Raw genomic sequence first — 288358 nt, forward strand, 5'->3', positions numbered from 1 at the left:
CATATTTAGGCTGAACTTACAGTGTGCGGTGATAGACTTTTTACTGCATTGTAAAACATCTGTCATAGCAAGGACACACAGGAAACAATTGGCTGTGACATATGTACACCCCTGCCTTATCTTTGCAGCTAAAGGGGAGCAGTAAAACCGCTGCTCAACAACTGCTAGTGTTATTGAGGCACAAAACTGCTGTCTTGGCCTCTCCCTACAGCTGATCAGGCCCCAATCACACTATGAGGCTGCACTTGTGGTGGCATTCAGTGTTAATGGCATCCTAAATGTGGCAAGTAGACAACTTGTTTTTCACGTTAAAAACATGCAAAGCTCTTAGGCTGCATTTACAGATAATCGTGGGCGGAATTGTCGCAATTTCCCCCGCAATTTTAAATGGCTGCAAAACGCCAGGACGCGATTGCGATGCCATTCGTTGTAATAGCATCCCAATTTCACCACGATTGTCATGCGGTAAATCATGCTGCAATCGCAACACCTGTCACTTTTCTCTCAAAAAGGGAAAACTAGCTTCTTTTGGGCGACATTGTCGCGCCTTGCAATTTACTGCGTGACAATCGTAGTGCGATTAGGGTGCCATTAGAAGGTATGGCATCACAACCGAGTCCCATGTTTTTTAGCCATTTGAAATTTCAAGGCAAAATTGTGGTGACTCTGCCCGTGATCATGTGTTCACACCACAAAACAACACTCCAGATACAATATCAAGAAAACTACAGCCGGCAACTCTGTAAATATTCCAAATCTTTATTGTCATTCCTCAGTGAGTAAAAAGACATGGTGGCTAACGTGTTTCTACATTGAGATACTCCAGCTATGTTCTGGGTACATTTTTTTTTTTTTAGTTTTGGATAGGGGCTTAGAACACCTGTTGGGTTTTTATTGCTGTCTGGGACCCTGTGAGGAAGACTTACCCTCTCAGTTTACTTGTGCCATTGATAAGAAAATCCCAAAATGTGGGTTGTCCCCAGAACAGGAATAGAGGAGAGAACTTCTAATGGGGACACTAGTTCTAGTGAAAACCAGGGATTCCCTCACTTTAGAGGGATTTCTTCTCATTTCCTGTTTTGACAATAAGACAGGAAGTGAAGAGAAATATCCGCAATGGGACACAAATGGCAAAAAAAGCCTGACAGAGGATATAACCCTCTGTTACTCTAGCCAAATGAAAAAAAAAAAAAACCTCAACACTATAATATGAAGGCAGCCACAATCGAATGCATACATATCCCATGTACATAAATAAGCATGCTGCTGGGTGGCTTCCCCCAATGTCCTGAAGGTTCATTGTATATAGCTAGCCCATGCATGCCTTGCAATCTTATAGAGAAACCTAGGTCAGCAGGCAGTCTTAGCCATGTCCATCTAGATTCTAGAGCCGTAACACTTTATCATCAGCAATGGTCTGACTCAGCAGAATCCCTCTGGAATTAGTGAGCGACTGAGCGGTCACATAACACACACTGTACATAACACCAGCTCCATCTCATGGGTTTCCACGTGAATCTTATGCAATGAGCAGAACTCCTTCTACAGCCAATAGGCAACCTCCGCTTCCTAAACGACGTGCGTCCTGTCCTATCAGCAGCAGAGAGGGGCGGGCATCCTGCGAAAGGGCTTACCAGGAGGCTGGGTAGAGCGAGTCCATCATCTTGCCAACCAATGAGCGCCCCAATAGGGCGGACCCTCGCAGGAATCGTCCAATAGCGGATCCTAGTGGGCGGAAAGCAGGTCTGCTATCACGTTGAGGTCTGTGTGAAGCTAAGAATCAGCAGTGATAGGAGGTAGTCGGGTTATGTGTATACATTGCTTTGCTTGGCTTACCGGCCGGAAGTAACGGGACTGCACCGGAAACAGCGGGGCTGCTGAGGGACCCTGTACTGGAGAACGGAGCGGTAAGTGTGGTGCGGCGATATTTCTGACCGGCAGCGTGGTGACTCGTAGCCTAGGGGAGCCTCCGCTCAATATTCCTTCGGGAATGACTGACGCTTTATTAGCGTGTGGTGACTGCGGACAGCACTGCAACCAGAACTTCCCTCTTACAACCCGATAGGCTGGGGTGCTTCCTCTTCTCCACTCACTTGTGCGACCCCCCCACACTATATGTGTTCTCACTCACACAGCATGCAGGAAAGTCATTATTTCATATATATATATATATACACACACACACACACATGCTCATACAGGAAAGTCATTACTATATATAAATAATAATAATGACTTTCCTGCATGCTGTGTGAGTGAGAACACAGGAAAGTCCATTACTATATATATACACACACACACACACACACACACACACACACACACACACACACACACACACACACACACACACACACACACACACACACACACACACACACACACACACACACACACACACACACACACACACACACACACACACACACACACACACACACACACACACACACACACACACACACACACACACACACACACACACACACACACACACACACACACACACACACACACACACACACACACACACACACACACACACACACACACACACACACACACACACACACACACACACACACACACACACACACACACACACACACACACACACACACACACACACACACACACACACACACACACACACACACACACCCTTGCTAGTACAGGTTGGACCCCTTTTGCTTTCAGATCTATCTGCCTTTAACCACTTACCCCCCCCCAGGCCTATTTTTGACACTTTTTGTTTACAAGTTAAATCAGTATTTTTTGCTAGAAAATTACTTAGAACCCACAAATATTATATTTTTTTTAGCAAAGACTCTGGAGAATAAAATGGCGGTCATTGCAATATTTTTTTTGTCACACGGTATTTGCGCAACGGTCCTTAAAACGCCATTTTTTTGGGGGAAAATTACGAAAAATCTAATTTCACTGCATTTAAAAAAAACTAAACAGTAAAGTTAGCCCTTTTTTTTGTATATTGTGAAAGATGATGTCACGCCGAGTAAATAGATACCCAACATGTTACGGTTTAAAATTGCGCACAATCGTGGGATGGCGACAAACTACGGTCAATAGGCGACGCTTTAAAATTTTTAACGGTTATCAGTTTAGAGTTAGAGTGTAACTCTTTTTTTTAAATTATTGCTCACGCTCTGGCGATCACGGCGATACCTCACACGTGTGGTTTGAACAGCGATTTCTTTTGCGGCACGACTTCCGCATACGTTTTGTTTTGTGTGCGAGCTAACGGCGACTAAAATTTTTTTTTCCTATTTTATTAACTTTAACACAGGTTTAAAAAAAAAAATAAATAGGGTCACTTTTATTGCTGTCACAAGCAATGTAAACATCCCTTGTGACAGCAATATGCAGTGACAGGTACTCTTTATGGAGGGATCGAGGGTCTAAAAGACCCTCGACCCCTCCACTACACTTCCATGTATTCAAAACGCCGAAAACTGCATTTTTGAATACACTCACTTTTTGAATCTGCCGCCTTTAGCAGCAGAGTAACCCGGAAGTGACTTCATGGACGCCGCCTCTGGGTTACGTCATCGGAGACCCGATCAAAGCCGCATCTGGCTTAGATCGGGACTCCATCCAGCCGGCGGACGGGAGACCCGGGCAGAGCCGAGGGAGGGGGGGGCGTCCCCTCCCGTTCGCCAGGGTAACGATCGAGCAGCCCCCGAGCTGCATTGGTCATTACCGCTGGAAAGCCGACCGCCAGCTCTAAACAACGGTACCAGGATGATGCCTCTAGCTAGAGGCATCATCCCGGTATAACCCCGCAAAGTCTGCTGACGTACGGATACCTCACTTTGCGGTAATTGGTAATTCTTCATGGCATAGACTCAACAAGGTGTTGGAAATATTTCTCAGAGATTTTGGTCCATATTGACATGATAGCATCACACAGTTGCTGCAGATTTGTCGGCTGCACATCCATGATGCAAATCTGCACCACATCCCAAAGGTGCTCTATTAGATTGGGATCTGGTGACTGTGGAGGCCATTGGAGTGACCTCATTGTCATGTTCAAGGAACCAGTTTGAGGTGATTTGTGCCATGGTGCATTATCCTGCTGGAAGGAGCCATCAGAAGATAGGTACACTGTAGTCCTAAATGGATGGCCATGGTCAGCAACAATACTCAGGTAGGCCGTGGCGTTTAAACAATGCTCAGTTGGTACCAAGGGGACCAAAGTGTGCCATAAAAATATCCCCCACACCATTACACCACCAGCCTGAACTGTTTATGCAAGTCAGGATGGGTCCATGATTTCATGTAGTTTACGCCAAATTCTGACCCTACCATCCCAATGTCGCAGCTGAAATCCAGACTCCTCAGACCAGGCAACGTTTTCCAATCTAATATTGACCAATTTTGGTGAGCCTATGTGAATTGTAGCCTTAGTTTCCTGTTCTTAGCTGGCAGGAGTGGCACACTGTGTGGTCTTCTGCTGCTGTAGCCCATCTTCTTCAAGGTTTGATGTGTTGTACATCCAGAGATGGTATTCTGCATATCTTGGTTATAACAAGTGATTATTTGAGTTACTGTTGCCTTTCTATCATCTCAAACCAGTCTGCCCATTCTCCTCTGATATCAACAAGGCATTTTCATCCACACAACTGCCACTCACTGGATATTTTATCTTTTTCAGACCATTCTCTGTAAACCCTAGAGATGGTTGTTTGGGAAAATCCCAGTAGATCAGCAGTTTTTTTTAAATACTCAGACCAGCCTTTCTGGCACCAACCACCATGCCACGCTCAAAGTCACCAAACCCCTTTTCTTCCCCACTTTGAATCTCAGTTTGTACTTCAGAAAGTTGTCTTCACTACATCTAGATGCCTAAGGCCCCTTTCACACGGGCGCACCGCCCAACGGAGTCCATTCTGCTCAGCGGGGGGGGGGATCGATCCGCTGAGCAGGCGGATGACAGCTCCGTCTCCACTCTGTGTGCAGATACGGAGCTGTCAGATCCCCCCTGTCCTCTATGGGGAGATCAGATGAGAATGGGCCGCCTGTCCGTTCTCATCCAATCGGATCCGCCAGGCGGATGGAAAATAGGGTTTCCATCTGTCCGGATTTCACGGACAGGATCGGAATCAGATAGCACCGGGTGTCAGCAGACATGTCACCTCTGACATCTGCTGCCCCATAGGGATGCATGGAGCATCCGATCAGGTCCGCCTGAAAAACTGACAGGCGGATCGATCGCCCGTGTGAAAGGGGCCTAAATGCATTGAGTTGCTGCCATGTGATTGGCTGATTAGCAATTTGTATTACCAAGTAATTGAACAGATGTACCTAATAAAGTGAGTTTATATCATATCTCCCCTTCTCTTGTTGGAGACGCTGTATACATAGGACACTACAGGCAGCTCCTATTTCTGAGAACAGACAGCAGCATACAGTTAGACTTCTTTTAGGCCTCATTCACATTAGGGATTTAGCTCATGTGCATCCAATCCCGGCATTTCTATGCACCCGGGAGGCACAGGTTCCCAGCAGTCTGGTAAAGTCTATGGTAGGCTGAAACCTATGTTGACCGGACACTGTACTGGTGTTTAGGGCCGTATTCTTTCAGGGACATATGTCTGGAACTCAGGTATTCTGCGTTTGGGGTATACAGCTGTAAGCCCTAATACTGCTCAGTATAGCGTCCAGCCAACTGTATTTCCACAACCTGTGCCCCCCCCCCCCCCCAGGGTGCGTGGAAATGCCGGGATTGGATGTACACAGGCTAAATGCCCTTTCATAGGCTGCTGGCAGCGAGGTGTGGAATCTGTTTCTGTGCCTCCCAGGTGCCTGGAAACGTAAAAGGTATGCAGAAAGTTTCTAAATATGTTTTGTAAAGTTATGCTATGGGAATGTGTAACAAATATAAAGTAGGCTTGATCCCAAAATAGAAATACACTTAAAGTGTGGCTGTGATATAATAAAAAAGAAAAAGTGTAACCCCCTTGTGATAGGGATGTGCAGTGCCTCTGACATGGCGGTTCTCAGGTTGGAATAGCCCTCAGGGCACATATTTTCTTCCTATCCACTTTGATCACACATCCCTACATTAGGACTACACATACACTTACTCTCCTCCATTTTTACGCACTGCCCAGTTTGTGAAAGGCCGATTAAACCCTCCTATCCTTTACAGCCCAGAAAGCTACTTCTGTTTGATCTACAACTGGGCATGGTGCTGCAGATGTGATCAGTTATGACATCAGCCATTTGATGGTTTGACAGTTTGGCTGAGAGCACAAGCAAATGTGACAGTTAGCAATCTCAACATTCCAGGAATATAACTTTTTTTTTTTTTTTTGTTTTTTTTTTAAACCATTCCACTTTTTAATTTACTGCTGTAAATAGCAGCCTCCAGCAAGAGGAGACAGGAACAATGCTGGAGGCAATTTATAGCAGACACCAATTTCAGTAGCATAATTATTATTGTGGAATGTGTGTTCCTTGCTAAGGAGCATTATGTGTACATCAAGTTGTTATGGGTAAAGTTCCGCTTTAAAGTTTAAGAAGTACAATCATTGCTTGATGCCTGATCAAAAAAAAATAGACTCCTGGTAGTACCGTAATTAAACAGACATGTATAGCCCTCTTACTAAATACATCCAAAAGATGTAGACAAAACGTGTTTGATATTTCCATAGTACAAATGTATAGCAGCCCTATTCATGCTGTCATGTCCAAGCAAGATGATGCACATTCTGCACTACTTTGTTGGGTTCTGTCAGCCAATTAAATGTTGAGTAAAGTTGAGGTTGTAGGGTTAGTTATCATGAGCTGGATACTGCTTTTTTTTTTCCATGCAGTGCTATTGCTGGTAATGGAGTCTACAAGACACAATAACACGCTGAAAAACTAACCTGCTTTTCTTTGGCCAACGTATGTCAACTCCGTGTTCTGATGTAAACTAGCAACATTAAAAACAATGTCAAAGCTTTGTGCATGTGTTGATGTGTGATAGAGGCACTTCAGTCCCCTTTCATTTGGTTCTGACACCATTATTTCATTATTAAAATGCATGCACTGATGTGCCAAAATGCTTTGCCCAGCCTACAGGTCCTGACAAAGCCCTTCAGTGTATGTGCAAAAAATGGCAGGTTTAGAACTTCCATAGCAACATTGCACATGTTCGGAAAAGCCATGTGCATGCAGATGTGCTGCAGGGCTTTGCTAGGACCCAAAGTCCCCCCCACATAATCTGGGGAGTGCATATGTCATTCTCGCCTAGGTGAGAAATTCTGAAGCGCTGCAAAGGTCCATTACATGTTGAACTTGCCAGTGGATTTTAGACAGATTCTGTTCACCTTGTTTTGTGATGCACACATCTTCCACAATGCTTAGCCAGGATAATGACTTTGTTTCTGAGTTCATCATATATTGATTACCTGCCTATAGGCGATGATGTGGATTCATTGCCCAGTGAGCAGGCTGGCAAAATGACAGCTTCTCTGGGTACAGATTTCCTTTAATGACCGTGGTTGTTGATTCTTGCTTTGTTGTTCAATATACGTTTAAATTGCTAAATGAGTAAGGCCAGTAATGTGTTCCTTTAATTTACTGTCATGAACTTATTTCATAGTGGGTCTACTCTGTATCTATTAATTTAGGCTCTGTGATTTGTGCAGCCTATAGGAGAAAAAATAAAATAGCATGCTTTGGTCACAGTCCAGATGCCATTAGTTTGTGCTAGTGTCTCAGGAGATGCATAAGTATCTGTAATAAATTAACCACTTGCCTACAGTGCACTTTCACCCCCTTCCTGCCCAGACCGATTTTCAGCGCTCTCACACTTTGACTGAGAATTACTCAGTCATGCAACACTGTACCCATACAAAAATTGTGTCCTTTTTTTCACACAAATAGAGCTTTCTTTTGATGGTATTTGATCAATACTGGGTTTTTTATTTTTTGTGCTATAAATAAAAAAAGACTGAAAATATCGTGAAAAAACGCATTTTTCTTTGTTTCTGTCATAAAATTTTGCAAATTAGTCATTTTTCTTCACAAATTTTGGCCAAAATTTATACTGCTACTTATCTTTGGTAAAAATAACCCAAGTAAGTGTATATTATTTGGTCTTTGTGAAAGTTATAGAGTCCACAAGCTATGGTGCGAATCATTGAAAATTGATCACACTTGATCACACCTGATGTACTGAAGGCCTATCTCATTTCTTAAGACACTAAAAAGTCAGGAAAGTACAAATACCCCCCAAATGACCCCTTTTTGGAAAGTTGACATTCCAAGGTATTTAATAAGGGGCATGGTGAGTTTTTTGAAGTTGTTATTTTTTCCCACAATGCTTTGCAAAATTAAGATTTTTTTTACAAATTGCCGTATTAACAGGTTATTTCTCTCACACAGCACATGTATACTTGCAACTACACCCCAAAACACATTCTACTACTCCTCCTGAGTATGGCGATACCACATGTGTGAGACTTTTTCACAGCCTGGCCACATACAGAGGCCTAACATCCAAGTAGCACCGTCCGGCATTCTAGGAGCATAAATTACACATATAATTTCCTGACAACCTATCGCACTTTTGAAGGCCCTGGAGCACCAGGACAATGGAAACCCCCATAAAATGACCCCATTTTGGAAAGCAAACAGCCCAAAGTATAATTTTTGAGGCATAATGAGTCTTTTGAATATGTCATTTTTTTTTTTCCACAAGTTTTTGGAAAATTTGGAAAGAAAATGAAAACACATTTTTTTTTTTTTTTACACAAAGCTGTCCATTTATGCAATATTTCTAACACATAGCATGTACATAGCAAAAATTGCACCCCAAAATACATTCTGCTATTCCTCCTGAGTATGGCGATACCACATGTGTAACACTTTTTCACAGCCTGGCCACATACATAGGACTAACATCCAAGTAGCGCTTTACACAAAGTTGACCATTTATCCACTTTAAGACTGGGCCTATTTTTGACACTTGGTGTTTACAAGCTAAAATCATTTTTTTTGCTAGAAAACTACTTGGAACCCCCAAACATTATATATTTTTTTTTAGCAGAGACCCTAGAGAATAAAATGGAGATCGTTGCAATATTTTTTATCACACCATATTTGCGCAGCAGTCTTCCAAATGCGATTTTTTTTTTTTTTTTTTTTTTTTTTTTTTTTTTTTTTTGAAAAAAATTCACTTTTTTGAACTAAAAAATAAGAAAACAGTAAATTTAGCACAATTTTTTTCCATAATGTGAAAGATAATGTTACGCCGAGTAATTAGATACCCAACATGTCATGCTTCAAAATTGCGCATGCTCACAGAATGGCGTCAAACATTGGTACTTAAAAATCCCCATAGGCAACATTTTAAAAATTTCTGCAGGTTACTAGCTTAGAGTTACAGAGGAGGTCTAGGGCTCAAATTATTGCTCTCGCACTAACGATCGCGGCGATACCTCACATGTATGGTTTGAACACCGTTTACATATGTGGGCGGGACTTGCTTATGCGTTTGCTTCTGCACGCGAGCTAACGGGGACAGGGCGCTTTAATTTTTTTTTTTTTTTCCCTTTTATTTTATTTATTATTTTTTTATTTTTACACAGTTTAAAAAAAAAAAAAATGTTTTGATCATTTTTATTCCTATTACAAGGAATGTAAACATCCCTTGTAATAGAAATAGGCATGACAGGTCCTCTTTATTGTGAGATCTGGGGTCAAAAAGACCTCACACCTCACAACTACACTAAAAAAGAAAAAAAATTGTTGAAAGAGGAAAAAAAAAAAATTAAAAAAAAAAAGCGGCCCTTTAAACCGGTTGCTAGGCAACGTCTTTTGACGTAGCTCCGGTCCTCCAAGACCATAGAGTTGAGTGAGGGCCATCTTGCCCTCACTCAACTTCCTGTCTCTGAGGATCCGGGACCGGATAGCTTTCCCCGCTGCCGGCGGGTCCGGTAAGCTGGGAAAACGTCTGGGACGCGGCAGGAGGGGGGGGGCACCTCTTCCCCTGCACCGTAAGGGTAATTCCGCGGCGAATCCGCCACTGGGACCACCCTTATCTGAAAGCCAACCGCCCGCCGTTTCAAAAAATACCGGGGTTATGGGGGCTATCTGCTGCCATAACCCCAGTATTTAGCTTTTAATGGCCGACGCATATAGTCGTTAGGCGGTCAGTAAGTGATTGCATGTATATGGCAAACAGGTGACGATGACTGATGGGGTGACAGGTGACGATGATTGATGAGGTGACAAGTGACGATGATTGATGAGGTGACAAGTGACGATGATTGATGGGGTGACAGATGACAATCACTGACGGGGTGACATGTGACGATGATTGATGGGGTGTCAAGTGACGATGACTGATGGGGTGTCAAGTGACGATGACTGATGGGGTGACAGGTGACGATGACTGATGGGGTGACAGGTGACGGTAATTGATGGGGTGACAGGTGACGGGCGATGGTCACTGATGGGTGACAGGTGACGGGCGATGGTGCACGGCGGTACTGATGGCAGTCTCTGGTGACCGGTGAACTTTAGGCTACGTTCACATGTGAGCGTAGCGATCGCGGGCAGAATCACTGCGATTCTGCCCGTGATTCAGAAATCATTGCAAATTGCGGGACGCCTGTGCGTTGCCCGTTTTTTGCAATAGCACCCCAAACGCTGTGCGATGTTGCCGCCATTTCCGCCTGCCGAATCGCGGTAACATCGCGCAAACATCGCATGATGCCCAAAAAAGGTACAAGAGTTTCTTTGGGGCGTCATGCGTTGTTTGCGTGATGTTACCTCGATAACGCATGACGCCCCAAAGAAACTCTTGTACCTTTTTTGGGCGTCATGCGATGTTTGCGCGATGTTACCGCGATTCGGCAGGCGGAAATGGCGGCAACATCGCACAGCGTTTGGGGTGCTATTGCAAAAAACGGGCAACGCACAGGCGTCCCGCAATTTGCAATGATTTCCGGATCGCGGGCAGAATCGCGGTGATTCTGCCCGCGATCGCTGCGCTCACATGTGAACGTTATGGGTGTCAATTTCTGGGCACTGATGAGGTGACTGTTGGGTGACAGGTGACATTGGGGGGGGGGGGGCTGAGGACTGTGTGGGGACCTTTTTATTGGTGTGATTTTTACTTTTTACAGGTGTACAGAGCAGTAACTCACTGTTTCTAGCTCTTCTCCCCTCACACTGGAAACTGTATGAGGAGAGAAGAGCAAGTAACACTCAGTTACTGCTCTTTGTTTACATTTTGTGATCTGCTGTGAATGGATTCACAGCCGATCACATAGTAAACAGTCACTGTCAGTGACTGTTTGCTACTGCCGGTAGCGGAACACAGTGCCACCGACATGACCGCGCTGCGCGCTCTCGATCGCGCATGCGCGGTCATCTCCCGGGCGCCTCCATTGTGATCGGCTGTGTCATTGGAACACAGCCGATCACGTGGGAAACAGCCATGCCTATTGGCTGTTTCCCCCCTGCCGGTGACCGGCTGTGTCCCGGGGACACGCCGACACCGGCAGTGCACGGCGGCGCGCCCGCGATCGCGCGTCTGCCCTGCATTTCCTGGGTCACGTCCTATGACGTCCGCCCAGGATAATAGCCGCACCGTCCCGCCGTCATATGACGGCGGGCGGTAAGTGGTTAATTTAAGTTGTAGCTCTGGGCTATTGTGCTTTTCTAGGAAGTGGAGTTAATAATGAGGTCCATTATTAGTTAGAAACCCGTGTTTTTGCAGTTATTAACCTTCCTATTGATAACCAGCTCTGTATATAAGCCAAGCAAGCATGTGTTGCCCTAGCTTCTACTGATTGCTGTATAGAAGTGCTGCCTACTTGTTCGTTCATTCATTCATTCCCTGGAATTGTGCCATTAGGTGGTGTACAGGAGTGTGTACTGGACTGGGGATTAGAGGTCTTGTACTTTGTTGATAACTGACCTATTTCAGACTGCAGGTATTGTGTGGCTGGTTTGTATAACACTGCGGCTGGGTTTCATTGAAGGCAGAACACCAGGAATTGGAACTAGGGCAAGGAGTGTTTAAAGTGACAAAGGCAAACTTGTTATACCCAGTGTTTCTAAAATAGGTTCCCCTTTTCAACAGATCTATACTCTTCATCCCTACCACAAACGTATGTTCTGTATGGCTCTTTCTATCCTTGCAGGAAAGGGTGTGCTGAGCTGCCACTTCATCATCAGGCTGTGTGGTGAGATTCCTGAAGTGATGAATGGGAATCGAGACTGTTCTTGCTAGATATGCTCCCAGGTTGGAGTCGATATAGTAGATGACCCAGTGGTTCTGAAATACGGATGGTTTCTGTGGTAGGAAAATTAGTTTACCTGCATGTACATTACTGCTGGAATCAGTACAGCATTGGCCAATGCTCTCTTTATTTTTGAAGTATGATGTCTGTAAAGCTGCTCTTGATAAAAATCAGCCCCCATTTCAGCTTGTTTTCTCTTTTGCAGCATGGATAGATGATCTCCCCTGCTGGTTATAGTATTTGGGAAGCAGCTGCACCCATGGCTTCCTAAACCTACCCAGCAGTGACTGCATCTGATAGGATGCAGACATTTGTTTGTCCAAAATTGGTGCTTCCATGACCACCGGTGGCTCAGATCTTGGCAGATGCTCCAAGAGTTGGCCTACATTTGAGCCTTCTATGACCAGCTTAAAAATGATTTGATAAATTAGTGCTGAAATACATTTCTTTAGAAACTAATGTGCTGGGTTATTTTCTAGTGCCAGCAGCCACTGTCTAAATGCTGGATCACTGTCAAGTGGTCTTTGCTGAATGTGAGGATCAGAGTTAGAGAGCTGTGCCTAATTTAATTTCTTAGTTTCCTAATATCTTAGAGCAGAAAGCATGTGACAAATGCTTCGCAACTTATAGGAGTTCCAGCCACCTGTCAAAAAAATAAGTTACAAAAAGTGTAGCTGCTGACTTTTAAACAGCCACTCCCGTGTCCCACGGTCCAGCGGTGCACTCAGCCCAGCCGTCTTCATCCTCTGTCCTCCGGCGGCTCCGGCATCTTTACTATAGGCACCCGGCTGTGACAGCTTGCGGCTTCACAGCTAGGTGCCCACTGCCCATGCAATCGTCCCGTTGCGCATTGTGAATGGTGGATGCAGTCTTCTGGGACCTGTCAGAGTCTCAGAAGACTGCAGGGGGAGGGAGGGAGGAAGGGGAACTTCTATTGCTCTGCACAATGATATCCCACAGAGTAGTCTTTTTACCTCCTTACAGGTGACTGTCTAGGGGTAGTGGAATCTGTTTTAGGCATATTAAGATAATGTTTTGACTAGTGAACCACTTTCACACAGGACATTTTTTTTTTTTTTTTTGTTTTAAAGAGGAAGTAAACAAAAAAAAGAGGAAAAAAAAACCTGTAAGACAAAGGCATAATGAGCTAGTATGCATCGCATACTAGCTCATTATGAAATACTTACCTACTAACGAAGCCCCGCAGTGCCTCCCGCACAGCGACAGGACGGCTGACATGTATGGCCGTCCTGCTTCCTTGTTTGCATCCTCCGGCCATCTGATTGGCCGGAGGTGTGATTACATCACTCCGCGCATGCGTGGGGGAGCCGCCGTTCACGGCACAGGGCTCTGAAGGAACAGCACGGGTGGCCGTTCCTTCAGAGCGCATGCGCCGATGACGTAATCGGCTGCATTAAAAGTAAATATCTCCTAAACGGTGCAAGTTTAGGAGATATTTACAGTACCTATAGGTAAGCCTTATTAAAGGCCTACCTATAGGTACAACTTCCAAGAGAGGGTTTACAACCTCTTTAACTCTCCTAGAAGCTAGCAGTGTTTTTGCAGAAAAAATGCTAACTCTTGGGCGTTAAATTATTAATTGTCAACATTAAAATTAATTTCTGCTCAAGCAATAGCGTTTAGGCATGTTTAGGAGCATTTATTAGTGTCAAGCGTTTTATCTGCCCAAACTTTGCTGCTCCTGGGCCCACTCGCAGTGGGGTTTTTTTTTCCTGCCATTAAACGCTGTTAAAAGCCTACGTGTGCATGGACACATAAGTGAAGATTTCGTTTAGAGGCAGGAAATAACACCAGATGCCCCTAGGAGCAAAACATCCTTTGTGTATTGCAGGGCAGGGAGGTATTTTTTTGAGGCAGCAGGATAATCTGAAGATGTGATTGCAAAATGGGTCCAACTTATGTAGGAAATGCATGTTTCAGTAAATTAAAAAAAAATACCTTTAGGAAACTCTGCATGTTAGCTTCATGGTTGTAATATCAGCAGCCCCAGCCCCCAGCACGCTCAAAGCCATTAGTAGTATTCCCCTTCTGTTCTTCCCTGCCTGTTAAATGCGATGTACAGCCAAAGCTCATTTGGCTGTAGATCTCCTATGGATCAAATGAGTGCAGTTTGTTCTGCACTTCTGTGACCCGTTTTCAGCAGAGGGGGCTGAAGTCTGTCTCTGCTGACATCACAAAAGTTGGTCCAGGCACCACGTCATCACAACCATGAAGTCGGGATCCACCCACCTGCCTGGACCGACACTCGGCTCAGCCTCTTGGCGAGCCGCAGAGAGCCTAAGCCAGCCGCACCCTGCCCCTCCACAGCCCAGCGCTCCAGTGAGCGAGGAGCGGGCAGAGCAGAGAGCTACTGACTGACAGCAGCTCTGCTCGGGGAGCTGGCAGAACCGAGCGATCGGCGGTGTTTGATCTCTCTTTTCTCAGTGCAGAGGCACCAGGGGACAGATGCAGCATTGGGCAGATGCTGCATCCAACTAGGTAAGTCTAAATTAGAAAGAAGTAACCCAAACTTCTCTTTTAAATAATATGTAAACCTAACATTTCATATTCTTGATATGTGCCTGCTGTACCATTTACTTGTATAAAAAAAAAGTATCCTGTTCTCTTTGTATTGCTTTGTTTATGTGAAATCTCTAGTGTTTCTGTCCGACCCTCTGCTCTCCTATTTAATATCTGACCACACTATGCAGGAGAACACACTGTGGTCAGTTATCTAGCTATGCTGGGAATTCTCCTCCAATTATCGGATTTGTAGTGACCTGCCAATTTTGACTGGGAATATTATATATACAGGCATACCCCGCTTTAAGTACACTCACTTTAAGTACACTCGCGAGTAAGGACACAGCTTGTTCAGCTTGGCATGACACTACTCCCGGTTTTTAACATTGGCGTCTATAGGAAATCTTGGTCAGCTTGACATGGCACTGCTCCCAAACCATAAGTGACAGGGATACCAAACTTAGGGAGCACCGAGAGGGGACCCAGGACTACAACATATCCTGTTTGTGGCTGGCCAGCTTGCATAGGTAATCTACTATGTCATAGTCCTGGATCCCCCTTAACATGCTCCCCAAGCTTGGTGTCCTTGTCACATGGTTTGGGAGCAATGCCATGTTAAGCTGACCAAGATTTCCTATGGAGCTAGTGTATTTACATGCATTGAGAAATGAAGAAAGGTATTGCTTCACTTTAAGTACATTTTCGTTTTACATACATGCTCTGGTCCCATTGTGTACTTAAAAATGGGGTATGCCTGTATGTATGTGTATATATATATATATATATATATATATATATATATATATATATATATATATATATATATATATATATATATATATATATATATATATTACAGGGCTCGACAATCCCCAGGCGCCAGGTCGCATTTGCGACTAGAATTAGCGACCTGGCGCCTGGGGGTGCCCTGCAGAAGGTGTCCTGTCATTTTTGCCCGGACTTCCGCGCACGGAGTGCACGGACTTCCGGGCCGTCCGAAAATTGAGGCCCCGGCTTTTCGGCCTACTTGAGATGACAGGCTTCCAATGGGGAACTGGCGCCCTCTTGTGGAGGCCGGGAGTAATGACTGTTGTAATGACTGTTTCCACTGCCTTTTTGTTCTCAATTCATTCATTACCATCTCCCTGTCCAGTTAGTTACCTTTGACAGGGAGTGTGGTTATTATTATTTAATTCATTTTTTAAATGTAAAAAAAATATATATATATATATATATATATATATATATCCTTTTTTTTTTTTCCTCATCGCCATGCCACAACCGAAGGCCCCTTTCACACGGGCTGTCTGATCAGGTCCGCCTGTCAGTTTTTCAGGCAGACCTGATCGGACCCTTGATTCTCCTCTATGGAGCAGTAATCTGCCGCCATCTGATCCTGTCCACCAAAAGCAGACGGATGGTGGTTCTATTTTCTATCCATCCCGATCAGATGGCATCGGATGGAAAGAGACAGACAGTCTGTTTTCATCCAATTGTGCTATAGAGGAGAGTGGGGTTCTAGTCGTAGTTATGTGTAAATTTAGTATCCGTTTTATTAAATAAAGCTTGGTTGTTGGTTTAAAAAAAAAAAACTGGCTCCTAACTTTTTTAGCTGGCTCCTAGATTTCAGGAAAATTTGTCAAGCCCTGTATATGTGTGTATATATATATATATATAATGTGTGTTTGTGTACAAATGTTTTGCCTTTCATTTCTATCAATCTGGATGGTTTAAGGCCCCTTTCAGATGGAGTGGATCTGCCTGCTCAGTGGGAGATCTCCCCATTGATCCTCGCTGAGCAGGCAGATGACCGGTCCGTGTCCACTCCTCTATGCATATCAGACACAGCCTGCTGTTCTCTATGGGGAGGTCGCAGCCCTGCTCTATGTAATGGAACAGACAGCAGCCGCGAACCTCCTATTCTTGGGTCCCCTGCTGACGGTCCTTCCCATGGGGGCACTTGTGCGTGCTCACTCTTGATCCCCGCCCCCCACTCCTTCATCACTTGCTTTGATTGATAGCACTGGAGACCAATTGCTCCTGATGCTCCAGCAAAGCCAGTGAGACCCAGAAGTGAGGGGAGGGAAGAGCTGCAGACATGTGCTGAAATCAAATGAGGGCTCCACTTAGTAAAAGGGGGGATGTTGATACCTAAACATTTTTTACCTTAATGCATTAAAGCGGAGTCCACCCAAAAATGAAAGTTCGTTCCATCTTCTTGGTCCGGGTCACCTGAAAAACAAATGGATATTCGCAATTTTTTTTTTTTTTTTACTTACCTTGTTTAGAAGATAATATACTTACCTTACTTCCTCTTCCTCCCCTCGGCGGCCACTTCCTGGCTTGCAATGATTCCTGGGAGCTGAACGTCATCGCTCCCAGGAATCAATGCACTGGCCCCGACGTCAGTTCCGGTGCAGGCACCGTCATACCTTGCAAAACAGCTTCTGGGCATGCCCAGAAGCTGTGCAGGGATGACGCTGCAGCCCCGGAAGGTGACGGCGGGGCCGGCGCAGTGCATCGTGGGACCGAAGAGGACGGAAGAGGACACAGAAGAGGATCGCGCTCGCTTCAAGCTGCCCACACCTGACATGGCAGCGCTGGAGAAGACATTTTCAAGGTAAGTATTTCTTCTTGCAGGTAAGTGCAACCCGGGACAGTTCAGAGACTATCCATTGTGGAATGCACTAGTCCTGACTGTCCCGGGGGTATTTTTTTGTTTTTTTTTAGGTGGAACTCCGCTTTAAGGTAAAAAATGTTGAGGCTTTAATAACCACTTTATTGACTCAGTGATCTGTTTTCTTCCGCCTCCTTGTCTGTCTTGAGCTCCCAAACCTTTCCTTTTCACCGACTCTCTCTTGTTTGGAACTAGCAGTGCACATTAGTTGTGGTCATGTGAACTGCTCTATGCACACTATAATTCCCATAGGCCAGAGTCTCAGGAGAGAGCAAAAGAGGACAGCTACTTTTCTAAATACAGTGGGACCATGGACATGAAGTCAGATCACATTAGCAAAAAAAAAGGTATTGGGAGGAGCTGAGAACAAAAGAAGGTACTTTTTTTGAGTTTAGTGTCACTTTAACTTTAACTGTTTTATCAGTAGTAGTAGTCACTGAAGAGGACCTAGTTGTGAAACAGTCGTAAATGCTGTTGTAAACTGGCTTTCTCTTAGGATAATGGAAACATTTTTGCTGATTTTTTTCTGTGTAGTTCTAGTATAAATCTACCAGTGGTGGCTGTATGAGCAGTTTTGCCCTTCAGTAATTGTTAGCAATGCTGCAGGTGTCTGGCATAGGAGACTGTGCTATGTTGTAAACATTGGTCCTGTGAAGTTCATTAGTGATTTACTTACTGAGTTACAAAGGAGGAGTACTGTCAGTCCTTACAGTGAGACTACAGCTTCTCTAATCTCTTAGCTGTCATCTGCTGAAGCTATTCTGTGTCAGTGTGTTCAGCTACCATCTGGTGAGGGGATCCCCAAACTAGGTGAAGTGGATGTCTGTTCAGTTGTTTTTTGATATAAGATGCACGTTGGAGTCATAGGACCTTTTTCTAAATGTATCCATTTTAATATCTGCTCCTCCTTATTTGTTTCAGTCCTGGTTCACACTTATGCGATGCGGGAAATGCAGCAAATCCTGCACGTTTCCCGCTCTGTTTTGCAATCGCATGACGTCCATGCAGTCTGCGGCCGGTGTCAATGTTATCTCAAAGACACCACGAAACACATCACAAAACGCAGTGCGATTGCGTGGAAGTGGACACCCATGCGATGCAATTCAGGTGCAGGGGAAAAAAGGGTTTTGCACCATTTTGGTGCAGATGCAATTTCAGCCATAGAAAATGTATGGCTGAAATCGCACCTCACAGGAATGCTGTGCGAATCACATGCTGTTTTTTCCATGCACCAGTGTGAGCCTGGGCTTGCATTAGCTGTAATATCAAACATGGCTCCTTTGTTTTGCCGGTCTCCGGCTCCCAGCACTTGCCCTAGGCAAGCAGCTGCAAGAAGAATGCAGACGTAGGGGGTGGCATTGCAACCTCTCCTCTCTCCTGCCCGTGCTTGCCCTGGGCAAGTGCTGGGACCCGGAGACAGGTGTCTACTTTCAAAGCAGCCATCTCCTTGTTAGATGTGGTTTTTGGGTGACTACACCAAGGGGGACACCCTAACTAATATCACTGCACGAGTGTTACAGGGCACCCAGGGGGTAGAACAACTACATGTACTTTGTCCCATTTAATAATGCAATGTAAATAAGTAGTGATAATTATTTAATCCTAGTTGGTTATCCTAAGGTAGGAAATATGTCTTATTTTAGGGCCCATTGACACTAGGAGCTACATGTGAATTGCACAGGAATGCTGTGCCGTTCCTGTGCTCTTTACATGCAGTTCTGTTCAGTGCGGTTTCAGCTCCATTCATTTTGGTGCGGTGCTGAAGCTGCACCACACCAGAAGTAATTCATGCACTACTTTTTGAAACGTGCCGCATCGCATGGTACTCTTGTACCATGCGCTCTATTGTGGGCAAACATTTGGGGTGGTGTTAACTTGAACTGACCCTCGCAGAAGATTGCTAGGTCATTGTTATTGGAATGCGGGAAGGCCGCTCTCCCACACTGCATTTTAGTGTGAACAGTCCTTAAGCCTTTGTTCACATCGGGCTGATTTAGGCCCCTTTCACACATGGGTCCGTTTGTCCGTTTTTCATCCATCTGTTGACGGATGAAAAACAGACATCAATGTATCTCTATGTAAAAACAGATGACAACATATGATCATCCGTTTTCATCCGCTTCCGTCAATGTCCAATTTTTTGAACGGATGAATGTCCTATTTTTCATCCGTCAAAAAAATGGATCGGACGACAAACGGATGAAAAACGGATACATTTTGCCGTGACTGAACTGATGAACTGAACGGACCCTATGGCCCCTTTCACACAATACGGTCTGTTCAGTGTTCATCCGTTCAGTCATGTCAAAATGTATCAGTTTTTCATCCTTTTCCATCCGTTTTTTTTTTTTTTTTCTACATCCACTACCAATGCAAAAACGGATGAAAAATGGACCATTTGTCCGTTGTCATCCGTTTTACGTCCGATCTGTTTTTTTGACGGATGAAAAATAGGGCATTTATCCGTTGCAAAAAACGGACATTGACGGAAGCTGATGAAAACTGATGTTAACGGATGATCATCCGTTGTCATCCGTTTTTACATAGAGATGCATTGATGTCCGTTTTTCATCCGTCAATGGATGGATGAAAAAGGGACAAACGGACTGTATGTGTAAAAGGGGCCTTGGAGCTTATTACCGGCAACGCCACTGTCTGAATCGGTGTGACGCTGACTTTGCGGCGCCGCACTGATTCCCACAAGTAGTTCCTGCGCTACATTTGGTTACTTTTTTTTTGGGGGGGAGGGGTTTAATAGCATTCTGTGCAGGAACCCGCACAGATGTGTCTAAAATCGCCCCAGAAGTCAGACTGAAATACCGGGTTTGAAATCGTGAGTTTAGCCAAACTTGCACGATTTTAAACCCGCATTTAGTGTGAACCTAGGCAAAGTCTTATCTTTGTACAATAACCTTTAAAAACCCACAAAGGACCAAAATCTTATCCTGCCAGACAATAGATGAGCCAAGTCAGTAGTAAATGTACAAGCCTCTCATAGATTTTAAAGGATAAGTTCACCTTTTAACAAAAAAAATAATAAATGCACATTTTTTTTTTTTTTTTTGCATGTAAAAAGAAAAAGGCCATTTACATTTAATACTTTTATTTCTGGAGCCTGTAAAGCATTGCACCAGCGATCAGCAGATCCCTAGTGCCATGCAGGTCTCCTGCAGACCTGTCAGTGTATCTGTGTGCCCATACAATGACAGAGACTCAATGAACAAGCACGTTATAGTCCATTGATAACTACAAGCTGACACCCGCAAAGGCTGTTGGGACTTTTTTTTTTATTATTAGTGTTTGTAAATAACAGGTGTTGATCATTTCTATTTGTTTGTTCTTCTGCTGATAGAATTGTCGTTTCAGTAGGGTTTCCATACTCAAACTGATCATCCCTGGAGGTAGTGAAATGACAATCGTGTAATTTATAGGCAGCCTTGGCTTTCTACTAGGGCCAGTTCAGGGTGTGTTCTTGCCTGTATCATGACACTGGCATTGGATTTAGTTGTTTTACGTTTAACATTTGCCATGAATAATGTGGTTAATGACTTGGCAAAAAAAAAAAAATACATTTTGATATCAGAAATTTGTTTCTTCCATCACAGAAATAACATGCTGTTTCTTTTCAAAGTTAAAAAAAACAAAATTCTGGTCTTGGCTGCCTGGGAAATAATCTAAACTCTTTTACTGAATCCTTGTAGTCCTATTGATAGACCTAAAATCGAATATGGTCTCATGAAATGCAGACTCCTAGCTTATCTGTAACTACACAATGCACAACACTGCTGCTTTTCAGTCCTTTTTGTATGATATGTACTTTTAAAGCCAGCATAGAAAATATTGTTAAAGCAGGTTAACAATCGGGCTTAGACCGAGTATTTATTTCTGTAGGTCATCAGATACAAGGACCATAGTGCCCGTCTTTTAGCGTTTATAAAATGTCAAACGTGTAAGTGTTTGCCATGCAATGTTTGCATTCCAAAGCACATGTAGGCCTTTCTAAGGTATATCTGCAGCAGAGTTTTTCTGCACTGTGATGGTTAACAGGAGTGTCAGGCTGCTGAGAATTTGGCTTGATGGGTTCCTGCAGAGAGAGAATTTGTGTGATTAGAAGGGATCTGGCGTTTGTGTGTTTCAGTCACATGGGTGCGTAGCCTAGATTGGAGCAAGGTTTATATAACGTGTTTATGTGGGAAGGAGGGTGGGGGTGAGGCTGCTTCAATGCTGTCTCTGTTGGAGATGAGGGACGGCAAGATCCAGATGTAGGTTGCCCATTACTGCTTACACAACAGCTGTTGTATTCGGGGTCATTTATAGCCACGAGATAGGAGAGATGGTGTGCTGTTAACATTTTCTGTGATTCGATGGAGCAGCGGAAGCTGATGTTTCTGACTGGCACTGAGGGTATTTGTGGTTGTTCGTTTGACCTGCTTTATACTGGGTTTGTAAAAATACACACTGATGTATGGTTGGTATTTCTGGTCTTGTGTAAAGAAAGGACTTTGAAAAATTCTGTGTAAAAGGTGAGGACATATACTGGGGCGTGACCTACATATATATTCTATTCTGTCCCAAGGAAATACGTGGGGAAGGATCAGATGCTCTATAGAGTGTTTTGTTTTTAATATTTTGTACAATTCATGTCATCTCATACAAGTGTTGGCATACACAGCGACACAACATGACATGTATGTTTAGTGTTAGGAGAGTGTGTGTGTCAGGGCAGATCTTTTTGAAGTGCCTCCTGGCGAATTGACTTGAAGTCTAGAAAGCTTTGAGCCTTTAGGCCCCTTTCACACATGCTGTCCGTTTTGTCTATTTTTCATCCATCCGTTGACTGATGAAAAACGGACATCAATGTATCTATATGTAAAAACGGATGACAACGGATGATCATCAGTTAACATGACAACTGATGAAAAACGGATATGAACTGAGATGAAAACAGACGTTGACTGAAGACAAAAAACGTGACTGAACTGATGAACTGAACGGACCTCTGCATGTGTGAAAAGGGCCTTAAACCTTGTTTAAGACCTCTTTCACACGGCCGTTCATTTTTTTTTTTTTTTTTTTTTTTGTTCCGCTCCGGTGCTTTTTTTTTTTTTTTTTTTTTTTCACGCATCCGTTCCGTTTTTTAAACGGAACAAAAATAGGCTTCTGTTCCATTCCAAAAAACGGAACAGAACTGAAAGGACGAAAAATCGGATGTCAGCGGATGGTCATCCGCTGACATCTGCAATGCTATTGACATACATTATGTCCTTATATCACCCGCAAAAAAATAGGATGATATACGGACATACGGAACGCCCGTGTGAAAAGGCCCTAAAACAGCAGGTGAATAGGTTTTTTCCTTTTTGTGCTATCTAATGGTCTTTGTAGCAGTTGCATGTGGTATCTGGGCATAGTGGTGATTCTTCCTAAACCCCCTAACAGTAATAAATGTGTTTTTTAACATGCTGGAATTGTTTGTTTACATTAAGCCTTGGTTTACACTGATGAGGTGTGGAATTTGATGCGATTCCTGTGTGTTTCTGCATAACACCGCATAACAATCGCACTCCGTTCATGCTAACCGCTGGAGGTCTAATGGGCTCAAATCGTACTGCAAGGAATTGCATGTGATTTGAACAGGGATGCAGTGCGAGTGCTGTCCGAATCACATGTGGTAACTCTGCACCGCATTATGTGAACCTAGGCTAAAAGAGCTACAGATATAATGCAATCTCTACAGAAAAGGTGAGTTAAAGTGGTTCTAAAGGCTTAAGATTTTTTTTTTTTTTAACCCTAAGGCTCCTTTCACACGAACGATCCAATCGGATCCTCCTGTCAGTTTTTTAGGCGGATCTGATCTGATCCTCCATGCATCCCTATGGGGCAGCGGATGTCAGCGAAGACATGTCCCCTGACACCCGCTGCCATCCACACCCGATCTTGTCCGTGAAATCTGGACGGATGGAAACCCTATTTTCGGATCGGATAGGATCGGAAGAGAGCCGACAGGCGGTCTGCTCTCATCCGATTTCCCATAGAGAGTAGCGGGGCTCTGACACCTCCCTCTCCGAACACAGAGTGAAGAGGGAGCTGTCACTTGCCTGCTCAGGGGGGATCAGTGTATCAATGCCCCGCTGAGCAGCATGGAGTCCGCCGACGGAGCGGACCGTGTGAAAGGAGCCCTATGCATTCTTTCTATTTAGGTGAAAAACCTTCTTTATCACAGGATCCCAACCCCCTTATACTCAGCTGAGCCTGATCTTGATCCATTAGCTCGCTCTCTCTCTTCTTCACAGGGCAGATTGATAGCAGCTGAAACCATGGGCTTCAGCTGTTGTCAATCAAATTCTGTGACGAGGGGGTGTTGCCAAGGTATGCTGTCTTGTCTATAGACCCAAGGAGCATGGCTCAGAATAGAGCCTTTCTATGGGGGCACCAGCTGAAGAGGTGGAGCCAATAGCGCCAGCTTGGCACCCCAGAAGAGAAGGATCCAAGGCTGCTTTGTGCAAAACCATTGCACACAGCAGCACTTTGGGAAAAGAAGGATCAAGCGACATCTCATGTGTGCTAAGTAACCCAGTCTGTCTCCAATATGACAACCAGGGGCTGCCATAGAGGAGCAGTGCAGTGGCTCTGATACACTTCATTCACATGCCTGTAGCAAGCTCATGTACTGAAATCTACATTCGAAGACCCAGCACTTTCATGTATGATGAAAAAGGAAAGCTGGTGACCATACAAATTAAAACCGCAGGACTACTGAGGCTCCATGCACAGTAGCTTAAAGGACAGCAATAGTGTTCTCCTATGTGTCCATGCACACTATTTTTTTGTCTAGAAGCATTTTTGAAGCTTCAGCTTCTAGGAGCAGAAAAACGTTTTTTTTTTTTTTTTTTTTGGAGTGACTTGCCAGCAGGAAAAAAAAAGAGCTGAATGCTTCTAACTGCTGCTAAAAGCTGGTACAAAAACGCTACTATGAGCGTTTTACATTCAGCATTTTTCTGGCATTTTTGTTTTAGCTTATAGTGTGCATGGAGCCTTTACATGAGTCACCAGAACAAAAAATGGGCAGAGGTGGATGCACAGAACAGACACTTGAAACTTTGGGGTTAAGAATCCAAACAGACACAGAGGGGGAGAACATGGTATACAGAAAAGAGCAGATGAGGGTGACTTTGACATTGAAGAGAAGGTGCAGAGTGTGATAAAGAAGAGAAGTAAGCAAAATGATAGAAGAGAGATGCTGAAAAATGGATTGGAGAAAAGTTAGAGAGAGAATAGGAGCAAGTAAGAACATTTATAAAAACAGTGATGTAAATGAATGAGAAATAGGCTGTCTTAAAACAGGACATTGGACACTTCGTATCCAGTTCAGCTCTTTGGGTGTACTGTGTATGTCCATGGAGAACCTTTTTGATCACAAGCTGATGGCTGAGTAGCAGCCATCACCCTGTGCTGGTTTTGTAGAGCCGGCGACTGGCTTCAAAGTGAAAGTGATGCTCCATAGCTGCCGACCACTTTCACAAAGCTGGCTGCGCTTCTGTTCTTGGTTGGATGGTGTGAAGGGCAGGGGAGACCTTGGAGGTCTAATAAACCCCTAATGTCTCCATAAAAAGTACCTGTCACCTGCCCAATGCTGTCACATAGGGGTTACCCTTCTGAAAGCAATCACGTAAAAAAAAAAAAAAAAATTCAAGAAAAAAGTAAACTATGCCATTGAAAACCATATGTACTATCCATGCATTTTTGATGCAGACAGAAAAAAAAAAATGCACTGGACTACCTGTAGTGTGGTTTGAACTGGCACTCCCTCTAATTACTCTGATGTAGCGTTATGACTTTGTATGATGCTTTCTTTCATAAATATGTGATATCAAAAAGTTAGCTGTTTGGAGTGCTGCCTATTTATTTATACAGTATTATTCCTGGGTCTAGAGCAGAGGTGTCCAACCTGTGGCCCTCCAGATGTTGCAGGACTAAATCTCTTATAATACACTGTCAGCAAAGAGGCTGGAAGGGGAGTATGGGAGATGTAGTCCTGCAAAATCTGGAGAGCCACAGGTTGGGCACCCCTGGCCTAGAGGAAGCCCTTTTTATGATTGTGGCACACTTTTGGGTGTGCATTAGCTTACCTTTTTGTTTTTAATAATTTTCTGTGTTGAGTGGCTGCCATTCTACATAGTGAATACAGGTGGTCACTGGCACAAGCATCATTCACAGAATACATAATGAATACAAGGCTTTTTCTGGTTGGACAAGGTGGAGATTGTGAAATCACTGCCCTCCACCTCTCCACTTCACCCGCCACTCCACTTCATCCACCCACCTCTCCACTTCATCCATTCAGGGAATGCCTTGTATTAATTGAAATACAATGCTTTCTGTGAATGGTAAAAAATAAAGTCAATGATTACATGGCGCTGTCTGATGGTGGGTGGCATATCATGAGGTAAAGAGGTAAAAATATAGAAAGTAAAAAATGGGTAGAAAAATATAAAAAAGGATGAGGTGGGAGGGGCCCGGGCCCACGAAAGCGGCTGCCAGCTGGAGCAAGGAGAGGCTCTGAGGAGAATAAACAAAAAGAAAGCAGCGCCAGCTTAGTGAAGCATAAGGTTTATTAATACAAAAAACACATAGTGACTTACTCTTAGGTAAGTAAAGGACGGTAGGGTAGGTGAATGGGATCATCCATCTTCTTGTCCTGGATACCGTTGCAGGGTGCGTGGAGGCTGTTGTCTGGCAACCTGTCTAATGGTGCTGTGGTGGTGGAGGACTCTCAGTGGGGCTCCACTTTCTACTTCTGTCAGCCCGACATCACTTCATGTGAGGCAGAGGGAAAGATGGGCGTTGCTAGCTTTCGGAGCATCCGTGCTCCTTTATTAGGCGGTGGGAGTGGCTTATCAGGGACAGGGAATATATACCCTGTTGATAAGTAGCTCATTGGAGCATAAGTCCGGAGAGGGTGGCTCCCAAAAGAGGCAGGCCGAGGTGCTAGTTTGGCTTCAAATATAAACTCTGCATTAGGTTTAACAGGGAAAATCCCTGGAGGCATGACAGGAGCCATGATAAGTCCATACATGGTGAGATTTAATACACTCTTTTACAATCTTGCAGTTTTGGAAAGGAGCGTCATCTTGCTGGAAATCAAATTCTCGTGAGTTATGCGGAGATCACTTAGCTGGAGAATGTAGGAGTTGTAGTTGTAGTCTTATCAGTGTGGCTATACTGCAAAATATATTAGTAGTGGTTTCCACTGCAGCTCCCATAATTGGACCCTAGTGCTGCCTTCCCAGTCTTGAGTTTCAATGCACTGAAAATTGAAAGAGGCTTATATCAAGATAAATTGTGGTTTGTCCCAACCCTGTCACTGTACTTTGGCTGAAAAGATTGGCCTGTGCATAGACCTTTCAGAATAATTTAAGGGAAGGTGAAATAAATGAAATTCAAATACTGATTGCCATTGCCAGTATTCACTAAATACAGTTATAGTATATTTTGTGCTATAATGATCTTTTAAACTCCAGCAGCAATTTTTCAGTCATATTGGCTGCTGCCTTTTATGAGCTATTTTAGACCTGATACATACCATGTGTTTTTTTTCCCTTTTCTGTGTATTAATCCTGTTCTTTCTCTTACACAGATTTTTTTTTTTCATATATATTGTTTGGGCCTGATGAGGACTTCTGATTAATGCAATGCCCAATCAGAGTAAAGATTTCCAAGAAGATCTTTTATTGCTGGGACATCATATTCCTACAAAGACCCAAGAGAATCTACCAACTGGTGTACAACTCCAGTCAACAGGATTCTTAGCTGGTCAGCATCATGTCTCCTCTGACATTGTTAGCACAACTCTTCATTTTACACAAGGTGATTCTGTGCCCCAGAAGTACAAGACAAGTCAGGTGTCCTCATCACAAAGTCTGATGCCTGGCTTGTTGGAATCTGGTAGCCTTGTGGAACCTCTCATGGTAGAGGCGGCTAATGTATCACTGTCCAAGCCAGAAGATCATGCAAGCAGTAGATGCTCTACAACTCATGGGACTTCTACCACAGGTAGAAACTGTATACTTCTCCAGACTGGAGAACTGCAACAGCAATTTGCTACATACGAGACTCTTACTGATCTGACTCAAAGACCTCTTCAAACTGAGGACCACCTGAGCCCTCACCAGCTCAAGAATTCTGACAACATTCTACCAGATGACATGGAGACCAGCAATGACTCAAGCAGCAATGAACTGGATGAAAATAGAAAGGAGTCTGAATTAAAAGAGTAAGAACGTGTATGGATAAAGAATAACTACATGAATACATATAAAAAAACACATTTTTTCCCTCCAAACTCTCTAATCTATTTTCAAGTAATCAATGCTTTCTCCCCACACCCAAGCCACTGTACTCTGCCTGGAAAGTCAGCAATCAAATTGTCATAGAACCATAAGCACTGAGACCTCTTAAATTTGGCACATGCACACTCTAGCCTCGTGGGCTGTAATTGATACTGATCATACTGTATATTGATTCAAACCCTTTAGGCTTCGTTCACACCAGTGTGTTGTGGGAACGTGCACAAAATCATGAGCCCTTCTACGCGCAAAAATGCTTGACTCTTTGTAGATGCCCGGCGGTGACATTAATTGTTAATGGCACCCCCACTCGCCTTGCAAACGTGTGCCAAAATTCATGGTACTGAATGTATGGCTCTAAACGTGGCATGCAATAAAGCACACATGCTTGGTAACATGTTGGCGTTGAACGCAAAGTTATAGTTTATGGGGTTACAGGGTGCATATGCTAGACTACAGAGTGTCTTATCCATTTTCATCTTCTATGGAGATCTGATAACTGTCTTTCTGGGCAATGCTTTGCAACATATGCAGTAGAAAGGTTTTTTTTTTTTTGATCAAACTACATACACATCCATTAAGCACATGTTGAATGTCCTGACGATAAGCTGGGAATCATGTAGACATGCATTTAAACTTATTAAACAGGCACCAGGATAAAAAATGACACCTACAGATGTCTTTCTGTATTCTTAGATAGCTTCTGAATCCACCAGGATCCCTGAAACCACTGCACTCCCCCTTCTATGCATATGTCTATTAAATGTATAAACCATATTCTGCACTTAGTGTGGAACTGTGTTCAGAGCTGCACCCGCTAACCATCCTAATACCAGATGTCAAAAGATCTATGTATGCATATAACAGTGCACATCCACACAAACAGGTTGACATCAGCAACCATACGTATAATGCAAATAAAATGTGTATTTAAAGTCCAATGATACTAATTCCTTTATCAAACATTTTTTTTAATAACCGACTACAAATGTCCAAAATAAATTAAAAATTCAACCATCCAGGGATGAAGTGAATAAATCTTGAAGAGACGAATAAACACCTTGTATCCTCCACCACAAGTATGAATGGTTTCTTTGATAAATTTACCACAGCACTGTCCCTTTTTTTTTTTTTTTTTTTTTTTTTTTTTTCTCAGCAAACTGGACTTTGTTCGGCTAGATTTGCAATGAGTAGTGTTGGCTTTGTTCACATGGGCAAAACTCTATACCGCCCCTCTGAAGCTATGGCTTTACAGAGGTAGATAGACCATTGTAAAGCCATATCTTTAGAGGGGTGGTAGAGCGTTTTGGCAATCAGGAAACTATCCTGCCACCTCCTAAATTCCCCCAACCCTTTTTTTTTTTTTTTTCAGCTAAGCAGGGGTCTTCTATTGAAGTACTTGCCACAGCCGCAAGCCAGGTAATTGGCTCAAAATTTCAGCGTGGCCCCATTCACGTGTGGTGTTTGTGTTTAATGGCAGTACTGCCTTCCAAAGGCAGCAAGCTGTGCATTTCCATGCTATGAAGCAACACATTGTGGCTGCAGCAGTATGTACTTGTGATGTTGGCTGCACAAAAGCTTTAAAAGTTTCCTCATTTAGAATGGTCTGGCTTAGGGTTTAGTTTAAAAAGTATTCCCCAAATCCAAAAAAAAAAAAAAAAATTGAACGATCAATTAGATATGGATTCCCATCTTGGGTTATTATGATTCATCTTTCTACAATAAACCCTTGACAGTTTAGTTGTTCAGATAATTTTGTGTCTGTGGTGTAGTGGTAATTTGCTGTTATGTTGTCCTTTTTATACTGTCTTGCTCGCAGTGACTCTGGTTTCCAGCCCCCTACCTGCAGTTCCAGTGCGTTCTCCCTAATGATGGCAGACTCTGAACATAACCCATCCACTAGTGGCTACAGGTAAGCCAATGTTTGTTCTAGATGCTCTCATAAAAACTTGTTTTCCCCTTAGATAGTCTTTGGCTATCTACTATATTGGTTGTATCCTGCTTGTCCTACAACATTATGTCAAGGGGGAAAAAAAAAAAACATCTCTCTGCAATACTTGCATCTTTCCCCATGTTTTAACTCTTTAATGCAGGGTGGTCTCTGGAATAAAAACAAAACTTGCATAACAGACATAAGATGCACTTTAAGGTATGGCATTTGTAAATTCTTTAGTCTTAAAGTTAAATTTTAGGGGAGTACTGTCTTCTGCACACAGCCATAGTATTTATGAATGTGGGGCCCTCCAGTTGCAGTTTAGCTGTACAGTTTTAAAACCAGCTCATGGCTGCTGTTGCAGTAGCATAAGTACTCATGGATACCCATGGACTTGGCTTCTAATTTCTTGTTGGTGGCCAACCACACAAAAGGTATTTTGTTGACTAAATAGTATCAGACCTGCTCATTTTCTTAACTACTGAAGTCCTGCCATCTCCATAACACAGGGACTGATAGTTCTGTAGTCCAAGATAAGAACTGGGAGGGCTAATTGTCAGTTCTTGAGATAACACAGGAAGTGTGAGAAGGACTGAATTTTCTTGACCATTTGCAGATATAACAAAACCTTTTCAATAGTATATTTAACAGCCCAAAAATGAACAAGTAAGTGTTTCTTTTTAGAATTTATATACACAAAAAGTATGGGCAAGGCTTTTTGGCCATAGTTCTCTTGTGTGTCACAGGAGTGCATGCACATTCTCTCCTGCAACCTAGAGTGAGCTTATTTTGCCTGTTATCAGCTGACTTTGCAGAGCTGCCCCATGCCTGAAAAGCAGCTGGCTTCAGCTCTTAGCACGTGGCTGAGAGCCAAAGCCAGATGCCCTCACCTGCCTGGCGCTCAATGCTTGCTGGAGGGACAGAGCAGAAAGGGGCAGCTGTCAGTCACTGCTCTCTGCTTCCAAGAACACTGAAAACTCAGCAATCAGCAGTCATGTGATTGCTCAGTTCTCGGTCTTAGAGCAAACATGAAACAGCTGCAACATCCCACCAATGCTACAGCATAGAGGCAAGTATGAAGGTTTAGGTTTCCCAACTTCTCCTTCTTAACCACTTAAGCCCCGGAAGATTTTACCCCCTTCCTGACCAGGGGGTATTTTGCGATTCGGCACTGCGTGACTTTAACGGACAATTGCGCGGTCGTGCGACGCCGTACCTAAACTAATTTGATGTCCTTTTCTTTCCCACAAACAGAGCTTTCTTTTGGTGGTATTTGATCACCTGTGCAATTTTTTTTTTTTTGATCATGCGCTATAAACATAAAAAAATGTCAAATATTGTTGTTTTTGCAAAATTGACGCTCTTTTTTTATGAAATTCCCCCCCAAAAAAATGTAAAAATCAAAATTTAACATTTTCGGCCAATTTGTTTTATGCTACATATGTTTGGTAAAAAAAATCACAAAAAGTGTATTTTGATTGGTTTGCGCAAAAGTTATCGCGTTTACTAACAAAGGGAAAGATTTTTTTTTTTTTTTTTTTCGTGGGACTGCGACATTTCGGAGGACAGATCGGACCCTTGACTGACATTTTTGACACTTTTGGGGTTACCAGTGACATTACTGCAGTAATCAATGCTATACATATGCACTGTTACTGTAAAAATACACTGGTAGTGAAGGGGTTAACTTTATTTGAGAGGGAGGGGCTGTGTGTGTTCCTAGGGGCGTGATTCTAACTGTGATTGGCTGTGGCTTGGGCTGTAGGAACAATGATCAACGGTCCTACATAGTAGAACCGTATGATCAGTGTTTCTACACAGGGGAGAATGACAGGCGGCTTGTTTACACTAGCTGCCTGACTTTCTCCCTCTGCAGCGACGATCGTTACACGTGCGGGGGGGTCCGTGCCTCCGGCGGCGCACGCTCACTCCCCAGAGCCTCACAGGCTAGTGACGTTTATATACGTCACTTTGCCTGTGAGGGGCTGACCGCCGCAGTATATCTACTTGCGGCGGTCGGCAAGTGGTTAAGGGCTCATTCCCTCTTGCTTTGGTCTCTGAAGAGCAATCTGCATTCAAATCGCTCTTAACACCACGTTCACACTGAATACGGCTTTGAAATTGCGCTACTTTAGTCAGTCCTATTCCAATTTCATGTGCTGCTTGCCAACTGTGCAAATCGCACATTAAATTGCCAAAAATAGTGCAATTTTTTTTTCAAATCGCTTCAAGTCGGAGTTGCAACAATTTGAATGGTTCCATAGGCACAAATAGGGTGCGAGTTGTTGTCCTGATTTTAAACTGTCAAAACGCATGACAAGTCGCACTAATGTGAACGGTGGCTTGGAGAACAGGTGGTGAGGAGGGGTTGTATCGCCTCCTCGCTGCCTGCGTTAACCCCCTGATCCCTGCACTTGTACATTGCACTCAGTTGCAAGGCACTTGCAGGGTGGCCTCTTTATGCAACAGAGGGTATAATTCCTGCCACGGCTGCGATGCTTTGCTATATACACCCTCGGCAGCTAAAAGGGGTGGTTTGCTGTTGGTAAGGGGGACAGTAAAAACTGCAGAATTTTACTCACCCCCCCCCCCCCCCAAACTGCTTATGTGAATGAGCCCTAAATGTGGACAACTCGGATTGCTGGTTTGCTGTCCTGGACTGAATATTTCTGATAACTGATAGAGAAAACTCTTAAAAAGGAATCCTATCGTTCATTGGCAGACACAGCTCCATATTCTTCTTGACCATTGGGTTATGCTGCCCCCAATAGGAGTAGGACACTCTGCAGGAAAAATCTTTACCACGCCTATGGGACACTCCCTGCAGGCATACACCCACACACTCTGCTATAGGCTTCAGTTTGTTTCTGCCTAGTTTAGGATTAGGACCAAGTTCCCGGCTGGGACTTTGGTCTTAGCTTATTTTTATTTTAAAGGGAACCTTTGTTAAAAATGAAATCTTTTAGCTAGTTATGTTCCTGAGAGAACTGCAACCAACAGCCGGACTGGGTTTCAGACTAGATATTCTAGATCCTTAAGGTCTCCGAGCACGGCCAGTGAGCGTGTGCAGGTTATAGCCCAGCGCTAGGCCTCGCCATGACAGAGCCCCAATGGACGGGGGCTGCCCTGCGAGTAAAACAACTCACCGGGACGCGCACGACCTGGTTTGGCCAGAGTCGCAGCATACCCCCTGGCCGACAGCACCCCCACCCCAAGTGGAAAGGCAGTTTGTCCGGAGTGGTACCCACCCGATATCATTGGTATGGTGAGTAAGTGTCCCCCCATAACTGGCGGTCTCGGGGTGGATGTGGGCCCCTCCCTGGGAAAGTCGGACCCTCCAGTACCCCTCTGGTGTCCCAGACCATAACGGAATTGGCAAAGTTACTAAAAAAGTGACTTAGAAATGGAACAGCTCTCTCCGGGCCTGACAGAGCGAACGGACCAAATGGTCCAAGCCCTACTATTTATATGTGATGTGGCCCCCCCTTGTAGCAGAGTATCCACAGTGGGGGTAGCTATTAGAGGCATTGGTGTGGCTAAAAAGCTGGTCTGCATATCAGGCCTCAAAAAAGACTCTCTCAGATCTCGCCCCCCCCAGCGCGAGATCAGGGGATTGCGGTACTGGGGTACCTGGATGATCTCCTATTAAGAGCAGACTCCCATTCAGCCCTGTTGGGCGATTTGACAATCACTGTATGGACTCTGCAAGAGTTTGGTTGGAACATCAATTTCTGCTGGTACCATCCGCAAAACTGGATTTTCTGGGCCTGACTCTGGACTCCGCTTTGGCGAGGGTTTTTGTTCCCCCGGACAAGCTGCAAAAGTTGCAGAGGGCGATTAATTTGCTGTTCTCCAGCAATCTGTCCTCTCTGCGGACTTGAATGCGAGCCTTAGGTCTGATGGTGTCAACCTTCGAGGCGTTTGTTTGCTCAGTTCCACATGAGACCCTTACAAAGGGAAATTCTTGTCAAATGGAACAAAGATCCAAAGTCCTTGGGCACTATGATAGTCACAACACAAAGACTGCTCTTCTATGGTGGCTTTACTTGTTAGCACTACGCCAGGGCAAGTCCTTCCTCCCATTGTATTGGACTGTGGTAATCAGATGCCAGCCTGTTCGGCTGGGTAGGCGTGCTGGTAGAAGAGTCCAGACTTCCGATCAATATTCTGGAACTCAGAGCAATAAAGCTTTGCCTGAGTCACTGGACAAATCGTTTACAGGGTTGTCCACTCTGGAATCAATTGGACTATGCCACAGCCGTGGCTTACATCAACCATCAAGGGGCACCAAGAGTGTCTTGGCGGCCCGGGAGGTGGCTGAGATCCTGAAATGGATGGAAAATTTTGTTCCAGCCCTTTCTTCAGTGCACATCCCAGGTGTGGAAAACTGGTGGGCGGATTACCGGAGTCGTCGATGTTGGATCAGGGGGAATGGTCTCTGCACCCAGGGGTGTTTCATCTCCTGTGTGTCCAGTGGGGGGACACCCAATGTCGACCTGTTAGCTTCTCGACTCAACAAGAAGGTTCAGAGGTTTGTAGCCAGGTCTCAGGATCCTCTGGCTGATGCCTCAGATGCACTGGTGGCTCCTTGGGGTCAGTATCGCCTGATCTATGCTTTTCCTCCGCTTAAACTCCTGCCGAGGCTTCTGCGCAGGATGGAGGTGGAAGGGATTTCGGTCATTTTGGTGGCCCCAGACTGGCCTCACCGGTCTTGGTACGCAGATCTGGTAAGGTTGGTCGCCGATGCTCCTTGGAGACTTCCTCTCAGGGAAGACCTGCTGTCTCAAGGGCCGGTCTTCCATCCTGCTTTACAGTCACTGGCTTTAACGGCACGGCTGTTGAAAGCCAGGTATTGAAGGATATAGGTCATTCTGATTCAGTGATTCCTACACTGTTGAAGGCCAGAAAGTCTACTTCTAGGAAGATCTCTTATCGTACGTGGAAATCGTACATCTCATGGTGTGAATCGCTGAAGGTGCATCCTTGCCTTTTTTCGGTGGCTAGGATTTTGGCCTTTCTTCAAAAAGGGGTTGAACAGCGGTTGTATCAAAGGCCAAGTGTCGGCTTTGGCTGTGTTTTTCCAACGACCTTTAGCTACACATGGCTCCCCCGAGGTGATCCCCGCTACTTCTGTGGGATCTTAATTTGGTATTGTCCTTTCTTCAAAAACCTCCTTTTGAGAACTTTAGGGAGATCAGGCAGATGGTGGTACAGGCTTATTCACTGAAGGATCAGGTTCCTCCTTTCCCTGTGAAGGCGCATTATACTAGGACGCTGAGTGCCTCTTGGGCTTTTTGCCATCAGGCGTCAGTATTGCAAGTTTGCAAGGCATCAATTTGGTCGTCTGTGCACGTTCACAAAATTCTACAAAGTGGATGTGTTGGCATCCTCGGATGCTTCTTTTGGCCGCAAGGTTTTTCAGGCTGCTGTTTAAAAGAGCAATTTGTCTCTTTGTGGGTGTATGTTTCCAGGTGAGTTTTCTGTGTTACCTGGTTGGCTAAGTTTAGCCTTTGGGGAATTACGTTCTTTTCTGCGTTTTTTTTTTTTTTTTTTTCTCCCCCTCCTCTTGTGCAAACACTGCTTTGGGACATCCCAAAGAAACAGAAACATATGGAGCTGCGTCTGTCAATGAACGATAGAGAAAACTGGATTTTTGACTTGCCGTAAAATCCTTTTCTCTGAAGTTCATTGACAGACCCAGCAGCCGCCCCTCTAACTATGAGTGGGATGTTTTTTTTTTTTTTTTTTTTTTTTTTCTAAACACTGCTTGTAACAAAACTGAAGCCTATAGTAGAGTGTGTGGGTGTGTGCCTGCAGGGACTGCCCCATAGGCATGGTAAAGATTTTTCCTGCCTAGTGTCTTACTCCTGTAGGGGACAGCATAACCCAGTGGTCAAGAAGGATATGGACCTGTATCTGTCAATGAATTTCAGAGAAAAGGATTTTACTGTAAGCCAAAAATCCAGTTTTTCTGCACTGTACCTTGTTTACAACCTATTGTACTTCAGATCTAATTGCCATTTATATGTTCTTTTTGCAGCAGTGAGCAGCCAGCTAAAGCCAAAACCCAAAAGGAATTAATAAAAATACTGAAGGAGCTTCACTCCTATCTCCCTCCTGAAAAGAAGTTTCGTGGAAAGCCCAGCACTGCTGCCTCTCTCCACTACGCTTTGCATTGCATTCAGCAGGTGAAAGGTAATGCACTCAATCTGTAAACCCATCATACTACCTCCGATCCCTAAATTCAAAGCTACTTTATGATGGTCATTTATAAAATTGTTGCTACAAAATGACTCAACGTAAACTATTGCTGTTTTTTTTTTTTTTTTTAATATTTACTTTAATAACTGAGCTTTTAACTCCATAATTGTGTGTTTATCATGTATTTGAAATATTCATTTAATACAGGGTTTCTACAGCAGTTTGTTTGCTTAGCTTGCTGGGCTTTCTAAAAGGTGCCTTTTTAGAAATCCAGATAACTTTTTAGCATGGGAATGATTTAGAAGCTCTTTATGCTTTATGAATAGACCTGACTTGCAGGAGACTAAACTACCAAAACGAAGTTTACAGCATAGTAGTAAGTCCGCTTGACTGAATTTTTACTCTACAAATCCTCTCGTCTGTAGTTGTCTGTATGTATCCCAAAATGGCCGTAAGAACACTGTAAATGCCTTTTGGTACAGCAAGGACTCTTAACAGATATTTAGACCAGCATCAGTCAAGCTTTGGATGCATGCCAATTGGTTGAATCATCAGCAAGCTTCCTAAATTTTATAGTGGCCCTAGTGTTGAGCTATCTACCTCTGTTTGTAGCTTCACCTACTGGAATAGGCCATTATTCTCATTTTGTTTAGGTTTTTTTTTTTTTTTTTCTACATTCTGGAGATTGCAGTAATGATATGACACCCCTTAGCGAAACAGGCCTAATGGTAATCATTAATCAAAGAGAATCAATGAGGAGAGTTGCCTCTTGAGAATTTTTGAGATATGTGAAGTTAGATGGCGATTCAACTTTCAAATGCACAGAAAATAGCTCACTTAAAGTGGTTCTGAAGGCTGAAGGGTTTTTTTTTTACCTGAAGGTCCTGTTCACACCTGAGCGTTTTTAAGCTCATAAAACGCTTATCTCTAAAGTCTCAAAATGCCAAACAAGCAAAATCCCATTAATTTCAATGGCCCCTGTTCACATATGAGCGTTTTGTTGCCTGAAGCTCATAAAAAGTACATGAGCTTCTTTGTTGGCAGATTACAAGCGTCTTTGTTACATGTCAATGCCTGCCTCCAAACTCCTGCAAAAAACACATGAAAATGATACGCTCAGGTGTGAATGGAGCCTAAAGTGGAGCTCCACCTAAAAGGGGAAATTCCGCTTTAAGGCCTCCTCCCTGACTCCTGTTTATGAAATGGAGCTTTTGGGGAGGAGGGGGGAGTGGGGGACAGGTCTCGGAAGACTTCAGGACCAGTCAGTGAAGCGCTGCTCATGCATGTGCAGTGGGCACCCTTCTCTGAAGCCGCAAGCTGTCACGGCCGAGTGCCCATAGTGAAGATGCCGGCAAGGGAGGACACAGGGAGAACATAACTGGGCTGAGCACACCTTTGGATCGTGGGATAAGGTGAGTGTCTGTTTATTAAAAGTCAGCAGCTACAGTTTTTGTAGCTGCAGACTTTTCATTTTCACTTCAGAGATTGGAGCTCCGCTTTAACTCCCCCCCCCCCCCTCCCCCCTATACTTACCTGAATATGATTTTGATCCTATCAGTGAGGAGAGAGGGGGGCAGGGCCAAGTCACACTCTGTCTGTTTATAGACCTACAGAGCTGCATTAGGAGTGAACCTGCATGGTAAGCAGGTTGCTATGGTGGGCAGACAGCAGGAGGGAGGCTTCGGGAGTGCTGGAGGAGCACCTGATTAGAGGAGAATCGGGGCTGCTTGTACAAAACCATTGCACAGAGGAGGTAAGTATAACATGTTTACAAACCCTTTTAAGTGGACTGACCCTTGAAAACTGTTCTTCATTTTTTTTAAGAATGATAAACTTAAAGATCTGGCTCTACACACATCTTTACTTTCATTGTTTTTCCATTCGTGTATGACTATATTGTACTCCTATTTTCCAGAGTTTACTTTGCAGCTTAATGATTTTCCTGATTGTGTTTTTATTTACTGTATTCCTTAGCCAATGAAGACTATTACCAGCTTTTAATGATTAATAATGATCAACTATGTGGGCAGGATCTCTCATGCTACACAGTGGAGGAGATCGAAAATATTACCTCTGAGTATACAAAGAACAATATGGTAAGAAATCGTGGTCATATGGCCTTCACCTTTTTAAAGAGCCCTTAATGTGTATAATTCCTGTTCTGTGAAGTGCTGAAATACTTCTCATTCTCATGGGTTAGATTAAAAAAGAATGACACAATGAGGCTAAATTATATAAGGAAATGTATACCATTTTAAATTTTAAAATATTTTCATTTTACAATGCCTTGACCAGAGGACATTTAGCCTGGGTTCACACATTTGCAACGTGGGAACCAGTGCGTTTGCAACCCCCCCACCGGCAGTTCACACTGCCCTCTGCGAACCAATGCTGGTGTCAATACAAATGAAATGACACCCCCAAATCGGTTTGCAGATCGCAGTGTGAACTGTGAATTTCGGACAGGAATTGGATCGCATGGATGTGAACATCCATGCAATCTGATTCCAGTGCGGGGGGTCGGTCGGTTCCTGCACCTTTTTTGTGCGAATCCCATACGAGTTCAGCCATACAACTGTATAGCTGAATTTGCATTGCACAGACCTCGCATGCGATCTGCACAGCAATGCGGTGCGAATCGCATGCAATGTCTGACATCGCAGCAGCTTGAACCCTGTTAAAAGCAAACAAAATTTTGAAGCACTTTAAAACCTTTTTCAAATGTACAGTACTAACGAACAAATTTTCGTTAGAAAATCCACTAGAGTATGACCAGCCTAATGCTATTATTTCCTTGTCACTTTTAGGTGGTTTTACATTTTTTTTTTTTTTTTTTATATAAGCACAAACCTCTGTCAGTTGGATTGGCACAGAGCATCCTGGATCCTCCTCTCCTCAAGTCACTCTTGCAGCTCCTGGCCCCTCCCTTCAGTCAAGTGCCCCCACAGCAAGCAGCTTACTATGGGTGCACCCGAGCCGAGCTGCAACTCCGTCTTTCCATTCAGACACAGCTGCCATTCGGCCCGCCCCCCTCTCTCTGCCAATTTGCTTGCTGACTGACTCTGACAGCCGCGAAAGCCAATGGCACCGCTGCTGTGTCTCAGCCAATCAGGAGGGAGAGTCCCGGACGGCCAAGGGACTCGTGGACAACGCTGGACAGAGATTGGGTTCAGGTACGTATTAGGGGGTGCTGGGGAGGCTGCTAAACACAGAAAGTTTTTATCTTATTGCATAGAATGCCTTAATATAAAAAAACCTTCTGATTTTTACAACTCCTTTAAAGCCTAACCTTGTTGGGTGTTTTTTTTTTTCCTCTCAATAAACACAGCTATTGTGTAAACACAACATACATCCATGATTGTGTGTTTTCTAAAATTATTTAAAAAAAATAATCTTCTGACTGTTCTTAGAAGCGATCCTCTCATTAGAGTAACCTCTCATTAGAGTAACCCCCGGCTATCAATTGATCAAATCTTCGGGACTGCGTGTCCCATCAGGCATTGCACAGTGCATGCATTCTTTGTTATTTCTACATAAACTTGGACAAGCAGCATCCCCGTTTTGCTGAAGAAAGAAAAGCTTTCTGCTGCTCCACTCTGGCACTCCCGTACTATGTCTCCCAGACACTGGAATCACTGGAGCCGCAGTCAATGGAGACATTAATTCGGGCTGGTGCTCTGCGTTTCGGAGCTCATGTCAGTCAGGATGCACTGGATGCGGAGCTGCATAATCTTCCAGTGGCTTAGTTCCCATGCATGCAGGTGCAGGCAGCATTTCAACACCATCTTGTAGTCCTATGGATGGAAGCGTCGACTGACGCAACCACAGGAAGCTGCACAAATAGAGCAAGGAAAGACATATAAAGAGGCATCTTGAAAACAAGATTTCAGGTTTTTTGATGAAGGCTATTGTTAAGGAAGATAAATCTAGAAATCTGTCACTTATAACAATGGGTTCTGAGAATTAGTGGCGCACACAGGTGCGTATTCCTAGTTCATTGCCTCAATAGTAACATTCTCAGAGCTCAGAACATTGTGTGGATTGTGGTCAAGAATATGTTTATCCATATTCTATATTATCTCCTGTACAACATGCTAAAGGTAGTTTTCGGCTTACATAAAGGATAAAAGTTTCCTACCACTATGTCATCCTTTTATAGGAGTGACGTTTTTGCTGCATTTGCTGAAAGCAAGCCAAACGTCCTGTGTGCTGCATCTTTAGTGCTTTTTCTGAAAACGTGGCAAAAACATATGATCGAATAGAAGTCAGTGGTACTGTGGCTAAGAAACGCATGTAAAACGCACATGTTTCTAACGTATAATAAGTTGGCAGTACAGGAGGACAAGACAAGATGCGCAGGGTAGACAGGCTAACTGGATTTGCAAATCAAAAAGTAAAATGTGGCTCATGACTGGGTTGTCACTAAATGGTGAGAATTGCACTGTCAGGTATTTATAGTGTCCCATTGCAAAGGGACCATAATATCTCATAAATCTTTGACATATGATACTTGCACAGTAGCTCTCCTAAAATGTATCTGGCAGGCTCAACTTAGTGGAATACCTTCTTTATAGGATGTCTTCAATGTAAAAGCCAACATCAATACACTATCTAATTGGGCAACTAGGTGGCAAAATTATGCGTGCATCATACATACTAGGTGGACCTACCTATGTAACTACATTTTAAATACACTTTTTTAGTACTCAGTAGTGTCTTGAGATATTAAAATTGCATCTTTCCAATTCTGTGTTTCTGGCCACTTCTGAGACTTTTCTACTTATTTGTACCGCTCACTAGAACAATCCTAAAAAAAATTAATGGACTACACTACACTTTTTTGTGTGTTTTGTTTGTGTGTTTTTTTTTTTTTTTTTTTTTTTTTAACATATGTCTTTCATAGGATTGCTGTGGGGAAAAAATAAATTGTGTAGGAGTGTATAGACTGATGTGAGAGAAATTATGTAATGGCCTTAATGCAGAAATAGGCTGATAATATTTCTGTCTATTGCGCACATATACAGGATGTATTTGCTGCGGCGGTGTCCCTAGTGACTGGACGGATCCTCTATATTTCGGAGCAGGCCTCAGTTGTGCTTCGCTGTGATACAGATCTGTTCTCCCATGTTCGCTTTGTGGAGCTCCTGGCCCCACAGGATGTCAGTGTGTTCTACAGCTCCACTAATCCATACAGGCTTCCATCATGGAGTATCTGCAATGGAGGCGGTAAGGGATACTGCTTACTAAGGGGATTCTTCCTGGTTGAGACTTCATTTACCATTACAGATTTCTCTTTCGTTCGATGACAGACACAGCTCCTTATTCTTCTTAACCATTGGGTTACACTGCCCCCTACAAGAGTAGGACACTAGGCAGGAAGAAGCTTGACTATGCCTATGGGCAGTCCCAGGTGGTATACACCCACTCTGAACTATAGGCACTCAGTGTTTTTCTGCCTATCAGGAGTAAGGACCTAGTTCCTTGCTGGGATCTCTGGTCCTGGCGATTTTTTTTTTTTTTTTTTTTTTTGTTATTTTGTTCCTGTGAACCCTGCTGGGTCTGCGTCCACGAGTTATCTTAGTGCTCAGATAACGAGGATGATTCCTCTGCTCCAATAGCGGCGCATGAAAAGGTGCTGGTGAATGCACTGTTTGTGTTGAAAAATGGAGGTTGCAGCTGATGCTGCGTCGAAGGGTGTTCCCCTTTCAGCTTACTTTAACAGCATTTTCACAAAACAGTGGGGTTGTTCAAAATGTAGTGGTTCCTAAGCGTTTTTGCCTTGCGGAATCCTTATGAGGATTAACTACATAAAAGGTTGAATAAAGCTACCTTCATTCCTGAGGAGTCCCCAGCCTTTACAGTTCCAGCTGATAGGAGGGCGGAGGCTTTGGCCCGCCATATGTTCGTTGTGGCTGGTTCGGCACTTAGGCCCGTATTTAATATTGCCTTGGTGTCGCTAACTGACTGAGTGGGCTAAACTTCTTTTACGCCAGGACCTGGAGAGGAAACAGTTTCCCCCTGTCTTGCGGAGCTGGCGGATCAGTGGATCCAGGGGCTATAGTTTATCTGTGATGCTTCTTTGGATCTGGCGCCTTTGATTTCTAGGAGTAGTGACAACCGTCCAGTATAGGCAGCAAAGGGTTTTCCCTGTCGAATCGCCGGAGAACGAAGCCACCTCTAGAGACCGTGGATCCTTCTCCCATTTCACCAGAATCTCTTTTGCAGAGCTCTTTTGTGTGGAACTGTGCAAACAGACCGCCTCGAAGGTGTCTGTATCAGCAGTGGTCCTTTGGCGTATTATCTCGCTTAAATGCTGGTCTTCGGACCAGACTTTTAAGAAGACCATATTTGATCTCCCTCTTGTAGGGAATCGCCTGTTTGGAGCTTCATGGGATGACATTGTTAAGGGTCTCACAGGGGGGAAGAGTACTCTTCTTCCGCCGGCTACCAAGGGCAAGGAGCCCCGTCTAAGATGTGGGCCATTCTCCTCGGCCCCTTAGAGTTTTTTTTTTTTTTTTTTCTTTCATCCCTCATGGTCTCAAGACAAGGGATCAAAAGTCAGGGCCTCCACCCGAGGTTCCAAGAGGACCTGGTATGGCAAACCAGGAGCGGGCTCTTCCAGACCTGCGGACAAGGCTGCATCTGCATGAAGGGGCCCCCTCACCAGTATCTGGGGTGGGGGGGGGCGTCTTTGCTGGTTTCTGGATCCATGGTCCTCCCTGGTGCAGGACGAGTGGGTCAACAAAGTTATTTGGTTAGACTATAAGATTGAGTTTGGTCTTATCCTCCGGAAAGGTTCTTCCCTTCCAACCTGCACTTGTCCCCAGATTGCTTACAGGTTCTCTTTGGGGCAGTGCAAGACTTGTTACTTTTAAGGGATGATTTTTCTGGTCCCGACTTGGGAACTTTTTCAGGGATTTTTACTCAAACCTCTTTACAGTTCTCAGGAAGAAAGGCAAGGTACATTCAATTCTGGACCTCATGGCGCTAAACTGCTTTGTGCGGGTACAAAAGTTCCGCATGAAGTCCATTCGCACGGTAGTGGCGTCCCTGCACCAGGGGGTTTTCTTCTCGCTTCTATCGACATCAAGGACGCCTACTCGCACATTCTAATATGTACCGGTCACCAGCTCTTCCTCCGTTTTGCCATGGGCGAGGAGCAGTATCAGTTTTTTCCATTTACCTTTGGTCTCGCCTCCGCTCCTCGGGTCTTCACAAAAGTGTTGGCCCTGGTGCTGGCATTGTTTTGAGTCAGCGGGGGACCGCAGTATTTGGGTACCTGGGCGACCTTCTGCGAGTGTAGTCTCCGAATGCTCTGATGGACATCTGGAGATTACTCTGCAAACTCTGAGGGAGTTTGGTTGGATCTGAACCTTCAGAAGTCTGCTTTGGTTCTGTCCTTAAACTGGATTATCTAGGTCTGACTCTGGTCTCTGCCTCAGCCAGAGTGTTTCTTCCTCTGGAAGAACTCCAGACATTGCAGGAGACAATTCAGCTTCTGTTGTTCAGCAGACGGTCATCCCTCCGAGCTTGCATGCGGGTGCTGGGCCTGATGGTGTCCACCTTCGAGGCGGTCTGTTTATACAGTTCCACACAAGATCTTTGCAAAAGAGATTCTGGTAAAATGGGACAAGGATCCACGGTCTCTAGAGGTGGCTTCATTCTCCGGGGGTTCGACAGGGAAAATCCTTCTCCTCCCCCCCCCCCCCGTACTGGACAGTTGTCACCACGGATCCCAACCTGTCTCACAGATGTGCTCAGGGGGTCTGTACTGGAACTCCGAGTGATCAGAATTGTCTGGCTCATTGGACAATTTGTCACCAGAGGTGTCCGGTACAAATTAATTCGGACAAGGCCGTGGTCTATGTCATTCACCAAGGGGGAACAAGAAGTGTCCTGGCAGCTCGGTAAGTAGCCGGCTTTCTAAGGTGGGCTGCCAATTAGTTCCAGTCCTCTCAAACTCCTGCCACGACTCCTGTACAGGTTTGAGGCAGAAAGGATTCCGGATATTCTAGTGGTTGCAGACTGGCCTCGCCAGTCTTGGTATGCCGATTTGGTACGGCTGGTTGCCGATGCTCCTTGGGGATTTCCTCTCAGGGAGAATCTGCTGACCAGTCTTCCATCCTGCTTAACAGTCGCTGGCTTTGAAAGCCAGGTGCTGAAGGATAGAGTTTTGTCTGAGTCGGTAATTCCTACGCTGTTGAAAGCTAGGAAATCTACTTCTAGTAGAAGACGTACATTGCATGGTGTGAATCTCTTGGGGTTCATCCTTGCTCCTTCTCGGTGGATCGGATCTTAACCACTTAAGCCCCGGAAGATTTTACCCCCTTCCTGACCAGGGGGTACTTTGCGATTCGGCACTGCGTGACTTTAACGGACAATTGCGTGGTCGTGCGACGCTGTACCTAAACGAATTTGACGTCCTTTTTTTCCCACAAACAGAGCTTTCTTTTGGTGGTATTTGATCACCTGTGCGATTTTTTTTTTTTTTTTTTTTTTTTTTTTTTTTTTTTTTGCAAAAATAACTTTTTTTCACATTTTTTTTTATATGAAATTCCCAAAAAAAATGTAAAAATCAAAATTTTTTAACATTTTCGGCCAATTTGTTTTGTGCTACATATGTTTGGTAAAAAAAATCGCAAAAAGCGTATTTTGATTGGTTTGCGCAAAAGTTATCGCGTTTACTAACAAAGGGAAAGATTTTTGTCATTTTTGTTGTGTTTTTTTTTTTTTTAACGTGTAATGGCGGCGATCTGCGTGTTTGTTTTTTTTTTTTTTTTGCGGTACTGCGACATTGGGGCGGACAGATCGGACCCTTGACTGACATTTTTGGGTTACCAGTGACATTTCTACAGTAATCAGTGCTATATATATGCACTATTACTGTAAAATGACACTGGTAGTGAAGGGGTTAACTTTATTTGAGAGGGAGGGGCTGTGTGTGATCCTAGGGGCGTGATTCTAACTGTGGTTGACTGTGGCTTGAGGTGTAGGAACAATGATCAACGGTCCTACATAGTAGAACTGTATGATCAGTCTTTCTACACAGGGGAGAATGACAGGCGGCTTGTTTACACTAGCCGCCTGCCTTTCTCCCTCTCCCCCCGACGATCGCAGAGTGACCGGCGGACTTCGGGTCACTTTGCCTGTGAGGAGCTGACCGCCGCAGTATATCTACTTGCGGCGGTCGGCAAGTGGTTAACCTTTTTTCAACGGGGGGTTGAACAGTAGATCAAGGGTCAGGTATCAGCCTGTGCGTTTTTTTTTTTTTCAACTTTTTTTTTCTCACACCTTTTCCTGGGTTGCATACCTTTTTCTTCAGGGTGTCCGACATTTGGTTCCTTTAGTGTGAGCTCCGTTGCCGCCCTGGGATCTTAATTTGGGCTTTCAGCCCTACAGAAGCCTCCCTTTGAAAATATTCGGAAGCTTTTCCTGCTTTGCTGTCCCCGACGGTGGCCCTTTTTTTGGTTGCTTTCACCTCTGCACGCAGGGTGTCGGAACTGGCAGCTTTATCCTGTTTTTTCGCCTTATGGTGATTCACAAGGGTAAGGTGGTGCTCCGCCCCTGTTCATCATTCCTTCCTAATGTGGTCTCTGACTGTCATTTGAATGAAGACGTGTTTCCTTCCCTGTGTCCCAGGCCTTAACCTTCAAAGGAAATTGCCTTAAATGCTTCAAATGTGATCTGGGCAATTAGGGTGTACCTGGCAGCTACGGAGTCTTTTAGGAAGTCAGACTTTCTATTGTGCTCACGGAAAGACGTAACAAATGGTTGTCTGCTTCCTCTGCGACAATTTCTGGATGGATCAGACAGACGGTGGTTCAGGCCTATTAAATCAAGGGTCAGGTTCCTCCTTTCCCTTTCAAGGCGTACTGTATTAGGGCACCTAGTGCTTCCTGGGCCTTCCGTCCTGCGTCAGTGATGCAGGTTTGCAAGGCGGCCACCTGGTCGTCGGTACACACTTTTACAAATTTTTTATAAAGTGGATGTGTTGGCATCTGCGAATGCTGCTTTTGGTCGCAAAGTTTTGCAGGCTGCTGTTTAGCATGCTTGGTCCTCTTTGAGGGTGTATTGTTTTTCAGGTGAGCTCCAGTTGTTTATGGTAGAGATCTATGTTACCTGATTGGCTTTGGTTAGCCTTGGGAATTTTTTTCTGAAAATTTTCCCACCCCTCATGTTTAACATTGCTTTGGGACGTCCCATTAGTTAAGAAGAATCAGGAGCTGTGTTAGTCAATGAACGAAAGAGAAAATGGGATTTTTGACTTACCGTAAAATCCATTTCTCTGATGTTCATTGACGGACACAGCACCCACCCCTCTGTGGAGTTGGCTTTCTTCTGACTTGTAACAAAACTTAGTGCCTATAGCTGAGAGTGGGTGTACACCCCCTGGGACTGCCCATAGGTGTGGGCAAGCTTTTTCCTACCTAGTGTCCTACTCCTGTAGGGGGCAGTATAACCCAATGGTTAAGAAGACTTGGGAGCTGTGTCTGTCAATGAACAATCAGAGAAATGGATTTAACGGTAAGTCAAAAATCCAATTTTTTTTCACCGTCCTCTGTGTAATTAAATCAGTTTGGTTGTGGGATTTCCAGTTTATCCCATTACTATACAGTGTAGAGCTGCCAGCACCTTTGGTTATATGCACCATATTACCAAAAGTATTGGGACGCCTACTTTTATACGCACATGAACTTAGGGTTCAATATTGAGTTGGCCCACTTTGCAGCTACAACAACTTCAAATTTTCTGAGAAGGCTGTCCACAAGGTTTAGGAGTGTCTGTGGGAATGTTTGAGCATTCTTCCAGAAGCACATTTGTGAGGACAGGCACAGATGTGGACGAGAAGGCCTGTCTCGCAGTCTCCACACTAATTCATCCCAAAGATTTTCTATCGGGTTGAGATCAGGACTCTGTGCAGGCCAGCCAAGTTTCTTCACCACAAACTCGCTCATGCATGTCTTTATGGACCTTGCTTTGTGCACTGGTGCACAGTCATGTTGGAACAGGAAGGGACTATCCCCAAACTGTTCCCACAAGTTGGGAGCATTAAATTGTCCAAAATGTCTTGGTATGCTGATGCCTTAAGAGTTCCCTTCACTGGAACCATGTGGCCAAGCCCAACCCCAACCCCTGAAAAATAACCCCATGCCATAATCCCCTCCTCCACCAAATGATTTGGACCAGTGCACAAAGCAAGGTCAATAAAGACATGGATGAGTGAGTTTGGGGTGAAGGAACTGGACTGGCCTGCACAGTCCTGACCTCAACCCGATAGAACACCTTTGGGATGATTTAGAACGAAGGCTGCGAGCAAGACCTTCTTGTCCTATATCAGTGCCTGACCTCACAAATGCGCTTCTGGAAGAATGTTCAAACCTTCCCATAGACACACTCCTAAACCTTGTGGACAGCCTTCCCAGAAGAGTTGAAGCTGTTTGTCCATTATCTCAGAAGCGTTTTGGGGGGTCAGGCACTGCAGTAGGTCAAAAAGGCCTGACTCGCAGCCTTTGCTCTAATTCATCCCAAAGGTGTTCTATCAGGTTGAGGTCAGGACTCTGTGCAGGCCAGTCAAGTTTTCACCCCAAACTTACTCATCCTCGCCTTTATTGACCTTGCTGGGATGCCATTAAAATTCATGTGCGTGTAAAGGCAGATGTCCCAATACTTTTGGTGATATATAGTGTAGCAAAATCCAAACTTTAAATCTGTATAGTGCAGTGCTTGTTTTTTGAGCTAAATATACCCTAGCGGACATAAGTAAAGTATCACCCAAAAATAAATTCCTTTAAGCCTAGTACACACATTATTTTTATTTTTTTTCGTTCAATCCAGCGGGCCGAAAAAAAAAAAAGAGCTCAGGAGGAGAACCTGTACGAGCAGTCCAATGTTACTACAGTAATCTCCCCCGCTGATCTGTTGTGTTCTGACAGGAGCACGCCCCCCACCAGAACACACCGATCAGTGCTCTCGGCTTTTGGCTGAACTCACTCAATTCGCAGACCTTTTTGGTCATGCCCCTTCGACAGAAGCAGGACGTACACATGGGCCGAATGTTGACCGGTTTCTACTTAATTGGCCGATACCACCTGATATTTGGCCGTGTGTTAATGTCATGCCATACACCAAAACCTACTTTATATAATTTAAGAATGCTTAAAAATATAGAAGTGTTAATAGTTTCTTTTTATCAATTAACAAAATAGAAAGTAAAGGAACATTAGACAAAACCGAATCAAATTAATATTTGGTGTGTCCACCATTTGCACTCAAAACTGCATCAATTCTTGGTACACTTGCACACAGTTTTTGAAGGCACTCGGTAGGTTGGTCAAACATCTTGGAGGACTAATCACAGATCTTCAGTGGATGTAGGCTGCCTCAGATCTGTCTGTCTCCATGTAGACATCAGGGCTCTGTGGGGGGGCCAAACCATCACTTCCAGGACTCCTTGTTCTTCTGTATCCTGAATATAGTTCCTATTGATCTTGTCGGTTTGCGGTTGCTGTCCTGCTGTAAAAATTTTTTGAAGCTGATCACATACCTCCCTGATGATATGGCATGATGGATAAGTGTCTGCCTCTATTTTTCAGCATTGAGGACACCATTGATCCTGACCAAATCTCCAACTCAGAAATGCAGCCCCAAACTTCTAAGGCACCTCCACCATGCTTCACTGTTGCCTGCAGACACTTATTAATGTACCGTTTTCCAGCCCTTCGGATAACGAGCTGCCTTCTGCTACAGCCAAATATTTCAAATTTTGACTCCTCTGTCCAGAGCACCTGCTGCCATTTCTCTTATGTTAATTGACAGCCACAGCTTCTTTATCCATAACAAGACAGGGTTTTATATCCCCCACCGACAGGAGAAGGACACTATGCAGAAAATAAAATTCGGCACCTCCTATGGGCAGTTCTCTCTGGACATAAAACCCCCTTTCTGCTATAGGCCTCCAGTCATTCTGCCTAGTGTTTTCAGGAGTATGGACGTGTTGTTTTCTACTCGGACTTGTGGTTTCACAGTTTTTTTTTTTTTCCCTTTTTTTTTTTTTTTTTTTTTAAATGGAATTTTGGCTTTTTTCCTGCGCCAAGCATCCCTGGCCCAGGAGTCCTTTAGGCTCGCATATAAATTCTCAGCAGCATTGAAGATTGGCCCCCATCCCTGCCAGAGTGTGTGGTCGCCTTTTGCTAATTTCCAGGCCAGTGGACTTCCCTCATTCCTGTTCGGTGTGTTCACAAAATCATTCTCTCAGGCTACAGAATAGGATTCATTTCTTTCAGACAGTTCTTTCCCCTCTAATCTACAGCTCCCACCGGACCATCTGCTGGCTCTGTACAGGGCTGTGCAGAATTGTTCCTTTGAGGAGTGGTGGTTCTGGTACCTGAGTCAGAGTGGTTACGGGGATTTAATTCCAATCTGTCACAGTCCCCGAAACTGACGGAGTCTGCCCAATCCCGAACATAAAGGCCTTGAGTGTCTAGAAGATGGAATCCATTCGCTCGGTGGTGGCCTCCCTTCACCATGGGGATTTGGACATCAGGGACACATAACTGCACTTCCCTATCTACGAGGAACATCAGTATCTCCTATGCTTTGCTGTCAGGGAAGCATAATATCATTTTGTGGCACTGCCCTTTGGTCTGGCTTCTGTTTACCGGGTGTTTCCCATGATCCTGGCCTCAGACCTGACCTTCCTGAGACAATGGGGGTTTGCTGTGATTGGTGACCTGGACAGCTTGCTTCTACAGGCAGGGACTTGTTCATCTCTGTTGGACAATGTGGCGATCACTATGCGTTCCCTCAAGGACCTATTGTGGTTCCTGAGCCTCAAGAAGTCTGTGACACCATCCAAGCACTTTGAGGCAGTTCTGTATGTGCAGTTCCATACGAGAACAGAATTGCAGAAGGCAATCCTTTCCAAATGGAACAGGTAAACAAGGGTTTTTCTCCTCTAGTAGTTGCGCTCTCTGGCCCTTAAGAAGGGAAAGTCCTTCCTTTCCCTTTCGCTGCTCTGTGATCACGACCGAGGCCAGCCTGCAATGCTGGGGAGAAGCCCTGGGATCAAGCTCTGCTCAGGGTCTCTGGACCTGCCCATGGGTGTCCTGGAGCTTTGGGCAAGCAGGTTGTCGCTGATGCATGGGGACAGATCTAAAGGGCCTGCCGACCAGGATTCAGTCAGACAACGCCACCATGGTGGTGTATGTCCATTATCGGGAAGGCTCAAGGAGCACAGCGGTGGCACTGGAAGCGTCTCACATCTTGCGATGGGCAGAAAGGTTTGTTCCAGCTCTGTCAGCTGTTCATACTCCAGGTGTCGAACTCTGGCAAGCAGATCACCTCATCTGTCAAATGCTGGATCAAGGCGAGTGGTCCCTATACAAGGTGGTATTCCATCAGCTCCAAACAAATGTTGTGAATAAACCACCTTTCTCCTGCGCTCAGAAAACTAGGCTCCATGACTGCTCTTCTCACAGGACTTTACATATGGCATCTCGGATGGCTACGGTCTTGCTGCCCTAAAGGACTGGGGCAGTCCAACAGTACTGCAAACAAAAACACAAAGAAAGGCGCATTGACCTAGCGAATTATCCTCAATATTGGCTTTATTGTTCTAACATAAAAATGGCTACTCACAAACGAAGGTGAAAATCAATCATATCTGACTCAAAAAACTTGAGTATCCGGAGTAGTCAATATGAATGTCCATTGTCCTGTTAGGATGACAGCTGACGCGTTTCGAGGCTATGCCTCTTCCTCAGAGCTCTGTCTTTTCTTGGGGACACTGCTGGACATGGATCTTTTAGCATACCACCTCCACCAGAAATTTCCCAGGTTTGTGGCAAGAACACTGGATCCTCTGGCGAGCGTGACAGATGCGCTAGTGGCGCTGTTGGATCATTTTCATCTTTGCCTCTTTCCCCCCCCCCCCCCCCCCCCATACCTCATCTGTTGTGCAGGATAGAGGCCAAAATGATTCCTGGTTATCCTGGTTGCTCCAGACTAGCCTTGTTGCTCAACCACGTTGCGGTTGATGGCAGACACCCCCTGGCGTATGCCTCTTTGAGAGGACCTGCTGTCTCAGGGGCTGTTGATGGGTTGGCTGTTAAAAGTCAGGTTCTAAAGGACAGGGGGTTGTCTGCTTCGACTATCCCATCTCTGTGCCAAGCCCTGGGGTTCAATCCTCGCTCCTTGGTGGCGCAGGTGTTGGCCTTACTGCAATGTGGCGTAGATCAGAAGCTTTCTTTGAGCCCTATCAAGGATAAAGTCTCTGCTCTGGCTGTTTTCTTAAGCATCCTTTGACCACACGCTCTTTGGTTCGCACTTTCATTCGGGGGGATTCATCATGTGATGTCCTCTGTGTTTTCTTTGTTGCCACCATGGGCCTTAAATTTGGAGTTTTTGGCTCTACAGAAGCCTACCTGTGAGAGCATCTGGGATATTCCACTGCTTTCGCAAAAAGTTGCTTTTCTAGTCACTATCACTTCAGAGGGTGTCTTGAGTTGGCGGCTTTGTTCTTTGGGCCACCTCCTCTGATTTTACATAAGGACAAAGGTGGTGCTTTGACTTTCCCTTTCCTTTCTGCCGAAGTGGTGTTGAATTTTCACTTGGAGGACATTGTTCGCTCTTCTTTGTCCTCACGTCCTGGGGAGGTGGCCTTACATTCCTTGGACGTGGTTTGCGAGATTCACATGTCCCTTTCAGTGACGGCTGCTTTTTAGAGGTTCTCTCTGTGCTCCTGGATGGCTCAATGATGGATTTGACGTTTGATTTGGCAACTGATTGTGCAGGCATATGCCATTAAGGAGCAGGCGCTTCCCCTCTCTGTTCTTGAGCTCTCCATCAGTGCGGTTAGTGCTTCCTTGACATTCCTTCAGCAGGTGTCTATTTGTCAACTCTGCAAAGTGACGACTTGGTTGTCCGTGCACACTTTACTAAAAAAAAGTTGCTGTGTTGACATCCTCGGATGCTAGTTTTGGCCACAAGGTATTGTAAACAGCTGTTTAGAATTCTCAGGCACCCCTTGGTTTGGAGTGTTGACATTTTTGCTCTAGGTTTTGTCTCACTCCAGAGACACTCCATTAGTTTGCCCATGCCTCGTTGTTATACTACTTGGGGACATCTGCCTTGTCATGGATAAAGAAGCAGCTCTGTCCTCCCATGAACATAAGAGAAATTGGGGTTTTTTGTTATTCACCGTAAAGCCCCTTTCTAAGAGTACATTGACGGACACCGCACCCTCCCCTCTATGGAAATTTTCCTTTTGACACTGCTTGTTACTGACTGTACTGACTGGAGGCCTAAAGCAGGGGGGGATTTTATGTCCAGAGAGGACTGCCCATAGTGCCAAATCCTTCTTTTTTTTTTTTTTTTTTTTTGTTCTGCCTAGTGTCCTACTCCTGTAGGTGAACTATAAAACCCTGTCTTGTCATGGAAAAAGAAGCAATTGTTTCAGTCGATGAACTCGAAAGGGATTTTACAGTGAGTAAAAAAAAAAAATAAAAAAATTCCCATTTTCTTTTTCGTTCATTGAAGGACACCGCTGCAGATCTTCATAACTGTTGGGTTATGCCCACTACAGGAGTAGGACAGTAGGCAGAAAAAAAGCTTGGCTACGCTCATGGACATTCCCAGGGGTATATTCTGTTTCTATTTTGGTCCTGGCAATTTTTTCTTTTTAGATATTTTTTTTTTGTCCTGGATTTTTCCTGGGAGATCTACTATCAACTGCCAGACTGGGCAATCTAGATCCAGTGGTCATCTCAGTCTGGCTAGCGAGTGCGTGCGGGCCTCTGGTTCGCACTAGGTTGGGCGTGACATAGCCCCACTGGACGGGGGCTGGCCTGCGAGTTAAACGCCTTGCGGGGTCGCATACGAGTCGCAGTATGCAGTGTTCCTCCTGACGACAGCCATTTCAAAGGAGAGTGTTCTGTCTGGAGCGGTGCCCTCCTGGTATGGTAAGTAGCTGCCCCCCTCCCCCTGGAGAGTTTTGGGGTTAATGTGAGCCCCCACTTGGGACGGACCGACCCCCAGGTTCCCATCAGGCACCCCCCTGCCAGGGCTCTGGCTCCTGCCAGTGCCCCCCATCCTGCCAGGATCTGTCCTTGAGGCCTGGGTTCCTGTAAACCTCGTGGGGCTGCCGTTTTGTTATAGCCTGTGAGTTTCTATACACGGCAGCCATGTTTGTGTAGTCTGGCGGCTATTTTGCGATGGTTTGCCATTGAAAATAGCGGTGGCCATGACAGTGGAGCCCTGTGGGTGGCGATTTTTCAGCGGTGGGAGCCCCTCCTCATCCCCTGGTGCTGACCCCCTCCTCATCCCCTGGTGCTGAGGCCGGTATTCACCATTGCCCTGGTGTCCCAAATTTTGACTGAGGCTAAGCTTTTACGCCAGGACCTGGAGGGAGAACCCCCCTCCCCCCTACCCTTGCTGAGCTGCTGGACCAGGGGCTACAGTTTGTCTGTGATGCCTCTTTGGATGCGGCTCCCCTAGTGGCTCAGCTCTCTGTTTTGGCAGTGGTCCTTCGGCGTGTCTTTTGGCTCAAATGCTGGTCTGCGGACCAGACTTCTTAAAAGGCCTTGACTGATCTTCCCTTTCAAGGAGTTCGCCTGTTTGAAGCTACTCTGGATGACATTAAATGTCCCACAGGGGGGGAAGAGTACCTTTCTGCTGCAGGCTACTGAGGGCAAGGAAACTCGTCCTAGACGTGGGCCTTACTTTTCGGCTCGTAATACCTTTTTTTGTTCCTCAGGGTCAACTGACAAGGGCTCGAAGCCTTTCAGGGCCTCCTCCTGGGGGATCCAAACGATCCTGGTCTGGCAAGCCAAGAGTGGGCTTCTCCAGACCCGATGACGAGGTTCCTTCAGCATGAGGTTCACCCTCACTCATATCAGGGGTGGGGGGACGTCTTCACTGGTTTCCGGACCCGTGGACTTCCCTGGTGCAAGACAGGTGGGTCCACAAAGTCATTCAGTCTGGCTACAAGATCGAGTTTCGCCAGAGTGTCCCCCAGCAAGGTTCTTTCCTTCCAACTTGCACATTTGCACCTGTCCCCAGACTGCTTACAGGGTCTGTTTGGGGCGGTACAAGACCGGTTACATCAAGGTGTGATTGTCCCGGTTCTGACTTCGGAACCTTTTTCAGGGTTTTTACTCAATCCGGTTTACAGTACCCAGGAAGGGGTAGGCAAAGTGCGTCCAATTCTGGACCTCAAGATGCTGAACTGCTTTGTGCGGGTGCAGAAGTTTAGAATGGAGTTCATTCACTATGGTGGCATCCCTGCGTCAGGGGGATTTCATCACTTCTATCGACATCAGATGCTTACCTTCAAATTCCAATATGTGCCAGTCACCAGCCCTTCCCTGGCTTTGATGTGGGAGAGGAGCATTATCAGTTTGTGGCATTAACCTTTAGTCTCGCCTCTGCTCCTCAGGTGTTCACAAATGTGTTGGCTCCAGTGCTAGCTTTGCTGCATCAACAGGGGATCGCGGTACTGGGCTATTTGGACGATCTCCTTCTGCGAGCGGAGTCTCCTCCTGCTCTGTTGGAAAACCTGGGGATCACAATATGAACTCTGCGGAAGTTCGGCTGGATTCAGAATTTTCAGAAGTCTGCCTTGGTTCCGTCCACAAAACTGGACTATATCTGGGCCTGACTCTGGACTCGGCCTTAGACAGGGTGCTCCTTCCTCTGGACAAACTCTTGAAATTGCAGGCTGCAATTCCTCTCCTGCTGTCCAACAGATGGGGTCTACCTTCGAGGCGGTTCCATTTGCACAGTTCCATGTGAGGTCCCTGCAAAGGGAGATTCTGACCAAATGGGACAAGACTCTGCAGTCTCTGGTCAATCACATCTGGCTGAGTCAGGAAACGAAAGAGTCCATGATATGGTGGCTTTGTTCTCCTGCCTTTGGCTGGGCAAATCCTTCCTCCCCTTCTATTGGTTACCACGGATGCCAGCTTGTCCGGCTGGAGAGGCGTCCTCGGCAAGCATTCTGCTCAGGGGATCTGGACACTGGAAGAGTCCAGACTACCGATCAATGTCTTGGAATCCGAGCTATCAGACTGTGTCTGGACCATTGAAAAGATCATCTTTAGGGTTGTCCGGTGCGCATTCAATCGGACAATACCACGACTGTGGCTTATGTCAATAACCAAGGGGGCACAAAAAGTGTCCTTGCGGCTCTGGAGATAGCTTGCATTCTAAGGTGGGCAGAATGGTTGGTTTCAGCCCTCTCAGCGGTACATATTCCCAGGGTGGAAAACTGGCAGGCGGATTACCTCAGTCGGCAAGCAATGGACCAAGGGGAGTGGTTCCTTCATCGAGTGGTGTTTCATCAGTTGTGTCTCTGGTGGGGCACCCCTGAGGTGGATCTGTTGGCGTCTCGGCTCCATAGAAAGGTGCAGAGATTTGTGGCTCGGTGAAGGGATCCACTGGCGGATGCCACAGACACGCTGGTGGCCCCGTGGGAGATCAGTATTGTCTGATTTAGGCCTCTCCTCTCAAGCTTCTGCCAAGACTTCTACGCAGGATCGAGGCAGAAGAGATTCCAGTCATCTTAGTGGCTCCGGACTGGCCTTGCCGGGCTTGGTAGACCGATCTGGTGCGGCAGGTCGCTGGCGTTCCTTGGAAGTTTCCTTTCCTTTTCTAAGGACCGACCTTCCATCCTGCTTTACAGTCGCTGGCTTTGACGGCTTGGCTGTTTGACAGGTTCTAAGAATAGAGGTTCATCTGCATTGGTGATTCCTACACTGTTAAAATCTACTTCTAGGAGGATCTACCATTGTACGTGGAAGATCTTGACCTTCCTTCAACGGGGGGTTGAACAGAAACTGGCCTTGAGTACAATCAAGGGCCAGGTGTCGGCTTTGGTGGTCTTCTTCCAACAACCTTTTGGCCACTCACTTTCCTGGTGCGTACCTTTCTTCAGGGTGTCCAACATTTTGGTTACTCCAGTGCAGGCTCTGTTGCTGCCTTGGGACCTCAATTTGGTGCTCTGTCCTCCAGAGGCCTCCCTTTGCGAATCTTGGGGAGATTCCCCTGCTTACGCTGTCCCCGAAGGTGGCCTTTTTGGTGGCTATCATCTCTGCGTGCAGGGTGTTTGAACTGGCGGCGTTATCCTGTCCACTTTACCTAGTGATTCACAGAGATAAGGTGGTTCTTCGCCCCTGTCCGTCGTTCCTCCCAAGGGTTGTCTCTGATTTTCATTTGAATGAAGACATTATGTTGCCTTCCCTGTGTCCCAGACCTAAACATCTGAATGAAATTGATTTGCATGCCTTGGATGTGGTCCGGGCAATTAGGGTGTACCTGGCAGCTACGGAGTCTTTTAGGAAGTCGGGACTCTTTGTGCTCACAGGTGGGTCTCGTAAAGGGTTGTCCGCTTCCTCTGTGACCATTTCCAGATGGATCAGACAAAGATTCAGGCCTATTCCATCAGGGGTCAGGTTCCTCTTTTCCCTGTTAAGGCGCACTCTACCCGGGCGCTTAATGCCTCCTGGGCTTTCCGTCATCAGGCGTCGGTGACAAAGGTTTGCAAGGCGGCCACTTGGTTGTCGGTGCACACTTTCACAAAGGTTTATAAAGTGGATGTGTTGGCATCTGTGGGGAAAATGGGATTTTTGACGTACAGTAAAATCTATTTCTCTGGTGTTCATTGACAGACACAGCACCTACCCCTCTGTGGAGTTGTAATTCTTCTGACACTGCTTGTAACTAAACCGAGTGCTCTATAGCAGAGAGAGGGAGTATATCCTCTGGGGCTGCCCTTGGGAGCAGACTTTTTTTTTTCCTGCCTAGTGTCCTACTTCGGTAGGGGGCAGTATAACCCAACGGTTATGATGATCTGAAGCTGTGTCCAATAAAAATCAGAGAAATGGATTTTAAGGTAAGTCAAAAATCCCTTTTTATTTTCTGCACCCCAGTTCCTATATTTTCATGCATATTTGAGTCGCTAAGCCTAAGATTGTTCCATTAATACCACTTCTGGCCAGACTTCTCCAGACAGTAGATGGGTGTGCCTGGGTTCCATGCTGATGGCACTGCTGGATATCTTCTGATGTGGAAGGGAAGTAAGCATGATGTGTCTTTCATCTGCTTCATTAAATTTTCTTGGCCGATCATGCATGTACATTGCTCAGTGTTGCCCCTTCTTTGTTTTTCTTCAAAAGAGCTTGAATAGCACATCTTGAACCCCAGTCTGCTTTGAAATCTTTGCCTGGGAGAGACCTTGCTGATGCAGTTTAACTACCTTGCGTCTTGTTGCTGTGTAAAAAAGTCTTCCACAACCTCACTATAGTAGCAGTGTTTGGCTGTTCCTTACCCAGTTTTTAAGCCTCCTACACAGCTGTTTCTGTTTCAGTTAACACAGCACATCACAGCAGGTATTTCTGTTTTTTTCTGAGCTGGTGTTATATCTTTCACTTGGATGTTTTAAGTTGCACGGAGTAAATACAGCTGGATAAAACAAAAACTGTGTGTCTTCATTTGGGACTGCAAAGCCTGAATATTTTAAAGTCGGGGGAATAATTCTTTTCTATACCCACTGTGTGTACACACACACAGTTAGGCAGTAAGTATGTTATAGTTCAGCACAACCTAGGATATAGTAATCGGTGATATATGAAACCTTGATATTATATAGTGCTAAGTGATATCTAGTATTATCAATAGTTATGTGCAAAAGTAAATTAAGTGTTAAACTGTCTGCCCCACAATAATAAAAAAACTAACCGGTGTACAATGCTCATAAATTATGTACCATTTGTGACAAAGTGCTCAGTAGTACCATATACAATGGTAATCAAATCTGCATATACATTAATACTGTTTAAACTAAATAATTTAAATCTACTTCACTCAGTATTTTTCTTCTATATAATCAAAATAAACAGATTGTGCAATTATTCAATGCAAAAAAACATTAAAATTATGACCAAAAACCAAATCCCAAAAAAGTGACTTTCCGTTTATGTGAATATTTGTGACACAGTCCCTTCTTATTGTCTGATGCAAAATCCTTCACCAGTAAAATAAGTGCCTGGGGTGCTTTTTCTAGTAATTGACTCCTCTGTGTGTGCTAACTGCTCACCTCCAATAATATGAAACAGCGCTTGTGTGTATTTGATAAACGGTGGTTTGTAATCCTCCTGTGTGTGTGGTCCTTTTCCTCTCTCAGGATGTTGGTAGTCTATGGAGGACCTTTCACTTCTATATCCTTTAGCGATCTTTTGTCTCCTGACATTGGGTGTTAAAAGACACGTTCATGGTGTAGTATATTAAAATATTTATTTAAAAAAACTATAAATAGTGACTTCCTCAGGAGGAGGAATTAACGTGACTCGTGACGTAACGCGTAGGGCGTACATGAGAAACCGGAAGTCACTTATTGGGATACGAGCGGAGTGCTTGTCCATAAACGCTGCTGGATTTGCTGTTCTTAACTGAGTGAATATATAGGTTTTTTAAATAAATATTTTAATATACTACACCATGAAAGTGTCTTTTATCACCCAATGTCGGGAGACACTAGATCGATAAAGGATATAGAGGTGAAAGGTTCCCCATAGACTACCAAAAAGCTCCACACACTGGAGGATTACAAAACACAGTTTATCAAATACCCACAAGCGCTGTTTTATATTATTGGAGGTGAGCAGTTAGCACACACACAGGTGTCATTACTAGAAGAGCACCCCAGGCACTTATTTTACTGGTGAAGTAATTTGCATCAGACAATACGGACTGTGTCCCAAATATTCACTTAAATTGAAAGTCACTTTTTTGGGATTTGGTTTTTGGTCATAATTGTAATGTTTTTTTGCACTGAATAATTGCACAATCTGTTTATTTTTGTTTATTTTGATTATGTAGAAGAAAAATACTGAGTGAAGTAGATTTAAATTATTCAGTTTAAATTGTAATAATGTATATGAACATTTGATTAACATTATATATGGTACTACTGAGCACTTTATTGTCACAAATGCTACATAATTTATGAGCATTGTACACCTGTTAAATTGTCTGCCCCACAATAATAAAAATTAACACTTAATTTACTTTTGCATATCACTATTGAAGATACTAGATATCACTTAGCACTATATACTTTTAAGGTTTCATATATCACCGATTAAGATATCCTAGGTTGCGCAGTACTATAACCTACACATTCATTTGACAAACACTGTTTTTGGGTAACCAGTCCAGTTCTAGCAGCAACTGGGAAGCACTATTTTATTACAGTTGATCTGACACTTTTAAATTTGATTGCGTGAGAGCCATCACTCTTTGGTTTTCAAGGTGTGAATAAGTGCTGCAGCAGGACCGGGGCCCCAAAAATAGTCAGTTTCATTAAGAACTTTAGCGTAAAGAAGAACAAGGAAGTGATGGTTTGGCCCCCACAGAGCTCTGATCTCAACATTATGGAGTCTGTCTGGGATTACATGAAGAGACAGAATGATTTGAGGCAGTCTACATCCACAGAAAATCTGTAGTTGGTTCTCCAAAATGTTTGGAACAACCTACCAGCTGATTTCCTTCAAAAACTGTTTGCTAGAAGAATTGATACGGTTTTGTTTCTCTCAGGCAAAAGGTGGTCACACTAAATATTGATTTGTATTTCTCTTTTGTTCATTTACTTTCCATTTTGATAATCGATAAAAATAAACAAACGCTTATATTTCTGATAGCATTCATAACTTGCAACATTTTTTTACACCTGAATAAGTAAAAGTAAAAGGGTGCGCTAACATAAACTTTTGACAGCAACTAGGATTCCAACCTGATGGAATAACTGAATGATGAAATAATGGATAAACTAGTGCGCTCAATGAATATACACAATCCAACAAAACCACATCTAAATAAATGTGTATAAATATAAAAGTGCAATTTATATAAAATGAAATAGTGACATCATGCACTAAATAAGTATGTAGTGAATAAGTCCAAACAATGATTGACACAAGGGATCTTCACTGGAAACTTCCAACTTTGCTGAATACATCTGCCTGAAACTTTTGCATTGTACTGTGTGCTTGCGGGTATATATGTGTGTGTTTTTATATAATATTGAATCAGAAAGCGATAAAACCACTTCCTGTGCAATTCTTCCTGCAGTAAGACCCGGTTCACACTACTCCGACTTGGGACGTGACTTGTGCGACCTCAAGTCGCCCCAAGTCGCTTGCATTACAAATTAAATGTAAATGAATGACAGCCGTCTTAATATGCACTACTGAAGTCGCCCCGACTTCAGAAAAGGTTCCTGTACTACTTCAAGGTGACCTCTATCCGACTTGTGCACATAGACTTCAATGGGAGTCGCCTCTAAGTCGGATCCTTATCTATATTCAAGCGACTGTGATCAGACTTTCCAGGAAGAAGAAAAAGATTACCCAGGCATTCCCCACAGACAAAGTCGCCTATCATTTAAGTCTCTTCAAAGTCTCTTCAAAGGTCTCTTCAAAGTCGCGCTAAAAAGTCGCTCCTTCATGGGGCGACTTTCTGTTCGCGGTAGTGTGAACCTGCTCTAAGAGTTTTTGCTTCCACCCTTAGTTGGAATCTTGCTTGCCTTTTAGGATGGACCTTATGTTTAACCTAAAGGTCAAAACACACATTCCCCAGCAGCCAAGACTAGTCTTTGCCTCTAATGTCTACCTCTTGCTTTCCTCAGTGGCTGTGAGAGCTACTTTCCTAACAAAACCCATTCAACAGCAGCTCACACAGCCTGTCTGGCTCAGAGGAGTACAAGGACACTTCTACAGCCTGTGTTCCTTTGTCCACGCTCTTTACCACATCATCCCGCTTTCACCTAGGTTTCACCCAACAAGGTGGGTAGGTCAGGTGTACGCAAACATTTGGCCACACGCACACATGGTGGGGAAGACCATTTTCCATGCATTGGCTTACATTTAGATGTAGGGATGAATGTGAAATGTGTTTTTTGCTAACTGTTAAACTTTCCTTATGTTTACAGATTCAGGGTATCTGGAAGGCTTAGAAGAAAAATCATTTTACTGTCGGATCAGGTAAGATGACCGTACTAGTTTTACTTTTTGTTCTTATGTGCCATAGCTAACTACACGGAAGCCTCTTAATACCATGTAACCTGGGGACAAATGCAGTTCTTTATATACTATAAAAACTGCTGAAAGTGATATTCCTACTCATTGTATTGCAAAGTTAATGCTAAATACAATGATATACTATTTAAATGAGAAGCGTGGGGATTGAAAATAACAAACCTACATACTCTCCTCCCCGCTGCAGCATCAGTCCAGCTGTCCCTTCAGCACTAAGCACGAGAACATGACTGCTCAGTTCCCGGTCTTTCCGGAGCAGAGAGCAGTCACTACTATATTACTATGCGCTAACAGATAGCAGTTTAGTGAGCGCAATAAATGTTATAAAGTGCCACATCCTAAATAACTAGAGCTTGGGTTAGAGATTGAGATAGTGCCGTTAAAGTCCATGTCTTTTCCAACAACAGCACAATCTCTAGAGAGCAGTGACTGTCATTGACTGCCAAAGCAGCGCAGACCTTTACATGTATTTTGAGAAATATCACAATTTGCCTGGGGGTCAAATTGTTAAGGAGATGGACAGTTTCATGTCCAGGTTGTGGTCTTTTGGCTTTAGTACTTGCCTGTTATACAGTTAGTAGCATTTTGACAGCTCTGCATTTTTCCTCAGTTGTGGACAACAGTCACGACGGGAAGTATCTTACCATCCCTTCCGCCTTACCCCATACCTGATCCGTATACAGACAGAGGCTGATGGCAGCACCGCAGAGCAGCTGTGCTGCATACTATTTGCAGAACGAGTACACTCAGGATATGAAGGTACGTAAAACGGTTACTTATTATTTTAATGGATAGTGCTTATATTACAGAAATGCTATGAAAGATGCTGCATTCTGATTTTTATCCTCCTCCTGGTAGCCTATTGGTTTCTATTTGCTGTGTAATCCTTTGCAATAATTGATCTGTACTGTCTCAGGAAAAGCTTAGGAGTGTAATTAGAGCAGGGATGGTCTCCATTTATCACATTATTAGACATGATCTTTTTTTTTTTTTTATATTTACATCTAGATATTGCTCAGTGAGGGGTAGATATTCCTCTTATCTCTGGTAAATCTGGAGCAGCAAGGCCTCTTTATCACACTGTTTTCTGCTTGATCTGAGAAAGATGTTGCAAACACTCCCTGAAAAACATGATCATGTTATCCATTGACTCTAAGAAGCTTGTGATCTTATTATGCGAATTAGTAAATTGTCCTGGGTGTAGAAGACTGTATACAGTGTGTTTAAAGAGGTGGTAGACCTGGGGGAATAAAAAACCTGTAAGACAAAAGCATAATGAGCTAGTATGAGTTTCATACTAGCTTGTTATGAAATACTTCCCTTGAAACGAAGCTGTCTCAGCGGTGCCTGCACACCGCTGAGACGGATTACATCTTCCCTGGTGTTTCCTCCGGGTTTGCGGGCTCCGGCGCTGTGAGTGGCCCAAGCTGCAATGTTGTCACTCCCGTGCATGTGCACGAATCCCCTGTTTGAGGCATGGGCTCTGAAGGTCCGACATAGTGAGCTTGGACCTTCAGAGTACATGCGCGGATAATGTCATTGGCTGCATGTACTCTGAATATCCTAACCTAAACTATGTTTAGGAGATATTCACAGTACCTACAGGTAAGCCTTATTATAGGCTGTAGGTACAAGAAAAAAAAGAGTTTACTTTCTCTTAAAATACAGACACTAAAGTTAATACTTTTTGGTATCTCCACTACTAATGGAGCTGACATCTAACTTTGCTTTTAGAATGCAGCAGAGATCTCTGTTAACAGGGCATGTTGTTGATGCGATTTGAGTTCCCTTGTTCTTTCTTTTAGCTCCTCGGATTCCTGCAGATAAATGCATTTTTACGACCACACACACTCCAAGCTGCCTTTTCCAGGATGTGGATAGGAGGTGAGAAGACTATAGTCCTCAGCCTAGAAATTGTTGAACTTATTTTCTGTTCTCATTTTTTATATCTTTAAAATACAGGGCTGTTCCATTGCTGGGTTACCTGCCCCAGGATTTGATTGGCAGTCCCATCTTTCTGCACCTTCATCCCAGTGACCTCCCACTCATGTTAGCTGTACACAAGAAGAGTACGTATATAATATTGCTACTTTCTGCATTTAGGAGGCTTATAGCTACAGTAACCTTTCTACAGTTACTGCATTAAGGAGATGCTGGTCTAGTTTTTGTTTTTTTTCCCCTCTGAAAGCTCAACATACACTACGTATCCACTTTTTTTTTATTTATTTTTTTAACCTGAATTCCATTACTGTATCTTGTTTGCAGAAAAAGTTTCCCTTAACGTCTAGAGTGGGCCTTACTGTCACCCTCCAGTCTCCTGTAGAAAGCCCTTCGATTACTTCCTGATATTCCTCCTGGTATTTGGTATCTGGGATAGGAAAACTGTTAAACTATGGCAGTAGTTCAGCAGCTGACCTTATTAATGCACACAGCATGCACCTTCCCTCCCCCTTAAGGAGATTACGGGTCCTTTCACACGATCCGCCTTGCGATGAGCTCCGTTCTCTACTCAGTGGGGATCGATCCCCTGATCCCCGCTGAGCAGGCGGATGACCGCTCCGTCTCCGCACTGTGTGTGTGGAGAGGGATGTGTCATAGCAACACTGCTCTCTATGGGGAATCAGATGAGAGCGGACCGCCTGTCCGCTCTCATCCGATCCCATCTGATCCAATCCCCTGGACGGATGGAAAATAGGGTTTCCATCCTTCCAGATTTCACGTACAGGATCGGATGAGGATGGCAGCGGGTGTCAGCGGACTTGTCACCGCTGACATCCGCTGCCCGATAGGGATGCATGGAGGATCCGATCAGATCCGCCTAAAAAAAAAAAAACTGACAGGCGGATCTGATCGGATGGTTCGTGTGAAAGGAGCCTACCTCTGCAGTTTCATTCTTCTCCAATGCAGGCAATGACAATGAGCCTTGTTCTCCCTCTATACTTAGCCATTGTTTTCCTCTACTAACTGAGCGTTTTGTATGTTACCTTCATCTTGCATAGACTGTTAATTTGGCAGAGTGCAGGAGCCGAGAGATTGCATAATAACGTTTGTCAAGCAGAGCTGTAGTATTGAAAACGGGAGAAATGTGTCACTGGATATAGATAGGTGTGTCCTCCTATTATACAGTTATGGTAAATCTAAGGGAGATTGTACAATCAGATTGTGTAGAGCAGTGCTCCCCAACCTTTTTATCGCCGCGGACCAGTCAACGTTTGATAATTTTTCCGTGGCCTGCTGAGGGGGGGGGGGGGTGGGGGTGGGTGTGTACGTCAATGCAGAGTGCCCCCAATCAATGCAGAGTGCCACAGCATGCCCCCAATCAATGCAGAGTGCCACAGCGTGCCCCCAATCAATGCAGAGTGCCACAGCGTGCCCCCAATCAATGCAGAGTTCCACACCGTGCCCCCATCAATGCAGAGTGACCAGCGTGCCCCCAATCAATGCACAGTGACCAGTGCACTTACCTGATTTGCAGCGGCGGCTTCTCCTCAGTCTCCTCAAGTCCTCCCTCCTCCTACTTGGCCAATGGCATGGGTTCGCCTTTCGGCCAATCAGGAAACGAGTCCCGGACCCGCTTCCTGATTGGCCAGGAGGAGGATCCGTGTGACAATAGCAAATATTCATTTGCTATTGTCACACAAATGGGTGGGCTCAGGGCGCACTGCTCTGCGCCCCGTGTCCACCCTTTTCTATAAAATGTTTTTTTTCTAAAATGGAAATAATGTAATGTTCTTTGGGCGGACCGGTACCGGTCCGCGGCCCGGGGGTTGGGGATCACTGGTGTAGAGTATGGCCACCTTTATATACCTGGAATGAGCTGGCTGCGCTTTCGTTGCCATTAATCGGTACCGGCACCCCTAAGGTGGAAGCACAGATGCGTGAAAAACTTGCGGTAAATGTGCAAACCGCAGTGTACCAAAATGCCCCATGAGCTACTTTGCCGAGTTTTGTTGTGCATGTGGCAGTCCAATAAAATCAAGGAGCTGCCCTATGTGTATCACAGGAAACTTGCACCAAAAACCATGCGTTCCCACTACAGCATATGAATGGGGCCTGAAAGTGAAATCTGTGTGTTTACACCCTCCGCCTCCCTGAGCTGGATTACAACATTGACAGCTTAAGGTCTCCCTCCCATGTACTTGTATGAAGCTAGCCATAAACTTTGCAATCTAATTGAACAATCTCCTTACAATTTCCTTTAGATTACCAAAATAATGGAATAGGTGGACCCACCCGAAAAATCATTTCAATTTGTTTCAAGTCAGGCAGGCCATTATACTACATAGTTGATGATAGATCTAAGGCTGAGTTCACATATGCGCAGCCGCAGTTTCCAGCCTGGGGTCCAGTGTGTTCCTGTTTACCGGTTGAGGTGTGATTTAGGTAAAAAATTTTGCCTGAATATACACCTGAATCAGACCCAAAAACGCACAGGACCCTTTTGGAATTCGCACCGCGGCTGCCCCGGTCATGTGTGAACCGGCTTCATTAAAATTCTAGCTGAAAAGGTGAACTTTTTCTTTCCTTCCACCCAAGCTTGATGTAAATCCATCAAAAAACCTCAGGTATAAGCTGACATTCTTTGCCTTCTTTGGTGCAAACTAGTTTTGAGTCATTGATATGTGCAGTAATGCTGAATAGATTCACAGCACCAGAACTAGTACTTTTTTTTTTTTTTTTCTTCTTTCCCCTGATTTGAGAATGACCTCTTCCTCTTGAGGCATCTTGCGGTATTGCCAAGTTAATTTTTAAGTACGGTATGTGTGAGCATACTTTCACTTCGCAACTAGAACTACTTATGAACTACAGCTCCCAGTATGTTTGGGTGAATTGGACTGGTAGGGTATTTATCACTGATATTTCTTGAGTTACCTTCCTCCAGAATTTTATAGGTATTTATAAAGTGATTATAAGTGTTCTTTGAGCTAAAATTGTCCATATAGTAGCAGATTTGCCCCAGATATTGGCCACAGATTTCATGTTCGAAAGACTCTCAGGGCTGTTGGCAAGGGGGATTAAGGTAGTTTGCTATGCTCAGTGGCCTAACAATTAACAAAGTAGATTTGCTAGCGAAGATACTGGACCTGTGTAGAAGAGCAGCCACCATGGTTATAAAGCATTAATCTTCTGTTGCCTATTTTGTACACATCTACACCTTTCTGAGGCACTTTGTTCTAGCAGGGTTCGTTGCAGAGACTTCGTGCATCACTGTTCCTGCTGACCGCAGTCATAACAAGGCTTTTCCATTAAAAAATAAAAAAAGCTTGGTGAAATTAATTATTACTAAAACAAAGTGCTAACTTTGGTTGCACTGGCACGTACACCTGTAGTCTGGCTTAAGATTGCAGGTTCAAGAGGGACAACGCTAAATACAAGTTTGGTGAGGATTTGTCAGCACTGTCAACCCCAGCAAAGGAATTGATTTGGCAGTTGCTCTCTCTCTGTAGTTTATTATTGTAGTTTTGTGCTCACAGTTGCACTTTAAAGTGGTTGTAAACCTCAGACATGAAATCTGAACAAACCCTATCCCTCTATAGCGTGTACTTGTCTCAGTCCAGAGCACTAAGTGTAATTTCTTTCTGCTGCCTCATTCCTCTGCCATAAGCGTGAGTCACTTTTGACAAGTTTTTTACTGACACCAAGAGAAAAATTATGACGGGAGGGAGATCCAGCTGATTGGAGTTGAGCAGCCTCAACTCTGTTCCTGTTTGCTGTGTGAAGGTGGGTATTTCTCTTCACTCCAATCAGCTCTCAGAACTCTTCTCACCGATGTAACTTCAGCTCTCCATCCCTGCTTTTCAGAGCTCAGAGATGCTGTGTAAATTCTGCACTTTGAATGTAGGGGGAATACGGCTGTAGATGATAAACAATACAAATGGTGTAGGTGGATTTGTTTTCCTCTCTGTGCATCCCCTGAGGCCAGTCGCTTCACCGTGTATTTGTGAGGGTTTACAACCAATTTAGCCCCGGAAAATTTGGCTGCTCAATGACCAGGCCACTTTTTTCAACTTGGCACTGCGTGACTTTAACTGACAATTGCGCGGTCATGCAATGCTGTACTTTACGTACTTTTTTTTCCCCTACAAACAGAGCTTTCTTTTGGTGGTATTTGATCACATCTGCACTTTTTTATTTTTTGCGATATTAATAAAAAAAAAAAGCAAAAATTTTGAGAAAAATTGACATTTTCTACTTTGACTGTTAAAAAATATCCAATATATTTAATTTTTGTAATACATTTAGGCCAAAATGTATTTAGCTACATGTCTTTGACAAAAAAATTCTCAATGAGCGTATTTTTATCCACTTTAAGACCGGAAGATTTTACCCCCTTCCTGACCAGGCCATATTTTGCGATTCGGCACATTGCGTTATTTTAATGGACAATTGCGCGGTGGTGCGACGCTGTACCCAAATAAAAATTTACATCCTTTTTCTTCCCCACAAATAGAGCTTTCTTTTGGTGGTATTTGATCACCTGTCCGATTTTTTTTTTTTTTTTTTTTTTTTTAATTTTTGAAAAAAAGAGCGACAATTTTGGAAAAAAAAAATATATATATTTTTCACATTCTGATATATAACATTCCCAAAAAAATGTATAAATCAAAATTTTTTAACATTTTAGGCCAATTTTGTTTTCTGCTACATATTTTTGGTAAAAAAAATCGCAATAACAGTATTTTGATTGGTTTTCGCAAAGGTTATCGCGTTTACTAACTACGGGAAAGATTTGTCATTTTTATTTTTTTTTAGTAGTAATGGTGGCGATCTGATTTTTTTTTTTTTTTTTTTTGCAGGACTGCGACATTGCGGAGGACAGATCGGACCCCTAACTGACATTTTTGACACTTTTGGGGGGACCGATGCTGAAGTAATCAGTGCTAAAAATATGCACTGTTACTGTAATAATGACACTGGCAGGGAAGGGGTTAACACTGTTGGTGATCAAGGGGTTAAATGTATGCCTCATGCTTACTGACGTGTGGGCGGAGGGGGTTCTGTGACAGAGATCGCAGGTTCAGCTATGCTGAATCCTGTGATCTCCTCCTGTCTGTCACAGAGAAGATCCGCCCACTTCGATTACACAAGCGGGCGGATTTTCTCACTCTTTCCGCGATGATCTGGCAAGAGAGGCGGTGATCACCGCCTCTCCTCCTCCGGCCTGACTCCCGCTGTGTCTAGACAGCTAGGAGTCCAGCAACGTAGGTCTGTTGCTGGACACAGGGCTGCCACTGTGCTGCTACTGCAGTCCTAAAGTGGTTAAAGATAGATATAGTGTGTGTGTATAAAATTTTTTATTTAGTTATTTTTTTAGTTCTACAGTATGGAGGACAGCCTTTTGACTTCTCCCCAATTCGGTTCTGTGCCCGCAACGGAGAATATATCACAGTCGATACCAGCTGGTCCAGTTTCATCAACCCTTGGAGTCGAAAAGTATCTTTCATCATTGGCAGGCACAAAGTCAGGATGTGAGTATACCCTGTGCTTTCATGTATTAAGGGCCCTTTATAATCCAGCAAAGCTGTTTGCTACCAACAGCCAATGCACATTATTTTTTGTATTTCTGATATTTATTTGCTAGTAAGAGAGAACCATACAGGACATTAATGTAGACCACGCCAAATTGTGGTGTGCTTGCTTTTAGTGCACTGAGACCTGTTTTGTCTCCGTTACTAACAGGCTTCTGGTTGCCTATATCTATCATGAACTACTGCAAATTAACATCGGAATATGCCTTAACTACGTGCTTGTGACTGAATGCTCCAGTGATTTAAAACAATAACTGTTTAGTACACATATGGTGTCAATCTTTGTCGTCATTAGGGGCCCTGTTAATGAAGACATTTTTACTGCACCACCATGCTTAGAAGACCAGTCACTGCAACCTGGAATTCAAGAGCTTACAGAGCAAATACATCAGCTTCTTATGCAGGTATGTCACCTTACACTGAATAAAATAGCATTCTGCAGAGCATGATTAAAATAGTCGGGTGTAGCCACCCGTTATTAGCAGCAGACTGACGTGGCTTATCCTGTACTCGATTTTCTCAGTTTCTCAATTCAGCATTGATGCTGATTGCTCTGCCTCCAGAGTGAGAGTTTATGGAACTCCAAATGTAATAGTCAGAAAAATACACAAAGCTGTAAAAGCCATGTCAAAATTACTTTCAGGTAAACCTTTTATAACAATTATACCAAAGGTGTGTACAAAGTGCATATATTTAATACAGAATATTAATGTTAATGAGTTTTTTAGAGCTATTATAACTAACATTTTAAAGTATACAGTAGCTGTATTACATTATCTTTTGTGAGTATTGTAATTGGCTAAAATTAAATAAAAACATCATGTTACTGATATGTTTCCAGTAACATGTTTATCATATATTACATTGGTGGTCATATCTGTGTTTTGTATGGCACAATATAGCCAGTGATAAACTAATGAACATATTATTATTCTTATTGTTATTATTATACAGAGAGATGGTGATTCTCTAAAAACCAATGGAAATTTGAGTTGTTGATCGAAAAAAAAAAAAAAGCTTGTAATGCTGTAATGGAAGGGGTGAACACGTCTTATATCATGCATATTGACAGTTTATCAATGCATTGTCTCCATTCAGCCTGTCCATAACAGTGGCTCCAGTGGATACGGAAGTTTGGGCAGCCATGGTTCGCATGAAAACCCGATGAGTGGAGCCTCGTCTAGTGACAGCAATGGGAACCTTAATGAGGATGTGAAAGAGAAACATGTTAGTAAATAAATATGCTAAATTATATTTGTGTAACATTGCCTGTCAACATTTAACTTTCATGTTCCAAGACAAGTGTTTTTTTTTTTTTTTTTTTTCTCGCTTGGCACTTGTCTTCTAGCCATAGGCATAATCCACATGTATTTAATTGTTTTTTTTTCCCATTTCCTTCATGCAGCTCTCTCCCTTTTGAAATCTTATTTTCTCCCCTTAAGCCATCCTGTCTCTTCACTATTATTTTGATGTATTATATAATCATTTCACAGTCATTTCCTATTTCTGGTCAGCCCCTAATTAATTCTTCCCACACAGCAGACATTGGCTGAATGCTGATTGATGGAATCGACCTGCCCCTCTTTCTGGGGATACTACACACAATAATCATGTATTGAGCTGATTTTCAGGCTGGCTGAATGAATTCCACGGTACTGCCTGAGTTCTCCTCCTCCTTGTGTTTCCCCCATCTCATGCTGTCATCCCACTCTCCTTGTGTGGGCAGAAAGGAAAGTATGGGCTCTAATCCCGGAAACAGCATGCAGCATATTTCATGTGTAAGGACAGACCCTGCGTAAGAGAGTCACTTGTGTGAATGTGCGTCATTCTTGAAGTATGCCTGTTTGTTTTTTTTTTTTGTAGGAATGGCACAGGCCCTGTTGCGTCACTGTGCCAGGTATGTAAGATTTTCAAGAAAATTATGCTGTATTTGACTGAGTGGGCATGCTGATCATGAGTCATTGTCTGTTTCTGTCAGATTGATTAGCTTCAAAACATGACGTGCCTAGATCATGCAGTGTGTGCAGCCTCGGTGTATAGACATAATTGGGCTTGTTCAGCGAACACTGCAAGTAGCGAAGGGGTTGATTTACTAAAGCTAGAGAGTACAAAATTTGGTGCAGCTCTGCATAAAAACCAATCCGCTTTGTCAAAGCTTAATTGAATAAGTTGAAGTTAGAAGCTGATTGGCTACCACTTACAGCTGCACCAGATTTTGCACTCTTCGTGTTTAGTAAATCAACCCTTTTTTATGAAGTCAGATTAGTCCACAATCACTTCTAATGAATTCCTGTGTGCATTGCAGTTTGCACTCTTTATTGAATGAGCCTTATTGGCTCATTGCGCTTACAGTAATGTATATATGGCTCCTAAGCTTGTGTGTAAAGAGTGGCCTGTTTTTGTTAGTACCACTTTCTTTCTTGTTCATTAGAGATTAGGGATTGTGTATAAGAGATATGGGGTTTCTATTGCAGTCTGGTAATGCTATCACCTTTTAAGAGGTGGTATACTGGGAAACAGGAACATTTGTAGGCCAGCCTGTGCACAACCCCCTCCTCTATATTTGTTTTTTGCTAGTGTCCTAGTTTGGATACTTTCTCATCAGCTCACCTGAAAAGAAGCCCAATCTCTTTTTTGCTATCCTTCTAACCTTGGGGTCTTCAGTCAAGATTTTTGCTACACTCCTGGTGTTTTTTTTCCTCAATTACTTCAGTTAAGATTTCTCATTATACTGCTGCTTGAACTGTTCTCTGCATAGCACCTATCCAGGTCGGCTGCTACTCAGCAGTAGCTTTTCAGACCTTACCCTGCTGGACTGGATGTGTGGGACTAGCCTGTAATGTGGCCTTCAGGCACATGATTGTGCATTGTGGCAGGTTCTAGACTTGAGTGACGCGTATTTTCCAGGTACAGCTCTGTGGCAAAGCCCTTGGTGTGACCCTGTCTCTGATGACTCACTCAGTGAGTAAGCCCAGTTGGGCTGAAGTACAGGGGACTCATTCACTGCTGCACTATTAAAAACAAGCACAAGGGACAGTGCTTAGATTGTAGCCAATGTGTCCCTTGTTGGTGCCAGCTGTCAAAGTTTAAATTCTTTGTCCTCTATATTCCTCAGCCGTAATCTTCCAATGCTATCACAGGCACTTATCAAAAACTATATCCATTCTTTCCACCTCCTCCTCCATTCGTAGAAGCTGTACTGATGCTTCCATGAATGAAAGATGCTCTATAAATGGAGGAGGCAGACCTTTCATTCATCTGCCCATCCTCACTTCATATAAAGCTTTGTATTCATGAAAGCTATATTACAGGATGATGCTGCAAGTATCCGTCTATGGGGGATAGTGTCAGTCTGGAGGTCTTCATGGGACCTGATATCCAGAAGTTAAGTCCTTCGTCTGTGGCTGTTTTGCAACCTTTGGATTATGTTTAATCTGTGTCCTGCCTCATTCCTGCTCCCAGTCAGGTAGAGTCCCTAAAAGGGGGCCTGAGATGCCTGCCAATCGCTCCTTTGTGAGAGATGTGGTGTGGACTCAAGACAAGGTGGTTGATTTCTTGAATGATGTTTTGGGGAACTAGTTGATCAGTTATACAGTGTTACCTGTCCATCTTCTGGTACGCTTTAGCTGCTGAGGGGAAGGATTTCAGTTTATCCTACAGGCAGTATGATTTGGTGCAAAAGTTGTGTTGTGAGGTATCCTTGGTCCTGCCTATCCCCCCACCCTTTTTGTTTTTTTAATAGGTCCTGCCCAGTTTCCATAATTTTAGGGCTGATCCCCCTAGGGTTCTCTCCAGTTTTTTTTTTTTTTTTTATAATTGTGGGATGGTTAGATTCTTTTTATCAACCCATTTGATTGGTTTATTGTGAGGGCTCTCTAACGTTAGTATCTTGCCTAATGGTTGGTTGCCTGAAAAGCAGCCCTTTCCTAATCACGGAGCCTCTATCCATTAAGGTTGAGGGTATGCAGCTCACTTTTATCGGCTGCTTTCTTTATCTTTTGGATTTTTTTTACTGTCCAAACTTCCTTATATGATTTGTTTGGGTCTGGGCCCATATTTATTTATTTTTTCTTCTTTTAAGCTTCCAACATGTAAGTCTCCAGTTTTTGTTTGCGGTTTTCCCTCTTGTTGTTTTGGTGAATTGATAATTGACTGTCCAATTTTCACTGGTGGGATTCATTTCTCCTTTAGTCAGAGCTTCCCCAGGGCTGTGTTTTTTTTTTGTCTTGCTCTGTAACATCAGGTTGATCATCTGTTCGCCCCCAAGATTGTGACTGTTCCTCTGCCTTGCAGCAGGCTTCTCCCCATCTGTAACGGGTCAACCGGCACCCGACTGGGTACCTCTGTTGACGGATGCTCCAAGCACTCCACCAGACACCATAACCACCTCAGACCCCACGAACTGCCGCAGCTTGGTTTGGGTCTCACAGTCTTCTACCCACCCTGGACCTATGACAAGGCTCCAGGTTCCCCTGGGTGACCCTCTCTTTGCCCAGAGAGTGAAGCAGGAACAAGCTCTTACAAGAGCTTAGTGATTATCCAAGGGATTATGAAGAGCATAGCAATCCCTTGTAGCAGCTTCCCCCAATAAGGGACAGAACTCAAGATTGAGAGTGAAATGGCACTCAAACTTTAATGGTACAGCTGCTCTTTTATACAGTTTTCCCCCACAAGGTTACCGCCCAGGTGGACCTTGTTGGGGACAGGACGACATTCACAATCCAATGAAAACAGAGTTTTACACTCCCATACAGTGTACACAATCCCTCCCATCTGCCTGATTACAGTAGCATATGCAGATGAAAGTGTATATATGAAGAGAATTAACCTAAACTAATTTTCTCTAGCGCTCATCGACAGACGTAGTCCTCGGTGATACACCACCTTCGGGTTATGTTACCTCCGCAGGAGCAGGACTAGACAGGAAATTAAAAAGCTCTGGCCACACCCTAGGGGCAGTCCCAGAGGGTATATCCTCTCTCTCTCTGCCTCAGCAAATCCGTTATTTTCTGTCTAGTTAGGAGTAAGGACCTAGATACCTTGCTGGGATCTTAGGTCCTGGCAAGAAATTTTTTTCTAAAAGGATTTTTGGACAGTTTTTTTTTTCTCCAGTGTTCCTGTGAGATCTTCAAGCAAGAAAGCTGAACTGGGCGACGGGCTGGATGTTGAGATCCGGTGGTCACCCCAGTTCAGCCTACGAGCGCGTGCAGGCCATAGCTCCGCGCTGAGTCGGCCGCGACAAAGTCCCATTAAAGGACTGAACCCGCGAGTTAAACGTCTCGCTGAAACGCCAAAGACCATGAGTCACGGCGTCTGTATCGGTCGACAGCCCTCCCGCCCCGGTGGAGAGGGGTACTGTCAGGAGTTGGTGCCCGCCTGGTTCCGGTATGGTGAGTAGTATGTTCCCCCTGTTTTCCCTGACGGGTTTTGTGGTGAACGCGGGCCCCTCTCTGTATGGTAAGAAAGAGTTTCTTTCTATCCTATAACATGTCACAAATCCTCCTACTTTGAGTGTGATTTTATGTGTGCAAAAGCCAGGAGGCTTGGTTTGGGAGCTAACAATCTATTGTATACATGTTTCAAAGATGTAATCTGTGGCATGCTGGGAATCTTATGGGTTAAGTATAAGCTACCTACCAGTCAGAAGCCATGGACATGTAGACTGCCTTCCAAGTCAGATCTCCAGCTAATAGCAGGCCTCCCGAACGACCATGCGGTCCGCCAGGGCCGGTACCGCCAAACACGCCATATCCCCATGCAGAGAGAGTGTTGTGTGCCTGCAGCACACCGCTAGTCAGCACAGGCCGCCGCCATGTTTTTTGCTGGATCGCACGAGCCGCCATTTTGGCGTAGCCTCGTGTCTCCAGCATGGGGGCGGCCATGTTTTAGGTGATTCTACACCTCGTGGAGCTTGGGGGAGGCGCCGGAAGGCGTACAGAGGGGCGGAGCCGCCTCCTTTCTTCCTGGGCAGCCAGCCAAAAGACTTCCTGTTTGTCTAAGACAGCGCTGTAAGCTGTTGCAGTTCAACTCTGAACATCAAGTGGTGAGCCTGGGGGTCTATCTCTCTCTCTCTCGATCGATAGGGATCCCTAGCAGGTAACACTAAGGGGTTTTTTGTGGCGCTGAGGGTCAAAAAAAAAAAAAAAAAAAAAAGTTTTTCTTTACTTTGAATTATATCATCCAGGTAGTAACTGGAGTTATTATGGACCCTGCCACACAGATTCCCCCACCTGTTTCCCTCGAGGGGGCCTCGGGACCCGCCGGTGTACAGAGTATAGAGTCATTTACAGCAATTTTGGAGTCTATGGTGGCTCGGGTGGAGGCGGCCTGTCAGGGACGGGGGTCAAGGAAGCGACCCCCGCCTACCCCTATACTATCTGACACCTCTGACTCTGATTCAGAGATGGTCACTGCAGTTGCAGGTTCCTCTGCAAGGGCTGCTATCCCAGGTAAAGCCCCCTCAGACAGTGAGGAGGACGCTTCTTCTCCTGCTATAATTCAGGAAGAAGCATTGGTGGACGCACTAGTTGTGGCAGTGCAAGAAACCTTAAAACTTGAGGCTTTACCGGCAGAGGCAACTGAAACAGAGAGGCCTTTTGGGACTAATAAGCCCATCAAGACGGCGAAGGCTTTTCCTGTACCTAAATGTTTTGGAAATCAGATTAAAGGAGAATGGGAACATTCTAAACGTACCTTTACTATTTCCAAGCGTATTGCTAGACGCTATCCGTTTGAGGAATCCATCATTAAGAAATGGACGGTACCACCAGTCGTGGATCCGCCTATTTCCAGGCTGAATAAAGCCACGGTTATTCCAGTGGAGGACACTTCGTCCTTTAAGGATCCGGTGGATCGAAAGATAGAAGCGGAGTCCCGCACTATCTTTTCTCTGATAGGGTCAGCATTTAGACCAGTAATTGTTATTGGTCTAGTTTCCCAGACACTTACAGAATGGGCGAAGATGGTACGCCAAGATCTTAGGGGAAAAGATATTCCCCAGGAGACATCTGATTTGATAGAACAGATCATACAAGGGCTACGGTTATCTGTGACGCAGCCTTGGACACTACTCCCTTGTTAGGGCATGCATCTAAGTTAGCAGTGATCCTCAGACGTGTGCTGTGGTTAAAATGCTGGTCAGCTGACCTAGGTTCCAAAAAGACTTTGACCAATCTCCCTTTCCAGGGGAATCGTCTATTTGGAGCCAACCTAGATGAAATCATTAAGGATGCCACCGGGGGCAAGAGTACTTTTTTACCACAGGCTGCAAAAGCTAAGGAACCTCGCAACAAGCGAGGACCTTTCTTTACCGCCCATAAAGGACGCCCGGCTGGTACTTCCGGGAAAGGCAAGACTCCTCCAGGAGGGTTCAAGAAGGGCTGGTCGGACAAGCAGAGGACCAACCCAGCCAAACCCGAAGTAAAGGAGTACACAGCCTGAAGGTGCGCCCCCACCCAATTTCAGGGTGGGGGGACGTTTTCACCGGTATTTAGGACATTAGATCGAGCATCAACCACTACTACCGGTGCGATTCTTCCCTTCCAACATTTAAGTACAGGAAGCGGTAGTTACCGTTCCCTGTATAGATCTTTTCCTTTACCTTTTCCTAAGATTAGTCCCGATACCTCACAGGAATCGGATCTGATTGACCAGATAGGCCAAGTAGCCTCTAGTCGGGTGACTTTGGTCCCTGAGGTTCAACCAGAAAAGATCACCTTGCCTGATAACTATCAGGTATCTGATAAATGCGTGGGAACAGAAAACGACCAGACTTTCTCGGATGGTCGGGGCCAGATACCTCTAGGGACGCCTGGTTCAGATCCAATCAGCGCCAGTGGTCCTAGAAATTCTAGGCTGGCCTCTTCAAGCCGGCCTGGCCGACTTGGACAGGTTAGTCGCAGACGTTCCGTGGGAACTTCGTCTCAGGGAGTGTCTGTAGTCTCAAGGACCTATTTACCTTCGTGCTTTACAGTCGCTGGTTTTAATGGCCTGGCCATTGAGACCCAAGTACTGAAGGACAGAGGTTTGTCTACTTCTGTCATTCCTACCCTTATTAAAGCAAGGAAAGCGACTTCCAGCAAAGTCTATTATCACACATGGAAGACTTATATTGCGTGGTGCGAATCTTTAGGATTTCCTCCACGTACCTATTCGGTGTCTCGAATATTGGCCTTTTTGCAACAAGGGGTTGAGCAGAAGCTAGCCTTGAGCACCATCAAGGGTCAAGTTTCAGCATTAGCAATCTTCTTTCAGAAACCTTTAGCTACCAAATCCTTGGTGCGGAATTTCATCCAGGGGGTGCGGCACCTGGCTCCTCCAGTCCGCGCGCCCTTACCGCCCTGGGATCTTAATTTGGTTTTGTCGGTTCTACAGAAACCTCCCTTTGAAAACATCAGGGAGATTCCCTTGCTTACTTTATCCCAGAAGGTGGTCTTCTTGGTGGCTATTACTTCTGCTCGCAGGGTGTCAGAACTGGCTGCATTATCATGCCAGTCCCCATACCTAGTGATTCATAGGGATAAGGTAGTACTTCATCCTAAGCCATCTTTTCTTCCTAAGGTGGTTTCAGATTTTCATCTGAATGAAGATATTGTACTACCTTCCTTGTGTCCTCAGCCCAAGCATCATCGGGAACATGCGTTGCATTCCTTGGATGTGGTTCGGGCAATCAGGGTATACCTGAAAGCTACGGAATCATTCCGTAAGACGGATTCACTTTTTGTGATCACGGATGGGCCCAGAAAGGGTTTGCCTGCATCTGCCGCGACCATTGCCAAATGGATTAGACAAACGGTGGTACAGGCTTATTCTATTAAGGGTCAGAGTCCTCCGTTCCCTGTTAGGGCGCACTCCACTCGAGCGCTCAGTACTTCCTGGGCCTTTCGCCATCAGGCGTCAGTGGTCCAGGTATGTAAGGCGGCCACTTGGTCGTCGGTACATACCTTTACTAAATTCTATAAAATTGATGTGACGGCATCGGCGGATGCCTCATTTGGCCGCAAGGTTTTGCAGGCCGCAAATTGAGGAGACCGGTGGTCTACCTCGAGGGTTTTTTTTTTCTGTTTGAAAAATTTTTTTGTTGAGTCTCATCATTAAGGATGAGCATTGTAAACTTCTAGTTGGCACCGGTTGGGCCTTCTAGATTGGGATTTGATTTCCATTTTCCCACCCCTCAGTTGTGATACTGCTCTGGGACGTCCCGAAGGTGGTGTATCACCGAGGACTACGTCTGTCGATGAGCGCTAGAGAAAAATGGATTTTTGTAAAATCTTACCGTAAAATCCTTTTCTCTTAGCTCATCGACAGACGTAGTCCCCGCCCCTCTGTTTTGGAGTTGGGTTGGGTTAAATTCTCTAAGCACTGCTTTTTCACATAACTGATTTGCTGAGGCAGAGAGAGAGAGGATATACCCTCTGGGACTGCCCCTAGGGTGTGGCCAGAGCTTTTTAATTTCCTGTCTAGTCCTGCTCCTGCGGAGGTAACATAACCCGAAGGTGGTGTATCACCGAGGACTACGTCTGTCGATGAGCTAAGAGAAAAGGATTTTACGGTAAGATTTTACAAAAATCCATTTATCTAGCCATCTGGACAGAACAATGTGAGGTCATTAACATTTAATAATGGGACAGGCACAATCCACATTCCATTTCAATACACAAACAATAGGGAAGCCGGTCTGGCATGCAGGGACATGGAATACACACATTATTTAGGAGTCAGACTTCATGGCAATGGTCTATAACAGTCTGTCTCCTAGTGTGAAGTGGGAATAAATCTTTATATTTCTATATGAAGATATTGCTGACAAATTTTACTGTCCCATCTGAAGCAATTCATATCGAATTATCGGTCTTTCACTCCCAGTGACGATGAACACCGTCACACCATCTATCCTTGATTCTGGGTTTTTGTTCCTTCAGATAACTCTGCCAAGTGATAGTTCTTTCCTTTTATTGGTCTGATCAATGGCAGCAGCCCATCTTAGTTCGGCTGCTTTTGGATGTCCTGACTATAAATAACTCCTGTGTTTCTCAATGGACTGCAAATACCAGGTCCTGTGTCCTGTACAGTAAAGATAAGATTTTGTACTTTAAAATATTTTTTGTGTAGCCAATTGAGGAACATGGGTGCCCCACACTATTTTCTGTGGCTTAGCCCCCATTCACTCCGCATCGCATGACAAGTTGCACCCTATTTGTGCCTATGGAGCCATTCAAATCGCTGTGACTCCGACTTGCACTGATTTGATAAAGGTTCCTGCACTATTTTTGGTAATTTCATGTGCAACTTGCATTGACATCTGTGCATGAAATCGCACTGACGTCTGCAAGCCACACATTAAATCGTACTGATGTCTGCAAGCCACACATGAAATCGCACTGACTGGTGGCTTTGAAATAGAGCTGAAGTAGCACGATTTCAAAACCTCATTTTATTATGAATGGGGGCTTATAGAATTCAGATATGCTGGGTAGAGGAGAGTTCATAAATGGGCTGGCTTATAAATTAGATTTATCTGCCATTAGGTCTTGAGTTCTTTGGAAAGTTTTCAGCAGTTTCCTTAGACCAAAAATCCTAGAGGTCCTCTTTCTTCCTGACCCTGTTCAGGAATTGGAATTGGAACCTCCGTTAATTGAAGATGCAAAGGGAAAGTATTTAGGACATTGATTATGTAGCAGAGGCATCCGGTCACAGCCCAAGCAAGAATCTTCCTCCCTCAGGTGAAGATTGTCTTCCTAAGCTCCAGTTTTTGGGCCATCTGGTCACAACATCCCTTTGCTTCTGCGTGAGGGTTCTGAACCTCATGATTGCCTTTTGAGGCAGTTCCCTTTGCCCAGTTTCACTCCAGCCCCTTTCAGTCCAACATCAGGATGTGGAAAAATCCAATCTGTGGCTGGCCAAATCTTCTGTCCAGTTAAGCAAAGAGCGCCCTAAAATGGTGGATCTCCAAGCCTGCCGTGAAATTGGGGAATAAAATCCTTCTCAAAACGTACAGGCTGGAGAGCCGAGTTTACAAATTCCTGACTGACTCCATGAGAGAGGGTGTGGACCCCACAAACACAACTACTCATCAACATTTTGAAACAGCCATCAGACTGTCTCTAACCTCCCTTTATACAAGGTCACTCACAGAGCACAGTGGACAGTGTGACAGCAGTGCATTCATGAATTTAAGAGGGTAGCAGCAGCCTAGATGCCCTAAAAGAAACAAGTCTCATGGGCAGGAACTTCCATTTCAGCTTTCTCAGCAGTCCACATTCTGGGAATTAACAATTAACAGGCAAATTTTCGAAGTTGTAAATGCTTAGACCTGGGAAACTAGGCTCTGCACTCATAGATCTTTCAAAATCTTTGTCAGATGGAGAAAACCAGATGTGGACAAATACTTACCTCAAGGGGCAAGCTTCTGCCTTGTCCATCCTCTTCCAAAAACCCCTTGCCTAGCAGTCCTTAATCGTGACTTTTGCAACTTGACCTCTTGTGTCACCTTGGGATCTCAGCCTGGTGTTCTCTGTATAGGGCTGTTTGCTCCCATGTGATTTCTGCATGAGTGATTAAATGTGAGTGGCCAGCAGCTTTGTTGCTTTCAGTGCAGCTACCTAATTACGGAAACCCCTGCTGTGTTTTTTGCATCTAAAAAGATTGTGGATGCATTCGCAGGTGTAAATGCACCTTTATGGTTGCCTTCTTGGTCCCCATCAAGTCTGATGAACCCTTTATTGTTTTGGTCAGCAACAAAGCGGTTTTGAGCTCAAAACTTTCCTTTTTGCCTAGGGAGCTCTACTTTCACCTCCAATGAGAATATTGTCCTCTCTTCCCTTTGCTCTGCGCCAAGACATGAGACATTGTCCTACATTGCCATGATGTGGACAAGACTGTCAGGGTCTACCTGAAAGCTACAATCTCTTTTTGCAAGAGTCTGTCTTGCCCATGGACTCTCAAAGCAGTCACCCTGCCTCCCTCTACAACATTGCTAAGTGGATAATACCACTTCTTTCCAAGTGCCCTACGCCCTAAAGGGGAAAGGTTCCTCCCTTTCCCATCAGAGCCCATTCCACCATAGCTGCTGTTGGCTTCTAGGCTTTTCAGGATCAAGCATCTATCCCAGATTTGCAAGGTCACCGCTTGATCCTCATATGTTCAACAAGTTGGACATTCAGGCCTCAGCTGATCCAAACTTTGACCGCAAGTTGCTTCAAGCTGTTGTTGGAGTATTTGGGTGGTTCTTTCTGTGAGCCTGTTGGCAGTTCTGTTGCTATGTTTTTGCTCACCCCCTCCATTTTATTGCTTGGGTTTGTCTAATTGTCTAAGAATGCCATTTCTGTATCCTGTACTGTACGATTAAGATATAGGAATTTTGACACAACTGTAAATGCCTTTATCTTCCTGTAATATACAGGACACTGCCCCTCTGAGTCTTGTTCAAATGCTCGGTTGCTAAAAATCTGGAGCTTATAGGTGGGGCTTATATAGTACACTCTGGGGGGCAGTCCTAGCAAGTTTCCAGTGTTACACTTTTAATTTAAAAAAATAAAATTGCTAACAGGCAGGTTTAAAGTTAATGCAGAAGGGTCATTCTAAGTCTCTACTGCAGTAAGGTTTCTGACCTGACTGTCCACACTGTACACTAAGGTGCACACACACAGCTCAGTAACAAATTTCAGCATCTGCCAGGATGAATAGAAAATAACAGATCAGAACTTGGAAGACTGGCTGAAGATGTCAGCAGCTGGTGAGGAGCTGTGGGACACCGCAGCGCTGGAGTGGAGAAAATAGTTCTGCTTGAAGGTAGCAGCAAATAACTCCTGATCTCTAAAAAAAAAAACCTGTCCTGTGTCCTGCACACAGGTACATGTTGCCAGATAAAACCATCAAAAGTTATAAAGTTTGCGATTTGTGTTTATTTAAAAAAAAAAAAAAATGAGCAAATCACTGGGTTACTGTCAGTTGCCAAACCGCTTTTGACTCCAACTCTCGTACAGCAGCTAATATTTTGCGGCAATAATTTACCTCACACATAGCTAAAAATCATAAGCTCCTTATGGTCTTAATGTCGGCAGCGAACAATCCCCAACTTTATCCCAGACCTTAATTTCACACAGTTACCACCCAACACTGCCCTGTATACTAAAGTAGCCAGCAAATATTATTTCACAGATGTGTGTGGTGTTGGTGCTAATGTAGAGCTGCAGGTTTGCATATAATAATTTTCTGTGTTCTTCAGGGAACTCCACCTGTGGGTGGACGAAAGAGACAGCAGGGATCTACCAGTCTAGGAACAAAAGATCACCCTAATCTGAAGATCACACCTAAAACGGGTATGAGATGACAGTGTGACTGTGTATTTTTTGTTTTTGTGTGTCTAAGTTTCATCACTTTATTTCTCTATCTTATTCAACCCCCCCTATAGGTCCTGACTTCTCTGCATTACCAGCATAACAAAATCTCCTCAAAAAGCCTGTATTCTGAAATCTACTGACCCTGTTTAAAACCTGAAGATATCATTACTAAACATCTAAGATACATAGATACAAAAAGGGGAAGATTTTGTCGGACTGTACAGGCCAGAAAGGAGCATGTACTAAAATATAAAAATTCCAAACTTTATTATTGAACATGTATATATAAAAAAAAAAGTTATGCCGCTGTAGCGCGTCTCATTAAAAGAACACCAAGTACATAACATGAGTTAGTGAACGAGTAGTTGCATAGCTACATAGGGAGTACTAAAGGAATGAGTTATCTTTTTCCAACGTGTTTTGCCTATTTTTGCTTCATCAGGGCTTGAGGAAACAAATAGTACTCATCTCAGCACAACAACCACACATACACACAGTCACACTGGGCGGGCGCTGAAGTATAAAAGGAGAGATTGACTGGACAGATCCTAAACTGTGACTTGAGTCATGGAGGGGATATATAAATCACCAAAACCCAGAATCCTCAGAGATCTGAGACCTCAAAATATCGGAGGCATCCACAGGGTCAGGTTTGCTAAGAATTATGTGGTACTTTCACATCTATCTTTGCTCAGTTTTAATCTATATGTCGGTCTCCTTTGGAACTTAAAGTACATAGGCTGTCCCAATGGTCCTGCCACTACTACATCGATTCCCTAGTGCGCCCAGGTCCACTAAGGTGGAGGTGACAACCACTTGATGGGCACATCAAGTACCAAATAGTTTTCAGTATGCTCCTATATATCACTTTAGGTTTCCCTGATCCCTCTCTCCAGTCAATCTCTCCTTTCATATTTCAGCACCTGCCCAGGGAGACTTTATGCATGTGTGGTTAATGTGCAGAGATGAGTACTATATGGTTCCTCAATCCCTGATGAAGCAAAAATAGGCAAAACGCGTTTGAAAGAGGACTTTCTATTATTTCAGTGCATGCTCCTTTCTGGCCTGTATAGTAATCTGACAAAATCTCCCACTTTTGGAACTTATGTATACATTATAGATGATTGCCTAGGAGTGCTGCAATTTTTTGTTTAGACATTCTAAGCTAATTCTACTAAAAAATTTATGCGGGAATATATATATTCCCTTTTAAAAGCTTTTGTTTACTACAACATTAATGCCACGTTAGGATTTTTTTTTTTTTTTGTGGAGTTTTTGGTAAGTTTTTTTAGCTTGGCTATAGCAATGATGGCAGCTATTGCATTACACTTGGATCAATCTAAATAATGCGCCAAAACAAAACAAAAAAAAAACGTATTTGGCTTGTATTTTACTTATCTGGCCCCTCATGTAAGGCAGTGGTCAGTAGGTAGAAATATAATATCTAAAAGAGGATTTTCATCCACCGGGGGACACTGCTTGATCATTCTTAATAAAGGGAAATACTGCTGCCTACAGGAGAAATAGACATTAGGTAAGTAAAAAAAAAAAAGCTGAAGGCTAGCCTCTTTGAGTCTTTAACACCTCACACCTGTCTAGTATTGCTTAGTGTCTTTGAGAGCATGTATGTTGTGTTCCTTTTCAGTTATATTTTTTTGCATGAATTGGAATATTTTGTACATTAACAGTTTACTGGTAGATTCAAGTTGGATATTGGAAATCTTGGAAGTTTCACCATTTAGCCTACAAGCACATATTTTCTTAGTTCATATACTGGTGTAATCTCTGTGACAGCCCTACAGTCTTCAGAACTGTTAAGAGTTAGAACAAAATGCTGCAGTTTAGGCCAGGCCAATTTACCCTAAGGATTCCTTGCAGATTATCTGCATCTATAGCAGTTCCCCATCTCTGAAGACTCACTGTTTGTTGTGTTTAATTAGCAAGCTAATGGCTGTGTTTAAGTTTTATTTTTTTTTTATTTTTTTAACCTTCATCTGCTTTTGGCTTCATGTACACATAGACTAATATGACGGCTGGCCGCGGGAACATGCAAAATGCGGCCGGCGGTCAAAATGTTCCTTTCCTGAATATGATTCTTCACCATTTAAGGAGAGGGGGGTTGAGGGAGTTTGATCCTCCCCTAACCTCAGCAGCTCCTTAACTATCCTAAAATCCTATGTGTACATGGACACATAGGTTTTTATGGAGTTGAGTTTAGTAGCTTTGGCAAAAAAAAAAAAAAAAACACCAACTGCTCCTAAACTCAAGTTTAGCAGCTGTAGTGTACATGAAGCCTAAAGCTGTGTGCAATTCTACAGAATTTGCAGTATGTGGCTGGGCAATATGTGAGGGGAAGTATCAGGGCTGTCTTTAATATTGATTGGACCCTGGGCAAACATTTTCTTGGGCCTCTCAAATCAACTTATCAACTATTTGTGGGCAGTGCAAGCTCAAGGGGCAGCTGCTTTGGGCCCCACAACAATGACTGGGCCCGGGGCAGCTTCCCCTTTTGCTCTGTGTTAAAGATGGCCCTGGTAAGTATAAATCTCTTTCTGCGACTTTCTCTTTGGCTGGGACTTCAGGCAGCCACAAGAGATGTGCATGCACACACCAGCTAGTTCCTTTCAGCCATACAGTGTATCTTGTGTGACCTAGCATACTGAAGTTTTTGGTAGTCCTGACTAATGTCATTACTGTGTCTCTGCCATCCAGTGGGCAGTGCAAAGATGTCTAGATGCAGCTTTATCTGCAGACCCGGCCGTAATTGTGGTACCACTGAGTTCTCCATAGATGGAGAGAGACAACCTGGTGAAGGGCAGGCTTTTGGACAGCGCCTGACTGGACAGAAAGCAGCAAGAAAGAGAAACTGGATAAGCTTGAAGAGTATTTCTAGGGTTTATGGATACCTCCTTTGTTTTTCTTAAAGGTGCACACCTTTTTTTTTTGCTCAATGGAAACCTGTCTGGCAGAAGTGGTGATCACCCTGTGACTGCAGGTGATTCTTCTGTTAGGACCTATTTTACTCTGTGCAAAGATAAGCTTGGCAATGGCAAATCTTGTGCCTTTTTCATTTCTCAAAGGTCTGAGTCCAAACTGCCTACTTTGGCAATCATTTCTTATACCCATCTTTCTTCCTTGTTTGTTCATTTCACTTCTGTCTTCCAGTGGAGGTAGGTACTTTGATCTATACAAAGTTTTATGACTTCAGTACAACTTAGCTCTGATTCTCTTGGGTTCTTCTGGGGACTCTTTTTTGGATGCTGAGTCCCTCCCTTCCTTAGAGGAGGGGATCTCAACAAGCTGATTTTGAGTTCAGTTTCTAGGATTACTGGCTTCTTTAATGCTTTCTGGCCCTTTAATGCTTTTTGGCCTTATTATGCCCTGTAAAAGATTTGGCGGTTCCTATAGAAGATATTTCAGTTTTTCAAGAGGTTTTTCAGTAATTTTTTTAAAATTTAGAGAGTCAGCAGCTACAATAAACTGCAGATGCTGACTTTTATTACACTTGCCCGTCCAGGGATCTAGCGCCACCCTCAATTGGGCCGGTTTCTGAAGCTGTCGGTTTGGGCCGGCATGTTAACTGTGAGTAGCAGGCTGTGACTCCTTGCTGCTTCACAGCTGACTGTATGTGAGCTGCACTGCGCGTATGTCCCTGAGACCTGTGACATTTGCAACAAGGTTGCAGGCAGGGCATAGAGGTGGAGAGCTTTGATAGGTGATCTGAGCAGAAGTAGGAGCCGACGCCTGCTCTCCACTCACCAAAATAATATCCAAATAAGGCAGGGGGGAGAGGAAGAGGGTAACGTCCCCTTTTGGATGAAATACCGCTTTAAGACCAAACTGTCAAAATCTTAGAAGAAATTTTGCAGACTTTGGCTTGACCAGATGATTGTCATGCTGAACTTTGTGTGTGACCCTAGCACTGTATGGTAACTGGGTTAGGTCTATGGTAACCTTTTCCTCTGCTTAAATCCGCAGGGTGCTCTTCCTTAAATGCTGGCAGAGCAATGATGTAATGCCTTACTGAACCTCCCCTTCATGGGAATCATCTTTTTATACTCTTCACTGGGTGATATCATTGCAGTGATGAGGGGGGGTTTCTCCTAGTCAGGTTTCAGCACCTGTAGCAACAATTATTCTGAAATTTCTAGTCTGTTATTGCCTCCCTTCATCGTGGAGACTTCTTAGAATTAATAGGCATGCAGGATGTTTATTTACACATTCCCATCTTTCCAAGTCTTTAGCAAATTCTTCATTTTGCAACATTCACTGTGCATTTGTGGCTCCTCCGGACGACCTTGCCTTATCTCTGAAAGTATTCACAAAGGTCCTTGCACCAGTTCTGGACCTTCTTCATCTCAGACGCATCCCAGTCATCCGATACCTCAACACACTCCTGCTATGGGAGCAGAGTTTTCTGTCCTTGGTCTCAAATGAGTCCATTACGATTCAGACCTTGGAGGATTTCAGATGGATTCTGAACCTTGAGAAATCATCTCTGATTCTGTCGGATTGCTTGCAGTACTTTGTCCTTTTCCTGAAACCTTTTTAAGCCAAGATCTTTCTGCCTCAGGTTTAGCATCTTCAATCCCAACATGGGTCTTCCTTGTAGAGCTGTACAATTCCTCCTCAGATATTTGCAATGGGAAATTCTCATCGCTGGAACAAATGTATTCTTTCTGTGGACAAAGATGATCTAGGTACACTGATTCAAGATGGCTTTGTCATGGAGGCTTTTGTTCCTGGTATTGAAGTGCAGAGATTTTTGTATCCCTTTGCAATGGAAGATTGTCACGACAGACAGACATTGTTCTTGGTTGGGGCCAAGTTCTGAACCATCTTTTCAGGGTTGTTAATCATTTGTTGATAAGGGTTGTTGACAGAGAACTGAAGCTTTCAAATATCATCCTAAAGTTAAAAGCTATTCCTATGTTTTACTGGCCCCCCTTTTCTATATGATCATCTGGACCAAGTTCAATTTGATAATGGCACAGTTTTGGCTTACATAAGTCATCAGGGGGCAGCCAGTGTGTTGCGGCAGTGATCAAGATAGATTCTATCCTGTCCTAGGTGGCATTTAATTTCATGTTCTATCGATCTCCTCGTGCACATTACTGTTTGTAGACCTGGCAGACAGATTTTCTCAGCAGATGATGGCTAAACATGAAAGAATGATCTTCCACCTGGAGGTGTAGTTGTAGTTCTATTTCTCAGGATCCATTGAAGGATACTGCTTCTTGTCCTCTTTAGACTACTTGCTACATGAGGTGTGTGTAGCCCTAAGGGGGCTGGCCTAGTGTCCGTTTGTCCTTTAGATGGCAGCATAATCCTGTACTGCTTATTATGATCAAACTGTCCTTCAATGGACTCTGAGATATAGAATTTCCCGGTGAGTGCAAACCTTATTATTCAGGAACACTCACTGGTATCCTACAGGTATGCAGGATTAACATCTGTGAATTGGCGCAAGTGAATTAGGCTAACAATCTAACCCGATCTATTCATTACAGTCTGGGTCGAGAGTTTGTGCTTGGGACTTGGAAACCCCAATTTCAGTTATTCGATAATGGTCATCTATTATCTTTTACACCCTGACTTAAAAAAGGCCTATTCATCAGAAGTTATAATTTTAAAGGCTGATGACTTCTTTGCATCTTTTACTTCCTGCATAAAAGATTATGGCTCTCTGGCCGAAGTTACAGAGGAGAAGCAGTTTCTGCAGCACTGAGCTTTCCATAGTCACTAGCCTACCAGTATAGATTTCTTGGCGTTCTGGTTCTTATTATCACTGTGTTTTCTTTAGCGGTTTCTATTGTTCGTCTGTGTTTAAAGAATAACTGCTAAACCTGTTTGCTATGGGCAACACATTGTTTTGAATTCAGTCTTTTTTTTTTATAACTTAGGTGTAGGAAGCAGTGTCTATTGTGCAGTGCTTGCCAAATATTTCTAATTTGTTTTTCTACCAATATAAAAAGTGCATAAACTGTTGCTGTGAATAACACTGCCTTTTTTGATTATATAGTGTGATAGCAATTCAATATCTTGTAAAGTCCACTATAACTAAAGTGTAATTTTTCCAGGAAACGATGGCCATCTCAGATTTGTAACAAGTGTACATTAAGTGTTTTTTCCTCTGTTAGTTTTTCTAGGAAACCCTGATGGGAGAATCAGAAGCTGTTAATGTAATTGCTACTGAGAATGTTGTGGCTACAAAGATTAATATACTGCCTACAATTAACTACAGCATCTCACTAACAGGTGTCACAGATAAAGTGAACAGGTGCAAAGATGTCGATAGCAAGGGCTCAGGAATGGCTGCCTGCCCTCTACAGAGTGACCCGCTACCAGCAAAACAGCCTCCGTACTCTTACCAGCAAATCAACTGCCTGGACAGTGTCATTAGGTGAGACTTAATCTGGGGCTTGAACAGCTTGCTAAGTTATTTCTATCAAAGATGTTAAGTATGTCCTTAAAGCGGAGTTCCACCCAAAAGTGGAACTTCCGCTTTAGGTGGTCCTAACCCCCTGACATGCCACATTTGGCATGTCATTTTTGGGGGGGGGGGGGGGGGAGAGGGTACCTAGTTTTGACAGGTACCCGCTCCCACTTCCGCTCGGAGCGCCGCGGCGCCCTGAGCGGAAGTTCTCCTCTCCCCCTCCCTCCCTGCAATCTTCTGGGACATGTCAAAGGTCCCAGAAGATTGCCAGCCAATCACGGCGCGTAGCGCAACTCGCGCATGTGCAGTGCGTACCCGGCTCTGAAGCCGCAAACTGTCACAGCCGGGTGCCCACAGCAGTGATGCCGGCGCCAAGGGAGAGGATCGAGGCTTCGGGCGGCCGCATCGCTGGACCGTTGGACAGGTGAGTGAAATGGCTGGAACTCCGCTTTAAAGAGCACACCCAAAAAAGCATTCAAGAATATTTATATATAGGATTGTATAACAGTCCAGTACGGTATACCTATTTTATTGTTTATTACATTGAACAAACACCGACCTGGTGTTCTAAAACACGTCTCAGTTAGAGGTGGAAACTGTAATGCTGAAACACCTATTGACTTTTGACCTCAGTTAAGTCTCCTGCTGTATTCATTTTTCTTTCCCTCCCACCGCAAGTTCTCAGTCCTCTTGGAGCAGGATGTACAGAGTTCGTACAGAGTGTTTTCTTGCTGGTTTTTCACCCTTTCACCAACATCCTAAAGGGGTTGTAAAGTCACATCTATTACTCATATTTTAATATTAAAAGAATGAATATTCTTTTCCTCTGTTTTAAGAACATATTAAATACAGTGTGTCTGTTTGTTTTTTTGTTTTTTTTTAATTAAAAAAGCTAAATCTCCCTCGCCCAGATCTGCTATGTGGTCGCATGTCCTCCCTCTTCTCTCCTTCTTGATCGAAGGAGTACAGTGGGAGGGGCTAAGATTCTCCTCTGATGTATGCAAGCTAGCAGGGGGAGGACATGTGACCACACAGCAGAACTGTTTAGCTTCATAATAAAAAAAAATACACACACTGCACTTAATATGTTCCTGAAGCAGAGAGGATAAAGGTATATAACAGATGTAACCAGTGGCGCCCGAGTCCACCCATTGTGTGACAATAGCGAATGAAAATTCTCTTACGTCCTCCGACAGTCGCCGCCTCCTCTAAGTCATCACTATTGGGTATTGTCCACCTATCCGTAGGAATAGCTAGGCATATAGACTTAGTCAAAAGACAAAAGGCATTAGCATATACACACCCACGGGGGCTGTCCCATCTGGTCAATACCCCCCCTGCATCACCACTCCCAACTCAGTTTTAGTTTGCCTAGCATCAGGAATAGTCAGGCTACCTTGTGCTGGGGCTTCAGTCTCAGCCTTCCTAAATCTTTTATTTGATTTTCTTTTTAAATGTCAGTTTTTTTCTCTCACTTTACTAGCTGTTCATTTTGTCAGCTTTTAGTTTTAGTTTATTATTCGGATGAAGATGGATCATGCGGTGCTGGGATTCGGACTGGCCGCCCTGGTTCTCCAGGGCACAGAGGGTCAGATGGACCCCCAGCCCGCCATCGAGCGTTCAGCTATGGTTCGCCCTGGCATTAAGAACGACCCATCCCTGTTTGCTGCAGGGATGCAGCCGTGAGGTGGCTACCTCACAGGATTCGTCTGCGGTACTGCATCGTCATGTCCCTGGCTCACGGCACTCCCTGTCAGATGAGGACAGAGGTTTATCCGTGCATAGAGGCTCCCCCACGCCATCGGGTACAGGTAAGTGCTTTTCTGTGTGGGGCCTCTGCCTGGGGTGGCAGTCTGTGTTGCTGTGTGTCCCCATATCTGTGCCTGTGTGACTCCCTGTGCGATCCCTGCGGGGTTCGCTGTGTGCAGATCTGTATGTTTGCCGGGGGTCCCTGTCCCTGTGTCACCTTAGGTGCATGTTTGGGGGTACAGACTTGTGTGTTGTGCGGCGACCGCTGTGGGGGTAAAATCGCGCGGTCCGCCATGTTTTTACTATGCACACGTGTATAGCCCCTCTGAGGCGAGTATACAGCTCATTTTGGCGCCATCCGCCGCCATTTTGTGGGCGGTGGAACGATCGGTTCGGCCGCATGTCGGCGGCCATCTTGGCGTATCCTCCTATGCATCCCTATGGGACAGCCATTTTCCCTGGGGTCTGGCTTATGGCCAGCCCCCCCCAGCAGCATTTCCTTTTCCTCTCAGACAGCAAGGACACAGGTAGCAACGATCTGTGGGCTCTGCAGTTTATCTCTCTGTCTTCTGTATACTGCTTCTGGCTCAGTTTCTTTCTCCTTTTGGGGGTCTTCATAGCTGTGACAGTAGCGGTGGGCTGCGTACTCCGCAGCGCTATTTAAGGGGACAGTACACTACTTTTTTGCACTGTAGTTTTTTAATATCTTGAGCCATGGATTCTCAGGAAAGCAAGTTTCCACCAGCTTTAGTGGGGGGCCCCAGTTCTCCTGTGGCCCCGCTGCGACCTGATCTGGCTGCTGTGGTTGCGACTTTAGTGGCAAATATGGAAATGCTGATGTCTGAATGGGCTGCGAGAAAACGGCCCAGGCTGTCTCTCTCTTCTGATTCAGATGGGGATATGGATGCTGCTGCTGCGAGTGTGCCCTTTTCAGGGTCCCGCTCATCCTTAGACCCCCCCGGGGTCTGAGGGGGAGGCTGAGGTGGAGGGTGTTGATACATCCTCCCCAGGGTCACCCGAAGAATGGGCGACCATGGATGAGTTGATTATTTTGTTTAAGGATACCCAGTCCTCCGGGCGTTGTGTCCTCTTTTGGGACGCACAGGACCAGCAAGTCTGCGCAGGTTTTTCCCTGCCAAGCGGAATTCCATTACACTGTTAATGAAATGTGGCGCACTTTAAAACGTCCATTCCTGGTACCTAGTCAAATTGCTTTATCCTTTTGCGCCGGCTACGGAATCGCGATGGTGTGTGCCTCCACAGGTAGATCACACTGTGGCCGTGCTGAACAAGGCCACCTTGGTTCCTACTGAGGATACCCCGGTTTTCCGGGTTCCCACGGACCGGCGGTTGGAGTCTCTAGCCCGCCATTCCTATACGGTGGCGGATTTGTTGCTCAAACCCGTTTTCGCGTCCGTTATGGTGGCTCAGGCGGTGGCTGATTGGATTAAGGTGCTTAGAAGCAACCTAGTGTCCGATGACGTGCCGCCTGCACGACTGGAAATGGTGGACCAGATCCATCAAGGAGTCATGTATCTGTGTGATGCAGCCCTAAATGAGGCCCCCTGGGTGGATCGCCTCTCGAGTGTTGCGGTACTTAACCGGCAACTGATATGGCTGAAGAGCTGGTCGGCCGACCAGTCCTCGCGGAAAACTGTTGCTGATTTTCCCTATGCTGGCTCTCGCCTTTTTGGCGAGGCGTTGGATACCCTGGGGAAAGGCGTCACGGGGGGTAAGAGCACTATGCTACCCCAGAACCCGAAGAACAAGTCTTTCCGTGGCAAGCGGGGTTCTGCGCCTAGATCTAATCAGGGGTCCTTTCGTGCCTTTCGGAACCAATCCAAGGGCGAGCCCTTTAAGGCCCAGGGCAACCAGAAGAAACCCTGGGCGGGTAAGCAGAAGACCGGCAATGCCGGTTTGGCGGGACACTCCGCCTCTGCCTGAAGGGGCGCCCTCACCCATTTCTGGGGTGGGGGGACGTTTGCGCGGTTTCCTCCAACCTTGGCTGCTCCGGATCTCGGACAGGTGGGTCCAGGAAATCGTTCGATCAGGTTACAAGATCTAATTCCTTTCCAGGCCGGCGGACAGATTCTTTCCCTCCAATCTCTATCTGCTTCCGGGGCGTCTGCAGGACTTGCATCAAGCGGTGCAGGACATGCTTGCTCAGGGGGTGATTGTCCCGGTGCCTCATCGGGACAGGTTTCGGGGGTTTTATTCGGATCTGTTCACTGTGCCCAGGAAGGAGGGCAAAGTGCGTCCTATTCTGGACCTGAAAGTGCTGAACCGCTTCGTGCGTGTTCGGAAGTTTCGAATGGAGTCTCTCCGTTCGGTTGTGGCCTCCTTGAGTCCAGGAGAATTCCTGGCTTCGATAGATCTGAAGGATGCGTACCTGCACATCCCCATTTTCGAGGGTCATCAGCGGTACCTTCGGTTCGCTATCGCAGAGGACCACTACCAGTTTGTGGCATTACCGTTCGGTCTCTCTTCGGCACCCAGGGTATTTACCAAGGTGTTGGCACCGGTTCTGGGCCTGCTGCGGCCCCAGGGCATTGCGGTCCTGGGGTACCTGGGCGATCTGCTTCTGAGATCGCGTGCCAGTCAGGACCTTGTGCGCGATCTGTCCATCACGGTACAGACGCTCCAGGAGTTCGGGTGGACCATCAACGTTCAAAAATCAGCGTTGTCTCCGTCGCTTCGCCTTCCCTATCTGGGAATGGTTCTGGACTCTGCTCAGGCAAAGGTATTCTTGCCGGAGGACAAGCTCCGGACTTTGCGGGACGAAATCCGGTCCCTCAGGGACAATCCGTCCTCGTCACTCAGGGCCTGCATGCGGGGCCTGGGTTTGATGGTGTCTGCCTTCGAGGCAATTCCCTTTGCCCAGTTCCACACACGGGCTCTCCAGACGGAGATCCTGGCCAGGTGGGACAGACTTCCTCAGTCCTTGGATCTGGAGGTTTCCTTGAGTCGCCGGACCAGATTGGCTCTTCTGTGGTGGATCAAGTCCCCGTCGGTGGCGGAAGGCAAGTCCTTCCACCCGTTGGTGTGGACCGTGGTTACCACCGATGCCAGCCTGTCGGGCTGGGGTGGAGTCCTGGGCACCCTGTCTGCCCAGGGCACTTGGTCGGAGGAGGAATCCTCCCTCCCGATAAATGTGCTGGAACTACGAGCGATAAAACTCTGTCTCTTCCAGTGGTCGGACCGTCTCCAGGGCCTGCCGGTTCGCGTACAGACGGACAATGCTACCGCGGTGGCTTACATCAACCACCAGGGGGGCACCAGGAGTGCTCGAGCAGCCCGGGAGGTGACCAACATCCTGTCTTGGGCCGAGACTCATGTCCCGGCTATTTCGGCAGTTCACATTCCGGGTGTGGAGAATTGGCAGGCAGACTATCTGTGCCGCCAGACCCTGGACCAGGGAATGGTCCCTACACCCGGAGGTCTTTCAGATGCTGTGTGCAAAGTGGGGATCCCCAGACGTGGATCTGTTCGCATCTCGGCTAAACCGAAAGGTGGAAAGGTTCGTGGCAAGAACGCGCGACCCGTTGGCGGACGCCTCGGATGCGTTGGTGGCCCCTTGGCATCAGTATCGTCTGATGTATGCCTTTCCTCCGATTCAGTTACTATCCCGGTTCCTTCGCAGATTGATCTCGGAACCGCACATGGTGATTCTGGTGGCGCTGGACTGGCCTCGCCGGTCTTGGTACGCCGACGTTGTTCACCTGGCAGTGGCACCTCCGTGGCACCTGCCTTTGCGGGAAGATTTCCTGTCTCAGGGTCCGATCTTCCATCCTGCTTTACAGTCGCTGGCTTTAATGGCCTGGCTGTTGAGACCCAGATCTTGAAGGACAAGGGTCTATCTTCTGAGGTTATCCCTACCCTGATCAAGGCTAGAAAATCTTCCTCTGGTAAGATTTATTACCGTACCTGGAAAGCCTACTTCACCTGGTGTGAGTCCAGGGGGTTTTCCCCTCGTTCTTACTCGGTGTCGAGAATCTTGGCTTTCCTCCAGTCTGGAGTGGATCAGCGCCTGGCGCTGGCCACTATAAAGGGCCAGGTGTCAGCACTGGCGGTCCTTTTCCAACGCCCTGTGGCGTCTCATTCCTTGGTGCGCACATTCATTCAAGGTGTGCGACATTTGGCTCCTCCTAGGAAGGAGCCTTTACCTCCATGGGACTTGAACTTGGTCCTGTCCGCATTGCAGCGTGCTCCTTTTGAAAATATCAGGGAGATATCGTTGCCTCTGCTGTCGAAAAAGGTTGCTTTTCTTGGTGCGATCACTTCGGCTCGCAGAGTGTCGGAGCTGGCGGCGTTGTCTTGCCGCTCCCCTTACTTGATAATTCACAAGGATAAGGTGGTGTTGAGAACACCCCGTCCTTTCTTCCCAAGGTGATCACGGAGTTCCACCTTAATGAGGAAATTGTCCTGCCTTCGCTTTGTACAAAGCCTAAACATCCAAAGGAGATTGCTTTGCATTCCTTGGATGTTGTCAGGGCGATCAGGGTTTACCTGAAGTCTACGGAATCCTTTCGGAAGGCGGACTCTCTTTGTCCTTCCTGAGGGACCTCGGAAGGGCATGGCTGCATCGGCAGCGACTATTGCCAAGTGGATCAGACAGACCATTGAGCAGGCCTTTGCCTTGAAGGAACGGGTTCCGCCCTTCCCTGTTAAAGCGCACTCTACCAGGTCTTTGAGTACTTCCTGGGCCTGTTGGCATCGGGCCTCGGTGGCCCAGGTGTGCAAGGCGGCGACTTGGTCGTCGGTGCACACTTTTTCCAAGTTCTACAAAGTAGACGTTCTGGCATCAGCTGATGCTTCTTTTGGCCGCAAAGTTCTCAGTGCGGCTGTGCCATGATGGACCCTTGCATTTTTTCTCTGGGTCCCTGGCTGTTGGCATTTGCTTTCCTGGGCTGTTGCTCCTGTTGAGCATTGTTTTTTTTCGGTTGCCCAGTTGGTTCTTACGGTGCATGTAAGATTCCTTTCTCTGATGTGGGTACTGCGTTGCCTTTTCTACAGTTGCGTCTCCCACCCCTCATGTCTATACTGCTTTGGGACATCCCAATAGTGATGACTTAGAGGAGGCGGCGACTGTCGGAGGACGTAAGCGAAAACTGAATTTTTGTAAAATCTTACCTGTAAAATTCCTTTCTCTGAGTCCTCCGACAGTCGCCGCCCCCGCCCCTCTTTTGGGGTTCTTATTACCTACTGCTATGCTACCAAACTGAGTTGGGAGTGGTGATGCAGGGGGGGTATTGACCAGATGGGACAGCCCCCGTGGGTGTGTATATGCTAATGCCTTTTGTCTTTGGACTAAGTCTATATGCCTAGCTATTCCTACGGATAGGTGGACAATACCCAATAGTGATGACTTAGAGGAGGCGGCGACTGTCGAAGGACTCAGAGAAAGGAATTTTACAGGTAAGATTTTCCAAAAATTAAGTTTTTCACACCCGATCCTCCTCCAGGCCAATCGGGAAGTGAGTCTGATACGCGCTTCCTGATTGGCCGCAAGGTAAACCCCATGCCATTGGCCGAGGAGGAGGCGGGAGTGGGAGGACTGGAGAAGACGCGCCACCGGGACACTGAGGAGAAGCCACCTGCCGCTGCTGCTCCAGGTAAGTAAGGGGGCACGCATGCTGATCTCTGCATTGGGGGAATGTATGCTGGTCACTGCATTGGGGGCATGTATGCTGGTCACTGCATTGGGGGCATGTATGCTGGTCACTGCATTGGGGGCATGTATGCTGGTCACTGCATAGAAGGGGGCACGTACGCTGGTCACTTCATTGAAGGGGGCACGTACGCTGGTCACTTCATTGAAGGGGGCACGTACGCTGGTCACTTCATTGAAGGGGGCACGTACGCTGGTCACTTCATTGAAGGGGGCACGTACGCTGGTCACTGTGCATTGAAAGGGGGCACGTACGCTGGTCACTGTGCATTGAAAGGGGGCACGTACGCTGGTCACTGTGCATTGAAAGGGGGCACGCTGGTCACTGTGCATTGAAAGGGGGCACACTATACCTTAATTACTGAAGGCCCCTCTCACACTTTTGCGACCTCAAAGTCACGCAATTTTTTTACAGCGTTTTTTGCAGCAAAGCCTATTACATTTCTCTGTTTGCGCCCCCCCCCCCCCCAAAAAAAAAAATTTGAGCACCAGCCGCCACTGGATGCAACTTTACAACCACTTTACCAAAAGGGAGGAACAGCTGCAGCAGAATACTAAATCAAGGCAGAAGGGGAGGGGCGGGAGGAGATCGACTTCAGTTTACACACAGACTATGGAAATGACAGGGAGGGGGAGATGCAGAGACCCTGAATACACAGCGGAATGATGGGGGCAAGTAATCTGGCCACACTATCGGATCAGCAGCCATGATAAGCATGGTCAGTACACAGGGGAAGACAGGAACAGGCAGGATCCACCAGGTATTGTACAACATTGAAATGGACAATTGACATGGCAAAAGCACTGTGCTATATCTTGTGCCTTTTTAAGGGACAGGAGCATTTTTTTGGGTTACAATCACTTTAACGTCATACCATAAGTGTGAAATTATTCACATTTTTGTATATACTCTGTTAGGTTTCATGAGTTGTGCAAGGAAAATACAGTCTTGCTTTAGTAGTCCTTTACATAGAAATGAAAAGATCCTCTAAGCGTTTCCTAGGCTATAATTATGTAAAGAGAAAGTCTAATTTTACAGAACCATACACTTTGCTTTTTCCATATACAGTGGGGAAGATAATTTTTTGATCTTCTGCAGATTTTGTAAGTTTGCCCACTTACAAAGAAATTAAGAGACTATAATTTTTATATAGGTGTATTTTAAATGCTAGAGACAGAATAGCAACCAAAAATCTTTAGGAACATATTAAACAAAAATATCTCACAGTGCATTCCACTGGGAAATAAATATGGAAGAGCCAAGGTCAAACCAGGGTGGCTAAACTGTAATGTAAAAATGCTTATTAGAGGAAAAAAAATGGCTTTTAAGAAATATAAATCGGAGGGGACATTATCGGCTTTCCACCAATACAAGGAATCGAATAAGAAATGTAAAAATCAGGACAGCAAAAAAATACTTCGAAAGACACATAGAGGAGAGAAAAAAAAAAACCTAAGAAATTGTTTAAATATATTAATAGCAAAAAAGGAAGGTCAGAGCATGTTGCACACATAATTAATGATGATGGGAGGATGGTTACAGATGACACAGAGAAGGCAACTGTACTAAATACTTTCTTCTCCGTTTTTACACATGAAAAGGAGGGGTATACTGATCATGACTGTATGGTTAGCAGCACATCACGGGACTTGCCGCTGTGGCTAACAGAGGGTGAAATCAAGGAAGGACTTGATTACATTAACACAAATAAATTACCAGGACTGGCTGGCTTGCTCCCTAGAGTACTTAAGGAACTTAGTAGGGTTATATTGAGACCGTTGTTCCTAATCTTTGCAGACAGTATATTGATGGGAACTGTACCAGGTGATTGGAGGGAACCCAATATGATACCAATATTCAAAAAAGGGCAGAGGCATATTCCGGGCAACCATAGGCCGGTCAGCCTGATATCAATAGTATGTAAATTATTGGAAGGGATGATAAGGGACTATATCCAAGAATTTGCTAAGGACAACAGTATCATCTGCAGTAATCGGGACGGGTTTACAAAATGACGTTCTTGCCGAACCAATCTGTTGACATTTTATGAGGTGGTGAGCTGTGAGCTAGATGGGGGGAGACTTGTGGATGTGGTGTATCTGGATTTTGCTTAGGCATTCGACACAGTTGCCCACAAACGCTTAATCTACAAACTAAGGTCTGCAGGCATCGATCACAAGGTTTGTTCTTGGATAGAAAACTGGTTTCATGGGCGTGTCCAAAGGGTTGACCTGAACAGAATGACCTGAACAAAAAAACAGAGTGGGCAAATACATGGCATATGAGGTTTAATGTAGAGAAATGTAAGATATTGAGAAATATACTCTAGGGGGGGAACCTCTGGCGGAATCCAGGATGGAGAAAGATCTGGGGGTTCTGGTAGAAGATAGACTAAGCAATAGCATGCAATGTCAAGGTGCAGCTGCCAAAGCCGGCAGAATATTAGCATTCATAAGGAAGTTGATATATTCCAGAGATAAATCTATAATCCTGCCACTTTATAAAACCATGGTCCAGCCACATCTGGAGTATTCTGTCCAGTTCTTGTCGCCAATCCTCAGAAGGGATGTGCTGGAACTGGAGAGAGTGCAAAGAAGGGCAACTAAACTAATAAAGGAATTGGAGGGCCTTACAAGCACTTAACTTATTCTCCCTGGAGAGGAGACGCCTGAGAGGGAACATGATAGTGATTTACAAATACCTCAGTGGTGATCCCAGCATAGGGAAAAAACTATTTAGTCTCAAGGATTGTAAGAGGACAGGTGGCCACACAATGAGATTAGAGGAGAGGCGGTTTAACCTTAAGCTGTGTAAGGGGTTTTTCACTGTAAGGGTGGTGAAAATGTGGAACTCTCTTCCACAATTGGTGGTAACTGCTGGGAGAATGGCTACTTTAAAAAAGACTCTTGAACGTGCATCTCATAGATCACAACATTCAGGGTTATGGGAAATGATCACATCACTGACACACACACACACACACACACACACACACACACACACACACACACACACACACACAAACACACACACCTGCTCAGGTTGAACTGGATGGACTGTTGTCTTTATTCAACATCAACTACTATGTAACTAATCCAGAAAAAAAAAAAATTATGCAAATTTATAAATTGAGTTGCAGTTCAGTGAGTAAAAATTAAAATTTGATCCCCAAGCAAAACATGGCTTACTACTTGGTGGAGAAACCCTTGTTGGCAAGCACAGAGGTAAGACTTTTTTTTATAGTTTACTAGGTGTGCACACATCTTAGGAGGGATTTTGGCTCACCCTTCCTTACAGATCTTCTCTAAATCCTTATGTTTCCTGGCTGTCGCTTGCCAACTCGAAGTTTCAACTCCCTCCATAAATTTTCTTTAGGATTAGGGTCTGGAGACTGGCTAGGCCACTCCATGACCTTAATGCGGAACTGTAATCCCCCCCCCCCCCCCCCCCAAAATAAAAATAAATGTTAAGATTTTCAGAGATAAAAAGTACTTCCATCACCACACAAATCTCAATGCGCATGCTAGCATTCAACTCCAGCATTAACTGCTAAGTCAAATACATTTCCAACTGTCCTGCAGGGGCGCTCTTTTCCCTGCTCACTTTCAAGCTGAACAGATGTAAACAATAGAGTAAAGGCTATGTGGTAATAAATCAGCCTACCTTTCTGCTTTCTGCCTGTGGCTCTTAAACCCCCTCTGTAGCATCTCACTTCACCTTCTCTGTGCTAATTTCATGGCTGCCACATCCATACCCAACTCTGAACCTGTCTCTCCTGTTGAGGTGTCTGATCAAGGATGAACAACGCAGGGATAGCACTGAAAATGACAGCAGCTATATTATCGCGATGACCGTTTAACATCCGGGCATAAGAAATTTGGAAAGTCTTTCACATGCCAAAAACTCATCCGGCTGCACGTGCACAGTAAAGATTGCTGTGCACATATTTGAGGATTCCTCCACTCTGAAGGGGGTATGAGGCGCCTAAGGACCACACATTATACTGTAATGCAGTGAGCTTTACTTTGGTGCACTTTTTAATATGTGTGTAAAGTTCCACTTTAACCACTTTAGGCCTGGAAGGATTTGACCCCTTCCTGACCAGGCCCTATTTTGCAATTTGGCACTGCGTTATTTTAACAAGCAATTGCGCGGTCGTGCAACGCTTTACCTAAACTAAATTTACGTCCTTTTTTCCCCCACAAATAGAGCTTTCTTTTGGTGGTATTTGATCACCTGTGCGATTACTATATGACATTCTCAAAAGAAAAATGTAAAAATCAAAATTTAACATTTTAGGCCAATTTGTTTTCTGCTACATATTTTTGGTAAAAAAAATCGTATTTTAATTGGTTTGCGCAAAAGTTATTGTGTCTAGTAACTACGGGAAAGATTTATGTCATTTTTATTTAATTTTTTTTTTTTTACTAGTAATGGCGGCGATCTGTTTTTTTTTTTTTTTTTTTTCGTGGGATTGCACATTGCGGCGGAGAGTTTGGACCCCTAACTGACATTTTTGACACTTTTGGGGGGACCAGTGACATTACTACAGTAATCAGTGCTAAAAATATGCACTGTTACTGTAATAATGATACTGGCAGGGAAGGGATTAATACTGGGGGTGATCAAGGGGTTAAGTGTATGTCTAATGCTTACTGACTTGTGGGGGTGGGAGGGGGGGTTCTGTGACAGGCACAGAGATCGCAGTTTCAGCATAGCTGAAACTGCTGATCTGTCCTTGTCGGTCAGTGAGAAGATCCGCCTGCTTTGTTTACATAAGCAGACGGGTCTTCTCTCCGTTTCCCGGAAGATCGGGGGAGGAAGGCGGCAATCGCCGCCTCTCCTCCCCCGGCCCGACTCCCACTGTGTCTAAACACAGCGGGAGCACGCCGCCGAAACCCCTTCCCCTCCAGTCACGTAGTACTATGTGACTGGTCCCAGGGGAGCCGCACTGCCACAGTAATGTTAATGTGGGCAGTCAGCAAGTGGTTAATGTACTTTTTCTTCAGCCACTCCTTTGTTGCCTTGGTGGTATGTTTTGGGTCATTGTCATGCTGAAAGATCAATGACCCATCTTCAGTGTTCTTGGTGAGTGAAGAAGGTTCTTATCCAAGATTTTACAATACATGGCCCCATCCATTGACCCTTCAATGGTGCAAAGTTGGCCTATACTTTAGCAGAGAAACAGCCTCAAAGCATAATGTTTCCACCGCCGTACTTGACTGTAGGGATGGTGTGCTTAGGGTCATAGTCAGCATTTTTCTTCCTCCAAACACAGCGAGCCGAGTTAATGCCAAAGACCTCAATTTTTGTTCTCATCTGACCACAGCACTTTTCTCCCAATCCTTCTCTGAAGTTTGCCAATGAACATCAAAATGATTTAGACAGGCCTGTACACGGGCCTTCTTGTGGAGGGGGACTTTGCGGGTGCTGCAAGATTTCATCCATGGCAGTGTATTGTGTTACCAATGGTTTGTTTGACATTGTAGATGCTTAAACATGTTACATGTTCCACCCTGAAAATGGGTAGAACATGTAACATGTTCTAAAGTGAAATTATTCTTTAAAAATAGGTTTTAAACACAAAGCAAAGTGGACCCTGAGCTAAAACCACTGCTGTTTAATTTAGGAGTTTGATGGTTAAAAGAAGTCGGTGTGTTGTGTAGAAATTAGGTTTAGTCAGTGGTGTGTGTTAGTGTTGGAACACATCTGATTACACTGCTATTTTGATATGTTTTCAAAAGGGGAGGTTATTGCATAGCCTAAAGTTTCATTTCTTTTAAGTTTATAATAAATATATAGAAATGTATGTGGGGAGACAATGTGGTGAGTGACTGACATAAGTGGTTCTGTGTTCAGATTTCTGTTGTTCAGGTCAAGACAAAAGAGGAACTTTGCAATGTATAGTAATGTGTACTTTTTTTCTTTTTTTTTTTTTCTCCCTTGGTCCTTAGATACCTAGAAAGCTGCAGTGTTCTGTCTTCTGAACAAAATACATTTGTCTCACCTGACAGCATGGCATCCTTTGCTTCTAATGATCAATTTCAAATGCAAGGCCAAAGAGGTAAGCTGGAGTATGAGCGGGTACCTGGACTTCAGCCTTTAGAAGTTTTATATGTTGCCTAGCCCACTTTATCTCTGTGGCATAATAGAAAATGGCTTGGCTTAATGTTCCAGTGTGTCTAATGTAGATCTTGATGCCAATATGTGTAGGTTACAGCTGATTTTATCCCATGGTGATTTACTGTTTTTGATTGAATCTTCTCTGTTTCAATCATAAAATCCAAACTTCAATGAGTATGAAAGCTGAGGAATGCACCATTTCATATTTCTGTCATTGTGTTTGTTTCTATTCAAATTAAAAAAAAATAAATAATAAACAGTTATGGCACAAATATTGTCTACATCGCCCTTCCCTGTCTATTCCTAAACCTTCTCGTTTTTCAGATTCTACTGCAGATCCTGTAGTTAACCCCAAAACTAGGATGGCAAGCACTGCTCACTCTCTGCAGTCATCTCTTCCTGGACCTGCCACCACCTGCAAGACTGTATCAGGTTCCTTACCACATCCGTCCCTCACTTCCTTGCCTGTTTCTGGTGCTGCCATTACGCAACTTTCTATGGGTGCCAAGGCAGAGAGTGTGGCATCCTTAACCAGTCACTGCAGCTACAGCAGCACAATTGTACATGTGGGGGACAAGAAGCTGCAACCAGAGACAGGTACATGCTGTTTTTAGAAATTCTATATTTGTATATACACTGCTCAAAAAAATTAAAGGAACACTTTGAAAATCCATTAGATCTCAATAGGGAAAAATACCATGCTGGATATCTATACTGATATGGACTTGGTAATGTGTTAGGAACGAAAGGATACCACATCATTTAATGAAAATTAAAATTATCAACTTACAGACAGCTGAATTTAAAGACACCCTGAAAATCAAAGTGAAAAAATGATGCAGCAGGCTAGTCCATTTTGCTGAAATTTCATTGCAGCAGCTCAAAGTGGTACTAGTAGTTTGTATGGCCCCCATGTGCTTGTATGCATGCCTGACCATGTTGGGGCCTTCTCCTAATAAGACGACGGATGGTGTCCTTGGGTATTTCCTCCCAGATCTGGACCAGGCCATCACTGAGCTCCTGAACAGACTGAGGTGCAACTTGGTGGCGTCAGTTGGACCACAACCTAATGCCCCGATAATGTTCTATTGGATTTAGGTCAGGCGAGCGTGGGGGGACATTCCATGGTATCAATTTCTTCATCCTCCAGGAACTGGCTGCATACTCGAGCCACATGAGGCCAGGCATTGTGCACCAGGAGGAACCTAGGACTTTAGCTTTAGGTTGCCATGTACAATTTTTATATAGATCTGGTCTAATAAAAGGAAAGCTGTGGTCATCCAAATATTTCATAGATTGTATTATGCATATCTTGTAGTCATCTACATAGGAATAGCCATACTTGCTTTTTACATATTCTTGTTCTGCCTGTTGCTCAGCTCAACCCATATGACAACATTTTCCTGTTCTTAGAATTAGAGGATGGGCTGTCACATTGTGAAGTTCTGCCATCGGCACCAGCTAGCACAGAGAAAGAGCCATACAAACCGCTTGGACTAACAAAGGAAGTGCTGGTGGCGCACACACAGAAAGAAGAGAATGACTTCCTCAGTGGCTTCATGGAAAGCAAGAAGCTGAGTGCCTTCCAGACTAGATGTAAAAGCTACATGCATGACCGTCCAGGAGGTGAGTGCTGCCTATATAAATGTGACCACAAAAAACCTTTAAAACTGAAAGTTACAAGCATTTCCTGCAATCTTTGGGCTACATGCAGCGTTACCATGGATCAGTAAATAGAACTTACAAATGTAGTAAACCATTAATATAATATAAAGCTTTTCAGACACACTCTGTGTAACCTAATGCAGAGAGCCCTTTGTTCTCTGTGGTAAATTTGCTTGGCCAGTGGTTTGAGAGAAGATGTACACACAAAGCTCTCTGTGGAGCATTGAAAAGTAGTAATTTTTAGGAGGGTGGTCAGATCTTCAACAGTATAGGGGGGCTGGAGCACTGGAGTAGGAGAGAGAGAGATGTACTCTACTCAAACTGGAACCTGGAAAATATGTAATTTTTGTTGAGTTAATTATATATTTAAAAAGCTCTACCTCACTACACAGCCAGTCATATGACAACTTTATTACCTGGTTCAACCTTGCAGTTCCCCCCATCTCTGCTTCCAGAATACCTATTTCCCTAAAACTATTCCTAATTACCTCTGCCCTGTGAGCATGACAGTTACTATAGACCCAGTAGAGCTGAACACAGTTTTAAAATGGCTATTGAACAAATTCAAATTGTAGCATTATTATGTCCCTTTTTTTTTTTTATATGTTGTACTCAACAACTTTACGATCCCTTGCTCCTCCAGGAAATGATAATGCTGTCCGGAGAAGTGGAAAGGCACGGAAAGCTAAAGTAAAACGCGTGCGACCAGAATCATGGGACAGCAGTAGCTCCGGTGTCCCCCAAGCTCATCGCCCCCCTCTTCCTGGGCTCAATACTACAGCTTGGTCCCAGTCTGATACCTCACATGCCAGCTATCATCCCCTGCCATATCCTATGTTGCCTGCTTATCCATTGCCTGTTTTTCCTTCTCCTCAAATCCCAGTGCCAACAGAAACTACTCATGGTGTCGCCTCCACCACTCTCCCTATGCAGCCTATTCCTACTCCATTGCTTTCCCCCATGGTTGCTCTTGTCCTGCCTAACTATATGTATCCACCTGGAATGGCACCCAGTGTCTATCCTGGAACAGCACCTCAGCATCCATTCCCTGTACAGCCATCATATGCTCCACAACCGACAATGACACTTTCAAATGCTGCATTCTCTGTTCCACAGCCTACTTTCCCTGTTCCACCATCAGTATGTCCACCTGCACCGCATGTTTTCCCTGTTCCTCCACCACCCTCAGCTCCTTTGTCTGCACAGGGCCCTTGTTCTGTGCAGCCATTCTCCTACCCAGTTCCTCCAAACGAACCAAAGATAAGGGAAGGCTTCTCCTGCTCCTCCACCCCACGATATCCTCAGTCTCCTCCATTGTTCCAGTCTCGGTGCAGCTCACCCCTACAACTAAACCTGTTGCAGCTTGAAGAGTCCCAGAAGACTGACCAGTCAGAGCGAGGCACAGGTGGTGCTGTAAACTGTACGTTCATGCCACAGACACGTGAAGATCCTGAACTGGTACTTGATCCTTTTATGTTTTTATTACCTGTTAAAACAGATGTGTAATACAAAGCTGTATGATCTGTATATCACTTCTTAAATCCCTCTCTGTATCCAGCAAGCAAGATCTCATGCGGATGCTCACAACAGTGATGCATTGTCCACCGGCAGTGACTTTATGGATGTATTGTTGCAGGAAGATGCTTTGTCCGCAACTTGTTCTGCCTCCTCTGCAGTATCGGAGTCTCTCACCTGTGGATCTAATGGAAATGGTACCTCTGGGAGCCAAACAGGTTGGTTGATTACTACAGCAGGGTTACAGTTCTGCTTTTGTTACAGCTCTTTTTGCTTGTATATTTTCTTTGTGATAAATAACTAGTATGTTTGTTTCAGGGAGCAGTCAGACAAGCCACAGCAGCAAGTACTTTGGCAGCGTGGATTCCTCAGAGAACAATCAGAAAGGGAGAGGGCCAACACCATCAACTGGGGAGTCTGTTATGAAGTATGTCCTGCAAGACCCCATGTGGCTGCTAATGGCAAATGCAGATGAGAATGTCATGATGACTTACCAAATACCACAGCGGTGAGTGCATGCCAATATTGTGCATGATGTGCAGTTTTTAATATTAAAATTACGTTTTCCAAAATAGTTTCTTGTAGTTCTGTTTAGACTCCTGCAGCAAAATCTCCACACTTGCTTATTTTCTCCTCTGTACTTTCAGAGCTAAAAACTTCTCAATCACCACTACATTCTCTGTAATGAGTGGGAGATCCTTCTGCCAGGGCTCTTTCAGGTGCCTGTGAGAAAGGCATAGCAAAAGTGGAACGTTTATCCTGTTAGTTTCTGGAAAAGATACAAATACTGGTGTTGAGTGCACTGACCAGTTACATGATTGAAACCAGGTCCTAAAAATGAGAATAAGAGTAAGAATCACTAATGAAACACAAGTTGGTTGTTAACTCCTGTAGGTTCTCACGTTTATTATTCCTTTGTGATTGTGCTGCATACATAACAAATTTGCAGTCATGTATTCATTTTTGTGCACCCTAGCAGGGGCAGACTAACAACACTTAGGGCCCCCAGACCAAATAAAGCAAGGCCCCCCTGTCAGGCCCCGCCTCTACATTTTGCACAAAGTACAACTTCTGCCTTTTTTTTTTTTTTTTTTTTTTTTTAAACACTGTTTAATAGAATCTTTCAACACAGGCTACAAAGGAGTCCGAATGGGACCTTGAGAGGGGGGTTTCTCTCTAACAGAGGCCCTCTCTGTGTCCATTAGAGAGTCTGTTAGAAAGCATCCCCTGCAGGCCCCATTAGAGACTACAGCAGAGTCTAATTAATTGGACCTGGAGGGGGGGGGGGGGGGGGGTCTCTAACAGGCCCTTTCAGTTTCCTTTATAGAGTCTGTTAGAGTCCCCTCCAGATCCCATTAGAGACTAAAAAGGAATATAATGGGACCTGGAGGGGGTCTCTTTCTAACAGAGTGTACAGTGAACACCTTCATTTACTTCGGTCCTCATGGGACCCCCTCCTTGTGCAATGACTCTCACCCCTGCCCCAACCTCTCAAAGTAGCACTGTGTAGCGCTCCTCTTAGCTTAACTGAGGGTGCTGTGGCTGGCTGGCTCCCTACTGTGTGTGTGTGGGTGGCTGGCTGGCACGGATGGTGCACCTCCTGTGGTTGGCTGGCCAGGCTCCCTACTGTGGGTGGGTAGGTGGCGGGCACGCGCGATGCACCTGGCTGTGGATGTCTGGCACCCAGGCCCTGCTGTGGGTTCGTCACCGTGAGTGGCTGCCTGGCCCTGCCGTGGGTGGGTCACCGAGGGTGGGTGGCTGGCACCCTGGCCCTGCCGTGGGTGGGTGGCTGGCAACCAGGCCCTGCTGTGGGTTCGTCACCGTGAGTGGCTGCCTGGCCCTGCCGTGGGTGGGTCACCGAGGGTGGGTGGCTGGCACCCTGGCCCTGCCGTGGGTGGATGGCTGGCACCCTGGCCCTGCAGTGGGTGGGTCACCGTGGGTAGGTGGCTGGCACCCTGGCCCTGCCGTGGGTGGGTCACCGGGGGGGGGGGGGGCTGGCTGGCACCCTGGCCCTGCTGTAGGTGGGTCTCTGTGGGGGGCCAGCTGGTGTGTCCTCTCCTCTTCCGCTGTTCGGGCACTGTTTGCCAAGGGACTCTGAGGGAGGCGGCGGCCTTTGCCCTATCCTGGTAGAACTAGAAGAGTTTGCAGCAGGCCCAGGGCACGTAGGTGTGCGGCGCAACATGTAATGACGTGATGAGTCCTGGGCTGGCTACTTCTGCCCGGGCCGGGGGCCCCCTTCCTTTGATGATCCTCATGCGCTTTTGGGCCCGGTCGGGCCCAAAAAAAGATGGTCGCCGTGGGCTCGCGGCCACAAGTTTTTTTTTTTTCTCTGTCGCTCATTGACAGACGCAGTCTTCTTGATTAACAAGAACTGGGTTATGTTGTCTCCGCAGGAGTAGGACTAGGCAGAAAGAAAAAACGTTCTGGCTCCACCCTAGGGGCAGTCCCAGAGGGTATATCCTCCCTCTCTCTGCTACAAGGCATCAGTTTTTTTCTGTCTAGTCAGGAGTAAGGACCTAAGTTCCTTGCTGGGATCTCTGGTCCTGGCAAGATTTTTTTTTTTTAGAAAAAATATTTTTTAGGTAGTTTTTTCTCCAGTGTTTTTTCCTGTGAGATCTTCAAGCAAATACGCCGGACTGGGCGACACTAGTGGTCACCCCAGCCGGCCTACGAGCGCGCGCAGACCATTGCATTGCGCTTGGTCGTCCGCGACACATTCAAGTAAGTATGCGGGGCCGGGCGACGGGCTGGATGTTGAGATCCAGTGGTCACCCTGGTTTCTGCCTACGAGCGCGTGCAGACCAGAGCTCCGCGCTGGGTCGGCCGCGACGGAGTCCCATTGGAGGGACTGACCTTGCGAGTTAAAAGTCTCGCTTGGACGCCAGGAACCAGAGAGTCGAGGCGTCCGGAGTGGTCCACAACCCCCCACCCCGGTGGAGAGGGTATTGTGAAGAGAGGGTGCCTGTCGGTTCGGTATGGTGAGTAAACGTTCCCTTTTTTCCTCGTTATGAGGCAGTATGAATTATGGGCCCCTCCATACATGGTCAGTATATATCTGACACTAAAAGTCCCCCTTGTAAATACAGCATGTGTTTGGTGGGAAGTGGACTCGGTTTGAGAGCTAACACTCTACCCTGCAGACTGTAGTATTACAGCAGACATAGGAGGTATAATCCTACCTTAATTGTAGTGTACCTCCTGCAGATCGATAAACCGCCATTTAGCAGACATGCAGGTGGATGTGCTGGGAAAAACGATTTCGGCAGTCCGCCACCATTTTGCCGTAGACCGGGTGCATGAATGTCCTCAGGTCACGCCGACCGCCATGTTTTTGGAGTCTATTGTCTCCTGTATGGGGGCGGCCATGTTTGATGAGCCCAGCTACCTCGTGGAGAGCTGGGAACGCCGGAAGGCATACACAGGGGGCGGAGCCACACCCTTCTACCCGGGAAAACTAACACAGCTCTTTCCAGTCTGTAAAAGACAGACGCTGACTGCAGTTGGTTGGAAACTCCTCTGCATCGGGTGGTGAGCCTTGAGGGTCCCTCTCTCTCTCTGTGGGGATCGAGAAGCAGGTACTCTGAGGGGCGCTATTGCGCTAGGGGGATACACATAAAAAAAAAAAAAGTTTTTGTTTTTTCTGGCAGAGGTGTCCTGAATTAACATGGACCCTGCCACTCATGTTTCTCCACCGGATCCCCTCGAGGTGTCTGCAGGATCATCCAGCACCCCACTGACGGTTGAATCATTGTCAGCTATTATGGAAACTTTTGTGTCCCGGGTGGAAGTGGCTTGTCAGGGACAGGGCGCAAGAAAGCGACCCCCGCCTAACCCCTTATTATCTGAAACTTCGGATTCAGAATCTGAGCCTATTTCTGCAGTTGCAGGTACTTCATCTGGGATTGGTGTCTTGGGTACTGTCTCTTCAGACAGTGAGGAGGATGTTTCGGCATCAGCCATAGCCCGAGAGGAAGCGTTGGTAAACGCACTCATTGTATCTGTTCAAGAAACCTTAAGATTACAGGGTATTCCGTCGGAAATAGCTGAAACTGAAATCCCCTTTGGGACTAAAAAACGCATTAAAGTAGCGAAGGTTTTTCCATTGCCCAAATGTTTTGGCAATCCAATCAAAGAAGAATGGAGTCTGCCAAAACGCACTTCTGCTATTTCTAAACGCATTAACAGGCGTTATCCGTTTGAGGAAACCCTCATTAAGAAATGGACAGAACCACCTGTGGTGGATTCACCAATTGCTAGATTGAATAAAGCCACGGTTATTCCTTTAGAAGACGCTCCGTCTTTTAAAGATCCAGTGGATCGCAAGATAGAAGCTATGTCTCGCACCATGTTTTCCTTGATTGGATCAGCTTTCAGACCAATAATTGCTATTGGACTGGTTTCGCAGACTGTAACTGAATGGACCAAGTGGTTGCGCCGGGACTTAGAAGAAGTCCCTCAGGCGGTATCAGATTTGTTGGAACAAATGATACAGGGGTTACAGTTTGTGTGTGATGCGGCGTTAGACGCCACTCCATTATTGGCGCGAGCATCAGTTTCAGCAGTGGTTCTCAGGCGTACACTGTGGCTAAAAGGTTGGTTAGCCGACCAAGGTTCCAAAAAAGCATTGGCTAATATCCCCTTTTTAGGAGAGCGTCTATTTGGAGCCAACTTAGATGAGATCATTAAGGATCTCACGGGAGGAAAGAGCACCTTTTTACCGCAAAATGTTAAAGGTAAAGGACCTCGTCAAAGACGAGGGCCTTCTTTCTCTGCTCACAAAAAGTTTTTTCGTCCCGCGGGTGAAAAAATTAAGTCCTCCAAAGCTCCTTCAGGAGGCTTCAGGGGACGTTGGTCGGGCAAGCAAAAGCCCGCCCCCTCCAGACCTTAAGATAAATCGTCCAAAGCCTGAAGGTGCGCCCCCACCCATAACTGGGGTGGGGGGACGTCTTCGCCGGTTCCCGGATCCATGGCTTTCCAGAATCCCGGACAAGTGGGTTTGCGAAGTCATAAGGTCAGGGTAGAAGATCGAGTTTCGATCTCTCCCACCGGCACGATTCTTCCCTTCCAATATCCGACTATCCCCGGATCGTCTAGAAGATCTACGGAGAGCAGTCACGGATTTACTACAACAAGGAGTGGTAGTCCACGTTCCTTGGACAGAACGTTTTCAGGGGTTTTATTCAAACCTATTTACAATACCCAGGAAAGAGGGCAAAGTGCGTCCAATTCTGGACATAAGGGCACTCAATTCCTTTCTCAACATAAGAAAATTCAAGATGGAATCCATTCGCACAGTAGCAGCCTTCCTGCATCCAGGGGATGTCCTAGCGTCCATAGACATCAAGGACGCCTATCTTCACATTCCCATTTTCGCAGGACATCAGTGGCTTCTACGCTTTTCCGTAGAAGAGAACCACTATCAGTTTGTGGCGTTACCTTTCGGTCTCGCCACGGCTCCTCGGGTCTTCACGAAGGTGTTGGCCCCAATGTTGGCACTACTGCGCCAAAGAGGCATATCGATTCTAGGTTACCTAGACGATCTCCTACTTCATGCAGAGTCTCCTCAGACCCTGCTACAAAACATAGAAATTACTATAATTTCTTTACAGGAATTCGGGTGGCTGGTGAACCAGCAAAAGTCATTTCTGGTTCCCACCCAGAGGCTCGAATATCTGGGTCTAATTCTAGACACAGTCAGGACAAGAGTTTTCCTTCCGGTAGGGAAACTCCGGAAGATTCAATCAGCAGTCCAGTTGTTACTATCCAACAGCTGGTCTTCTCTTCGAACTTGCATGAGGGTTCTGGGGTTGATGGTGGCTTCCTTCGAAGCAGTCCCATTTGCCCAGTCCCATACCCGAATTCTTCAGCAAGAGATTCTTCTCAGATGGAATCGGAATCCGGAATCCCTGGACAATCGGATCCGATTGAGCAAACAGACCAGAGAGTCTCTGGTCTGGTGGCTTCGGTCTCCGATGCTCAGCCAGGGAAAGTCATTTCTGCCAATATATTGGACGATAGTGACCACGGATGCCAGTCTATCCGGATGGGGAGGAATTCTCGGTCAATTATCTGTCCAGGGACTTTGGTCCCCGGAAGAATCCAGGTTGCCGATAAATGTATTGGAACTGAGAGCGATCAGACTTTGTCTGATTCACTGGACCGAGCAGCTCCAGGGCAGCCAGGTTCGGATACAGTCGGACAACGCCACGGCCGTGGCTTATGTCAATCACCAGGGGGGCACCAAGAGTGTCCGAGCGGCCAAGGAAGTGGCTTGCATTCTTCCCTGGGCGGAACGATTTGTTCCAGCGATCTCTGCGGTGTTCAATCCGGGGGTGGAAAATTGGCAGGCAGATTATCTCAGGCGTCAGACTCTGGATCAGGGGGAATGGTCCCTCCATCCAGAAGTTTTCCACCAGTTGTGCCTACGTTGGGGCACCCCGGATGTGGATCTGTTGGTATCACTATTCAACAGGAAAGTACAGAGATTCGTGGCTCGCTCCCGCGATCCTCTAGCAGAGACCGCAGACGCACTGATCGCCCCGTGGGGGCAATACCAGCTAATGTATGCCTTCCCTCCTCTCGGGTTACTGCCAAGACTTCTTCGCAGGATAGAGGAGGAAGGAATTCAGTAATCCTGGTAGCTCCGGACTGGCCTCGCCGAGCGTGGTACGCCGACTTGGTCAGACTGGTGGCGGACGTCCCGTGGAGACTTCCTCTCAGGGAGGACCTACTGTCTCAGGGACCGATCTTCCATCCTGCTTTACGATCGCTGGCTTTAATGGCCTGGCTATTGAGACCCAGGTGCTGAAGGACAAGGGATTGTCAGCTTCAGTTATTCCTACTCTAGTTAAAGCAAGGAAAGCGACTTCCAGAAAGATTTATCATCGCGCATGGAAGTCCTACATTGCATGGTGTGAACCTCTGGGGTTCCGTCCACGGTCTTATTCGGTTAGTCGAATATTAGCTTTCCTGCAACAAGGGGTTGAGCAGAAACTGGCCTTGAGTACTATCAAGGGTCAGGTCTCAGCATTAGCTATCTTCTTTCAGAAGCCTTTGGCTACTCATTCCTTGGTGCGGAATTTCATCCAGGGGGTGCGACATCTGGCTCAGCCAGTGCGCGCGCCGTTACCACCCTGGGATCTTAATTTAGTATTGTCGGTTCTTCAGAAACCTCCCTTTGAAGATATTAGGGAGATTCCTCTACCTACGTTGTCCCAGAAGGTGGCCTTCTTGGTGGCTATCACTTCTGCACGCAGGGTGTCAGAACTGGCCGCATTATCTTGTCGTTCCCCATATCTGGTGGTTCATAGAGATAAGGTGGTTCTTCGTCCGAATCCATCCTTCCTACCAAAAGTGGTTTCAGAATTTCATCTGAATGAATAAATTGTATTACCTTCCCTGTGTCCTAAGCCCAGTCATCCTCGGGAGTTTGCTTTACACTCCTTGGATGTGGTCCGGGCGATCAGGGTATACTTGAAAACGACAGACTCGTTTCGCAAGACGGATTCACTTTTTGTGATCCCGGATGGACCCAAAAAGGGGTTGCCTGCATCTGCCGCGACTATTTCCTAATGGATCAGACAGACGGTGGTACAGGCTTATTCTATTAAGGGTCGGGAGCCCCCGTTCCCTGTTAAGGCGCACTCCACTCGGGCACTTTCGTGCGTCATGGGCCTTTCGCCATCAGGCGTCAGTGGTCCAGGTGTGCAAGGCGGCTACCTGGTCGTCGATGCATACCTTTACAAAACATTATAAAGTTGATGTAATGACATCGTCTGATGCCTCGTTTTGGCCGCAAGGTTTTGCAGGCCGCCATTTGAGGAGACCAGTGGTCTACCTCAAGGGTTTTTTTCCGTTGGAATTTTTATTTGAGTCTCATTCTTTGTTTATATTGAGCCTTTAAAACTTCTAGTTTGGCACCGGTTGGGCCTTCTAGATTGGATTTTGATTTCTGTCAATCCCACCCCTCATTTGTGGCACTGCTTCTGGATGTCCCAGTTCTTGTGAATCAAGAAGACTACGTCTGTCAATGAGCAACAGAGAAAATCGGATTTTTGTAAGATCTTACCGTAAAATCCTTTTCTCTTAGCTCATTGACAGATGTAGTACCCACCCCTCTATCATTGAGTTGGGTTGGGTTAAATTCTCTGTTGCTGCTTTGTGACAGAACTGATGCCTTGTAGCAGAGAGAGGGAGGATATACCCTCTGGGACTGCCCCTAGGGTGGAGCCAGACGTTTTTTCTTTCTGCCTAGTCCTACTCCTGCGGAGACAACGTAACCCAGTTCTTGTGAATCAAGAAGACTACGTCTGTCAATGAGCTAAGAGAAAAGGATTTTACGGTAAGATCTTACAAAAATCCGATTTTTTTTTTTTTCCCCTGGACCGGCCCTGAGAGGTCCAGCAGGCGGCGCCGGCAGGCCCCCTTCCGTGTCTGGGCCCACAAACCTGAAGTGCCTGAGCGGTCAGTCTGCCCCTGCACCCTATTGTGTTTTCTGACTGAAGAGCAGAGCCTAAATGAGTAGGCATTGGATGGACATTGCTGTCATTCAGGCTTGCAATGTTTCTGAAGATCTGACATATCAGTTCTCGCATAGCTGGATATTGAATGACTGATCGGATTATATGCTTTACGTTTTGTCTTTGTTCATGTTCATGTAGGTTTCCTCTACCTCATCCACCTTCAGTTTAAATTTGTTCTATATCTAGATACAGGAATCTTCAAACTACGGCCCTCCAGCTTTTGCGGAACTACACGTCCCATAAGGCATTGTAAAATTCTGACATTTACAAACATGACTAGGCATCATGGGAATTGTAGTACCTAAACAACTGGAGGGCCATAGTTTGGAGACCCCTGATCTTAGTAGACTGCTATACTGTACTGACTGTTATGTTTGTAGGAGACAGGTATTTCTCTTTCATTCATTGACGGACACAGCTCTCCATTATTCAGAACCACAGGGTTATATTGTCCCCTACAGGAGTAGGACACTAGGCAGAAAAAAAGACTTGGCTACGCCTATGACAGTCCTAGTTGGTATATATCCCCGTCACTGCTAAAGGCCTTCAGTTTTTCTGGTCCTGGCATTTTTTCTTTTTTCATGGCATTTTTTTTTTTTCTCCTGTTGTTGTTTTTTTTTTTTTTTTTTTTCCTGTGAGATCTACAATCAACTGGCGGACTGGGCGATTGGCCAGATATCTAGATCCACTGGTCCCCCAAGTCTGGCCAGCGAGCGTGTGCAGACCAGAACTCTGTATCTGTGTGGAGTTGTGCCCGCCTGGTTCTTTGTGTGGTGAGTAGCTGTCACCCCTCTCCCCCTAGATGTGATTCGGGGTGGTCGTGGACAGATTGTAGGGGATGGTGTGGTGCCATGTATGGGTGGGGGGCATGCCGCCAGTGGATGGGCTTTACATCTGGGGGGGGGGGGTGCTGGCTGCTGATGGTGATCCTTTGTCCAGATCCCCCCTCTCCATGGTGGCTGTTGCCAGGGCTCCGGATATCTCTCCTGGGAGCCTTATGGCTGCCACGTGTGGCGGGAACTTTGCCATGGTCGGCACCATTTTTTTGGGGCTGGTGTGTTTCTATTGACCGGCGACTATGTTTGGTTGGTCTGGCGTGCATGTGGAGCGATGGCCATGACAGTGGGAGCCTCTGGGTGGTGATTTTGGCTGTGGGATATCCTGGTGTCGACAGTGCTACTCTGGTGGGGTCCCTCCCCCTCTCTGCTGCAGTTTGTGATGTGCTCCACTTGCTGGTGCCCTAGTGGGGTGTTATAGGTGAGGTGAGGGGGCCTTTGGCGGTGCTAGACATTTTTTTGTGGTGGGTTCCCCCTTTTTTACTTTATGGAGTCTTTGGAGCATGTTTCCTCACCTGACCCCCTCTCGAAGGCAGCAGGTCGCTCAAGGTCCCAGCCATCCATTGATGTGCTGACGGTGGTCTTGGAGTCCTTTGTTTCCTGGGTGGAGGTGGCCTTTGGGCAGCGGGCTAGGAAAAAACATCCCCTGCCCTAATCTGTCTCATCAAATCCTGACTCTGACTCTGCCGCCATGGACATGGCCCACCCTGTGGGGTTTATAGCCATGCTCCCTGATATCTCCGATTAGTAAGGATGATTTCTCCATACCTGTAGCTGCGCATAAGAAGGCGCTAGTTGACGCACTGATTACATCTGTGCGGTAGACTTTAAAAATGGAGGATGCAGCTTAGACTGCCGCGGAGGTGCCTGTTCCCTTTGGCACCCACAAGCCGTCGTATTTCCTTATCCCTCCTAATTTGACAAGTTTGTCTATAAAATTAGGAGCATTCAAAACGCCCCTTTGTGGTTCCTAAACGCTTTGCTGTAAGGTACGCCTTTTGAGGAGTCACTTCTCAAGAAGTGGACTGTCCCACCAGTGGTGGACCCCCCCTGTCTCCAGATTGAACAAGGCAACCATGATTCTGGTTGAGTAATCTCTGGCTTTTAAAGATCCGGCTGACAGGAAGGTGGAGTCTGTGGCCCGTAATATGTTCACTTTTACTGGTTCAGCACTGAGGCCAGTCCTGGCCATTGTCCTGGTGTCGCAACCGCTAACTGAGTGGGCTAAACTTTGTGCCGTGACCTAGAGGGTGAGCAGATTCAGGGGCTGCAGGTTGTCTGCGATGCCTCTTTTTGGATGCGGCTCCCCTGATTTTTAAGCTATCTTTTTCAGCAGTGGTGCTTAGGTGCGTGTTGTGGCTTAAGTGTTGGTCTGCGGACCAGACTTCTAAAAAAAACTCTGACTGATTTACCCTTTCAAGGCGATCGCCTGTTTGGGACTACCCTGGATGACATCATTAGGAGTCTCACGGGGGGGGGGGGGGGTTGACTACCTTTCTTTCACAGTCTGAGAAGGAAAAAGAAGTTGCAGAGGTGGCCCTTTTTTTCTCGGCTCACAAGAAGTTTTTTTTCGTCCCTCCAGGGTCCACTGCCAATACTCAGGAGGTTCCAAGTGGCCCTGGTCTGGAAAGCGGAGAGCGGAATTCTCTAGACCTGCAGACAAGGCTCCTGGGGTCTCCATACTCCATGCCTGGGCTGGGGGGATGTCTTCGCTGGTTTCCGGGCCCGTGGACCTCCTTAGTAAATGACAATGATACTGTCCGGTTACAAGATAGTTTCGTTCTTGCCCTCTGGAAAGATTATTTCCTTCCAGTGTGCGCCTGTCCCTGGACTGATTGCAAATTCTCTTCGGGGCGGTGCAAGACCTGTTGCTTTAGGGTGTGATGGTTCCGGTATCAGAACGGTTTCAAGGTTTTTATTCGAACCTGTTCAGTCCCAAAGAAGGAGGGTAAGGTACGTCTGATTCTTGACCTCAAGGCCCCGAACTGCTTTGTGCGGGTATAGAAATTCAGAATGGAATCCATTCGCAGGGTGGTGGTATCCTTACATCAGGGGGACTTTCTTGCCTCTATCGACATCAATCATTCTATTATGTGCCAGACACCAGCGCTTCCTTCATTTTGCTGTGGGAGAAGAGCACTATCAGTTCGTAGCGTTACCCTTTGGTCTCGCCTCCGCTCTTCTGGTCTTCACAAAAGTGTTGCCCTGGTTCTGGCATTTCTACATCAGTGAGGGATCGCGGTACTGGGCTACCTGGAGACCTCTGCTGCCTTGATGGACGACGTGGAGACCACTATACAGACCCTGAAGGAGTTTGGTTGGTTTCTAAATTACCAGATGTCTGCTCTGATTCCATCCAGAAAATTGGATTATCTGGGTCTGACTCTGGATTCAGCTTCAGCCAGAGTAGAGTGTTCCTTCCTCTGGACAAACTCCAGAAGTTGCATGCTGCGATTCATCTACTGCTGTCCAGCAGGTGGCCCTCCCTCCGGACTTGCATGTGGGTGCTGGGCCTCATGGGGTCTACCTTTTTCAGACAGTTCTATTTGTACAGTTCCATAAAAGGTCCCTTCAAAGAGAGATCCTGGTGAAATGGGACAAGTTTTCTGGCCATTCCGATTCGGCTGAGTCAGGAAACCAGGGGGTCCCTGGTCTCGTTGGTTCACTCTCCGGCAGAGCAAATCCTTTCTCCCCTTGTATCGGACAGTGGTCACCACGGGTGCCAGTCTGTCCGGGTGGGGAGGTGTCCTGGGACTGAGCGCCGCTCAGGGTTGTTGGACACTGGAGGAGTCCTGACTACCGATCCATGTCTTGGAACTTCTGGCGATCAGGCTGTGCCTGGATCACTAGACAGATCGGCTCCGGGCGCTCCTGGTACAGATCCATTTGGACATTGCCACAGCGGTGGCTTATGTTAATCACCAGGGCTGAACAAAGAGTGTGTTGGCAGCCCAGGAAGTAGCTAGCATCCTCCAGTGGACAGAACGCTTCGTTCCGGCACTTCCGGCCGTACCCATTCCAAGAGTGGAAAACTGGCAGGCGGACGATCTCAGTCGGCAGCTGTTAAACCAGGGGGAGTGGTCCCTTCATCCGGACATGTTTCATCAGATATGTCTCCGGTGGGGCACCCCTGAGGTGGATCTGTTGGCATCTCGGTTCAACAGAAAGGTACCAAGATTTGTGGAAAGGTCATGGGATCCTCTGGCAGATGCCACAGATGCTCTGGTGGCCCTGTGGGGCCAGTATCGTCTCATCTATGCCTTCCCTCCTCTCAAGCTTCTGCCGCAGCTTTTGCGCAGGATCAGGGCCGAAGGGATATTCCGGTCATTCTAGTGGCCCTGGACTGGGCTCGCCAGGCTTGGTACGCCGACCTGGCGTAATTGGTCACCGACGTCCCTTGGAGACTGCCTCTCTCTCTGCTGTCCCAAAGGCTAATCCTCCATCCTGCTTTACAGTCGCTGGCTTTGATGGCCTGGCTGTTGAAAGCCAGGTGCTGAAGGATAGAGATTTGCCTGGGTCGGTGATTCAGACACTGCTAAAGGCTAGGAGATCTACCTCTAGGAAGATCTACCATTGTACATGGAAAGCATACATTTCATGGTGTGAGTCGACCGGTGTTCACACTCGTTCTTTTTCGGTGGTTCGGATTTGGCCTTTCCTTCAACAAGGTGTTGAGCAGAAGTTGGCCTTGCGTACCATCAAGGGCCTGGTGTCGGCCTTGGGGGTCTTCTTTTAGTGACCCCTGGCCATTCACTCCTTAGTGAGTACTTTTATTCAAGAGGTTCGACATCGGACTTCACCGGTGCGGTCTCCTCAACCGCCGTGGGATTTAAAATTAGTGCTTTCGATTCTCCGGAAGCATCCCTTTGAAATTATTCAGGGGATTCCCCTGCTTATGCTGTCCCAGATGGTGGCCTTTTTGGTGGCTATTACCTCTGCTCGCAGGGTGTTGAAGCTGGAGGCGTTCTCTTATCATACCCCCCTATCTGGTGGTCCACAAAGATAACGTGGTTCTTTGCTCATGTCTGTCATTCCTAGGGTAGTCTCTGAATTCCATTTGAATGAAGACATTGTGTTGCCTTCCCTGTGTCCCTAAACCCTCAACCCTAAAGGAATTTGCATTGCATGCCCTGGATGTGATTCGGGCGATTCGGATGTATTTTGCAGTCTTTTCGGATGTCAGACTCACTGTTTGTGTTCATGGACGGACCAAGAAAAGGGCTGTCCGCTTCTTCTGCGACCATTTCCAGATGGATCAGATGGATCAGACAGACTGTGACTCAGGCCTTGTTTTTATCAAGGGTCAGGTTCCTCCATTCCCTGTAACGACGCACTCTACTGGGACGCTTTAGTGCTTCTTGGGCCTTCCATCATCTGGCGTCAGTGGTTTGCAAGGCGGCCACTTGGTCGTCGTTGCACACTTTCACCAAGTTCTACAAAGTGGATGTGTTGGCATCTGTGGATGCTTCCTTTGGCCACAAGGGTTTGCAGGCTGTTGTCTAGAGGGTCTGTTTCCTCTTTGGGGGTGTATTGTTCAGGTTGGGCTCCAGTTTTTTGTTGAGCCCCTGTTTACCTGCTTGGCTATTGTGTTTAGCCTTAGGATTTTTTTGTTGTCCCACCCCTCATGTTTGGCACTGCTCGGGGACGTCCCTGTGGTTCTGAATAATGGAGAGCTGTGTCTGTCAATGAACGAAAGAGAAAATAGGATTTTTGTACTTGCCGTAAAATTTATTTCTGAGTTCTTTGATGCAGCATCCACCCCTCTATGGAGTTTTGATACTTCGGGCACTGCTTGTTACTAAACTGAAGGCCTATAGCAGAAAGGGGGATGTATATAACCTAGGAGTGCCCATAGGGGTAGCCAAGTTTTTTTTTTTTTTCGGGATGGGAATGAGCCCGCCAGTGGACCGTCTCGCTGGGAAACGAAAGTCGCAGTGTACCCTTTGGCTGGCAGCACCCCCATCCCGTGTGGGAGGTAGTCTGTTCGGAGTGGCGCCCCCCTGATACTGTGGTATGGTGAGTAAGTGTCCCCCCCCCAATTCTCTGGCGGTCTCGGCGTGGATGTGGGCCTCCTCATTGGAATAGTCGGACCCTCGGGAAAGCGCATTGGTGGAAGCACTTATAGTTTCAGTGTGAGAAACTTTTTAAAAATGGCGGATAAGTCTACAGTGTCAGGAACGCAGCTGTCTTTTGTCACCCGCAAATCCCAGAAATCAGGCAAAGTGTTCCACTGTCCGAAACTTTTTGACAATATTGTCAATGAACAGTGAATAAGTCTACCGTGGTCCCGGTGGAAGAATCCCCGGCATTTACGGACTCCGTTGATGAATTGAGTCTCTGTCCCACCATTTACATGTGTTAGCGGGCTCAATATTGAAACCAATTTTTGTGACCACCCTGGTGTCACAGACCGTCACTAAATGGGTGAAGTTACTAAAGGGTGTCTTGGAAACCGAACAGCTCTCTCTGGGGCTGATTGAGCTCATGGATCAAATGGCTCAAGCCCTGTTGTATATATGTGATGCGTCGCTGGATGTAGCTCTCCTGGTGGCCAGTGTGTCTGCTGTGGGGATTGCTATTAGACGCATAGTGTGGTTAAAAAGCTGGTCTGCGGACCAGGCTTACAAAAAAGCTCCTTCTGACCTTCCCTTTATGCGGGAAAGGTTGTTTGGATCCTCCCTGGATCCAATGTGCTGGGGAAACTCTGCGTTTAGGGATCCTAGACGATGGAAGAGTCCAAGCTGCTGATAAATATCTTGGACCTCAGAGCGATAAAGCTTTGCCTGAGTCATTGGATGGCTCGTCTGCAAGGTTGCCCGGTCCGGATTCAATCAGACAATGCATGGCTGTGGCGTACATCAATCATCAAGGGGGCACCACGAGTGTCTTGGCAGCCATGGAGGTGGCCGAGATTCTGGATTGGGTGGAGAAGTTTGTTCCAGCTCTCTTTGCTGTGCACATCCCAGGTGTGGAGAACTGACAGGTGGATTACCTGAGTCGTCAGGTGTTGGATCAGGGGGAACGCATAGGTGGAGTTGTCTCTACCCCCGGAGGGGTTTCCCCTCCTGTGTGTCCAGTGGGGGACACCCGATTGTCGACCTGTTTGCTTCTCGACTCAACAAGAAGGTTCAGAAGTTTGTGGCCGGGTCAAGGGACCCTCTGGCCGACGCCACAGACACGCTGGTGGCTCCTTGGAGTCAGTATCGGCTGATCTATGCGTTCCCTCTGCTGAAACTCCTGCCGAAGCTTCTGCGCAGAATAGAGGTGGAAGGGATTTCATTCATTCCAGTTGCCACAGACTGGCCTCGCTGGTCTTGGAATGCCGACCTGGTAAGGTTGGTCTCCGATGCTTCTTGGAGATTTCCTCTCAGGAAAGACCTGCTGTCTCAAGGGCCGATCTTCCATCCTGCTTTACAGTCACTGGCTTTAATGGCGTGGCTGTTGAAAGCCAGGTATTGAAGGATAGAGGTCTTTCTGACTCTGATTCCTACACTATTGAACACCAAGAAGTCTACTTCCAGGAAGATCTATCATCGTACAGGAAAATCATACATTTAATGGTGTGAATTGTTGAAAGTGCACCCTCGCTTGTTTTCGGTAGCTAGGGTTTTGACTTTTCTTCAAAAAGGGGATGGACAGCGTTTGGCTTTGGGCACCATCAAAGGCCAAGTGTCAACTTTGGCTAATTATTTCCAACGTCCTTTAGTTACGCATGCCCTGAGTCGCATTTTCATTCAAAGGGTGCGTCATATGACGCCTCTGAGGCGATCCCTGTTACCTCTGTGGGATCAGAATTTGGTGTGATCGGTTCTTCAAAAACCTCCTTTTGAGAACATTTGGAAGATTCCCATGCTTACATTATCTAAGAAGGTTGCCTTTTTGGTGGCTATCACTTCTGCCTGCAGGGTGTCTGAATTGGCGGTGTTGTCTTACCGTTCACCTTATCTGGTGGTCCACAGAGATAAAGGGGTACTTCGACCTAATCAGTTGTTTCTTCCTAAGGTGGTTTCTGATTTCCATTTGAATGAAGACATTGTGCTGCCTTCACTTGTCCTAAGCCCAGGCACCCCAAGAAATTTGCTTTGCATTTTGCATTCTTTAGATGTGGTTCGGGCAATTAGAGTTTACCTGGCGGCTACTGAATTTTTCAGGAAATCAGACTTTTTGTCCTTACCGAAGGACCTCATAAAGGAATGACTGCATCTGCTGAGACCATATCCAGATGGATCAGGCAGACGGTGGTTCAGGCGTATTCACTAAAGGGTCAGGTTCCTCCTTTCCTGGTGAAGGCACATTCTACTAGAGCGCTGAGTGCCTCTTAGGCTTTTCGCCATCAGGCGTCAGTGATGCAAGTTTGCAAGGCGGCAACTTGGTTGACGGTGCACACGTTTACAAAATTCTCCAAGGTAGATGTGTTGGCATCCTCGGATGCCCGTTTTGGCTGCAAGTTTTTGCCGGCTTTCTAAAGTGAATTTTTATTCTCTTTGAGGGTGTATGTTTTTTTTTCTAGGTGAGCTCTAGTTGTTGCTGGTTGAGCTCCTTGTTACCTGGTAAGCTATGTTTAGCCTGGGGAAATTGCGTTCTTCCTTGCGTTGTTTTTTTCCCACCCCTCATGTTAGTACTGCTTTGGGACATCCCATTTGTCAAGAGGATATGAAGCTGCATCTGTCAATGAACTATAGAGAAAACAGGATTTTTTACTTTACCTAAAATCCTTTTCTCTGAAGTTCATTGACAGAGGCAGCACCCGCCCCTCTATGATGAGTGGAATGGGGTTATGGTCTTCTAAACACTGCTTGCAACGAAACTGAGGGCTGTAGCAGAGTGTGGGGGGTTATGCCTTGCAGGGACAGCCCCCATAGGCGTCGTGAAAGATTTTTCCTGCCTAGTGTCCTACTCCTGTAGGGGGCAGCATAGCCCAATGATCAAGAAGATATGAAACTGTGTCTGTCAATGAACTTCAGAGAAAAGGATTTTCCGGTAAGTAAAAAAATCCATTTTTTTTCCTGCACAGAACTGTATTGGAAAGTGGTAAAATGCATTAAAAACACGCCTGCAAAAAAAGCATCTGGAACGGATCTGGACAATGTTTTTATGGAGTGAACTGGCACGGAGTCATGGTCTTTTTCCTTTTGACAGATACTGGTGGTCAGAAGCTGTCACCTGCGCTGCACAGAGCTTCTGCTCTGTGTTAGACTCAATAGAGACTGTGGCATGTACCTGACCTAACCTCCTCACCACCAGAAATGAGTGTTTTTGTGGTGTACCTCCTCTTCCTCAGTCTAGCAAACCCTGTAATCTGAAAGACATAGGTGGTTAGCAGGTTAAGCCATATGTACCAAAGGAAACATTTAAAAATCTGATAACCAATTCGTATTGACTGTATTTAGTGATGTTATTCTCTCTGTAATATAGACCCCTCCACATACGTGTGTGTGTGTATGTGTGTGTGTGTATATATGTGTGTGTGTATATGTATATGTGTGTGTGTATATATATATATATATATATATATATATATATATATATATATATATATATATATACACACACACACACATATACACAGTTGTGCTCATACGTTTACATACCTTGGCAGAATTAGATTTCTTGCCCATTTTTCAGAGTGTTAGTGTTTGGCTGAAGCCATTTATTATCAATCAACTGTGTTTACTCTTTAAATCATGACAACAGAAACTACCCAAATGATCAAAAGTTTACATACCCCAGTTCTTAATACCGTGTATTGCCCCCTTTTACATCGATTACAGTTTAAAGTCTTTTGTGGTATTTGTGGATGAGGCTCTTTATCTTCTCAGATGGTAAAGCTGCCCATTCTTCCTGGCAAAAAGTCTCCAGTTCCTATAAATTCTTGGGCTGTCTTGCATGAACTGCACGTTTGAGATCTCCCCAAAGTGGCTCAATAATATTGAGGTCAGGAGACTGAGATGGCCACTCCAGAACCTTCACTTTATTCTACTGTAGCCAATGACAGGTTGACTTGGCCTTGCGTTTAGGATCATTGTCCTGTTGGCATGTCCAAGAACGTCCCATGCGCAGCTTCCAGGCTGATGAATGCAAATTCTCCTCCAGTATTTTTTGATAACATACTGCATTCATCTTGCCACCAATTCTGACCCAATTTCCTGTGCCTTTTGTAGCTCTCACACATCCCCAAAACATCAGTGATCCACCTCAGTGTTTCACAGTAGGAATGGTGTACATTTTTTTCATAGGCCTTGTTGACTCCTCTCCCAATGTAGCGTTTATGGTTGTAGCTAAAAAGCTAAATTTTGGTCTCATCACTCCAAATGACTTTGTGCCAGAAGGTTTTAGGCTGGTCTCTGTGCTGTTTGGCACATTGTAAGCGGGATAATTTGTGGCATTTTGCATAGTACTGGCTTTCTTCTGGCAACTCGACCATGCAGCCCATCTTTCTTCAAGTGCCTCCTTTTTGTACATCTTGAAACAGCCACACCACATGTTTTCAGAGAGTCCTATATTTCACCTGAAGTTATTTGTGGGTTTTTCTTTGCATCCCGAACAATTTTCCTGGCAGTTGTGGCTTAAATTTTAGTTGTTCTACCTGACTGTGGTTTGGTTTCAACAGAACCCCACATTTTCCACTGCTTGATTAGAGTTTGAACACTGCTGATTGGCATTCTCAATTCCTTGGATATCTTTTTATATCCCTTTCCTGTTCTGAACAGTTCAACTACCTTTTCCCGCAGATCCTTTGACAATTCTTTTGCTTTCCCCATGACTCGGAATCTAGAGTCATGGGGAATGAAAGATGCAAGGGTCTGTCAGGAGTCCAGACACTCATTGACCTTTTATACACACTAATTACAAGCAAACAGATCACAGGTGAGGATGGTTACCTTTTAATAGCCATCCAAACCCCCTTTGTGTCAACTTGTGTGCATGTTATCAGGCCAAAATCACCAGGGAATGTAAACTTTTGATCAGGGTAATTTGGGTAGTTTCTGTTGTCATTATGATTTAAAGAGTAAACATAGTTGATTGATAATAAATGGCTTCAGCCAAACACTAACCATGAGTGAAAGTAATGATTACCTTACGTCCTCTGACAGTCGCTGCCCATTCATACAGTCTTCACGATTGGGTATTGGCCTTCGCCGCAGGAGCAAGCTAGGCAGTAATTTTGTCAATACAACAAACATTAACATATAGACACACCCACAGGGGGCCGTCCCCTTTCCTTTATCCTCCAGCCAGTACCACTCTAATGCAGTTCTTTGCTACCTAGCGTCAGGAGTAGGCTAGGTTTTCCCTGCTGGGACCTAGTGTCGTTTTTTTTTCTTGTTTTATTTCTGAAAAGTGTTTTTTTCTTTTAAGAATAGCCTTTTATTCTCACCTATGCTAGTTAGTCAGAATTTGGAGGACTACAAGCGTCAGCAGGACTGGGCCTCGTACTGGTTAATATAAAACCTTAGGGAGTCCCAGTGTGCCATCGAGCGTTGCAGGCTTTTGGTACGCCCAGGCCTTGCAACGACAGTGCCCCTAGAAGCGGGGACGAGCCTGCAAAGTTTTTCTAGCTTCGCTGGGATGTCTCAACGTCGGAACGTCCGGGGTTGCTAGCATCCTTCCTGGCTGACGGCACCCCCACCCAGGTGGGAGGTCTCCCGTGTCTGAGCGGTGCCCACGTTCGCGGTATGGTAAGTACTACTACCCCTCTGTCCCTGGGAACAGGTTTTTGAGGGGGTATTGAGTGGGCCCACTCTGGGGATTGCGGTACATGTAAAGTTTGCTGTAATATCCCCCTCATGGCCGTGGGATGGCCCCCTATGTCTTACCTTCCCTGTCCCTATGGGGGCGCTCCTGCGGTGCAGACCGCCATACGGGGGGTGTGGGGGCTTCCTTCTCCCCGTGGGGTGCTCTGTGCAGATCCCGGTGGGGGCCAGTGTGGGCGTTTTCTGCTTCGTTTGGCGCTGTTTCGCCCGGCCTCCATGTTTGGTAAGGGCTGGCTGTTTGGCCTCAGATTGAGGGACATTTTCCATCATCATTGCAAGCGCCGATCGGGCGCCATCTTTAGTGTGGGCCTGTCTGGGCAGTGGCCATTTTCTAAGTGCTTTTCCTCCATTTGACTCTATCAGGCACCATTTTTTTGTGGCTCAGGGCTGGCTTTTGCCTCTAGGGGCGTGAGGTCATTTCCTCTTTATAATCCGCTTTCTCAAAAGCAGCGTGGCAAGTATAGGGACACTGGGGGGACTTTACTGGTTTTTTCTGGCTATATTTCTGCTAGCACTCTTTTGTGAGTTTAGCTTTAGTTAAGAGAAGGGTCTCCACCTGTAGTGCAGTTTGTGATAGGGGCCTGCGGGAACCGCCGTTTTAAAGGACCAGTGTCATTTTTTTTGCACTTTGCTAATATGGAGTCCCAGGATAGCAAATTCCCCACAGACCTAGTTGGTGGTTCAGATACTCCTGATCCCACTTCCTTAGCCTCTTTATCTGCTGCACTTGCGACTTTAGTGTCAAAAGTTGATCTGCTGATGTCTGACCCAGTTACAAAGAAACGGCCTATGTCCTCTCAGTCTTCTGACTCAGAGCCTGAATTGGTTGCCACGGGCTACGTCTACCTTGAGGGGTTCCCGTTTTCTCAGTCAGATGTGGAGGAGGATTCTTCCTCTGGGATAGCACGTGACCGCGCTGCTGTAGACTCGCTTATTAGCTCGGTTAAGGAGGCTTTAAATCTTGATGATGAGCCCTCCATGACAGGTAAGCGGGTTTCCTTCAGGACCTACAAGGCCCTGAAGTCGGGTCAGGTTTTTTCCTTGTCCCGAGGAGTTTCAGGAAACGGTAAATGACCAATGACGTCGCATTAAGTGGGTTCGCAAGCTCATTCATTCAGGGTACAAGATCGAGTTCCGATCTCGCCCCGCAGACAGATTCTTTCCATCAAATCTCCATCTGACTCCTGATTTTTTTCCGGGATCTACAACGGGCGGTTCAAAATCTTCTCGCCCAAGGGGTCATCGTGCCGGTCCCTCTGCGGGACAGGTTTCGTGGGTTTTACTCCAATCTGTTCACAGTGCCCAGAAAAGAGGGCAAGGTGCGTCCGATTTTGGACCTAAAGTAACTGAACTAAAGTTTCCTTCGGGACCCGCAAGGCCCTGAAGTCGGGTCAGGTTTTTTTCTTGTCCCGAGGAGTTTCAGGAAAAGGTAAATGACCAATGGCGTCGCATTAAGCAGACGCTGGTAATACCTAAGAGATTTAAGTACCATTATCCCTTTGCGGAAATCGGTTGATACTCGCTGGACTATGGTTCCTAAAATGGACCACACTGTTTCCAGACTGAATAAATCCACCTTGATGCCCGTGGAAGACTCCCTGGTGTTTAAGGACCCAGCAGATAGACGGGTGAAAACGCTTTCCAGCCACATGTATATGGTGGCGGCTTCCCTGATGAAACCGGTGTTCGCCTCAGTGATGGTCTCTCAGACTAACGCAGAATGGGCCAAGGTGCTTAGGCGCACTCTGGTAGCAGAGTCGGTTTCTGCTGCTGCGCTGGACATGTTGGATCAAATGGCACAGGCCTTGGTGTGACGCGGCTTTGGACGAGTCTTCTTTGGTCGCACGTCTATCTGCGGTCGGGATTGCAATCTGCCGGATTATTAGGCTGAAAAGCTGGTTGGCCAACCACGCTTCTAAGAAGACAGTGTCTGATATCCCTTATGCGGGGGATCGTCTTTTTGGGGACTTTCTGGATGAGCTGATCAAGGGGCTTACTGGGGGTAAGAGTACTCTCTTGCCTCAAGTCTTGAAAGGTAAATCTCCCTACGCTAAGCAGGGTCCCTCCTTTCAGGCAAACGGGGGGTCTTTCTCTTGCGTCCTCTGACAGTCGCCGCCCAGTTGCCTCATACAGTCTGCACTTCTGGGTATTGGTCTTATACACAGGAGTAAGCTAGGCATAAGATTTTGTTAGAAAACATTCACAAAACCTTTGTATAGACACACCTACAAGGGGCTGTCCCTCTGGTCCAATACCCCAGCTAGCAGCATTCCCAAATCAGTTTGTCCTTGCCTAGCATAGGAGTAGGCAGGCTTTCCCTGGCTGGGGCTGCAGTCTCAGCCTTTCTTCCTCTTATTATTTTTTTATCTCTGGAAAAGTGATTTTTCTTTACATTAATAGCTTTTTATTTGTTCCTGCGCTTAGTTAGTAAGACTTCGGAAGACTACAGCGTTTGTGGGCTGGGAATCGCACTGGTTGTCCTAGAGCCTTTTGAAATCCCAGCCTGCCATCGAGCGTTAGCAGGCTATGCGTACGCCCAGGCCTCTCAAACGACCATGTCCCTGTCCTCAGGGACGGGCCTGCGAAGTGGCTACTTCGCTGGGATGTCTCAACTGCGGTACGCCGCGTGTTGCTAGTGTCCTTTTCGGATGACGGCACCACCACCCAAAGTGGGAGGCTTCCTGTCACAGAGCGGTACCCACGTTTCGCTGGACCGGTGAGTACCATGCTACCCCTCTGTCTATGGCATTATCTGTCGGGGTGTGTATGTGGGCCCTCTGTTGTGGGGATGGCAGTGCACATGGAGTCTGTGATATCCCCCTAATGTCTGTCAGTGCGGTCCCAGTGTGTCCCTTCCCGGTCCCTGTGGGGGCGCTGTGGCGGTTCTACCGCTGTGTGGGGGGTTGCGGGGGTCGCTGGTGTCCCTATGGTGCTTCGGCAACATTTTGGGGGTACGGACATGGTGTGTGGGGGCCGTAATCGGTGAAAAACTGCGGGGGCTGCCATTTTAGGTGTGGGCAGGCTGTTTGGCCTCATTGTGAGGGCAGCAGCCATTTTACTGCAATGCTGTTGGCGCCCTTTGGGCGCCATCTTTAGTGTGGGCACTATGTTCCTTCTGTGAGCAGCGGCCATTTTCCCAGAGCCTTCTCCATAGACTTGTATTGGCAACCATTTAAAATCTGAAGTGCTCTGATGGAGTCCCAGGATAGCAAATTCCCCCCAGCTCTGGTGGAGGGTTCAGGTACTCCTGAATCCTCTGCTTTAGTCTCACTTACTGCTGCACTTGCGACTTTAGCGTCAAAAGTGTATTTGTTGATGTCTGACCTGGCTCCTAAGAAAAGGCCCAGGCTTTCTCAGTCTTCTGATTCAGAGCCAGATATGGTTGCCACGGACAGTGTACCCCCTGAGGGGTCTCAGTCCTCACAGTCAGATGGGGAAGAGGAGGAGGGGGAAGATTCCCCCTTCGGTTCAGCAAGAGAACGCGCTGCAATGTCTGCGCTTATTAGCTCTGTGAAAGACACGCTAAATTTAGAGGATGAGCCCCACCTGTTGGGTAAGTGGTCTGCCTTTGGGACCCGCAAAGCCCAGAAGTCAGGTCAGGTTTTTCTGTGCCCCGCGGAGTTTCACGAGACAGTGACTGAACAATGGTGTAATTTAAAGCGCAATTTTGTGGTGCCCAAGCGGTTTCAGTACCATTTTTCCTTTGCGTCTCCGCTGTATTCGCGCTGGACTGTGGCTCCTAAGGTGGACCACACTGTGTCCAGGTTAAATAAAGCCACTTTAATGCATGCGAAGGATTCTCCGGTGTTTAAAGACCCAGCAGATAGGCGGTTCGAATCTCTTACCCGCCATACCCGCCACATCTACCTGGTAGCAGGTTCCTTTATGAAACCCGTTTTCGCTTCCGTAATGGTCTCTCAGGCTGTTGTGGAGTGGGCCAAGGTGCTTAAACGCACCCTTATTGCTGACTCCGCCCCTCCTGCTACTCTGGAAATGGTTGATCAAATTATTGAGGCTGTTTTATACCTGTCTGACGCGGCCTTGGATGAGGCCCCTTTAGTCTCACACCTGTCTGCAGTCGTGAACAGACCTCTGGACCAGGGCTGGTGGGCTCTGTTGGAGCTCAGTTCAAAAGATCAGAGTCCCCCCAAGCATCAGTCTCAATGCCTCCTGATCCGGTAGGAGCAGATCCTTGAGACACTGGAGGTGCAGCCGATGTCAGGGATTCGGGCAGCTGAGAACGAGGATGCAATTGGTCCGCATGCCGTGATGCCCACTCGCTGTGCTCTACCTTTGAGATGACACCTTGTTCCTCCAGCCGGCTTAGTTCAGCTTCCACTCCTGCTCGGAGTGCGAAAGGTACCATCCGAGCTTCGAAGAACCTAGGCTGGGCGTTGGGTTTAAGCCTGAGTCTCACACAGTCATGCTTTATTTTCCCCAAATGGTTATCAAAGACTTGTGGGAATCGCTGTTTCAGGGATTCCACCCATCCCCTCTTTATCTCTTGATGGGATGGTCACGGTGTTGCAGGGGTTAATGGTGATGTCTGGCATGCCAAAGTGAGCAATCCAGTCTCTCCCAAAGAGAGGGGGTCCCCCATGTTCTAGGATATATAATGGCATTCTCTTCATCTGACCCTTGTAGGATACCTGTACTTTCACGTAACCTAGTGGGTGGAGTATCTGCTTTGAGTATGTCTGCAGTTTGATTGGTGTTGGACGGACAGTTGTTCGGATCAGAAGTCCATAGCAACGGCCAAAAGGATTTGCCTTCCGTCAGAGCCGGAGACTGGAGCCACCACAGAAGATTTATTCTGACTTGGGGGCTCAAAGAGATCCTACTTTCCAAGGAATGAGGATGCCTGTTATACCTGAAGGGTTTCACATGTACTGTTACTTTAAGGCTGGCTCCACTCAGGAGTGATGACAAGGGTCAAGGGGCAGTGTGGCCATCTTAGACACATGTAAGAGATGCATTGATCGATACCGAGCTGTCCTGTAATGCATGTTGGAGTGTACAGTGAGTACTGAATAAACATCCGTCGTTCCAGATCAGAGTCCTGTGTCTCTCACAACATGGAGAATATAACAGTATCTACGAGGATGGGATTTACAAGGTTATTATCCGTGTGAGAAAAGAAAAAAAAAAAAAAAAAAAAACTCTGGATTGTCACCTGGATACAAACACGCACAGAGCCCAGCAGGAAAATGTCATTGATCGGGACATTAAGTGAATTTGATGGAGAACAGACATCCTGGAGTTCCTGGGTTGAGAGACTGGAACAGTATTTTGGTGCAAATGCCATCCCAGGCGACAGGCAAGTAGCAGTATTTCTGACAGTGGTTGGTGCTAGGACATATGACACTCTTAGGGATCTCCTTTTCCCTGAAAAACCAGCAACTAAGACTTTGGCAGAGCTCCTGACATTGTTAGGAAATCACTTCCAGCCGAAACCACTAGAGATTGCAGAAAGATTCACAGCATATATCTTCACCCGGCTGTTGCTGCCGCTGATAGAACCAGAATCTTTCTGCAATCTCTAGTGGTCCTGCGACCAAATCAGTCTTTTCTTCCTAAGGTGGTTTCAGCCTACCACCTCAACGCTTTGTACGAAGCCTAAGCATCAGAAGGAATTTGCCTTGCATTCCTTGGACTTGGTCTGAGGTTTACCTTTCCGCCACGGACTCTTTCCGGAAGTCAGATTGTCCGTTTGTCCTTCCTGAAGGACCTCAGAAGGGTACAGCGGCGTCTGCGGCAATCATTTCCGAATGGATCAGACAGACGATTGTGCAGGCCTATTCGATTAAGGGTCGGGTTCCTCCCTTCCCTGTTAAGGCGCACTCCACTAGAGCGGTTAGTGCGTCTTGGGCTTTTCGCCACCAGGCGTCGGTGGCTTAGGTGTGCAAAGCGGCGACCTGGTCGTCTGTACACACCTTTTCTAATGCCCCATACACACGTGCAGATTATCTGCAGACTTTTGTCTGCAGACTTACCAAAACCATATAATATGAGGTCAAACCTAAACACTTTCAATTTGTATGCAATCCGGCAGGCCCTTGCACTACATAGAAAAGGTAAGTCTGCAGACAAAAGTCTGCAGATAATCTGCACGTGTGTATGGGGCATAAGTTTTACAAACTTGATGTGTTGGCATCCTCGGATGCTTCTTTTGGCCGCAAGAATTTGAGTGCGGCAGTGGTTTAAAGAGACATGCTATTTTTTTAATGTCTCTTATTTATGGGGTTTATTTAATTTTTTTCCTGGGTTAGCTCCTGTTGAGCTTTACTTAACCCCACTGGTTCAGTTCAGTTTTTTTTTCGGACCTGGGTGCTGCGTTGCCTATTTTAAGGTTGCGTCTTCCCCCCCCTCACATCTACACTGCTTTGGGACGTCCCAATCGTGAAGACTGAATGAATGGGCGGCGACTGTCAGAGGACTCCGAGAAAATAATTTTACGGTAAGATTTTACAAAAATTCTATTTTCTCTGTCGCTCATTGACAGACGCAGTCCTCTTTGATTAATATCAAATTGGGTTATACTGCCCTCTACAGGAGTAGGACACTAGGCAGAAGAAAACGTTCTGGCCACACCCTAGGGGCAGTCCCAGAGGGTATATCCTCTCACTTCCTGCTACGGGATGTCAGTTTTTTTCTGTCTAGTCAGGAGTAAGGATCTTCCAATATACTGGACGATTGTTACCACGGATGCCAGTCTATCCGGGTGGGGAGGAATTCTCGGCAAATTATCTGCTCAGGGGCTTTGGTCCCTGGAAGAATCCAGGTTACCGATAAATGTATTGGAACTAAGAGCGATCAGACTTTGTCTGATTCATTGGACCGAGCAGCTCCGGGGCAGCCCGGTGCGGATCCAGTCGGACAATGCCACAGCAGTGGCTTACGTCAATCACCAGGGGGGCACCAAGAGTGTCCTGGTGGCCATAGAAGTGGCCAGCATTCTTCGTTGGGCGGAACGGATTGTTCCAGCTCTCTCTGCGGTATTCATTCCGGGGGTGGAGAATTGACAGTCAGATTATCTCAGCCATCAGATTCTGGATCAAGGGGAGTGGTCTCTTCATCCAGAGGTATTCCACCAACTGTGCCTTCGTTGGGGCACCCCGAATGTAGATCTGTTGGCATCTCGGCTCAACAGGAAAGTGCGGAGGTTTGCGGCTCGCTCCCGCGATCCTCTAGCAGACGCCGCAGACGCACTGATCGCCCCGTGGGGGCAGTATCAGCTATTGTATGCCAGTTATCCTGGTAGCTCCAGACTGGCCTCGTCGGGTCTGGTACGCCGACCTGGTCAGGCTGGTCGCAGACGTTCCTTGGCGACTTCCTCTCAGGGAGGATCTGCTGTCGCAGGGACCGATCTTCCATCCTGCTTTACGATCGCTGGCTTAACGGCCTGGCTATTGAGACCCAGGTGCTGAAGGACAAGGGGTTGTCAACTTCAGTGATTCCTACTCTAATTAAAGCAAGGAAAGCGACTTCCAGAAAAGTCTATCATCGCACATGGAAGTCTTATATTGCATGGTGTGAATCCCTTGGGTTCCCTCCACGTTCTTATTCGGTGGCCCGAATATTGGCTTTTTTGCAAAAGGGGGTTGAGCAGAAACTGACCCTGAGCACTATCAAGGGTCAGGGTTCAGCATTAGCAATCTTCCTTCAGAAGCCTCTGGCTACTCATTCCTTGATGCAGAGTTTCATCCAGGGAGTGCGACACCTGGCTCCACCAGTGCGCGCACCCTTACCGCCCTGGGATCTTAATTGGGTGCTGTCGGTTCTTCAGAAACTTCCCTTTGAAGATATCAGGGAGATTCCCTTGCTTACTTTATCCCAGAAGGTGGCCTTCTTGGTGGCCATTACTTCTGCACGCAGTGTGTCAGAACTGGCTGCATTATCCTGTCGTTCCCCATATCTGGTGGTTCATAGGGATAAGGTTGTTTTGCGTCCGAATCCATCCTTTCTGCTTAAGGTGGTTTCAGAGTTTCAGTTGAATGAGGACATTGTATTGCCTTCCCTGTGTCCTAAGCCCAGTCACCCTCGAGAATTCGCGTTGCATTCCTTGGATGTAGTTCGGGCGATCAGGGTATACTTGAATACTACGGATTCATTGCGTAAGACGGATTCACTGTTTGTGATCACGGATGGCCCTAAGAAGGGGTTGCCTGTTTCTGCCGCGACCATCTCTAGATGGATCAGACAGACGGTGGTATAGGCTTATTCTATTTAAGGGTCGGGATCCCCCGTTCCCTGGTAAGGCACGCTCTACTCGGGCGCTTAGTGCTTCTTGGGCCTTCCGCCATCAGGCGTCAGTGGTTCAGGTTTTCAAGGCGACTACTTGGTCGTCGGTTCATACCTTTACAAAATTGTATAAGGTTGATGTGCTGGCATCGGCAGATGCCTCTTTTGGCCGCAAGGCTCCTGCAGGCCGCTGTTTGAGGAGACTGTTGGTCTACCTCGAGGGTTTGTTGGGTTTTCTCACTTGGGTCTCATCTTTTTGTTCGATGAGTCCCTTGATGCTTCTGGTTGGCTCCGGTTGGGCCTTCTGGATTTTGATTTCTGTTCCCACCCCTCATTTGTGGCACTGCTTTGGGACATCCCAATTTGATATTAATCAAAGAGGACTGCGTCTGTCAATGAGCGACAGAGAAAAATGGATTTTTGTAAAATCCTTTTCTCTTAGCTCATTGACAGACGCAGTACCCGCCCCTCTATCTTTGAGTTGGGTTAAATTCTTTGACACTGCTTTGTGATGGAACTGACATCCTGTAGCAGGAAGTGAGAGGATATACCCTCTGGGACTGCCCCTAGGGTGTGGCCAGAACGTTTTCTTCTGCCTAGTGTCCAACTCCTGTAGAGGGCAGTATAACCCAATTTGATATTAATCAAAGAGGACTGCGTCTGTCAATGAGCTAAGAGAAAAGGATTTTACGGTAAGATTTTACAAAAATCCATTTTTTTGTGTTATCGTTCATATTCTCGGAAAAATGGCCAAGAAATCATAAATTCTGCCAGGGTATGTAAACTTATGAGCACAACTGTATATTGATTTTTTGGTATGCCATGCATTATATACTATTTGTTAGTTTCATGGTATTTTATTTTTTATTCAGTCTTACTATATATATTCAACATTGGGTTTGCTTTAATTTTGAAGGAATTGATCATTGAGATTGTATTGTATAATATATTCATCTCCTAGTGTGTGAGGTCATCTTATCTCCATTTTATCTCATAGAATTGGTCACTATTTATGGGTAAGTTGTTGCTTGCTCCTTTTTATATAAAACTATTATGTTTTATTATTTGGTTATTTAGATTTTTAAATATTTCCTTTGGTAAGAAACAATAAGTTGTTTCTAATTACTACACTGTCAGATCTCTCTCTATGCTGTACTTTCCAGATTTCACGCAGCATTTACCTACTGTGGTTCAGCTGGCTGCATTGGGACTCCTAGATAGTAGTACATTATCTATACTTTGGATTCATGATCTATACTTTGGATTCATGATCTATACTTTGGATTCAAGAAAGTGGTTTGAATACCCAGAAGGCAGTATTTTTTTTTTTTTTTAAGTATGGTTTTCTATTAGATATAGATATATACTTGCCGCCCACTTTTTTTTAGGTACACCTTTGCTAGTACTGGGTTGGACCCCCTTTTGCCTTTAGAACTGCTGTGTTGGAAACTTTCCTCAGAGATTTTGGGCCATATTGACATTATAGCCTCACACAGTCGCTGCAGACTTGTTGGCTGCGCATCCATGATGCGAATCCCCCATTCCACGACATCCCAAAGGTGCTCTATTGAATTGAGATCTGGTGACTGTGGAGGCCATTTGAGTACAGTGAATACACCACCAGCCTGGGCTGTTGATAGAAGTCAAGATGCATCTATGCTTTTTGTTTTATTTAAACCAAATTCTGACCCTGCCATCTAAATGTCGCTGCTGAAATCGAGACTCATCCGAGCAGGCAACGTTTTTCCAATCTTCGATTGTCCAATTTTGGCGAGCCTGTTCTTAGCTGACAGGAGTGGCACCCAGTGTGGTCTTCTGCTGCTGAAGCCTATCTGCTTCAAGGTTCAATGTGTTGTGCATTCAGAGGTGGTATTCTGCATACCTTTGTTGTAACGAGTAGTTATTTGAGTTCTTGCTGCCTTTCTATCATCTCAAACCAGTCTGCCCATACTCTGACATCGAGGAATTTTTGTCCACACAAGGCTCACTGGATATTTTCTCATTTTCGGACCATTTCTGTAAACCCTTGAGATGGTGGTGCGGGAAAATCCCTGTAGATCAGCAGTTTTTTAAATACTCTGATCAGCCCATCTGGCACCAACAACCATGCCATGTTCAAAATCACTTACATCTTGTTTCTTCCCCATTCTGATGCTTGGTTTGAACTTCGGCAAGTTGTCTTTACCACATTAGATGGCTAAATGCATTGAGTTGCTGCCATGTGGTTGGCTGATTAACAATTTGTGTTACAAAGCAATGAACTATAAAAAATGGGCGGTGAGTGTGTGTGTATGTATGTGTGTGTGTGTATATAGTAATACCTTGGTTTGCGAGTATAATTAGTTCCAGCAGTTTGCTTGTAAACCAAAACACTCGTATATCAAAGCAAGAGCTCTGTGTCCGTACTGTATATAACAGATGCCAATTTATACTGTATTAGAGCGTGTCTGGCTGCTGTGTGACTCCTCAGCCCTGCTCTGCTCCTCTCCTCCCCTCCTCCTCAGATGACGTCAACAGGAGTGATCGGCCCCTCCCACCGGGGAGAGCAGAGAGGAGGCGAGAGAGAGCGACAGAGGGACGAGGAGTCATATACAGTAAGCGCAGGGAGACACTCTGAAACAGTATAAATCGGCATCTTTATATACAGTACAAGCACTGGGACACATAATGGTATGTAACAGAGGGGATGGCATGCTTATAGTGTACTAAACTGCTCGTATATCAAGACAGTGCTCGTATATCAGATTTTTTTAAAAAATGCTCGCCTTTCAAAACGCTCGTAAACAAAGTTACTCGCAAACTACTGTATATGTATGTGTGTTAGAGCTGCATGATTAGTTAAAAAAAAAAAAAGCCTCCAAATGTTTATCAACATTGTTAAGGCTCCTAGATAACTATAAACAGAATGTTTTAGAGCCCATTCACACTAGCGCGACTTGTGAGGCAACTTGTGTCGCCCCAGGTCGCTTGACATAACATAAGCAATGTTAATCAATCAGTGCTGTCTTAATTGGCACTACTGAAGTTGCTCCGACTTCAGAAAAGGGTCCTGTACTACTTTGAGGCGACCTGTGATCCGACTTATCCCATATACTTCAATGGGAGTCGCCTCCTTATCTTAATTTAATCCACTTGTTATCAGACTTTCCAGGAAGAAGAAAGAGATTAGCCAGGCATTCCACACATGGCAGCCATGCCTATATGGTGTGTGTGTGTGTGTGTGTGTGTGTGTGTGTGTGTATATATATATATATATATATATATATATATATATATATATATATGTATATATATATATATATATATATATATATTTATATATAGTGGGTACGGAAAGTATTCAGACCCCCTTAAATTTTTCACTCTTTGTTATATTGCAGCCATTTGCTAAAATCATTTAAGTTCATTCTTCTTCCTCATGAATGTACACATAGCACCCCATACTGACAGAAAAACACAGAATTGTTGACATTGTTGCAGATTTATTAAAAAAGAAAAACTGAAATATCACATGGTCCTAAGTATTCAGACCCTTTGCTGTGACACTCATATATTTAACTCAGGTGCTTTCCATTTCTTCTGATCATCCTTGAGATGGTTCTACACCTTCATTTGAGTCCAGCTGTGTTTGATTATACTGATTGGACTTGATTAGGAAAGCCACACACCTGTCTATATAAGACCTTCCAGATCACAATGCATGTCAGAGCAAATGAGAATTATGAGGTCAAAGGAACTGCCTGAAGAGCTCAGAGACAGAATTGTGGCAAGGCACAGATCTGGTCAAGGTTACAAAAAGATTTCTGCTGCACTTAAGGTTCCTAAGAGCACAGTGGCCTCCATAATCCTCAAATGGAAGATGTTTGGGACAATCAGAACCCTTCCTAGAGCTGGCCGTCCGGCCAGACTGAGCTATCGGGGGAGAAGAGCCTTGGTGAGAGAGGTAAAGAAGAACCCAAAGATCACTGTGGCTGAGCTCCAGAGATGCAGTCAGGAGATGGGAGAAAGTTGTAGAAAGTCAACCATCACTGCAGCCCTCCACCAGTCGGGGCTTTATGGCAGAGGGGCCCGACGGAAGCCTCTCCTCAGTGTAAGACACATGAAAGCCCACATTGAGTTTGCTAAAAAAAACACCTGAAGGACTCCAAGATGGTGAGCAATAAGATTCTCTGGTCTGATGAGACCAAAATAGAACTTTTTGGCCTTAATTCTAAGCAGTATGTGTGGAGAAAACCAGGCACTGCTTATCACCTGTAAAATACAGTCCCAACAGTGAAGCATGGTGGTGGCAGCATCATGCTGTGGGGGTGTTTTTCAGCTGCAGGGACAGGACGACTGGTTGCAATCTAGGGAAAGATGAATGCGGCCAAGTACAGGGATATCCTGGACAAAAACCTTCTCCAGAGTGCTCTGGACCTCAGACTGGGCCGAAGGTTTACCTCCTAACAAGACAATGACCCTAAGCACACAGCTAAAATAACGAAGGAGTGGCTTCACAACAACTCCGTGACTGTTCTTAAATGGCCCAGCCAGAGCCCTGACTTAAACCCAATTGAGCATCTCTGGAGAGACCTAAAAAAGGCTGTCCACCAATGTTTACCATCCAACCTGACAGAATTGGAGAGGATCTGCAAGGAGGAATGGCAGAGGATCCCCAAATCCAGGTGTGAAAGACTTGTTGCATCTTTCCCAAAAAGACTCCTGGCTATATTAGATCAAAAGGGGGCTTCTACTAAATACTGAGCAAAGGGTCTGAATACTTAGGACCATGTGATATTTCAGTTTCTCTTACGTCCTCCGACAGTCGCCGCCCACTTCATATTCATCACCAATGGGGTTATGTCCTTTATTCCGTAGGAGTAGCTAGGCAATAGAATATGTTAGTACAAAGACTTTTAACATATCCCACCCCCAGGGGGTGGTCCCCTCAGTACATAACCCTCCACTTCCTGTATCCAACTCAGTTTCATTTGTCTAGCTGTCAGGAGTAGCTGGAAGTTTCTGTGCTGGGGCACCTTGTCTCAGCTCTCTTTCCTTTCTTTGGTTTTTATTTGAGTTTTTTTCTCTCTTTCTTGTTAGCTGTTATTTTACCAGCGTTAGTTAGTTCTTCTGATGAAGAGGATCATGCGGGCTGCGTCTCGGGCTGACCCCCCTGGTAGCAGGCTGTGGGTCAGTGGCTTCTTAGCCCGCCATCGAGCGTTCAGTCAGGTATCGCTCCTGAGTTATCTGAACGACCCATCCCTGTTCCGTGCAGGGATGCTAGGTGAGGTGGCTACCTCACTGGACGCTGTGCGGTTTCTCAACCCACCTTCTGATGCGTCCTGGATGCGACTCTCCCTGCCTCATGTGCAGCGGTTTGTTCGCCTGTGCGGGCCATGTGAGAGGTAAGTGCATTTATGTGGGGACCTGTCTGTCTGGGGGGTGTCAGTCTGGGACTGTGTACCTTGCCCTGTGTTCACACTATTACGTTTTCCCTATCTCTCACATTGCAAGCTGTGGGCTGCAGGAGGGGGGGCTGGCTGCACTCTGTGTCAGTTTTCTGTTTGTGTGAACGGCTGTGTGCTGTGGGGCTTGAGTTTCTCATGCTTGGGGCACATTACAGCGCCGCTGCGGCGGTTTACCATGTTCCTTTTTTGGGCAGATGGTGTGTTTTACTTCTCCCTCATGGGGTGTGGGAGCGGCAGTTTCGGCGCCAAACGGCGCCATTTTGACTGCGATCGCTCCGGCCGCATGTTTTACATGCATGGCGGCCATTTTCTTGTAGCCTCCATAGGCTTTCATAGAGCGCCCTGTATGCCAGCATTTCCTTTCCTTCAGGAGCACCGCAGGCAGCAGCAGCAGCACCAATCTCTCCAGGTTCATTTCTTTTTATTCCCTGTATCCTGCCTTGGTATACTTGTCCCTGTGGGGGTCCCTTGTGTGGGATGCTTAGTGTGAGTGGGCTACGATCGCAGCGCTCTCTTAAAGGGGCGGTCACCCATTTATTTTTGCAAGGGCATGGATTTTCAGGAATACTAGTTTCCTGCCAATTTAGGGGGAAGCCAGGGGACTGCGGTCCCCCCCCCCCCCCGGGGGGGGGGATTTGGCTGCGATTGTGGCTAGCCTTGTGACTCAGGTGCAAATGCTGGTGGTTGCTCAATCCTCTAAAAGGCCCAGAGTTTTCAATTTCCTCTGTTTCCAGAGGGTGATGGTACTGGGGCTGCTGGGGCAGAGATCTCCTTATCGGGGTCTCGTTCCTCCCGGGACCTTATAGGGTCAGTAATGGAGGCTGAGGTAGAGGGGGTTGATAATTCTCCCCCTGGCTCGTCTGAAGAGCTTGCGCTCATGGATGAATTGGTTGCTTCTATCAAGCAAACTCTGCGTTTGGAGGAGGAAACATGTCCTCCTGCTGCCTTGACGGCTTATGGGACGCAGAAAAGGCGCATATCATCGCAGATGTTTCCATGCACTGATGATTTTCAGCGCGCTGTGAAAGAACGATGGCGTAATATACGCAAACCTTTTGCTGTGCCAAGTAGGTTTAAGCTGCGCTATCCTTTTACGCCCGCTACTGATGGGCGTTGGTGTGTCCCACCTCCGGTGGACCAGGCGTTAGCAGTTTTGTACAAGTCCACTGCGATTCCTGCTGCAGACACCCCGGTGTTCCGGGATGCCGCGGACAAGAGGATGGAGTCCTTTGCCCGTCGTACCTATTCTATTATGGGTTCTATGTTGAAAGCTTTATTGCTTCACTTATGGCGGCCCAGGCGGTCGCGAACTGGACGCAGGTGCTTAGGCGTGTCCTGGGGGCTGATTCTGCCCCCCAGGCGACTTTGGATATGGTGGATCAAATCCACCAGGGTGTCATGTATTTGTGTGATGCGGACCTGGATATGGTTCCGTTGGCTGCACGTGTACACAGTGTGGCGGTGTTATCTCGCCGCCTGGTTTGGTTGGAGTGTTGGTCTGTGGATCAATCTTCACGTAGGACCTTGGCCAATCTGCCGTTTGATGGTTCTCGCCTTTTTGGCGAATCCCTGGATGCCCTAATTAAAGGGGTCATGGGGGGTAAGAGCACGCTCTTACCTCAATCCCACTAGACTAAGACGGCTCCTGGAAAACAGAATGATTTCTTTCGGCCCCCTCAGGGGTCCTTTCGTGCCTTTCGGTCACATTTTTGGGACAAGCTGTCCAAGGGTCAAGGCTCCCGCAAGAAGCCGTGGGCAGGTAAGCAAAGGTCCGGCCAATCCGGTTCTGCGGCCCACTACAGTGCGGCCTGAAGGGGCGCCCTCACCCACTTCACAGGAAATCGTTCGATCTGGCCACTAGATCGAGTTTCTCTCTCGGCCGGAGAGCAGATTTTTTCCCTCAAGTCTTCTGTTATCCCCGGAGCGTTTGCGGGGCCTGCATCTAGCGGTGCAGGACCTGAGGGCTCAGGGAGTGGTGGTCCCGGTGTCTCATCGGGACAGATTTCGGGGGTTCTATTCCAATCTGCTCACCGTGCCCAGGAAGGAGGGCAAGGTGCGTCCGATTCTGGTCTTGAAGGCGCTGTACCGCCTTGTGCGGGTGCGCAAGTTCCGCATGGAATCCCTGCGGTCGGTGGTGGCTGCCCTGGTTCCGGGGGAGTCCATGGCTTCCATCGACTTGCAAGATGCGTATCTTCACATCCCGATTTTCGAGGGTCACCAGAGGTACCTTCGATTCGCCATAGCGGAAGATCATTACCGATTTGTGGCGTTGCCTTTTGGTCTCGCCTCTGCTCCAAGGGTGTTCACCAGAGTGCTGGCACCGGTTCTGGCTTTGTTGAGGGCCCAGGGCATTTCGGTTCTGGGGTATCTGGACGATATTCTGGTTCGGTCTGCGACCAGCCAGAGTCTGGAGAAGGATCTGTCCGTCACGTTGCAGACTCTACAGGAGTTTGGTTGGACGATCAATTTTCCAAAGTCGACATTGTGCCCATCGGTTCGGATTTCTTACCTGGGTATGATTCTGGACTCTGTCCAGGCGTAGGTCTTCCTGCCGGAAGAAAAACTCACAGCTCTTCAGGAGGCAGTCAGGTCCCTCAGGGACGTTCCATCTTCGTCCATTCGGACGTGCATGCGGTGTCTGGGATTGATGGTCTCTGCTTTCGAGGCGATTTCCCTTCGCCCAGTTTCACACGCGGGTTCTCCAAGCGGAGATATTGTCCAGGTGGGACGGGCGTCCGCAGTCTCTGGATCTCCAGATGTCATTGAGTTCTCAGACCAGAAGGGATCTTCTGTGGTGGCTTCTATCCCCCTCAGTATCGGGGGGCAAGTCTTTTCGTCCCCTTTCGTGGACGGTGATCACCACGGACGCCAGCCTGTCGGGCTGGGGTGGTGTTCTGGGCGTTCTGTCCACCCAGGGTGTTTGGTCGACGGAGGAATCCTCCCTTCCGATCAACGTTCTGGAACTGCGAGCGATACTCCTCTGTCTTCGTCGTTGGACGGACAATCTTCACGGCTACCCGGTTCGGGTGCAGACGGACAATGCCACGGCGGTGACTTACATCAATCACCAAGGGGGCACCAGGAGTGCCCGGGCGGCTCGAGAAGTGGCCGCGATTCTGTCTTGGGCCGAGACGCATGTCCCGGCAATATCGGCAGGTCACATTCCGGGGGTGAAAATTTGGCAGGCGGTTTATTATTTGCCGCCGTCAAACCCTGGACCAGGGAGAATGGTCCCTTCACCCGGCTGTCTTCCAGATGTTGTGCGCGAGGTGGGGTCTTCCGGAGGTAGACCTGTTCGCGTCTCGTCTGAACTACAAAGTACCACGGTTCGTGGCAAGGAGTGCGATCCTCGGGCAGACGCGTCGGAAGCGTTGGTTGCCCCGTGGCATCAGTACCTACTGATGTATCCGTTCCCGCCGATTCAATTGCTGTCCAGGTTCCTTCGCGGAACCGACCACGGTGATTCTTGTGGCACCGGACTGGCCTCGCCGGTCCTGGGACGCAGACCTCGTAAATCTGGCAATCGACGCCCCGTGGCGTCTGCCTCTTCGAGAAGATCTTCTGTCGCAAGGACCGATCTTCCATCCTGCTTTACAGTCGCTGGCCTTGACGGCCTGGCTGTTAAAACCGAAGTCCTGAAGAACAGGGGTCTTTCCCCTGAGTTCATTCACACCTTAATAAATGCGAGGAAGTCTTCCTCGGGGAAGGTTTATTACCGTACTTGGAAGGCGTATTTTGCCTGGTGCGTATCCAGGGGTTTCTCTCCTGACACTTATTCGGTGTCTAGGGTGTTGCCCTTCCTTCAGACGGGTGTTGACCAGCGTCTGGCGCTGGCCACGATCAAGGGTCAGGTGTCTGCTTTGGCCGTTCTTTTTCGACGGCCTGTGGCATCTGATTCTTTGGTTAGCACTTTTGTGCGGGGGGTACGTCATCTGCTCCCTCCTAGGAGGGAACCTCTTACCCCTTGGGACTTGAATCTAGTTCTATCTGTGTTGCAGCGTGCTCCTTTTGAAAGGTTCAGGGAGATCCCGCTGTCTTTGTTATCCAAGAAGGTCGCCTTTTTGGTGGCTATCACCTCGACTCGACGAGTGTCGGGGCTGGCAGCCTTGTCCTACAAGTCTCCGTGTCTGGTTGTGCATTTGGACAAGGTGGTCTTGCGACCTAACCCTTCTTTTCTTCCAAAAAAGGGTTTCGGACTTTCATCTCAATGTGGACATTGTCAAACCTTCGCTTTGCGCGAAGCCGAAGCATCCGACTGAGGTGTTGCTTCACTCCTTGGATGTTGTCCGGGCGATAAGAGTCTATTTCACATCGACTGAGTCTTCTCGCAAGTCGGATGCCTTGTTTGTCCTTCCGGGAGGTCCTCGGAAGGGCATGGCGGCGTCGGCTTCTACAATCGCCAAATGGATCAGACGGACCATTGATCAGGCCTATGCTTTGAGGGGGAAAGTTCCCCCTGTACCTGTGAAGGCGCACTCTACCAGATCTCTGAGTACGTCTTGGGCCTGTCGTCATGGGGCCTCTGTGGCTCAGGTGTGTGAGGCGGCGACTTGGTCGACCGTACACACTTTCACGATATTCTACAGAGTAGATGTTCAGGCATCGGCTGATGCTTCCTTTGGCCGCAAGGTTCTTAGTGCGGCAGTTCCCTAGAGCCCTTGTTACGGGTTCTTTGGCTTTTTGGGATTTTTGTTTTTTCCCTGGGTTTTCTTGCTCCTGTTGAGCGAGTGTTTTGTTCTTATGCCCAACTGGTTTCCTTCCTTTGGTAAGGTTCCTTTCTCTGATGGGGAGACGGCGTTGCCTTGGGCGCGGCTGTGTTCTTCCCACCCCTCATGTTTACACTGCTTTGGGACATCCCCATTGGTGATGAATATGAAGTGGGCGGCGACTGTCGGAGGACGTAAGAGAAAACGGAATTTTTGTAAAATCTTACCTGTAAAATTCCTTTCTCTGAGTCCTCCGACAGTCGCCGCCCCCGCCCCTCTTTTGGGGTTTTGATGTACTCTCTACTGCTATTCCACTGAAACTGAGTTGGATACAGGAAGTGGAGGGTTATGTACTGAGGGGACCACCCCCTGGGGGTGGGATATGTTAAAAGTCTTTGTACTAACATATTCTATTGCCTAGCTACTCCTACGGAATAAAGGACATAACCCCATTGGTGATGAATATGAAGTGGGCGGCGACTGTCGGAGGACTCAGAGAAAGGAATTTTACAGGTAAGATTTTACAAAAATTCCGTTTTTTCTTTTTTAATAAATCTGCAACAATGTCAACAATTCTGTGTTTTTCTGTCAGTATGGGGTGCTATGTGTACATTCATGAGGAAGAAGAATGAACCTAAATGATTTTAGCAAGTGGCTGCAATATAACAAAGAGTGAAAAATGTAAGGGGGTCTGAATACTTTCCGTACCCACTGTATATATATATATTCCATTATCTCTGCTTGGTCTGTGTGAGTGGCACTGGTGAACACAGATAAGTTGCACTGGTGGACACTGATTTGTGGCACTGATACGTGGCACTGGTGGACACGGATTCGTGGCACTGATACGTGGCACTGGTGGACACGGATTCGTGGCACTGATATGTGGCACTGATACGTGGCACTGGTGGACACTGATACGTGGCACTGGTGGACACTGATGCCTGGCACTGGTGGACACTGATGCCTGGCACTGGTGGACACTGATGCCTGGCACTGGTGGACACTGATGCCTGGCACTGGTGGACACTGATGCCTGGCACTGGTGGACACTGATGCCTGGCACTGGTGGACACTGATGCCTGGCACTGATATGTGGCACTGGTGGACACTGATACGTGGCACTGATTCGTGGCACTGGTGGACACATACGTGGCATTGGTGGGCAGTGGCACTGGTGGACACTGATACGTGGCACTGGTGGGCAATAAGGAAATGAGTAAAAAAAAAAAAAAAACAGAAAAGGGGAATTGGGTCACAACACATCATATTCTGATTGGCCAAACACAGTCGTCAGTCGCGCTGAAGTCGCGGAAAAGTCGTGGTAAAATCGCGGTAAAAAGTCGCTCCGACATGGGGCGACTTTATGGTCGCGGCAGTGTGACCCGGCTCTTACAATGTATAATTTTGTTCTTTTAGATCAAAAGAATGAACTTCTGTCTGTAAGTGAGGGCAATTTAACCTCTTAAAGTGGTTGTAAACCTTGTGTGTTTGTACCTATAGGTAAGCCTATAATAAAGCTTACCCATAGGTACTGTAAATATCTCCTAAACTTGCAAACTTTAGGAGATATTTACTGTATACTGCGCAGATGATGTCATCGACCTCCCGTGCTGTTAGAGCCCTCTGCCGTGACCGGTGACTGTAGCACAGCCGGATACCGCGGACCCGGAAGCAAGACGAGTGAGCATGGACATGTCCTCCAGCGGGGACGACGAGGGCTTCATTTGGAGGTAAGTGTCACAGAATGTGCTAGCATGCGATGCATACTAGCACATTATGCCTTTACTTTTAAGATAATAGAAAATAAAAAAATAAATGACTTTACTTCCCCTTTAATTGTAAGCCTTTTTCTGACACTTGTTGCTTACAAGGTAAAATCAGTATTTTTTTCTAGAAAATTGCTTAGAACCCTCAAACATTATATATATATATATATATATATATATATATATATATATATATATATATATATATATATATATATATATATATATATAATCAGAGACCCTAGAGGATAAAATAGGTGATCGTTGCAATCTTATGTCACGCTGTATTTGCGTACAAGCTTTTCAATTGCAGTTTTTTGGTAAAAAATACACTTTACTGTTTTTAATGAATTAAAAAAATTGGGCTTACTTGAATGAATTTTAAAAAATAGCCCGATTATTTAAAAAAAAAAAAAAATGTAAAAGATGATGATAGGCTGAGGATCGTGATATTTATTCTAAGCAAAAAAATGGTGCTTCTAATTTTATCCAGAATCGTGCAGCTCTGTGTGAGCATAGCATAGTGAGGGTGAGCTTACCTATGGCTAGTCAGGCCAGCAGGCTTTTTGTATGTATATCACCCACCGTGTTTATGCTGACTTGGTGTGCTTTGTTTTTTAGTGACATTGATTCAGTCTTGCGAGAGGATAGGGCTAAGCTGAAATCTATGCAGAAACGTCAGCCACGCTTTACAGAAGATCAGCGCAAGGAATTGGGAGAGATACATCCATGGATACAGAGGGGAGGACTTCCGCGGACAGTAGAGGTGACAGTAAGTATTTATGACCATTCAGCGCTTCTGCAAATGTGTTTACTGGGGATCCCTAATGTTCTCCAGGTTAGCCTGCTATTGTTATTGTGGAAAGGTCCGTAATATAACCATAACCCCATCAATTAATATTATAAGGTATTTTACATGGTTTGCCATACACTTATTCTTTCATTAGTAAAATTTAGTTTTAGGATACGACTGTTGTAAATTTTAATTTCACTTTCACTTCATTATTATATCATTTCACTGCAGAGATTTTCCCTCACGTTTTTGTCAGTGCCTGTGCCCTCATTGGGAGGAATTTCCGTCACTCCTTGTTTAGGTGTATTTGTGTAAATCCTCCCAGTAAAGATGTGGCACAAGCAGCTATAATAACATGACAGATTCTAATCCTTCACACACTATCCAAAAACTAAAGATGCAAGTTTTGGCTGGAGCTAGGTTTTAAACAGTCCTTTGTATTTGTCAGCAACATTTTAATGCTTAATTCTTTTGTATGGTCTGACCACAGAAATTTTGCTCAGGGAGAATTATTTTATGGGGGAGTGTGAAATTGCACTCAGGACCAGGGTTGTGAGTTCAGTTACATAATGGCTTTGCCTGTGTAAGCAGCTCTTATTACAGTACTCTTAGGGATCCATTTATAAATGTTTTCACAAAAGATTTACACTATATTCACCCAGGATTCACATATTTTCCCCATTCGATTCTTTTAGAAAATGTGACTCTTGAGTGAAAGCCGTGGGAATCTTGTGTGAAACATAAATCGACCCCGAAGAGTAATGAAATTTGTTTTGTAAGGCTTTGTCAACCTATTTTCTTCTAATACTTTTCAGCCCACTTTTTCTCCTGTTGAGCCCAAGGAAGCCTGATCAAGGAAGGTCAGTGGTTACCTGTGGTTAGGGACAGATGTCCCCCCAGGATAAAGATAAGGTCACACAACTGTCCCTAACCACAGGTGACTGCTGGATGTGCAGATATATGTTCACAGCCACAAGCTCTGCTTCTTTAAGCCTCTCATTAAAGATGAACTGCTAGATTAGAAAAAAACAAAAACAAATATACATATATACCTACTTACTGTAGCATCGTCCCCTGCTGGCTCTTAGTCCAAGAACTGAATAATCACATGACTGCTGATCACCCAGTTTTCACTGACAGAGCACTGATTGTCCATCACCGCTTCTCTGCTCTGACTCTCCAGAGCCCACTGGAGCATCGGGCAGAAGTGGGGACAGGACAGGAGCCAGAGGCTTAGACTCTTGGCAGCACACTGAGAGGCTGAGCCAGCCAGCTGCCTGTAAGCATCTGGATGGATCCTGAAATTGCTGGGATGTGTCCAGAGTGCATGGGTCTGTGACATCAGTCAACAGTGGGCTTTAACTTGATTCTGGGTCACATGAGAGAACAAGTAAGTGCACTTCAGTGACCCACATGAGAAGCATGGCTGTAAGAGCTTTGGCCATAATTCTACACTCTAAATAGCTGCCACCGATCGGAACATCTGGGATCCTAGCTTTAGGTATATATACCACAGCATGGCCATATAGAAGATGTGAATGAAGCCTTAGAATGTGCTTTTTGATTGTGAACAGTTTATTATAAGCAACGACTATGATCTTAATTTATTGACTGCATACATTCATATTGTAAACAAAGTAGAATACGGTCTATAATATGCCCTGGCCTCGCTATTCATTTCAGTTTACTTTAATATTTTACAAATATAGAGCTGTGTTTAGGTACAAGTGTGTAAACTACAATTATTGTAATATTTTTTGTTAAAACCTGCAGTAAATGAGAGAATCATTTTTGCACCCCACTATAATGATGAAAGCAGACCTGAGCATTGCCAGGCTTTTTACGCTCAAAGCTAAAAACTTAGTTTTATGTCAGATTCTAGACCACAGTTGGAATGTAAACAAAGTTCTGCTAGTTAATTCGCTAATCGGATTGTCCCCGGCAGAAACTATAATTGGTTACAGGATAAGTCTGATCTGGAAATAGCTGGGTCTGTCTGGGACATCTTACGTTTTGGGACACATTTAGCCTGACCTGAGAAACTAGTGTCTATCTAGGAAGCCATTTGGAGGTATTGTGTGCACTCACACATGGCAGGTGGTGATGGCCCTGTAAACAGAACATGGTCGGATTATCTCCTTTATGATTAGTTCCCACTGTACTGTTAGGGGGGAGTCAGCTAGCTCTACGAATCAGGATAAAGTGTTTGCAACTACTTTGTGAGTGTTTTTTGTTTTTTTTTAAGTATAAACTTTGTTGCTGTTAAGACCCATGTGTTGTTAGTTTTATTTTTTGTATACATGGAACATTTACATAGTACCATATTCATCAGTCTCTGCCCTGTATAAGATTACAGTCTTAAGCTGGCCATACATTGTTGATGATCTTTTTCACTAAGCCCGCAAGCTGAAAAAAAAACCCCACAAAAATATTGTATTCCGACAGCAGCACTCGTCACTGCCAGAATCAGCCGCTGCATCCACTGATCAAGACACATTTTCAAACATGTTTCCTCGACAGAAGTCAATTTGGCTGGGATGGCCACACACTAATCGAAAATTTGCCGGTCCCTGCTGAAACCTCCGAGCTACACTCAGTTTGTGGAAAGTACCAGTTTATTACCATTTTGATTGTGGGAGGGAAGCAGAACACCTAGAAGATACCAGAGGGGAGAACATGCTTATTAGTGCTTAAAGAGGTGGTAACCCTAATCCTAAGAAATAAGAGATCCTGTTCCCTTATGGCAGGGTAAACAGAACAGTCCCTGTTCTGTCTAATCTGTCCCTTTCTATGATGTAAAAAAAAAAAAAAAACTGGTTGATCCTTCCTGTTCCTGCGTCCCCCCTTAGCCTCCGTCATCCTGTTGCTGCCCTCTCGCCCTGTCCTTCCCTGCCTGTCAGCACCTGTGTGTGTGCCGATCTCTTCCCCTCCCCTTCCCTTCTCTCCCCTTCCCTTCTGCCACTATTAGTAGTCTGCAGTAACGCTAAAGATTACTGTCATCCCCGCTGTAGCCATTAGATTGGTGGAGGAGATTTTCCAGAGGTCACGTGACCAGCCAGAAACTAACTGTATAAAATTTTGCCTGTAAATACCTTGTTTCAAACATGTAGACAGGGTAGCATATCTTAGTAGGACAGAGGTGTTCGCATATCCTAACACTGTTTGAGAATGTTGAGAGTTGTTTAACCATGTACTGACCAGCGATTTACCCATATGTTGCTGGATTGCATGGATATATTTCAGTCATTGCTGCAGCAATGATCAAGATTATTTTTTTAAGGCCGGCGATTCCCTACAGTGTAAAAGTAATCCTAGCGGCTAAGAAGCCACTGGATTACTTTTACAGACAGTGGAAGGGGGTCCCACCCTCTCCCGACACCACTTTTCTTGGGCTCTCCCTTGGGATTGGGGAGCTTGGTAAGGATGCGACATCAGATGGTGGCATCTGGTGCCTGGGACACAGTGAGAGGAACTGATGTTCCTCCTACTGTGTGATGACAGAAACCAGAAGCAATGAGGATTTAGTCACTTTTGGGTTCATTCTCATGTAAACCAGCAGTTACTGGCTTGAACAAATTGATCTTGGTTTAATCCGATGCTTTGAAGGGCAGAGGACAGATCTGGGGTCTAATAGACCCCAGATCTCTCAATAAAAAAGAACTTGTCATGGCCCATGTTATCACAAGCGGTGTCATTTATCCCTTCTGATAGTAAGTGAGAAACATAAAGATACAATGTAATTTAAAAAAAATATATATAAAAAAAAAGTACTCAATGGTCACTCTGACAGAGCTCCAGCATTTCTCTGTGGAGAGAGGGGAACCTTCGTAAAGAACTGTCTCTGCAGCACTCCACTGATCAGGCCTGTATGGTAGAGTGGCCAGATGGAAGCCACCTCTCAGTAAAAGGTACATGACAGCCCGCCTGGAGTTTGCCAAAAGGAACCTAAAGGACTTTCAAACCATGAGAAACAAAATTATCTGGTCTGATGAAACAAAGATTGAACTCTTTGGTCTGAATGGCAAACGTCATGTCTGGAAAAAAACAGGAACTGCTATTCACCTTACCAATACCATCCCTACAGTAAAGCATGGTGGTGGCAGCATCATGCTGTGTGAATGTTTTTTTTTTCCAGCAACAGGAACTGGGAGACTAGTCAGGATTGAAGGAAAAATGAATGCAGCAACGTACATAGACATCCTTGATGAAAACCTGCTCCAGAGTTCTCTGGACTTCAGACTGGGGCGAAGGTTCATCTTCCAACAGGACAATGACCCTAAGCACACAGCCAAGATAGCAAAGGATTGGCTACTGGACAACTCTATTAATGTCCTTGAGTGGCCAAGCCAGAACCCGAATGAACATCTCTGGAGAGATCTGAAAATGGCTGTGCACCATTGCTCCCCATCCAAACTGATGGAGCTTGAGAGGTCCTGCAAAGAAGAATAGGAGAAAGTGCCGAAAAAAAAACGTATGAATTAAAAAAAAAAAAACACTAAAGTTAGCCACTTTTTGTTGTATATTGTGAAAGATGATGTTACGCTAAGTAAATAGATACCTAACATATCATGCTTTAAAATTGCGCACACTCGTAGAATGGCGCCAAACTTTGGTACTTAAAATCTCTATAGGCAATGCTTTCAAATTGTTTACAGGTTACCAGTTCAGAGCTACAGAGGATGTTTTGGGCTGGAATTGTTTCTCTCACGTTCGTGGCGATATTTAACGTGGTTTAATTGCACTTTACATATGTGGACGCTACGCACGCATTTGCTTCTGCGTGCGGGTACAGGGGTACTTTACATTTTTACATCCTATAACAATAATCAAGCGGCTGAACAGCCGCTATGATTGTTTTTACAGTGCAGGGAATCATCGGCAGAAAAGAATATCTGAATGATGCCTGAGAAGCCGCTCGGCTGTCATTACAAGAATCGGGAGGGGACGTGTCCCCCCTCCCGCTGTCTTCCACGGCTCACTCGGGTCTCCCGTCCCACTGCAAGACCTGGGCATCCTACCGCCGCCACCGAAGAGAAGACCCGGTGTAGCATGAGGATGTGTTCCTGTGAAAGCCGGTATCCCTGCCGCAAGTGCGCATGCGCCGGTCTCCATGTAAAAAAACCCAGAAGTGATGTCATGACATCATTTCCGGGTACTCGGCACCGAATTAAAAAAACTGACAGCATTCAAACCAGCCAAACTTGGCGTTTTGAATGCTTTTCAGTGCCGAGGCGGGGTTTGGGGTCTTTTAGACCCCCAGATCCCTCCACAAGTAGTACCTTTTGGAAAAAAAACAAAAAACATTTTTTTACATGTCCGAAAATATCGGCCGATATCCGATGACCAAAATATCGGTATCGGCATTCTAAAAACGATATTGGTCGATCACTAGTACTTATTCACTCCGTCGGGGAGACTTTGAATACTGTTGATGAGCCCACCCAGTCAGGTAAGCGGGTTTCCTTTGGGTCCCGCAAAGCCCAGAAGTCTGGTCAGGTTTTCCTCTGTCCTGAGGAGTTTCACGAAACCGTGAACTAAGTGGTGTCGCATTAAGCATATGCTGGCGGTGCCTAAGCGGTTTCAACGCTGCTATCCCTTTGCGGACACTGTCAACAATCGCTGGACAGTGTCACCTAAGGTGGACCACACTGTTTCCAGGTTGAATAAATCTATGGTGATGCCTGTGGAGGACTCCCCGGTGTTTAGAGACCCGACAGATAGGCGCGTGGAGACACTTTCCCGCCACATGTATTTTGTTGCGGGCTCTCTGCTCAAACCTGTGTTCGCTTCTGTGATGGTTTCACAGATGGTCACTGAATGGTTCAAGGTGCTTAGGCGCAGCTTGGTGGCAGAGTCGGCCCCTCCAACTGTCCTTGACCTAGAGAAATCAAATTGCCCAGGCCGTGGTATACCTGTGTGACGCGGCCTTGGACGAGGCTCCTTTGGCCGCAAGGTTATCTGCAGTTGGGATCGCACTCCGCCACATAGTTTGGTTAAAGAGCTGGTCGGCTGACCATGCCTCCAAGAAGACTGTGTCTGATGTCCCTTATTTGGGGGATCCCTTGGATGAGCTGGTCAAGGTTCTTACGTGGGGGGGTAAGAGTACCCTTTTGCCCCAAACCGCTAAGGGAAAATCGCCCCGCGGTCGGCGGGGTCCTTCCTTCAAGGCTCATTGTGGGTCCTTTCGTGCTTCAGGGGCACAGGAAAAAGGTAAATCCTTCAAAGCCTCCGGCAGTCATAAGAAGCCATGGTCCAGGAGGCCAAAGGCCGGTCAGTCCGGTGCAGCGGCCCAGTCCTCCTCTGCCGGAAGGGATGCCCTCACCCGTTTCAGGGATGGGGGGGGACATCTGCATTGCTTTTAGGAACCCTGGTTATCCCAAACTTGGGAGAGGTGGGTTCACGAATTGATTCGCTCAGGGTACAAGATTGAGTTTCGATCTCGCCCCGCAGACAGGTTCTTTCCATCAAATCTCCGCCTGTCTCCCGATAGTTTGCGAGATCTCAAGGGGGGCTGTGCAAGATCTTCTTGCCCAAGGAGTTCTTATACCAGTCCCTCAGCGGGACAGGTTTCCTGGGTTCTATTCCAACCTGTTGACGGTGCCCAGAAAAGAGGGCAAAGTGTGTCCGATTCTGGATCTCAAGTCTCTGAACCGCTTTTTGCGGGGGGAAGAAGTTCTGGATGGAATTCATCCGGTCAATGGTGGCGTCGTTATGTCAAGAAAATTTTCTGGCCTCCATCAACTTAAAGGATGCTTATCTGCACATCCCTATCTATGAAGGTCATCAGCGGTATCTCCGCTTCGCAGTGGCAGAGGCGCATTTTGAATTTGTGGTGTTACCCTTTGGTCTAGCTTCGGCTCCCACCAATTCACCAATGTTTTGGCTCTGGTGCTGGTCTTTCTGTGCAAGAGGGGGATTGCAGTCCTTGGTTATCTGGATGACCTCCTGTTGAGGGCGAGCTCATGTGCCACTTTATCGAGCGATCTGACAGTCATGGTTCAGATGCTCCAGGAGTTCGGGTGGACCATCAACCTCCAGAAATCGGCACTGACCCCGTCAGTCCATCTCAGTTACCTGGGGATGGTCCTGGACTCTGCTCAAGCGAAGGTTTTTCACCCGGAGTAAAAACTTCAGACCTTACAGGGCGAGATCAGGTCCCTCAGGGACAACGATCTCATCTCTCTACGGGCCTGCATGCGGTCCCTGGGGCTGATGGTTTCAGCCTTCGAAGCCATCCCGTTTGCTCAGTTTCACATGAGAACTCTGCAAGCAGAGATTCTTGCCAGGTGGAACAAGGATCCTCAGTGGTTGGACAGGAGGATATGTTTGAACCGCCTCTCAAGGACAGAACTTTCGTGGTGGCTCCTATACCCCGCTCTGACCCAAGGCAAGGTTGGCGTCGGACCAGGTGCAGGTAATTCTGGCGGCTCCAGACTGGCCTCGTCGGTCTTGGTATGGGGACCTCGTGCAGATGGTCGTTGAGCCTCCCTGGCGGCTTCCTCTGAGAGAAGATCTACGGTCTCAAGGGCCGATATTCCATCCTGCTTTAGTCTCTGGCTTTGACGGTGTGGCTGTTGAAAGCCAGGTGTTGAGAGACAGAGGTCTCTCAGATTCTGTCATTCTTACCTTGTTGAAAGCTCAGAACACTACCTCCAGGAAGATTTACCATCGTACCTGGAAAGCGTATATTGCCTGGTGTGAGTCGCAAGGGTTTCATCCTTGCTCCTTTTTGGTGGCGAGGGTTTTGGCCTTCCTGCAGGAAGGTGTGGATCAGCGTTTTGGTCACGATCAAAGGTCAGTTGTCAGCCTTGGCTATTTTCTTCCAGCGTCCCTTGGTGACTAACTCCCTGATTTTGCACCTTTATTCAAGGGATGCGTCATCTGGCTCCACCGCGGAGGGCTCCTTTTGCCTCCGTGGGACCTGAATTTGGTCTTGCCCGTTTTGCTATGGCCCCCCTTTGAGAACATCAGAGAAATCACTCTGCCTGTGTTGTCTCAGAAAGTGGACTTTCTGGTGGCTATCACTTCTGCTCGCAGAGTTCCTGAACTGGTGGCTCGGTCTTGCCGTTTGCCTTATCTGGCATAAAGTAGTCTTGAGACCTAATCAGTCTTTTCTCCCCAAGGTGGTGTCGGATTTTCACCTCAACGAGGACATTGTGTTGCCTTCGCTTTGCGCGAAGCCCAAGCATCCCAAGGAATTTGCCTTGCATTCATTGGATGTGGTCCGGGCGATCAGGGCTTACCTGACGGCCACGGAGTCTTTTCGGAAGTCTGACTCCCTGTTTGTCCTTCGTGAGGGACTTTGGAAGGGTTCGGCTGCGTCTGCTGCAACCATTTCCAAATGGATCAGACAGACTATTGTTCAGGCCTATTCACTAAAGGGTCAGGTGCCTCCTTTCCCGGTGAGGGCACACTCTACTAGAGCCATGAGTGCCTCTTGGGCTTTTCGCCATCAGGCTTCTGTGGCTCAGGTGTGCAAAGCGGCGACCTGGTCGTCTGTGCAAACTTTCACAAAATTCTACAAGATTGATGTTTTGGCATCTTCAGATGCTTCCTTTGGCCGCAAAGTTTTGAGCGTGGCGGTTTGTTAAAGAGACGTGTTGTTCTGTCTGTCTCTTCTTGGGGTGAATTTTGTTCTGGGGTTGGCTCCTGTTGAGCTTCTGTTGCCTGGTTGGCTCAGTTTTTTTCTCTGGCCTTATTAACACATGGCTGTTTTTTTTCTTTGGTTGCGTCTTTCCCACCCCTCACATCTGCACTGCTTTGGGACATGCCAATGATGAATGCTGAATGGGCTGCGACTGTCAGAGGACGAATGAGAAAATAGAACTTACAGTAAAATTATTTTCTCTGAGTCCTCTGACAGTCGTAGCACCCGCCCCTCTATTTTGGGGTTAGTGGTCTTCCTGTGCTGCTTGCTACGAAACTGAAGAGCAGCACTGAGTGATTAAGGGTAAAGTCTGAGGGACTGCCCCCTAGAGGTGTGTCTTTGTGTAAAGCTTTTGCTAAGCCTTTTCACTGCCTAGCCTGCTCCTGCAGAGGGCGCCATTACCCAATGGTGAAGGAATACTGAATGGGCTGCGACTGTCAGAGGACTCAGAGAAAATAATTTTATGGTAAGTTCTTACAAAAATTCTATTTCTCTTACGTCCTCCGACAGTCGCCGCCTCTTCATATTCGTCACATATGGGGTATTAGACTTTGCTCCGAAGGAGTAGCTAGGCAACAGAATATGTTAACATTAAAGCTTTTAACATATCCCACCCTCAAGGGGTGGTCCCCTCAGTCAATACCCTCCTCCTTCCTGCAACCATATCTCAGTTTCAATGTCTAGCTTGTCAGGAGTGGCTGGCTCTCTCTGTGCTGGGGCTTTGTGCCCCAGACTCTTTCTTCTTTTTTGATTTTTTGTTTGAGTTTTCTCTCTACCTTTACTTAGCTGTTCTTTTTGTCAGCGTTAGTTAGTTCTTCGGATGAAGAGGATCATGCGGGCTGGGTCTCGGGCTGATCCCCCCTGGTCGCAGGTCGTGGGTCAGTGGCTTCCCAGCCTGCCATCGAGCGTTCAGCCAGGTAACGCTCCTGGCACAGTGAACGACCCATCCCTGTTCGGTGCAGGGATGATTGGTGAGGTGGCTACCTCACTGGACGCTGTGCGGTTTCATAACCCCCATTCTGTGCGTCTTGTATGCGACTCTCCCTGCCTCATGTGCAGCGGCTTGTTCGCCTGTGCGGGTCCCCCACGCCATTGTGAGGTAAGTGTATCTATGTGGGGACCTGTCTGTCTGGGGGGGTGTCAGTCTGGGACTGTGTAACCTGCCTCTGTTCACACTGTTTGTCTCCCTATCACTCGGCTGCATGCTGTGGGCTGCAAGGGGGGGGGGGAGCTGTGTGACACTGTGTGTGTCAGCCTTGTCAGTGTGAGAAGCTGTGGGGCATGTTTTGGGCATGTTTGGGCACTATACAGCAATCGCTGCGGCGATCTGACATGTTTTTTTATACCTGGATGACATGTGTGCATTACTGTACTGTGGAGCGGCGGTTTCAGCGCCAAACGGCGCCATTTTGCCTGCATTCGCTCCGGCCTCATGTTCTACATGCATGGCGGCCATTTTCTTGTAGCCTCCCATAGGCTTTCATAGAGCGCCCTGGCAGCATCACTTCCTCTTCTCCAGGAACACTGATCGAGGCAGCAGCAGCGGCGAGGGTCTCCTCAGGTTATATCCTTCTTATCCATTGCCTGTGTCAGTTTTATTGTCCCTGTGGGGGTCTCATTGTGCTTGTGTGTGGTGCGGTGGGCTGCGCTCGCCGCGCTTGTTAAAGGGGCAGTTAACCCTTTATTATCCGGCATTTGTAATAGGGGCAATGGATTCTCAGGAGGGCAAATTTCCTACCGCCTTGGTGGAAAGCCAGGGGACTGCTGTTTCCCCCCCAGGGGGGGATTTAGCCACTATTGTGGCTGGCCTTGCTGCTCAGGTGCAGATGCTGGTGGCTGCTCAATCTACTAAAAGACCCAGAGTTTCTCTTTCCTCTGATTCTGAGGGTGAAGGTGATGGGGCTGTTATGGCGGGGGCCTCCTTATCGGGGTCCCGCTCCTCCCTGGATCTAGTGGGGTCCGAGGTGGAGGCTGAAGTTGAAGGGGTTGATAATTCTCCCCCTGGCTCGCCTGAAGAGCTTGCAATCATGGATGAATTGCTTGCTTCCATAAAACAAACGCTGCGTTTGCAGGATGAAGTGTGTCCCTCCGCTGCCTTAGCGGCTTATGGGACGCAGAGAAAACGCAGGACGCCGCAGGTTTTTCCCTGCAATGATGATTTTCAGCGCGCTGTTAAGGAACAATGGCGCAATCTGCGCAAACCTTTTGCTGTACCAAGTAGGTTCAAGCTGCGTTATCCTTTCTCGCCTTCCACTGACGAAAGGTGGTGTGTGCCACCCCCAGTGGATCACGCAATTGCGGTTTTAAACAAATCCACTGCGATTCCTGCAGAGGATTCCCCTGTGTTCCGCGATGCCACGGATAGGAGATTGGAGTCTCTTGCCCGTCATACTTATTCTGTTACGGGTTCTATGCTTAAGGCTCTGTTTGCCTCTCTCATGGCGGCCCAGGCGGTTGCAAGTTGGACGCAGATGCTTAGGCGCGTCCTAGTGGCCGATTCGGCCTCGCCGGCGACCCTGGATATGGTGGATCAAATCCACCAGGGTGTCATGTATCTGTGTGATGCGGACTTGGACCTAGTCCCGTTGGCTGCACGTGTGCACAGCGTGGCGGTGTTGTCTCGCCGCCTGGTTTGGTTGAAATGTTGGTCGGTGGACCAGTCTTCACGTAAGACCTTAGCCAATCTACCTTATGATGGGTCTCGCCTTTTTGGGGAGTCCTTGGATGTGTTGATTAAGGGGATCACCGGAGGTAAGAGCACTCTCTTGCCCCATTTCCCCAAGGCTAAGGGGGCTTCTGGGAAGAAGCATGCTAATTTTCGGCCCCCTCAGGGGTCCTTTCGTGCCTTTCGGTCGCACTACAAGGGCAAACCGTTCAAAGGTCAAGGCTCTCAGAAGAAGCCCTGGTCTGGAAAACAGAAGTCCGGTCAATCTGGATCCGCAGCCCATAACAGTGCGGCCTGAAGGGGCGCCCTCACCTAGTTTTGGGGTGGGGGGACGCTTGCTCGGTTTTCTTCAGCCCTGGTTGGCCCGCGTGCGGGACAGATGGGTTCAGGAGATCGTTCGATCTGGTTACAAGATCGAGTTTCTCTCTCGGCCGGAGAGCAGATTTTTTCCCTCAAATCTTCAACTGTCTCCAGAGCGTTTACGGGACCTGCACCTGGCGGTGCGGGACCTGAGGGCTCAGGGAGTGGTAGTTCCGGTGCCTCATCGGGACAGATTTCGGGGGTTTTATTCCAATCTGTTCACCGTGCCCAGAAAGGAGGGCAAGGTTCGTCCAATTCTGGACTTGAAGGCTCTGAACCGCTCTGTGCGGGTTCGCAAGTTCCGCATGGAATCCCTGCGGTCGGTGGTGGCTGCCCTGGTTCCGGGGGAATTCATGGCCTCCATCGATTTGAAGGATGCGTATCTTCACATCCCCATTTTCAAGGGTCACCAGAGGTACCTTCGATTTGCCATTACGGAGGATCACTACCAGTTCGTGGCGTTGCCCTTTGGTCTCGCCTCGGCTCCGCGGGTCTTCACCAAGGTGCTTGCACCAGTTCTGGCATTGAGGGCCCAGGGCATTTCTGTCCTGGGGTATCTGGACGACATTCTGGTTCGGTCTGCGACCAGCCAGGGTCTGGAGAAGGACCTGTCTGTCACGATGCAAACTCTGCAGGAGTTTGGTTGGACGATAAATTTTCCAAAGTCGACACTGAGTCCGTCGGTTCGTCTTCCCTACCTGGGAATGATTCTGGACTCGGTGCAGGCGAAGGTCTTCCTGCCGGAAGACAAACTCAGAACTCTTCAGGAGGAAGTCAGGTCCCTCAGGGACGTTCCGCACTCGTCTCTGCGGACGTGCATGAGATGTCTGGGATTGATGGTCTCGGCCTTCGAGGCGATTCCCTTCGCCCAGTTTCACACGCGGGGTCTCCAAGCGGAGATCCTGTCCATGTGGGACGGGCGACCTCAATCTCTGGATCTTCAAATCTCGTTGAGTCATCGCACCAGAAGAGACCTTCTGTGGTGGCTCCAGTCCCCGATGGTGTCCGGGGGCAAGTCGTTTCGTCCTATCTCGTGGACGGTAATCACCACGGATGCCAGCCTGTCGGGCTGGGGTGGTGTTCTGGGCGTTCTGTCCGCCCAGGGGACTTGGTCGGAGGGGGAGTCCTCCCTTCCGATCAACATTCTGGAATTGCGCGCGATAAGTCTCTATCTTCATCGCTGGACGGACCGGCTGCAGGGCTGCCCGGTTCGGGTGCAGACGGACAATGCCACGGCGGTGGCCTACATCAACCACCAAGGGGGCACCAGGAGTGCCCGAGCGGCTCGAGAAGTGGCCGACATTCTGTCTTGGGCCGAGACTCATGTCCCGGCGATAACGGCGGTTCACATTCCGGGGGTGGAGAACTGGCAGGCGGACTATCTGAGTCGCCAGACCCTGGATCAGGGGGAATGGTCTCTCCACCCGGCTGTCTTCCAGATGTTGTGCGCGAAGTGGGGTCTTCCAGATGTGGACCTGTTCGCGTCTCGTCTCAACAACAAGGTGAGAAGGTTCGTGGCAAGGACGCGTGACCCTCGGGCAGACGCGTCGGACGCCTTAGTGGCCCCGTGGCATCAGTACAGGCTGATGTACGCGTTTCCACCGATTCAGTTGCTGTCCAGGTTCCTTCGCAGGTTACACTCGGAACGCAGCACGGTGATTCTTGTGGCACCGGACTGGCCTCGCCGGTCCTGGTACGCAGACCTCGTGAATCTGGCGGTCGACGCCCCGTGGCGTCTGCCTCTTCGAGACGATCTCCTGTCTCAAGGACCGATATACCATCCTGCTTTACAGTCACTGGCTTTGGCGGCCTGGCTGTTGAGACCGAGGTCCTGAAGGAGAAGGGTCTCTCCCCAGAGGTCGTTCATACCTTGATCAACGCGAGGAAGTCTTCCTCGGGGAAGGTTTATTACCGTACTTGGAAGGCCTATTTTGCTTGGTGTGAGTCCAGGGGGTTTTCTCCCCGCACGTACTCGGTTTCCCGAGTGCTGTCCTTCCTTCAAATGGGTGTCGATCAGCGTTTGGCGCTGGCTACGATAAAGGGTCAGGTGTCTGCGCTGGCCGTTCTGTTTCAACGTCTCGTGGCTTCCAACTCCTTGGTTGGCACTTTTGTTCAGGGTGTGCGGCATCTGGTTCCTCCTAGGAGGGATCCTCTGCCCCCTTGGGACTTGAATCTCGTTCTATCTGTGTTACAACGTGCTCCTTTTGAACAGATCAGGGAGATCTCGTTGTCTATGTTGTCCAAAAAGGTCGCCTTTTTGGTTGCGATCACTTCGGCTCGCAGAGTGTCGGAGCTGGCGGCTTTGTCCTGCAAGTCTCCGTATCTGGTTGTTCATTTGGATAAGGTGGTCTTGCGACCTAATCCTTCTTTTCTTCCGAAACGAGTTTCGGAATTCCATCTTAATGAGGATATTGTCTTGCCTTCGCTGTGCGCGAAGCCTAAACATCCAAAGGAGGTGAGATTACATTCTTTGGATGTTGTTCGGGCGATAAGGGTTTACCTTAAATCGACTGAGTCTTTTCGAAAGACGGACTCCTTGTTTGTTCTTCCAGAGGGTCCTCGGAAGGGCATGGCGGCGTCGGCCTCTACCATCGCCAAATGGATCAGGCAGACCATTGAACAGGCGTATGCCTTGCAGGGGAAGGTTCCCCCTGTGCCTGTGAAGGCGCACTCTACTAGATCTCTGAGTACGTCTTGGGCCTGTCGTCATGGGGCTTCTGTAGCCCAGGTGTGTAAGGCGGCGACCTGGTCGACCGTGCATACTTTCACAAAATTCTACAAAGTAGATGTTCAGGCATCGGCGGATGCTTCCTTTGGCCGCAAGGTTCTTAGTGCTGCAATTCCCTAGGGTCCCTTGTTGGAGACCTCTGGCTGTTGGGATAAATTTTTTATCCCCTGGTTATTTGTCTTTTCCTGGGTTGTTGCTCCTGTTGAGCACTTGTTTTTCCTGTTGCCCAGCTGGTTTCCTTTCTTTGGTAAGGTTCCTTTCTTTGATGCGGAGACTGCGTTGCCTTTCGGCGCGGATGCATTTCCCACCCCTCATGTTTGCACTGCTTTGGGACGTCCCCATATGTGACGAATATGAAGAGGCGGCGACTGTCGGAGGACGTAAGAGAAAACTGAATTTTTGTAAAATCTTACCTGTAAAATTCCTTTCTCTGAGTCCTCCGACAGTCGCCGCCCCCGCCCCTCTTTTGGGGTTTGGTTGTATACTCTACTGCTATTCCACTGAAACTGAGATATGGTTGCAGGAAGTAGGAGGGTATTGACTGAGGGGACCACCCCTTGAGGGTGGGATATGTTAAAAGCTTTAATGTTAACATATTCTGTTGCCTAGCTACTCCTTCGGAGCAAAGTCTAATACCCCATATGTGACGAATATGAAGAGGCGGCGACTGTCGGAGGACTCAGAAAAAGGAATTTTACAGGTAAGATTTTACAAAAATTCCGTTTTTTTTCCTTTTAGTAAATCAACCTGAACATCTAGCTTTTGGTGTCAAAAACTGCAATATATGCATTCTGGGTGGCCCTTGAAGCACTTGCCATCTAAATAAAAAGCTGGATAAAGTGAAAAATGATAAGCAGTTAAAGGGGAACTATACTCACTCTCCTTGATTCCTGCGATGCTCAGTCCCAGAGCACCCCGCCAGCTGCTGACATCTTGGGGCTGCCTGCTTCCAAGTATCAATTGCCAGCTGCTGTCATTGGCCAGGCTGAAATGATTGTTACTCCCATGTATGTGCGGGAGTTCAGTCAGCTCAGCATTGCCAAAGTTTTTTACAGTGAGCTGGGCATGCGCTACAGGGGTGGACAGGCAGATAAGAAACTTTAATGCAGAAGAGACCTAGCATGTCTCTTCTGCATTCAAAATCCTGCTTGTTCGCCCATGTTTTCTTTTTTTCATAAAGTTCTATTTTAAAATTGATAAATCTATTACATTTGTTAAATTTCCTTGCTTTGCTCTCTGGGAGAGCAGTACTTCACAATATGTCATGGTTTTCGGGTGGGTATACATAAGTATGTATAATAATTCTCTGTGCACTGTATGTATGGATGCATCATTCAATTTAAAAGCACACTCCCCTTGTGGAGATAAAATAGCACAACGTGCATACTTTTTACACAGCCATTTGATAATTATCGCTAAAAAAAAATGACTGCTTTGTTTTTAGCCTGTAGTATTTCTAATGTTTAGAGAGCACATGCATATTCTTGCTGTGCCTGGTAAAATGTGTTATGTTAAGGCAGTCCTTTCATTTGAATGAGCTACCTAACACTGCAAAACTCACCAACGATGGTGCATGTACCATTTCTGGCAGCGCAGCACAAGCCTGTCGGCAAGGTGCATCAGGGCTCCGTGCAGAATGAATGGGAACACGATGCACAATTCCATGTAGCACATGCTATAATATTGCACCATACTGCAACACAGTAGTACAGATAGGTTTTGAAACTTGATGTTGGTGTACAGATTGCTCCCCCGCCCAAATCCTGTTTCCTGCTTGTATGATTGGCTCGCTGCGCACACAGTGGACCAACACTGGCAGCCCCCCCTACCTACCCCTATTGACTCATGGAGTCTTTTGAGCACGTTTCCCCACCTGACCCCCTCTCAGAGGCTGCGGGGCCCTCTGGGTCCCAACCATCCATTGATGCACTGTCGGCAGTCCTGGAGTCCTTCGTGTCTCGGGTGGAGATGGCTTTTGGGCGGCGGGCTAGCAAAAAGCTCCACCCCCCCCCCCCCGCTTCCCCTGCCTCATCTGTTTCTTGAGATCCTGAATCTGATTCGGCCGTCGCGGACGTGGCTCACTCTGCTGGGTCTGCTACCACGTGCCCTGCATTCTCAGATGGTGCGAATGATTCCTCTACACCCGTAGCTGCGCACGAAAAGGCGCTGGTGGATGCACTGATTGTGTCTGTGTGTAAGACTTTAAAGATGGAGGACGCAGCTGAAGCTGCGACGGAGGCACCGGTTCCCTTTGGCACTCACAAGACATCCAGAGCAGCAAAGGTGTTTTCCTTTCCCCTCCTATTTTGACAGGATTGTCGCTAAAGAGTGGGGACATTCCGGGGGTGTAAAATTGGCAGGCTTATTATCTCAGTCGACAGGCGTTGGACTAAGGGGAGTGGTCCCTTCACCTGGAGGTGTTTTATCAGGTATGTCTCCGGTGGGGCATCCCCGAGGTGGATCAGTTGGCGTCTCGGCTCAACAGAAAGGTGCAGAGGTTTGTGGCATGGTCACGGGATCATCTGGCGGACACAACATACGCGCTGGTGGCCCCCATGGGGCCAGTATCATCTGATGTACGCCTTCCCTCCTCTCAAGCTTCTGCCAAGACTCCTGCACAGGATAGAGTCAGGAGGGATTCAGGTAATTTTATTGGCCCCAGACTGGACTCGCTGGTCTTGGTACGCCTACCTGGTGCGGCTGGTCGCCGATGTCCCTTGGAGACTACCTCTCAGGGAGGATCTGTTGTCCCAAGGGCCGATCTTTCTTACTGCTTTACAGTCTCTGGCTTTGACGGCTTGGCTGCTCCTTCAACGGGGGAGGGGTGGGGGGCTTGAGCAGAAACTGGCTTTGGGTAAATCAAGGGCCAGGTGTCGGCCTTGGCGGTCTTCTTTCAAGGACCTTTGGCCACGCACCCCCTCGTATGTACCTTTCTTCAGGGGTTGCCACACTTGGCTCCTCCAGTGCAGTCTCTCTTACCACTTTGGGACCTCAAGGTGGTGCGCTCAGTTCTCCAGAAGCCTCCCTTTGAAAATCTTCAGGAGATTCCCCTGCTTACGCTGTCCCAGAAGGTGGCCTTTTTGGTGGCAATCGCCTATGTGCGCAGGGTGTTGGAACTGGCGGCGTTATCCTGTCGCCCACCTTATTTGGTTGTTAAGAGATCAGGTGGTTCTTCGCCCCTGTCCATTGTTCCTTCCAAAGCTTGTCTCTGATTTTCCATTTGAATTAAGACATTGTGTTGCCTTCCCTGTTTCCCAGGCCAAAACATCCTAAGGAAATTGTTTTGCATGCCCTGGATGTGGTTAGGGCAATTCGGGTGCATCTGGCAGCTATGGAGTCATTTAGGAAGTTAGACTCACTGTTTGTGCTCGCGCATGGGCGTCTGAAAGGACTGTCTGCTTCCTCTGCGACCATTTCCAGATGGATAAGACAGACGGTGACTCAGGCCTATTCAATCAAGAATCCTGTTTCTCCTTTCCCCATCAAGGCGCACTCGGGCGTTCAGTGCCTCCTGGGCCTTCCGTCATCATGCGTCGGTGACGCAGGTTTGCAAGGTGGACACCTGGTCTCTGGTGCACACTTTCATAAAAGTCTATAAAGTCTATAAAGTGGATGTGTTGGCATCTGCAGGTGCTTCGTTTGCCTGCAAGGTTTTTGCAGACTGCTGTTAAGAGGACCTGATGGTGTAATGTTTTTCAGGTGGGCTCCAGTTGTTTTTGGTTGAGCTCCTGTTGCCGGGTTGGCTATGGTTTAGCCTTGGGAATTTTTTCTTGCTGTTCCCACCCCTCATGTTTGACACTGCTTTGGGACGTCCCAATGGTTAAGAAAATTAGTAGCTGTGTCTGTCAATAAATGAAAGGGAAAATGGGAATATTGTTTTACCGTTAAATCAATTTCTCTGATGTTCATTGACACACAGCACCCACCCCTCTGTGGAGTTGTAACACTGCTTGTAACAAAACTGAGTACCTATAGCAGAGAGGGGGAGTATACTCCCTGGGACTGCCCTTAGGCATAGTCTGTCTTTTTTTTTCCTGCCTAGTGTCCTACTCCTGTAGGGGGCAGGATAATCCAATGGTTAAGAATATCAGGAGCTGTGTCTGTTAATGAACATCAGAGAAATGGATTTTGCGGTAAGACAAAAATACCATTTTTATTAGCCGGTAATAGATAATTGTAGTAATCTATTTTTCTGAGATACAGAATTTTGGATTTTCACTAGCTGTAAGCCATAATCATCAACATTAAAAGAAAAATGCTTGAAATGTATCTCTGTGTGTAACGCATCCATAAAAAATATGAGTTTCACTTTTTGAATTGAATAACAGAAATTAACATTTTGATATTCTAACTTCATGGTGTTTATTTATATATATATATATATATATATATATATATATATATATATATATATATATATACACATACATACAGCATCTCACAAAAGTGAGTACACCCATCACCTTTTTGTAAATATTTTATTTCAACTTTACATGTGACAACACTGAAGAAATGACACTTTGCTATAATGTAAAGTAGTGAGTGTACAGCTTGTATAACAGTGTAAATTTGCTTTCCCCTCAAAATAACGCACAGCCGTTAATGTCTAAACCGCTGGCAACAAAAGTGCGTACACCTCTAAGTGAAAATGTCCAAATCATGCCCAAAGTGTCAATATTTTGTGTGGCCGCCATTATTTTCCAGCACTGCCTTAACCCTCTTGGGCATGGAGTTCACCAGAGCTTCACAGGTTGCCACTGGAGTCCTCTTCCACTCCTCCATGACAACATCACCGAGCTGGTGGATGTTAGAGACCTTGCGCTCCTCCACCTTTTGTTTGAGGATGCCCCACAGATGCTCAATAGTGTTTAGGTCTAAGGGCATGCTTGGCCAGTCCATCACTCTTACCCTCAGCTTTTTTGGCAAGGCAGTATTCGTCTTGGAGGTGTGTTTGGGGTTATGTTTGAATCTTGCCCTGTGGCCCAGTCTCTGAAGGCAGGGGATCATGCTCTGCTTCAGTATGTCACAGTACATGTTGGCATTCATGTTTTCCTCAATGAACTGTAGCTCCCCAGTGCCGGCAGCACTTATGCAGCCCCAGACCATGACACTCCTACCACCATGCTTGACTGTAGGCAAGACACTTGTCTGAACCAAATAAGTTTATCTTGGTCTCTTCAGACCACAGGATATGGTTCCAGTAATTCCATGTCCTTAGTCTGCTTGTCTTCAGCAAAATGTTTGCGGGCTTTCTTGTGCATCATCTTTAGAAGAGGCTTCCTTTTGGGAGGACAGCCATGCAGACCAATTTGATGCAGTGTGTGACATATGGTCTGAGCACTGACAGGCTAACCTCTGCAGCAACGCTGGCAGCACTCGTACATCTATTTCCCAAAGACAACCTCTAGATATGACTCTGTGCACATGCAGTCAACTTCTTTGGTCGACCATGGCGAGACCTGTTCTGAGTGTACCCTGTCCTGTTAAACCCCTGTATGGTCTTGGCCACCGTGCTGCAGCTCAGTTTTAGGGTCTTGGAAATCTTCTTATAGTCTAGGCCATCTTTATGTAGAGCAAGAACTTTTTTTTTTTTTTTTTTTTTTTGAGAGCCTCCGAGTTCTTTGCCACGAGGTGCCATGTTGAACTTCCAGTGACGAGTATGAGAGAGTGAGAGCGATCACACCAAATTTAACACTCCTGCTCCCCATTCACACCTCAGACCTTGTAACACTTAACGAGTCACATGACACCGGGGAGGGAAAATGGCTAATTTGGATATTTTTACCTAGGGGTGTACTCACTTTTGTTTCCAGCAATTTAGACATGATTGCCTGTGTTGTTATTTTGAGGGGACAGCAAATATACACTGTTATACAAGCTGTACACTCACTACTTTACATTGTAGCAAAGTGTAATTTCTTCAGTTTTGTCACATGAAAAGATATAATAAAATATTTACAAAAAATTTGAGGAGTGTACTCACTTTTTGTGAGGTAGTGTGTGTGTGTGTGTGTGTGTGTGTGTGTGTGTGTGTATAAACAATTTTTTCTTAATTTGTATTACTTTAGATACCATGTTTCCACTGTTCCCAGCAGTTCTTGCACAGAGCCTGTTAATATACACTGCTCAAAAAAATTTAAGGAACACTTTTTATTATCAGAGTAAAGTTTCAAGTCACTTAAACTCCTGGAATATTTCTCTGGTTAGTTAAGTAGCAGAGGGGGTTGGTAATCAGTTTCAGCTACGTTGGTGTTAATGAAATTAACAGGTGCACTAGATGGGCAACAATGAGACAACCTCCAAATCCAAAATGGTTTCACAGGTGGAGGCCTTGACATTTTTTTTCCCTACTCCATCTTTTCTGACTGTTTTTCACTAGTTTTGCATTTGGCTAGAGTCAGTGTCACTACTGGTGGCATGAGGCGATACCTGGACACTATTGAGGTGACACAGGTAGTCAAACTCCTCCAGGATGGCACATCAAGATGTCCTATTGCCAGGTTTGCTGTTACTCCTAGGAGAGCTGGACAGAGCCGTAGAAGGTCCTAACCCATCAGCAGGACTGGTATCTGCTCTTTTGTGCAAAGAGGAACAGGATGAGCACTGCCAGAGCCCTACAAAATGACCTTCAGTAGGCCACTGGTGTAAATACCTTTTGACCAAACAATCCGAAACAGACTTCATTAGGATGACCTGAGGGCCTGACATCCTCTAGTGGGCCCTGTGCTCACTGCCCGGCAACGTGGAGGTTGATTGGCGTTCGCCATTGAACACCGGAATTGGCAAGTCCGCCACTGGCGCCCTGTGCTGTTCAGATGATAGGTTCACCGTGAGCAAATGTGACAGATGTGAAAGGGTCTGGAGAAGCCATGGAGAACGTTCTGTTGCCTGTAACATCATTCAGCATGACCGGTTTGGTAATGGGTCAGTGATGGGCTGGGGAGGCATATCCATTGAGGGACGCACAGACCTCTACAGGCTAGATAATGGCACCCTGACTGCCATTAGGTATCTGGATGAAATCTTTGGACCCATTGTCAGACTCTACCTTAGTGCAGTGGGTCCTGGGTTCCTCCTGGTGCACGAAAACGTCTGGCCTCGTGGCGAGAGTATGCAGCCAGTTACTGGAGGATGAAGGAATTGATACCATTGTATAGTTCCTACGCTCTCCTGACCTAAATACAATATAACACCTCTGAGACATTAGGTTTTGGTCCATCCAACACCGCCAGGTTGCTTCTCAGTCTGTTCAGGAGCTCAGTGATGCCCTGGTCCACATCCCCAGGACACCATCCCTCGTCTCATTAGGAGTATACCCTGACATTGTCAGGCATGCATACAAACATGTGGGGGCCATACAAACTACTGATTAATTTTGAGCTGCTGCAAAAAAATTTTTTAGCAAAATTAACTAGCCTGCTGCATCATTTTTTCACTTTGATTTTCAGGGTGTCTTTGAATTCAGCCCTCTGAAGGTTGATAATTTTCATTTCCATTAAACAATGTGGCATCCTTTCATTCCTAACACATTACCCAGTCCATATCTGTATAGATATCCAGCAGGATATTTTTTCCCCATTGAGATCTGATGTGTTTTCAAAGTGTTCCTGTTAGCTCAATCTTGTCAGTAGGCAATTTCAAGATGATATACAGCCCTTCAGTCTCAACTCTCCCTGTATAGTGAATTCTCTCTCCGCTGGCCAGGAGATGCGACGACACAGGGCACTTAAGCAAAGCGTAGACACATCTGATTTTATTGCAAGTTTCGCTCACATTTAAAGGAAGTTTGAGCGACAAAAACTGCTTTAAACCGGTTACAGTTCATGGGTCAACTTATCAATAGAATATATCTCACAGAAACAATACATAAAAAGGTCCTTGTGTTCCCCATCCATCTTTGTCAATGTGAAGTGTCTCCTGTCTGGATTTGTGTTTTGTGGGAGAGCCGATCCGTCTGTGTTCAGCTATCTGATGTGTTAATGTAAGCAATTGTCAATTGTGTTTAGGTGGTGTCAGTAATCTCTATGCGAAGCCTTAACTTGTCAAGTTTCCAAATGAATGAATGAAAAGGTGTTAACATGTAAACACCTATCAATGTCTTGTCGTCTATATGCAAAATATCCAACTGTCAACTGTCCAGGGTGTATGAATGAAAAGGTGTTTAACATGTAAACACCTATCACTGTCTGTCGTCTATATGTAATTGCAAGTGACCACATTCCATTGGAAAGTGGGCATGAGCTGAAATGTATTATGAAAATATAATATTTCAGTAAGGCACGTTGATACACTCTTTCAGTTTCATACATTTTTTTGAGCAGTGTAGTAGACCTCCTACCATAAGAAATAACTTATTAATATTCAACATGTTATAGAAATAACGTATGTTTTGTTTTATTACAGGGTTGTGTTTTCTGCAAGGAGAAGGGTGCAGATTGTTCAGAGTACAGAAAGACCATACAGGAGCTGGAGCTCAGTGGAATCATGGAATCGTGTGATTAATGCTGGATATCGTGACATAATATTAATTCAACTACCTGTCCTGTTTGTCACAGCTGCCATTGCGTGGTCATCCAATCTCCCACCAGCTCCCAGGCTGAGTTCTGCCATTGCAAGTCTTGAACTCCATGTAGTCCTTTTCTTTCCAGAAAACGGAGTACCTTTTTTAAACCCTGAAACTAAGCCTGGTTCCAGTTTTTAATCAGGTTTGCAGCATGCAGTAAATGCTGATATGATATGCTGTACAGTTTTATTTATTAAAACGTGAAGGATTTTTCTATCTTCTCATCTGGTCTCCCCAGTCTGAAGACAAACACTGGACTACTGTGTGCAGAACTGGTACCTGTTAGGAAAAAAAAAGAATCTGTAAATGCTTTTGCCCAGTATAAATAGGCCTGTTTTATGATCATGTATAAGCTACTTTCAAAAACACCTATTTTTAAATGTTTGATAAATACAGCCTTTTTATGTTTTTGGAAACTAAATGCTATCTTTGAGCAATGCAGTATTTGGAAGAGGTTTTTTAAACTTTTTTTTATTCCTTCAACCCGTTAAATGTGATTTGGAACATACAGCACTGTCGCCTTACTTGCCTATGCTCATCCCAGCATTGGATGTATTCATCACTGAAATCTTTACAGCTTTTGGTATTCTAAATTGCAGCCTGCACCAATTCCATTCATTACTGAACAAAGCACCATCTACAGGCTGTATAGTCACTGAATGAAGCAGTCTGTCAGTTTCTAGTAAGTGAATAGAGCACCATCTTTCGGTCTTTTCCATTAGTGAACAGAACACCATATACATGCCTTCCAGTTACAGAATGATGCACCCACTGCAAAATTATCAGCTAGTAAACAGAGTCTCCTCTACATCCTTACCAATTATCGAATGGAGCCCCATCTACAGGCTTTCCAATGACTAAACGGAACACTAGCTACATGCTTTTTAGTTATTGAATGGAGCACCATCAGCAGCCGTTCTTATAATTAAGGGTAGAAGAGACATGCTTATAAATTCAATGAATTATGGATGGGTACTCAGCACAGATTTCTACACCTGTGAATGCCATAGATGCAATGCTGTGTCTTAGCTGCGTGGTCCTAGGTTAGCAAAAAGACTATTTCATTATATGTAGGGGCTGGGCTATCAGTTGAGGCAGAATTCCCTGCACCTTAGTTACTGTACAACAGTTACCCAGTTCGCCTCCTCTTCATAGCCACCTCTCCGTAGTCCCAAAGACTGTAAGTTGTGTGTTGTTGTGCGTTTTGGTATAAAATTTGACTATTTTTAATTTATTACTAAAAGGCGGTGTCTGAACTATCAATAGAATTATGACGCAGTGCCTCCAGCCGATTACGGCAAATAATTTAATATCTAAGAAAAAAAACCCAATTAATTTTGTTCAGACACTCATAGTATACCACGCAATTTTCCCAAGTTCTTTTTTTTATATCAGTTAATTTCTTTTTAAAAGCATATACCAATCTTAGTGAAGCAGTCTACAGTAGGGAATATATATATAAGAATATTTATTCGCAAGACATATTTTCACCATAAATGATCATACTTGAGTGACACAAAGAGATAACCTTACATAAAATACCAACTTAAAACGATAAATGCAATGTGATATTTAGCTAAACGATGAAGTAAAATAAAACAAGATTATGTTTTTCCCAGGTGTAGTATGAACCATACATTAATATTCTATATAATCAGACCACAATAGTCTGCGAATCACATGGCCGAAAGTCATTCCACTGCAGATGAAGTGAGAATAAGCCATGCAAAACGGAAGACGTAAAATTGCAAATAATGCGCTTAATCTGATATTAAAAAATGTTATAAAAACAAAAATCATCTCTTTAGAGAAAAATCTACATATGGTTTATACGGCTGGGATTGTACTTTCGTTACCCTTTAAATAGGAAATGTAAAACATTTAAGGAAGTACATAAACAATATTGAATAATAATCAAATAACAGCAAGGCATAATTACCATATTTAAAATGGCCGCTTAGCTTAGAATAGTAGTTACCAGGTTCCTTTAAGATGGCTGCATTTCCAAGATGGTGGCCAATTAGGGAGGAGCTTCTTTTGGCGTCCCTCAAAGGTTCAGATACAGGGTGGACCAAGATGGCGTCTGTGTAGATGAGTCTATGCATGGCTGTTAGTAGTGTGTATGTTGTAAGTGTGATGTGTCTTGTGTCTTGTGTGTGTCTGTTGTGTTGTGTTCTCTTATTACATCTCTGGTTTCTTTTTATTTTGTGTTGAACAAAAGGGCAGTAAAAATTATCATAAGCCAAACCCAGTGGGAGGAACATTATTCCTATTGGTTGGAACATCTTATTCATTAACTGGTGATGTCATAGGGTGACACCTCTTGGTTAACCAGTATATTAAAATTAATTAAAATTTCTCCATTTAAGACTATTATAAAAAAAACATAAAATGTAATCATGCTCTCATCTATGACGTCCATTTAATCCACCAGGTATCTGAATAAAGATTAATCTTGGTAACACTATTCTAATATTTAATATATCTTATGTAATATATATATTGGACTTTACTTTTTAACCCAAGACTTCAATTAGTAGCAGTAAGAATTGTATAGATACATATACAGTTATATATATTGATACACAACAGCTTGTATATGTAACTTTTTCTATACATGGTTTGTTTCCAATTAGAGTATTATCCATTTAAGGGATTACTATGTTAACAACAGTACATTTATGATTTGGACTGGATGATAAAATATGGGTGAAATTTCTGACCATTTGACACTACTATATGATAGAATATAATGTACTTCTCAGTAGGAGGTTGTCATAACATCATAGTTCCAAAACACCTTTTGTATATGATGGGGCAGAGATATCAATTTATGATTTTCTGAAATTCATTTTGAGATTTGCAGTTCTCATCAATCTAAGTGACAATGTTTATGTGACTCCGTGTAGATTTCAACAACTTTATCCCCCTGTTTGTGTTTAGGTAAATAAATGACAGATTCTCGTCTTTGTCCAGACAGTTTTGTTTGTCTTCTCAGGGTGGAAACAATAGTTTACTTGCATTGTGTATGGTTGAACACAGGTGTTATCCTGAAATTGAGTTTCGCCCATTGTGTGAGTCATGGCCTGAACATAAAGTTTTACGACCTCTCTGGTTTTTCGTGTTTCAAGACCAGGGGAAGGATGTCTTATGTAAACCTTTTCCCCCAAAGGCCGATCCACCTGTGATAAGCGATTTATTTATCTGTCTTTCTGAGTATTGTATTTAAAAGTTTGTCAAACACATTTTCCTTGTGGGGCAGATGACACAGCTTCTCATCTCAAAGTTCAGGCAAACAAAACCATGTCAAACAATGGACGCAATGTGTGTTTCAAACTGAAAGAGTTTTGACTCAATATGTAGCAAGGTCAATGGAGGCCTCAAAGTTCACAATTCTTGACCTGTAATAATAAAAATGTATTTCTATTTCGCACTGAAAGTTTAACAAATCCCCCCTCTTGGAAAAATTGTGAAAATTGCCGTAGCCGTTTGAAACATTTTTCCAAGGCAGAACTTTTGAAGAAATAGGGCTTAAATCGGACTTTGACAGCTTTGTAGATAGGTATGGAATAGTTGAATGGGGTGTAGACACCTGCAAGTAGGTGTAGTGACTTCAGTAAACAAGCATGGTGACTCCGAGTGAGGTGTGGATCCAAGGGTTATCATCTGTTGGCCAGTGGAATGTGGATTTCTCCGGGCACTTTTGCCTTTGGCTGTCTTGACGGGTTTGTCTTGGTAGACTGGCCATCAGGGGTATCCCGGGGTCCTTCACACTGTACCCCCCTTTGGGTGTCTCAGATACATCAGACTCTCGGTTTCCTGCTTACTTCCTGGGTCTCTTAGTCCTATAAAGGGAAATGGATTCCATGAGAAAATGATACATACAGTTTTCAGCCATAACTTTTAGTTGGGATTTCAATGTGAGGTTGGTATCCTGAGCTTCCTCAGAGTCCTCCTTTTATTCCATTGTGTGATCAGCCTTTTATCTGACCACCATGGATGGTGAGACTATATATGCAACCTTTCCCAGGGGAGACTGACTTCTGGGGCCCATTAACATGGGGACGTATTCATCACCATGGATACCACACATTGAACAATTGAACAGTGATATACTATTTTGTTAGAATTTACCTTCTACTTGGGAGGAAAAAAAATATAATATCCCCCCTTTGGGGCATCAATGCAATTCCTGGTAGGCAACAAAACTACCTGACATTGAGGATTTTTCTTGGTTACCGTAATACCACCTTTAATCTCTTGACTTCATTACGTCATTAGGGTTTGATCCTCCTTGTATCACCGCCATTGGCGATTTTTCGAAATGTGCCCGCTTTGAGCGACCTGTTTGAGTCAGAGGGATGAAGTGACCACTGAAAAATAGGAGAGTAGTTATTATCTAACAACCAAGATCCCCCTGGCAGGGATTTTCAGGATCCTCAATACTGTGACCTGGGGATAAAATGGTGTTAGAACCTCTGTCTCCTATGCATCCATTCAGTGTGTCCCTCTGATCCCTTGCTATTTGGGCATTTAAGGATTTTGTGGCCTTTGGCTGGCCACAAGATTTGTTCCTAAAGAGGAATTATTTTAGTTCGGGCTACAGTGCCCTGAGTGAACCAAGTGATCATCCGATCCACCTTGGCATCTACTCTGCTGAAAAATCTTTTCAGAAATAGAATTATTGGCTTTTTTTTTTTTTTATTTGGCTCCGCTTCCTGCTGTGCCTTTGTCTCTCGGGTACAGACAGATGGGACAGATCCCCCTCAGAACCATTTGCTCGGTTCTGGCAGGGGTCTGGGCCTCAATGTCTCTTCATCTTCCCGAGGGTTTTGAGGAGCCCTAAGATAGGGCAAATCCCTATTTATTTGTGGGGTCCCCCCTTTTGTTGAGGATATTTGGCATAGCGAGGATTTCCATCCTCAAGGGTGAATTGGGCTCTTTGGGGATGCTCCCTGGAGATTCTTTGAACCTTGGGCTCTGTCCCCTTGGAAAGAAATCCTAAAATGGCCTCTGTTCCCCCCTCCTTATTTGTGGGGTGTCCGGTGTCCTCCTTGAGGTATCCAGTATAAAATCTTGCTCCTTTTTATTTTTATTTATTTATTTATTTATTTATTTATTATTATTTTTTTTTTTTTTTTTTAGTGTTAAGGTTGAGGAGAAAGGTGTGTTTCTGCCACAATTTTGGTGACAGGCTCACGCCTTTCTTTGTTCACTGGTCTGTTGGATGGAGTGCAAATTGTCGCTCTCTTTTGCCAACCATTCCAGTGAACACCCCAACTTGTAGTCCCTGGCCAAACTTATTTTTATGTACCTGGCCGATGCCTCAAAGCACAGGGTTTTAAATTCTGGATAGTTGTACTCAGGCTCCTCCATTGAAGGGTGTTAGGCACTTTTGAGTACAGTACAGCAAAAATTTAGTGGGCTTTGGTGCTGTGTACATTTTAAATTATATATAGCAGCTCTAGCAGCGTAAGGGTTTTTTTTTTTTTCTATGTGTGGGCCGACTTTTAAATTACATCCTTGAGGCACAACACAGATAGGCTGTTTTCGTAGGCCTCAAGATGATTAGTAATATCTAAGGACCCTTTCTTAATAAAACTCGGGACAGTACTCTTTTTAAAACAAACTTTTTAAATTCTGGAGGTGTATGGTATCTTTTTAGGGGTGCTAGTCTTTTTGCGGTGACCTGATATGACTCATACCTAGTTATGTATGGCTGCCCAATTTCTGCCCTCCTATCTTAGGAATATGGCTGGGGTAGGACGTGGACTCTTTGCCTGACTCTCCCCCCCTTGTCTGGGTCATAACCATCAGACTGGGAGTCATATCTGGGTCTAATTAATTACTTCATTTGATTTATAATGCAGGACTGATAAGCAGTACCCTTTTGTATGGACACCATAACCTTTTTGAACTTTCCTATTTATTTATTTATGAATTCCTGTCCTTACTGGAACTGTTACATTTTTATTTTTATTTATTTATTTATAAATTTTCCACTGCTGGTTACTCGGCAACTTAATTTTCAACTACTGATTACTCTGCAACTTCCACTAATAAAAAAAAATTTTCCTTGCTCAAAACTTCCTACTTATTGCATTAATCGTTTACATTGTTCTTTCAAATGGTTGCTTATATTACAGCTTTCTGAATAAAACTTCTGCCACAGTTCTACTTTTTCCTACAGTTTCACGCTACATTCTCTTAACCTATGTGTCCCAATAGAGGTCACTTTCACCTGCTCAAGGAGGTTCCTTATCTCACTTCTTATTATTTGGAGTGGAGATTAGAACTTTACTAAATTCCTTTTTGCTAAGCCTTATGGTGCAGTTCCTCACAGAGATACAGTAAGATTGGCCATGATTCTAAAAGTATGTGATCACGCTTCCTGACGTCTTTGGGGTTAGAGAAGCTTTCGGTGAGTTCATACATCAGGTTTTCCCCTACCCACGTCTGGTGCCCATTTTTGGCCCGACTTTTTCTGAGGATTTTGGTATGACTCCAACTAGCCTATACATACACCACCATTTTAGACTCAGAGAGGTGTCTCTACATATTCTAGATCTGTGCCGAATCTACTGGGGCTGTGGGATTAACATTTAGCCAGAGTTGGCAGCGTGAACCTTACCTTATGTAGACATTTTAGGGCATTACTATTAATATTCACAATTAAATAATTTAAAAAAAAAATATTAAAAAAAAATTCTATTTTTTTTTTTTTTTGCAAAGTTATTAATTATGTCACCATGATCAAAATTATGATTGGCATATGTAAGAAATTAATGATATCTCAGCAGTGCCTCCATTTAATATGTTGTGCGTTTTGGTATAAAATTTGACTATTTTTAATTTATTACTAAAAGGCGGTGTCTGAACTATCAATAGAATTATGACGCAGTGCCTCCAGCCGATTACGGCAAATAATTTAATATCTAAGAAAAAAAACCCAATTAATTTTGTTCAGACACTCATAGTATACCACGCAATTTTCCCAAGTTCTTTTTTTTATATCAGTTAATTTCTTTTTAAAAGCATATACCAATCTTAGTGAAGCAGTCTACAGTAGGGAATATATATATAAGAATATTTATTCGCAAGACATATTTTCACCATAAATGATCATACTTGAGTGACACAAAGAGATAACCTTACATAAAATACCAACTTAAAACGATAAATGCAATGTGATATTTAGCTAAACGATGAAGTAAAATAAAACAAGATTATGTTTTTCCCAGGTGTAGTATGAACCATACATTAATATTCTATATAATCAGACCACAATAGTCTGCGAATCACATGGCCGAAAGTCATTCCACTGCAGATGAAGTGAGAATAAGCCATGCAAAACGGAAGACGTAAAATTGCAAATAATGCGCTTAATCTGATATTAAAAAATGTTATAAAAACAAAAATCATCTCTTTAGAGAAAAATCTACATATGGTTTATACGGCTGGGATTGTACTTTCGTTACCCTTTAAATAGGAAATGTAAAACATTTAAGGAAGTACATAAACAATATTGAATAATAATCAAATAACAGCAAGGCATAATTACCATATTTAAAATGGCCGCTTAGCTTAGAATAGTAGTTACCAGGTTCCTTTAAGATGGCTGCATTTCCAAGATGGTGGCCAATTAGGGAGGAGCTTCTTTTGGCGTCCCTCAAAGGTTCAGATACAGGGTGGACCAAGATGGCGTCTGTGTAGATGAGTCTATGCATGGCTGTTAGTAGTGTGTATGTTGTAAGTGTGATGTGTCTTGTGTCTTGTGTGTGTCTGTTGTGTTGTGTTCTCTTATTACATCTCTGGTTTCTTTTTATTTTGTGTTGAACAAAAGGGCAGTAAAAATTATCATAAGCCAAACCCAGTGGGAGGAACATTATTCCTATTGGTTGGAACATCTTATTCATTAACTGGTGATGTCATAGGGTGACACCTCTTGGTTAACCAGTATATTAAAATTAATTAAAATTTCTCCATTTAAGACTATTATAAAAAAAACATAAAATGTAATCATGCTCTCATCTATGACGTCCATTTAATCCACCAGGTATCTGAATAAAGATTAATCTTGGTAACACTATTCTAATATTTAATATATCTTATGTAATATATATATTGGACTTTACTTTTTAACCCAAGACTTCAATTAGTAGCAGTAAGAATTGTATAGATACATATACAGTTATATATATTGATACACAACAGCTTGTATATGTAACTTTTTCTATACATGGTTTGTTTCCAATTAGAGTATTATCCATTTAAGGGATTACTATGTTAACAACAGTACATTTATGATTTGGACTGGATGATAAAATATGGGTGAAATTTCTGACCATTTGACACTACTATATGATAGAATATAATGTACTTCTCAGTAGGAGGTTGTCATAACATCATAGTTCCAAAACACCTTTTGTATATGATGGGGCAGAGATATCAATTTATGATTTTCTGAAATTCATTTTGAGATTTGCAGTTCTCATCAATCTAAGTGACAATGTTTATGTGACTCCGTGTAGATTTCAACAACTTTATCCCCCTGTTTGTGTTTAGGTAAATAAATGACAGATTCTCGTCTTTGTCCAGACAGTTTTGTTTGTCTTCTCAGGGTGGAAACAATAGTTTACTTGCATTGTGTATGGTTGAACACAGGTGTTATCCTGAAATTGAGTTTCGCCCATTGTGTGAGTCATGGCCTGAACATAAAGTTTTACGACCTCTCTGGTTTTTCGTGTTTCAAGACCAGGGGAAGGATGTCTTATGTAAACCTTTTCCCCCAAAGGCCGATCCACCTGTGATAAGCGATTTATTTATCTGTCTTTCTGAGTATTGTATTTAAAAGTTTGTCAAACACATTTTCCTTGTGGGGCAGATGACACAGCTTCTCATCTCAAAGTTCAGGCAAACAAAACCATGTCAAACAATGGACGCAATGTGTGTTTCAAACTGAAAGAGTTTTGACTCAATATGTAGCAAGGTCAATGGAGGCCTCAAAGTTCACAATTCTTGACCTGTAATAATAAAAATGTATTTCTATTTCGCACTGAAAGTTTAACAGTGTGTGAGAGTGCAAACCACTGTGCCTGTCTGTATACATTGATAAAGTATAATTGTGTATTATGTTCAGAAATACGGAGATAGTGGCATGTGTCATTGTAGCAGAATAATATATACAGCACTGCATTGTGGAAACATGGATGAGAAGATGTGACAAGTGTTGTTGTATCACCGGATACACCAGGTGTCTTCCACCATGTCCAGTGATGTGTACAAGAGATATGAGCAAAGTCTTCTATCCAAGGATGTAAAAAGATGTAGCTTGGAATCTGCCCTAGTATGTTCTATTACCATTGACTGTTACTTTCCAACATCACGTGACCAAATCTTACAATGTCATTGGTTATATTTTGTTTGTCCCTGACCTTGTTATATCTTGTCTGTTGTCACTTGGTAGACAAATGCCAGTAAAATTACATTCTATTTTTTAACTTGGGTTGTGTAATCTTTGTACAGGGGAGTTGAATACAATCATATTTGCACAATGACACTTGAAATGTTTTCCAAAGTCTTCTATGGATGCCTCTACAAACTGATTTTATTTTCCCTAAAGCACCAAGTGTTAAAAGGAATCTGTTATCAAACAAGGTTGAGGTTACTGTAGCTGATCTCTTCTTGTGAAAATGCTAGTTGCCTGGCTGAATTTCTGATTCAATGCCTTCAGTCCTTTCTGGGGCACTGATTTGGGACAAGCATGCAATCACTTTCTGAAAACAGTTGGTTCATAAATAGAGCTGCGTTAAAGTGGATCTTTAATCAGAAAATTCAGGCTGCCCCCCTTCTGGCAGTTATAGACATGTAAAACATTAAAAATAAGTGCCTATACTGTGTAAAGTCCAGTAATAAACTTTCTGCCCCCCCCCCCTGATTTACACTTGCTCAGTTGCCTTCCATTTTTAGGCACTGCAGAATTTGTAGAGGCCGATCTGCTGACAGCCTTAAAGCAGAATTAAACCCTCATATCCTTTACATCCAAGGAAGCTGCTACTGTTTGATCTGCAACTGCCATGGTGCTGCACATGCGATTTAGTTATGACACCAGCCATTAATGGTTTGACAGTTTGGATTAGGACACAAGCAAATGTGACAGTTAGCAATCCTGTCATTCCAGGAATGTATCTGTTTTTAAAGCTGTTAAATTGATGGGTTTAGTTCTGCTTTTATGATTTACTGCTGCTCAGGGGCTCTGGGCTTCAGCAAAATGGCAGCTTCCAGCAAGAAGAAACAGGAGCAATGCTGGAGGCAATTTACACAATGCACCAACGTTAGTAGCATGCTTCCTAATGTGGAATGTATGTTTCTTGCTAAAGAACTTTATTTTATATTAACTTGTTATGGGTAAAGTGCCACTTTAAATATAAGAGCTATGGTTGATGTTCTTATATAGGGCAGTCATTTCAGCTGTATATTCTCGATTGAAAGAGAGATTAGTGATTGGGCTGTTGTGCACTGCAGTTATTTATCCTTTTTCTGCTATGTGTTTTGTGAATCAGCCCAATGATGTGATCGTATTATTTATTTGTATGGGTGTGCAGAACATCTCTTTTCCAACATGTGCAGTCTGTAAATCTCGAACTGCCAGGGATGTATGAAACTTTTTTCAAATCAGTTTACTTGGTTTGCCTAAATCTTTGTTTAACCACTTCAGCTCCGGAAGGTTTTACCCCCCCTTAATGACCAGGCCATTTTTTGCGATACTGCACTGCGCTGCTTTAAGGGACAATTGTGCAGTCATGCAACACTGTACCCAAATAAAATTGATTGTCCTTTTTTTCCCCACTAATAGAGCTTTCTTTTGGTGGTATTTGATCACCACTGCAGTGTTAATTTTTTGCGCTATAAACCAAAGACTGACAATTTAAAAAATAAATAAATAAAAAGATATATATATAATGCTATAAAACACATCCAGTAAAAAATGTAAAACATCTAATTACTTCATCAATTTAGGCCAATATATATTTTGCTACATGATTTTCGTAAAAAAGAAAAAAAACCCAAGCGTTTGGTTTGCGCAAAAGTTATAGCGTCTACAAACTATGGGATTGTTATTTTTACTAGTAATGGTGGCAATCAGCGATTTTTTTTTTTTTTTTTCTTTTTGCAAGATTGTGGTGGACAAATCTGACAGTTTGACACTTTTTGGCGACCGGCGACACCAATACAGTGATCAGAACTAGAAACAAAAAAAAAATGCACAGTCACTGCACTAATGACACTGGCAGGGAAGGGGTTAACATCAGAGACGATCAATCAAAGGGTTAACAGTGTTCCCTGGGAGTGCTTTCTTAGTGTGTGGGGGATTGCTTAGCAGAAACAAAAGATCTGTCTTTTTTTTTTCATTATTCGCAGAACGGCAATCTGCCTTGTTTATGTAGCAGGTTTTCCAGGCATGGGGCCTGAGGTGGGTCTGCCATTGTTAAAAGTAACACTCCCAGCCCATTTGAGCAGTAACTCCAGGTGTGAGCACTGAGACAATGACAATTCCGGCATCTTTGGTTTGTGTGTTTTATTATGTTTTGGGGATGGGAGAAGGGAATGAGTGAGATACTCCTCTGACTCAACTAGGTACAATTTCGGGACTCTTCTAGAGAAAAATGCCTGTCAGTGCGCAGTGATCTCCTCCTCCATCACTCTGCCCGGACCAAGAGGGAGACTCAACTTCTACAACTAACTTTCCCCGCACTGGATTCCCGGGATCTCACCAGGATTACACCGATATCCCCACCGGGGAGCGGAGCATCCGGACTGCGGATTCCACAACTTGAGACCGGACTCGGGCAGGCTATAGCTAGGAGATCCAGGGGACAGCACCCAGAGCTTACAGGACCGTCCAGGGAGACCAAAGGCGATCCGGAAAAGCATAAGAGGCAATACTATACTCAAGGCCTGTTACCCCTGTAGGGGTAATTATTTCTGGTGAGTGCGGTCCTGGGGGTGCGGGGAGCACAGATTGACCACCGTATTTGGCACCCTTAACGGATGTATTAACCACTTAAGCCCCGGAGGATTTGGCTGCTAAAAGACCAGACCCCTTTTTTCAACTTGGCACTTTGTGACTTTAACTGACAATTGCGTGGTCATGCAATGCTGTACCTAAACGAAATTTACGTCCTTTTTTTCCCACAGGTAGTCAGGGGTAAAATCAGCAATTTACGCCATTAGAAAACCTGAAGATGTGGATTGGTTTTCGGGGGCGCGTACACAGCTAGGCTGCCAAAAAGTCTCACACATGGGGTATCCCTGTACTCAGGAGAAGCAACAGAATGTATTTTGGGGTGTCATTTCACATATTCCCATGGCATGCGTGAGAAATATATAATTTAGTGACCACTTTCTGTAAAAAAACAACAAAAAAAATAATAATAATTTTCCCGACACTTGTGGCAAAATATAAAATATTCCATGGACTCACCATGCCTCTCAGCAAATAGCTTTGGGTGTCTACTTTTCAAAAAGGGGTCATTTGGGGGGTGTTTGAACTGTCCCGGCATTTTATGCTCAATCTTATCCACACATCACCCACTCTTCTAACCACTTGAAAACCAAGCCTTTTCTGTGACTTTTTGTTTACATGAAAACTTTTTTTTTTTTTTACTAGAAAATTACTTTGAACCCCCAAACATTATATATTTCTTTAAAGCAGAGGCCCTATAGAATAAAAAAGGTGGATGTTGCAAATTTTTTTGTCAAACGGTATTTGCGCACAGATTTTCCAAACGCAATTTCTGCGAAAAAATACATTTTTTTTTTTAATTTATTGCACAAATACACTATATAATTCCAATTTGTTTGGTAAAATTTAAAAGATGATCTTACGCCGAGTACATAGATACCAAACATGACATGCTTTAAAAATTGTGCACGCCTCTGCAGCGGCAACAAAGTACGTACATTTTTAAAAACCTTTAAAAGTCTTTACAGGTTACCACTTTAGACTTACAGAGGAGGTCTACTGCAATAATTACTGCACTCGACCTGGCGTTCGTGGCGATACCTCACATGCATGCTGCAATTGCGGTTTACATATGTCACTAGACCAACGCTTGCGTGCGCCATTGCGCGCAAGCACGGGGGGACGGGGGGGCTTGATTTTTTTTTTTCTGCTTTTTTATGTTATTTTGACACCTTTCCTTTGATTTATTTATTTTTTTTTAAATCATTTTTATGGTTATCACAGTGAATTTAAATATCCCCTATGATAGCAATCTATAGTGACAGGTACTCTTTTTTTTTTAAAAAAAATTGGGGTCTTTTAGACTCTAGATCTCTCCTCTGACCTTAACGCATCTGACCACACCATAATTGGTGTGATTAAAATACTTTCCCAATTTCCAAATGGCGCTGTTAATTTTTGGCGAAACAGAAGTCATGAAATGCTCGTAGCTTCCGGTATCTTAGGCCATAGAGATGATAGGAGCCATTCTCATCTCCAATTAGCTCTATGGTTAGATAATTGAACCACCGGCTGCACTCTCGGGTTAACCGGTGGGACAGGAGAGCCTGAGAAAAACCACGGAAGGCGGCGGTGGGGGGAGTCCCCTCCCACTGCATGTAAAAGCAGTCTAGCGGCCAATTACCTGCTAGGATTGCTTTTACATGTAAGCCGATCGCTGGCTGTAAAAACGATACCAAGATGATGCCTTATAACCACTCAAAGTCCAGCAACGTACCAGTACATTGCTGGTCCTTGTTTGGCATATAGGTTTTTTGTTTTTTTTTCATGCAGCCTGTGGGCTGAACGGAAAAAAAGAGAACCTATCAGAAATCAGCACAGGAATAATGCGTAGTATTACTCATCATTAACCGCCCAAACAACCACCCACTGAATTTAATGATGGGTATACACGACACTATCCACGTATACCAAAATAGGATTTTAACTGCAGTGCTGAAATCAGAAAATCACCACAGCTGCTACCAGCAAAGGTATCCATATATGCTGAGCGCAAACACTGTTTGTGTCAGAATATATAAAATCAATGTCATGGTAGCCGACGAGTACCTGCAAGAGAAACGGGTCACAAAAGAATACAAAAACAAACAAAGGACATTTAAAAAGTACAGTAGGAAGAGTAAAAGAACATATAAAATGACTGACACAACAACAGTTTTTGCATCCTTTTATTTTTCTTTCTAACTGTTTCTTGATGTCTTGATTTGGGACTGCGATCTTCCAGCTTGGGTCTCTCAAAATGTCGATGGACATCCAACATCTTTCGAGACCCTGTGTTTGTGTGCCCTACACTGTGTCGTGCTGTACCCTACACTAATACTCCACTAGTGTATGGTAGCGCTCAAAACATTCCCCGATGCAGAGACCAGGTTGGTCAGGACATTTGGGACAATAATAACGGGTGTCACGCCTAAATCCGCGCCTGCTACAGACACGACATCGTCTTTGGGTCGTCTTTGGGTAGGGGTACTCGGGAGGACATAAGGAAAATGTCTCTCATGCAGCCGGCTCACTGCATCTGGAAGGGGAAGTTGGGCAGGCATGCCTCCTGGGTACAGGTAGGCAAGGATGATCGCTTCCTGGAATTCCCGGAAGGATCCAGTTCGTCCTGACACCCTGTATAGGACAAAGGCGTTCAGCATAGCCAATTGGAAAAGGTAAACAGACACTTTTTTGTACCAGCGTCTGGCTTTACGGTCAACTAAATACGGCGCCAAAAGCTGGTCGTTAAGGTCCACCCCTCCCATATTAAGGTTATATTCGTGGACACAGAGGGGTTTCTCCATAACGCCAGTTGTCGTAGGGATTTGGATCGTCGTGTCTGCGTGAAGGGAGGACAGAACATAAACATACCGTGTATCCTTCCACTTCACCGCAAGCAATTTGTCCGTTTTTCAAGCAGGCTCTCGCCCCCCGACTAAGACGGGAATTTACAAGCCGTTGGGGGAAGCCCCGGTGATTAGGTCGCACGGTGCCACATGCGCCAATTTGTAATTCAAGCAGGTGACTAAATAGTGGCACGCTTGTGTAAAAGTTGTCCACGTACAAATGGTACCCCTTTCCGGATAACGGGGGTGTAGGGGTGATCAGGGGGGGGATCAGGGGGTTAAATCTTTATTGGGCGGGTGGTGGGGACCCTAAACCTCCTTGGGACAGAAACTTAGTCGCCTGCGCTAATTCTGATCACAATCGCACTATTACAAAAACACTGTATATTACGTTTGTATTAGTGGTGAATGTGACAGCGGGGTAGGGGTTAACTGGCAGTGATCAGGGGGGGGGGGGGTCAGGGGGGATCGGGGTTAAATCTTTATTGGGGGGGGGTGGGGGGGTAATTTAAGTGGAAAAGGGGGGGGGTCGCAAGCGCTACACCTGACCACAAATCACACGTATACAGGTATATAGAAAAATGCTGTATACAGTGTGTGTTGTGTCAGGGGCTGTAGGGGTTAATCGGGGGGGGCGATTGGGGGGTAAATGTGCCTATCTAAGTGTATATGTATGTGCTTGGTGCTGTACTTACAGTTAGATGTGCTCTCCTCTCACGCTGGATCCAAAAAGAACGATGTGAGGGGAGGGCACATCTTCTCTAAGCCTGTGTTTACATTTCACAGGCTTAGAGTGTAATCTGATTGGGCAGGACCGATCAACAGGTCCAGGCCAAAAATGATTGGCCTGGACCTGATGACTGATCGGTTCTAAACCCAATCGAGTCATCGGCGGGACCGCGGGTGCGCGCGCACCAGAGCCGCGAAGGCTAGTGACGTACCGATACGTCACTCTGCCTGGCCGGGGCTATGTACCGCCGGTCGGCAACCGATTAAGGCACCTGCACTGAAGTCACCTTTTCGAATTGACCTCATTTTGCACGGAAGTCACCTTTTGGATATTATATCACTCTAGCACCTTAAGATATACTGTGAAAAAACATTCTGTGGGATATACCTGAATGAAATTGATTGGACTGCTTATTTTGGACTATTTTTTATAATATTTATTGGGATATTTTGGATATAAATTTCTGCTACTTTTTAAAATTTGGGTTTTTATATGTGGTTCCCTGCTGTTTTATACTGCATATCTCTCAAATATTTTCTCATTTTTTATAGACTGTTTTTGTTTGTTATGTAGTTCCCTGTTTTTTTAATATATTTTTTTTATATTTTGTATCTCTTAGATTGTCTTCACCCAGTTACACCTAGGAATAGGATTTTTACTTATCTATTTATTTTATATGCACCATTTCTATTTATATACCTCATAGTATCAATTGCATTTGTTTTTTATTTGTACACTATTACACTAAGGCATAGTTTGTTCACTTGTGAATATTTGATTTATATATTCCCACTTTTTTAGGGATTCAGATGAGTATTGAAGGCACCAGGTTTAAACTGGACTGTAATTAGAGCACTAGAGCACTTTAATACATCACCCATCACCATTTATTTTCATCATTTATTTTTAAATCACTAGCACCAATTTTTTCTTATTATTCATTTTTATATAACTATTAATATTTATTCTCCAAGGAGTTATACATCTTACATATTCATTGCATTTTTGCACCTTATTTGGTCTTTTGTCAATTATCAGCAAGTGATTTACAGGCAGCGCCATACACCTTCCTCTTTTCTTTTATTATTTATTTCTATACACAACACCATCACTATTTATTTGTTACCTATTCCTTCAGGTATTATATATTTTCTACACAATAATTTTTTGGTTATTGCACTACTGCACTTTAAGTAGGGTTTATGCTAATTGTTAACAAGTGATTCATAGGCAGCGCCACATACCTCCCTTTTCTCTTTTTTATTGGATATTTTTTAACTGTCAAAGTAGAAAAATATTGTTATTTTTTTTTTCAAAATTGTCGCCTTTTTTTATTAATATCGCAAAAAATGAAAAGCGCAGAGGTGATCAAATACCACCAAAAGAAAGCTCTGTTTGTGGGAAAAAAAGGATGTATATTTCGTTTAGGTACGGCGTTGCATGACCGCGCAATTGTCAGTTAAATTTGCACAGTGCCGAATCGCAAAAAATGGCCTAGACGTAAAGCAGGAAAATCCTCCGGTCCTAAAGTGGTTAAAGTGATACTAAAGCCTTGTTTAAATAAATAAATAAATAACAAACATGTTCTACTTACCTGTTCTGTGCATGGGTTTTGTACAGAGCAGTTCGGATCCTCCTTCTCGGGTCTCTCACCAGCGCTCCTGGCTTCTCTCTACTGCTGGGTTCCCCCACAGCAAGCAGCTTGCTCTGGGGACACCCAAGCAGCTTATCTCCTGACCTGCGGCTCTATGTGTCAGTTTGGCCCCACCCCCTCCCCTCCGGCTCACTGGCTGAGATTGACAAAAGCCAATCAGGAGTGCAAATCCACAGAGAGGCAAGTCTCTCATGGACAGCACTGGATCGAGAGGGGGCTCAGGTAATGGGGGGGGGGGGTCTGGGGAGCTCCTACACACATGTTTTTTTACCTTCATGCATACAATGCATGAAGGTAAAAATCTTTGTGCCTTTACAACCACTTTAACTCAAAACACCTCTAAAGGTTTTCCGCGGGGGGGGGTCCGTGACCGAGCGGGAGCGAGCCTCCGGTGGCGCGCGCTCACTCCCTAGACCCTCACAGGCTAGCGACGTAGTACTACGTCGCTTTGCCTGTGAGGGGCTGACCGCCGCAGTAAATAGTCGTGCGGCGATCGGCAAGCGGTTAATTGGCCAGCAAACTCGACTGACCTAAACCCCATAGAAAATCTGTGGGGTATTGTCAAGAGGAAGGTGGGAGACATCAGACCCAACAATGCAGATGAGCTGAAGCCTGCTAGCAGGGTTTTCACTAGCTTTAAGCCATAATCATCAAATTTAAAAGAAAGAAATGCTTGAAATGTATCACTCTGTATGTAATGAATCTATATAATATATGCGTTTCACTTTTTGAATTTATTACTAAAATAAATTACCTTTTTGACGATATTCTAATTTTCTGAGATGCTCCTATATTATCTCTGTCTATACTCACAATAGGGTTGATTTACTAAAACTGGAGAGTGCAAAATCTGATGCAGCATTTTTCCTGGTGGTTTTCCTTTGCTGTCTTACACGCTTCTGAAGGCTGTGTGCACGAATATCATGTGATTTCAGTCTGTGTAACCTGCAGAGGGCACCATGTGTCTGTGTAGAGTGAAGAGTTTTCTCTTTCCATTATAATGAACTGAATAACCCTAATACATTTTCTTACCAACCAATATTACTAAAGTCATACCAGAATGCTGTACTGCAGTGTGAGGGAATGACTATAAGAATCTTCTACATTAGGTTTGTCCAAGCCTGTTCTTAAATGAGTGGATAGTTCTACAAATGGGCATATGGGATAATAAGTTCACTCAGGCAGCTACATTACATTCATTTTTTTTTTTCAGTTTGCTGCAATTTGCAGCCTTTTTATAGGAAAAAAGTCAAACAATAAAATGTAATGGTTGAGCAATCAATTGACCATTTCTATTCTTTGGTTTTGTACATCATTTACCTGCTGCAGATTGGCAGTTCACAGTATACATGTTTTTGGATGTGGTTTGTGTGAGGTTTTGTATTAGTTTATATGGAAGTTAAACCGGCCAGAGAATTGCCTTGCAGATGTACGGCACACTCAAGTGCCCTCACCTCATGCCTTAGGTCCCATTTACACTTGAGCATTTTGTAGCTTGAACCTTCAAAACACTCAACATCCAAAATGCCATGTATTTCAATGGTGGCTGATGCTCCAAAAGTTACACGACCTACTTTTGAGGCGGAACAGGGTATTTTTGGCCCCATAGAATTTAATAGGAATGCCTGAAAATTAGCGTATTGAGGCCTTTTTTGTTTGTTTTTAGCCTTTAAAGGAGAAGTATAGCCAAAGCTATTTTGGCCCTCCTCCTATGGATCACAGGAGTGCAGTTTGTTCTGCACTCCTGTGCACTGTTTTCAGCTGGCAATGGGCTAAAGTCTGCAGTCAGTTGACATTACTCAGCCAGCTCAGGCTCCGGAAGGATCCTGACTCTACAGTTGGGATCCACCCAGATGCTTGGACAGGCAGTCGGCTCAGCCTCCCAGCATGCCGCCCCCTCCACAACCTAGTTCTCCAGTGAGCGCTAGAGGGATAGAGTAGAGAGCTGGTGACTGGCAGTCACCGCTCTCTGCTCAGAGTGGAGGGGGGAGAACAAGAGCTTGAGCAATCAGGGGTGGTTGATCACTCAGTTCTCGGAGGACAGCTGCAGCTGGGATCGGTGCTGTGGCCATCTAGGGGAGTATTTTTTTTTTTTTGCGGTTTCTGAACTGGTCTGCTCCATCTAGTGCTTTTTATTGGCTAAAACAAAAAAGCCTGAAGCTTGATTACACATGTAAAATGTTTGAAATACTCTTCTTAAATGCTTATAAACAAGCAAAAACACACAAAACTGTTAAAAATCAAAAACATTTGAAAACCCCTGAAAATCACTCTGCTCAGGTGTAAATTCAGCCTTATTGTAAATAAACCTGCACAAAATTAGTAATCAATCAAACATTGCATCTAAAACAAGTCTACAGTCATGGCCAAAAATATTGGCACCCCTGCATTTCTGTCAGATATTGCGCCACTTCACCCAGAAAATTGTTGCATTTACAAATTTTTAGGCTTTCTAGTGTTTCTTTTGTTTGTATTTATATGACACAAAAAAGTGGAGAAACAAAAATCCAAATCTGATACAAAACTCCAAAAATGGAAAGGACAAAATTATTGGCATCAGCTCAAAATTGTAAGAAATAATTGCATTCTAAGTTTGTAACGCTCTTGTAATTTGTAAATAAACTCACCTGTATCAACAACTTGGTACATTCAGCCTGCCCAATAATGGTTCGAATCTCGGCTGGTGCCTTCTGACACAGCTTAAGCTGGATACACACTATCCAACTTTTGTGGTTAGATTTCCTTCAGATTTACCTTTTCTATGTAGTGCAAGGGCCTGCAAGATTGCATACAAATTGAAAGAGTTTAGGTTTGACCTCATATTATATGGTTTTGGTAAGTCTAAAGGAAAAAGTCTTCAGAAAATCTTATAGTGTGTATGGCCCATTAGACCAGCCATACACACTCTGAATCTCAGCCCGATCGGTAGAATTCTTTTTAGGTAAGCATGACCTAAGAGAGCCTCACATAGGCAGCCACTAGCGAGAATCAATGTCCAAGCACGCTGTGTGCGAACAGCTGTGGCCAGTTTTGTAACGTTTTACAAATCAATGGGCAGCTCCGCTGCTGTATGCATGTAACCCCTCATCCAAGCAGTCACATCTAATTGGGGGCTCTGACTGGTCTTGTACTCAGTTAATCATAGACAAAAAACGGGAAAGAAACCCAACAAAGAAGTTCTATATACGGAGGAAGGGGAGCCGGCTCCATGCAGGTGGATGAATGGATGGCCAGCACATTCACAGAGCCGCGGTAATGAGTCTATTGGAAATAGCAGTAAGTCCGTGGGTACTCACGCGACCTGGATGTCTTGTGTATTGCAAAAGCCCAAGTATGTTCCGTGAGCCCAAGTGACCAGGCAATCAAGGGAAGGAAAATAGCCTGGATCAGTGCCGCTGGGTACCTTCGTTCAGCAGTTTCACAGCCTGTGCCGTCACTCCTTGCAGCGTCTCTCATCTGGTAATCACACACCTGCTGGGAGCCTCAAACATATCAAGATGGTAGCCTCGGTTCCAACATGTGCTGCAAGAGGATTCCTTACATACAGTGGAGCCTATATCAGAAGGAATTGTATCATATCCACAGAATCCTCAGTATGAAAGTCTTGTGGGTCAGGCAGGGTGTTGTGAACATGGACCAATTCCTGAGTGATACAGCTACATAAGTGGACAGAAGCAAGGCTCCAAAATAAAGGGCTTCTCACACTATGCAGAAATAATGGCGGTGGGGGGTGCAATGATGAAGCTACATTTGAGCCGCAGCTGTCTTCTCTCTCCTCACTGGAGATGGAGGCAGCAGTGAGAGCCATTGAGTCCCACTGCTGCCAATCACAGCCTGTGGGGAAAGAGTGGGGACAGGGCCAAGCCGTGCTATGCCTGCTAATAGATACACAAAACACAGCTTGGGAGCAAGCCCACATTAGTGCCCCTATAGTAAGCTGCTTGCTATGGGGGGACAAGCCAGGAGCTCAGGTGGGGGACCATAGAAAAAGAGGGTCAGGGCTGCTCTGTGCAAAACAATTGCACAGAGCAGGTAAGTATGACGTTTGTTACTAAAAAAAAAATTACCTTACCTTAATTTAAAAAAAAAAAACCTTAAGTACCACTTTAAGGTGGGGAGGGGAAGCTGAGTATAGTGCATTTAGGCCCCTTTCACACTTGTGCAACCTGGCTGTTATTTTGCTCCGACTTTTGACTTGAAGCAATGCCTGTGTAATCTTTAGGTCTATGGACCTCAAGTCGGACCAAAGTAGTGCAGGGACTACTTTGAAACCACACAGATATGAACGGTACTCATTGGAAATCATGGGATAAGTCTTGTCATGCGACTTTGCAGTTGCACAAGTATGAAATGGCCTAAAAGTGCAGAAGCCCAAATGCCGTTACAGTAATTGATATTCAGAAGAATAATATTTGTTAACAGTTCCAATTTCCATTTTCTATAGTCGGATTGAAATGTGTCTGGTTCAGCAAGGACTGGCCAAATTGTGATTCATATGTGGTTGTTCACGCACAAGAGAAAGGAATCTAAGGACCAATTCCTCTTGAATGAGACTGTTGGTAAATTTTCGTTTGATCAGCACCTGCAGCCAATCAGCTGCCATGCCGATCAGTGTATTGTGACAGTGGAGGAATCCGCTGTCCGAATACAATAGCACATGGGGAGGATTCTTCAATCCACCTTGATTGTGTGGATGGGAACATTTTTTCTTTTTTTTGGTCAGCCCACTGGCTGATCAAAAAAAATAAATAAAAAAGATCTATGTATGACCGGCTCAAAAGAGAAGTGTGGGTAAAAAAAACAAAAAAAAAAACAATCATACTCAGCTTGATGCCTGTAGCATGGATCCGAGCTGCGGCTGTCCCCTCTTGCTCTACACTGAGAACTGAGCAATCAAAGACCGCTGATCGCTCAGATCTCAGGTCTGCTCCGAGCACAGAGTGGTGACAGTCAGTCACCGCTCTGTGCTCCAACGCTCACTGGAGCGCCAGACGGTGGAGGAAGCTTGTACGTGCAGTTTCACAGGACAAATAATCTTGTAGCTTTTTTATGAACACAACCCTAACAGTCGGTTCACACTGATCCGACTCAAAGTCGCCCCGACTTCGGGCGACTAATGAAGTCCCCGTGCACCGCGACTTCGGCGCGGCTTGCAACGACTTCACATAATGGTAGTCAATGCAGGTCGGTCCGACTTTGCAAAAAAAAAGGTGCAGGAACCTTTTTCTAAGTCTGAGCGACTTGAGTCGGTCTGATTAGAACAGTTACATTGCACAGCATAGACCGCTACTTGTCAGGTGACCAAGTTGCCTGACAAGTCGGATCAGTGTGAACCGGCACTTACTGTATACTGGTTTTTGGTTATTCTTTAAATTATTTATAATATAAACAGTTTAAATGCCTATATGTATGATTGTAGTCAGAGGGCCTTGTAAGAATTTATTAAAAAGCCTTAACGTGTATGCACAGCCAACTATTTTTTCTCTAGCGCTCATCGACAGACGTAGTCCTCGGTGATACACCACCTTCGGGTTATGTTACCTCCGCAGGAGCAGGACTAGACAGGAAATTAAAAAGCTCTGGCCACACCCTAGGGGCAGTCCCAGAGGGTATATCCTCTCTCTCTCTGCCTCAGCAAATCAGTTATTTTCTGTCTAGTTAGGAGTAAGGACCTAGATACCTTGCTGGGATCTTAGGTCCTGGCAAGAATTTTTTTCTAAAAGGATTTTTAGACAGCTTTTTTTCTCCAGTGTTCCTGTGAGATCTTCAAGCAAGAAAGCTGAACTGGGCGACGGGCTGGATGTTGAGATCCGGTGGTCACCCCAGTTCAGCCTACGAGCGCGTGCAGGCCATAGCTCCGCGCTGGGTCGGCCGCGACAAAGTCCCATTAAAAGGACTGAACCCGCGAGTTAAACGTCTCGCTGAAACGCCAAAGACCATGAGTCATGGCGTCCGTATCGGTCGACAGCCCTCCCGCTCCGGTGGAGAGGGGTACTGTCAGGAGTTGGTGCCCGCCTGGTTCCGGTATGGTGAGTAGTATGTTCCCCCTTTTTCCCTGACGGGTTTTGTGGTGAACGCGGGCCCCTCTCTGTATGGTAAGAAAGAGTTCTTTCTATCCTATAACATGTCACAAATCCTCCTACTTTGAGTGTGATTTTATGTGTGCAAAAAGCCAGGAGGCTTGGTTTGGGAGCTAACAATCTATTGTATACATGTTTTAAAGATGTAATCTGTGGCATTCTGGGAATCCTATGGGTTAAGTATAAGCTACCTACCAGTCAGAAGCCATGGACATGTAGACTGCCTTCCAAATCAGATCTCCAGCTATTAGCAGGCCTCCCGAACGGCCATGCGGTCCGCCAGGGCCGGTACCGCCAACCACGCCATATCCCCATGCAGAGAGAGTGTTGTGTGCCTGCAGCACACCGCTAGTCAGCACAGGCCGCCGCCATTTTTTTTTGCTGGATCGCACGAGCCGCCATTTTGGCGTAGCCTCGTGTCTCCAGCATGGGGGCGGCCATGTTTGAGGTGATTCTACACCTCGTGGAGCTTGGGGGAGGCGCCGGAAGGCGTGCAGAGGGGCGGAGCCGCCTCCCTTCTTCCTGGGCAGCCAGCCAAAAGACTTCCTGTTTGTCTAAGACAGCGCTGTAAGCTGTTGCAGTTTAACTCTGAACATCAAGTGGTGAGCCTGGGGGTCTATCTCTCTCTCTCTCGATCGATAGGGATCCCTAGCAGGTAACACTAAGGGGTTTTTTTGTGGCACTGAGGGTCAAAAAAAAAAAAAAAAAGTTTTTTCTTTACTTTTGAATTATATCATCCAGGAAGTAACTGGAGTTATTATGGACCCTGCCACACATATTCCCCCACCTGTTTCCCTCGAGGGGGCCTCGGGACCCGCCGGTGCACAGAGTATAGAGTCATTTACAGCAATTTTGGAGTCTATGGTGGCTCGGGTGGAGGCGGCCTGTCAGGGACGGGGGTCAAGGAAGCGACCCCCGCCTACCCCTATACTATCTGACACCTCTGACTCTGATTCAGAGATGGTCACTGCAGTTGCAGGTTCCTCTGCAAGGGCTGTTATCCCAGGTAAAGCCCCCTCAGACAGTGAGGAGGACGCTTCTTCTCCTGCTATAATTCAGGAAGAAGCATTGGTGGACGCACTAGTTGTGGCAGTGCAAGAAACCTTGAAACTTGAGGCTTTACCGGCAGAGGCAACTGAAACAGAAAGGCCTTTTGGGACTAATAAGCCCATCAAGACGGCGAAGGCTTTTCCTGTACCTAAATGTTTTGGTAATCAGATTAAAGGAGAATGGGAGCATTCTAAACGTACCTTTACTATTTCCAAGCGTATTGCTAGACGCTATCCGTTTGAGGAATCCATCATTAAGAAATGGACGGTACCACCAGTCGTGGATCCGCCTATTTCCAGGCTGAATAAAGCCACGGTTATTCCAGTGGAGGACACTTCGTCCTTTAAGGATCCGGTGGATCGAAAGATAGAAGCGGAGTCCCGCACTATCTTTTCTCTGATAGGGTCAGCATTTAGACCAGTAATTGTTATTGGTCTAGTTTCCCAGACACTTACGGAATGGGCGAAAATGGTACGCCAAGATCTTAGGGGAAAAGATATTCCCCAGGAGACATCTGATTTGATAGAACAGATCATACAAGGGCTACGGTTTATCTGTGACGCAGCCTTGGACACTACTCCCTTGTTAGGGCATGCATCTAAGTTAGCAGTGATCCTCAGACGTGTGCTGTGGTTAAAATGCTGGTCAGCTGACCTAGGTTCCAAAAAGAATTTGACCAATCTCCCTTTTCAGGGGAATCGTCTATTTGGAGCCAACCTAGATGAAATCATTAAGGATGCCACCGGGGGCAAGAGTACTTTTTTGCCACAGGCTGCAAAAGTTAAGGGACCTCGCAACAAGCGAGGACCTTTCTTTACCGCCCATAAAGGGCGCCCGGCTGGTACTCCCGGGAAAGGCAAGACTCCTCCAGGAGGGTTCAAGAAGGGATGGTCGGACAAGCAGAGGACCAACCCAGCCAAACCCGAAGTAAAGGAGTACACAGCCTGAAGGTGCGCCCCCACCCGATTTCAGGGTGGGGGGACGTTTTCACCGGTATTCAGGACATTAGATCGAGCATCTACCACTACTACCGGTGCGATTCTTCCCTTCCAACATTTTAGTACAGGAAGCGGTAGTTACCGTTCCCTGTATAGATCTTTTCCTTTACCTTTTCCTAAGATTAGTCCCGATACCTCACAGGAATCGGATCTGATTGACCAGATAGGCCAAGTAGCCTCTAGTCGGGTGACTTCGGTCCCTGAGGTTCAACCAGAAAAGATCACCTTTCCTGATAACTATCAGGTATCTGATAAATGTGTGGGAACAGAAAACGACCAGACTTTCTCGGATGGTCGGGGCCAGATAGCTCTAGGGACGCCTGGTTCAGATCCTATCAGCGCCAGTGGTCCTAGAAATTCTAGGCTGGCCTCTTCAAGCCGGCCTGGCCGACTTGGACATGTTAGTCGCAGACGTTCCGTGGGAACTTCGTCTCAGGGAGTGTCTGTAGTCTTTAGGACCTATTTACCTTCGTGCTTTACAGTCGCTGGTTTTAATGGCCTGGCCATTGAGACCCAAGTACTGAAGGACAGAGGTTTGTCTACTTCAGTCATTCCTACCCTTATTAAAGCAAGGAAAGCGACTTCCAGCAAAGTCTATTATCACACATGGAAGACTTACATTGCGTGGTGCGAATCTTTAGGATTTCCTCCACGTACCTATTCGGTGTCTCGAATATTGGCCTTTTTGCAACAAGGGGTTGAGCAGAAGCTAGCCTTGAGCACCATCAAGGGTCAAGTTTCAGCATTAGCAATCTTCTTTCAGAAACCTTTAGCTACCAAATCCTTGGTGCGGAATTTCATCCAGGGGGTGCGGCACCTGGCTCCTCCAGTCCGCGCGCCCTTACCGCCCTGGGATCTTAATTTGGTTTTGTCGGTTCTACAGAAACCTCCCTTTGAAAACATCAGGGAGATTCCCTTGCTTACTTTATCCCAGAAGGTGGCCTTCTTGGTGGCTATTACTTCTGCTCGCAGGGTGTCAGAACTGGCTGCATTATCATGCCAGTCCCCATACCTAGTGATTCATAGGGATAAGGTAGTACTTCATCCTAAGCCATCTTTTCTTCCTAAGGTGGTTTCAGATTTTCATCTGAATGAAGATATTGTACTACCTTCCTTGTGTCCTCAGCCCAAGCATCATCGGGAACATGCGTTGCATTCCTTGGATGTGGTTCGGGCAATCAGGGTATACCTGAAAGCTACGGAATCATTCCGTAAGACGGATTCACTTTTTGTGATCACGGATGGCCCCAGAAAGGGTTTGCCTGCATCTGCCGCGACCATTGCCAAATGGATTAGACAAACGGTGGTACAGGCTTATTCTATTAAGGGTCAGAGTCCTCCGTTCCCTGTTAGGGCGCACTCCACTCGAGCGCTCAGTACTTCCTGGGCCTTTCGCCATCAGGCGTCAGTGGTCCAGGTATGTAAGGCGGCCACTTGGTCGTCGGTACATACCTTTACTAAATTCTATAAAATTGATGTGACGGCATCGGCGGATGCCTCATTTGGCCGCAAGGTTTTGCAGGCCGCAATTTGAGGAGACCGGTGGTCTACCTCGAGGGTTTTTTTCTGTTTGAAAATTGTTTTGTTGAGTCTCATCATTAAGGATGAGCATTGTAAACTTCTAGTTGGCACCGGTTGGGCCTTCTAGATTGGGATTTGATTTCCATTTTCCCACCCCTCAGTTGTGATACTGCTCTGGGACGTCCCGAAGGTGGTGTATCACCGAGGACTACGTCTGTCGATGAGCGCTAGAGAAAAATGGATTTTTGTAAAATCTTACCGTAAAATCCTTTTCTCTTAGCTCATCGACAGACGTAGTCCCCGCCCCTCTGTTTTGGAGTTGGGTTGGGTTAAATTCTCTAAGCACTGCTTTTTCACATAACTGATTTGCTGAGGCAGAGAGAGAGAGGATATACCCTCTGGGACTGCCCCTAGGGTGTGGCCAGAGCTTTTTAATTTCCTGTCTAGTCCTGCTCCTGCGGAGGTAACATAACCCGAAGGTGGTGTATCACCGAGGACTACGTCTGTCGATGAGCTAAGAGAAAAGGATTTTACGGTAAGATTTTACAAAAATCCATTTTTTAGTCTTTGATAGAATAATGAACAGTTAAAACACCTGTTTGGTTATTCTTAACTTGGGAGGTTTACCTTGATTTTCTGTCCCAGAGACATTAAAGGTATGAGAGGAAATCTCACCAATGGGGGCAAAGACCGCAATAAAAAATTGACAGAAGGTCTAATTCTTCTGTACTCCATCCAAAACTAAAAAAAGTTTAGACTTCACTTACACTTTGAAAAAAAAAAAAAATACATGAATAAAATCTCTGGTAAGGGGCAGAGCACAGAGCGGTGATGACTGTCACTGCTCTGTGCTTAGAGCAGACCTGAGAACTAAGAGATCAGCGGTCTTTGATCGCTCAATTCTCATTGTAGAGCTAGAGGGGACAGCCGCAGCTCGGATCCACGCTACAGCCATCTAGGCGAGTATGTTTTTTTTTTTTTTTTTTTTTTTTTTTTTTTTTAACCTACCCAACCCAACAATTGGCTGGGGTGCTCACATTGTGGGATCCCTGGACAGATAAGTGTCCTAATATTAAAACTCAGCAGCTACAGTATTTGTAGCTGCTGAATTAAGCTGGAGCTCCATATGGGTACAACAAACTATCAACTTACAGTGCAATCACCATACAGAATGTTTCCTATCCCATGACCGCACTATGACCGGCCCAACATGTTTTTTTTTTAGTCCACCAACATTTGCTGTTCGTTTCCTATATGTAAGCATAACGTTTTTTTGTAACAGATAGTAGATTTGCCTATTACTAGCTGAACTATTGCATCTATGGTCAGCAAAAGAATCTCTATATGTAACTCAATATTAATGCTTTTTCTGTACAGGCCAATTGACCTACACTAGTGGGGTGGGGGGCTCTCTAGCAAACATTTGAAAGGCATTAGCAATCCAGACACACTCTACTGTATTCTAAGTTTCTGGATGAACAATGCAGCCTCATGTCAGGTGTCTGTGTCGCGTGTCGCTTGCAGGACATCTGCTCTGCTCTCCAGCAGATGTGGGCTCTTGTTTGGGACAGGGTGAGCGTGAAATGCAGTCTAAGAGCACAACATTCTCTGCCTCCTCTGCAGGAAGATTTAACCCACAAACTAAGAATGCACTCATTTATTACCAGGAAATTTTTAATTATCTCTGTGAGGAAAAAGAAGGGAAATGTTGTATAGTATGATGAAGAAGAAGAATGTCAATGACTTTTTTCTGCAGGAACTATTGCACTAATAATGTAACCGCAATGGCTCCTGTCAGTCATTAACCAGTCAGACCATGGCACTTGGACTGTGGGAATCTCCTGAAATCCCACAATCTTGCACTGCTATAGTGAATTTTAATAGGTGTTGGCCAATGGGTATCATAGAACAGAAGATTGTTAGGGAGCCAGAAAGCATTAGAATGCCTGTCTGGATTTTATTTCCTAACCACTTCTGGACTGGAAGATTTTCCCCCTTAACCACTTAAGCCCCGGAGGATTTGGCTGCTCAAAGACCAGGCCCTATTTTGCAATTCGGCACTGCGTGATTTTAACGGACAATTGCGTCGTGCGATGCTGTACCCAAACAAAATTGACGTCCTTTTTTCCCACAAACAGAGCTTTCTTTTGGGGGTATTTGATTACCTGTGCGATTTTTATTTTTTGCGCTATAAACAAAAAAAGAGCGACAATTTTGAAAAAATAATATTTTTCACATTTTTTTTTATATGAAATTCTCTAAAAAAAAAAATGTAAAAATCAAAATTTTTTAACATTTTAGGCCAATTTGTTTTCGCTACATATTTTGGGTAAAAAAAATAGCAATAAGCGTATTTTGATTGGTTTGCGCAAAAGTTATTGCGTTTACTAACTACGGGAAAGATTTATGTAATTTTTATTGTTTTTTTTTTTAAAACTAGTAATGGCGGCAATCTGCGATTTTTTTTTTTTTTTTTTTTGCGGGACTGTGACATTGCGGCGGACAGACCAGACCCCTGACTGACATTTTTGACACTTTTGGGAGTACCAGTGACATTTCTACAGTAATCGGTGCTATAAATATGCACTGTTACTGTAAAAATGACACTGGCAAGGAAGGGGTTAACTTTATTGGTGATCAAGGGGTTAAGTGTGTCCCTAGGGGTGTGATTCTTATTGTCAGGGGGCGTGGCTAGTGAAGTAACCACAGAGACATGCAATCCTATATAGCAGGATCACACAGCCTCTGTGCCTACTTCAGTGAGAATGACAGACGGCTGTGTTTACAACAGCCGTTTGTCTTTCTCCCTCTCCTGCGGGAGATCGTGAGTGGCTGGCGGCCATCGGAGCCGCCGGTCACACGCGCTGGCTCAGCAGAGAACGAGCGGGGGCGGGAGCGTGCCGCCGGCGGCGCACACTCGCCCCCTACAGGCTCGTGGGCGAGCGACGTAGGTCTACGTCACTTTGCCTGGAGGGGGCTGACTGCCGCAGTAAATAGTCGTGCGGCGGTTGGCAAGTGGTTAATGACCAGGCCAACTTTTGCGATACGGCACTGCGTTATTTTAACTGACAGTTGCACGGTAGTGTGACGCTGTACCCACACAAAATGTATATCCTTTTTTTTCCACAAATTGAGCTTTCTTTTGGTGGTATTTGATCACCTCTGTGATTTTTATTTTTTGCGCTATAAACAAAAAAAGTTTGTAAATACTGCACACCATTATACCCTCTGCTGTACATACTGCACACCATTATACTCTCTGCTGCACATACTGCACACCATTATACCAGTGACGGCTGGTGCGTTAGGGGCGCCGCCCCCCCTATCTATGCGTTCGGCCCCCTAATCTGCATGCGGGGAGCCGGATGCATTGGAGCTCAATGGGTTTTTTTTTTTTAATCACCTTATTAGAGCCAGAGGCTCTAATAGGCTTCAGAAAAGGGTGGACCTGGGATGCAGAGCAGTGCGCCCCGAGCCCACCCATTGTGTGACAATAGCGAATGAAAATTCAATATTGTCACACGGATCCTCCTCCTGGCCAATCAGGAAGCGGGTCCGAGACCCGCTTCCTGATTGGCCGAAAGGCAAAAACCATGCCATTGGCCGAGAGGAGGCGGTGGAAGGATTCGAGGAGACGCGGGAACTGAGGAGAAGCCGTCGCTGCAGGTAAGTGCACTGGTCTGTCTGCATTGAAGGGGGCACGGCACGCTGATCTGTCTGCATTGAAGGGGGCACGCTGGTCTGCCTGCATTAAAGGGGGCACGGCACGCTGGTCTGTCTGCATTGAAAGGGGGCACGCTGGTTACTCTGCATTGAAAGGGGGCACGCTGGTTACTCTGCATTGAAAGGGGGCACGCTGGTCACTCTGAATTGAAAGGGGGCACGCTGGTCTCTCTGCATTGAAATGGGCACGGCACGCTGTTCTCTCTTCATTGAAAGGGGCACAGCACGCTGGTCACTCTGCATTGAAAGGGGCACGGCACGCTGGTCACTCTGCATTAAAGGGGCATGGCATGCTGGTCATTCTGCATTGAAAGGGGCACGGCACGCTGGTCACTCTGCATTGAAAGGGGCACGCTGGTCTGTCTGCATTGAAAGGGGGCACGCTGGTCTGTCTGCATTGAAAGGGGGCACGCTGGTCTGTCTGCATTGAAAGGGGGCACGCTGATCACTCTGCATTGAAAGGGGGCACGCTGGTCACTCTCCATTGAAAGGGGGCACACTGGTCACTCTGCATTGAAAGGGGGCAAGCTGGTCTGTCTGCATTGAAAGGGGGCACGCTGGTCTGTCTGCATTGAAAGGGGGCACGCTGGTCTCTCTGCATTGGAAGGGGCACAGCACGCTGGTCTGTCTGCATTGAAAGGGGGCACGCTGGTCTGTCTGCATTGAAAGGGGGCACGCTGGTCACTCTGCATTGAAAGGGGGCACGCTGGTCTCTCTGCATTGAAAGGGGCACGGCACGCTGGTCTCTCTGCATTGAAAGGGGCACGGCACGCTGGTCTCTCTGCATTGAAAGGGGGCACGATGGTCATTCTGCATTGAAGGGGGCACACTTAACCTTAATTACTGAAGGCCCCTTTCACACTTTTTTTACAGCGTTTTTTGCCGCAAAGCAATGCCTATTACATTTTTCTTTTTGCGCCCCCCCCCCCCCCCCAAAAAATTTTGAGCACCAGCCACCACTGCATTATACCCTCTGCTGTGTACATACTGCACACCATTATACCCTCTGCTGTACATCAGACATCCCAAGTCTACCGCGAGGTGCGGGAGTCTCCCATATGCAGCCTGCGGCTCCCTGTCACCTGCAAGTGCCATGCGATATCCCGGCTGTCTGTGTCAGCTGAGCTGTCAGGATGAAGCCGATGCTTCCTGTATAGTTACGGCCAGGGCTGGCCTTAGGTGTTCCGGCGCCCTGTGCGAACTAATCCTGTGGCGCCTCCCCCATCCTCACCTCTCGCCCCCCTAAACATGGCTGTATCTATTGAAAAACTATTTAAGAGTATAATTGCTGCGAACTTCCGGCTCCGTCTTGAAACTAACAGTCACAGGTGGAGTGATATCAAATAAACTCCGCCTGTGAGGAAACTGACCGAGAGATACAGGAAGCATCGGCTCTGCAGCATGCTTCCTCCAGCGCAGAGCCGCTCCTCACACTCTCGCTCCGTTGATGTCATCATGTGTCTCGAGCCAGCATTTTCCCACCAGCAGTACCTGCCAGGAGTAACCACCAGCAGTACCCGCCAGCAGTAACCACCAGCAGTAACCACAAGCTGTACCTGCCAACAGTAACCGCCAGCAGTAAGTCACATGTGCTAGGGGTGCAACTAGCCCCCCAGCACATAATTGTAAATATCCCAGCACGAGCAGTGTTTCTAACTTCTACCACCATGACTACTTCAAAGCACTGAAGTGGTCATGGTGGTACATATTGAACACCATTATACCCTCTGCTGTACATACTGCACACCATTATACTCTCTGCTGTACATACTGAACACCATTATATCCTCTGCTGTACATACTGCCCACCATTATACCCTCTGCTGTACATACCGCACACCAATATACTCTGTGCTGTACATACTGCACACCATTATACTCTCTGCTGTACATACTGAACACCATTATATCCTCTGCTGTACATACTGCCCACCATTATACCCTCTGCTATACATACTGCCCACCATTATACCCTCTGCTGTACATACTGCCCACCATTATACCCTCTGCTGTACATACTGCCCACCATTATACCCTCTGCTGTACATACCGCACACCAATATACTCTGTGCTGTACATACTGAACACCATTATACCCTCTGCTGTACATACCGCACACCATTATATCCTCTGCTGTACATACAGAACACCATTATACCCTCTGCTGTACATACCGCACACCATTATATCCTCTGCTGTACATACCGAACACCATTATACCCTCTGCTGTACATACCGCACACCATTATACCCTCTGCTGTACATACCGCACACCATTATACCCTCTGCTGTACATACCGCACACCATTATACCCTCTGCTGTACATACTGCACACCATTATACCCTCTGCTGTACATACCGCACACCATTATATCCTCTGCTGTACATACTGAACACCAATATAGGATCTGCTGTACATACCGCACACCAATATACCCTGTGCTGTACATACCGCACACCATTATACCCTCTGCTGTACATACCGCACACCATTATACCCTCTGCTGTACATACCGCACACCATTATACCCTCTGCTGTACATACCGCACACCATTATACCCTTTGCTGTACATACTGAACACCAATATACCCTCTGCTGTACATACCGCACACCAATATACCCTGTGCTGTACATACCGAACACCATTATATCCTCTGCTGTACATAACGAACACCATTATACCCTCTGCTGTACATACTGCTCACCATTATACCCTCTGCTGTACATACTGCACACCATTATATCCTCTGCTGTACATACCGCACAGCATTATACGTTCTGCTGTACATACCGCACAGCATTATACTCTCTGCTGTACATACTGCACACCATTATATCCTCTGCTGTACATACTGCACACCATTATACCCTCTGCTGTACATACTGCCCACCATTATACCCTCTGCTGTACATACCGCACACCATTATACCCTCTGCTGTACATACTGCACACCATTATATCCTCTGCTGTACATACTGCACACCATTATATCTTCTGCTGTACATACTGCACACCATTATACCCTCTGCTGTACATACTGCCCACCATTATATCCTCTGCTGTACATATTGCACACCATTATACCCTCTGCTGTACATACCGCACACCATTATATCCTCTGCTGTACATACCGCACACCATTATATCCTCTGCTGTACATACCGCACACCATTATACCCTCTGCTGTACATACTGCCAACCATTATACCCTCTGCTGTACATACTGCACACCATTATATCCTCTGCTGTACATACTGCACACCATTATATCCTCTGCTGTACATACTGCACACCATTATATCTTCTGCTGTACATACTGCACACCATTATACCCTCTGCTGTACATACTGTCCACCATTATACCCTCTGCTGTACATACTGCCCACCGTTATACCCTCTGCTGTACATACTGCCCACCGTTATACCCTCTGCTGTACATACTGCCCACCATTATACCCTCTGCTGTACATACTGCACACCATTATATCCTCTGCTGTACATACTGCCCACCATTTTACCCTCTGCCAGGGCCGGACTGACCATCGGGAGGACCGGGCATATGCCCGGTGGGCCGAGGCATCCCCGCCATGATCTGAAAGTCTGTGTGTCCGCCTGTTTGGCCGTTGCCGCTGCTGCCGGCCTCTCCGCGGAGAGTCTGGGCCACATTACAGCAATCTTGGCCGCCCGCCGGCCTCTCCGCAGAGAGTCTGGGCCGCGTTACAGCAATCTTGGCCGCCCGCCAGCCGCCGCTGTCCCTGACTAGTCCCCACTCCTAAGCTCCGCAGCGGCATCCAGCGTAGCTGCGTAGCTCAGGAGGGGGTGGACCGTGAACCGTCAGGTGACTCTGAGTGAAGGCCGGGGGTGGAGCTAGAGGGGCCCCTGCTTGCCTTCTTGTCGGGAAGAAGCGGGAAGTGGAAAAGTGAAGTCACCGGCTCCGCACCGCAGACACTGACAGTGACAGTCAGACTGTCTGACAGTGTGGAGTCAGAGACGGGTCCGTGGAGACAAGGACAACATCAACAACCACCCGGTACCGAGGCACCCACGACCACACGAGCCAAGGCCTGGCTGCTGCAACAACAACAAGGTAAGGAAAGGGCAGCACTGCAGGCCAGCAGCAGCACAAATTACAAACACTGTGACCTGTGACATGCCCTTACCATGACCTGTGACATGCCCTTACCATGACCTGTGACATGCCCTTACCATGACCTGTGACATTCCCTTACCCTGACCTGTGACATGCCCTTACCATGACCTGTGACATGCCCTTACCATGACCTTTGACATGCCCGTACCATGACCTGTGACATGCCCTTACCATGACCTGTGACATGCCCGTACCATGACCTGTGACATGCCCGTACCATGACCTGTGACATGCCCGTACCATGACCTGTGACATGCCCTTACCATGACCTGTGACATGCCCGTACCATGACCTGTGACATGCCCTTACCATGACCTGTGACATGCCCGTACCATGACCTGTGACATGCCCGTACCATGACCTGTGACATGCCCGTACCATGACCTGTGACATGCCCGTACCATGACCTGTGACATGCCCGTACCATGACCTGTGACATGCCCGTACCATGACCTGTGACATGCCCTTACCATGACCTGTGACATGCCCGTACCATGACCTGTGACATGCCCTTACCATGACCTGTGACATGCCCTTACCATGACCTGTGACATGCCCTTACCATGACCTGTGACATGCCCGTACCATGACCTGTGACATGCCCGTACCATGACCTGTGACATGCCCTTACCATGACCACCATGATCACGATCACCTTCCGTTCTAGAGAGAGAGAGGACATGAGAGCGAGAGCCGCGCCCGCGTGACTTGAGGTCGGGACTGAGCTGACTGAGGCGAGGCGACAGAGTCGGATCGGAAGTCCGCAGAAGAAGTCAAGTCGGATCGGAAGAAGAAGTCGGAGTCGGAGCGGAAGTCCGCAGAAGAAGTCGAGTCGGATCGGAAGAAGTCGGAGTCGGATCTGAAGTCCGCAGAAGAAGTCAAGTCGGATCGGAAGAAGAAGTCGGAGCGGAAGTCCGCAGAAGAAGTCGAGTGTGAGTGAGTGATCGTCCCTACCTCTACCTGAAGGCTGCCCGGTAACGGTAAGTGAATGAAGCCTCGGGGGGGGGGCACGGCCCGCACACTGTCCTGTCAGTCAGTTGTTCTGGTGCTATGAAGGGGGCACGCATGCTGATCTCTGCATTGGGGGCACCACCTATGCTGGTCACTACATTGGGGGCACGCACGCTGATCTCTGCATTGGGGGCACCACGTATGCTGGTCACTGCATTGAAAGGGGGCATGTACGCTGGTCACTGCATTGAAAGGGGGCCTTTACTGTGGGGTTTGTGCTAGGGGGCCTGTACTGTGGGGTTTGTACTAAGGGGCCTAAGAGGAATTGGGGTGATCTGAGGTGTGATAGTGCAGGAATTGGGGTGATCTGAGGTGTGAAGGTGCAGGAATTGGGGCGATCTGAGGTGTGAAGGTGCAGGAATTGGGGCGATCTGAGGTGTGAAGGTGCAGGAATTGGGGTGGTCTGAGGTGTGAAGGTGCAGGAATTGGGACTGACCTGAAGTGTGAAGGTGCAGGAATTGGGGTGATCTGAGGTTTGAAGGTGCAGGAATTGGGGCTGATCTGATGTGTGAAGGTGCAGGAATTGGGGCTGATCTGAGGTGTGAAGGTGCAGGAATTGGGGTGATCTGAGGTTTGAAGGTGCAGGAATTGGGGCTGATCTGATGTGTGAAGGTGCAGGAATTGGGGCTGATCTGAGGTGTGAAGGTGCAGGAATTGGGGTGATCTGAGGTTTGAAGGTGCAGGAATTGGGGCTGATCTGATGTGTGAAGGTGCAGGAATTGGGGCTGATCTGAGGTGTGAAGGTGCAGGAATTGGGGTGATCTGAGGTGTGAAGGTGCAGGAATTGGGGTGATCTGAGCTGTGAAGGTGCAGGAATTGGGGTGATCTGAGGTGTGAAGGTGCAGGAATTGGGGCTGATCTGTGGTGTGAAGGTGCAGGAATTGGGGTGATCTGATTTTTGAAGGTGCAGGAATTGGGGCTGATCTGATGTGTGAAGGTGCAGGAATTGAGGTGATCTGAGGTGTGAAGGTGCAGGAATTGGGGTGATCTGAGGTGTGATAGTGCAGGAATTGGGGTGATCTGAGGTGTGATAGTGCAGGAATTGGGGTGATCTGAGGTGTGAAGGTGCAGGAATTGGGGTGATCTGAGGTGTGATAGTGCAGGAATTGGGACTGATCTGAGGTGTGAAAGTGCAGGAATTGGGACTGATCTGAGGTGTGAAGGTGCAGGAATTGGGACTGATCTGATGTGTGAAGGTGCAGGAATTGGGGTGATCTGAGGTGTGAAGGTGCAGGAATTGGGGTGATCTGAGGTGTGAAGGTGCAGGAATTGGGGTGATCTGAGGTGTGAAGGTGCAGGAATTGGGGTGATCTGAGGGGTGAAGGTGCAGGAATTGGGGCTGATCTGAGGTGTGAAGGTGCAGGAATTGGGGTGATCTGAGGTGTGAAGGTGCAGGAATTGGGGTGATCTGAGGTGTGAAGGTGCAGGAATTGGGGTGATCTGAGGTGTGAAGGTGCAGGAATTGGGGTGATCTGAGGTGTGATAGTGCAGGAATTGGGGTGATCTGAGGTGTGAAGGTGCAGGAATTGGGGCGATCTGAGGTGTGAAGGTGCAGGAATTGGGGTGGTCTGAGGTGTGAAGGTGCAGGAATTGGGACTGACCTGAAGTGTGAAGGTGCAGGAATTGGGGTGATCTGAGGTGTGAAGGAGCAGGAATTGGGGTGATCGGAGGTGTGAAGGTGCAGGAATTGGGGTCATCTGAGGTGTGATAGTGCAGGAATTGGGGTGATCTGAGGTGTGATAGTGCAGGAATTGGGACTGATCTGAGGTGTGAAGGTGCAGGAATTGGGGTGATCTGAGGTGTGAAGGAGCAGGAATTGAGGTGATCGGAGGTGTGAAGGTGCAGGAATTGGGGTGATCTGATTTTTGAAGGTGCAGGAATTGGGGCTGATCTGATGTGTGAAGGTGCAGGAATTGAGGTGATCTGAGGTGTGAAGGTGCAGGAATTGGGGTGATCTGAGGTGTGAAGGTGCAGGAATTGGGGTGATCTGAGGTGTGAAGGTGCAGGAATTGGGGTGATCTGAGGTGTGATAGTGCAGGAATTGGGGTGATCTGAGGTGTGAAGGTGCAGGAATTGGGGTGATCTGAGGTGTGATAGTGCAGGAATTGGGGTGATCTGAGGTGTGAAGGTGCAGGAATTGGGGCTGATCTGAGGTGTGAAGGTGCAGGAATTGGGGTGATCTGAGGGGTGAAGGTGCAAAGCTCACTTGATTTCTTACTATTATTCAAGCGGTTTACAGCAGTTACTTTATATGAAGTTGACGCATATTTGAGGATTCCCCTTGGGGTGGGACTTTGAAGGTCACTCAAAAGATATACAAAAAATTGTATTAAATATATATTGGTTTTATTACAAAAATAGTAAAAAGTAAACATACACAAATGACATTGAAAACTAATAAAATTATTGGCAAAACTGATATTGGTATGAAGGTGTGCAAATCACTCAACCAATTATTACAAGCAAGATCCGACGTTTCAAGGTGAGAACCTCTTCTTCAGGGATTTTTTGGGGAATAATTTTATCTGTAAGTATTGAAGAAATATATCAAAGCAAACAAGCAGTTGTTGATAATATAAAATATAACAACAAAATATTAATATGAACATGTTTTTGAGTATAGGCATACACTCATTATAGAACAACATTGTAAGTAAAAAACGTTGTATACACTTACATGGTTGAAGGATGCATGAACACCACAATTGTTTTGCCATAGATTGAAAACATGGAACATTAGCAACACCCACAGAGATCATCGTCAGCCTTGTCTATGAAAGGGAGGTTTGGTATTTGGAGTAGGTCCAAGAAGGAATATAGCATATGATAGAAAGTGTGCAGACCAGAGGGGGCCCAAATTGCTCCAGCTGGAGTCCAAATTGGCTCAACCAAGGGGGCGGGGGTCAGTCACAGTAATGCTGTAAATAGCAAGGAAATACAATGAATAAGAAGTAAAAAATAAAAATAAAATACAAAAATGTTTGTTTTATCTGGGTGCAATGTACAGAGAGTACAATGACGCGACAAAACCAAAAATATGCACGTATATACAAATACTACATATATATAAAAGGCAATAGCCCGATAGATATGTGTCTAATGAATGCACATGTAGCATCTTACTAGGATCAGGCATGGTTGATAGCACTGCTAAAAAAGAAGCTAGTGCATAGAGTCAATTAGAGCCCATGCTCTGGCAATTTTATGACTATAGAGGATAGCCAGTGAAACTGGATATATAAAGATGAAATATAGTCATGACATAGGCTAAATGTGCATATTTATATATGAGTAAAGGTAGGTAAATCCCTTTAAAATAATGAGAACTGACCTTAAGACAGCAGACTCCAAGGCAAACTTCCTCCCAGCGGTGGATGTGCACAGTACTCCATGCTGGGAGTGGTGCCTAAATAGGAGCGCAGTCCGATGAGAGCAATCAAGCTGATTGCATCTCCGCCCCCTGGTGGCCCTGGGCTCCCTGAGCGGCGCTCGCCAGACCCGCCCATAGCCACGCCCCGATGACCACAGGAAGTGCGTCACCGGAACGAAAGGCCAGAGGCGTAGCCGGCGGGCGTCTCCCACCGGCACGGGATGTGACGTCGCTGAGGCGCACGAATGCGTGCAGCGGCGTGTCCCGGAAGTGGAGAGGACATCCGGAGATGTCAGCAGGGAAGGTCCCCACCGCCAGGAATCTCTGGGTCTTGTATAACAGACCCGGACCCCGTGCCGGGTTAGAGCAAAGGGTCCCCGAGGATGCACGAACATATCTATATGAAAAAATGTCAATCAAACAGATGCATGTACTATATATAATACATGCAAGTATTAGAAACAGAGATGCCTACATGTTGTAACCATAATAACACCAACTATTGTGATCTTGGGCTATTTTGTACTATAGTGGTGCCAATTGGCCACTTGTTGATAGGTAGCCAAGCATATGCTTATGCTTGTTATTATGCTTGTTATTATGGTTACAACATGTAGGCATCTCTGTTTCTAATACTTGCATGTATTATATATAGTACATGCATCTGTTTGATTGACATTTTTTCATATAGATATGTTCGTGCATCCTCGGGGACCCTTTGCTCTAACCCGGCACGGGGTCCGGGTCTGTTATACAAGACCCAGAGATTCCTGGCGGTGGGGACCTTCCCTGCTGACATCTCCGGATGTCCTCTCCACTTCCGGGACACGCCGCTGCACGCATTCGTGCGCCTCAGCGACGTCACATCCCGTGCCGGTGGGAGACGCCCGCCGGCTACGCCTCTGGCCTTTCGTTCCGGTGACGCACTTCCTGTGGTCATCGGGGCGTGGCTATGGGCGGGTCTGGCGAGCGCCGCTCAGGGAGCCCAGGGCCACCAGGGGGCGGAGATGCAATCAGCTTGATTGCTCTCATCGGACTGCGCTCCTATTTAGGCACCACTCCCAGCATGGAGTACTGTGCACATCCACCGCTGGGAGGAAGTTTGCCTTGGAGTCTGCTGTCTTAAGGTCAGTTCTCATTATTTTAAAGGGATTTACCTACCTTTACTCATATATAAATATGCACATTTAGCCTATGTCATGACTATATTTCATCTTTATATATCCAGTTTCACTGGCTATCCTCTATAGTCATAAAATTGCCAGAGCATGGGCTCTAATTGACTCTATGCACTAGCTTCTTTTTTAGCAGTGCTATCAACCATGCCTGATCCTAGTAAGATGCTACATGTGCATTCATTAGACACATATCTATCGGGCTATTGCCTTTTATATATATGTAGTATTTGTATATACGTGCATATTTTTGGTTTTGTCGCGTCATTGTACTCTCTGTACATTGCACCCAGATAAAACAAACATTTTTGTATTTTATTTTTATTTTTTACTTCTTATTCATTGTATTTCCTTGCTATTTACAGCATTACTGTGACTGACCCCCGCCCCCTTGGTTGAGCCAATTTGGACTCCAGCTGGAGCAATTTGGGCCCCCTCTGGTCTGCACACTTTCTATCATATGCTATATTCCTTCTTGGACCTACTCCAAATACCAAACCTCCCTTTCATAGACAAGGCTGACGATGATCTCTGTGGGTGTTGCTAATGTTCCATGTTTTCAATCTATGGCAAAACAATTGTGGTGTTCATGCATCCTTCAACCATGTAAGTGTATACAACGTTTTTTACTTACAATGTTGTTCTATAATGAGTGTATGCCTATACTCAAAAACATGTTCATATTAATATTTTGTTGTTATATTTTATATTATCAACAACTGCTTGTTTGCTTTGATATATTTCTTCAATACTTACAGATAAAATTATTCCCCAAAAAATCCCTGAAGAAGAGGTTCTCACCTTGAAACGTCGGATCTTGCTTGTAATAATTGGTTGAGTGATTTGCACACCTTCATACCAATATCAGTTTTGCCAATAATTTTATTAGTTTTCAATGTCATTTGTGTATGTTTACTTTTTACTATTTTTGTAATAAAACCAATATATATTTAATACAATTTTTTGTATATCTTTTGAGTGACCTTCAAAGTCCCACCCCAAGGGGAATCCTCAAATATGCTTCTCATATCGGGATGTGGCACTCATATTTAGGGACACAGTGAGAGCACACCCCCATTTTATATGAAGTTGACAGTTGATTTTTATGTATCTGGCACTCCCAATTTCTTTGAAAACATTTTTTGGGTTGTCTACCCCTTGATTAGAGTAACCCTAATCTTGTGCTGCTTCATACTATTTTTAGGACTCAACCATCAAAACAGGATTTAAAGTAAGACAAAAAAAAAAACAGCATCATATGGCAGCTCTGATCTAAATTGGACTCAATTTATCAGATTAATCTAAAAAAGGTACCGTAATTGAATCCACACATCCTGGAACATTAAATTCTGTCATCAACCATCCCGACGAACGCCACGCCCCAGTCACGCCCCCGCCATGCCCCCCCCCCCCCCCTCCTGGGCTGCTCAGTCCAAAATGCCCGGGCCTATTTTTTGTCCCAGTCCGGGCCTGCCCTCTGCTGTACATACTGCACACCATTATACCCTCTGCTGTACATACTGCACACCATTATATCCTCTGCTGTACATACCGCACACCATTATACCCTCTGCTGTACATACCGCACACCATTATACCCTCTGCTGTACATACCGCACACCATTATACCCTCTGCTGTACATACCGCACACCATTATACCCTCTGCTGTACATACCGCACACCATTATATCCTCTGCTGTACATACCGCACACCATTATACCCTCTGCTGTACATACCGCACACCATTATACCCTCTGCTGTACATACCGCACACCATTATACCCTCTGCTGTACATACCGCACACCATTATATCCTCTGCTGTACATACCGCACACCATTATACCCTCTGCTGTACATACCGCACACCATTATATCCTCTGCTGTACATACTGCACACCATTATACCCTCTGCTGTACATACTGCCAACCATTATACCCTCTGCTGTACATGCTGAACACCATTTTATCCTCTGCTGTACATACTGCACACCATTATATCCTCTGCTGTACATACTGCACACCATTATATCCTCTGCTGTACATACTGCACACCATTATATCCTCTGCTGTACATACTGCACACCATTATACCCTCTGCTGTACATACTGCCCACCATTATACCCTCTGCTGTACATACTGCCCACCATTATACCCTCTGCTGTACATACCGCCCACCATTATACCCTCTGCTGTACATACTGCCCACCATTATACCCTCTGCTGTACATACCACACACCATTATACCCTCTGCTGTACATACCGCCCACCATTATACCCTCTGCTGTACATACCACACACCATTATACCCTCTGCTGTACATACCACACACCATTATACCCTCTGCTGTACATACTGCCCACCATTATACCCTCTGCTGTACATACCACACACCATTATACCCTCTGCTGTACATACTGCCCACCATTATACCCTCTGCTGTACATACTGCCCACCATTATACCCTCTGCTGTACATACTGCCCACCATTATACCCTCTGCTGTACATACTGCCCACCATTATACCCTCTGCTGTACATAATGCACACCATTATATCCACTGCTGTACATACTGCACACCATTATATCCTCTGCTATACATACTGCACACCATTATAACCTCTACTCTTAAGGTGACCAGATTTTTAAAATGAAATCCGGGGACATTTTTTTTTTTTATTGACAAAGGGCACAGGACTGAGCGCTCTGGGCACAGGACTGCATAATACACAGAGCGCTGGGCACAGGACTACATAATATACAGGAGGGTGTTAGGTATAGAGTGCGGTTCAGAGGTTTTCTATGCACAGAGGACACTTCAGCCCCCACATCCATAGCTCACCTCTGCACCCCTCCTTCACAGATTATCTCTGCAGCCACCTCTTAGCCCTTCCACACAGTGTCCTTAGTTCAGAAACTGTCCCTGGAAACCGGGGACATCTGGTCACCCTATCCGCTGTACATACTGCACACTGTCCTACCCTCCACGCAGCAGTTTTACCACTGTGCAAGAGGTCCCATGGTACCTTACACTGGGGCTGTTACTATATAGTATAAATAGGTAGGAAAATCTTTACATCATTGATTTACTAAAGTGTGAAGTCAGGTTAGCTTGTCTGGTTTTCCAAGGTGTGGTGGGAATTTCTTGTTGTTCACATGACTGAATATTCAAAGCAAACAAATTTACCAGTTCATACTTCAGAAATTCTGTAGATGTGTCTGGACATATACAGGGTAGTTTATTATCATCACTTACCTTACAGTACATAGGTACACATCTGGGTGGAAGAATATGGGTAGATGATCATGACAGTATAGTATATTTTGAGAAAACACACTAAAGTGCTGAGGTCATGTCTACATGCACAAGTGCCCCTATTGTCTGTGAGCGGCGTTCAGTGATGGTCACCCAAAATCTTTTCATGGCTGTAAAACCAGCAGATCAATACATGTAAGTTTCCCCTTGACTTCCATGTGGAAGTATTGAGCACCAGTTGAGTGATCAGCTTTCCAGTGTCTGGCAGGAAAATGTCCACCTGACCCTGGCCCAAAAAAATTCCGATACACAGGAAACTATATTCGTGGTAACAGAGCCTGCTCAGATAGCTGGTAAAGTATAGGCATTGCCTGAATTCTTATATTTTAAAATCATGGGTGTAGGAGAATATTACTATCTATTCAATGTCCCTAGAGGAAAAAAAAGAGGCATTTTTGAACTTGTTCATGTCTTTAGAGCCTTGCGCTTGGCTGATCTTCTGTACAATCTGCTGTATAATTAATCTTCTGTTGATCAAAGAAACAAAACTTTCTTTAAGAGGTTTGCACATTGCCATCCTCAGCATCTGGTGTCAGGCCTGGCAGCTGCTGCTCTCTTATGGGAGAGGAGGGTAGACTCAAATCCCAGCTTTTTTGTCCTGACCATAGAGAGCCACATGAAATGTTGTGAAGGGTTTCAGGAGAGGCTCATTGTATGGCAGAGAGGGCAGGTGTTAGGAGCAGAGGGCATGTCTGTGTCTCAGCGAAGGATCGTACTGCTTTCTGCATCTATTGATGATGTAATGTGCCTGCTAACAAGTGTGACAATGTTGGGACAAGAGCTGCAGCCCTTGTTTGTCACTTCCCTTTTCTAATCTTTAATTATTCCAATGGCACAATGTACCCAGCTGAGGTATGTGTGCCATTCTGCTCTCATGTTTATGAGAAATCTTGTTTGTTGGGTGCTTTGCTGTCCAGTTTGGCACATTAGACAGGTGGCTTTTCCACGTTTAGGTTTATTTGGCCTGATATAATGATGGTCAATTTACTGTAGAACCTAAAACATTTTTTATATGAATGAAAGGACAGTGGCAGTTGGGCACCCTTAATATTTTTTTTAAATGTATATTGCTTTACTCTGTTTTTTAAAATGTCGAGCTACAGTATCTCACAAAAGTGAGTACACCCCTCACATTTTTGTAAATATTTTATTATATCTTTTCATGTGACAACACTGAAGAAATGACACTTTGCTACAATGTAAATTAATGAGTGTACAGCTTGTATAACAGTGTAAATTTGCTGCCCCTTCAAAATAACTCAACACAGAGCCATTAATGTCTAAACCGCTGGCAACAAAAGTGAGTACACCCCTAATTAGGGTGACCAGACATCCCCGGTATTCGGGTACAGTCCCTGGACTGAGGACACTGTCCCCAGACCAAGTCTGGCCCCAGTTTTGTCCCCGGATTGCAGGCATTGGCCCTGTGGGCCGGGGGCCGCTGCTTTTCTCTCCCTTCCGTGCCAATCCAGCCCTGATCCCCCCCAGCAGCGCACAGTGAATGCACACACATGGCTTTGCTGGCCGCTCTGCTGAATGGAAAAAGGAGCAGGGAGGGGGCGGCAACCAGACTGACACTCAAGGAGGAGCTTCAGGGGCCACACCACAATCAACCATTGGCTGCAGCCTGCAGAGAGACTACACGTGACTGGCGGAGAGGCAGAACCACATTGTTGAGGTACAGAGAGAGCCCCAGGGGGTCCCGAGAGATAGAGAAAGAGATCGATCTACTATACATAGAGAGAGAAATACAGTATATAGAGAGAGGGAGATACAGTATATAGAGAGAGCATTGGTGTGCGCAGCCTACTGCATTAGGGTGTGTACCCCAGAGCACAAACAAACATGCGTGTATATAAGCAGAGCAGCAGACGGTATGAGTAGAGCAGAGATTGGTGTAGTTAGTTTTTATTTCTATTATTTTTTAAATAATTTTTAACAATTCTATCTTTTTAATTATTTTAAAAAAGCTTTTAAGGAGCCCTGGTGGGGGGCTTTGGTGAAATATTAAGGGTCTAAACAGAGAAAGGGAGTGAAGACAGAGCTTCCCCAGTCCCTTTCTGCAACCTCAGCTGCCCTGTACAGTAAATCTGTGCTAAGCGGCTTCCTGTCCATTCACAAACTGAATCATAGGAAACATGGTTTACTATGCTTGAGTTGAGAATAAACACAGGGGCGATTGTTACAGATCGCTCTATGTTCATTCATTCATCCATCCTGAATCATCCCCCGCAGCTGAAGGTAGGAGAGGCATATAGGGAAGCAGGCAGCACTGCAGGAGGGAGACAGGCGGCACCAGGAAGCAGGGGGAATCGGCACTGCACAGGATGATTAAGGTGTGCGCAGGCACACCTGGCACACCCTGTGCGCATGCCTATGAGAGAGCAGGAGATACAGTATATAGAGATATGCATAGAAACGTTTTTTTTCTCGATCTTATATTCTTAACAGTAGTCATATCCCAAAAAATTCTAAGATGTATATTTTTTTTTTCTCATGGGCGAAATACCGTGTAGATCACACAATCATTCCATTAACATATACACTGCATATATCATTTGAGGAAAATATGCTTATAAAATAGTTTACCATTTGCCAAAAAAAAAAATAGATGTCCCCGGATTTCATTTTAAAAATCTGGTCACCTTACCCCTAAGTAATAATGTCCAAATTGGGCCCGATTAGCCTATTCCCCCCCCCCCCCCCGATGTCATGTGACTCATTAGTGTTTCAAGGACTCACGTGTGAATGGGAAGCAGGTGTATTAAATTTGGTGTTATCGCTCCCACTCTCTCACACTGGTCACTGGAAGTTCAACATGGCACCTCATGGCAAAGAACTCTCTGAGGATCTGGAAAAAAGAATTGTTGCTCTACATTAAGATGGCCTAGGCTATAAGAAGATTGCCAAGAGCCTGAAACTGAGCTGCAGCACGGTGACCAAGACCATACAGCGGTTTAACAGGATAGGTTCCACTCAGAAAGGCCTCGCCGTGGTTGACCAAAGAAGTTGAGTGCATGTGCTCATCAACATATCCAGAGGTTGTCTTTGGGAAATAGACGTATGAGTGCTGCCAGCATTGCTGCAGAGGTTGAAGGGGTGGGGGAGGGGTCAGCCTGTCAGTGCTCAGACCATACACCACACACTGCATCAAATTGTTTTGCATGGCTGTTGTCCCAGAAGGAAGCCTCTTCTAAAGATGATGCACAAGAAAGCCCGCAAACAGTTTGCTGAGGACAAGCAGACTAAGGACATGGATTACTGGAACCATGTCCTGTGGTTTGATGAGACCAAGATAAACTTATTCGGTTCAGATGGTGTCAATCGTGTGTGGCGGCAACCAGGTGAGGAATACAAAGACAAGTGTGTCCTGCCTACAGTCAAGCATTGAGGGAATCAAGATTGCCAAAATGTACTATGACTTACTGAAGCAGAGCATGATCCCTTCCCTTTGTAGACTGGGCCGCAGGGCAGTATTTCAACATGATAATGACCCCAAGCACACCTCCAAGATGATGACTGCCTTGCTAAAGAAGCTGAGAGTAAAGGTGATGGACTGGCCAAGCATCTCTCCAGACCTAAACCCTATTGAGCATCTGTGGGGCATCCTCAAACGGAAGGTGGAGGAGTGCAAAGTCTCTAATATCCAACAGCCCTGGGATGTCGTCATGGAGGAGTGGAAGAGGACTCCAGTGGCAACCTGTGAAGCTCTGGTCAACACTTTGCCCAAAGAGGTTAAGGCAGTGCTGGAAAATAATGGTGGCCACACAAAATATTAACACTTTGGGCCCAATTTGGACATTTTAGCTTAAGGGTGTACTCACTTTTGTTGCCAGCGGTTTAAACATTAATGGCTGTGTGTTGAGTTATTTTGAGGGGACAGCAAATTTACACTGTTACACAGCTGTACACTCACTACTTTACATTTTAGCAAAGTGTCATTTCTTCAGTGTTTTCACATTAAAAGATATAATAAAATGTTTACAAAAATGTGAGGGGTGTACTCACTTTTGTGAGATACTGTATAATGTGTTAAATGGCAGTGCACCATTAAACAGTTGCATTATTGGAGAATTTTTTGGACATGGCAAAGAGCATGTTATCTTAGCACCCCTCTCCCTAGTGTTTAGAAACAGTATTTTAGCTGTAAAGAGACTTATTTGTAATACATTTAGAGATTACCACCAAACTGGAGGTTCCCTTTACAGAAATACAGAAGAAGGTTGGTTGACAAGGGGGCTTGTTTTATATTGTCTACCCACAATCCTTAGGGTTGGGTTAGAATGGATACCTCAGTATCTTTTATCATCAACAACTACTTTGTTTAGTAACACACTGGATTTGCCAAAATACTGCCAGACAGGTATGTGGAAGATACATTCTTTCTGAAAGTTCGTTCTGCAAGCAGCACCTCTGTGAAGCATCACATTGCACAACGTTACTAAATAGGGCTGGCCATAGATGGACCTTTTTTTTTGATCAGCCCGGCAGCTGATCAAAAAACACGAACAGATTCATCCATTCACACAATTGAGGTGGATGGAAGAATCCTTACCACTGCGTCCCTGCTGAACTGGCCGAATTTAGCTCCATCTATGGCTAGCCGAAAGCAGGCGTGAATGCACAGTCCTTTTAATTAACCACTTCAATACTAAACACTTTCACCTCCTACTTGCCCAGGCCAATTTTCAGATTTCAGTGCTGTTACACTTTGACAGCTACTCACTCATATAACACTGTACCCAAATTACATTTCCAAGGAGCACCTTAACCGGTTGCCGACTGCTCACAGTATATTTACTGCGGCAGTCAGCCCCGGCCAGGCAGAGTGACGTAGGTCTACGTTGCTCGCCTGTCACTCCTTTTAGAGCCAATAGCGGGCAAGCGCGGGCCCGCTGAGGCGCGCGCCCGCCTCGGCTAGTTCACAGAGGAGTGCGGGCGTGTGACCGGTGGACCCGATGTCTGCCGGTCACACTACGATCGCAGGTACAGCGGGAGAAAGACAGAGCGGCTTATGTAAACAAGCCGCCTGTCATTCTCCCCTGTGTAAAAATGAAGATCAGACGGTTCTACTATGTAGAACCGTTGATCTTTGTTTTTACACTAGGAGACCTGTCCCCCTACAGTTAGAATCACGCCCCTAGGACACACTTAACCCCTCCCTCTCCAATACAGTTAACCCCTTCCCTGCCAGTGTCATTTTTGCAGTAACAGTGCATATATATAGCACTGATTACTGCAGTAATGTCACTGGTACCCCCAAAAGTGTCAAAAATGTCAGTCAAGGGTCCGATCTGTCCGCCGCAATGTCGCAGTACCGCAAAAAAAATCGCAGATCGCCGCCATTACTCGTTAAAAAAAAAACACCAAAAAATGACAAAAATCTTTCCCTTTGTTAGTAAACGCGATAACTTTTGCGCAAACCAATCAAAATACGCTTTTTGCGATTTTATTTGCCAAACATATGTAGCGTAAAACAATTTGGCCGAAAATGTTAAAAAATTTAGATTTTTACATTTTTTTGGGGGGGAATTTAAAAAAAAAGTGAAAAATATTGTTATTTTTGCAAAGATTACGCACTTTTTTTGTTTATAGTGCATGATCAAAAAATCGCACACGTGATCAAATACCACCAAAAGAAAGCTCTGTTTGTGGGAAAAAAAGGACGGCAAATTCGTTTAGGTACAGCGTCGCACGACCGCGCAATTGTCCTTCAAAGTCACGCAGTAAAAAATCACAAAAAAACCCCTGGTCAGGAAGGGGGTAAAATCTTCCGGGGCTTAAGTGGTTAAGGCATTCAAGGAGCATAAATTACAGATCCAATTTCCTGACTACCTATCACTTTCTTGGTGGCCCTGGGGTACAATGGGAACACCCACAAATGACCACATTGTAGAAAGCAAATACCCCAACATATTGCCTAAGAGCCTTAATGAGTCCTTTGAAAGTGTGGAAAGAAATACAATGTATTTGTATTTTACATAAAGTTGACAATTTAATGAGATTTTTCAAACACACAGCATGGACATGTTTAGAATTGCACCGCGAATTACATCCTTTGACTCCTGAGTATGGGGCTACCACATGTGTAAGACATTTTCAATGTCTTGACTGATTATGTACCCAACACTGCAAGCTGTACATTACAAAAATCAACCAACACTGTGTATAGAAAACAATGTACTGTAATGGTCATCTCAGTACGGGTGGTCAGTGAATGTAGCATAGAGTAGCTTCACCTACAGCAGTCCCTGTTCCTAAAAGCCAAGAAGGCCTAAACTTCTGGTACATGACTGCACCTATACCTAATGCTATGTTCACTGGCCAGGAAGTACAGGAGTTTAAGCAAAGGGTAAACAAAAGATTACCTGTGAGAAAGAAGAGGGGAGGGACATGGCGCTGCCTAAGAAAAAAATTATATATATATGATAACCAATCGGGTGTACCAAATATGGGAATCAGTAAAGGTATGTGAACCATACAAAGAGAATAATGGTAAATTATAAGTAACTATACCTCAAATAGGTGAAAGAGTGAATGTGGAGGAGTAATATATAAATAAAATGCACCTTAAATATATAAATACATAGAATAACATGCACAAAAACACTAGTAAAGTGACTCTGTGCAAGGTGATGTGCCAAAAAATATTTTGAATAAAGGTGAACAACATATACTACACCTAGTAATATATGTGTGAAAATCCCTATTAAAGTGGCAGGTGCTAGATAATGATGTGCAGTATTAAAGTAATGATGTGCACTGAGGTAGTAAAATCACCAAATATGAATAAATTAACAGTGGTATATCTATATAGAAGAATAGTGACAATAAATAAAAATAAATATGAACATATACAAGTAAAAAGTCCAATGCAAAAAAGTCAGTGTTTGAAATTGGCCATGCTTGAAAATGGCCATGCAATCACGTGAAGGGTCCTCCTAGGTGTTGGTTGGGTGGAGTGGTAAGTTGAAAAATTGCCTGTGCTCCTTGTTGCTATGATATGCACTCGCCAGAAGGAGTAACCCCTACAGGGGTATCTCGCCTTAGTATCAATCCCTCTCGGATATTCCCAGGCTTGGGGCACTTGGATTCTAAACCAGGATGTCCTATGGTCGGCCTTGACTACACACGGCAGGGGTCCTCAGACCGTGGTGGGCTCATAAGGTAGACACAAACAGGGACCAAATATTGTGAATCCGTATAGTAAGTTTATAAAAAATAATAAGCGGGAGGGGGCGTGGCTTGGACATGGCGGTGTGAAGACACGTTTTCTGGTGCTCCCACTCCCTAGCCACCCCGCTCTGCATTTCTTATTAAATTATCAGCTGCCATGAGTTTGCAGAAACGGCGGAAAACTAATGGCTCTTCCAGGACATCCACCGCAACTCCAATCCGCGGCTTCTTTTTGGAGTCCCGCAGCCGGGCATCGTCTGCTCTGCCGCCGACCTTACGAGGTGCACCGGGGCCTGTGGTGCTTCAATCCCTGGACCGGATTATCCCCTCCCTGCCTGCGCTGTTTACCATGAGCCCTTCGGGAGGCACCTCCTTCTCTCAGCCCTCTTCCTCCGCGGCTGTAGCCGGTGACGATCCGGACATTAAAGCCCTCCTGCAGGCACTTCCAACTAAGTCAGACCTGGAGGCAATAGTGGCACAAGTCATTGAACAACACCGCCGGGACTTTCAGCATCTCCATATAGCGGCACCCAGATTTAGGGACGTTTATCCGAGGGAGAATGAGCGGTGTTCGCTCTCCAGTTGAGGGTGTTGCAGCTGGAACAGACCCAACTGTCACATAGAGACAGCCTGGCGGAGACGCAACTGCACCTGGAGAACTGGAGCCACCGCAATAACCTGCGGCCCTGGGGAAACCCAGAGGCGACGGGGTCGGAGGACCTGGAGGCTACTGTCAGTGCCATATTGTCCCAAGTGTCCTCTGATCCACCGGTCACCTTTGACTTTGATCAAGTCCACAGAGCCCCTGGTGCGAAATCTACTGACCCGGCTCGGCCCCTGCGATCTAATCTGCCAATTACACAAATATGCGGTGAAGGACAGGATCCTCAGAGAAGCCTGGGTGAGAGGCCCATTGACTTTGATGGATCAACGGTGACCGTCTTTCTGGATGTTGCCAGGGGCACTTATGAAGCCTCTCCTTGAACGCCTGAGGAGCCCGGAGATCACCTATCGTTGAGGGTTCCCCATACAACTGACTGTACGTAAATATGGCTCCTCGTTCACCCTTTGCCGCCATGCGGACCTACCGGCTCTCTTCCGCTTCTTGGGCATCGAGCCGGTCCCTGTTCCGGATTGGATGACCAGGCTCCCTGAGCAGGACCTCCACCCGAGGACTCCCGGACCTGACCAGCCTGCTCTGCGCTGTCCACGAAGAGGGAGACAAAGATCCGGCTCTCGCCCGCGGAGCCAACTAGTGTCGGGCGCTTGAAACTTAGACGTCCTCTGGCTCCGATTCATGAGTATGGTCCCAACGCACCCTCTGCCCCGATGAGACTATGTTTTCCTCGTGCTGGCTGATCCCCTTCTGACTGTTGCTGGAGAAGAGCTCCCACCTTCCCCCACCCTGCTGCCGGTTCTCTCGTGGGCCTCATGCCAGACTATTACGATCCCCATATACAGCCTTGAGTCTTCTGGTTCCCAGCTGCGGACTGCTTCTTGGAACTGCTGGCTTGACCACTTACTACGGCCGCACCGTGCCCCTTGTCCCCGAATCCCTGTCTGCTAACTCAGTTATGGTTATTATAGATGTGGCACCGCGGAGACCCTCACGGCAGCATTTGGCCCCTCTTGACTGTGCTTGCCTCCCGGTAACACCGCTGTAGTGGCTGCCTAGTGTTTATAATTTCTGAGCTCTTTTGGAGGGTTGTGGGGGTGGTGGTTTGGGCTTGTGGGTGGTGGGGGACAGTGGGGGTGATCTGTGCATTGCTGTGTTATGTACAGTGCCTTGCGAAAGTATTCGGCCCCCTTGAACTTTGAGACCTTTTGCCACATTTCAGGCTTCAAACATAAAGATATAAAACTATAATTTTTTGTGAAGAATCAACAACACGTGGGACACAATCATTAAGTGGAACGAAATTTATTGGATATTTCAAACTTTGTTAACAAATAAAAACTGAAAAATTGGGCGTGCAAAATTATTCAGCCCCTTTACTTTCAGTGCAGCAAACTCTCTCCAGAAGTTCAGTGAGGATCTCTGAATGATCCAATGTTGACCTAAATGACTAATGATGATAAATAGAATCCACCTGTGTGTAATTAAGTCTCCGTATAAATGCACCTGCACTGTGATAGTCTCAGAGGTCCGTTTAAAGAGCAGAGAGCATCATGAAGAACAAGGAACACACCAGGCAGGTCCGAGATACTGTTGTGGAGAAGTTTAAAGCCGGATTTGGATACAAAAACATTTCCCAAGCTTTAAACATCCCAAGGAGCACTGTGCAAGCGATCATATTGAAATGGAAGGAGTATCAGACCACTGCAAATCTACAAAGACCTGGCCGTCCCTCTAAACTTTTAGCTCATACAAGGAGAAGACTGATCAGAGATGCAGCCAAGAGGCCCATGATCACTCTGGATGAACTGCAGAGATCTACAGCTGAGGTGGGAGACTCTGTCCATAGGACAGCAATCAGTCGTATACTGCACAAATCTGGCCTTTATGGAAGAGTGGCAAGAAGAAAGCCATTTCTTAAAGATATCCATAAAGAGTGTCATTTAAAGTTTGCCACAAGCCACCTGGGAGACACACCAAAAATGTGGAAGAAGGTGCTCTGGTCAGATGAAACCAAAATCAAACTTTTTGGCAACAATGCAAAACGTTATGTTTGGCGTAAAAGCAACACAGCTCATCACCATGAACAGACCATTCCCACTGTCAAACATGGTGGTGGCAGCATCATGGTTTGGGCCTGCTTTTCTTCAGCAGGGACAGGGAAGATGGTTAAAATTGATGGGAAGATGGATGGAGCCAAATACAGGACCATTTTGGAAGAAAACCTGATGGAGTCTGCAAAAGACCTGAGACTGGGACGGAGATTTGTCTTCCAACAAGACAATGATCCAAAACATAAAGCAAAATCTACAATGGAATGGTTCATAAATAAACATATCCAGGTGTTAGAATGGCCAAGTCAAAGTCCAGACCTGAATTCAATCGAGAATCTGTGGAAAGAACTGAAAACTGCTGTTCACAAATGCTCTCCATCCAACCTCACTGAGCTCAAGCTGTTTTGCAAGGAGGAATGGGCAAAAATTTCAGTCTCTCGATGTGCAAAACTGATAGAGACATATCCCAAGCGAATTACAGCTGTAATCGCAGCAAAAGGTGGCGCTACAAAGTATTAACTTAAGGGGGGCTGAATAATTTTGCACGCCCAATTTTTCAGTTTTTTATTTGTTAACAAAGTTTGAAATATCCAATAAATTTCGTTCCACTTTATGATTGTGTCCCACTTGTTGTTGATTCTTCACAAAAAATTACAGTTTTATATCTTTATGTAGGGGGAAAGTTTCCGCGCTTTTGGAGAAAATTAAATAAATAAATGACTGCAGCCTACCTCAAAAATATAGATAACTATATTTGGTAAATGTGAGGAAAGGGGAGGTAATATGGCGCTGTCAGGCTAATAAATAGGAAAAAATAAATAAATATGTCTTAAAGTGCACTGGTGATAGGTGAATAAGAACCAGAATATATAAAGCTTCATATAGTGAATCCTTAAAAAGTGTAAATAAGTTTGAATAAATTGGTTATAAAATGTGTATCTATATAATGATAAATAAATAGAAAAAGTGTAAGATATAGATGATACAAATTCAATGTGTAATCTTAAAAATATATGTATAACTATATAAAAGATTTAAAGTGATGTTGTAAAAGTCTTCCATATATACTTAAAGTGCTAATTAATCAATCAGATATATATTGTGCTAATGGGCCAAACGGTAAATAACTTTGTATAAATCTGTGCACATAAAAAATCATAAATAGTGTCCAACAAATAAGATAGCATAAATAAATAAATAAATATAAAACGAATATATAGGAAAATTGTCCATATAAATAGCCGAATATAGCAAATATAATCGAGTCCCAAAAAAAGGGGGGTGATGAAGTAGGGATTTGACAGGATAAATGGATTACAGGACTTCCAGAATGATGGGGGTGCTCAATACAGGAATCAGTGCTCCCCTCCTATTATTCCCGCACTCACCAGATGGTGGTACCCCCACAGGGGTAATAAGCGTTTGGGGTGACTCTTGGAGGTCCCTCCGAAGGTTGGCTAGTAATCCACTTAAACCCGACTTCGTATCCTATTCCAGGGAAATTTGATGGAAAATCCCTCCTCTTAGAGTACTCCAAAAAAGTTTGAGAGATCCGGATGAGGAAAGAAAGAAGGGCTCCAATAGTGAAGTATTGTAAAAAATTTGGTGCTTTATTAATATAAAATAACAATACTCACATTAAATAAAAAACACAGTGCATGTATGTCCTAGGGACCGCAACACCCTCGTGTGGCGGTAGTTCCGGGACGCGGTGCGTTCCACCGGCCGGATGTGCGTCTCAGTCAACAGGAAGCGGAACTGACGTAACCACGCTCTACGCGTTTCGTCATCAATGACGTCATCAGGAGCAGCGTATGGTCACGTCAGGTCCGCCTAGTGTTATACTTCCTAGTTGCCAGGCAACGTTAATTGTAAATACATGACCGCCAATAGCAAAAAACCTCTTCGGCGCGTCATGAGTTGCCGGGCAAGGACATGTTTGAACATTTAGAGAAAAGGATTAAAACAGACATAAATTCTATTGGTTAAAAAATAAATAAATAAAGCATCATCTGTTACTAAGTGGAATTGAAGTGTCTAACAATGTTAAAATAGGATACGATGTATAAGTATTGACGGAACTGTTATATATTTAAAAAGGATTAATGGAATATAAACGATAAATACTAGAAACTTATAAAATTGTATGTAAATTAAATATAAAAGCAACTTCATTATTGATTACTAATTGGAGAAATCTTAACACTACGTAAATGGATACTAGAGATAAATAACTGGACCAAAATCCATTAAAGGTGCGTCCGTGCAGTTTTAAAGGTAATAAGACAAAAATCTATAAATTCAATTAACGGGAGGAATATAGTATAGAAAATAGCTTATAAACTAACATAACTAATATTATTTAAATATGTTATTAGAGGAGGCGTGTTTATATCGCATCTATACAATGGGAAAGACATATTAATCATCTTTATATAAAAATTTGGACCAACTACAGAGATCATTTTTAGTACTACAGCCTATTATATAAGAGTGATGTTTTGCATATTAGCTTGGAATTCTTCCCAATTTTAAATAGATATATTGTACTCCAAATGGCATGTGAGATGATAAATATAATTAATAGGAAATTTAATATCGAGTTAATAAGTTATGTGATTCCTAAATTTGAGGGAGGATAAAAATATATATCTAACATGTGTATGTGATTAAGGGAGCTAAAAGGTAAAAAGATTTAAAAAGGTCTTACTGTAGGCTTATGTATCTGATATAAAGCAGTTTAAGTCTATATCCAGATTGAGTCCCCCCGGCTGAAGGGACTCAAGCTGGTATATCCAGCGTGTTTCATTTTGTGAGATCTTGCGGGTTTTGTTCTCACCCCTCCAATGTTCTTTAATGGAGTCGATAGCATAAAAGATAAGACCCTTTGGATTTTTTCCATGTACATCACGGAAGTGCCTTGACAGGCTATGTTTCGGGAAACCTCTTTTTATGTTTCCTATATGTTCCCTGATTCTCACTAGTAGAGGCCTTGTGGTTCTACCCACATACTGAAGTTTACACGGACATTCAATCACGTAAGTGACGTGCGTGGTATGGCATGTGATTAGGTCCCTTATTTGGAAAGTCCTTCTGTTTACCGTAGACTTAAAATGTGTGGTTTTTTTCTTTTGTGCAGGGTTATTTTTACAGGCTAGGCATTTCCGACATCGAACAAACCCCTTCAATTCAGGGAATATTTTCACTTGTTTAGGTGGATCTACCACATTATGTACAAGTTTATTTCTTAAAGTGGGTGCTTTTCGGTAAATAAATCTCGGTTTTTTTGGTAAAATCTTCGTTAAAACTTTATCAGATTTTAAAATAGGCCAGTATTTCCTAAAAATCTTCTCCACTGACCTGTATTGTTTATTAACCACTTAAGCCCCGGAAGATTTTACCCCCATTCCGACCAGGGGGTATTTTGCGATTCGGCACTGCGTGAATTTAACGCACAATTGCGCGGTCGTGCGACGCTGTACCTAAACGAATTTGACGTCCTTTTTTTCCCACAAACAGAGCTTTCTTTTGGTGGTATTTGATCACCTGTGCGATTTTTTGATCACGCGCTATAAACAAAAAAAGAGCGTCAATTTTGCAAAAATAGCAATATTTTTCACATTTTTTTATATGAAATTCCCCCCAAAAAAAATGTAAAAATCAAAATTTTTAAAAATTTTCGGCCAATTTGTTTTATGCTACCTATGTTTGGTAAAAAAAATCGCAAAAAGCGTATTTTGATTGGTTTGCGCAAAAGTTATCGCGTTTACTAACAAAGGGAAAGATTTTTGTCATTTTTGTTGTTTTTTTTTTTAACGCGTAATGGCGGCGATCTGCGATTTTTTTTGCGGTACTGCGACATTGCGGCGGACAGATCGGACCCTTGACTGACATTTTTGACACTTTTGGGGTTACCAGTGACATTTCTACAGTAATCAGTGCTATACATATGCACTGTTACTGTAAAAATACACTGGTAGTGAAGGGGTTAACTTTATTTGGAAGGGAGGGGCTGTGTGTGTCCCTAGGGGCGTGGTTTCTACTGTGATTGGCTGTGGCTCTAGCTGTAAGGACACTGATCAACGGATCTACATACCAGATCCGTTTTATCAGTGTCTTTGCAGCGAGGAGAATGACAGGCAGTTTGTTTACACAAGCTGCCTGACATTCTCCCTCTCCCCCGCCGATCGCCGAGTGACCGGCGGACATCGGGTCCGCTGGTCACACGCGCGGGGGGGTCCGTGACCACGCGGGAGCGGGAGCGCGCCCCCGGGGGCGCGCGCTCGCTCCCTAGACCCTCACAAGCAAGCAACGTAGCCCTACGTTAGTTTGCCTGTGAGGGGCTGACCGCCGACGTAGATAGTCGTGCGGCGGTCGGCAAGTGGTTAAAACCGGTAATAAAAGCACAATTAAAATCCTCATCTTTATTCTTGTCCTTTTTTCTTAATAAATTCTCCCTTGGTAAATCTCTGATTTTATTTTTAGTTGTCTCTAATACTGTTTTTTTATATCCTTTCTCCTCAAATCTTTTGGTGAGCTTTTCTGCTTGTATCTCGTAGTCTTCTAATTCTGTGCAATTCCTTCTGATCCTCATATACTGCCCTTTTGGTATATTCTGGATCCATTTTGGGTGATGACAGCTAGCCGTGGGAATGTACCCGTTCTTATCAGTTGGCTTGAAAAAAGTCTTTGTATGTACATCATCCTTAACTTTAAAAATCTCCAGGTCTAAAAATTCAATTTTTTCTGTATTAAAATTTGCAGTAAAGTTAATTCCATAAGGATTGCTATTTAGTTGGTGTATAAACAATTCCAAATTTTCCAATGGTCCATCCCATACCATAATCAGGTCATCAATGTAACGACGGTAGAATACCAACTCTGGTGGATTTTTATTATATATCATTCTTTCCTCTAACATATTCATGAAGATGTTAGCAACACTGGGGGCATACCTAGCCCCCATGGCAACACCTTTTGTCTGTACGTAGAAGGTCTTGTCGTACCAGAAATAATTTTTTGCCATGGCTAGTTGTAGGCCTTCTAAAATATAGTTTATTTGGACATTTTTAAGGTCAGTCTCTTCATGTAACGCCTTTCTGACACTGTCCAGACCGTCCTTTTGGTCTATACTTGTATATAATGAGTTTGCATCGATTGTTGCAAGAATACATGACTCACTGATTTTTACTTGTTGTAGTTCTGTTAGTAGCTGTGTGCTATCTTTCAGGTAAGATTTACCTTTGCATACCAGGGGCTGAAGAAATTTATCTAGGTATTCTCCTAGTCTAGAGAAGAGGGATCCAATCCCACTAATAATAGGTCTTCCTGGGGGTTTCTCTACTCTTTTATGTATTTTTGGAAGGTGGTAAATCACTGGGGTTTTTGTTGATTTTGGTAACAAGTACCTGGCTTCCTTTTCAGTGAGTATTCCTAGATCTTGGCCTTTTTTGATATACATCTCTAGTTTCTTGCGATATTCTTTCCTAGGGTTTTTCTTCAGCTTTTTATATGTGTCTGGAACACTTAAAAGATTTTTCATTTCTTCTTCATAGTCACGTTTATTTAAAATAACCAGACCTCCACCCTTGTCAGCTGGGCGTATTACAACTTCTTTCTTCTTTTCAATGCTCTCAATAGTTTCCCATATTTTGTTTTCTTTATTATTACGTATTTTCAGATTTTTCAAATCATATTCTACCATCTTTTTAAAAGCCTGAATACATTCATTGTTTGGTGTTTTCGGATTAAAAATAGATTTGTTCCTTAGTTCCGTATGTCTAAAATGGGTATCCTTTGTAGATTTGGAATGTCCTTTTATGTTAAAAAACTTCTTTACATTCAGTTTCCTTAAAAACTTTTGAAGGTCTATGTATGCCTCAAACTTATCAAGGTTTTTGTTGGGGGCATATTTCAGTCCTAAATCCAAAACCGCTAATTCTTCTGGTGTAAAATCAATTCCACTTAGATTAAAAATTCCCGTATTTAAAACTCTCTCCTTCTTTTTCTTCCTCCCGCCCCGTTTACCTCTCCTCCGTTTCCTTCGTCCCATCGGTTGTTCCATGTGTATGGCCTCCCAGTATTCTGTTGATATCTGTAGGGGTTCCTCCAGTTCCTCTGATAAGGGGTATTCTGGTCGTAATCTGTTGGTCTTTGGAAATGCATTGATCTTGGGGGTCCTCCCCATCCTCCTCCTCTCGGGGGGTTGAACCATCTTCCCTGTCTGGGGGGTCTCCCTCGGTTCATTCCCTGAAAAAAACTATTATCCCTATGGTCTTGGAATCTATCGTTCCTTCTAAATTCCCTTGGGGGATAGACCCTCCTATTATCCATTAATGGAGAGAACCGATTGGAGGTGCTAATTGGATATCTGGGGGATTCATATCTCGAAGGTGGTGGTCTTCTAGGTCTGATGTTCCGGGGGCTTCTTGGTGGGAGTTCATAGTTGTCTGTTCTCCTTGGTGTCTCTTCTTCCATCTGTATGTTTTCTCTTGTTGGCCTGAATGAAAAATTCCTAGCTAGGCTAGGAGTAGGAGTTTCAGCTTCTTCCTCTTGTTCATCCTCATCTGGTGTGGTCTCTCTTGATGTATGTATCGGAGTATTAAGTGCTGGTATTTCCATAGCTTCATCTCTTATGGAATCCTGCCATTTATATACTTTATCATTCTTATAGTCGAGAATATCCCTATTGAATTTCTTTTGTTTCTTTAGTTGTAAATCCTTATCATATTTAGATATGATTAGGGATAATTCTCTTTCTTTCTCATTGTATTCATTGGTGGTTGAGAAGGGAGTAAGGAGTGTTTTCAAACGAGTAATATTAGTTTCAACCTCCTTTAATTTATGTTTCCTCCTCCCGATAATTTGTCTGAGGAGTTCTGATTCGCATCTATTAAACAATTTAAACCAGTCTTCCATGAGTCCTTGGTCAGTTATACCATCATTAGGATGTAATTCCCATCTTAGTTTACGTGGGGTGATTTTTTCTTTTATATACATCTCTAAAGTGGAGATATCCCACCATACTCTTAATTGCTTTTCAAGATCGTGTCTAAGTTGTCTAAATAGACTATTAAGATCATGATTAGTGGTGGCCCTTTCTTGATTGAATACATCTTCTATATTAATTTCTCTATTTCCTATATAGCTAAAAATCTCCATAGCAGCAGAAAAAACACCTTTTCAGGGGTGTCAGATAAATGTAGGGGGAAAGTTTCCGCGCTTTTGGAGAAAATTAAATAAATAAATGACTGCAGCCTACCTCAAAAATATAGATAACTATATTTGGTAAATGTGAGGAAAGGGGAGGTAATATGGCGCTGTCAGGCTAATAAATAGGAAAAAATAAATAAATATGTCTTAAAGTGCACTGGTGATAGGTGAATAAGAACCAGAATATATAAAGCTTCATATAGTGAATCCTTAAAAAGTGTAAATAAGTTTGAATAAATTGGTTATAAAATGTGTATCTATATAATGATAAATAAATAGAAAAAGTGTAAGATATAGATGATACAAATTCAATGTGTAATCTTAAAAATATATGTATAACTATATAAAAGATTTAAAGTGATGTTGTAAAAGTCTTCCATATATACTTAAAGTGCTAATTAATCAATCAGATATATATTGTGCTAATGGGCCAAACGGTAAATAACTTTGTATAAATCTGTGCACATAAAAAATCATAAATAGTGTCCAACAAATAAGATAGCATAAATAAATAAATAAATATAAGAGGTAAACGGGGCGGGAGGAAGAAAAAGAAGGAGAGAGTTTTAAATACGGGAATTTTTAATCTAAGTGGAATTGATTTTACACCAGAAGAATTAGCGGTTTTGGATTTAGGACTGAAATATGCCCCCAACAAAAACCTTGATAAGTTTGAGGCATACATAGACCTTCAAAAGTTTTTAAGGAAACTGAATGTAAAGAAGTTTTTTAACATAAAAGGACATTCCAAATCTACAAAGGATACCCATTTTAGACATACGGAACTAAGGAACAAATCTATTTTTAATCCGAAAACACCAAACAATGAATGTATTCAGGCTTTTAAAAAGATGGTAGAATATGATTTGAAAAATCTGAAAATACGTAATAATAAAGAAAACAAAATATGGGAAACTATTGAGAGCATTGAAAAGAAGAAAGAAGTTGTAATACGCCCAGCTGACAAGGGTGGAGGTCTGGTTATTTTAAATAAACGTGACTATGAAGAAGAAATGAAAAATCTTTTAAGTGTTCCAGACACATATAAAAAGCTGAAGAAAAACCCTAGGAAAGAATATCGCAAGAAACTAGAGATGTATATCAAAAAAGGCCAAGATCTAGGAATACTCACTGAAAAGGAAGCCAGGTACTTGTTACCAAAATCAACAAAAACCCCAGTGATTTACCACCTTCCAAAAATACATAAAAGAGTAGAGAAACCCCCAGGAAGACCTATTATTAGTGGGATTGGATCCCTCTTCTCTAGACTAGGAGAATACCTAGATAAATTTCTTCAGCCCCTGGTATGCAAAGGTAAATCTTACCTGAAAGATAGCACACAGCTACTAACAGAACTACAACAAGTAAAAATCAGTGAGTCATGTATTCTTGCAACAATCGATGCAAACTCATTATATACAAGTATAGACCAAAAGGACGGTCTGGACAGTGTCAGAAAGGCGTTACATGAAGAGACTGACCTTAAAAATGTCCAAATAAACTATATTTTAGAAGGCCTACAACTAGCCATGGCAAAAAATTATTTCTGGTACGACAAGACCTTCTACGTACAGACAAAAGGTGTTGCCATGGGGGCTAGGTATGCCCCCAGTGTTGCTAACATCTTCATGAATATGTTAGAGGAAAGAATGATATATAATAAAAATCCACCAGAGTTGGTATTCTACCGTCGTTACATTGATGACCTGATTATGGTATGGGATGGACCATTGGAAAATTTGGAATTGTTTATACACCAACTAAATAGCAATCCTTATGGAATTAATTTTACTGCAAATTTTAATACAGAAAAAATTGAATTTTTAGACCTGGAGATTTTTAAAGTTAAGGATGATGTACATACAAAGACTTTTTTCAAGCCAACTGATAAGAACGGGTACATTCCCACGGCTAGCTGTCATCACCCAAAATGGATCCAGAATATACCAAAAGGGCAGTATATGAGGATCAGAAGGAATTGCACAGAATTAGAAGACTACGAGATACAAGCAGAAAAGCTCACCAAAAGATTTGAGGAGAAAGGATATAAAAAAACAGTATTAGAGACAACTAAAAATAAAATCAGAGATTTACCAAGGGAGAATTTATTAAGAAAAAAGGACAAGAATAAAGATGAGGATTTTAATTGTGCTTTTATTACCGGTTTTAATAAACAATACAGGTCAGTGGAGAAGATTTTTAGGAAATACTGGCCTATTTTAAAATCTGATAAAGTTTTAACGAAGATTTTACCAAAAAAACCGAGATTTATTTACCGAAAAGCACCCACTTTAAGAAATAAACTTGTACATAATGTGGTAGATCCACCTAAACAAGTGAAAATATTCCCTGAATTGAAGGGGTTTGTTCGATGTCGGAAATGCCTAGCCTGTAAAAATAACCCTGCACAAAAGAAAAAAACCACACATTTTAAGTCTACGGTAAACAGAAGGACTTTCCAAATAAGGGACCTAATCACATGCCATACCACGCACGTCACTTACGTGATTGAATGTCCGTGTAAACTTCAGTATGTGGGTAGAACCACAAGGCCTCTACTAGTGAGAATCAGGGAACATATAGGAAACATAAAAAGAGGTTTCCCGAAACATAGCCTGTCAAGGCACTTCCGTGATGTACATGGAAAAAATCCAAAGGGTCTTATCTTTTATGCTATCGACTCCATTAAAGAACATTGGAGGGGTGAGAACAAAACCCGCAAGATCTCACAAAATGAAACACGCTGGATATACCAGCTTGAGTCCCTTCAGCCGGGGGGACTCAATCTGGATATAGACTTAAACTGCTTTATATCAGATACATAAGCCTACAGTAAGACCTTTTTAAATCTTTTTACCTTTTAGCTCCCTTAATCACATACACATGTTAGATATATATTTTTATCCTCCCTCAAATTTAGGAATCACATAACTTATTAACTCGATATTAAATTTCCTATTAATTATATTTATCATCTCACATGCCATTTGGAGTACAATATATCTATTTAAAATTGGGAAGAATTCCAAGCTAATATGCAAAACATCACTCTTATATAATAGGCTGTAGTACTAAAAATGATCTCTGTAGTTGGTCCAAATTTTTATATAAAGATGATTAATATGTCTTTCCCATTGTATAGATGCGATATAAACACGCCTCCTCTAATAACATATTTAAATAATATTAGTTATGTTAGTTTATAAGCTATTTTCTATACTATATTCCTCCCGTTAATTGAATTTATAGATTTTTGTCTTATTACCTTTAAAACTGCACGGACGCACCTTTAATGGATTTTGGTCCAGTTATTTATCTCTAGTATCCATTTACGTAGTGTTAAGATTTCTCCAATTAGTAATCAATAATGAAGTTGCTTTTATATTTAATTTACATACAATTTTATAAGTTTCTAGTATTTATCGTTTATATTCCATTAATCCTTTTTAAATATATAACAGTTCCGTCAATACTTATACATCGTATCCTATTTTAACATTGTTAGACACTTCAATTCCACTTAGTAACAGATGATGCTTTATTTATTTATTTTTTAACCAATAGAATTTATGTCTGTTTTAATCCTTTTCTCTAAATGTTCAAACATGTCCTTGCCCGGCAACTCATGACGCGCCGAAGAGGTTTTTTGCTATTGGCGGTCATGTATTTACAATTAACGTTGCCTGGCAACTAGGAAGTATAACACTAGGCGGACCTGACGTGACCATACGCTGCTCCTGATGACGTCATTGATGACGAAACGCGTAGAGCGTGGTTACGTCAGTTCCGCTTCCTGTTGACTGAGACGCACATCCGGCCGGTGGAACGCACCGCGTCCCGGAACTACCGCCACACGAGGGTGTTGCGGTCCCTAGGACATACATGCACTGTGTTTTTTATTTAATGTGAGTATTGTTATTTTATATTAATAAAGCACCAAATTTTTTACAATACTTCACTATTGGAGCCCTTCTTTCTTTCCTCATCCGGATCTCTCAAACTTTTTTGGAGTACTCTAAGAGGAGGGATTTTCCATCAAATTTCCCTGGAATAGGATACGAAGTCGGGTTTAAGTGGATTACTAGCCAACCTTCGGAGGGACCTCCAAGAGTCACCCCAAACGCTTATTACCCCTGTGGGGGTACCACCATCTGGTGAGTGCGGGAATAATAGGAGGGGAGCACTGATTCCTGTATTGAGCACCCCCATCATTCTGGAAGTCCTGTAATCCATTTATCCTGTCAAATCCCTACTTCATCACCCCCCTTTTTTTGGGACTCGATTATATTTGCTATATTCGGCTATTTATATGGACAATTTTCCTATATATTCGTTTTATATTTATTTATTTATTTATGCTATCTTATTTGTTGGACACTATTTATGATTTTTTATGTGCACAGATTTATACAAAGTTATTTACCGTTTGGCCCATTAGCACAATATATATCTGATTGATTAATTAGCACTTTAAGTATATATGGAAGACTTTTACAACATCACTTTAAATCTTTTATATAGTTATACATATATTTTTAAGATTACACATTGAATTTGTATCATCTATATCTTACACTTTTTCTATTTATTTATCATTATATAGATACACATTTTATAACCAATTTATTCAAACTTATTTACACTTTTTAAGGATTCACTATATGAAGCTTTATATATTCTGGTTCTTATTCACCTATCACCAGTGCACTTTAAGACATATTTATTTATTTTTTCCTATTTATTAGCCTGACAGCGCCATATTACCTCCCCTTTCCTCACTTTTATATCTTTATGTTTGAAGCCTGAAATGTGGCAAAAGGTCGCAAAGTTCAAGGGGGCCGAATACTTTTGCAAGGCACTGTATCTGTTACTTCACGTTAATGTAGCTGTGTACTGGGGCTGTTGGGGGGTCTGGTGCCTGCCAATATTCCGTGGCATCCCGTCCGGTCCTAGTCCATGCTGCTCCTGTTTTTGCCGCGCGTCCCTATCTTCCCGCCAGTGGTCAGGACCAGCCCTCTTCTTCCCTCTCGTACCCCTACTCTCTTTCGCTCCATCCCGCCTCTGCTCTTAGTACCTCCTGTCTTTCCTCCCCTTCTCCTCTCTCCTCTTCCGTTCTCACCGCTCTGGCCTTTTCCCCTCCCTTCCTTCCATCCCTCCTCCCTCCTCCCTCCCCCCCTCTCCCTCTCCTCCTCTCCCTCTTCTCCCTGTTATTTTTCATGCCTCAATTTTTCTCCTTCCTCCTCTCTCCCCCCCGTCCCCTTGCTGGGCTGGCCATATGTGACTCTGAGCTGGCATTCTCCCCCCCCCCCCACCCCCCTGCTCCTCCCTCCCGCCCGCCACCTGCTCCACTTAGGGGGCATCATGGCCAAGGGGGAGACCTGGGCACTTAAGTTGCAAACTTTTTTTCATCTGGGTCAGGTACAGCCTTTCACAAGGGGATGTTTATGATGTTTAATACTATGTGATGCAGAATGCTTTTGTTCCTGCTCCAGAGGGTTCTGGGACTCTCCCCCTCCCCCCCCTACGTTACGGGGTGGGGGGATACTCCATTGGATCGGACCTTTCACATTGATGTTCTTTCTTATGTTGGGGGGGGGGATGTTGATTTCATCTGGAAGAATTTTTTTTGGTGTAGGTTTCAGGGGCACAATAAACATCCAAGAACCAATTTTTCCTCACCTGTTTGACAGGTGCATATCATTTCAATTTACGACCGCCAATTCTTGCTTTTATCAAGAGTACCTCTATAAGGTTACGGTGAGGAAAGGCGCCACAGACACCCAAAGATCAATTTTTCCGCACCTGTTTGACAGGTGCATATCATTTCAATTTTTGACAGCAAGGCCGATTCTTGCTTTCATCAAGATTACTTCTATAGGGTTACGGCGTGAAGGCACCACAGACACCCAAAAAAAAATTTTTCCTCACCTGTATGACAGGTGCATATGATTTCAATTTTAGACAGCAAGGCAATTCTTGCTTTCATCAAGAGTACCTCTATAGAGTTTAGGTGTCCAGAAGAGACACCAGAATTTATCCAAAAATGTTGTTCCCTGTGCACTACATTGTGGCCTCCTCAAACAGAATGACTCCTCAAGCCATTGGTTACAAAATAAAGTAAGCTTTCAGGGAAAATGTCATTTCTTTGGCTTTATAAATTCATTTTTTTTCTGCAGCAGCTTCTACACATTACAGGTGTGCCACTTACAGGTAGACTAAGGGGACCCCCCAGGCACTATATTGAAAGGATTTTTCCATTTTTATTGTTATTTCTCATTTTTATGCTTTCACGTTAAGCATTGGTGAATCACTGCTCATTTAAAAATTATGTTTTTTACAAACTTTTTTTCATTGATACATGTCTCCCAGGGCAATACCCAGACCCCCATAACCATTGTATGCCCAATTACTTGCATACAAGCCTTCAAATGGGGCACTTTTGATTTTTTCAGTTTGAGTCCCTTAGACTTCAATGGGATTTGCTATTCGGTTCCGAACTTTTGTGATGTTCGAAAATTCTGGTGCAAACCGAAAAAGAGGTCATTTGGCACATACCTTTTTATATACAGGTGTTATGTGGTTGAAAACTGACCACGCTAAGCATCTGCGTTAGCGGTGTCAGTTTGCATCCCTTGTCATTATATTCTGAGATACAGGCAAGCTGTACTAGAGCACAGCTTGCAGGGGAGGACTGGGAAGGGGGGCAGGGTAGCAATTGCCCCCCGGCTGCTCTGTTGCTGGGTAAAAAGGCCACACTCAGGGCTGGATTAATGTAGGGGCCAGAGACTGTATACAGCCGCTGGTCGCCACTACACAATGTTATATTTGCAGAGCTGCAGCGGAGCGGTATGAGTGTGCAGAGTACGCTCCTGCACCCGGCTGGCACAATACTAACACAGTCACTTCCCTGTAAGGCAGAGTGATCTCCGCCCGACAGGAGCTTCCTAGGCCCTGCCTGGCGTAATGTCATGTATTTTTGTTAAAACTCCTTTGTTGCTATTAACATTAAATTATGTTAACATCATGTTTGACTTGCTTCATAACATAAATATCCGATACAAAACCAGGTGGGCATGGATGGTGAGCTGATTTGATGGTTCAATGGGCCACTTGACTGGATTTGCCCCCCAGGCCTAAGGCTACCAGCCCTCCCCTGACAGCTTGCCTGTATCACCCCTGATCAATGCAGCCACGCCCCCCCTCACCCATTCTACCGCCCCCGATAGCAGCTTCCTGAGTCATCCTTGAGGGGAAGCTAATCAGAGGCAGACATGCTCACCTGCAGGTCAGTGATGTACTCAACAAGGAAAACCGATGACGTGACCTGCAGATTAGAGCTTTAGAAGAGGTTTAATAATGATTTTTTTTTTTTACAAATTCACATTATTTCTATGCACAATAGATATTTAACTATGTAAATATGAACAAATACTAACTTACTGATGTTATGCTGCACTATCCCCTCCAGCCAGCAGGGGGAAAGCCATAGCCAAGCCAGCCCAGACTTCTATGCAGAGTGATGAGAATCATGGGAGTTGTAGTTTGAGATGGAAGCCATATAATGGAGCTTATGGACCCTATACACTGTAAATCCCAAGATACACTGGGGCAAGTAGATCAGCATAGATACCCGAGCCAGTGTAGCACAGACTGCAGTGATTGCATCTGCACCATTGCTGCAGGGAGACCAGAGTATCCTATTACCCTCTACTTTCCACCGCTGAATTTCCAGAGGCATTCTGTGGAAAGATTGAGGGAACCCCCTTTCTTCAGCAAATGTTCACAGCTGCACCACAGGGACTAGTGAGATGGCACTGCCCATTTATACTGCCAGCAGAGACAGATTTACTGCAATCAGGACTTTACATGTGCCACATCTACAGTATCTCACAAAAGTGAGTACACCCCTCACATTTTTGTAAATATTTTATTATATCTTTCCATGCAACAACCCTGAAGAAATGACACTTTGCTACAATGTTAAGTAGTGAGTGTTCCCTCAAAATAACTTAATACACAGCCATTATTGTCTAAACCACTGGCAACAAAAGTGAGTACACCCCTAAGTGAAAATATCCAAATTGGGTCCCAATTAGCCATTTTCCCTCCTGGTGTCATGTGACTCGTTAGTGTTACAAGGTTTCAGGTGTGAATGAGGAGCAGGTGTGTTAAATTTGGTGTTATCGCTCTCACTCTCTCATACTGGTCTCTGGAAGTTCAACATGGCACCTCATGGCAAAGAACTCTGAGGATCTGAAAAAAATAATTGTTGCTCTACATAAAGATGACCTAGACTATAAGAAGATTGCCAAGACCCTGAAACTGAGCTGCAGCACGATGGTCAAGACTATACAGCAGTTTAATGGGACAGGTTCCACTCAGAACCTCGCCATGGTCAACCAAAGCAGTTGAGTGCACCTGCTTAGCGTCATTTCCAGAGGCTGTCTTTGGGAAATAGACGTATGAGTGCTGCCAGCATTGCGGGGGTGGGGGGTCAGCCTGTCAGTGCTCAGACCACATGCAGCACACTGCATCAAATTGGTCTGCATGGCTGTCATCCCAGAAGGGAGCCTCTTCTAAAGATGATGCACAAGAAAGCCCGCAAACTGTTTTCTGAAGACAAGCAGACTAAGGATATGGATTACTAAAACCATGTCCTGTGGTCTAATGAGATGAAGATAAACTTATTTGGTTCAGATGTTGTCAAGCTTGTTTGGTGACAAATGGGTCAGGAATACAAAGACAAGTGTGGTGGGAGTGTCATAGTTTGGGGCTGCATGAGTGCTGCTGACACTGGGGAGCTACAGTTCATTGAGGTAACCATAAATGCCAATATGTACTGTGACATATTGAAGCAGAGCATGATACCCTCCCTTCAGAGACTGGGCCACAGGGCAGTATTCCAACATGATGATGACCCCAACACACACCTCCAAGAAGACCACTGCCTTGCTAAAGAAGCTGAGGGTAAAGGTGATTGACTGGCCAAGCATGTCTCCAGACCTAAGCCCTATTGGGCATCTGTGGGGCATCCTCAAACAGAAGGTGGAGGAGCTCAAGGTCTCTAACATCCTCCAGCTCCATGATGTCGTCATGGAGGAGTGGAAGAGGACTCCAGTGACAACCTGTGAAGCTTTGGTGAACTCCATGCCCAAGAGGGTTAGGGCAGTGCTGGAAAATAATGGTGGCCACACAAAATATTGACACTTTGGGCCCAATTTGGACATTTTCACTTAGGGGTGTACTGACTTTTGTTGCCAGTGGTTTAGACATTAGTGGCTGTGTTTTGAGTTATTTTGAGGGGACAGGAAATTTACACTGTTATACAAACTGTACACTCACTACTTTACATTGTAGCAAAGTGTCATTTCTTCAGTGTTGTCACACGAAAAGATTTAATAAAATATTTACAAAAATAGAAGGGGTGTACTCACTTTTGTGAGATACTGTATACTGCAACTGTATTACATCTATACCGCATATTTGCTGCACCTTTACTGCATCTATATTGCATGATGTCATTAAGCGCATCAATGCTTCTTAAGTGGCCCCATTAATAGCCGGCAGAAGAGCAGCATAAAGGACTGCCCCTTCTGTAAAACCATCCAGCAAGTCGTCTTTGTTCCCTTCTCCCATTTTCTTCATTTCTATGGACAATGCAAATCCAGGCCTAGCATAACTTTGGCAGTATAGCTCCTGTGCATGCAGTACCTATTTCCAGCACATACCACAGCAATGCTGTGGTGTAAACTGCTACCATAGATATCAAGGCATTTTGCCTTATCTATTTGTTGGGGATATGCTGGAAATAGCTGCTGCCCCACCGCACTAGTGTGAATGAGCCACTAAAGCAGACCTTCCATACTGAATGGAAAATCCACTATTTTATGAAGCCCCCTGCCCACCCAACAAAATCTAACTTAAGCCCACTGCAGGTGTACATTCCTCTGGGTTTTTGAGCTCCATGCTCTGCTGGAACACACAATAACATCACCCGTGCGGCCGTGCCTCCTGGAAGCATCACTCTGGGGAAGAAACACTTTTTTTTTTTTCTGCAAAAAAGTGTCTTTATTGCCCTTTAAAGATATTTGTATTGGGTGGGTAGGGGCCTTCAAAAAAGTGGTCCTTTTTTTTTCATTTTTGAAAGATCAGGAAATGGTTGCTATAAGCTGCTATAAGCTGTGCAGTATATAGGAGCAGTGTCTTGGCACATGCACACAATCTTTGAGGGTGTACGTCACTACAGTTTGTACAACTGTGTTAATTGGTGGTATTTTGTTATTCAGCGGTTTTTAATTGTTTCTCAGGCTGACTTCCTCTGTTTCAGCACATTTTCCAAACCAAAACTTGAATTTGACCAGAATCTTCAGCTATTTCTTATGTCATGGTAATCAATTCACGGACAGACTCTAGTGGCACTTACGGCATTAAAGCCGACCTTACTCAAAAGTGAAAGTACTACTCCTCTTCCTCCCCACCTATGCCATAAACATATTCAAAGTGTTTTTTTTTTTTTTTTGAGGGTGGGGGGGTGAGTACCTATTTTGACATATACCCACCCCCACTTTCTGAATTCTTGACCAGGTGAGTGACCTCTATATAGGACACCCCTTTCCCTGCCTGAAGCACCCTGGGACACATCCCAAGAACCTGCAGGACAAATCCCATGGTATGGCCGTGCCTCATGTGGGAAGCTGTCTGAGATTCATCAGGAAGTCACTTCTGGCTCCCACATCTGAAAACAGAAGCCCTGCAAAGAGTCAACTCCATGGGCTGGTAAGTATTTTGTTTTCTAAGTCAGCAGCTATAGTATTTGTAGTTGCTGACTTTTCATTTTTTTCAACAAGAGTGGAGTTCTTCCTTAATCTGTCTTTTTATTTATCTTTATTTTAACACAAGAGCAAAGGCAAAGCCTAAAAACATTTATAGTACATTACTATTGTTGGTAAATCAAGGAGAGATTAATGCCATAACTGCTCCTAGAGTCTCTCCTTGGATCGCATACTTGGATTACAATAGTGCAAATGAGATTGGCACCTGTGGACTGACAAATAAAATTGCACCTCCTCTTCTGAATGTATATACATCCATCTTCATCTCCATTAGCTGAAATGTATAAGTGCCACAAACATTTTATTTCAAATTTCTTCTGTCATGACACTAATATATAATTAGCGCATTCCTGGATGTGATGGGGTTACATTGTGACACGGGTATTTTGTGTATGGGGGGTGATTTTTCTAACAAAAGACCCTGATCTGGACATCTGTGCCTGGAGCCTTTCAATAGAGAATTAGAAGGGGGAACGATTCACATGCTAATAGGGGCTTGTATAAAATGCTAGAGCGGGAAGTGTTGAAGAGGCACAGCAATAAGAACTCAGACAGTGTGAGGATAGAGAGGAGAGGCACGGTGCAGTTACTGCTGAACACCAACACATTGCAATGTCTGCAGAGGCCAAGGACCACCTGAAACCATCCATGGCCAAACAGGAAAGGAAGGTAAGAGAGGTTCTCCACTGCTCCATATGATCAGACTTGTCTCATTCCCAGATATCATCACAATTCAGGTGCACAGTAATGTATTTTTAATTCTATAACGCTTTTCTCCATGGGGATTCAAATTAGAGTTTACATGTGCTGTCTTCAGTCTAAGCTACTGAAAGCTGATTTCTGATGGGTCCCAATGAGATTCTTTAACACTCAATTAAAACACCAAGTTAACGCTATGGCAGTGATGACGAAGCTTGGCACCCCAGATGTTTTGGAACTACATTTCCCATGATGCTCAATTACACTGCAGAGATCATAAGCATTTTGGGAAATGTAGTTCCAAAACATCTGGGGTGGCAAGGTTAGCCATCACTGCGCTATGGGATAAGGATACTTAGTTTAAAAAAGTGACAGTTATTTTGAGATGAGATTTGAGAATTACAATTACATGACTAAAAAAAGATTCTTGTTATTGTGCTAAAGCTTTGTGCACTGAACCTCATGCATTGAGAGTAAAAAGGGTCAGACCAAGCATAGCATATCTCTAAATCTCAGAACATGATAATAACTGGAATGATGAAGAGTATCCAGTGGCACCAAATGGTGAAGAGTTTCCAGTGGCACCTCATTTGAAGGAGTGTCAAGTGGCTGATGACATTTCCTCACTGGAGGTGATGGGGCAGTACACACTTTGCTGTTTGCATGTTATCATTTCACCTTATATTTTCACAAACATGGTTAGGGCTTGTTCACACCTGTCGGCATGCTAAAACGCATGTGGGTTGGTGTCTATTGTGTACAGATGCTGCTATCCAGGAAAAATCACTGTGCTGAGTTTATTCCCCTGGAAAGATACCACTTTTGACATGTCTGGTGACAGTTATTTGAAGTTATAATGCATAAAGGTCCCTGGGTGCAGCACAAACCCTACCCTGCCTTTCATCAGCCCTATAACAAGTCACATAAAGTGACTACGGATTCCCATGTGGAATACCAGTGAGCGCACACATGGTCGGTGACAGACATCCCAGTGTCCGTGCTACTGAATGAAGTGACAGCAATATGTGACAGGAAGGCTCGTCTAGAGTAACTCAGGAAAGCAACCAATCCGATTTCAGCTGTCATTTTCTTTAGAGCAGTTTGGAATAAGTAAATGATCATTTACTTCCTTTAATTTAATATGTATGCAATAATAAGCAGAGATATACCCAGACTGAGCATTCTACCAGCTTTGATCAAGTTTTCAAAATATTAAACAGGTCAATGATGTCAGCAACCAATCAGCTTTTTGAAGTGAACTGCACGATCCAAGAAATTGTTATTTAAACAGTCACCAATCAGGTTTCCCCAAAATGACAATTACAGTCTGGAACTTTTAATTCAATTTGTGGTTGTTGAAAAAAAAAAACAGATCTTGGTATTTACATTTTGATACATAAGGTCAGTGGAAAGATACATGCACTGTGCATTTGGAGCATTTTTCTACACATTTGTAAAAAGTTCAGTTTGGTAAACTTGACTTGGCTGAGACTTACTTTATACATGTTTTATCTGTATGGATTGACATTGCACTGAGTGTATGGGCGAAATGCAGAATAATAGGTAACCAGATATAACCTATGACTTTCCACCCTGCGCTGTACCCTAGTTTTCTGCAATTGTCTTCCATATGCTCTTCTGGCTACTCTTCGCACAGCTGTATGGATGTAGGTGCAGAATAATAGGTAACCAGATATAACCTATGACCTTCCACCCTGCGCTGAACCCTAGTTTTCTACAATTGTCTTCCATATGCTCTTCTGGCTACTCTTCGCACAGCTGTATGGATGTAGGTGCAGAATAATAGGTAACCAGATATAACCTATGACCTTCCACCCTGCGCTGAACCCTAGTTTTCTACAATTGTCTTCCATATGCTCTTCTGGCTACTCTTCACACAGCTGTATGGATGTAGGTGCAGAATAATAGGTAACCAGATATAACCTATGACCTTCCACCCTGCGCTGAACCCTAGTTTTCTGCAAATGTCTTCCATATGCTCTTCTGGCTACTCTTCACACAGCTGTATGGATGTAGGTGCAGAATAATAGGTAACCAGATATAACCTATGACCTTCCACCCTGCGCTGAACCCTAGTTTTCTGCAAATGTCTTCCATATGCTCTTCTGGCTACTCTTCACACAGCTGTATGGATGTAGGTGCAGAATAATAGGTAACCAGATATAACCTATGACCTTCCACCCTGCGCTGAACCCTAGTTTTCTGCAAATGTCTTCCATATGCTCTTCTGGCTACTCTTCACACAGCTGTATGGATGTAGGTGCAGAATAATAGGTAACCAGATATAACCTATGACCTTCCACCCTGCGCTGTACCCTAGTTTTCTGTAATTGTCTTCCATATGCTCTTCTTGCTGCTCTTCACACAGCTGTATGGATGTAGGTGCAAGAATTGTATGGAACATTATGTATATTTATTCATTTTTTATCTTTATTGTCATCTGTTGATCCAACCAGTAAGTCTGTATTTTTCAACTTCCCCCAACAGACCAAGCTGTCCAGAAAAGGAGCAGTTACAGGATTGGGACAAACCATTTAACACTGACAGTGGTGCTTACAATGATCAAACTTTTATCCCAAACAAAAAAAAAAAATCTGTTGCTGTAAAAGCTTAAAAAGTTTTAGCTAATTTCAGTTCAAATCAATCACAATCTGCTTGTTACGCTACCTTCTGCCCAGCCTGACAATGCTGCTGTCCAAATGTGTCTCTATTGCTCCTCTATCCAGAGTGGAGACACCTTATACAGGAAGTGGGTTACTGGCCATATCACCAGGTGAAAATAAAGGAAAATAAAAAGAAAACAAATGCAGATACCACATCTAATGATTAGTAAGCTGCAATATATTACTTTTTTGTTTTTGGGTTTAACACCAGTTTAAAACTAGTGCTGTGGTGTACAGGGGCCCCGAAGACCACTTTTAAGATATGGATTGTCTTCAACATGCAACTGATGGAGCTAAAGTGCCCCTTAACAATTTAATTATGGAGTCCAGAGACTTGGTATACAAACCAAAGGTGTAACCACTTGGGCTGTGAATGGTCTGTAACATATGGGTGCAATCTACTGTCTGATGAGTTTGAGGTGGGGGAACAGACAGTGACAGGCAATATACTATACAGTAGAATATATATTACAGTATAAAATGTTGGCGTATACAACATATGCAAGAGTACAGTATAGTGCATTGTACAATGTATAGCACAGTGTATAGAATGTACTGTATAGATTTTAGTGGTTATGGAGTACAGAATAAATATTACATTGTGTGTGGTGTGGATATATATATATATAAATATATATATATTGTGAATATAGTGAATATAGTGAATATATATATATATATATATATATATATATATATATATATATATATATATATATATACACACAATGTATATTGAATATATATTACAAAATGGAACAGTGTGGTGTATATAGAATGGAGCTGTTTAGGGTACAGAATGAACAGCACAGTGTATAGAGTAAAATCTTTAGAGCATAGAAATGTGCAGTACAGTGTACAGAGTACAGAATGGACAGCACAGTGTATAGATTGGAGCTGTGTGGACTATAGTATACACAGTACAGTTATACTCACAAAAATAGATGGCACAAATTGAGATAGTAAATCCACCAAGAAGGTCCACTGGGTGTAGTATGCTGGTACAGCCCAAGTTGAGATGTGGAACCTCTAAGTGCCGCTTACGCGTTTCAGGGGCGTACCCCCTTCCTCAATAAACATTTTAACAATAAACAGTTTTTAAGGTGCGCCCTCTGTATTTTTATTCTTTCCAGTTATCTTTGTGGTTTCCACAACCATCCATGAGTGGCAGCACAGCAGGACGACGACAATACCAGCTAAGGTCGTGTCCAGTGATCCAAGTCACATGAACATCCCCTCAAGTGCAGGAGCAATTCTTTTCTTTTCTATACACAGTACAGTGTACAGACTGGAGTATACAATGCTCAGCACAGTGTATACGTTTGAAAGGTGTGGAATAGAGAATGTACAGTATATTATAAAGTGGAATGGTGTAGCGTATACAATGTACAGCAGAGTATATAAAGTAGAGCAGTGTAAAGTATGGAATGTACAGCACAGCGTAAAGAGTGAAAACTTTGGAGCAAATATTGTACAGCACAATGTATAGAACACAGTATACAATGTACAGCACAGTGTATAGATTTGAGCCATATGGAATATAGAATGTATACTACAGTGTATAGATTAGAACAGTAAAGTGCATAGAGTGGAGTAAAGAGTGAACTCTTTAGAGTATAGAATGTACAGCACAGTGTATAGAGTAGAGCAGTATGCAGTTTAGTGTACAGTTTACCCATTTTCCTTGAACCCTTGAAATGTTAACAGGACTATTCCTAATCATCCTCTTCACAGCTCAGAAAGCCACTCATAGAGCGTAAGAGAAGAGAGAGAATCAATTCCTGCCTGGAACAACTAAAGGAAACTGTAATCCAGGCTTTCCATCTCGATGTAAGTATTTTGGCACACATTTTTTGCAGCATTCTATACATGAACTGTTGCTGCATATGATAAATACTGTATGACTTTTATGTTAAATACTGTATGACTTTTATGTTAGATACTGTATGACTTTTATGTTAAATACTGTATGACTTTTATGTATTTACTATATTCCTGTTTTCACATTGCCAACATATTACAATGAAACATAGATAATAATACACATAAAAATCGGGGCAACAATTGGAAAGCACACAAATGCATGGAAAAAAATGTAAACCCAAAACATGCCCCTAGTTGGGAATAAACCAAAGACAGCAGTAACATAAAGCAAGAGTGCTAACCACTGTACCATCTTGCTGCACATTTGAAAATGAAATTGGGCTAGCCTAGACATTGTCACAGGGGAAGATTTACTAAAACTGGAGAGTGCAAAATCCGGTGCAGCCAATCAGATTCCAGTTTTTTTTTTGTGAAAGCCTAATTGAACAAGCTGAATTTAGAAACTGACCGGCTACCATGCACAGCTACACCAAATTCTGAGTGAACCAGTTTTTGTAAATCTAATTTTAGAAAATGTCTCATTTTAGAAAGTAATACCCATAGAAAGTAATCATTTTCTAATCAATAAAAATAACAACGCTGTCACTTTCCACAAGTTTTTATACTCTAGAGACATTGTGCAGATTTAAGGAAAGCCACAATGAGAAAACAGAAAATCTGTATGTTTTCAGGCAGCACATTCAAACACTCTTCTAGTGCATATTAAATATTGGTTAGTGTTAGGTAAAATAAGGAAGTGTTTGCATCCCTACCAGGTTTTATTTCTCACTCCCAACTTGGATGAATTTGCTTCACCTCCTGTAAAGTTACTGGTAAGGAAATGAGGAGAATCTCACCAATGTGCACAGACAGTGCAATCATAGCCTTTTTTGTTTCAGTATAGTGGGAAAGGGTTGGACCCTCTGTCAAGTTTTTATCCCTGCTGGTGTTCCTGTTGGCAAGATTCCAATTTGTCTCTATATGGTTGTCAAGACAAAAGTTAAAGGATTATTTCTTCAGAGGGGACACAGACAACAATAAAAACCTGAGACTAAAAGAAAATATGATCTGAAGAGTACACGGTGACAAACCTCCATCCCTGAATGTACATACAGAGGAGGAATAGTGGTCATGGGACTTTAAATGAGGTAGGTCAGTTGGTCAAAAACAGAATTGTATGAAGTCATAAAATGATAATTTAATATATATTTCATAATTGACATAAATATAGAAAAAATCCATAATCCAGATGTGATACAGTCATATTTAAATAGAGAACAGACATAAACTTTTTTTTTTTTCATAGAATAGTACAATTCATATTATAATAGTAAATACATAGATCATGAAAAAATATCATATGCAATATATAGTCAGTCTCCAAATAATATGTCTTCGCATCTATGGGCTCTACGCTTTTCGTGGACCCCTGTCCATTCATCAGGAGCTTGATTTGAATTTTTTTGTATCTGGGAATGTAGGATTGTATTAGAATATAAAGATCTCATATATGTGAAAAAAAGAATATAACAAATTACTCCCAAAAAAGGAGAAAAAAATATTTGGAAAAAAACTATGTATTGTTTATGATATTTTTTCATGATAAATGTATTTACTATTATACAATATTATACATTATATAATATTGTACTATTCTATGAAAAAGAAAACTATTTTATGTCTGTTCTCTATTTAAATATGCCTGTATCATATCTGGATATTTATATATTTATGTCAATTATGAAATATATATTAAATTATCATTTTATGACTTCATACAATTCTGTTATTGACCAAGTGACCTACCTCATTTAAAGTTCCATGACCACTGTTCCTTCCCTGTATAAACAATAAAAACCTGACATAGGTTTTAACTCTTACCCACTCTGTCCTAATCTGAAAATAGGTTTTGGCTGGAGATTTAATTTGAGAAAAAACAGTGAACATAATTTGCAGCTTACAGCCATATACATCGCTGTCATAGAAAAGTCACATTTCTAGTTGGCACACATGATCAGAACAGTTCTTGGTGAGACCCGCAGCTATTAGATAGGCTCATGGTTCTGGTATAGGTAAATCATAGGTAATAAGCAGTAAACTGGCAATCTGGGGTAGTCGTTATCAATGTACCATAGGTGCAGAGTCCTGTATACCTAATATAAATGAGTCTATTTGTAGGAAAGCACAGTAAGAGCTCTCTTCCCTAGCAGTCAGACAAATATTCAAAAGGGACTCACCATTTTTTTAGTTAAACCGTAGATGTTTTGAAAAATATGAAAATAATGACTTATTTAAAAAAAAATATTAATTCTAGGTAAATACGGGGATGAAAACTCGCAGTATCCTACAATGACGGACTATACCAACTACAGAGAGGAGACAAGTTAAATAAAATAATTGAATTTTTATTAAACAAATTTAAAATGTTTTGAAAAAGATTTAGTACCCCAGCAGGTGAGAAGAAATAGTGCTTTAGATATACAAACTGTAAAATCAATATATATATATATATAATTTGAACGATACAATTCATGCAATATATATATATTGATTTTACAGTTTGTATATCTTATGCACTATTTCTTTTCCCCCCGTTTAGTAAAAATTCAATGATTTTGTTTAAAGTAATTGTAAAGTCTTGTCTTTTTTCTATAAAAATAACAAACACATTATACTTACCTCCTCTATGCAGTGGTTTTGCACAGAGCAGCCCGAATCCTCCTCTTCTTGGGTCCCTCTTCGCTGCTCCTGGCCCCTCCCTCCTGTTGAGTGCCCCCACAGCAAGCAGCTTGCTATGGGGGCATCCGAGCCGAACTGCAGTTCCGTGTGTCCATTCAGACATGGAGCTGCCGTTCGGCCCCACCCCCTCTATCTCCTGATCGGCTAACTGACGTTGATGGACAGCAGTGGGAGCCAATGGCGCCGCTGCTGCGTCTCAGCCAATTAGGAGGCAGAATCCCGGACAGCCGAGGGACTCGCTGACATTGCTGGATCGCGATGGGGCTCAGGTAAGTATGAGGGGTGCTGCTGCACACAGAAGGCTTTTTATCTTAATGCATAGAATGAATTAGGATAAAAAAGCTTTCTGCCTTTACAACATCTTTATTAACTTGTCACCTCTCTGTGGCGGGTATAGTTTATCATTGTAGGATACTGGGGTTTTCACCCCGGTATTTACCTAAGATTTTTGTTTGGCCCAAGTCCATCTCTCTACTTAATTACTAATTCTACACATATTTTAGGTGATTACCCAGTTTTACTTTAGAAGGTCTCACTTTCTGGCATAGTCAATGACGAAACACGTAGGGAGGAGCTTATGACGAACGACACTGATTCATGCTGAGATGTGGCGGCTATTTTGCTGGTTGGAAACGCCATTAAGACTTATGTAAAGACATGCTGGTTTTTATCATCACAATGTGAGTGAGTTTTATGGTCTTTTTTAATAAAACGGTTGAAAGATACCTGCATTATGAAGAGCATTTTGTTTGCTTTTCATGAAATCTATTAATCCTGGGGAAGATCGCAGGACAGAGGAGGAGAGAGCTCACTGACAGTCCAAGGGTCCTTTGGGAATTTATTTATCGGTAGTCCAGACCTTTGTAATGAGGGTCTTGGTCGGATTACTTTTTAGCACTGGGGGAATTGTAGGAGGAGAGAGTTCACTGGCAGTCCAAGGGTCCTTTGAGGATTTATCCACTGATAGTCCAGACCTTTGTAATGAGGGTCCTGGTTGGATGGTAAGAGGTTGTGCTGTTGGGTGTTGGTGGTGGCTTCTATTATTTCAAGTGTTACCCTATCGTGTGAAATCCCTTGGGAATACCATACTGGAAGTGGGCTTTTCAATCTGATACATGTTTAATTAGCACTACAATTTTATCTTTTTAATATGGTTAATAGCTTTGCAGAAGGGATGTAAAAAATTAACTGATCAGTACATCATTTTTTTTTTCATGCTTTAACTGTCCTCATATGAAGGTGAAGGATACAGTCATGTGAAAAAGGTACATCCCAAATAAACTTTTAAAATTTTTTTAAAATTTTAATCAAGTCAATGGCCGAGGTCGGTGGGTAGCAATACAAAACACCTACAAGTCCTTTTTGATAAAGGGGGGAATACAAGCTTCTGAGGCCATGGGTGCACTTACTTTTTTTCACAGCACAACTTTACTTCTATTGGTAATTTTATTGCAAAAACGATTGAAAAAGAAATGTTGTATTTAAGTATATCACCTTTAGCCGTAGGCTCTGCTTGAATGGAGATACAATGTTTATCTGTTCAAATAGGTTTAAAAAAAAACACAATTGTAATGGGGTGTACTTACCTTTTCACATGTATCATTATTCTAATCAAATAAACATCTTACTTTTAGGCCTCCTTATTCAGATGGGTGAATAGACTGCTGCGCTTGTATATTGCTAATCACCACCTCTAGAATAAGCAGCACTCTTCGCTATGGCAGCATACAAACTTGTCAGCCAGCTTGTATGCAGCCAGAACACTGTCCCATTCTGCAAAATGCCTGTGCCTAGGGCCGGTCAGAGTACCTAGCCACATGTACTGTAACTGCTCAGAAGAGCTGTTACATGGTAACAACGGCAATGCCGGCCATTGATTTGTACAAGGTACTGGCTGCAGCTGTTCACACACACTGTGCGCATGCAGCTAGTCTCAGCAAGAATCACTGATTCTCACCAGCAGCCATTGCAGCCACCTATTGGAATGAAGCCTTAATGTTTACCACAGCGCTGAAGTGAGTTTGTGTTCCAGATGACAAAAGATTAAACTGAAAGTGTGGTTTGAATCTCAACCACGGCACAAGCTGCTCCGAGTTTGCATGTTCTCCCTGTGCCTGCGCTGGTTTCCTTCGGGTACTCCGGTTTCTTCCTACACTTCAAAGGCACACTGGTGGGCTAATTGGATCCTGTCTAAATTGGCCGTAGTATGTATATGTATGAATGTGAGTTAGGGACCTTAGATTGTAAGCTCCTTGAGGGCAGGGACCAATGTGAATGTTCAATATATATGTAAAGCGCTGCATAAATTGATGATGCCATATACATACCTGTAATAAATAAACTAAAAAAATAAATAGGCATTAAGCTTGAGCAAGGTAAAAAAAAAGGTGAAGCTGTGTTTAACTTGAATACTCAATTATGTGCAAGGGAAATAAAAAAAAAAAAAAAAGAAAATTTTTACATCTAGATGACTGAAATGAACAAAGCTTCAACCTTTAAAAATAGAAAAAAAAGTCTGCTCCTTCTGTAAATCATCCAAACTGTGTGTGATGTTGTGTTTAAATATAACAATGTACTAGTACGATATGTACATTTTTGTCTTAAAGAGACAGACACCTATTGAATAGTGACTTGTGTTCTGAGAATGTCTTGTGTTTTACTTATTTACCTAATTGGACACTAGTATAGGCTAAAATCACACAGCAATGACAGGCCACAGTTATGGGAATTACCTAAACACAATGGAGTTAGTGACTCGATGTAGAAATGTAAATACAGACAGGCATGTTAATTGAGACCTACTTTGGACTCTTTTAACGTGGTCTTAAAATACTGGATGGGGCGCATTACCCTCCATACTAGGTTATCTGTAACCTAGTCCCATGGTGCTTTGAACCAGTAATATCATTTTTTTACACACTATTTATTATATTGGAAGTACAGAGTTACATTACCTCTCATGTCTGTTGTCTTTTCAGCAATCCAAGTTGGAGAAAGCAGACATCCTGGAGATGACAGTGAGACATCTGGAAAACATTCAGAGAAGTAGAAGCTCAGGTGAGAGGCTGTCCATGTTTTCTTTAGCACTTTACTTTTCTGTCACTAGAGGGAGCTCTGCAACAACTAAAGACAGATGTAAAATCAACCATCCATGATTGTACCAAAGTGATGCTTTTCATAATCATGCTCTTTCCTCCGTCCTATACACAATTACATCCTCCTGTAGGCAGGAACAACAGTTCATTTATTTCCCTATCTGTGTGAAATGGAGTTGCTGCATTCTACGCTAGCTACTACATCAACTTACATCGTGCTAATGGGGCACATAAACTGAATTTCACATTTCATTTGTGCAATAGAGTCTTGCTCCACTAGGTGTCACCATTCCAATGTCACTGCCCCTCTAGGACAGGTACAGCATTCCATAAACTTTTTCCTCTATAACCATCATAAACCAGACCTGGGAACTTAAAGCAAAGTTTCCCTTTACCAAAAAACTGCCTATGCAGATAAGGGGTGTCTATAGATAAAAACAAACTGTGCAACTTTGACTAAAGTTAAATAATGCCCTTGCTATACATACAGGCCATTTACTTACCTCATAAAGCCTGACTGGAATACTTATAGGACGTTGCTAAGAGAAGCCTAGTGTTACTTCTCACCTCCACCATCACAGGAGCAAGCTCTATCTCTGATTTAAAGCGGAGTTCCAGCCTAAACACACACTCACCTGTCCAACGGTCCAGCGATGTGGCCGCCCGAAGCCTCGCTCTTCTCCCTCTCTGCTCTGCGGCACTGGCATCACTGGTGTGGGCACCCGGCTGTGACAGTTGTCGGCTTCACAGCCGGGTACGCACTGCGCGTGCGCGAGTTGCGCTCCGCGTCGTGATTGGCCGGCAATCTTCTGGGACCTCTGACATGTCCCAGAAGATAGCAGGGAGGGAGGGGGGAGAGGAGAACTTCCGCTCAGGGCACCGCGGCGCTCCGAGCGGAAGTGGGAGCGGGTACCTGTCAAAACTAGGTACCCGCTCCCCCCCAAAAAAAAATGACATGCCAAATATGGCATGTCAGGGGGTTAGAACTACCTAAAGCGGAAGTTCCACTTTTGGGTGGAACTCCGCTTTAACCCTCCTCACTGCTTTCTCTTCCCTGATGCAGTAACTGTGAGCTCAGTATTTGAGAGTTCACTCCTGTGAGGGGGAAGGTGAACGGTAACAGATGGGTCTCTCTTAACAACTTCCTAGAAGTTTCAAAGTCAGGCTTCATGAAGTATGTAAATGGCCTACACCTATAGCAAGGGCATTATCCAACTTTGGTCAGAGCTGTACAGTTTGTTTTTATCTACAGACACCTCTTATATGCATAGACAGTTTTTTTGGTGAAGGTGAACTATGCACTTTAAAGAACTTCTTGACAGAGGTAGGGGTGTCAGACGCAGTGCATATCATGGTATCAAACTGTACTGACTCAATAATTTGAGGCAAAAAACTGGCAAATAAACAAAAAACCAACCATGCTAAGTCACACTACAAGATGATAATGGACATGAAATATAAATGAATAAATAAAGGCTGCCAGTACATAAGTATATCGCACCACGAAAATTAAATAGATAAAGTACAGCGCCAACATAAATCAAACATTCTGTGTGAAAAAAAGCCCAATCAAGGTCAGTTTTTAAGATCCCACGTCGACACTCCCATCCTGGCCTTTCTGACATTTCATGTGCTGTCATATCTATGGAAATGTGAGTTGCCAATTTATTTGTTAAATTTTAAAATAAAGCATTATACTATGCCATTGGAGTCTCCCTTTATCTTTGGAGGTATATGGTGTATTGAACTGAGCATCTACTAGGTGTTTGGAAACGCCACTCACACATGTGAAAGTGATCGCTACCGGTGTTTGGTGTATTGCCCGTACCTTGGAACATCATTTGGACACACGCTTGTTTTGACCATTCTTAACTGATGGTTAAGACGTTCTGGTAAGCGGACATCCTTATTTGTGCACGTGGTGGTTCCTTCCTCCTCTTTGATCCTATTTTGGTGTTGGACTTCCCGGTTCTCTGCCTTTTGGGGTTCATCATATCATCCTATTTTGTGGTATCTTAACTACTTCCGGCCCGCACTATAGCCGAAGTACGGCTACAGCGCGGGCTCTAATTTCCGGGTGGCCGTCTTTATACGGCCTCCCAGTAACAGGCTCCCCGCGCGCTCCCGCGAGCGTGCATCTGGGAAAATCTGTGTCGGCCGTGTCCCTTGGACACAGCCAATCACAGATCGTGGTGAATGGCCAATAACAGCAGCCATTTACCACGTGATTGGACCGTGCAATGAGAGATGATCTCATATGAGATCATCTCTCATCGCCAGCTCTCTTCCTCACACGGAGACTGCAGTGTAAGGAAGAGGAGAGCCCGATCACCGGTAAGGGGACACAAAGGAAGGTAATCAGGGCACTGATCACCAGTGCTCTGATTACAGAAGAGGGGAAAAAAATGCCACAACTGCCCACAGTGCCCCCCATCAGTGCCCACAGTCAGTGCCCATAGTGCTGCCAGTCAGTGCCCATCGGTGCCTGCTCATCTAGGCACTGATGGGCACTGACTAGCAGCACTATGGGCACTGAGTGTGGGCACTGATGGTGCTGCCCATCAGTGCCACCCATCAGTGTCACCCATCAGTGCCGCCTCTCAGTGCCCATCAGTGCCGCCTCTCAGTGCCCATCAGTGCAGCCTCTCAGTGCCCAGCAGTGCCACCTCTCAGTGCCCACCAGTGCCACCTCTCAGTGCTCATCAGTGCCACCTATCAGTGCTCATCAGTGCCACCTATCAGTGCTCATCAGTGCGGCATATTAATACCTCCTCATCAGTGCCACCTCATCAGTGCCCATAAGTGCCACCTCATCAGTGCCCATAAGTGCCACCTCATAAGTGCCCATCAGTGCAGCCTATCAGTGCCCATCAGTGCCGCCTCATCATCGCACATCAGTGAAGGAGAAAAATTTATTTATTTTCAAAATTTACTCACAGAAAATAAGAAAACTTTTTTTTTTCATAATTTTCTGTCTTTTTCTTTTTTTTTTGTAAGAAATAAAAAAGCCAGAGGTGATTAAATACCACCAAAAGAAAGCTCTATTTTTTAAAAAAAATTATAAAAATTTTATATGGGTATAGTGTAGCATGACCGCGCAATTATCATTCAAAGCGTGAGAGCGCTGAAAGCTGAATATTGGCCTGGGCAGGAAGGGGGTATAAGTGACCAGTAGGAAAGTGGTTAAAAACTGACCTTGATTGGACTTTTTTTCACACAGAATGTTTGACTCATGTTGGCGCTGTACTTTTTCTATTTAAAAAACTGGCAATCCTGATAATATTGGAACAATAAGCAGGCAGTTATTGCAATACCTGGGCAAAAAAAGCTAGTCATGGCAATATATAGAAATCAAACAGGCAATTACTTCAAAACATAGGAACAAGTGGGTGTTAGACTTTATGTGGAAAACAAACAGGCAATCCTTAAAATTCATGGGCAACAAACAAGCAATCCGTACAATAAAGGAGCAACAAACAAGGAATCCTTACAATACATGGGCTACAAACAGGTAATCCTTACAATACATGGGCTACAAACGGGTAATCCTTACAATACATGGGCTACAAACAGGTAATCCTTACAATACATGGGCTACAAACAGGTAATCCTTACAATACATGGGTTACAAACAGCTAATACTTACAATACATGGGTTACAAACAGGTAATCCTTACAATACATGAGCTACAAACAGGCAATCCTTACAATACATGGGCTACAAACAGGCAATCCTTACAATACATGGGCTACCAACAGGCAATCCTTACAATACATGAGCTACAAACAGGCAATCCTTACAATACATGGGCTACAAACAGGCAATCCTTACAATACATGGGCTACAAACAGGTAATCCTTACAATACATGGGCTACAAACAGGCAATCCTTACAATACATGGGCTACAAACAGGCAATCCTTACAATACATGGGCTACAAATAGGTAATCCTTACAATACATGGGCTACAAACAGGTAATCCTTACAATACATGGGCTACAAACAGGCAATCCTTACAATACATGGGCTACAAACAGGCAATCCTTACAATACATGGGCTACAAACAGGTAATCCTTACAATACATGGGCTACAAACAGGCAATCCTTACAATACATGGGCTACAAACAGGTAATCCTTACAATACATGAGCTACAAACAGGCAATCCTTACAATACATGGGCTACAAACAGGCAATCCTTACAATACATGGGCTACAAACAGGTAATCCTTACAATACATGAGCTACAAACAGGCAATCCTTACAATACATAGGCTACAAACAGGTAATCCTTACAATACATGGGCTACAAACAGGCAATCCTTACAATACATGGGCTACAAACAGGCAATCCTTACAATACATGGGCTACAAACAGGCAATCCTTACAATACATGGGCTACAAACAGCCAATTCTTACAATACATGGCCAAAAAAAAAAAATGGCACTCCATACAATGCACAGGCAACAAATGAGCAATTTTCACAATACATGGGCAACAAACAAAATTTCCCACCTATGAGTATATACTTTAAAGTGTGTGATTACCACCTGTACTCCTTGAAAATCAGCACATGTCACACCCAGCTGTAATGCCAGCATTTACTGAGGACATTACCTTCTCCAAAATTTCAACTGGAACCAATAGTGGCCCATGCTTCCTCTGGTATCTCATATTGGTACCTCAATATAAGTTGCGAATAGTTACTCTTAGTGCATTTCTGTAAAGTGATGCTGATCCCTTCATTGAGGGTAACTCACACCAATGGTGTATGTGCAATAGTTGGGAAAAAGGATGTGCAATGGAAAACACTACTCTAGGGTGCTCTCCATAACACTGAAATTTCATCATTTAGGTGTCACGACCAAACCAGTAGGCAAGAAACCACCAATGAACCAAGCGGGAGATCAAACTCTGGCACAACCCATGCAAAATTGAAAACAAAATATGGTTTTCTGCATTACTGTTTTATATATTGGTATATTGGATTGATCTTTCTTTTTTTCTCTGTGCTGTTTTCCCTTAGGTGAAGGCTCTCAGTGTGTGGAATCCCAGCAGAGATTCAGCACAGGATACATCCAATGTATGCATGAGCTCCACAACCTGCTTCTTAACTGTGATTGGATGGACCAAGCTCTTGGTGCACGTCTTCTCAACCATCTGCTGAAATCCCTTCCTAGAGTCAAGGATGCCAGCCCTGACTTGCCCATAAGCTGTGAGGAGAATCCTGGGAGGATCCTGTCACCAGCTCTGAAGCCTGATCCTGACCCAGAGCCACATACTGATGTCCTAAAAAAAGACTGTCCCCTTGTGGGCTCCCTACAGATGTGGAGGCCCTGGTAATCATACTACCTTAGTGACATCATGGTCGTCATAGTGTACACTTGGGTAACCCATAGGCAGACTCGCTCTGCTCACCTCTGTCTCCTTAACATATATTCGCTGTCACTGTGTATGTCCCCCATCTTCTGCAGTTACACTGGGTGTAGGAGCAGAGAGTGAAGCTGCTGTCGATCCTAGCGTTTCTTTTGTACCAATATGTATCTTATAGATATGCTTTGTTTAACACATTGGGGTGCACACCCCTTTAGGTGTACTAAAGACCCAGTGCTTCTGGCTGGAGCCTCATGTTTGTAGCCTGCATTGTAGAAGGCTTCTTCTCCCCTATTTATTAAAGATCTCTTCATGTAACATTTCTATTCATTTAAAATAATTTACACTCTCTTATTACAAATAAATATAATATATACAGTAAGCCTTTCTATTTTTTGTTTCTGGTAGAGCGTATTATTACCCAACAGCTGACTTAGCTACAATTTCATGTTATTATATATATATATATATATATATATATATATATATATATATATATATTATATATATATATATATATATATATATATTTATATATATATATATATATATATATATATATATATATATATATATATATATATATATATATATATATATATATCTATATATATGTATAGATTTATTTATTTATTTATATTTATATTTATATATTATTTTAGTGAATATAAATGGCTAAATACCTTTTCTCATCAGCAGTATATAGAAGTCTTATGACTTCTATCACTGTCTGGTTAAACCTTGTAGGAATTTTCATTCACTCTGACTGTCAGATGAGGTTGCAGGATCCCTGGCCCTCTGTCTGGACAGTGCTGATTGACCCTGTGCTGATCAAATGCTTTCTCCCAAGAAAAAAAAAAAAAAAAAGCACCTTTATAGCAATACACACCAAACATGTGCAGAGTGCCCCCAAGGCTCTGTTCTAATAGGAGATAGTTTGGGTACTGTGGAAGAAGAGAAGGCTCAGAGAAGACAGGATCAAACAGCCTTTTTTACACAATGCAGAGGATTAACCCCTTAGGTTCCGCAGGGAGTATAAAAAGCATCCTTTACTGCATATATTGACTGATTTTATTGTTGTGGGTTTAGTAACACTTTAACCACTTCCAGACCACCTGCCGCAGTTTTACGTTGGTACTTTGATATCTGTCATATCTCCGATATTTTCTTGCAGGGCCTGCAGTCCTCTTTTCAATAAAAGTTGTCCCAGCAGTGGATTCACCGCGGGATCACTTTCATGGGCGGCGGGAGGGGTTTCCCCCCTCACGCCGCTTCCCAGTCATTTTCCCCGCTTACCGGAGCCGTCGCTAGCGGGGAAACAATCCGGTCCGTCCATGTCCCAGGCAGAAAGTTGAGTGAGAGAAATATGGCCCCCACTCAACTCTATGGCCTTTGAGGACCGGAGCGATGTCATACGTGGCTTCAGCCCAATGGCCTTAAAGGGCCCATTTTTTTTCTTCTTAAAAAAAAAGATAGTCTTTTCTTTTTTTTTGCTTTTAAGTGTAGATGTGAGATCTAAGGTATTTTTGACCCCAGATCTCACATTAAAGAGGACCTGTCCTGCCTATTTCTATTACAAGGGATGTTTCTTTTTTTTTTTTTACTTTTAGGTGTAGATGTGAGATCTGAGGTCTTTTTGATCCCAGATCTCACATTAACCACTTGCCGACCGCCCAACTTAGATTTACTGCGGCAGAGCGTCTCGTGATTATGTGCACACGGTTTTGGCGGATTAGACACAGCGGAAGGCAGACCATGGGAGGCCAGCGGCGATCGAGCAAAACTGACAGGAGAGCCGTCTGGTATGTAAACAATGTAAGACAGCTCTCCTGTCAGAGAGGCAGGGAAAGATCGTTAAGCTGAATCAACGATCTCTCTGTGCCTCTGTTCAATCCTTCCCCCGCACAGTTAGTAAGCACATCTAGGGAACACATTTAATCCATTGATCACCCCCAGTGTTAACCCCTTCCCTGCCAGTGTAATTTATACAGTAACAGTGCATATGTTTGTGATCCTGCTATGTAGGATCGTATGTCTCTGTGGTTACATCACTAGCCACACCCCTTTACAGTTAGAAGCACGCCCCTAGGGACACACTTAACCCCTTGATTACTAATAAAGTTAACCCCTTCCCTGCCAGTGTAATTTTTACAGTAACAGTGAATATTTATAGCACTGATTACTGTAGTAATGTCACTGGTACCCCCAAAAGTGTCAAAAATGTCAGTCAAGGGTCTGATCTGTCCGCCGCAATGTCGCAGTTCCGCAAAAAAAATATTGTTATTTTTTCAAAATTGTCGCTTTTTTTTATAACGAAAAAAGTAAAAATCGCACAGGTGATCAAATACCACCAAAAGAAAGCTCTATTTGTGGGAAAAAAAAGGACGTCAATTTCATTTGGGTGCAGTGTCGCACGACTGTGCAATTGTCCGTTAAAATCACGCAGTGCCGAATCGCAAAATAGGGCCTGGTCTTTGGGCAGCCAAGTCCTCCAGGGCTTAAGTGGTTAAAACCGTTTTAATGAATTCACAGAAAATCTCCTTCTGGTGCAATGTTAGTATGTGAAAAATATAAATTCGGAGAAAACAATGTAAAAAGTGACTCTTAATTTAAAGCGATGGTAAATTCAGAACCAAACATTTAACATATTGTAGCTTACCAATCATTACATGTGGTGGCTGCATTCGTTTTCTCTTTTAGGCTTTTTTTCCCCCTCTGTTTTCAGCTATGATCTGGTTAGTAACACAATTCCTTTATTGAACTAGGTTCACATTTCTGCAGGAAATTTTTCAAAAGCATGGTGGTGCCAATAGGAATTATAAGCACCCCTGCGCATCTACTAAACAGCAGCGTGCTTTGGCTGCAGGCGATTTAAACACATTCCTGCACCCATATAAGTGTGAACCTTGCCTACAGCCTAGCCTACACACTGGATGAAGAAGCAACAGAGACACCTTTGGACAGCAGAATTGTTAATCTGGGGGAAGGGTAGTGGTAGTTGGACTAGCAGAGTTAGATACTCTAAACAAATTGAAGCCAAACTCCAGCTAACAATTTCTATGCAGTTACAGCAATAGTTTTTTTTTTCTTTTGGGATAAACGCTTTACATACATAAATAGAAGCTGATCATTGCAAGCACCTCTGTCAGTGGTAAATGTTTAGTTTCAACCCTCTAATTGCTACTTTGTCTAGACAGCTTGGTCTGTTAACCACGAAAGAAGCCCACAGCGTGGGCTTCCAGTGCTGAACTCGGCTAATCACAGTGACCCTTTAGCATGTGATCAGCTGTCAGCCAATAGAAGCTGTTCATGGAAGTAAACACAAGCTGGTTATCGTCTTTTTTCTCCTCATGCTGACAGCATAACTGGCTTCTGTAACTGGCTTCCAGTGCTTCCAATCAGTGTCCATCAGTGCCTCATCATCAGTGGCAACTATCAGTGCTGCTAATCAGTGTCCACCCATGCTTTTAATCAGTGCCCACCAGTGCCTCATCATCAGTGTCAATTATCAGTGCTGCATATCAGTGCCACCTATCAGTGCCCATCAGTGCTGCCAATCAGTGTCCACCTGTGCCTTATCATCAGTGTCAACTATCAGTGTTGCCTATCAGTGCCACCTCTCAGTGCCGCCTATCAAAGCCCATCAGTGCCACCTATCAGTGCCCATCAGTGCCATCTATCAGTGCAGTCTCATCTTTACCCACCAGTGCCTCATCAGTGCCCATCAGTGAAACCTCATCAGTACCCATAAGTGCCACCTATCAGTGCCCATCAGTGCAGCCTAGCACTGCCCATTAGTGCAGCCTCATTTGTACACATCCATGAAGGAAAAAAATGATCTGTTTGCAAAACAAACTGTGAAAAAAAATTTTTTCTTCAAAATTTTTGTTTTTTTTTGTTTCTTTAGCAAAAAATTAAAAACCCAGTGGTGATTAAATACCACTAAAAGAAAGCTATTTTTTGTGTGAAAAAAATATAAAAATTTTGTTTGGGTACAGTGTTGCATGACTGTGCAATTGTCATTTAACGTGCGACAGCACTGAAAGCTGAACATTAGCCTGGTCAGGAAGAGAGTATAAGTGCGCAGTGAGCAAATGGTTAAAGGAGGTTGAAAAATAACACTTAGATCAGCTATACAAGGAGCACATTTCTTTCCTGCAAAAATTAGTTGCAGGAAAGAAATTTCCTTGATTCCCCCATCAACACTGACAGTGTTGATGCAGAAATCCCTCCTGCTGGGCTATTTTCTTCTCCAAGCAGGAAAGATTCGAGATCATGTATGGCTGGCCTTACTGGTCAGATCACCAGGTAAAAATGAAGAAAAGAATGCCTAAAAAAGAAAACAAATGCAGTCATCACATCTAAGAATTGGTAATCTGCAATATAATACATGTCTGCTTTTGAGTTTAATACAGCTTTAAGTACTAAACATTGCAAAACACACATTTAACCTAAAGTGAATGTAAGCCCGATTCATGAAATCTGACCTACTTATCTCTCTACAAATCTCTGAGTCCCGTGTCTTTCTGCTGCTCTGTTCCTCTATTATCAGCATGATAACTTCTGACAAGTTCTCCGACACAGGAGATAAAAGCAACCGGAAGTTTGTGTCAGGATGGGTGCGTAGAGATAGATTAGCAGATAGCTGGTCTATTCACAGCATGGCTCTGCATGTTTCTTCCTTTCTTTGCCTATGTGGAGGGGGATGTGTGCCTTTCCTCCAATCAGCTGTCACATAGTGTATGCCCAAACTCCACACCCAGTGCTGGAACAGGTAGAAAAAATTCTAACACAATGTTCCCTTTCTAAACAGTGTAGAAAGCTGAAGACAGCAGATATACAAATACAACTTTTGTAGGGAGATTTGTTTCATCTCTGTGTATCATCTGAGGCTGTTCACTTCACTGGGTATATGTGAGGGTTTACATCCACTTTAAGGGTTTTTTTTTTTTTTTTTTTAGAGAGAATTGACTACTTTTGAGATAAATACTTTTACTTTTATATTTACGTTTTTACAACAAAGTGACAACATTACAACAATGTAAAACAAGTTGAGGAGTTGTAGTGCCTGCAGATGTAAAAAGCAAATACAGCTGCCCAGTATACATACACAAAAAGCAAGGTTTTAATACATAATGCAATTTGATGAGACTATTTACATAATTTAGAAATGGAAACAATTCACATGCTGAAAATAAATGAAATTCTCTCTGGAATTCATAAAGATTGGTGCAGCCACATTTTGCTAAAGTATCTAAAAGTGGTGCATTCTAAAATTGGTGCAGCAAGATTAAAGTACTGTACCTGTCTAAGATTTGTATTTGAATTTGATGCATGCTTTGCCACTTTTAGAATGCATGGGAAACACTTTCATAAAATCTGTCTTGGTATGCCAAATGAAAGTTGGTCTTAATTAGCTCCACTTTTGTAAGATATGAAGTGTCGGTGTTTAAGTTTGAATTTCATTGTGGCACAATGTAAAAGTGGTGCATTTTAGAGCTACCTGAATTTCGTGCATGAGTTGCTGTTAGAACCGAAAGTGTTGCAAATGCTTCATGAATTTGGCAATACATTAATAAGGGAATGAGGGAATAACGCCAGAAAAGTGGTACAGCAGCTTTACTGAATTCCCTGCTAAACTATGGCATATGAAATAAAGCTTGGAGGTTCGGATTAACAATGTTGGCTGCCTAAACAGAGCAGCATTGCTCTCATAACTTCTGAATGAATCCACAAAATATACACTATATCGTCAAATTTATTGGGATGCCTGCCTTTACACGCACATGAACTGTAATGGCATCCCAGTCTTAGTCCGTAGGGTTCAATATTGAGTTGGCCCACCCTTTGAAGCTATAACAGCTTTAACTCTTCTGGGAAGGCTGTCCACAAGGTTTAGGAGTGTGTCAATGGGAATGTTTGACTATTCCTCCAGAAGCACATTTCTGGTATCAGGCACTGTTGTTGGAGAGAAGGCCTGCCTCTCAATCTTCACTATAATTCATCCCAAAGGTGTTCTATTGGGTTGAGGTCAGGACTCTGCGCAGGCCAGTCAAGTTCCTCCACCCCAAACTCACTCATCCATGTCTTTATGGACCTTGCTTCGTGCACTGGTGCAAAGTCATGTTGGAACAGGAAGGGGCCATCCCCAAACTGTTCCCACAAAGTTGGTAGAATGAAATTGTACAAAATGTCTTGGTATGCTGATGCCTTAAGAGTCATCTTCACTAGAACTAAGGGACCAAGCCTAACCTCTGAAAATCAACCCTACACCATAAGACCTCCTCCACCAAATGATTTGGACCAGTGCACAAAACAAGGTAAATAATGACATGGATGAGTGAGTTTGGGGTGGAGGAACTTGACTGGCCTGCAGAGAGTGCTGACCTCAACCAGATAAAACACCTTTGGGATGAAGTAGAGCGGAGACTGCGAGCCAGGCCATCTTGTCCAATATCAGTGCCTGACCTCACAAATGCCTTTGTAAATATAGTGTGTGTATATATATATATATATATATATATATATATATATATATATATATATATATATATATACTTATTAATGTCTCCACCAAATATATATGTGTGTATATATATATATATCTATATATATATATCTATCTATCTATATATATATATTTATGTTTTGTATATCTTTAGAGTGTATCTTCCAAACCTAAGTCTGTTCATTAGACATGATCCTTCCTAATAAAATGTGGGGGGGTGATAACTAATATTAGGCAGCATTTTCCAGCATTAGGCTTTACTTTCGCCATCAGGTGGGACCTCAAAACAGCAGGCTAAGCACATAATAGGCTTTTTACCATCCAAATTCTTTAGATTTATCTGAAGTTGATTACATGTAATGTTGACCCACGCAGGATTTAAAACAATGTACAATTCAAGGCATATGTATAAAATCCAACACAGGTCTTTTATTGAAATATTACTATTCTTTAAATATATCAACAGCAAAAAAACTAGGGCAGAGCATATTGCACACATAATTAACAATGATGGGAGGATGGTTACAGAGGACACTGAAAAAGCAACCGTGCTGAATGTTTTTTTCTCGTCAGTCTTTACACAGGAAAAGGAGGGGTACACTGACCAGGACTGTATGGTTAGTAGTAATACACAGGACTTGCCACTATGGCTAACAGAGGGTGAAATCAGGGAAAGGTTGGATAAACTTAACACAAACAAATCACCAGGCCCGGATGGCGTACATCCGAGAGTACTCAAGGAACTCAGTAAGGTTATATCTAGACCACTGTTCCTGATCTTTGCTGACAGTATTTGGACAGGAAATGTAACAGGGGATTGGAGGAAGGCTAACGTGATTCCGATATTCAAAAAGGGCCAGAGGCATATCCCGGGAAATTATAGGCCTGTCAGTTTGACATCAATAGTATGTAAACTTCTGGAGGGGATGATAAGGGACTATATCGTAGTGTATGCTAAAGACAACAACATCATCAGCAATAATCAGCACGGGTTTACAAATGGGCGTTCTTGTCAAACCAATCTCTTAACATTCTACGAGGAGGTGAGCTGTGAGCTAGATAGGGGCAGACCAGTAGATGTGGTGTACTTGGATTTCGCTAAGGCGTTTGATACAGTTCCCCACAAGCGCTTAATTTATAAAATAAGGTCTGCAGGTATCGACAGCAGAGTTTGCTCTTGGATACGGAACTGGCTAATAGGGTCCAAAGGGTGGTAATAAACAGCGCATACTCAGACTGGTCTGAGGTAGTAAGCGGGGTGCCCCAGGGCTCAGTCCTGGGACCAACCTTGTTCAATTTATTCATAAACAGCATTGAGGACGGAATCAGTAGTTCGTTATCAGTTTTTGCAGATGACACAAAATTGGCCAGGGCAATAACTGCACAGCATGAAGCTGATATCCTACAGAATGACCTGGACAAAATAACGGAGTGGGCAACGACATGGCAAATGAGGTTTAATGTGGAGAAGTGTAAGGTTTTGCACTTGGGGACTAAAAACATAAAAACACAATACACGTTAGGAGGGGAACCCTTGGGGGAATCAAAAATGGAAAGGATCTGGGAGTCTTGGTTGATGATAGATTAGGCAACAGCATGCAATGTCAAGCGGCAGCTGCCAAAGCCAGCAGAATATTAGCATGCATAAAGAAAGGGATGTATTCCAGAGATAAGACTATAATCCTTCCACTTTATAAAACTCTGGTCCGACCGCACCTGGAGTATTTTGTCCAGTTCTGGTCGCCAGTCCCCAGGAGGGATGTGTTGGAGCTAGAGAGAGTCCAGAGAAGGGCAACTAAACTGATTAGGGGATTGGAGGACCTTAACTATGAAGAGCGGCTGCAATCGCTCGATTTATTCTCCCTGGAGAAGAGACGCCTGAGGGGGGACATGATAGCAATTTATAAATATCTCAATGGGGATCTCAGCTTAGAAAAAAAGCTGTTCATTCGAAGGGATTGCATGAGGACAAGAGGGCATACAATGCGATTAGAGGAGAAGCGTTTTAACCTCAGGCAACGAGGGGGGGTCTTTACGGTTAGGGCTACAAGATTGTGGAATTCTCTACCACAAGAGGTGGTTTCTGCGGGTAGTATGGTGGCTTTCAAAAGACTCTTATGCCCCGTACACACATGCAGATTATCTGAAGATTTTTGTCTTCAGATTTACCTTTTCTATGTAGTGCAAGGGCCTGCCGGATTGCAATACAAATTGCATACTTAAGTCTTCAGATAATCTGCACGTGTGTACGGGGCATTAGACTTACATCTCAAGGATCAGAACATTCAGGGGTATGAGAGATGATTACAGTCAGACACAACCACACAGGTTGAACTGGATGGACTATTGTCTTTATTCAACCTCACCTACTATGTAACACATTTTTTTAAAATCTAAGAAAGAACTGTCCCATTAATCCAAAGTTTTCTGACAGAGCTTGTCTTTCTGTGATCATAAGTTTCTGCATTATTCAGCAAAACTTTAATAAATTGTACAGCCTGCCTGTTATGCACCTGTTAGTCACCTTAACTGCCAGTAAACCTCTCAGAATTTTTTTTTACTGTATTGTAGGTCCATTTATAATCCATTGATGTCCTAAATATGATTGATTAAATGTGAGGATGTTATCATTCTGGTTTGCATCTTTTATATAAAGAATGACCATTAATTATTTGTATACTAGGGCTTTACCAAAATCACATAACCAGGAAAAAAAAAGCAGGCCATCAGGATCAAACTCAAGTTCTGTCTACAAGTTGCCAAAACCCTATCATATCTACTCGAATCATAGAGTAAACATGTCTTCTTTCTCTTAGTGCCACTTTTCCCTCCATAGAAGCTAAAGTGAGGATTGTCACGCAAAAGTAAGGACAGCCAGAAATATTTTTTACATAAAATGTGCAAGATGGATTATTTCAAGTATAGGTATAGCCAAAACACTATTTATGTTAAAGTATGAGATTTTTTTTGTGTTCCTGCAAAGTAAACTCACCAGTGGTTTTACAGCATTGTCAGCCCTCTACATATAATGAGTGAATGTAAGCAGCACTGGACAATCGCCAGGCTAAAAACCTATGGAAGTGGAAGAGGTTCAAATAACATTGTGACAACTAAAAAAAAAGACTGGTCTTTTAACATTCACATGTGCCCAGACTATACACATAGTGTTTGCTTAGTTTTGTCAAGCTGAAGAATAACTTTTTAAATAAGCCCCCCACTGACCTCTGTATCAGGAGGAACTGGTGAGAAATTCACCTTTAGAGCCCATTTACCCTCCAAAGAGTTGAAATGCACTGATCAGCATTGCCAAGCGCAGTCCCAAAGCAAAGACAGGGCACATTTTTTCATATGGTGTCAGTTCATACCACTGTGTTGCAGTTGTGTGCATTCAATGGAATTATAGATTGGCACTTTGGCACTATGCCATGCTAGTACACACCAGTGAATGGCTGCTGGTGTGAATGGAACTTAAAAAGTGCACAACAGGGGCACTAAAATCACAGCTCTTCTTCCCTTATTTTCTATGACAGCAGGGACTTAGCAGCCTGCCAGCCTTCTAATGTAAACAAACACAATTGGGGTTGATTTACTAAAACTGGAGAGTGCAAAATCTGGTGCAGCTGTGCATAGAAACCAATGTAAACAAACACCTTGTGCTGTAACCTTAGTCTAACTGAAAACAGACTTCAGAGCTGCTTTTCTGATCATTGAGTACAAATCACTCCACAGTGCCTTTAGCTACAGAGGTCATGGATGGCTTGCTAAAGCTCTTTTACTGTTTGCTAGGAACATTTAAGACTGTAATGTCCATAATGTGAGTACAGGTGCATTTTAACAAAAATATGATTTTTGCATTGAGTTACATTTAAATTGTTAGCATGTACTTTATTGTTAGGAATAGGATAAGGAAAGGATTTTTGGGAGACAGTTGCAATATTTGTACTTGTTTTGGGGCATATTTAGTAAAAGCAGCAAATATAGGCTCATTCCCCAGTCTAGATTCGCTTGCATTTGATTTCCATTGAATTTGCCCTGCACATTTGTGGAAGTTGTAAACTTTCCCGACGTCTGGTACATGCGGAGAATATAAATGAGGACTTCAGCCTAAAATAGTCATTTGCAGGGCAATGAATGTCTGGTGTATGTGTGCAATGATGAACAAGAGGGCAAGCAGAAAAGAGTGTGGCAGATCGTCCAAAGGGAACAAAGCCAAATCCCTGATAAAATGAATGTTTTACCATCTGAAAACCGAAAATGTGAACAACAGATCGAGTCCATTAGTAAAGATCACTTTATAAATATGCCGCTTTGATCGCGCATATCTGTAAGAACAACAGATGCCCCATGTCACCGCTAATGTCTCAGGAGAGCAATCATTTTTCACCAATGTGCACCCGTAACAGATCTATTCACCAGTAAGGGTAGTTTCTAGGGTAATAAAGGAATGGTGCACTGAGCACGTTGGGTGAGTTTTCATCATGACTGAATGGGTTTAAATAATCTGGCTTAAAATTTAACTCCAGTCAGTTTTATTCTATTTTTGGTTTTGGATAGAGTTGGGAAGGAGTTAAACTTTCTGACAGGTTTTTCTTTTTGTTTGTGACCCCTTTGGGGAGATTTCTCTTCACTTCTTACACCTGTTACACCAGGATAACAAACTGGCAGAGGGGTTGTCACCAGGAAAGATGGCAGAGACAGAAATAAAAACACTACCAATGTTTAAACCCTTACCTACCTTCCATTAATTTTTTTGCTTTTTGTCTGTGTCCCAGTAGGAAAGATTTTTCATCATTTCCTGTCTTGACATACGTTTAAAAATCTATAACTGTGGAAAAAACAATTAAAAATATTGACCCACAACCATTATACTTCCACCTTAAAGTATAACTATAGGCAAAACCTTTTTTTTTTTTTTTTTTTTCATTTTGGATAGAGCAAGGGAGTGATATAACCCCTGTCAGATTTCTTTTTCACCATCTGTGTCCTATTGTGGAGATTTCCCTTCACTTCCTGTTCCATAGCCAAATAGGAAGTGAGAGAAAATCCCTGCAAATTCAGGGAATTCCTTGGGGGCCCCCAGAACTAGTGTCCCCTTTGGAAGATTTCCCATCTATTACTTTTCTGGGGACAACCCAAAATAAGAGGGTGCACAGACAGCAATAAAAACTGACAAGTGTTTAATCTCTTTTCACTCTATCCAAAACTAAAGAAAAAGTTTTGCCTTTAGTTATACTTTAACATTTCAGTAAATCTAAAACAAACACTAAAATTCTTGGTAATAATGCTAAGAAGGTCCTTTTTTTTTAGCCAATTCCGGTGATGGGGTGACAACCGTCCCCCAACTGTTCCCTTCTGTTGTCAGTCTATGACATGTGTCCCTGGCAGAGACTAAAAGGGACTGTGCCATTACATAGGCATGGTCCACTGGTGTGACTATTGGAAAACTGGTCCAGAGCAATGATGTGCAGCCGTTGCTGAAGTGCATGTATGTAAATAGGAAAAGGTTTAAAGGAATACCTAAAGAGGAGCTCCAGTCTCCCCCAAAAAATGTAAAGTCAACAGCTACAAATACTGTAGCTGTTGAGTTTTAAACTAAGGACACTTACCTTTCTAGGGATCCAGTGATGTCCTTACCGATTCTTCAATTAGCTTCGGGTCCAGGCCAGCATCTTAAGTAAGAAAGACCGGCAGTGAAGCCTTCCTGCTTTACCGGCAGTTTTCTACTGCACATGCACGTTTCACGCTATGCCTTGTGAATGGTCCAGCAGTCTTCTGGGACCTGTGATGTGTTCCAGAAAGCTACAGGAGGGAAAGAGGGAAGACCAAACTTATGCGCAGAATACCATGGCGATCTGCTTTGAAATGGGAATGGTTCCCTGTCAAAAACAGGTATCTGCTCCCCCCCCCCCCCCCCCAAAAAAAAGTGCCAAATATGGCAGTGGAGGAGGGGGAGGATGCAAACAAAAGTGGTTAAAGTAGTTAAAGTGGTTGTAAACCCTTACATATGCACAGAAAAGTGACGGATCTCAGGTGACACATAGAGATGAAACAAATTCTCCTATATAATTTGTATCTGTTTATCTGCTGTCTTCTCTTCTCTACAGCCATTCAAAGTGCTGAAATTATAAAGCTTGTGTGAGAGTTCAGAAAAAAAGCGGCGGAGAGCTGAAGTTATACTCTGAAGAGCGCAGTGAGGAGAGCTCTGAGAGCTGATTGGGGAAAGAGAAACACCCTCCTTCACACAGCTCACAGGAACAGAGCTGAGGCTGTCAATCTGCTGGAGGTCCCTCCCCTGTCACCTTTTTTCTCTTGGTGTCAGGAAAACTTGTCAGAAAAGATTCATGCTGATAACAGGGGAACGAAGCAGCAGACAAAAGCGACACAATGCTCTTAATTTGGACAAGTACATACTAAAGAGAGATATGCTTCAGTCGTATTTCATGTTTGAGGTTTTAATGGGTATGTCTAGAAATGTGCAAAAACATGTATATTGTGCATTTTTTCCCTAGTAACAAGTTTTCCATTGGCTTTAAATTATTTAAAAATGCTCAAGCCTGGGAAGACTGCAAAGAAAGCAAAGAAAGCCTGTAAAATGACCAAAGACAATAAAGTGTGAATGCAGCCCTAAAGAGGCTGAAGGGGATTAGCAGTACTGAAATGCAACAGAGAAAGAAAAAAAATGAAAACAAGTATTTTATGGGAAAATTGGCAACTATTTATGATACGTGGCACTTTAGAAAAGTGAATGTCAACTGGGTAGGGTTTAGATCTACTTCAAATTTCATAGTGTAGCATATGTACTACAAGGAAATGTCTTCTGCTCGCTGGGTAGTAGCAACTCAGCTCATGACTGCACAAATACATCCTAAAAAAAAAGACTTTTCTACATTTCTTTCTTCAATTTGGTGCTTTGCTAGTGGGGCAAACAAGAGGGCCACAGCCTGGAATTTACCAATGCCATTCAATAACTGAATATTATAATTCTTTCCAGTGCACAAGGTTGAGAACTGCACATACTATAAATGTGGCTTGGCATGAGCCCAATCACACCACTGGTGACACACAAGGGTTGATTTACTAAATGCAAAAGGACTGTGCACTTTGCAGAGTGAAGTGAAGTTGCTCCAGAGCTTAGTAAATGAGGGGAAGCTCTGCTGAATTCCATCCTTGCCAGAGAATGCTGGGGTGTGTAGTCCTGTCCCCATACAAGCCTATGGGGCCGATTTTTGTTGGGGACTACATGTCCCAGAATGCTTTGCTGCTGCTCCCTCCCCCCTGCCAATGAGGATGCAGTGGAAGTAGCAGAACAAACGGAGTCAGTGTCAGTAAGAACTCCGGGATGCTGACCTTCTAGGCAGAGTGGCAAAGAAAAAGCCATATCTGAGACTGGTCAATAAAAGGAAAAGATTAAGATGGGCAAAAGAACACAGACATTGGACAGAGGAAGATTGGAAAAAAAGTGTTATGGACAGACAAATCTAAGTTTGAGGTGTTTGGATCACACAGAAGAACACTTGCTGCAGATGCTGGAGGAGTGCCTGATGCCATCTGTCAAGCATTGTGGAGGTAATGTGATGGACTGGGGCTGCTTTGGTGCTGGTAAAGTGGGAGATTTGTACAAGGTAAAAGGGATTTTGAATAAGGAAGGCTATTACACCATTTTGCAATGACATGCCATACCTGTGGATAGCGCTTGATTGGAGCCAATTTCCTCCTACAACTGGACAGTGACCCAAAGCAAACCTCCAAGCTATGCAAGAACTATTGAGGGAAGAAGCAGTCAGCTGGTATTCTGTCTGTAATGGAGTGGCCAGTGCAGTCACCAGATCTCAACCCTATTGAGCTGTTGTGGGCGCAGCTTGACCGTATGGTATGTAAGAAGCGCCCATCAAGCCAATCCAACTTGTGGGACGTGCTTCAGGAAGCCTGGTGTGAAATTTCTTCAGATTACCTCAACAAATTGACAGCTAGAATGTCAAAGGTCTGCAAGGCTGTAATTGCTGCAAATTAAGAATTCTTTGATGAAAGCAAAGTTTGAAGAACAAAATTATTAATTCAAATAAAAATGATTATTTCTAACCTCGTCAATGTCTTTACTATGTTTTCTATTCATTTTGCAACTCAAACTCAACTAAAAGTGTGAGTTTTCATGGAATACATGAAATTGTCTGGGTGACCCCAAACTTTTGAACGGTAGTGTATATGCGTGTAGGAGTCCACTGAGGTAGAGAAACTACAACTCCCTTATAATTACTGAACCTAACCATACCTTGAGGTATCTATATAGTCAAGAATCTCCAAGTAAAAGGATATATGTATATCTCTAATGTCAAACAAGACTCGTGGACTTTATGCTTTATTGATAAATTAATTGATGTCCCACTCAACATTCATACCCAAAGGGGAGAAGGATCTCAACTCATAAATCCAATAGGTCTCTAATTGGGAAATTACCCATCTAATTAAACCTCCCCTCCATGGGGATACATATTTATCAATGATCAGAAATTGGGTACCTCTAGGATCTTTGTTGTGGTATGGTAGATAATGTTTAGGGACACAATGATTGGTAAGACCCTTCTTTTTGTTATTAATATGTTCATTGACCTTAACCGAAAAGGATCTGATAGTTCTACCAACATACTGTTTACCACAGGGACAGATCGTTTAGTAAAGAACATTCTTAGTCGAGCATGTGGCAAAGTATTTCATGGTGTATAGACAATTGATGTCGGTAGATTTAAATTCCAAAAATGTCCTTCTGATATGGGTGTTGTATAAACAAACATTACATTTGCAACATGGAAAATAATCAGTGAGGTTGTGAAAAAAGAAGCACGTATAGGGAGATTAATTACATCAGGGGCAATTTTACTTTGTAATGAAGGGGCTCCCCTATAAATCACTTTAGCTCGCTCTGGTAATAGTGGTCCCAAAATACAATAAAAGGAGACATCCCAGTGCTTATTAAAAATATTCCTAACCTGCCTATGTTGTTGAAGCGTGTATTTCAAGAAGTCCGGGAGGATTTGAAGTTTGGATGCTTGCAGTGGGAGGTTTTCTCCTTTGCAGAACACTTCCAGGAGTTTTTCCTTGACTAGGAAGAAGTGTATTCTTAATAACACATCCCGTGGAACGTCAACGGGTAGATAGTTGGGTTTGGGAACTCTATGAACTCTATCTACAGTTCAATCCACTGAGGTTAGTGATGGGATTAGCTCTCTAAAGAGGTTGCGGACGAATCTGACGAATTGGGGTTGTTGCTGAGGTTGGACTGACTCGGAGATACCTCATATTTTAAGGATGTTACGTTGAGATCAGTCCTCAAGGTCAGCTATTTTAGCTTTAAATTGGGAGTCCACCAAAGTGTTGAATGAGGAGGTTATTTCACACATTTTATTTTCCACTTGATGAACTATGTCCCCTAATTCCTGAACTTCGGCTCTAAATTGTTGAATGGATGAGACCATGTCTGCCTGTAGTGATGCGCGCAATGATATCAGCATTTCTTTGAGGGTCACATCTGATATTGGCTTTCCTGTGGTCGGGAATTGTCTTATGGGGTCAGATTGTTGTTGTATTGATTGGTTATTCACATTTATCCCGCTCACCTCCATACTTGCAAGGGTGTCTTATGCTTCTTCTGTGTCTCTGCGGGGCCTGGATTTTAGTGGGCTTCTGCTGGATGGGGAGGTTGAGTCTGAGTCCGATGCAGAGGAGTCCTGTGTTTCTGAGAGGATTCCTGTGTTGCTGCAAGCGGAATCAGCATGAGACGGAAGGGATGACACTAGAGATTCGGGAGCTGGCAGTTTCGATTGTCTCCCATCGCCATGTTATTGTAGCTTCCTCTGCATGGTAAGGAAAAAGTCTGAAAGTTTCTTGACTAGTAGCTTGTTGTGGCAGAATGCCGTTCGATGGAGCAGGTAATCCGAGTGCCAGCAAGCCTGATTTCAGGGTTGGTAGTCAGTTGGGAGCACTGGTAGCGATGTTTTTCCCTGGATGCAGAGCAAAGCCTCTGGATTATGCCATGTTACCGAGCGGTCGCCACGCACCCTAACCTGTCTATGTTGTAAAGAAAAAGTAGTAAAAAAGGAGCACTTGTCCTTATGGTTACATTTAGGTTGATCATTTAAAAGAGACCTTCTATCAATAGCAAGAGTATTCTGTACAGTATTTCCAAATCTACCTCACTTGTCTTATAACCCTTTTCAATAAATTTATGTTTCCACACTGAGGCCTGTTGTTTGAAGTCAAAGGTAGTGACCGAAGGAATTGACTGGGAGGCACTGATTTCAACCAGTTCTTGTGATGACAACTGTCAGTAGTGATGAATCCATTTTGATCGGTGGGCTTGAAATATGTTTTGGTCATCAATTGCTTGTTGATAACATCTATTTTAAGATCTAAAAAATGGATACTCTCCCTACTGGCCTCATATGACAGAGAAATTCCTCTGTCATTATTGTTTAATATCAAAAAGAATTGATCCAAAGTTTCCAAACTGCCATTCCAAAGGAGGAGGATGTTGCCTATGTACCTGAGCCAAAGGACCAATAAAATAAAAAGGGAGGAAGTATAAATGGAAAGAAGAATACAATTTTTTTCTTTTTTTTCTTTTACTCTTATTGATTTTTATTTCTATTTACAGTCGTTTCTATAGAGGTGTTCATTTAGAGATTTCTAACACAATTGATGTCCACAACAACATATGCTGGTATATATAGCAGATCGCCCTTTTTTCTCATCTGGGTGTCATCATTTTTACAGTGGGTCTTAAATTCAGGGCAAGTTTAATATTAGAATGATGGCTTATTTGGGACGTATGTGCTCAAAGTGAGGCTTGGTTGGTACATAATAATCATTTCTTCACTGCATTCCATAGTTTTGATCCGTGGGATGGTGAATGAGTTCCGGCGTGTGCGCACCATGGCTGTTCAGATGACGCATGCTCAGTCACTAAGTAATGGAAGTAATGATTTGGATTACAGATACATCATGGTGGAAATTAATTAAGGTAATTACCAAGATATGTTATATATACAGTTTCTCACAAAAGTGAGTACACCCCTCACATTTTTGTAAATATTTTATTATATCTTTTCATGTGACAACACTGAAGAAATGACACTTTGCTACAATGTAAAGTAGTGAGTGTACAGCTTGTATTACAGTGTAAATTTGCTGTCATCTCAAAATAACGCAGCACACAGCCATTAACGTCTAATCCGCTGGCAAGAAAAGTGAGTACACCCCTAAGTTAAAATGTCCAAATTGGGCCCAAAGTGGCAATATTTTGTGTGGCCACCATTATTTTACAGCACTGGCTTAACCCTTTTGGGCATGGAGTTCACTAGAGCTTCACAAGTTGCCACTGGAGTCCTCTTACACTCCTCCATGATGACATCACGGAGCTGGTGGATGTTAGAGACCTTGCGCTCCTCCACCTTCCATTTCATTCAATAAGGTTTAGGTCTGGAGACATGCTTGGCCAGTCCATCACCTTTACCCTCAGCTTCTTTAGCAAGGCAGTGGTCGTCTTGGAGGTGTGTTTGGGGTCATTATCATGTTGGAATACTGCTCTGCGGCCCAGTCTCCGAAGGGAGGGGATCATGCTCTGCTTCAGTATGTCACAGTACATGTTGGCATTCATGGTTCCTTCAATGAACTGTAGCTCCCCAGTGCCAGCAGGACTCATGCAGCCCCAGACCATGAGACTCCCATCACCATGCTTGACTGTAGGCAAGACACACTTGTCTTTGTACTCCTCACCAGGTTGCTGCCACACACACATCTGAACCAAATAAGTTTCTTTTAGTCTCATAAGACCACAGGACATGGTTTCAGCAATCAATATCCTTAGTCTGCTTGTCTTCAGCAAACTGTTTGCAGGCTTTCTTGTGCATCATCTTTAGAAGAGAAGAGGCTTCCTTCTGAAGAGGCTTCCTTCTGGGATGACAGCCATGCAGACCAATCTGATGCAGTGTGCGGCGTATGGCCTGAGCACTGACAGGCTGACGCCCCACCCCTTCAACCTCTGCAACAATGCTAGCAGCACTCATATGTCTATTTCCCAAAGAAAACCTCTGGATATGATGCTGAGCATGTGCACTCAACTTCTTTGATCGATCATGGCGAGGCCTATTCTGAGTGGAATCTGTCCTGGTAAACCGCTGTATGGTCTTGGCCACCGTACCCCAGATGATATCTTTGAGGACGAAATACTTTGGGTTTCTTGCTATTCAGGCCATTGCATTCTGATTTTCCATGTTGGATGTTGTTAAAGGCGCTTGTTTTTTGGATATGATGTAAGTTTTTTATCTTTTAAATAAAACCCAAAGTTACAGTTTTACACTATGTTGAGGCTTCTTTTATCTTTATTGTCAAATGCCCTGTATGATACAACATTGCGGTGGTCCTATCATGGAGCTACAATTGGAAACCTTCAGAGCTGCCTTAAGAATGCCATCTTTGGTCATACTCAAATGTTGTTGACTCGATGCAATGGACATACTCTCTGGTAAGCAGTATATCCTCATTGGGTGGTGGAATGTCACATATTGGTGATTGAAGCACGGACAGCGGCAAGATTAATTTTTATCACAGTGTTTGCACCGGGATCTTCATCTTTTCTCTGTAGACTTTTACAGTCATAATATGGACTTTATTATCACCATTGTTTATATTTTTCATTGGCACTTTTGCACTTTATAGTATATTAGATATCTATTTTTATGATACATTTATATCTACTGGATCATTGTTAAGTGCTGCACTTTAACTATACACTTTTATTGCAATGTTTTGTCCGTTGTAGTGCGAGCAGCTTTATACAGAATCGGAATTAGCGCGGTATTTTTTCACATACACATTGCACATTTATCATATTATTGTGTTGTTATTAATAATAGTAATTGCCTTAAAATTAAAAATGAAACATTTGTATCATTGGGTATAGAAATGATTGTGGAAGGAAATGTCTGTATTTTGCCGTTCCTCTTGGTTGTGATCAATATGGCAGACACAGCAGCGTAGAACAATGTGGAGGCATTTCTCACACCAGGAACAATGCTGAAAGCAGCAGATGGGGAGAAGAGGGAGCAGATGGTTAAACACAGGGTACAACAGACACACTGTAGACGAAGAAGGACTTTGCATGGCCCCATGTTAAATAAATCATTTCCTCTGCTTGTGTCTGCCGCTGGGCTGTTTGTTTGTGTAATCTGATCACATGTTGCAGGGAAACGCTGACCATACGGGGCAGATCTGTTGTATCCTAAAATCAAAGATAAAATATTCTTTATAAATTTTAAATAATTGCCAAAACTCAGATAAACACAGAAATTAGGTATTTTCTACTCACATTAGAGTATATCGTGGGCTTTCAAAGATCTTCATAATTTTTTATCATCATTTTGAAGCCACTCCTGACTATTTCTAACCAGTCCTAATTCAAATGTTTTGTTATATCTCAGGGAGGAACAATTGCATAAAGTAAAAACTCACTAATACTACTCCAGATGAAAAGACCCATATACTGTACCCTGTATACCACCACTACAACCAGGGCTGGCCCAAGACATTGTGCTGCCTGGGTCCAAGAATGAAATGCTGCCTCCCCCATAAAAAAAAAAAAAAATGACGCCCATCCAGCAAAGAGACATTTCCATGAAGCAAAAAGACATCCCCATATTTTAAAGAGACAGCCCAATCCAGCAAAGAGACATTCCTGTATATTCAGCAAAGAGACATGCCCCCTCCAGCAAAGAGACATGCCCCCTCCAGAAGAGAGACATGCCAAATCCAGCAAAGAGACATGCCCCTTCCAGAAATGAGACATGCCCCTTCCAGTAAAGAGACATTCCCTCTCCAGCAAAGAGACATGCCCTCTCCAGCAAAGAGGCATGCCCTCTCCAGCAAAGAGGCATTCCCAATCCAGCAAAGAGACATGCCCCCTTCAACAAAGAGACATGCCCCCTCCAGAAGAGAGACATGCCCAATCCAGCAAAGAGCTATGCCCCTATTAGAATGAGACATTCCCTCTCCAGCAAAGAGACATGCCCTCTCCAGCAAAGAGACGTGCCCCCTCCAGCAAAGAGACATGCCCCTCCAGAAGAGAGACATGCCCAATCCAACAAAGAGACATGCCCCTTCCAGAAATAAGACATGTCTCTTCCAGCAAAGAGACATGCCCTCTCCAGCAAAGAGACATGCCCAATCCAGCAAGGAGACATGCCCCCTCCAGCAAAGAGACATGCCCCCTTCAGAAGAGAGATATGCCCAATCCAGCAAAGAGACATGCCCCTTCCAGAAATGAGACATGCCCTCTCCAGCAAAGAGACATGCCCTCTCCAGCAAAGAGACATGCCCAATCCAGCAAAGAGACGTGCCCCCTCCAGCAAAGAGACGTGCCCCCTCCAGCAAAGAGACATGCCCCCTCCAGAAGAGAGATCTGCCCAATCCAGCAAAGAGATGTGCCCCCTCCAGCCAAGAGACATGCCCCCTCCAGAAGAGAGACATGCCCAATCCAGCAAAGAGACATGCCCCCCTCCAGAAGAGAGACATGCCCAATCCAGCAAAGAGACATGCCCCGACCAGAAAAGAGACATGTCCAATCCAGCAAAGAGACATGCCTCCTCCAGCAAAGCGACACTTTGGGGAGCCTCGGGTCTTCAGGCCATGCGCCCCTTAAAGTGCCACCTGGGTCCCATAGACCCACGAGACCCATGGTAGGGCCGGCCATGATTACATAAAAGCACAAGTATAGCATGACTGCACTTCAATACATACATACTGCATTGCTCCCTAATTTCGAGGGACTGTCCCTCATTCGGAACAAAGTCCCTCTGTCCCTCTTTCCTCCTAAATTTTCCCTCATTTTGATCTGATCTATATGTTTGTATTTAAAAATGCACTATTTATCTATGAAAAAGTGTTTACCAGTGCTAAACCTTTCATCCAATTTCTAATATCCTGCATCTGTAAATTCCAAAAGCCAATATAAAGGAATAGTAGAAGTAGAAAAGCACTTGTGGGTTTAACCAATCCTTTTTTTTTTTTTACAATTCTCTTTTAAAGGGGGGTGTGTCCTATGCCTACATATTTTTGCTAATAGGTGTCCCTTGTTCTCATTTCATAAAGCTGGGAGGTATGATGCTGTACAGTGTTTCATGCACCTGATTTACTGAGTAACATATGATTTGATCAAGCATGAACTTGGAGTTCAATTGTCCTGTACTTGGGAAAAGTAGTCAAACCGGTTTTCTAACCTACAACCAAACAATAATTTAAAGTGCGCTATCCTTGTTCTAGGTATAAGTTAAAATGGTAGTAAAGTCATTTTTACAAAACTCGCTGACAGGCAGGGTTTATATAAAAGAAGAGACCCTAGAGGTCTCTTCTGTCATAAATCAACCCCCTGCCTGTCAGCGAATGATGTGATCTGAGCTGCACATGCGCAGCTCAGATCACATATACGACCCACTGTGTGCCGCTACGATGTGACTCACGCGCGCATGCGCAGGATTGACGTTGCCCCTGCACAGCCAATCAAGCAGCTGTAGATTGCAAACCCAGAAGAAAGACCAGGCGAAGATGGAAGCGACCAGTAACAAGGTAGAGCAGTGAGAGAGCAACGCTGGAGGGCTGTGTTTGTAGGTAAAGCCTCGTACACACGCAACGATTGTTGGCCGACCGATCGGCCGTCTTTTGTCCAGTGTTGTTGTGTTGGTTGAAATGTGCTCTAGACTGCACACAAATTTTCTCGGCCAACAACAACCAACTTCAGAAGTGATGTCATGTGCTGGTTTACTTTCCGTGTGCTTTTTCTTCTCTGAGCATGCCCAGTCTTGCTCATCTGATTTTTGTCTGCCGAAATCTGTACTGACTGATGGAAAATCGGCCGTTCTGTTGACGGCCAACAAAAATTTTAAAGCATGCACACCAGATTTTGTTCGGCCAAAAAGTCGCAGTCGGTTGTCGGAAGCATCATACTAACAAGCCGACAATCGGACGTTGGCCGAAAATTCACGGCCAACAATCGTTGCGTGTGTACGAGGCTTAAGTCTGTCATAAAGTATTAGTATGCAGTGTATACTAGTATGGTATTGCTTAAAGCTGCCGGAGGATCCATTAAAAAAAAAAAACATTAAAGACTTTAAAACCCCTTTAATAAATTACATATGAGACACAATAAAAGTGCATTAAACATATAATGAACTCATCCTAAATTGACATATCTGAGCAAATAAAGTCCATAAAAAATGTGCAAACACTGTGCAAAAAAATATATTATAAAAAAAATATATATAGGGGCAAAAAAGTGCTCAGATCTCTAAACATCAAAAGTTCCTTTGCCGTAAAGAAATGATAACGTAAAGCACGGAAGAAAGAGTGCTCCCAAATGGAATCACCATAAGAGATTCAGTGCCGGGTAACACTTGTGCGATGCGGGAAGGCTGCGAATTCGCAGCCTGTTCCCGCATCGCAAACGCACATCTGGCAGCTCACACTGCCATTTGCGATACGCTGGGGGTGTCAATGAAATGTTAACGACACCCCCAGTTTGATCGCATATCGCAGTGCGATCTGACAGTTCGCACAGGATCGGATCGCACAAGTGTGAACCACTGTGTGATCCGATCCTGATGCGGCTGGAATAATGCCTCATGTGCGACGTTTGTGCGGGTGCAGTGCGAATTTAGCCATACAAAGTGTGTGGCTGAATTCGCACTGCACATCCGATCGCATGTAATGAAGGAGCAGTGCGCTCCGATATTACATACGATCGCCGCACACGCGGAAGTGTGAACCGGCACTAAATGAGCTCCTTACCAGCTGCTCTGATCCCACAAGGAGACTATCAGACGCCTTGCTGCATAGCAGCCATATACACCAAGATCTTGCATTCAAAGGTTCCACAATCTCCCAGGCCAAGATAGACTACATGGAGGAAGTTAACCACCTCCTTCCCAAGCCTGGTCGGACACTTCGCTCCTTAGGCATTTTGTTCCATTTAAAATACATGCAAAAACATCAAGGTTAAATTTAGGGGAGGGACTTTATCTAAGAATTATTATAATACATGATTTATATAATGACAACCGTTTGCGCAAAGCTTCACAATATAAAGGATGAGAGTGCAATTACAACACAGTTCATAACAGAAGGAATATTGCTACCCAATAGCAAATTCATGATGGGGCCACTTGACTTTTTAATCTCCATCATAAAGGGATTCCCATTACAGAGAATTATTCTGTTTTACAAAAATAATAGTGGTCTTTTATGGACATACGCCTAATACTGTACTGGTGATAGCCTAATGCTATGGAGTAACTAACAGCTATTACTCATAGAGGTTTTCCCACACATCATAAGTCACAGTGTGTTTCTGATTATTGGAAGACATTTTTAGCATTGCCCACTCACCTATACAGCCTAGTCATTACAGGAGATGCTTTTATCTATCATGTTGCTGCTTTTATTAAGCTCTACTGTCCTTGCAGAATCCAAAGACAGTTATTGTAAGGGAAGTTGTGGTCAACACTTAAAGACGAGTCCCTAATGTGGAAAGTCGGTGTGGTGTGCCTGAACCGACGTAAGGGGGGTAGCCTGTAAATAAAGAGGGCACCCCAAAGGTAAGAGGTTGAGAAAAAGGGGGTGAAGGAGGGTGGGATGACGTACAGCGCAGCAGCAGGCCGGCATAGCGGAGGGGCGGCGCTATATAGCCCGCTAGCTCCTCCCACAAATACCGGCCTGCGGCCGCACACTTGTGGTCAACACTTAAAGACGAGTCCCTAATGTGGAAAGTCGGTGTGGTGTGCCTGAACCGACGTAAGGGGGGTAGCCTGTAAATAAAGAGGGCAAAAGAGGAAGCAAAACAACACACTTTATTCAATACAACTTTAAGTCACAAGCCTATGAAATGCCAGTCTCAACTCCTTCTCCGGGTGAGGAATATAGACCTGGAAGGCGTCTGACTCCCACCGACCAAGCCTTTTAATGATATGGCCTGGCGTGTTATTCCCGGAGGCAGCCGAAGCCGCACCTATCCGGAAGGAGTGACCAGAGTGTGCTGCAGGGTCCCAACCCAGTCTGATACAAAGAGTCCGGATGTAGAAAATGAACTTGGACGTGGTGAGGGGAACGCCCAGTAACGTAAAAAGTGGAGCATGGCTGGGAGAGCGCCGGGACTGGGCCATGAACTCATCCAGCACTTTGACCGGACACCAAAGATTCCCTGATGGGTAAAGCGGGATGGTAACGGGGCAGCCCACCTGCCTGGTCTTAGTACACTGGAGCGTCAAAACATAATGATCCCCCCGCTTGACCAGATCTCGTTTGTGAAGACAAGAGCGCCCCTCTGCTGAGGAAGTAACCGTAAACTCCCCGGGCCTGAGAAAGCCGTAGAAGGCTAGGTACATGGCAGCTTTCACAACCGTATTAGTAAGTGGCTCAAAAGGGGCCGAGTCCAGCAAGTTGGAGAGAGCCCGGAATTTCTCCCCATCAATCGGCAGCCGCCTGACCGGGGTATGGCGATCCACCTTGCCAATACCCTTCAGGAGGCTCTTGAGGGGATATGCCCTGAGAAAAGGTAAGGAGTTTGGCTGGTGCGTTAGGACAAAGTGTTGGACACCCGCCAGATACAGTTTGACAGTACTGGCGGACAATTTGAGCTGGAGGTGGCAAAAGGCAGCAAAGGCGACCATCGTCTGCACCGAATGGTCGTCCAACCCGAATTCCCCTAAGAACCTTTGGAAGATTGACCAGGCCCGGTCGTAGGCCTTCCTGGTGTTGGCTGACAGAGCCATGCGGGCCAGCTCCCGTCCATGCGCCACGATCCGGGCTAGTCCAGTACCAGTTCCTCGAACTCTGGGGTCCGCGTGGGGCATCTGTCGGCCGTCGGGTGAAGGGCGAAAAACACCTGCAATTTGGACCGGGAAAGCGCATCAGCGGCTGAGTTAGAGTGGCCCGGGATATGTTCACAGTACAGAAAAAACTGGTGAGTGGCAGCAATCAAGGTCAGCCTGCGAACCAGCCTCATGATGGTCAGGGATGATGACCGGCCCCTATTGACAATGTCACAGGCCGCCATGTTGTCACTAAAACATTTGACTGCCATCCCTGACCAGCACCTACCCCAGGTGACAGCAGCCGCCACAATAGGGTATAACTCAAACAAAGCTGAGGTTTCCTGGAAAGCTGGTAAGGCAAGTGATTCAGCCGGCCAACTAGCCCTGAACCAGGAGTCCCCAAAGATGGCCGCGAACCCGGAATTGGCAGCCGCATCCGTCCAAAACACGGGGGACTGGGAGGAGATGGGCGGGATGAACATGGAGATGCCGTTCCAGCTTTCCAGGAACTCAACCCACATACCCAGGTCCGCCCTGGCAGGAGGATCCAGGTGGGAAATGACGCCCTCCGGAAGACCTGGCAACAGCCGCAGCAACCGGGAGATGAAGGACCTGCCCTGGGGGATGATGCGCATGGCAAAGTTCAATGACCCGATCAAGGACTGCAACTCTTTCCTCGAAAACGACCCTAGTTCCAAAAACCTGCCAACTACCTCGCGAATGCGATTAAGTTTGTCCTGAGGGAGGCTAGACTGCATGGACACGGAATCCAGGGTAATCCCCAAGAAATCCAACCTGGTGACAGGACCGACCGTCTTGCCTGGTGACAGAGGGACCCCCAAGGTGGAAAACAAGGCCATGGTGCTCCTCAAACTGACCGGCGTGCATTGACTTCGCTCGACCAATAGGAAATCGTCCAAGTAATGCAGCACCGTGGGGCACCCGGATATGTTCAGCAGGAGCCAGCAGAGAGTCTCTGCGAATGTATCGAAAATCCTCGGGCTGCTTTTGGACCCAAAAGTCAACCTGATGGCAAAATAATATTTCTCCCTCCACTTAACACCGTGGACATGCCATAAGGAGGGGTGAATGGGCAGGAGCTTGAAGGCATTAGCGATATCCGTCTTGCTAAGCCAAGCGGCCCTACCTGCCCCTAGAATGGCCTGGATGGCGTTGTCCACGGTGGTATAGTGGAGAGAGAACTCGGCTGATGGAATAAGGGAATTAAGGCTAGGGTTGGTGGAAGAATGAGGAGCCGACATATCGATTATCAAACGTTTTTTATTTGTATATTTGCTCGTAGAGATCCCGATGGGGTTAGTACGCCAGGAGGAGAAGGGGGGGGCCGGGAAGGGGCCTAACATGAACCCCTCCTGCACTTCCTTCTCGAGCAAAAGGTCCACCGACTGCGGGTCCTCCCTGGCCGACAGCAAGTTGGGACATTCCAATGTCCCAGAAGGAAGAGACACCAGCCCCGTGTGGAACCCTCCCGAGAACCCCTGAACCAGATACTCCACCAGGTGAGGAGAAGGATGAGCCTGCAGGTAGAATTCCAACACCTCAACCTTGACCCCGGCTAGTCATTGTTTAGGGTTGATCCTGGACGGGCACATGGATTTGGTGTGGGCCCTAAAACAAATGGAACAAACGTGGAGCAGCCTGCAGGCACTGAAGCTGCATGCACCCCCGTTGAAATTGTTACAAACCTGGGCCTTACCTAGGAAAACGATAGGACGACCCAGCTTATCCCTAAGGCCACGCTGTTCTGACCTGCCAGCTCCCCCCCCCCCTGGAACCCCGGCCGGGGAGGATTCCGCCTCCACGGGACACAGGCTGGCAGAGTGTGAAGTGGAGGAGCATGTGGCACAGGAGGGAGGTGCCAAGCCTGCAAAGTGCCTGCAGAACAGCTCGGTGTCCAAAAGACTCCAATCAACCCGTACGTTAAATTGAGCCAAGGCCGCTGCTGCCTTGGCCGAGACTGACTTGTGGAAGTCAAAGAAGGTGAACCCTCCGTACTTGTGCCCTAGATCCACGATTTTATGCAGGTAAAGATCTAACTCCTCCCGCCGCTGTGGGTATACGGAACACAATACGTCCCTGTAGATACCGAAGGCCAGGACAAACTCTGGGATCGTGAGTTTCTTATTGAGCCTGGGGTCCCTGGCCTTCATAACAACGGACAAATCCCCGTAATTATAGATTTTATTCTCCACCATATCCTGGGAGGCGATAAGGAGAGCCACCAAGTTTACATCCTTCCCTTCCAAGATATCCTTGCGGAGAGCTGGGGGGACCATGTGGGCCGGGGTGATAATAGGAGAAACCGTGGAAGAGGGGAAAAGGGAAACTGGGGGCCTACCCTGATCACTGGCGGGAACTGGGGTCAACACCGGCAAGGGAGGAGGAGGACCCCTCTGAGCTGGACTGGCGTCTTCCAGCTTAGTCAGCCTGTCTCCGATGGACTGCAAGGAAGACAGGATAGAGTCCAGGGTCCCCTGCATAGCTAACGTACAACCCTGAGAGCTTGTGCCCAATCCCGGATCTTCTGGATGTTCCGTCATCAGCCTAAAAAGTTCCGCTTTCCTTGCCGTGGCTGGGAACGGGATCCCCTTCTGGCGTAGCGCCGCCGAAATTCTCGGAACAGTCCAAGACCCATATGAACCCAGCGAGGGTGGAACCCGACGACCCCTGGGGGTACCAGATCTGGCGGGGGTGCAGGGCCTGGCTGGCGTGGAGGGGGATGAAGATCCTTCTTCCAGGATGGCTCCTTGAGGCCCGCTGTTGAAGAAAACAAAGAACAAAAAGCCCAAGTCCGATTAATACCGAGACGTGCTGGAAGAATCACTGGCTGGCTAGCTAAAGCCCAAAGGCGAAGAACTTAACTACCCCGTGACAGGTGAGGCCCTGCTAGATGCCAAGCGGCTGATGAGAGGCTCTACCTATGATTCTGGCCGAGGGGCATGAGCCACTGACGTGGTGGCGGGACCGTTGGCCTCTCGGTGACAGTACAGAATCAAAACGAGTGGCCGTGACAGGTGAGGCCCTAGCTATAAACCCATGAGAAGGGTGGAGCGAGGCGCTAGCTTTGATTTGGCCCGAGGGGCAGGGAATCTCCGACGAGATGGGGAGTTGGCCTCGCGGGACCGGCTATGAAGGGGGGGGGCTAGGGGCCAGCACCTGAACCCTGACAGCCAGTATGAACTCGCCCTGCGGGGGAGGGGGGGGGGGGACAACACGAGACAAGAACAACACAGTTAGGAGTGCAACAACGACAGTGCCAACAAAGAGGACAACGACATGAAGTGCGGTATGCATAGTGGTGATGAAGCCGTAGCGGTGCCCAGGCACCGATGCATCACCAGGTGGATCACAGAAGAGTGGAATGAGCCTGAAGAGCAACCGGCGGGGGGCCTAACCACCGGGCGCGAGCCAGACCGAAGACTAAGTGAGTGGAGGAAAGGGAAGAAGTAGCCTAACAGTGACTATGGGTGACGCCAGCGGCGTCTGTGAAGACTAGATAACCGGAACCGTGTGGTACACAAAGGAACCTGGACCTGACATAGTACCTGATGCCGGCATTGAAGGACATGATGAGAACCTGCAGGAGAAAGGCAACGGTCAAGGGGGGGGTTACCCATACCCCCCACCGGAACATGACATGGAACCAGGAACAACACAACCCTGCCATGCCAAAGAGGCCCCCCCCAACCCCCGAGCACCAACCCCCCCCCCCACGCAGGGTACCTAAGTGACCAGGAGGGCACCGAAATGCAGGAGGACGTGGGCAGAGGTACCGAAGCTGGCAGGAGGCAGTGAGTGCACAGAACAAAAACACTTAAAAAGGGGGTAGCCGTGGCTTGACAGGGGGCAGGCAGCGTGTGCGTGAGCCAGACGGTGGAATAGCCGTGGCCTACATGGAGGCAGGCAGTGTGTGCAAGGAGCCTGTGTGGTTTAGCCGTGGCCTACAGGGAGGCAGGCAGTGTGTGCAAGAGAGTCTGCGTGGTTCAGCCGTGGCCTACAGGGAGGCAGGCAGTGAGTGCAAGAGAGCCTGTGAATAGCCGTGGCCTACAGGAGGCAGGCAGTGTGTGCAAGGGAGCCTGTGAATTAGCCGTGGCCTAGAGGAGGCAGGCAGTGTGTGCAGAAGACTTCCCCCCCCCCCCTCTTCCCCCCCCCATGCCCTACAGGTACCTGATCCCCTGCTGAACAGCGGGGAGAAGCAGCCACGCAGCGCTGGCAGCTGGACAAGCAGGCGGCGGCCGGAAGCTGAGAAGATGGGGCGGATGCCCGAGAAGGCTGCCCCAGTACAGGCAAGGAGTAGCTGGGATGCCGCAGGACCAGCGGGGCTCGGAGCCAGCAGCGGTGACTCTCGCGTCCTGCCCGGAAGTCCGGTCCACGATCCCGCGATATCCGGCCGACGTCAGGTGACCACCGAAAGACACCTGACCAGCCGAATGACGTACAGCGCAGCAGCAGGCCGGCATAGCGGAGGGGCGGCGCTATATAGCCCGCTAGCTCCTCCCACAAATACCGGCCTGCGGCCGCACACTTATCTAAAAGTAAAGATACAAACTGGACTGTTGAAGCCCCTATGAGAGTAATGAAGTCCCATTATGCCTGAAAAGGTGCAGATTGGATAGTGAGCCCGTTAGGCACCTGTAAAAGGGCCACAGAAGACTGAATTCTGAAACATTGAGCAGAAGAGCTACAATAGGCACTAATACTGCTTAAACAAGGCTCTGACAAATATGGCACCTGTACAAAGTGGTGTTGTATTTTCAGTAGAATGGTGTCCACGGTGGTTTGGATCTCAGCAGAGGGCAGGTATTTGACAAGTGGCAGAGTGATGCAAAGAAATAATGGGATTGCGCTTGAAATAGTGTAGAGCATTTTCACTTCACAAAGGGTATGTTAAAAAGTATCTTCCCCCTAGAAAGAAAACAATATTAAAGTCAGAAGCTACAAATACTAAAACTGCTGACTGTTAGGCCTCATGCACACTGGACATTTTTTATAGCTGCTGTTTTTGGTTTCAGACATTTTTTTCTGCAGCCAGTAATCCCCAGCATGTTTTCCTATGTGTCCATGCACACATACCACATTTACTAAGCTCTGGAGCAACTGCACAACACCACTGTGTTCATTCATAACTGAAGCATAGTAAACTGCGTTTGTGAATGAATAGGAAGACTGTGCAGGCAGTGGCGTACCAATGGGGGGGGCGGGGGTGCGGCCCGCCCCGGGTGCCACTCACTGGGGGGTGTCAGCCGGTGTCCTGCCAGGTGTGTTCAGAGTCAGACAGATCCCGCAGTGTGAAGGCAGCTGCAGTGGCTGGCAGCTCCTTCAGTCCGTGCTGCTAGTGGGGGGCGGAGCCACGGCGGGAATAAGGGGGCGGAGCCGTGGCGGGAATAAGGGGGCGGAGCCTCGGCGGGAATAAGGGGGCGGAGCCTCGGCGGGAAGAAGGTGAGTGCCCATTGCAAAAGTGTGTGCTGGAAAGGAGGGGGATGGGGCTGCTGCATATAGAGGAATTCATCTTTCTCTATTCTTCCTGCAGCTTCCTGCTGAATAACTGATTCTCCTCCTCTCCCTCCTGCAGGAAGAATAGGGAAAGATCAATTCATCTATATGCAGCTGCCCCATCCCCCTCCTATACAACTTCTTTTGCTGGCCCCCCAAAGTTCTTAACCTCCTCCAGTGCTCCTAATCCCTCCCTCAGTGCTTTTAGCCCCACCCCCAGTGCACTAGACCCCCCCTGTTCTTTAACCCCCCCCCCATGCTCTTCAGCTCCCCACAGTGCTTTCTCCCTCCCCCTAAGTGCTCCCTGTCCCCCCAGTGCTCTCCACCCCCCTGATTTATCCTGCCCACCCCCCCAAGTGCTCCCTGTCCCCCCCAGTGCTCTCCACCCCCCTGATTTTCCCTGCCCACCCCCCC

General features: G+C 44.8%; 2 protein-coding genes across 2 annotated transcripts; both read left to right on the forward strand.

Annotated features, from left to right (window-relative positions):
* The first annotated feature begins 27126 nt into the window (after nt 1-27126).
* On the forward strand, nt 27127-169048 carry PER2 (period circadian regulator 2). Its single transcript, XM_082252090.1, has 22 exons — nt 27127-27736; nt 29629-29721; nt 35783-35937; nt 37918-38039; nt 40968-41169; nt 60926-60977; nt 61642-61790; nt 62837-62915; nt 62994-63100; nt 68347-68500; nt 68856-68964; nt 69659-69787; nt 81786-81879; nt 88159-88303; nt 101709-101818; nt 102202-102474; nt 103291-103503; nt 104186-105000; nt 105101-105275; nt 105376-105565; nt 145954-146098; nt 168929-169048. The coding sequence occupies exons 1-22, from the start codon at nt 27156-27158 to the stop codon at nt 169025-169027; spliced, it is 4191 nt and encodes a 1396-aa protein (XP_082108216.1). The 5' UTR covers nt 27127-27155; the 3' UTR covers nt 169028-169048.
* A 72103-nt stretch (nt 169049-241151) lies between these two features.
* Nucleotides 241152-257453, forward strand: LOC309548901 (transcription cofactor HES-6-like). Its single transcript, XM_082248828.1, has 4 exons — nt 241152-241284; nt 245733-245828; nt 251579-251657; nt 256725-257453. The coding sequence occupies exons 1-4, from the start codon at nt 241228-241230 to the stop codon at nt 257039-257041; spliced, it is 549 nt and encodes a 182-aa protein (XP_082104954.1). The 5' UTR covers nt 241152-241227; the 3' UTR covers nt 257042-257453.
* Nucleotides 257454-288358: the final 30905 nt, after the last annotated feature.

The sequence above is a fragment of the Pelophylax lessonae genome (genome assembly GCF_965119305.1).
Source record: "Pelophylax lessonae genome assembly, chromosome: 3".
Taxonomy (NCBI): domain Eukaryota; kingdom Metazoa; phylum Chordata; class Amphibia; order Anura; family Ranidae; genus Pelophylax; species Pelophylax lessonae.

Bases quoted from the DNA above. Each gene is read 5' to 3' on its own strand.
- PER2 (XM_082252090.1), top strand. From the start codon at position 27,156: ATGCCCAATCAGAGTAAAGATTTCCAAGAAGATCTTTTATTGCTGGGA. The intron at 60,978-61,641 runs GTAAGATGACCG...ATTTTTCCTCAG, and splicing joins TCATTTTACTGTCGGATCAG to TTGTGGACAACAGTCACGAC. The intron at 62,916-62,993 runs GTGAGAAGACTA...TTTAAAATACAG, and splicing joins TTCCAGGATGTGGATAGGAG to GGCTGTTCCATTGCTGGGTT.
- LOC309548901 (XM_082248828.1), top strand. From the start codon at position 241,228: ATGTCTGCAGAGGCCAAGGACCACCTGAAACCATCCATGGCCAAACAG. The intron at 241,285-245,732 runs GTAAGAGAGGTT...TCCTCTTCACAG, and splicing joins TGGCCAAACAGGAAAGGAAG to CTCAGAAAGCCACTCATAGA. The intron at 245,829-251,578 runs GTAAGTATTTTG...TTGTCTTTTCAG, and splicing joins TCCAGGCTTTCCATCTCGAT to CAATCCAAGTTGGAGAAAGC.